At 41.9% G+C, this 260,702-nt stretch overlaps 5 protein-coding genes across 14 annotated transcripts; 3 read left to right on the top strand and 2 right to left on the bottom strand.

Moving 5' to 3' along the window:
• The first annotated feature begins 1,710 nt into the window (after nucleotides 1-1,710).
• On the top strand, nucleotides 1,711-120,288 carry LDLRAD3 (low density lipoprotein receptor class A domain containing 3). Of its 2 annotated transcripts, none has more exons than XM_056347355.1 (6): nucleotides 1,711-1,827; nucleotides 42,298-42,444; nucleotides 62,022-62,147; nucleotides 64,880-65,014; nucleotides 113,415-113,760; nucleotides 115,387-120,288. In XM_056347355.1, exons 1-6 carry the CDS (start codon nucleotides 1,794-1,796, stop codon nucleotides 115,646-115,648), a joined length of 1,050 nt encoding a protein of 349 aa, XP_056203330.1. In that variant the 5' UTR covers nucleotides 1,711-1,793; the 3' UTR covers nucleotides 115,649-120,288. The 2 variants fall into 2 exon arrangements, with proteins under 2 accessions (XP_056203330.1, XP_056203331.1); XM_056347356.1 differs by having other exon boundaries at nucleotides 115,390-120,288.
• A 24,139-nt stretch (nucleotides 120,289-144,427) lies between these two features.
• On the bottom strand, nucleotides 144,428-151,393 carry COMMD9 (COMM domain containing 9). Of its 2 annotated transcripts, XM_056346670.1 has the most exons (6): nucleotides 151,292-151,393; nucleotides 151,062-151,187; nucleotides 150,586-150,725; nucleotides 149,767-149,801; nucleotides 146,250-146,353; nucleotides 144,428-145,405 (listed from the first exon to the last, which is right to left on the bottom strand). In XM_056346670.1, the coding sequence occupies exons 1-6, from the start codon at nucleotides 151,340-151,342 to the stop codon at nucleotides 145,265-145,267; spliced, it is 597 nt and encodes a 198-aa protein (XP_056202645.1). In that variant the 5' UTR covers nucleotides 151,343-151,393; the 3' UTR covers nucleotides 144,428-145,264. The 2 variants fall into 2 exon arrangements, with proteins under 2 accessions (XP_056202645.1, XP_056202646.1); XM_056346671.1 differs by lacking the exon at nucleotides 151,062-151,187 and having other exon boundaries at nucleotides 151,292-151,381.
• A 17,035-nt stretch (nucleotides 151,394-168,428) lies between these two features.
• PRR5L (proline rich 5 like) lies at nucleotides 168,429-212,954 on the top strand. Of its 7 annotated transcripts, none has more exons than XM_056347215.1 (11): nucleotides 168,429-168,657; nucleotides 170,079-170,148; nucleotides 170,757-170,825; nucleotides 180,838-181,111; nucleotides 182,496-182,576; nucleotides 186,012-186,060; nucleotides 197,939-197,996; nucleotides 200,882-200,973; nucleotides 204,548-204,688; nucleotides 206,149-206,275; nucleotides 210,135-212,954. In XM_056347215.1, the coding sequence occupies exons 4-11, from the start codon at nucleotides 180,942-180,944 to the stop codon at nucleotides 210,515-210,517; spliced, it is 1,101 nt and encodes a 366-aa protein (XP_056203190.1). In that variant the 5' UTR covers nucleotides 168,429-168,657; nucleotides 170,079-170,148; nucleotides 170,757-170,825; nucleotides 180,838-180,941; the 3' UTR covers nucleotides 210,518-212,954. The 7 variants fall into 7 exon arrangements, with proteins under 7 accessions (XP_056203190.1, XP_056203192.1, XP_056203193.1 ...); XM_056347214.1 differs by lacking the exon at nucleotides 168,429-168,657 and adding an exon at nucleotides 168,742-168,868 and having other exon boundaries at nucleotides 170,757-170,904; XM_056347212.1 differs by lacking the exon at nucleotides 168,429-168,657 and adding an exon at nucleotides 168,742-168,868.
• Nucleotides 212,955-225,267: 12,313 nt separating this feature from the next.
• TRAF6 (TNF receptor associated factor 6) lies at nucleotides 225,268-248,862 on the bottom strand. Of its 2 annotated transcripts, none has more exons than XM_056346048.1 (7): nucleotides 248,749-248,862; nucleotides 240,170-240,495; nucleotides 234,597-234,747; nucleotides 233,813-233,971; nucleotides 232,242-232,313; nucleotides 230,783-230,860; nucleotides 225,268-229,958 (listed from the first exon to the last, which is right to left on the bottom strand). In XM_056346048.1, the coding sequence occupies exons 2-7, from the start codon at nucleotides 240,463-240,465 to the stop codon at nucleotides 229,077-229,079; spliced, it is 1,638 nt and encodes a 545-aa protein (XP_056202023.1). In that variant the 5' UTR covers nucleotides 240,466-240,495; nucleotides 248,749-248,862; the 3' UTR covers nucleotides 225,268-229,076. The 2 variants fall into 2 exon arrangements, with proteins under 2 accessions (XP_056202023.1, XP_056202024.1); XM_056346049.1 differs by lacking the exon at nucleotides 248,749-248,862 and adding an exon at nucleotides 248,473-248,676.
• A 6,874-nt stretch (nucleotides 248,863-255,736) lies between these two features.
• On the top strand, nucleotides 255,737-259,269 carry RAG1 (recombination activating 1). Its single transcript, XM_056347850.1, has one exon. The coding sequence runs from the start codon at nucleotides 255,757-255,759 to the stop codon at nucleotides 258,865-258,867; it is 3,111 nt and encodes a 1,036-aa protein (XP_056203825.1). The 5' UTR covers nucleotides 255,737-255,756; the 3' UTR covers nucleotides 258,868-259,269.
• The last annotated feature ends 1,433 nt before the right edge of the window (nucleotides 259,270-260,702 follow it).

Below are 260,702 nucleotides of genomic sequence, written 5' to 3' on the forward strand. Positions count from 1 at the left end.
TTATGTACTTTTAATTGTATAACCCGACACCCACAAGGTAAAACGAGGAATCACACTGGACCCTTTATCCTGTGCTGACTAATAAACTGAGGTGAATAAAATGCTTTTACAGCTTGAGAGCTTCCCGCTTAATCCCTTAGCAGACTAGAAGATCTTGCTCTTTTGGTAACTGCCAAGGAGGCCACCCATCCATCTTACTTCGCCTCTTAACCCCTATTGCTGCATGTAGTCGGGGTGAGTTGGCTGGAGCTGGCTGAGTGGCGAGATGGGTCACGCTGGGTTGTCACACTGGGAGCCCAGGCAGAAAGGGCAGCGGCTGGGGACCGGCGTCCTGGCAGGCAGAGGAAATTCCCACAGCCACATCCCTCAGGGGTCAAACCCCACTCCTCCGTCTCAGCCCCCCTTCTGGAAACTAGTTCCCAAGATGACTTCCACGTGGGAATTAGCTATCAGGGATTAAAATACCATGAAAGAACTAACAGAAGCTAAATTAAAATATGCAAATAGAAGTCTTATTTTAAATACAAAATAAAATTGATTCTTCCAAATGGTGTGAAAACCTTACCAATAAATCTCGAGCCCCTCTGACTATATTAAATGAGTTGTAAGAATTCTGCTTGAAACCGTATTTTTGTCCAGATCAGCTGAGCAGTTTTAGAAATCATTTGGCAGCTTTTTACTGTTATAAACTAGCTTTAATTCTCAGCTAAAATACCTTCTGCACTAAGCTCTCCTCTTCAGCTATTAAATACGTGCTTGCAAGCTTTTTAGGGAGTTAAAACTTTATTCTATACACATGCAGATCTACTTATGTACTTGACATACACACATGAGGGAATACTTTACAATCAAAAGGTACCACTTAATGAACAGGCAGCAATTTCCCCATAAAAGTAGAACAGCTGATGTGCTAATGTGGGTTTTCTTCACTCCTGAAAAACAATGTTGTTAAAGCAAGGCCCACCCCTCTTCCCACAGAAGCCAGGTGGGATCAGGATCGGGCCCCTAGACTGAAAATGCAATTTAAGATGCCTAAATCCTGGGTTTCAGAGCTTTGCAAGGGTATGAAGTCCCACATGCTAGCTCTGATTGACTGGCTATAATGCAAATGTCTCATTCTCCGTTTGGGGAATGATGAGAGGAGCACACGCCAGAAGATGGCACGGGAGACACTTTGAGAGCACCACATTGCCCTGTATCGCAGAAGGGGCACAGCAAGCGTTTCTGCACCTCGCGAAGGCCCGCGGGTTGCAGCTCTGACCCCAACCCTTCCAGCGGTCGCTAAAGGGCTCCCGCCTGCTGCCACTGGACACCTCCTCACCGTCCTCAGCACCGGCTGCAGGTGCCTGGCCGGCAGCAGAACTGGCGAAGCCGAGGCGGCCGTGCCACCTGCCAGCGGGGCGGGGGGCAGCTGCGGCGCACGAGGCCGGGGCACCGGCACGGCACGGCCCCGCTCCCGAGCGGGACACCGGGACGGCCCTGCGGGGCGGGCTGCCGCCAACGCTCCGTTCGCTGGGGGTCCCGGCCGGGCTTTCCCAACTCCCCGGCCGGCTGGCAGGGCCCCGGGCCCAGGCCCCGCCCGGGCGGGCTGCGGCGAGCCGCCGGCGGGCTGGGGCGGTGTCGGCGGCGGCGGCGGGTGAGGGCGCCCGTCCGGCGGGGCGGGGCGGCGGCCGGCACCGCCCTCGGGCCCTCCCTCCGCCCTCCCTCCGCCCCGCCGCCCCCGGCCGCAGGCTCCGTCGGGGGCGGACTGCCGGAGCAGCCCCGAAGTTTGTGGAGCGGCCGGCGCCGGGGCCATGTGGCTGCTGTGGCTGCTGCTGGGCTCGGCGGGTGAGTGCGGGCGGTGGCGGCGTCCCGGGGCGCTGCCCGGGAGCGAGGGGGCGTGCTCCGCTCGGCGGAGGAGGGCGCCGGGGCCTCCCTGCCTCCCCCCGGCGGCTGGTCGCGGGCCGGGCCGGGGGCGCCGCCGGCCTCCCCTGCCCTGCCCTGCCCTGCCCTGCCCTCTCCCCGGCTCCTCTCTCCTCCCCCTGGCGGGCCGGGCGCGGGGCACCGCCTGCCCGCGGCTCGCTGGGTGGGCCGGGCCGGACGGGGGCGTCTCCGCCCTCTCCCTCCCTCCCCTCAGGGCGTGCTCAGGGTGGTCCCGGCGCCGTCGCCAAGCGTGGTGGGGCCGCTGTGACGCGAGGCGCCCGGAGCGGGGCCGGGGCGGGCGGGCAGGTCCCAGGGCGGGCGCCCCTGGGCCGAATCGACGGGCCTGCCGGTATAGCCCGCGCCGGGCCGACTCGGTCCCCCTTCTCCCTTCTGAGGCCTCCCCGGGGCGGAGGCCGTCGCGGGTGCAGCCGCCCGACCCTGCGGCGGTGCGCGGGCTGGCTGTGGCCGGCGCGGCGCCGGGGTCCCTGCACCCACGTGAAGCGCTCGGGTCCCGCTGGCTTCACCTGGGGTGCTGAAGGGGGGTTTCGTACTTGTTATGCGTGTTCATCTGGATATAAGTTCTTTCTCCCCTCGCGGTCGGCGTATGTCTGTCAAAGTCGGCGAGTTGATGATGTTTTGTGCAGCTTTGCTGCAGGTGTGAATTATTTCTGCAACATGATCTTAGCGGGCGCTTTTCCAGACAGTGTAAGTAGCCCGACTGCATGCTGCTCTGTGTGTTTCCGAATCACGCCTCAGTGATGAAGTGATGACACGCAGTGGGTACAACTCAGATTATCAAGTTCAATTTCTTTCTTTCGAAGAGTGTTTGTTGTCCTGGAGAACTGATAAGTTTCACAGCTTCCGTGACACAAGTTTGTTTCGAGTTTGGTGTGGATGGGTAGGAAGGAGAAGTGTCACAGGACTTGGACCTGTTTTGAAATAACAGAACTGCACCTTTCAGCTGAGACATCCATTAAGTCTTGTGTAGGTTTGGGTGTCTCTGCAGAACTATTTCAGGAGTTCCTTTTTTTGGAAAACTGGGCAAAACTCAGGTTTGTTTATCTGGATTGTGTCGCCTTCTTCCTTACTAATTTCCATTTTACTACAGTAACATTGCCAAAATTGCACCTGATTATTCAAAGCAAGGAATATGTTTCCATGCATTGAATATATGTGCTTGCAATATCACCCTTAGGTTAATACGCAGGGTTCCATGCTACAGGACACTGATTTTTACATACAGAGATTTCCCAGGCACTCACACCCCATGTTCCTGCTCCACCTCTGCCCCGGGAGCAGTAACCAAGAAGACCTGTTTCTCATACAGAAGTTAGTACTTCAGCTTTTTGACAGCAAACTGTCACCCTTGGACAACAGTTACCTTGAAGTTATTTAACCAGAAACTCTGGCATGCTTCGGGGCAGATTCAAAGAGCTCTCTGAAACTTTTTTTTCCTCATGTGTTCTGTTTTTCTTTTGAAGAATGAAGTATGTGGTCTTTGGGGATTTGTTTTTTAGATGTTGCTTCCTCTGTATGTTTTGGCACCCTTGCAAGCTTCCCACAGGGAGAATTAGTTTGTCTCTGCCTGGCCTTCACTCTGTTTTGAATTTTAGTTCTGGTAACTCCTGAACATATTTCTTTTCCTCTTGAGTCTTTTTTGGGTACAGATGGGCAACTTTGAAACTCTGGTGATCAACTTCAGTTAGCAGAAAGTAAACACTGTGTAATGTCTCAGTCTGAACAGTTCTGTTAGTGAAGGTTTGCAAGGCAAAGTTGGATCTTTTATTTACATCTTTGTTCTTAATATTATAGTTAGATCGAATAGTGCTTTTGATCCTGAAAGACTTTATCTGCATGGAAAAGGTTCTACCTTGTTATGATATATAGTGTGAACTTACACCAGGCTGGTTTAATTTCAGCTTGTAATTGATCAGAAAGAAACTATTGATCTGGAACTGTAACCTCTGTTCCCTGTGCAGGACTCCCCGACTTCCTTGCTTTCCTTTTCCAGTCCCTGCCTCATTTCAAGTCTCATCAGGCTCTGGGGTGTGTGCACACACATGCACACCCAGACTCTTTCATCTCTCCGTGCTCTTGCCAGTATAAGCAGGTTGTGCTCAGCTCTCATCCCCTCCTGCTGCCCTACGTGTGCCATGGCCTAACCCAGTTCGCAGCGCTTTGGCTCATTGTTAGCCCAGAAGTCCCTGGATGTGGGTTAGGTCCTGCAAGGATTCCAGTTACCGGCTTAGACTGTAACAACATTAGTGGATTGAGTTAATGTAGAAGAAAGTTTGTTAGAAAACAGACATCTATGTTTATCTTCTTCCACAGTTTGTATTACTTAAGTAGTACAAGCTGAGCTACACACAGTTACAGTAAGTTTAGGAAGGTATTGCCTCAGAGAATTGCAAGTACATTATAACTGAATAAAACAATAACATGTAAATAGTCACTAGAAGAAAAATTAACTCTTTGTAATGCTGACTACTGCTGTGCTGTGTTTTGAAGACAAAATTTCTTTTTGTTCAAAGAAACCTAAATCTACTGAATAAGTTTTAAACATAGATTTATGTAATTTTTTTTCTTCAACCTGTATGTCATCTATTAAGGAGATAAATGATGGCAGGAGTCACAAACATTTAGCTAAATAAACAGCTTTTAAGAAGTGTGATTACGAAGTGAGTGGAAAAGGAAGATCACTTTTTTTATGACAACTACAAACGTTCCTGTTTTGGCTGTGAAGTAGATCTTAAGAATGTCAGTCTTCAGCTGGCTGGAGAGTCAGAATGCAGTGCACAGCGGGAATTCCTGAGTATGGTCCCCGAAATGTCACAGTTCAGTGTACGGACCCTTCTGATGCATGTCAAATGTATAATATCAATATTATATCTCTTACAATATACGCAACTTGCTGTGTATTAAATAAGTGGAGGCTTCTGTGTCTTGTTCCCTCCAGTCTTTTGGTCTACTACTGTTGCAATCGGACCCCATTCCACAGACAGGGTAAACATGCAGGGCCACATGTGTTCATTGCAATTTGCAACTGTGTTTCAAAAACTTGGAACAGAACAGAACATCCCCCAAATCAAGCAGGGGTAGGAACTGCTTGAAGAGTAATGTTACCACATTAATCTGCATGGTGTAATGTCTGCTAGCTTAAAACTTCCACATGCTACTAAGGAAATATCTAGTATTTCCTTACATGGGTCTTAATTTGTACTGACATTGAGAAGTATTGCTTTTAGTAGAGTTTCTTTGCTGAAAACCTCTATGTACTGCATGGGAAGAGCACCGCTGAATACCATTCTACTCTGCTGCTGTGTAAGTAGAGAAAGCAAGAAAACCACTCTCTGTTTGGAGACTTGTGTTTGTCCTGTGTGTACAGTAGGTCTATTTTGTATCGTTGCTGTAGTCCTCTTGAAAAGTCTTAAACTGGGACTAGTGCTCGATAACCAGGGTTTGTATCTCAGTACACAAGCCAGCTGCGGGCTTGCGTAGCGCGTCAGTGTATTAGAGATGGACAAGGCTTCCTTAGTAGCTTTGGCAAGTCAAGAAACTTCCAACTTGGCAAAGTAATAGGAGGAACCGGTGAAGCACTGTATGTTTGATGAAGGCGTAAGTCTGCCAGCAGTCGTGATGAGAGCAGCCGGGAAGTATTAACCTTAGTGCAAAGCTCCACATCCATGCTGGGGAGAATGTTTGGGATTTCTCGCAGGAGCCAGTGCGGTGCCTGGAGACGTTATTCTCATATCGGTTTCTGGTTATTGAATGTTTGAGGCTGTTGTCAGACTTTACTCTTGAAGTAGATTTTTAATGCGGGGACTGAAGTAAGCAGATGGTGATTTCGTGGCTTTTGTGTAAACTTAGGGATTTGAATAGTGTGAGGGAAAGGGATGTGTCCTTGGCTAGACTTCCGCAGGTTCCTGTTGCTTCTCAGATGTGGGGAGTTGCAGGGCCCAGGTGCTTCCAGCCATCCCATCCCACTCGGGATGACTTTGCCACAGCAGTAGCCTGCAGCTGTCAGGGGCCATGAGGCTAAAAGCATGACTGGCAATGTTGCAGTCATATGTTGTGATAGGAAGTAGAGATTGTTAACTATAAAATAAGTACTAAAAATACAGCTTTTGTATAAATGTGAAATAAAATGTAAGCTTACAGTCAGTCTGCGGTGCCTGATAGACTGGGACACTAGCTAGCTCTATGCTTTAGATGAAAAAACTTCCTGATGATACTATAATATGTTAATTGTGACAACAGTAACCTGTATTCTACTTCCATTTGTATGCTGATTATCAACCAGGTGAGGAATAAAATGGCTCCCTTTGCTGTAAATCCGGTAGACTAAAAGAGAGGTGGTGGTTTGATAGGCAGCAATGATGAAATGAGCTAAGGTTCAAGCACTGTTTTAGGGCAGTAGTGTAGGAAAGTCTAATACAAAATTAATTTATCACCTGGAGACAGACTCTTTGTATTTGTTTGCATTGTTAAATTTTATTTTTCCAAACTGGTAAATCTTACCAGAATAGTTTCTGTGAGATATCCTGTCCTGTGGTTGATCTCTCTATCTGTATAAGCAGAAATGCAGTAATGGAGGAGGCCTGAAAAATCTGTAGTGTGAGATCTGCTGTGATGATAGCAGTGCTCTATATTTCAGTATCTTGTCTGTTGTGGAAGCTAATGATGAGTTTCATGAATTGGTAGGAAGCCTTGTAGGCTGTCACTGTTCAGTTGTCCTGCCTGCTGCAGACTGAAGCTGTTGATATCCTACCTTTGGTAGAAGGCACTCTGTGATAAGTATTTAAACGGGGATTTTCAGGGTTTGAACTTGAAAACAGTTTTGTTGTGCGCAGGTAAGTTTTGAAGATGAGGGAGAAAGATCTTATGCCTCAATAGTTATTTTGGGCATTTTTGTCTTTTCACGCATTAAAGCAAAACTCTTCTGCTCTGGTGAGATCTCATAACAGGACACGCCAAGAAGTAGAATGGAATATTTCAAGTGAAACCAGTTTTAATGATGTGTTTCAAGGTATCTTTACAGTGAAACATAAAATGGCAGACTGTCCTTTGCCTGAAATATAAGTAGGTCATGGTTGGAGGTAATTGTATATCAACCTTTAGTATAATCAGTTTATTGTAAATTTACTGACGACTGAAGAATTTTTGAGGGGGAGCTCGTACATGTTTTAAAAAAAAAAAAAGCACCAATGAAGATGAAAATCTAAACAAATAGCTTAAGAAAAACAAACCAAAAGTCTTGGTAAACACCCCTGCAGAAAGCATTTAACTAAATTAGTAACTCTGATAGTTAAAATTCTAACTTACATGATCCATGAAGGTTTCTGTTTGCCACGGTCCATGTGTGTATCCAGATACTTGCTTATATGACATGTACAAACTTGTTAAACTGCAGTAACTTGATCATGTGTTTGAGTGTTTTTTCATGCAGCCTCTTAGGCTAATAAAACTGTCAGATTAAAAGGCAGTTTAAGCCAACCTTATGTTGCATGTAGTGTTGGCTATCAGGACAGAAAAGTCCTTTTAAGGGAGAAGATGGTGTAATGCTAATTGGTTTTGGTGTGTGTTTGTTTTAATTTGCATATGGGAAATGTTGAGGCAGTGAGGAGATTTCTCAATGGGAGCCATTAGTCTCTGCTCATGCTTGTTCTTGGCTGTTTGCACAGATATCCAGATCTTGATTGCGAAGGAGTTTGTTCAATGAGATACCTAATTTAGCTGCAGCTTATAGAAATATGTCCTCTTTGAAAGTCTGAGAGAAATAATAGGTGCTTCCTGTTAGTGTAAGAAATGTGTTGAAGGACGGGGGAAATCATGTGGGTGGGTAATCAAAAGGGCCCAGATGAACAAAATCAAAAGGGAAGCAATTTGCAGGAGAGTGGCTGGTGAGAACTTTCTCCTCTGTGATCCTTAAGCCTTCTTCCTGCCATGGGCTAGAAAGCTGTGAACTTGAGCACAATTAAAACGTGTCAAGCAAAGTTGCTTTTTGTGTATGAGTAAACAATTGTGTAAGTTGCTATATCAGAATGTGTGACGTCAGAGTGAACAGGGAACTGAGGTAACGTGATGGGGCCATGAAACTCAGCTAGAATGATCTCTCTTCCATAATAACAGGCTTTTAACCCAATATGTGGGATCATTTAGGATTAGAGGCTGATGAACTCATAGCAGATCTGGAGAGGTTCTGATACTGTGTCTTAGCTGAGGGGTTTCAGTTTTCAAATAGATTTAGTATCTCTCAGGTAGCCTGTGAGGCTTAATTTATTAAAGGTTGGGAAGTGTGTAAGTTGCATACAGTTGAAGTGTGATGTTGTGTTATGAAATATTTTGCTTCAATGGGGCCAAAATACAATTTTTTCAGTTTTTAATGCTATATTTTGTATTGGTCTTTTTCTTTTCTTTTCTTCTTCTTTTTTTCTCTTTAGTAGGGATCCTGTTTGTTTTTTTCTTTTAAATGAAAGGCAAATCCCCAAGTGCCACACCATGCTATGAGTCTCTGGTGCTGGGATATTACATTTCATCTGCTTAGATTATTATTCTAGACAGCTTCTAGGGGATGTGTGGGAGATTCCTGGTTCGGGGTTCTTTTATTGAAGATTTTAGATTGAAATCAGTTATATCAGGTGAGGTAGCCTATGTTGGTCTACTTTGAAACAGCTGGGTTTGTAGGATGAAAAGTTACATTTTAAGTAACATTTTCATGTGGGGATTTATCTCTGGTTTTGATAAAATGCGGTAATGTTACAGCAGCAAGTAGGTTGTGGCCCCTTAAACATTAAGATGTGAGTTCTGGCTACTTTGTGCTCAAATTCCTTGGAGTCCTTTCCCTTTATATTTTTTGCACGAATGTATAACTTCAGTTGTTAATGAATCAGATGATGCTTATAGCTCCAGACAGAATGCATTTGCCAGCCATATCTGTGTCAACTGAAGACTCGCAGACTGCTGGACAAGGCTGTTCAGGGTCTTAGTGCTGCAGGATCTACTGCAGGATGTATTACTGATCAGCAGTATGACTTTGGACAAGATCTATTTCATCACTGCACTCACTTCCATTTTACCCGTTTAATCAGGTTTTTTTGGACCCCAACTCTCTTTCCTTCCATCTTTCTTGACTGAAGTTCAGTCAAGAGCTATATGCTGCAAATAACAATAAGCATGTCTTTCTACAGTTCAAAATAGCTCTTTGCCTTGAAGAAATGTTCTGTCTTGCTGGCAGGGGTTGAATGCAAGATAAGTATATTTTTCTTGATATGTTGAATTTTACTTAAGTGTTCCTATTTTTCCTTTCTCATCTTTTGTTGTTGTTACAGTAAAGTCATTAAGATTCTTCAGAGGGATTTTAGATTTAGAAAAATGTGAAATGTGATACAGGTGCACAAAGTGATATAATTATGAAAGTCCATGTATTTGGCAAGTTGCACTTTTCCCATCTTTTTTAAGGCAGGGTAGGAGTTGCCAACTTGTAGTACTGTTGCTTGTCCAGGGTATTTGTCACTGGTAACCTGCTAGGCAGTACTGCATTGAACCTGCTAGTCAGTGGCTGCTCACAGGGAATGTAGTCATTGCCCATACATGGCTGCAGCAGGTAACACTTCAGCTTGTGTTTTTGAGTTTGGAGGCTGCAGACGCAGTCTTGGGACTGATATTCTGCTGCTGTTCTCCTCCTGCAAGAATAAGCTACGTCTAGGGCTATTGAATGTTTCTGCTGGTCTTTCTATAAGCTTAGCTAAAATTCTGCAGCTAAAAATAGACATTATTTCTCAGACTGTGAATCGCTTTCTTGTCAATGCCAAACTTTCTTTGCTTGTATTCCCGTTCTGAGGCTGCATGCTGATGACTTAGCCTTCACTTGCTTCTTTCTGTACCTGATTTCTTACCTCACTCCTCCTCGCATCTCAGGACTCTTTCCCCCTTCCCCCCCCTGCTTTGTGCCTCATGACCTCATCTGAAACTGTGCCCATTGCTGCATAGTTCTAGTCATGGATTTCCTCATCATGCCTTTGACTCTGTACTTGGAAAGAAGCTGTCATGTATGCTTATTATACATATACCTACATACTAGGATTGTATGCTTCTGTAGGCCAAACCTGCAGCTGCGAATTGTTGTTTTTCTGTTGCCTCTGGCTATTGCAAGTGCTCTGTAGCACTCTGCTGCTTTTCTTTGGCTGCAGTCTAGTGTCCCAGTTCATATCGCTATTCTGTACTAAGTGTCTTTCCTGTACTTCATGATCCACTTCATCTTTCTTCCTGATTTGGATCTTACATTCAATGGAATATGAAATTACTGATATAGGAAACTTTGCTGCATAGGATGATATTATGCTGCTGGAGTTGCTCTTCTACCTGTCCTTCCCCCTATCCATTGCTTAGCTGTGCTGTGTGTGAAGGCCCAGGTTGGGGCTATGTGGAGCTTCTGCTGTGGTGGTCTCCCTAGGGGTTCTTGATACAGTTTACAAGTGAGTTGTGCATCTTGTGCAAATCACTCAGTTTCTCAGGGATCATCTGTGAACTACAGTTAATATTTACTTTCCACACAATGCGAGGTGTGCATGTATAAACATCTAAATACTTTGTGATTGTGGGCACTGTTAGAGAGAGATATAAAATATGCTAGAGCAGTTCCTTGTGTCGTTAAATACGCAGAGGAGCTCTACTGTGCTTCACCTGCCGAAGCACATCAGTTCTTCATGAACAGGTAAATTGATAAAGTCAGCACTTAATGATCTCCAAAGGAAACACATTGCAGTCAGTGTACTTCGAAGGCAAGATGACTCCTCTAGCTAGCTAACCTGTCAATGGCACAAGTTGCTCTTATGACTAGAGCCAAGACTATGCAATCGTAAAAGCTGGATGGAACTGCACACTAATAAAATGAGTATATAATCTAACTGGAACCTGAATTGCATGTATTTTGTCTTGAGGAGAATGACTGTCTATGAGAACAGTTTGGGGCTCTGATGCTGATTGGGGATGGGGGACTAAATCTTCCATGATCTGAACAACAATAAGAAACATGTCTTATCAAGGAATGGGCATCATGTAGAGCAGTCTGCAGCTTTGCTTGTTTGGGTAACTGGAAAGACACAATACAGATGCTGACATAAAGATCAGTTCAGGCTGGCAGAATGCAAACTGCATTAGTGAAATCCTGGAGTCTGGAAGAACTGTACTTACTGCTCAATCAGTTTTAAAAGACTAAGTCATTAAACTAATTAGGCATAATTCAGAATTGCCTAACAAGCAACAACAGTGTGTGGTGATTGCTGTCTATACAAACTCAAAAAAGGCGCTGCTTTTTTTTTTTTTTTCTTTTAAGACAAGCTTTTGAAAAGTGGAAAGAAGGTGGAGAGGAACAAAAAAAAATAATCCATGTGGCTGTTGTTAGTTGCATCTTTTAATAAAGTGCTGGCTGAATTTCAAATACCTGATTGTGAGTGAAATAAGCCTGTATGGAAGTAAAAGTAGAATTGTAAAAAACCCACAACAACAAACAACCCCTCCCCCCCAACTCAACCAAACAGAAAAAAACCTATTGTGAACTTTTAAATGAACAGATCATTCACTTTACCATGTAACCAAGGTTCTGAATGTTAAACTTTCCCTTTATTAAATCAAGTCCTATTGGAATTCCGCTTTACATTCTCTGAGAAATTTTTGTTTGTTAGCCCTCTCTTAAAAGGTGACATCTATCTACACTCGTTAGGCATTTTCAGTCTTGTGAATGTACCAACTTTGAGTATCAGCAAGTGAGAGAAATGAAGCCCTGTAGTATTTCAGCCTATGAGCTCTAAAATGAACCACAACAGTTTGTCCTTTCACAGTCAGATGGAGGATTTGCCCCTAGATCTGCAAGCAATATGTGTTTTAGGAACCAGTTCTTTTTTCACTCTTCTGAAAAAGGAGCCACCATTTGTGATGAACAAATCAGGAATGTACTTCTGACCAAATATTAAAGTGATCTGACTAGAGCATTAGCAGATAAAAGACATTGACAGTAGAGTTCCTAAGAGTATTTATAAACAATACAAGTTGGTAGTACCAGTTGTACCCTAAAAATCTTCTGTGAGGAGTGTTAGGTCTTAAATGGCAAGTTTAAGGTAGAGTGTTGTCACCTTTTGGGATTTTTTCCTATAAGGTTTGGTAACAGTATCACAATCTTTGAAACACTTTCTCATTGCCATCTTTCTTTTCCAAAAAAGAGTCCAGAATAGTTTGTTACCATGTTTCACATTTGAATTATATGTCCATTAAAGGTAAGAGCATAATAGCCATTTTTTTTCCTCCACCCAGGTTTTTCATAAAATGTAGAAACAAAATGTTTTACAGCGTAATTTCTTACTTGCACTGCACTTTTCTTTTGGGAGTGCCTGTCCTTTTCAACAACTGAGATATTAGCAGACAGTTCATGGAGAATTCCTGAATCAGAGTTCCTCTCTTTTGAGATAACATATTAAAGTGTTTGTCTCTTATTTACATCAGGAGTATGAGTCCACCCAAATGTAGCGGGTACTTGACGACATTGCTTTGAACAGCTGTATCTTTTATTCAGTCTTACTTTTTTAATATAGCATAGAATGCTTTTGGCATTCTTATGCAAAACTATGCGTATTAGTTACAGCAAAAATGTCCCGTCTTCCTGCAGCAGCTTTGATAACTTTCAGGCTTTCAAAGTTAAAGACTCTCTACTTGTTAATGACTTCTGCATGAGTTAGGCTTTGGTATCTAATCAAATTGGGTATCCTTAAAATTTCTAATGGGATCCTTGAAAATCTGCCAATGGACTATTATAGGTTTTCTGATAAATTGTTTAAATGAAGCTCTGCCTTGCTATTTGGTTAACGGTCTTCAGGATAGCCTCAGGCTGCTTACTTTCCAATTTCCTTGGGTAATCTGTAGATAAACGTCCACCTTACTGGAGCTTAATGGCCAATTAGCTGAGTCAAATGAAATCTGAAAATACAAAAAGCGGTTCTGATCACTGGCAGGATATTCTTGTCCTAACTGAGGTTGAATCCAGAGTAGGTGGCTTGCTGACTGCCACTGCTCCTTGTAAGTAGTCTCATGGGGAAACCGTGTTCAGCCTGTAAAGCATGATTTAGCTAACTTTTTCCTGCAGTGTTGGTGGTTTATTTGTTTGCTCATCAATGTTGCAAAATTAGGCAGCCCACTTTTGTGAACAGGCTTTCCCATTTAAGAAACGTTCAATGTAACTTTGTTTGGGCCTGTATTGAAGAGACTTGTGTTTCTAAAATACCTGCTTGTTATCTCAGTTTTAGATGGGAAATATGTCTGATACGGGATATCTCAAAGGGGCAGTGACTTTTGGGAAACAGGGTACTCTTTCCACTTTTGCCAGGCTTGCCCTTGAAGGTGGGACGATTTGGGTCTTTGCAAACATGAGCCTTCCAAGCTCCTTTGCATATCCCTATAAGAAAACTAACTTGGCATAGATTTAGTAAATATTCCAGTGTTGTTTACTTCATTTTGGAAAGACTGTGTTGGCCTATTGTTTTGGAAAAAAATGTATTACTGAAATACTGTAGTAAATGTTTTGATTAGAGAACAGTTTGAGTGAGCTCAACTGTCAAAATTAAACCCTAGGTGTAAGCAGCTGTACCAAGAGCTAGTGTTTCCAGGGCAAAGTGATTTTGGATACCTTGAAATACACAGATTCATAATCTGTTTTTTAAACAAGCTTCCCAGGTTGTTCTCTTCTCCTCCCACAAATCACACCTCAGCATTAAACAAAAGTAAGTGGTAGGTATGTGTGTGTGCAAAAGGGAGACAAAAAAATGACACCATGCAAGGCGTTCTTATTGAGCTCCCATGAGTGTAAATAAGAGGATAGTTAATTCCTGTATCTAAAATGGCTTGAATTTTCTAGGTCTGTGGGATCACTTTTCTCTGTAGAGTCACTGTGTGAACTGAGTCTAGTTGGTAGTTGAGCAGGCAGGAGTTTGGGAAATTGAAGTTTCTTCTGTTATAGGGTGGGCCTACCTATATTTTGATCAGAATCCTTGGACAGGGTATTAGCTGCATACCTGCTCAAAGATTTTTGGGTATGACTTTGCCTGTTTACTAGTTAGGAATAAATTATTCAAGATACACCTGTGGGCTTTTAATATCAAGACTTTGCATTTTTTGTAATGCTGCTTAAAAATAGTTTTTTTATATGAAGAGGTATATATATAGGTACCCATCTCCTCAGCATCTGGGCAGCATGGAAGCAAATTATGGATGCTTGCAGGATTTCCATGGGATGGGAGAGTGTTAGTAATCATTAATAGATAAGGAAAACTGAAGCCAAGGAAAGCAGAGTAATATGATCATATAAGACATCTGTGGTAGGGCTGACCCCTGTCTCTGGTCTTCTCAAATTCCACCCAGAAAGCTGCCCTTTCCTGAAAAGGATCTGGTCTGCAGACTAGGAGTCGGCACACTAGCATTAAATGGTTGTGTTGTTTAACATGGCATCATGGTGTTTAATGCCAGTTGGGTGACCTGTGGCTTCCAGTTTGTAAAGCTGAATCTGTGTTTACCTCAGTTTGGGTAACTGTTGTTGAGTGTGAAAGCTCAAGGAGTGCAAGAGACTTGTGTTTAAGTGCATGTAGACCGTACATGAGCTTGATGAAGAATGGGAAAGAGGCAGGATAAATAACACAATGTGCAGTGAGTGCTCATGTCCTTCTGTGTCTGGATTTTAATAGGTAGTGGCAAATAGATAATGGCATCAGCGTGTAGTGTGGTAGGAGTAAATGGAGTTCTCTTTCCTAGATTACTTTTATGCGTTAGTGATAGAAAATGTGCCCGTGTGGTATTACTGACAGTCTTGAGTGACTGGCAAGTGTTTTAAATCTGAGACTGAATTCCTTGGCTTTCTACTGAGCTTCTGGTTGAATTTATTTGCATTGGCAAAAAGTTGGCTGACTTGAAGACATACTATGCACAGATTTAAAGTATTGTGAAATAGTAGGGCTTGAAGACCTCCTTTGTTTTCTCAGGGGCAAATTCCGCCACTGAGCATATGTTGGAAATCACCTGTTAAAGTGATTTTTCCATGCCTCCTGTTTTGCTGCCCTTTACTTTGAACATAGCCTCCCCCTGCCCCAAAAGGTATTAAGTTGTGGTTACTGAAATTATTGAATTTTGCACATGGAGCACTCGCTGTGCCTCTCTGCAGTGGGAATATTTTACACATTGGTAGAGTGGCATATGAATCAGGTGATGTGTGATCATGTACAAATAGAACTAAGATAACATCCTAGAGATAAGGGTGATTCTTGGCAGTACATGACATCAGGCAAATTGTTTGTTGTCTGCCTTGCTTTGTGCCTTACTTGAAACGGAGATACCACTTACCCACCTCAGTTTCTTTAGTTTCATAAATGCTGGTAATTGCTCAGTTCCCCAAAGTGAGTGTCATCAATAATTCATTATCACTTAATTGCTGGATCTGATTTCTGATTTATTTGGTAAGCAGGATGCTAGGAAATGGTATGTTTCCCCTGTCAGTTCCACTTCACTGCTTTTGCCAGCATTTCATGGGGGAGTTGTCCACGTGCCTTTTCACTCTTTTTCCATGGATGCTTTGCCCTAGGGCCAAAATAAAACTGAAGACGCTTACAAAAAGAATGGGGCAAACAATACCAGATGGTTTTGTGGATTTCTTTTTGCATCATCGGCATGTCTAAGAAAGGTTGAACCACAGACAGGCTGGAATTGGAGGGCTCAGCCCTGCACGTGTGACACGCTTCTTTCTCTTCTTCAGATGGAGAGGCTTCTCCTGGCCTGCTTGGTCTTTTCTTCCTGCTGGTGATGAAAGTGCTTTAAGGTCTGCTACTTCTGTCTGATGCTGTTGTCTATAAGCTTGGCTGAGAAGGCTGTTTCAGCTCTCTCCTTTATATCCCTACTTTAAATCGTGAGTGAGCTATTTCTGATGGTTTTCCATATTAGTGAGAATACATAGTTTTGGAGTGGATCATGGGTGTAGTTATATTTGCTTTCTTTATGTGAGGAATGTACTTTAAATTGTACCATCAGAGATGAGGATTTGGAATTCTGCAGTCTCTCCTTCCAGTTTTTCCTGACTGCAGAGGGGTGAGGGGCTCCAGTCTCCCAGGATGGAGTATCACAGGTTTTCTTTTCTGGCAGTAGTTTGGACACTAGAGAGGGGAACTTTAAAATAGATATCCTGTAAAATATGTGATGTTTGTTTTTATTAGTATAGGATAGTCTCTGCTTTCTGTAAGATAAACATTTCCTGACACAGCTGGTTGGTGAGCCAGCCAGGGGAGATGCCCCACTGGACCTGCTGTTTACAAACAGGGAAGGACTGGTGCGTGATGTGGTGGTCAGAGGACGTCTTGGGCAAAGCGATCATGAAATGATAGTTTTTGATTCTCGGGGAAGTAAGGAGGGGGGTCAGCAGAACCGCTGTCTTGGACTTCTAGAGGGCAGAATGTGGCCTGTTTAGGAGTGTGGTTGACAGAGTCCCTTGGGAGGCAGCCCTGAAGGGCCACGGGTCCAGGAAGGCTGGGCATTCCTTGAGGAGGGAGTCTTAAACATGCAGGAACAGACTGTCCCCATGTCCTAAAAGACAAGCCAGCAGGGAAGAAGACCAGTCTGGCTGAACAGAGAGTATTGGCTGGAACTCGGGGAAAAAAGAGAGTTTACCACCTCTAGGGAAGGGGCAGGCAACTCTGCAGAACTGTTAAGGATGTCACGAGGCTATGCAGGGTGAAGATTAGAGAGGCAAAAGCCCAGCTAGAACTTGGGCTAGCCGCTGCCATAGAAGATAAAAAAAATGGTGTTACAAATACATTAGAAACAAAAGGAGGGCCAAGGAAAATCTTTGTACTTTATTAGAGGGTGGGGGCGAATGATGATGATACTGCCACACAGGATAAGGAAAAGGCTGAGGTGCTTAATGCTTTCTTTGCTTCAGTCTTTAGTAGTCAGACCAGTTACCCTCTGGGTACCCAGCCCCCTGAGCTGGACGGCAGGGATGAGCAGCAGAATGAAGTCCCCACAGTCCAGGAGGAAATGGTTGGGGACCTGCTGTTCCCCTTGGACACACACAAGTCAATGAGGCCGGACAGTATCCCCCCCGAGGGTACTGGGGGAGCTGGCAGAGGAGCTCACCAAGCTGCTTTCCATCATTTATCAGCAGTCCTGGCTATCTGGAAAAGTCCCAGGAGACTGGAGGTTAGCCAGTGTGATGCCCGTCTACAAGGAGGGCTGGAAGGAGAAACTGGGAATCTACATGCCTGCCAGCCTGACCTTGGTGCTGGGGAAGGTTATGGAGAGATCATCCTGAGTGCAATCACACGGCACACGCAGGACAACCGGGGATCAGGCCCAGCCAGCGTGGATTTATGAAAAGCAGGTCCTGCTTGGCAAACCTGATCTATGACAAGATGACCCACCTGGAGGATGAGGGAAAGGCTGTGGATGTTGTCTACCTGGACCTTAGTGTAAAGCCTTTGGCACCATCTCCCACAGCTTTCTCCTGGCGAAACTGGCTGCTCACGGCTTGGGCAGGTGCACTCTGCGCTGGGTAAAAAGCTGCTGGACGGCCGGGCCCAGGGAGTGGTGGTGGATGGAGTTACACCCAGCTGGTGCCCGGCCACAAGTTGCATTCCCAGGGCTCAGTATTGGTTCAGTTCTGTTTAATATCTTTATCAACAATCTGGATGAGGGGATTGAGTGCACCCTCAGTAAATTTGTGGATGACAGCAAGTTGGGAGGGAGTGTTGGTTTGTTTGAGGGCAGGAAGGCTCTGCAGAGAGATCTGGACAGGCTGAATGGATGGACCAAGGCAGATGATATGAGGTTTAACAAGGCTCAGTGCCGGGTCCTGCACATGGGTCACAGCAGCCCCACACAGCGCTACGGGCTGGGGGCAGAGCGGCTGGAAAGTGCCTGGGGGAAAAGGGCCTGGGGGTGCTGGCTGACGGCCGGCTGAACGTGGGCCAGCAGTGTGCCCAGGTGGCCAAGAACCCAACAGCATCCTGGCTTGTGTCCAAAGCAGTGTGGCCAGCAGGGAATAGATTTGTCCCCCTGTGCTCTGTACTGGTGAGGCTGCACCTCGAACACTGTGTTGAGTTTTGAGCCCCTCACTGCAAGAGGGACATAGAGGTGCTGGAGCATGTCCAGAGAAGGGCAACAAAGGTGGTGAAGGGTCTGGAGCACAAGTCTTAATGAAGAGCGGCTGAGGGAGCTGGGGTTGGTTAGCCTGGAGAAAAAGACATTCAGGGGGAGATCTTATTGCTCTCTCCAGCTATTTGAAAGGAGGCTGTAAGCAGGTGGGGGTAGGTCTCTTCTCCCAGATAACAAGGGACAGGACAAGAGGAAACATCCGCACCAGCGGAGGTTTACATTGGATACTAGGAAAAATTTTTTCACTGAAAGGGTGGCCAAGCATTGGAACAGTCTGCCCAGGGAGGTGGTGGAATCACCATCCCTGGAGGTGTTTAAAGAACGCATAGATGTGATGCTTGGAGACATGGTTTAGTGATGGACTTGGGAGTCCTGGGTCAACGGTTGGACATTATGAATCTTAAAGGTCTTTTCTGACCTAAATCATTTTATGATGCTATGAAAACACAAATGAGGAAGCAGTGTAGTTCAGTCTTACATACTAAGAAATGAGAGGTGGGGAAGAACTGTTGGTTTATTACAGTTTATCTCCTAGGGCTACTGTAAACATATTTCATGCACTTTTCTGGTTGAGGTCCAAAGGTAACTAACTACAACAAGACTTTAATCATAGTATCTTCTGATAGCTTTTTTGTAGTTTGAGACATGGTCTTTACCTTGCAGAATCTGAATAGTTTGCCAAACCCTCCACAGGTGTTAGTGCAAAAGGTTCTCAAAGGCTGTGCTATATCCTAAATACAGACCGCAATCTGTTAGACCATGTCCTTCATCTGAGTCTGGTTTACCAAGGAGACATTAGGAAGGAATGTGTTTTTGTTGTGGGTTTTTTTTGTATAAATACAGTTTCCAAATGGGTTCTGTTCTATCTTAAATCAACATATCAAGGATTTTTGTGTAACTATTTTTATACATTTTTGAGGCCACATGTCCGGATTCTTCTGTTTAAATGAACTTGCATGGATATATTTCAGTGTGTTAACATTCTGTTTTAAACTGCTATGAATCTAAAAATGATTTGAGAACCAAGTTCTCAGAAATAAGTATTTTGTTTTGAGTTGTTCTCATATCTTTAAACTTAATTGAAATGACAGGGCTGGAAAGAATGTCACTGTCACTAAACTGCTTTGTGGGATTCCCTAAAGACTTGTTTCGATTTCCAGTTAGCAAACTTCCTTTAAAAAGTGTTGGTTTCAAAATGAAATTTCAAATGATGAAATTTCATCATTAAAACTGAAGGAAGTTAATCTTTTCAGCCAGCTGCACTTTGTTCTGTTCACAGTGTCACCCTTACCTCTCTTTGGAGAAAGGAAGAAAATAGCTGGACAAAAAAGATGCTTTTACTTTCAATTAATAGTTTTCCATGGAGGAGTTGTTAAAATGGTGAGTTTTGACTTGAATTCGTTGTGGCTAGGATATCTTGAGTAATAATGTACCTGCACACTATGTTCCTAAATCTGTTCTTCAATATCTCACAGAAAAAAATGTTGTAGACTTTTCTAGGCATCAAATTGAGAAGGGGAAAATAATAGGTTTAAAGTCTGAGTACAGTGGTTTAAACCTTCACTTTCCACAAACAAAATGCTTGATTCTATGTTCCTTTTCACCAGTCAGATTCTAACAGCTTCAACAGAACAACTCCAGTGTAAAACTGCTACAACAGAAGGAGTAATTGAGACTTGAGCTGGTCTATGGGGAAGGAGTAACTGGATTTTGGTTTCCAGTGGCACATTGAATTTTGTGCTCTGGTTGAGGGATACTTAGGGGGAAGGAATCTCAGAGTCACGGAATGGTCAGGGTTTGAAGGGACCTTTGCAGATCATCTAGTCAAACCCACTGCTAGAGCAGGTTCACCCAAAGCAGGTTGCACAAAGTTGCATCCAGGTGGGTTTTGAATGTCTCCAGAGAAAGAGACTCCAGAGCCTCTCTGGGCTGGGCAGCCTGTGCCAGTGCTCTGTCACGCTCAAAGTAAAGAATTTTTTCCTCATGTTCACATGGAACTACTTCTGTTTCACTTTATGCCCTTTGCCCTTTGTCCTGTTGCTGTGCACCACTGAAAAGACTCTGGGTCCCATTCTCTTGACACTCACCCTTAAGATATTTGCAGACATCGATAAGATCCCCTCTCAGTCTTCTCTTCTCCAGGCTACACAGGCCCAGCTCTCTCAGCCTTTCCTCACAAGGGAGATGCTCCAGTCCCTTCAGCATCTTTGCAGCCCTTTGCAGAACCCTCTCCAGTAGTTCCCTGTCTCTCTTGAACTGGGGAGCCCACAACTGGACACAGCACTCCAGATGCGGCCTCACCAGGACAGAGCAGAGGGGGAGGAACACCTCTCTAGACCTGCTGGCCATGCTCTTCCTAATGCACCCCAAAATCCCTTCATCCTGGTCACTGATAAAAAGTTGAACGGGACTGGACCCAGTACTGTCCCCTGGGGAAAACCACTAGCTAAAGGCCTCCAGCTTGAGTGTGTGCTGTTGATTACAAACCTCTGAGCTCTGCCATTCAGCCAGTTCTCAATTCCCTTCACTGTCCACTCATCTAGTCCACACTTCCTGAGCTTACCTATGAAGATATTATGGGAGACAGTGTCAAAAGCCTTGCTGAGGTCAAGGTAGGCAGCGTCCACCACTCTTCCCTAGTCTGCCCAGCCAGTCACTCCATCATAGAAGGCTATCAGGTTGGTCAGGTATGATTTTCCCTTGGTGAATCCATGTTGACCTTCTTTTCCTCTATATGCTTTGGGATGGCCTCTAGGATAAGCACTTCCATCACCTTTCCAGGGATGGAGGTGAGGCTGGTGGCCTATAGTTTACTGGGTCCTCCTTGCCCTTTTGGAAGACTAGAGTGACACTGGCTTTCCTCTGGTCCTCAGGCATCTCTCATGTCCTCAGTGACCTTTCAAAGATGATGGAGAGTGCTTCCTCAGCATTCAGGGATGCATCCCATTGGGGCCCATGGATTTGTGGGTGTCACGTTTGCTTAAATGATTCTCCTTGACCAGAGGAAAGTCTTCCTTTCTCTGGACTTCCTCTGTTGCCTTCAGGGTCTGGAGGAGGAAGGAAGGAAGCTTACTCTGTCTGTACATTTAAGATTTTACTGTCATTTTCTTCTTGCCATGCAAAATCTTTTGTGCTAAGCGTGTGTTTGATCACAAAGCATCTCTGTTAGCATGTGCTTCTTGCTGACAAAGTGCTTCTGAAACATAGAATGTGTGTTGACATAGTGAAGAGTTGTGGTGTCACCTTTCTGTGGCAGTTGCTGTGAATGACATGACAATCTGTTGTGTCTGAGCCTGATGAGAAATGTCATCCAGGTACCCAAGCCTATTGTGTCAGTATTGTCTGGCACTTGCTGAACATGTTTACAGGGTTATCTGAAATACACTGAGGAATTCTTAATGGACACTCAAATAATGACAGTAATGAAGCTGCAAAGTTAGCTTTCTGGTAGCTCAGAAAATTGTCCTGCCTTTGGGATGAAACTTCCTGACGGCTGAAGGATACTCTGTACCATTGGCAGTAGATTTTTAGAGGAAGTAAGAAATTAATTTTCCCCAGAGAGCTCATTTCTTTGGCATCAGATTTCTGATTGTATCTTCTTTACAGCCTACAGCTAGCTGAGAGGACTTACATTGCTGCTGCTACTTGTTCCTTGTGTGTTGCCCTCTCCTCTTTGGAGTCAGCATATGGCATGTTACAGATGAGATGCTGATCGCATGAGTAATCTTAGTGACCAAGCAAGTGGAAAGAAAGCAAAACTTTCATTGTCAGCTTAAGGGATATCTATGTTTGGGATATTGTATGGTAGACATGTTCAGCTATCCTTCTTTGAATTCACACATAAAATGAATGAGTGTTACATGGCAGTGGTAACACGTATGTTCTGTTAAGTTTGTTTGTGCAGTCATCAGCCATACTGCAGTCAATACTCAGACTATTCCTTTTAAATTTATTTCTTTGGAAATCCGGGGAAAACAGCCATAGTGCAAAGAGCTAGCGGATAATTTAAGTGCTGCTGGCTGAGCTACATCATCTGTTTTGCATATGAAACACATGAATATGGTGTAGGACACTTAGAGCCTGTGTTATGTTTACCAAGAATGAAGTTGTTTGGTGTTAGAATCTTGGGTGAGTTTTAGCATTGCATTATATTTTCTATATGTTAGTTTTCCTTTTATACTTCCAGCTAGTTTACTGAATATGGGTCAGTGTACATGGTCAAAAGTAGTATTATTCTTGTGTTAACTTCCTGAATCAGAAATACTTATATATGTAACTACCAGCAAAGCAATGAGTGCATAAATCTTTCCTTTTTATGTTATAGACTATATTTTGTTTGAATATTTGAAAATTATTATTTGAAAATAGCATAGAAGGTTAAGGTAGTGGGAAAGATCTATAGTAATCGCATTCAGCCTTTTTTGAGTGATTACAAATTTTAAGTTAAATGAATTGGATTTATTTATTGAGCTTCACACCTTTTTCCCTTTTAAAAGGAACCAACCCTTGAACAAAAGAGAAGCCCTGTTGCTTATATAGAAAGCAAAGACAATTGAAGAGAAGTGCTTGCAATATAATGGACAACTATACAGTTCATTTCTCCTGCAACCACTCCAGTTACATGGCCATTAACACTTAAATTATTAATGAAGTATTGCTGAAGGAAACTGTTACTGACTGTCAGCTATCCTGTTTCCTCTGTGCTAGTCACCAGGGTCACAGGTGTCTCGTTGCCCATGAAACAGCGTGAGATGCAGACAGGCTTTCTTCCAGAGTTGAAGAGGAGAATGCAGCTGAGTTGTCAATGCCTTTCAGAAAACTCAGTTTTTCTCGTTCTTGAAAGCAAGGAATTTACTTTTACATTACAATGAATGATGAACATCCTCTTACATACTGGCAAACAAAGGCCTGTCTAGAATGAATCAGTCTGGGAGACACTTGCATGGGTATCTTTGAAAGCAGAACATGTTTGTATTGTGTAATATGTGAGGTCACATGGTATCCAGTGATATCACCTATCTGTCATGATGGTGCTTATCCTGTGTCCTAGACAGCATGGCTTATTGTCTTCTGCTAATGTGTAATGTCTCCTACAAACAGGATGTTATAGTTGTCCTGTGAAATTGTTGTGACAGGGTGTCACAAAGCATCAGTGTTTATAAAGAGGAAAGTGCCCTTTTTTTGGAAACATCTTGAAGGATAGTGACTTTATTTATTTGTAATAAAAACACGATTTAAAAAGGTGCTGAATTCATTGTTGTATCATCTAACTGCAGGATTCATCTTCCTGGCCAAACATTTTTGCCTTTGTAAGAGAGATTGTTCTTTTTTATTTATTTATTTTATTTTTGGTGCTAAAGTACTGATCTTCATATACTTCAGTAACTTGCTGGTATTGGGTAATATAAGTGAAGGGAAAATTTAGGATAGATAATTTTGTTAAATGAAAGTCCCCTTCTTTTTAGGAAGAAAGTCTTTTATCTTTTTATTTATTTTTTTCCATTTGCTTTGGATCTTGTCTGAAGTATGTGAACTCTTTCTGAAGTGTTAAACTAATTTTCTAAAGTTATATCAGGGTCTGTTACCACAAAGAGGTTTGTACCTCACCTGTAAGCCTGTTTCTCTGTTCGTAATGAAGTAGATGCACAGAAGAGAGAAAACCTTCGCATAGGGATGATTGCAGTTTACCAGACTTTCTGACTAGGAAAGTGAGAGCTGTGACTCTGCAACTCTGACAGAACATCTGAACAGAGCGTGTCAGTTTGTCTTTTTACAAAAGTAGAAATTACGGCAGTAGCTGGGAATCAAAGTTAAAGAAATGAGTCTATGAAGAATGTTGGGTGCCTTTTTAGGCATCTTTTTTGCTCCCAAATGTTTGCAATTCAGGCTTCCCCAGAAGAAAAATGAGTTTTGAATGTTCAGCAAGATTCCCATTCTCTTAAATGTGGGCCTGTGTGTTCAAAGTGAGAGTATGTATGGCAGCAGCTCTGGTGCCAAGAGACTGAAAATCTTAGTAAGTCTGGAGTAAGTCTGCTTAGATACTTTGCTAGAAAATCGAAACCCAAATAACCAGCAGCCAGTATGGGCTGCGAGTGGGTTGAGACATTGTTCTGTCAAGTAAGAATTAGAGTTATTGTTAACAGCAGTGATGCACAGACATGACGGTTCATGGAAATACAAAGACTAGAGACTATTTTGCTTGGTTGCTGCTGTTGCACACGTGTTATGTAGAGTAGGAGAAACCTTGGCTAGTGCTTGTATGTGTTACGCTAGTATTCTATTTTGATGGCAATGGCTGTCAGTCTAGCACTTTATATTGCCTGCCAGAATGTCCTTAAAAATATTTATTCTGTACAGTTTTCATTGTCTTCTGAGCTTCTTGTAGTGTGTGGGAAGGACAGAAAGGAAGGTGTGTATGAGTGGTAGTGGAGAGCCAGTTAGAGCTAGCCAGTTGCTGATTTCTTGCAGCTGTAAAAGAAATTTGAACATGGTTGTTACAGAGAAAATATGTTCAGGTAGTCCTTGTATTCCAAAGACCTCTCTTCCTGCTTGCCTTATCTTACCCAGATTTGATAGCTGCTTGGCACTAGCAATTCTTTGCTCATCGACCTGAAAGAAATGACTGTTGAAACTCAGAAATGCAGCTTCAAGCTGTGCTGCCTTTGTCATTATCCAATCAATACAGTCTGGTTTTTCTTATTTCTTTCTTTCCAGAGATTTAGGGAAAAAATATACAAGCTCTCATAAAATGTGATATCTTTCTTTTACTTCTGATTAACGAAATACAGTCTCTACCAGTGAAAAAGCACGATGTGTGAGACCCACTATGCTAAATTTACACCCTGCAATTTTCAGACATTAGTTGCCACTAAATTGGCAGAGTAACTGGAGCCAAATATACCTGCTTTGCAATTACATCTTCTGGGTTGGTATTTATGGGAATAGCCAACTAGGCCAATGAGACTAAAAATTAAAATTAACCTTTAATAGCAACATGCTGAAACTGCCATTTCATTAGTATATTCATCAAGGCTCTCAAGAACCTGTTATGGCCAGTCTCGGGTGCCGCTGCAAGTGATGCTTGCTTCCCTAGAACTTTGAAAATAAGATTAGTAAATCTATGAGCATAGTGCATCTTAAATTTCAGTTTGGGTTTTGTGTGAAGGCAAATGTATCCTGCCTTGGAATGAAATAGATACTTGTTTTGAGGATAAATAATTTATTACTGAATATGTAGAAGCCATGTATTTTGCCTGGGCATCTTGAATTCTCTGGGTTATGGAGATATTGTGGACTTCTGTTTTTATTGAAAATTTGCTTGAAATTCCTGAGATATTGTCTGATCCTTCTGGTCCCCATCTGTGTACCTCTTTAGGTGATTCTCCAGCTCATCTGTTTGCTCTGCAGCCCTTGCAGTATTTGCCAATTTGATGCTCTCTGTCCAGACGTGTCTTTGACTTAGCTTGTTCAGAAAGTACACTTTGTACCATACATAAATACAATGGTTGCCCGGAGGAATGTGGAGCTTTCAGAGGTTTTTAACCAGCAAAATGATGCATGGAGTTAAGAGATCTCCTGAGTTTTGATTTGGCTCAATGGAAGAATACCTGATGCAAAAAAATATTGAGTGAAGCCTTAGAAGGCAAGAATGGTTTTGTAGTTAACCAGAAACTTAGTAGTTTTTGTGAACTTGGAGTTTGTCCCAGGACTGACCCATCTGAGTAAAACACATCCAGGTTTGGAAGCTGCAAGTGGTTCAAGTGAGACACCTGAAATATTTGGATTAGGGACTGAAGTATATAAATGCTTATTCTTTCTTAACTGAAGTGTACTAGGAAGCTTCTCTTTAAGACTTTTTGTCTTAACGGGCATTTTGAGTAGTGTAGCATGATTTCCCCCCCCCCTCCCCCCCCTTTTTCTTTTCTTTTCTTTCTTTTTTTTTTTTTCTGTCAAGGCCAGGATAGATTTCTAAAAATCGGGTGCTACTTTTGTTTATGGGAAACTGTTTGAGGATTTTAGGAAATAAAGGAAACAGAATTGGCAGGAATCAAAGAAGCAGCAAAAAATGGGAAAAGGAGGAAAGCTGGTACACCACATAGTCTAAATCCTAGACTGTTTTTTGTGTGGCCCTTTCCAGAGACGTTGACCACAGTTGCCTCTGCTGCTTCTGGGGAAATGTTCATTTTTTTTCATCCATGCATGAAATTTTTTTCTGCTTTTTGCTAAATATTCCTGCCTGTCTTCATTCCAGTATTCTCCACCATGCTGTTAAACACAGCAGCTGTTGAAAGAGCCAAAATCCAGGATTGTCTATATTGCAGGCAAACCCCTGATTTTACTGCTGGCATGAAAGCAGTTTGTAATATATGGTGTGCATGGGTGGTATCTTGCTGTGGCAGTATTTGCTGGAAAGGATTGGTCACCAGTACCTTGCAGAAAGATTGCACAGCCACACTACACACCCTGCATTAATGTCCCGTCTGTGTGGGAGCACTGTTCCTCTACAATGGAAAAACATCATTGTTCTTGGCTAGGTCTTCTGGTACAATGACGAAGTGAAATAGATAAGGTGAAACTAAACTCCTGTGAAAAGAATGAGCCGCTCACTTCAATGTAATCCTTGCCATGTATCTTCCTAACAGCATGTTTCTCTTTGACAAAATGCAAATGCCATTTTTTTCTTGTTATTGACCTGCTTACAGAAAGCAGCAGCAATCTAAGCCATGCAGCAAATACTGAGCCACATTATCTTCTGTATAAATGTTTATTATTACTGTATAAAGCACACCAAAGAGCTCGGTTTGAATGGGAAAAAACATGCTTTAGGTAGGTGGTTATAAAAGCTGTTATTTTTCACTTGAAGTGATTATTTTCTAGGTCTCTGATAGTGATTATAGGAAATTCCCAACTTCAAGTAAATAACCACTTTTTGTATACATCTGTCATTCCTGAGCCCCATCTTCTGCCCCCACTTAACTGTCTTTGAGGCTTGCCTAGTAGAGGACATGTGACTGGGAAAAGGGCAAATGCACACTGTCTTTTTTATAAAAGAAACCTCTTAAGTCTAAAGTAATGGCACAATCTCTTCAAGTAGATCTAGGGCATGACATTTGTAAAGGCTAGTGTCCTGTGATGTCACTGTTGAATTAAATGAGTATATTAGCAGTGATCTTCAAAATACTGAGCGATGTGAGGTCCTGGACTGTCTAAAGGGTGTTGCTGTGGCTGTGCCATGGCTTGTCGTGTTTTCAATATAGGGTGGATGATGATTGGCTGATGATAACCCAGCCTGGTGATCCTCTGAAGTCAAGACTCTAGTTTGGCTTACGTTGAAATTGTTTTTTCTAAAGATGTTTATGTCCATTTCTGCATTATCATTGCATTGGGAGAGTAATGAGTCACCTTTCCCATTGAAGACTGAGGGTTCTTCTGAGTTCACTTTGTTTTGTCGCCCAACTCACATGGTGTTCATGTATGCCCTCTTCTCAGTCTAACTCTTACGTCTTTTGATTTGCATTCCTGTTTAAAGAGTTTATCATCTGTTTCCAGGTAATGGTTCTGTTTAGGAACAGTACCCCATCTTGACTGGCCGTGTGCTGTCACTAGCATCTACTGCAGTCACTCTCCTCTTCTTAAACTGTTGCCTTTCCTTGACTGATTGTCTTCTGCTGATTCTTTTCCTAATTGTAACTGTTGCTGCAGTGTATTGTTTGGAAAAACATTCTTGTTCCTCTTCCAGATTTTTTTAGGAGCCTCAGGAGGGAGGTTTCTGGTCTCCTTGTTTTCTGTTCTTAGGGCAAGACTTCAAAGCAGGAGCTGAGTTGCCTTCCCAGGGTAGGGAAATCTGCAGATCTGTCTCTGTCTAGATTAAAATTGTGGTAATCTGTCATCAATCGCCTCACACTTGGAAATTAGCTCAATGTCATTAAGTGAGAGGTTATGAGTTTTTTCTTTATTGTTAAGGACATTGTGGCTGTTTCGTTTTGTTACTCTGGCCTGCATCCTGGCGTTTCTTGGATTTGACACCTCTGTGGAGCCTTGCACCCCAGCTATGTCTTGCAGGCTCTTTTTGAGGTGTGGCCTTTTCATGTAGTCACACAGCCTGAGTTCTCCCCTTGTTACCAATACCACACCTTACTTTCACCTCCTGATGTGCTGTACTGACGTGCAGTCAGATCCTAAATGCCTAAATTACTCTCCTGATATCAGCAGGAGGATATTGTTATCATAATTTGTTTTGCTTTCTCTACCATGCTTACACAGTGAGTTTGCTTTCAGAGCGCTGCATGTTCTGTCTCTAGCACACCTGTCAAATGGTCTTTTACCAGTAAGATGTCAGCATGGGATACGATCCTTCATCTACATGCTTGCTGCGACACAGCATGGCATGCCTGGTTCTGACAGCTTTCTTTACTGGTGAAGACTTTGATTTGCAGCTGCCAAGACAATTATTGCTCTTGAAAACTTTCCTTTACTACTTAAAGAAGGAATTATGGCATAGTTGTTAAGGATAAGCCAAGTTTATTAGACTAAGTGATATCTGTTGGAGTTCGTAATGGCAAGAGTGTTTTGGTTTTAGGTCATCTGGTTAAGCATGAGAAAAGGCTACAGCCCTTGTCTTGCTCTTAACCTAGAGGTGTGTTTCCACAGCAGCACAAGGTGTTTGGGCTGTCCTTCCTTCCAGGACTTGTGTGTTCCTTTCCCTCTCTTCTGTGATGGCAGATGCTTTTGAAACTTGGTGGTGGGTTCATTCAGACAGTGCTGAGAACTAAAGGCTTATAGGTTCGCTTTTCTAAAGCTTGCTGCCCCACCTGTGGTAGAGTTTATGCAACTGGATAGTAAGAGGGAAGACAGGAATTTGTAGCCAGGGCTGGAGAAGGATGGAACTGTTAGCTCAGATTTGGATCAGGTTAAGCTGTTGAGGAGATGCACCTTTAGCTAATTCCAGCTATGTACAAAAAGCAACTGGGATTAGTTTGGCACAGAGCTTCTGCCACTGACCGATAATAACATTCCGTATTGTCATCATCTTATGTATTTGGACTGTAAGATCTCTGGAGGTGCAGAGGCTGGTTTTTTTGGTGGTTTTTGTTTATTTCTTACTGGGTGAAACATTCTTCTGCCTACCACTTAACAATTTCTGTTTATAGGCTTTTTTCCTATAATGAGTAGCTCTTGCTTAAACTGCATTCGTTTGCAGAGGTTGATTCTCTGTGTCATCTGTGTGGTGGGACAGCAGACTACAGAAATACTAGATATTCTTATGAGTGCTCAGTGGCTACTCATAGGAGAAGGGGCAGGATAATACCTTCTTAGCATCCTGCTGAGGGACGAGGTTGGCGTTCTCCTTTGTAGTTACCACTTTTCCCTTCCTCTACTCCACTTCTACGTTTTTGTATTACTGCATATTTGGGTATTGTTGTTTTTGTATGCTGGGATGTAGAGAGGGATAGTGTCCAGTATCAGCTACCAAATGCAAAGGAATTCAGTGCTTTTTATGCCTCTAAGTTACAGCATATGTTAACCACTGCCATAGTGAAATGTTTCCAGAGCAACTGATGTTACAGATTTTTTTTTGGTTTTTTTTTTTGCAAAGAATTGACACTGCCATTCAAAGCCTCGCAGTTAACTCCTGCCACTCCTTGTGATTAATTCTCATTGGAGAACCCTTTAAGTCATTATGGCATGACACAACAGAAGCTTGAAGTAGCACTTGCATGTGGGGAAATAACCAATTCACTATTAGTTTTCTCCAGATAGAACAACTGTGGGATTTTTCTTACATTGGGTGTAAGACCTAAACAAATCTACCCAGCTAGTAAGCCTGAACATCCCAGAGTTTGCACAGTTAACTGTCATCTCTGAAGAACCATAAGTTCTTCAGCGATTTTGTTGATGGCTTTGCAAGGGAATGGACTGTAAGGGATGGTGGACATTATGGACTGCTGGGTCCTCTGGCCGGCACTGTGTACCACCCAGACCATGTATCCACCATTGCTGTGGGAGCTCTGAAGAACCTAAGTTCTTCAGTGCAGGTAATTCAATACATGTATTTAAGCAAGAAAATGTGGTTAACAGCAGCCTTTTATGACCTCTTGCATGTGCATAATGCAAAAAAAGTCCTTGCAGAAACAAGTCTCAAAGAGCAATTACAAACCTGTGGTCTTTGAAAGTAAATGTTCAGATTTTGTAATTGGGAAACTTAAACTTAATTGTGCCAGGTAAGTTTTTATTGACATGGAGTATTGTGTGAGGAAGCTTAAACCTAGTCCCTTCCAACTGTTAGAAAAAAACCCAACAAAACCCTGTAAAGTGCTTGTTGTTAAATGGAATTTCTGTTCACTTCTTTTATTGTAGATTATTCCTTTAAAATTGATTAATTTTGAACATTGAATTCACTTTTGCTCTGGACTTGCAGCTTGCTACATATTGGTTGGACAAATCTTTCTTGACCAGCTTGTCTCAAATATGTGTACCTAAACCAAATGGACAGGATTTTTAATGGTTCTGCAGCCATGCCACAAAATCACAAATGTAACTTCAGTTCAAACTTTGTCGTTCTCTATTCCTTTGCTTGCTCTTCCTATCATTTAATTGAATGATGCATTCTTCTTTAATCTTGGCAGTCATTTTGTATAAGATTTACTGTCCAGTACTGCCATTTGTCTTTACTGGTTTACACAAGCTTATGATTTATACTGGGTGGTGCTGTCGGAAATATCCTGTTGCCAAGGAAAATGTTAGACAAAGGTGGCTGTGTTTGCTGTGAGAGCAAGGAGCTAAAATCTGGGCATAACAGCAGAAAGTAACTGTGTACAGATCTGTATGTAGCAGCTTGGTTTCATCTCAGGTGGATATTTAAAGGCCAGATTTATGGGTGACTGATTACGCCCTGCATTGCAAGAGCATTTAAAAATTTCATGTTCTATTGTGTTTTGCAGACAGAATATAATTGTCTCAGCAGCTTGTGAAATAAAGGCAAATTTGAATTGAATCCCTAGGAAAGATCCTTGAATAAACTAAAACTTAGTAGTACTCCTCCCACCTTCAAGGTGTTTATCCGTCAATATGAGACTATTTCTTTTCTTTCCTTTCCTCCCTGTCGATAGGCCATTCAATATTAGTGCTCAGACTTCTTCCATTCCAAGAAAGAAGATAAGATTCAGCTTGGAAATCTTATCGCTAGGTGGATGTTGGCCTTGAGTACATTTCTCCTATCTTATCAGCAGAGTAAGCAGTGAGATGAGGCTGGTGGAGGAAGTGTTGTGGCATTAAGAGTTGTTGTAGACAGAGGAATGTAAACATCTCCCTGGCTGTGACTATCATTTAACTTTCCAGTCAGCTCCCTCTGACTGCCCTGAGAAAAGATAGATTTGGTTCCTGCAGTGGGTCGGACCAGCAGCCAGAGCTCGCATTCCAACCCGCAGCAGTCCTGTTTCTTTAGGAAGTATTTCAGATATCTCTGTTCTAAGTAAGCTGATGTTTAAAAGCTGTGAAAGTCAAGTGGGTTTTGCTTCCAAAATGGTGGTGGGGAGGAATTTGAGTGCGAGGTCGACAAATCAAAGATTTTCTGCAGTCACACATGGAGGGGAGTTTGATAGAAGGATTTGATATTGGTGGTGGTTTGGGACATGAGACACAAGACCGAGATTACTTATCCTGTATTTACTTTCTTTACATCCATGCCATGTTGTGAATAATTCAGGCTGTGTTTTCAGGGTGACTAATACTGAGTGACCAGCGTGCAGGCATGATGCAGACAGCCTATCTGTTCAGTTTGGTGAGGTGCAGCAGTCTTGTCTGTGGGAGGACGGATGATACTCTATTGATCATAAGGTTTACCAAGGCAAAGTTGGGCCTCCTTCCCTGTTTTTTAGAACCCAAACCTTTAAGTCGTAACTGGCAGACTGTGTCAGGTACTTGTACTTCTATTCTTTGACAGTAGTTATACCACAACTCGATATACTGTCTCTTCACAGCATGGTCTGAATCTGTCCAAGAGGAGGATAATATACCTAACTGTATCATAAGGGTGATGCAGACAAATCTTTCCTCAAAGGTAGAGAGGCTGAGCAAAACAAGATAAAATCTCTTCTGAGATGCTAAAAACAGTTATCTTTTCTGTCCCCTGTAGGTGTCTGTAGTTTGTAATGTGATCTGTGAGGTGAGTTACTGTTGCTCTTTGTTGCGGGGTAGCCTCTGTATAGCGATGAATGTATTACATAAATGGTTTGTGAAGAAGTTCGATTCTTTTCTGTGTACACAGGTTCTGTCTCTTAAGTGTGTTGAAAGTTACTCAGTATGGATAAAACCAATAGGATTCACTTTGTTTTTAGCATGGTTGAATATGGAAACTACATCTTTAGTTTTTTATTCTTTCTTGCTGTTTTTGTTGCTACCCCCATCAAGATGCTCAGTTGCATTTTTTGATGTGTGTTTATATTGTTTATCTTTTTGTCACCAGTACTCTTGTGTTCTTCCATCAAATTAAAGCTTGAAATTAAATTTAAAAAAAATGCTTTTTCAGCCAGGGAACATCTGGAAAAGTACGCTAACCTGGTTGTGGTGAAAGCAAAGTTTCATGTAACAGTGTCTCTCTTAAAACATTACTCTGTAAGGGTCTAAGCCAAACTGTTAACACTACTGGGGACAGGAGAGCCAGAGCCATTTCAGAAACAGGCAGGTCTGTCACACAGCCTGTGAAGATGACTTGTTTTCTGATGCTGAAGCTGAACTTCCATACAATCTGTCTGAATGTGGGACTGTGCCTTAGAAGAAGTGCCTTCTACTAAGAGGTGGAAAGGCAAGTCATCCTGTTAGTGTGCTGGTGTTTGGAGTTGAGCTGATAAATTGCTAGGAGTGATTTTAAGGGAGGAGCACCACTGCCCTGTGAGTCAAAGCGCTGTGCTAAAGGAGGCATCTTCTCAAGACTGAAAGCCACAGTCAGTGGTCATCACTGGCTGCTGTTTGAAATCCTTAATAGTTTATAAATAACTATGCTCACTGCCATACTGAAATCTGAAATGTGAGCTTCTCCTGGTGCAGCAGAAACTAAAATAATCTCCCAAAGTCTGCTGGTTCTATCTTTTCACTTCTCTTTGCTAACTATGCACATTACTTCAATAAATTAAAGATCCCATAGACTTGTCTAGCAACTGTGCAGCAACCCCTTGTGTTTTGCTCCTCATCCTGCTTACCAAGATGCACGAATGTATACCTGGCTTTAAGCTGCATGGAAGTTAGTGATGAAGAACCTGGCTGTGGAGCTGATGTGGAGACAGTAACTGGTCAGAATGTAGTTTCCCTCTGGACTTGGTGTTTCGAGGAAGTCAGTGTGGACCTCTTTGTCACAGTGCCTTCTGCTCTTTTGGAAGGTCAGGAAGATAAGATAATAATAACTATGGGTAAGAAGAAATTATTAGAAGAGAGTTAACTGTTCAATGGTTTGAACATGACAGTGGGTGGAGTATGTTTCTTGTATTTCAGATTTTTATTCTGGACTGTGTTAACTTTCTGTTTAAGTATCCAGAGATAACAGCTAAGCTCTTCTGAGAGTATGACAAACACATAATTAGGGAAAATATTTCCATTCCAGAGGATGTTAATTATTAGAAGGTTCTGTGTAAGTGCATACTTTACTTTGTTACACAGTAATGGTTTCATAGATTCCTTAAAATCACTGTGGGGAGAGGAGCTGGAGAGGAGTCCGGGATAAACAAAACAGTTGTAAATTTGGAGTACTGGTCTTGATCTAGGGGCTGAGTGGATGAGTCAGTCTGAGTTGGTCTTCCACTGTAAGTTATCTTGGGCAATTGAGGGCAAGCAGAATGGGAAAACTGTTCAGTAAAGATAACCATTGACTCATATGGTCCTTGTAGTCAAAAGAAAGAAGTTGGGGATCAGGTACTGACCCTGTTTGCCATGAGTATCCAGGAGTCTCCAGTATTCAAAATCAGGGAGAAAGCCATGTGATGGCTCCATTGCCTTGTGAAGGATCATAAACATTATTCACCAGGGGATAAAAAGGGCTAAATTCCATCATTCCTTTGTTCTTGTCTGGAGAAGCATATGCACTTCTTGAAGTTAAATGCTTAAATTCATGAGTAAATGAATCAGACTGTCTCACTGCTGTCACAGTTCAGGGATGATCTCCATATTTTCCAGGCAGAATGTCAGCTTGGCCTGGTCATCAGGAGACCAGAGTAGTGTGATGGGACACATGAGCTTGTTATCTTCTCTTTCACCTCTGCCCCCCCATTTGATTTGTCTTAGGTACAACTGTTTGATACAGACACTCCCGCTGGACTCCTGTTTGCAGGTAATTACAAGTATATCACTAAAGCAGGGACTGCTCTAATCTACAAAAAATCTTGGAATGGAATTTAGGTCTTCCACACTATTGTATGTAAATCCTTTAGTCCATCCTTTTTGTGAAGAAAAAAAGAATGTTGTCTTAAAGGTAGTGTATAGCAATACATCCCTCAAAGGTATCAAGAATAAGATATTTACCTCTGCTGCTTCTGTAAGGAAGCGATCTGGATAGCTGTAGTTTGGATAAGAACAGTGTATAATCTCAATTTGACCTTGCTGGGGAATGCTTCTCTTTTGAGGTGCACCCAGTTCAGTAAGCTAAGTAAGTGTTTCTTCCTCTTCTCCTCCTTTTGCTGTACTTTTGCACTTGTACTGGTTTGGAGCTGTGTTCACTCTGTACTGTTAATGGCCCATAGCCTTTTTCTTTTCTGCCGTGCTAACTGCTGAGAGCCTGCAGACATAGGAGGTGTATGTGGTTTTGGTGTGTACTCAAGCAGCTGCACTGGAGATAAACAAATGTGGGGGCTCCAGTCAAATGCCCAGTCCACTAAATAAAGAATCCAGCTGTGAAGGCTGTAGGATTAAAGTAAGCAAGCCTGTTCACCTTGTCTCACTTCCTGCGCATGGTGTTGCAAGGAAAAAGCAAATGGCTGTTTATTAGGAAATGATTTAGAAGATTATATTTAATTCAGGGGCTTGCATGGCTAAGTGCTGAAATGCAGCCACCTACTATGGGGAATGTGTCAACTGCTTAAACTAACACTGTAGGATATTTAGAAAAAAGATATTCTATTCTATGCTTGTTGTATTATTTATGGTGGAGATCATGATGTGTTAATTGCTCTCCAGTTCAATAAAGGCAGCTTTTGCTGTGAGGAATTAATGGGTGAAGGATGGGCATCCGATAGCTGTCTGTGTTCTCCACCACTGTAGTTTTCTGTCTAAATTTAAAGAAGCTATTCTTTTTAGTGCTTTAAAAAGGGTTTTCCCATTGACTTTGACTTGATTCAGTAGTATTTAGTATCTAATTGGAAGTAACCATAGGAGTTTCCGCTCTTTTGACTAGGCCTGATCCATTTTAAATCTTGAAAGTGCTAGATATCAAATGTATCACATCTCAGGGATCACAGCTGGAAAACTGAAGGAGGGGAAGTCAAATCTGAACAGTGAGCAGTTCCTTGAATAATCACTAATTTATCTGCTGCTTCAGTGAAGAAACATTTTTGAGCACTCGTATTGCAGTGGGGCTGTCAATCTGCCTTTACAAATAACCCTCATAATTTCTAATGTTGCTTAAGAAAATGCAGTGTTACAGGTTGGGGGCAGAGCGGCTGGAAAGTGCCTGGGGGAAGAGGGCCTGGGGGTGCTGGCTGACGGCCGGCTGAACGTGGGCCAGCAGTGTGCCCAGGTGGGCAAGAAGGCCAACAGCATTTGTCCCCCTGTACTCAGCACTGGTGAGGCCACACCTCCAGTACTGTGTTCATTTTTGGGCCACTCACTGCAAGAGGGACATTGAGGGACTGGAGCGTGTCCAGAGAAGGGCAACAAAGCTGGTGGAGGGTCTGGAGCACAAGTCTTGTGAGGAGTGGCTGAGGGAGCTGGGGTTGGTTAGCCTGGAGAGAAGGAGACTCCGGGGGGGGGGGTCCTTATTGCTCTCTACAGCAACTTGAAAGGAGGCTGTGGACAAGTGGGAGTAGGTCTCTTCTCCCAGATAACAAGGGACAGGACAAGAGGAAATGGCCTCAAGCTGGGCTGGGGGAGGTTTAGATTGGGTGGTCAGGCATTGGAACAGGCTGCCCAGGGAGGTGGTGGAATCACCATCCCTGGAGGTGTTTAAAGAACACATAGATGTGATGTTAGGGACATGGTTTAGTGATGGACTTGGCAGTCCTGGGTCAACAGTTGGATTTGATGACCTCAAAGGTCTTTTCAAACCTAAATCATTTTATGATTCTATAAGTGATGTAATCAGGCAGTTTAAATGAGTATAGGGGAAGATAGGGATTAAAACTTCCAGGGGATTTTTGTTGTCAGATAATCACTGGCAGGTGTCCTTTACCTGTGACAGAAGACTTAGGCATTGTCAGAGGCTTCACAGCAGAGCAAGAGAGAGCTTGTCTTGTTCTTTGCTAACCTAAGGCAGCCTGAATGGCAGTGGGATGCTTTTCTTCTATTCTGGCAAGGCACCTTTGCAGTAGTGCATAGGAAAGGAAATCAAGGTGAAGACTAGCATTTGTGGGGATTTACGAGATACGCTGATGAACGTGCAGCTGTGAGCAACTTTTTGGGTGGTATCAAGGATATTTATTGAAGATGTGGAAAGTAAGCTTGTTCCTCGTTAGTGTACTTTCCTAACCTGTTTGGTGCTATTAATGGGCAATCTTTTTATGCCCTACATGCTTGAATTCATTATGGAACCTTCCTCTTAAACACTAGTGCCCAGTTTTCATTTTAACAATGGGTGAAGTGTAGTAAAGAGGTTAAGTTCATTACCACAGACTCTGGGTGGCTGCAGGAGTCCTGACTGTGATGTTCCCTCATAAGCACAAATCCACTCTGTCTTCAGTTTCAGTGCAGTGAGTGTTAAGCCAAAATGCCTTAATTTCACTGCTGTTATCTTGCTGACAACATACTTCTGTTGCCAGTGGAATTTATGTACGTACATGTTAAACTGAAGTTTATAGGCGAAACATAATGTTTGGAGTTTCCTCATACTCAGCTTTTGAATTCCTCTTCTGGGTGCATCATCTGCATTAGCAGTTATCTGTAAAGTAGATGTGGAGTGAGTCAGATGCTTCATGTCAACATAAAGAAGTATGGTAAGATACATCCGTCCTTAGTGGCAAGGGAACAAGCAGAAAGAAAGAATTATTTCATTCAACTATGGAGCATTCTATATGCATCATGTGATAGAAAAGTATCATTAGTAACCCTTTGGCCTCACAGCTGCATACCAGCCTGGATCAAAGCAATTATTTTCCTTTCTGAAAAACTTTAAGCAGCGATCCATTGAAAGTATCCACTGAAGATCCCAGGATTCCCAAAAAAGATATGCCAAAGGTTTGTTCATGCATCCTGTTTGGCGATAAGGCTGAAGTTACTGGCATTGTTCACGAGGATGTTGAGCATGTAAGTGTCTTGTATTTCTTCCTCAAAACCTCCTTGGCCAGGGTGACTGCCTATTCTTACTGATTACAGTTTCTGATACAGAGGCAGCAGTGTTATCAGTAGTGATCTATTCTGTAACATGCACAGTTCTCTGGAGTGCTTACAGGTAAAGGTTTTTTTGTGAAAGATATCCTTGACTTGCTATCTTAATACAGTGTGAAGTGCTCAGTATGACTTGTCCTGTTATTTATTTTTCCCTGATTATTTTTCAGTGAGCATTAAATATTTAAATGCTAACATTTTTGGAAGTGGTTGCTAAAACAGATCGACTTACTCAGGCCCCTCCAGAGTGAAACACGAGTCCCTTTTTTATTTATTCAGCCCAGATGGTATGCTGCTTAAAGTGAGCAATGTGTTGCAGTGAAAATGGACTACTTCTTTCCCCTTCTTCCCTTTCTCCTTTACTTAACTGAACACATCCGTGTAACTTACATTTGGGTTGAATTCAAAATAAGTCAAAGAGGCTGCAGGGTAAATATGTCAACTATTGGAAAGCCAGCTCTGCCAGATTGAAGGAATTTCTGCCCCTGCCAACAGGCGGTATAGCATGTTGGCTGCACAAAACCTGACATCTGTATAGACCTTATCAGAAAAATGGACAAGATGATCTAGTTTGATCTTTTCCATGTCTGCCGTGTGTGTCTGTAACACTGCTCATCCTCATGTGCGTGCGCAGAGCCCCCCTGAGTCATGCAGTGGGCTGTGTGCAGAGTCGGCAGGAACATTGCATTCCTGAGGGTTGAGAGGTTATGACTGCACTGAGGATTTCTTTGAGGGTTTTTACATCCCATAGAGTAGACTTGCAAAGTGAAGGAAGCAAAAGGAGCAATATGATTTAAAATGGTTCCACATGTGCAATTGTTTTGACAGTTATTTATCCACCAATGGATTTTTTGGAGATGGAGTAATGCATGTAACAAGTTTCTAGATGCATTGACTATGACTCTCAAATTGCTGTCGGTAACCTGCAACTCTGTTCTGACAGCTGATGAAGGTCATGTTTTAAGAGAAATAGCTGTTGCTTTGAAATTGGATTGAGTCAAGAGTTCAGTGTTCCCATTCCGCAGCAAAGCTTGTGTAGGGCTGGAGCCAAGTAACTTGATCTGCCAGTATCTTTTGTTTCCTGTTTGGTGAAAAGGTTAGTAATACATCCTTGCTTTAGAAGAATGTTGAGGATCAATTTATTTTGTGACAAAGGAGATCTTATAAACAAAAAAATTTCTGGTTAACAAATAACATTTGGTATCTGTTTCTGGAATGCTGCTTCAGTTTAGTAGGGTAGAAGTATAGTGTTTATTTCAAGGAGTTGTTAAAAGTAACAGGAATTTAGCTTGCTTTTTTTTTTTGTGGGGTGGTGGTAGTGTTTCTTGGTTTGTGTCTTTTTGCTTTTTGAAACTAAAAATTTCTTAAATGATTTGGCTTGGTCTAAATTTTGTCCTTAAAGAAGTGTTAAAGGAGATCATGGGTAAAGCTTTTCAGGCAAAGTAACAGCAGTAGATCTGACAGCAGCTGAACTTCAGTTATTCTACACAGGAGGAGTTACAGTACTTGAAATGCATCCAGTTATGTTTTCTCAGGGACACTATGATGCTTAGGTGGGAGAAGAAAGTTCTGTAGTTAGGGCAGGTAGCTGTGAGACCTGGTGTTGATTCTTAGCTTGGAACTTGCTAGCTAGCAGAGGTCTCACTTAAGTGTTGACACAGGATTTTTCATTTTGAATGGATGCAGCTTCTGTGTGGAAGTAGAGCAGGTTGGATGAGAGATGTACTTATGAGGTTAGTCAGGAAGGCAGGTGCAGAACAACAGAGAGATGCCATGAAAATGGCATCTTTTTTATGTTCCTGCCTAAGTGTACTACCTAGGTGCTTAGGTTTTGAGAGAGCAAAAGCCTTGGTAATTCCTACTTCTTTTGTAAAGCTTGAAGTAACTCTGTTTTACATCAGAGATTTATTCTTAGCCAGGACACTTCTGTTTTGTAATATTTGAGAACTTGTAAATTGGCTCTAATAAAAGTTATGACAACTTCCAGGAAAGTCTTCTGGTGGCACCATATTGACCTGAAAGCTATTTTTTGGTGGGAGTGTGGGGAAAGAATTTAGGTTCTGCTCTTGGATGCTTTGTAACAAACTTGAGAACATGGCATATTGGCTGTGCCTTTATATTGCAAAGAATACCCAGGTATCTCATCTCTTTCATATCTTGACCTGGTGATGGCATGCCATAGTTTTGTAATATTGGGGTAGGTTTTCTCCATTTGCAGGCAGAGGTGTTACTAGCGCACTGGGAGTTGTTTGCTAATAGGAGGTTCTGTAATGCTGACAGTTTCACCCTCTGTAGCTGTTTGAGAGTGGCAATTTTAGTTTGCTGATTACTTACCAGCTATAGGCCAATGATATGAAGACTGATCTGAATGTGTGCAGTTGCTGGTTTCAGGAAAAAACCCAAATAATTAAAAAGAACCCTTGTTGGTTGAACATACAACTGCAGACCTCACAGAACAGTGATGCTGTAAGGCTGCACTGGCGCAGGGGTGGTTATTGACAGCACCTTATCTGTTTGGTGTTTCACATCAGGACTAGCCAAGGACAAACAGTTCCCATTACTGATTTAAGGACTCGGGCATGAAGTAGAATTGGGTACAGCATTTCCCTGGGGCCTGCTGAGAGCAGTGAAGGCTCTGCTTGAGTGGGCTGGAGCTGAGCTGCTTCCCGTGTGCTCTAGGTTGTAGCCTTTTCCCATTGTGGTGTAGAGACCAAACCTGTTCTTGATCAGAAGAGCAGTGTTGCAGGGAATGAAACTGAGGTTTGAATGAAACTGCTAAAATCAAAAAGACATCAAATTTCCAGCTGCGTAGCCTGGGCTTGCCTTTTGCTGGCTGTCTTTTTCTGTCAGGTGCTACACCAGGATTACAGGTAGCTCTTGAGTGTGTGGCCAGTGGCTGAGATTGCCTCATCTGCCTCAAAAGACCTTATTTCTACCTTTTTTCTCAACTACCTTGTCTTTTTAACAGCTCAGAGCACATTTCCGTGAAGGTATCTGCTCCATGCTGGCAGATTCTTAAAATGTCCCCAGGACAGTCAGCCATTTGCAAGAAATAACATTGGAGAGGACGTAGGTTGTTTATGGCAGGCATAGACTTCAAAAAATACCTCCCCAAAGCATTCCTGTCATGTCTTTTGAAACAACGTTGTAAAATGTAGTAGCTTTGCCTGTGTCAGGGATGGAGCATTTTGCTATGTTGCTGGGGAAGAAGGGAACCATCTGGGTTTGGCTGATTCAGGACTTTCTGGAAAGCCCCATGCTTATAGGCTTGTTTTGGCAGCTGAGTTCTCCAAAGATGCTTGTACGGAACAGATTCCTCCCTGGGACTGCAGGAATGAGCTAGGAAAGAATCTTCCCTGAAAGTGCTCATCCTGGCAGCTGTGATCTGCTCTGTGCTGCATTGAAGAATGGGGCACTCGCTGTGCAGTGTTTGTAAGTGCTTCTCCACGCCCCTGGTGCTCAGGCCTTCCTGGGGAGAGGCAGCAGTTAGACTCCAACAGAGCAGAAGGCAAGCTGGTGTAGGGTGGACAATGGAGGGAACTGACTGCAGCTCTCCACTTCCACAGGGTTCCAAAAATCATGCAATTATCCTCAAAATGGGTAAAGATTAAGTTGCACGTCAGCTTAATTTCTTCTTGGTTTCGAACCATGAAGATATGTGGTTGGGAGGGGGCATATTTTTGTGACACTACCACCCTTATATGGGAAGGTTTGTATTTCTGGTTTTTGCCTCTTCGAGTGTTTGTTGTCTGGGACTAGCGTGGAATGTGACAGAGGAAGAGGAGGGCATATTCGTTCTCTCATTCTCTGCCTTGTCTTGTAGCTTCCCCCCAGCTCAACAACATGATGTGCTATTTGGATGCTTATTAAAACCATTGAGTGTCCTTATCTTCCTTCACTGAAGTTTGTGTTCCTTGGATATCTGCATTCTAAAAACAATACACAAAGTGGGCAACAGGATAGATTAAAATGACTGGTCAGAGCTGTCCTTAACCTTGAAGTAAATCTCTAGCTTTCCCTCCAGCACGGTTCTTTTGATCTCCAGTATCCTGCTACTAGTAACTCCTTCCGCTTGGCAGACACTCAGTGTGCCAACTGCTTTACTAGCCTGTGGACAGATGTATGCCAGGTGACTATATATTAACACCAAGAAGCTCAATTCCTACTTTGGTTAGCAGCACTATGTTTAAAACTTAATTGAAAACCTAGTATGAATTAGTCAATGTGTTACCTAGTTTGTAGCCCTTGGGTTACAACAACAACCACAAATACTGTGCAAGCTAAGTACTGATCTGACAAAAGCATTGGACTATGGAGCCGAGTTTTTGTAGCCTCACCTATTTTACTTGTGTTTAGACCAACCCTGTGGAGAGATTTTTATTTTTTTTTTTAACAAACTGTGCTTTGATCTGAGGATACATAAAGGCCTCATGTATGTTCTTAGAAAGTGAACAGGAAGAAAGAAATCTGTGAAATGGGGAGTATGAATGGAGAACAGGTAAAATGATGATTTAGGAAAAAGAAAGTGCTTCCAAGTACCATACTCAGGATATTGGTAGGATAATGACAAAATAACCATGGTCAAGATCCATTTGTCTTGTCTTCATTCAACCACTGATAAACAGCTTGCTCAGTGACTGCTTTTGCTGCTTTTTTAAACATCCCCTGTAAACTTCCTTCTTTTTTTGTTTCTTGCAGAGAGCCAACTGTTGCCTGGGAATAACTTCACAAATGAATGCAACATTCCTGGAAACTTCATGTGCAGTAATGGGCGCTGTATCCCAGGGGCCTGGCAGTGTGATGGGCTTCCAGACTGCTTTGATGACAGTGATGAGAAGGAATGCCGTAAGTGACTGTTGCTATGACCTTAACATGTTTAATATCACAAAGCTTCGCTAGGTAGTGTTACTGGCATGTTCTGTAGTGTGTATTAGGTAAGTAACAAAGCTACTTCCACTTTTGTAATTTAGCTGTTAGAAAAAATGTACAGCCTCTCTTATTATTTCAGGTCTTTAATGCTCTTCAAATTGTCCTATTTTAATACAGAAGTTGGTAGCAGGTACCTAAACCCCTATTCACAGATGGATAATTTGAGACAGACTTGACTTACAATTAGTGGAATAGTGATGCGCTGTGATTTTTAGGGATTCTGTGTATACGCTTCAGCACAGTGGCTTAGTACTATAAGTTGATGTTTGCTACCATCATGATTAGTCCCTTTCATTTCAAAATTGTTGACTATGCTGTTATTTTTGCTCTCTCCTGTTGTAATTCTTAATCCTTTGAAATATAATACTAACTTTCTGGAATACAGACCAAATGAATTGGCTAATAGTGTTTACATGTTTTAAACCTCCCTATAGAACTCCCAGTTCTAGAGAGTTCAAAAAAGTTGGATCTGGTTCTCCCCTGTGACTTCATCTTTTTCTTAGCATTAATTAAGCTTTAGTTTAATTAAACTTAAATATTATTGTTGAGCCATTAGTTAGTGTGAAACTTTCTAGCCTACATGTTTTACCTAGACAGCAAGATTATGCTGCAGCATAATGCTGTGATTTGAAATCTAGTTGGGAGTAGAAAAATCCTTAAATTTCATGTGGTTCTAGAGCAACTGAGTAATTTCTGACAAGTAAGTTACTGCTTTTCGTCTAACAGATGTTGCTGCTTTACATATGTACTTTATGGAGTTTTTCATTAAACTTAAACCAAATGATAAGCTTACCTTTCCCAGGACACTTCCAAGACATTATTAGCTTCGCTTCTGGAGCAGAGGGAAGAAAGAATAGCTTCTTCCAAATTAACTGACTAGAAATACCATGTTTTGTTAAATACTCTTGCTTTTTCAACTTAATATTTCTTCTTTAACTCCAGTTATCCATCCCTTTTAAAATAAGGGGACTTTAATAACTATGTTGTGGAAATCTCCATACATAGTTCTACTTAAAGCCAGCGAGCTTTTCTCCCTTTCTAAGGCATTAAAAGCATCTGTATAAAATATCTGATGCTTTGCAATTTTTATAAAGCATCAGGCTGATGTTACAACGCTGAAGACAGGTTAACTTTCTTTTTCTTAGCTTTTAACATCTTAGGAAAGGACGGACCTGTTGCAAGGATTGATCATTGTCATGCATATCTGTTTAAAACCTAGCTGAATTTAAATTAGTGGGAGCTTTGGCAAGAATAAAAAATGTCCAGAGTTCAAAGTGTACCTGTCATTGAGATATTCCTGATTGTAACAGCTATGTGACTCTCAGGTTCCTCATTATTTGGGTCCTGAATATGCTGCTAGCATGACTTCTGGTATTCTGTTTCAAGTTTTTAAAACAAGCTGAATGATGGTACTTCTGTTTTTATAGGATAGCAAATCACAACATTTTCTATCTTTAAGAATGTTTTCATCCTCTGCCTTGCATGAATTTTGTTTCAGTGGTACAACTATAAAATCTTAATGAAGATTTTCATTAACCTTAAAGAAGTTTTTCTTAATGAAGGCAGTGCTGGGTATTTACCCATGAATCAGCAACAGGAAAATATGCTTTGTGACTCCGTTAAAAAATTTCCTTACCAAAATAGGTTTGATCTAGTGAATTGCAGACAGTAATGAACATAGTAACTGACAATAAAATATAAATAGCTGGAAAATGACAGTTATAAAAGTTGTTCTTGTCACAACAACCTCAAATAAAGCTCACTGATCTAGGCTATGCCACAACTATGAATTTAAGTTTCTGCAGAATTGTCCTTTTTTTTCCTTTTCTTTAAATACTTCCAGCCCACTTGATTGGCTGATGGTTTTTTGGATGAGCATCCTTTTGATCCTGCCCAAATTAACAGAGATAATAAGACTATTCTTTCCTCTTCCCATACATCTATCCACTATCTGATCACCTTCATAAATGTGAAATTAGCATGGAAAAGAGACAGGACGGAGAGCAAGGGATTCTTATTCTGTGCTAGCCTGCTGTTAACAGGTCAGATAAGCCAAAACAGAATGGAAATAAGTGCTTACTTGAATCTTCAAACAAGAAATTAATGTTCATGCAGACAAGGTTCTGTAATGCATCCAGAGAGCTTCAAGCTGCCTGTTCTGCATCTCCATCCTCTCTGTTCCAGTAGGCAGCTTTTAACTCTGTGTATGCTGCCATAAGTATATCTAATGAACTAACCACTGTGTGTATGGGATGCTGAATATGCCGGTGTAGCTACAGTCAGTGTAATATGGCAGAGACGTGGGGTGTGAGAGGAGTCACTGGGAGAAAAGAATTACAGCATTAGTAAGGAGGCTGGGAAGGTTTTCTGTTCTTAGTTGTTGTCTTATGTCTGAATTGAGGAAGTTGGATTACTGTCTCAAGCGTGGATGATCCTTGTGGCCCAGGAAACATCCCTTTTGAATCCAGCTAAGCACCTAGCCTTGCTAATACCTTCAGAGGGACAATTCAGTCACTTACACTGTATGTATATGCTTACATATGTATGTAGCTAAAAAAAGTTTCGCTTGCTCTTTCGATGAATTTTGAAAATGGTCCCAATTCTTACGGTGTACTGTTATAGTGTTAGCAAGCAGTCTTTTACATCAGAAAGTAATCAAAATTTGGATGGGCTTATACGCACAAATCTGGTGTTAGAGGAGTTCCTAGCCCAAAATTAAGGCATTGAAAGGCAGCCCTAGTGTCTTCTGAGAAGGGAGAAGGAAGAAGGAAGGAGAAAAATCACGTCTTTTCTCCCGCTCCAGTTTATGTCAATCTGTAAAGATAGGCTCCTACATTATTATAGGCTGGAAAGGACTCTGGAGGTCATTTGGTCCAGCTGTCTGCTCAGAGCAGGACTAACTTGGATCAGGGTTGCTCAGCACCTTGTCTAAGTCAAGTTTTGCACATTACCAAGGATGAAGAGTCCGCAGCTTCACTGGGCACCTACTCTAGAGTTTAAATATGTGCACTGGGAAAAATTTTTTCCTAGTACATGATCAGCTTCCAGTGATGAGATAGAAGCTGAACAAAACAATTTGTAAAGATGTGCAATGTGATGAACATTCAGATCCTCTGGTCTTAGTGAGTGGCAGAGGGGAAACGTAGGAGCCCAGGAATTATTGTTCTTGACTGCAGAAACAGCTACTGAAAAGTAAGAACAGTTGACATTCAAAATGTGTGTGTGTGTGTATCACATGTGGTGCTATTGTATCAGTGTGTGTTGTGTTACTTGTGTCAGGCAACTCCAGGGAGGACAGCCATGCTTGAAAGTGTCAAGCTAGCCTTACAAGGGTTGGAGTGTGTGTGTATATAAATATAAGTGTAACATTTTTTTAATTGTTTTAGGATAAGTTTTGTTACCTTCCTCCTATCAGAATAGGGCTCTACTTCCTAGAGCATACCTTGCAGCAAAATTGGAGTTCTTTGTTTTCTGCTGTGATGTTGCTTTGCAATAGCTGAGCTGTGGATAGTCAAGGCAAAGCTGTAAGAGTTGCATTAGCAGCATGAGATGGCTGAGTTCCCAGTGTGTTACTACTATGAGCTGTGCTTTAAGATGCTTTGTTTGTAATTCTTCATCAACTAACTAGTTCAGATTAAAAGGCTTTAACCTTGCTTTAAAGTGTTTGTGTGTGAATAGGAGTTCAGTTACAGGATTCATTTGGTACTGTGAACTGCTATTTCTGTGAAGACAAGTATGCTGCCTTTTGGCATGACCACTGAGGAAGTTTCATGCGTGCTCCTGTGTGGTTATGTGCAAAGTCTTTCTCTCTTTTTTTGGACTGCCTTTCAGTTGAATGTCGATGCCCAGCAATGTTTTATCAATTCTATTGCTGTACTACCTCATCTTGTGTGTTCCCCTTCAAACAGGAAAACTTAGAATTTATGGTCTGGTTCTCTACTTTCTGTGGCCAGCAAGTGAAAAGTGCTGGTTTGGGTGTGAGGATGAAATAAGATGCAAAGCACAATTACTGGCACCTTGTCCATTCATGTCTTATCTCTTCCCTCTCTTCCTTTTGTCCTTTTTCTGACTCCTGCTTTGAAGGACTATCTCTATTAACCATGTTATTTTGTGGGCTTTTTCATCACCTCCCATGCTTGCCAGAATCCATACCATCTGTCATCTTTCTTGCTTCCTCTGTGCCCTGACCCGTGATCAGTTTAACGCTTCCCACACCAGCTATCTGTATGCTGTTTAGTGCACAGGACACTTCTTGTACTCTTGCCTTCTGTCATGGTGCTGTGATGACAGAAAAAAATTTACCTGGTTTTGTCGGGGGGGGGCTGTTGAGAAAAGGCCTAAGAGGGAGGAAATAAGCTGAGACGGTGACTTCTCATTGTTCTTATTTACAATTTATCTTCTCCTTGAATCAGAGTATCTCTTTGGCTTTTCCTCCAAGCCACTAATTGAGCTTGAAAAGGAATTAATTGACCATAGCAGTGTAAATGTTTTGTGAGTATTTCCAGTTCTCTGTAGCTTGAGTAATCTGCTAGTATCAATGTGTCTCCCAAAATGGAGAACGCTTTTGTAGTTCATTCCCCCTGACTCTGCTGGTTCTCATCGGTTGGATTGCTCATCAACCTGTGTAGTCCAGTAACAGTCATGCCGGTTTCTTTTAAATGTTAGTGGGCTTTTAACTACTACTACTATTGCTTTTTAGCTGTGTAGATGATTTGTAATGGAAGCTGAGGCTCCTCTTGACAAATGCAGAATCTTTACCGACGGGACTTTCCTGCAGAGCTTATGGATTCATGCTCACACTGGTCAAGGTGGGAGCTGTATGCTGTCAGCCACTCTGTCTGTTGTCAGATACAGAAGATCCAAAATGGCACAAAATAGAGAACCTGGATGGAAAGAGATTAGAAATGTGTGCTTACATGTTTCAAAACATTTTGAGATAAATGGATTGTCTTTAGTGCTGACCTTTTTACCTGCCTGCTGACAAACTCCTTTGGTACCAAGACCTGCATCCAGCTGTTGGAAGGATTTCTCTCCTTGAGATATGAGAGTACACTAATTGTGGTTTAACCCCGGCCAGTAACTAAGTACCACACAGCTGCTCACTGGCCACCTCCCACCCAATAGGAATGGGGAGGAGGTATGGGGGAAAAGGTAAAACTTGTTGGTTGAGATAAGAACAATTTAGTAATTTAAAATATAATAATAATTGTAATGAGAAGGGGAGAGAGAGGGAGAAAGGAATAAAATCCAGAAGGGAAAAAAAAACCCCAAGTGATGTACAATACAGTTGCTCACGACCCACTGACCAGTGCCCAGCTGTAGTCCCCAAGCAGTGGTTGGCAGGTCCCAGCCAGCTCCCCCGATTTTATATACTGAGCATGATGTTGTACCCTTTTGGCCAGTTCGGGTCAGCTGTCCTGGCTGTGTCCCCTCCCAATTTCTTGCACTCCTGTGGCCTTCTTGCTGGCAGGACCTAAGAAACTGAAAAGTCCTTGTCTTAGTATAAACATTACTTAGCAACAACCAAAAATATCAGTGTGTTATCAACACTGTTCTCATACTAAATTTAAAACGCAGCACTGTACTAGCTACTAAGAAGAAAATTAACTCTATACCAGCTGAAACCAGGACACTAATGTTCTTAGTTAAGCTTATAATTTACTCTGTCATCTTTGTTTCCTCTGCTCTTTGTACATCTTTGTATTACATTATTACAGAAAGAACAATGTGAACACTGAAGATGGCTTTTGTCAGCTAATGAGCAACAGCTAGTGGAGAGATGGCATGTTGCTGCCTTTGTCAGCTAATGAGCAGCAGATGGTGCAGATTCAAAGCATGGCAACTCATCTGTGCTAAGTGCCTGGCATGACAGCAGCCAAAATTAGAGACATACCAAATACCCAGAAGTCTAGATTTTCCTTCACAGTTCTTCTGAGAGCCATTTCTTACATGCCAAGTTTGTATGTTCAGCTATGAGCAAATAGTGGCACACAGTGAATACAGTGACTAGCTGTGTTAATCCAAGGGAGAAAGAGTGTAGGCTGTGGGCTAGAGGAAAATGCTATGCAAGGATAGCCTTGGGGTGGTGTGTTCTTGTATTAAGAACTTCTCTCATGTGTTTCTGTTTCCAGTTGCAGCTGTTGCTCATTCAGCACAAAAAACTAAAGCAGGTTTTTGAGTCAATGCTAAAGTCTGTATGATTGGAAAGTATAGATGTCTGAGCAACAGGGCATCATCCATGCTTATAAGAATGTGCTGCCAACACACTTCTGCAGTGGCTCACAAGAACTGGCCTCTGTAGCAACATCTGGAACTGCAGTATTAAAAAGCTCATTTCATCACCAGCGATCCATCATCATCAGAGCTTGCTCTGATTGTCCTTTAGACAGAGTCTTTATGAGCAAATCTTCTCCATGGGGGAGAATGCAAATGTCTTCGTTAAATGAAGTGCTGTGTGAAAATGGTCAGTTTTAATTAGTGTTCTCCAGACAGGTAATGAAGCCACATGCTGAGCAGGCTTCTGCTACAGGTCAGCTTCGTCTCTTGCCTGAGACACGGGTGCTTGCAGGGAACCCCTTGCAGTCAGAACTGAAGGGTTTATGATGTCTGCAGTTCTGGGTTGCACTCAGCATAGTATGGTGAGCCAAGCTTTTCTGGAGTGGCACAAAAACAGGCTAACTATCATGGCCTTGAATGCTATGACTCATATTGGGGCAATCTGAGAAACCAGTTTAATCCAGGTGTCTAGCAGATGTGGAAGGAGCCCTTCTGTTTCTGGATCAGGGAATTAAAGCTCTCGGAACCCATGCTGAAGTCAGGGTCCTGGTGAGAAATACCCCAGGAACTCCTACATCTGGTAGGCTGCATGCTGTAGTGCAAACACGAAGGCCCGAGAAAAATTAAATTTTCTTTTTTTTGTTCAATTCCTTAAAGTGTTTTGGGGGCTTTTATTTATGTGTGGTGGAAGTTTTCTGATCTGTGTTTTCATGATTGTAACCACGCTTCTATTGTTGTCTTTGCAAGCATTTTTAACTGTCTTTGGCGGATTAGTAGAATAATATTTGAGATATGCTGTAATTACTTGTTCATTGCTGATATGTTGGTGTATTTATTCTTGATTTCATCTTCTCTTATGTGTCTTAACTCTCTTCTTGGTTTTTATCTTACAGAGTTTGAACTGTGTGTTTATATATAAGAACACCTGGGGGTTTTCACATTCCATTTTGTGTCCATCTCTTCTTTCTTGGGTATATTTTCAGTTCCATATAATCTACCTAAACATATACCAGCATTTTGTATAAAAGCTTTATAGTCTCAGAAGAGTTTATAAACCTTTTGGTGTCATCAGAAGGTGGAGTGAGGTGGTGGCAGATGTGGCACAACTAAGCTTGCATCATTCAAAGTGTATCTGCACACTTGTTTTTATTTTTTGTTGACCCTGCTCTGGTGGGCAATTAGATTGGATTAGCAATGTATTCTAGCTGTAATATACAGCCCCCAATAACCATTTTTAGGTTTCCGCAAGGTTTCCTGTACCATATTGTTCCATGTCCAATTTAAAACCTATCTACCAGACGAATGTTCACTGCTCCCTCTGGTGTTCACTTGCAACAGGTTTTACTGCTCGACAAGTTCAGGAATGGAGTTTGCAGCAAAGTGTTCATAGTAAACAATTACGGACGGTCATGGATGAAATATAAAAAGTCTTTTCATAAGAATTATAAATGAAGTCCACACTCTGCAATTGGCAGCCTGGGTTTCCTAGATTATGTGAAGAATCTTTTTCCTGTGCTCTAAGACCTTTCACTTGGGATACTGAAACTCTCCCAGAACAAAGGCAAGTTAAGTTTTCATCTTCAGACTGGTACTTAAGGTGCGTTTTGACTGACTTCATTACATCCAGTTTCCACAAAAGATGTTGGGGTTTTTTTTAAGAATTGTATGTATTAAAAACTTCACCACATCAAAGGGGTGGAAATTATTTAGAAAAGGAAAAAGCCCCCTGAAACTGAAGTCACGGCTGAGGAAGTTGCTCTGTCATTGGAGAAGCTGTTGAGTTCAAGAACTCCTACACTGGCAGGTGCAGCTCTCAGTAGAAAGGAGGAGGATTCAGTGGGGACTGCACCAGGTTCAAACCCATGCCATATGCCTGGAAGGCTCAGATGAGGACTTTCAGACTGTCTTGTCTTGCCCTCTTTGATGTGGGGTACATTTCGAAAGGCCTTTAAATTTGTTGCTGTCAAATGCATATATATATCTAAAATGGAATTTGCTTTGATCAGGAGTGTGCTTCGAGTCCGCTTTATAGGAAGATCATGAGCTGGAATTATATTAAGGTACATTATGTACCCATGCTTTTCCATTTATGTCCCAAAATTAAAATGGAGGGTTAGACAAAATTTACTGACAAATGGTCATTACTATCAACCCAAATGATTCTGGTGACAGTCTGAATTTAGATGTTTGTCTTCTCCTTTCCTTACGCTTGGCTGTAAGAGTAGGCAAATTCATGACTTCCCCACTGCTAAGAATAAGTAACCAGATCTAGTAGCCACTTTAAAAGACAGAGAGAAAAGGTCTTGTAGATACAGTGAGTTCTGCAGTCTCTGTGGGCTCTTTAATGACTGCTTAATATGATACTCCTCGGGGACTGCATCGCAGGGGCTGAGTGTACTCTGCATCTCCCAAGAGGCGCTCAGTGCTTGGCAGGATCTCACGATGGGGTGTGGATTTGGAAATCAATGTCCATCCTTTTAATATACATATACATATATAAATATTTCATAATCTGGAAGTGGCTGTGTATAACTTGTGGGGTGGGGGGAACTGCATGAATTTTCTTTTGATTAGATGCTGAATCAGGGTGAAGTAGAGTTGGTTGGATTGTTGTCTACAGCTGGGCCTAGTAGAAATGGAATTAGCGGAGGGCTGAGTCTGTCATGCTGATCACAGCGTTAAAGGCAGCCTGGGAAGTACTGGTGGTTTGGTGGTTAGATCAGCATCTATGGTATAGAACACTGAAGCCATAACTTTTAACTGGAGTGGGTTTGATTATTTTTTTATTATTATTGTTATTTTATGTGAGAGTCTGGATTTTAACCTTTTTAAAATATTGTAATTCTTTATAAGAGAAGAAAAGCATCTATAATTATTACCTCTTGACCCGTTTGTTTGTAAAGAGATTACTGCAAAAAAAAGAAGTGAAGATATTTTGCTTGGGTTTAGCCACTCAGCAGAGTCAGTCTAACAAACGGTTTTCAAGTACGGGAACAAATGGCACAAAAAATCTGGCTGCTGTACTTTTAAATAGTAGGCTTTAGGTTCAACAAGCAGAGCTCAGTGCACTGAAGAATGAGAGAGGCACTTTATTAATAGACATTTTTGCCCAGTTCAGAAGGGATTGTCTAAACCAGCTGAGGTCTCCTAGAAATACAGCAGTGGGCCAAGAGCCTGAGTAGGGCTAGTCCCACACATCTGTAATGATTACTGATTTCAAATTATTTAATGTATCAGTGGCCCTCAAAAATGATTCTTAAAATGTCAGTTAAAGCTTGCTGTTAACTAAATCTAATGCTATAGAAGATGAGGGGCAGGGTGATATATTCAGGAGATGCATTCAGATTCCTGGGATTAAGATCCAGGATTGCATACCTGCAACAGTTTTTTCTGGGCTGCCCCATCATTTATAGATGAGAAATAATCTCATCTGCTGCAGTCTGCTGCTGCTAGCCAGATACACTTTTAGCTTTCAGAAGTTTCCAGTGCTGCTTTCTGATAAGTTTGAATTCTCTCTTGCTAGCTAACAATTTATAGCAGTGTAAGCTAAATAGCTGTTGAGTGTGTGTTGTATCACCACATTTTGGAAAAAGTAAATAAGCAACTAATGAATACTTGTAGGTAGGTTGTTTGGCAACCTGCCACTTAAGAAACCCCCCAACAAAAAACCATCCCATACCCCCCCAAAAAAACCCCAAAAAAACCCACCAACCAAAAAAGGGAACTCAACATCAAAATAAGTTGTCACGTTTAAGGGTTTTATCTTATTATTCTAACACCATTCAAAAGTGTTAGAGCTGAGCTTGTACTCTTTAGTTCATCAAATCTGTATCTGCTACTTTGGGAAGTGTGGAGTAGTTGTGACATGGCTCATGGTACTCACCAGAGGGTTACATGGCTGTGAACTTTGGTCATTGTATGCAGTTTTGGATATGGTGACAAGCCTGTGCTGCAAATGGATGTGTCCAAAAACAGCTGAAAGGTTCACACAAATAACAGAGCTAGCTGTCAATTACTGACTGGTTTAACGTGCTCTGTGATCCTCTATGAGCATGAAGGAGGACAATACAGACACAAGGAACAAGATAAAGGCATAGAGATAAATATAAAAGTAGTGAGTTAAAATAACTGGTGTAATTACAGCAATTTGAGTACTTTAAAACTCTATTCCTGCTAAATTCTATGTGAGGAATATATGGAGGAAGTGTGGGGCTTGTGGGTTTTTTGGAGTATGGTTTGGGAATTTAACTCTCCTGATAAACAAGACTAAACAGTTTACCGTCATGATACGCTGCGTTACACTACATCCATCTTAATCTAGTGCATTTTAAATGTCTGTGGAGAAAGCACATGTCTGTAAGAAAACCTGTAAGCAGGTAATTTTTTTTTTATTATTTGACTGCTTAGGTTGTGTGTGGGTCAATATGTGCAAGGAGAAAATCTAACAGCAGCACCAAAACTAAGGAAGAGAGAAGCTTTCTAGCAGAGCTTGCACCCCAGAAGAATCGTGGCAATGAAAAGCTGCAAAGTAGATTCTGTGCATTTGTATTAATGGAGTAAGCATCGTCATGTGCTAGGATTCAGGCTGCCAGGTTTTGTGCAAACAACAATCTTATAAAACTGTACAAAACCTGTGTTTAGTGGTCCTGTGCTTATTTATAATCCAGTAATAATTTGTGTAAAAGGCTAATGAAGTTAACACTTTTTTTTCTTTTTGTAAGTAACTAGAATACATAGCAGAAAGCTAGGAATTCCTCTGTAAAAGTAGTTGTATGTACGGTAGTAGTCATACATATACCCCTGGAATACCTCTGGACTTCTATTTGCAACTTATGATCACTGAGTGCTTTAGGTTTCCTTTTGTTTTTCTTGCTGCTTCCCATTATCTTCTGGTTGACCTGGAAAATTTGTTGCAGGTAGGCGACAGACACCAGAATTCTGATTCAGCAAAGCTGCGTATTAGGCAATGCATGAAATTAGCATTTGTATTAATTGGGAAGATACTGTAAGCCAGCTGCTGATCTTTTTGTCACTTACTCGGATGATTCTCAAATTTGGAATATCAAACTGGAATTAAATCTTGTTTTCGCTTATGATTAAGCCACCAAATACTTTGTAGTTTAAATAAGACTTATAATGAAGTGACAATGGTGAACGTTTCATTTGAAGCTCAGTTACAGAAATTTACATGGAAGTAAGGGCAAGTGCAGTAGCTACTTGTGTTTGATAGCTTTTTATGCAGGAAGATCAAGAGGTTTTGTGGTGCTGAATATTTAAACCTCTTGATGGTGTCCTCTAGATAGGGGTCAGTAAATAGCCCAGTTGGAGAGCTTGAAATCAGAAAGGTTTAACAGTTGGATGAGATCAGCGGCACAACTGAAAAAGAAAGATCAGGTAGCTAGCCCAGGATGGAGTGAGGGATCGTAGCCCATCAGGCTACTGTCCTCTGAGGAGGGTTGTCCTTGCTACTGAAGTCCCTTAAGGGTGGTGTTCTGTCCTGCCTGTGTGCCTCCTGAGTAGCTTAACAACTTTGAAGTTGTGCTTAATTTGGATGGTGCAACAGCTGATTGAATATTTGTCCTTTTGTATGATATTACTGTTCAGGTTGTTTAATGAGTAGTAACTTCTAAAATACTTCTTCTAGTGAGAAATTGCTTTACTAAGTGTCTGAAAAACAAGCTTCTCTGTACTGTCTTCAGACATCTGCTTTGTGATGATCTCGAAGGACTGAAACATGGACTCCTAGACTATGAAAGATTATTTTAAAGCCTTACTAACTGGCAAGAAATAAAAGCCACTGACTCATAGTAGTCCAACGTAGAAGTGCTTTCACTTCTTTTCAAAGGAAGCAGTTTACTCTTCATGGCAGCAGACTCCATTGGCTTTTTTACTTTAGTGTTGTCCCTTCTCTCTTACTGTGAACTATAGTGTAAATACTGCCCATTTAAGTTGGTGATAGTTTACTGTGTTGGAGGCAACCTCTGATGTTTCCTATGGGGCTAATTCCACTACTTTAAGAAAACAAAAATAATGCTGCCTCTAAAATAAAATACTTCTTAGGTTCACTTTCTCTGAGTTTACATTAGCAGTTTATGACTAGCAACTCTTTCACCTGAGTGGTTAAACAGGGAGCAAAGGTAAGAGTGACCCAAGAGCTTTTTGTAGGTGCAATGATTGCTCTGCAGTTGATTGTGTTTTTGATCAAAACTCATTAAATAGTTATTTTGTCTTGAATTGGAGGATTTCTGGCATAGTAGAGTTTTGGGTGGATTTTATGCTGGGAAGAGCACTACGGTGCTCATTTTTTTCTGAATAGGAAAAAGCAAGCAAAGGAGGTGAAACTTCTCTGTGTAATTCTGCAAGACAGCCTTGTTGAAGAGGTCTGTGAGCCAATAAAAGACGCATTTGTCCTCTGTGCAGAGGCAGCTGAATGACCACAGGTAGTGGTGGATTTCCCCACTGGCAACTGAACTGAAAATACTGTAGGGTCCAAACAGCAATTAAGTAACCCAAAATAACTGTTAGTATTAACTGAGTTAGGCTTTGTATCATTTCTTGGGGTGAAAGGGGGCAGTATCCTGGTGTCATCCTGCTTGTATTATGTAGTGTTGTAAAATAAAACTTTCTTCTCTTTGTAAATGGAAGTTAAAACTTGTTTTTCAAAGAGCAGGGACAAGTTGAAAAGATGGCTACCTTTAATGCCTTCGTGTAGTCTCTTTACTAAAATGCTGTGCGTCATCATGCACATATCAAGAGAGACTGAATTTACGGTGCTGTCTGATGTGGCTGTGGCATTTCTCAACATAAACAAAGAGCAGCAGAGAATTTTGAGGTGGTTCATTACCAAAGTCAAGAAAATACCTGTGGCTCTGCAATAATATAGCATCTGCATGCAACAGTTTCTGTCTAGGGAGTTGCTCTTGTCACATGCAAGTAATCAAATTTTGATTAGCTGAATAAATAATCATCTGTTGTTGGACTGTGACATGTGGGTGTGAAACAAAATAAAGTTATTTTGCCTGATTGTTACCTGGAGGGTTCTAAGGCAACAATAGTTCAAAGATGCTGATGCTGAAATACTGTAGTTTACTTCTAGCTGCAGGTTGTCACAAAATGTCTGCTGTTGGATCTGCTACATCCCATTTCACTCACTCCAGACTGAAATATTTCTCAGTTATTTTGCAAAACAGAAATGTTTGCAGAAATAAAAGAAATGTGCTTGTCCTGGTGGTTGCATCACGTGGGGTGCCTGTTGTATGCTATCTTTGCATGTTGCATGCAATAAGCAGTGCCTGGTTCACTGTAACTAGTTGAGAAACGATTGCAGGTGTGAACTTGCTGGCTCAACAGTAATGATTCAGTTGAAGTTTCTTACCTAAAGTTTCATTAGCAAGACTGTGTGCTGGCTTCTGTAAGAGAAACAACCTGTTATACGTGTCTCTTTAAGCACCGTGTCATTATAGTGGGGCACAGCTTTAAAATTTTACTGTGATATCTGAAACAGTAGGTTAGTATCTACTTAGAGTTACAGATGAAATTTTTTTTTTCCAAGAAGTTGGGTTATGCTGTCTTGTTCTGGCTGTATTCCTCAAATCTGTAGTCCATAACTGCACTTGCTGATAATTATAGAAGACATTTGATCTCTTTACCCTATCTATGGAGTGAAAATTCACCTGCCTATCATAATCTGTTGCAACTTTCTAGCTGGGTTTTAAGTCTTTGTAGCCAAGTCAGGAGTGTCAGAATTGCTCTTTATACAAGGGGGTATCTATATACAGTAGAAGGTTTTACACAGTATATGCCAAATCTGATTCTCCGCACCACCCCCACCCCCCCACCCCCCGTTGTTCATCTCTGCTGAGAAATAAAGTGGATTACACTTTTTGAAAAATAGTGTTGTTTCACACTTGGTACCCTAAAGATAGCAAAATGTTTTTCTGTTAATGCTGTAGAGCCGTGCCTGCAAACTGTCACATCTTCAGTGGAACGTACAACCGGTCCTGATGGGAAGCTACTGTTTTGTTAAAGCTTTAAAAGAAGGGGGTGGGAGGCTTGGTTTCTGTGTAGCATAAGGAGCAACTTCACAGACTCACATATACAACTGCCAAAACAGTTTTCTTGAACTTAAGCAAACCAACCGGGGGAGGGGAACGTGTGGCAAGCTTGTTCTGTGGCCAGCAGTTCTCTGCCACCATCTTCACCACTTGCTTCATGTTTGAATTTTAAGAGATAGGAAGAATATTTTAGTGGAGAGCAATTTCTTCCCATGTCTAATGAAGTCAGAGGAGGCTCCTCCAGTGCATGTCAGTGGTGCACTGACAGCTCTTTCTAAATACCATGGCAATACCCCTTTGTGTAATGTAAATACAGATTCATGTTAATGTTTCAGTCCTGCATGGCTTCTCCCATTACTAGGTAACACATGAAGAATTGGAGTGAATCAATCCTTTTCTGCCATAGGTTAACAATTGGTTAAATGTCAGTTTATTTGGGGTGAGTTCTGTACTTGCTGTATTTCTGAAATCGGACTGGATCTGCTATTTGAGCAGTCTTTTTTTTTAGACACAGTTTCGTAAGCTGCTGTGTGATTTCTTGCTGTATTTCAACTGTGTCCATCAGTCCTTACCTCTTCTCCTCCAGCATGTGGTCTCTCAGTTTCTTAAGTTCTGGAGACCTGGGCTTGGGACTTGCCAGTTCCTTTAAAAACAGCCAGCTTCTCCCTTCCCTTTCCTTCAGCTGGTTGTAACACCAAGGCTAAATAAGGTCACACAATCCACATGCATCTATGTCCTTTTTCACTCCTGTTTTGTCATTTCCTGATATCCCAGTAATTTTTGATTGCCCGGAGCCCATTTCAACCAAGTGTAACAGAAGGATATAGATTGCAAAGGTAATGCTGTTCTTGAAAGCTTATCAAGGCTGAAATCACTGAAGGAGCCAAACAGGTAGCTGCTGTGGAGTAATCATAAAGTTTTTCATTTAGAGCTCTGTCTGAAAACTTGAGATCTGTGCAGTAGAAGACATGAGCAGAGAGCAACATGAACAGAGCAACAGAGAATGATGAGCAAAGGAGAAGAAAACAGTTTTTGACAGTCTTTTAATGGGAGTAGGAATTGCAGAGGAGTGCTGTGAGTAGTGGAGCAAATGACTTGAATCTGCTACAGGCAGTTGTGGTCCTGGTATGCATATCTGTTACTTGAGGGTGCTGAAGATGTGAAGAAAACTAATAGCCCCTTCATGTTAAGGATATCTCCAGAGATCATTGCAGAATGGGAGGATATGTTTCTGCTCAGGAATAAATGATTTTTCTTTCCTTAGGAACTTTATGAGCAATGACCAAACAACACTTGCTTGAAAACCTTGGGAAAACTGTGCCAGATGAAAGGAAGATGTCAAATTAAAACTAAAGCAGAAATTCCCCCGTGGAGTTCTCCAGAGTGGGGGATATGGCTTAGACTAAGCCATTACTGGTTTCTCATTTTTCCTGCATTTATGCACAACATATGAGAAATGTATTCTGTGTCTGGAATTGGAACTTGGATAACTGAGTTCTGTTTGTTGGCGAGACTTGTATCTAATAAATGGCTAGTTAAGAGACTAGTGAATCACTATGGCGTTTGAAATGCTTTATTTTTTTGGGGTGTCTAATGTAAATAAGTTTGACTTTGGATTCATTTGTGTATGTATCATGCCTGTTGCAAATATACAGAGTTACATTTGGGTTTTTTGTTATTTCCTTCCCTTGAGTTTTAAAAAAATAATAATAAAAAAAAAATCAGTAGACAAATTTGAAGATGTTTTAGTTTCTTGTTTGGTTTTGGGCTGTGGTTACTAGTATGTGCTCTTCTGTTAAACAGTTATTCTAAAATAGAATTTGCTTGTTCTCTGGCTGCTGTTGCAAGAGGAGGAGAAGATAGGAAAAGGTCTGGCGAGAAAATGTTGAACTAAACATTATTTAGCTATCTAGGTAATACTTCCATTAAGCCATTGTCCTGAATGGTATCTTCCTCTTTTTGATGGGATATCGGGATGCTCTGGACAGAAGAAAGAGTGCATTTTCCAGAAACTCAGCTTTGTTCCTGGTCATTCCAACACCTTTTTCCTCCAGATGTGGTCAAACGTCAAATATTGCTTATGGCTTCACTGCAGTAGCTCAAGGGTAATGAAGCAGAAGTGCTTTGGGCCTTCTTGCCTTAGGGGTCAGGACAGCTGAGATTGCTGTGATGTGTCTGTTGTACCTGAAATGGAGCCCCTGCAGCATTTGCCACCGCTTGTAGTTCTGGTCAGGAAAGTGCAGACGCGTGATTTCTGCTCTTCAGAGGGCCAGAGACTTGGGTTTTGATGATTCTGTCTGAAGTCTCTCTGGAAAGGTAAGGCTGTAAGAGTAAGAGATGGTCCATATTAGATATTTTAGAAGTAAATAATGTCGACGCCTTAATTTGGCAGGATTTTCAGAGAGGTGAAAAGGCACTTCTGAATGTGATGTGCCAGAAAGTTGATAGCCTCTGAATTCAGACCCCAAATGACTAAAGTAAACCTGTTTGAAGAAACGGGATCCAGTCAGTGTTAACAGGCAAAACCACGGTTGCTGCCCCTTTTTCTTGTTTCTTCATTCTCTCTTCTTCTTGGAACTGCTCTGGCTCAAAATACACCTCTAAAAAAGGAAACTGTTGGAAGCAGTCATCTGGTCTGGGAAATGTACATGCACTGCATGGTTTCAAAAAATGTTAACTCTTAGAAAAAGGAAAACAAAACAAAACACGTGAAGCATTGGACACCTTTTCACATACTGTGTTATTACCACACACTGCAAGCAGCAGCTTGGCTGCCTGGTTAGTGTGCTGAATATTGGTCAAATGCTAATGCAGACTGTTTGCTTCAGTGATGGTCTGCAAATCTGTTGCAAAGGTGTTTGTTTTGCTGCTTTTGTTTAAAGGCTGGGAGTATGGTACTGCCTCAGACCTTGTGGTTACTGAAGTATTTAGCTCAGATCAGTCTGCCTGAGCTTTAACAGGACTTGCTCATTGAAGGTGTGTGAAGAATTGCAGGGACTCGGATGTCTAGGCTGAAGATTTTCCACTACCGGTGGTGTTAAGCATGGCAGCGGGTAACTTATCAGCTGTTTCTCTATGAAGTAATGCTTTACTTTTTTCTCCTCATGTGGACCTTGGATACTCTTCAGAAAAAATGGTAGTTGAATATGTGAAATTCAGTGATACATCCTATTTTACACTTTGTAATTCTAACTGAAAATTACTGGTATAATAAAAACATGTTAAGAGAGGAACTGCAGGGATTTGCTTTTGGAGGACACTAAATCAAGCGAGAGTTACTGTAGCTGTGAGTTGAAAACAGTTTATATGCACACTGATGAGTGATGGAAGAAGGCTTTGCTACAGCTGCACTTATTTTTTAACCCTGGAAGAGAGAATTCCTTCTAAATTAATGCTGAAGCTGTTTGTCCCTGTTGGATGTACTTTTTTTGTCTGTACTCTGGTTGTTCTCAACCTTGGCCTAGCCTTATAAAACTGCACAGGTTGGTGTATTGATATGCCATATGGCTACATAAAAAGACTGCCTGTCACTGTGATCTCCAGATCTGTCATGTCTCAAAACCTGGGAGTTGTAAATGCGTCTTGTGGATTTGGTGTAGGAGTAGGAAACATTTACTCAAAAGGCCCACAATTTATGAAACTGGCTTCTTTTCTGGTGTTCTCCCATCAGTGGTCTGTGCATGGTATTTCTGTGTGTTCACATTGCACAGTACACACCTTCCTGTGGTTACCAGCATGCTCTTCCTGCAGTTACTGGCTTTGCTTTAGAGTGGACTTTCTGAAGAATTCAGCGTCCTGTGATGTGGTCCATTGTGTCATGTGCTAATTTGAAAAAGCAAAAGGGAGAAAAACATCTAACCACATGTCTTGTTAATTTTATTATTATTATTTTTACTTTAGGAGTTGCTTTATTCTAGGCTGGTGATACCACAAGACTTAACTAGTGTTTGCCTTGAGCATCGTGGTGGAAACAACTGCATCACTCTAGCTGAGGGCAGTGTTTTCTTCTTGCTGTGAAGAGTTGCTGTGCCATAAAAAAAATGTGAAGTACTTGAGATCATAATGAGATTCTGTAATCATTTGTTAAATGCATTTTGATGCTATTGTTAGTATTTAGTGTTACATGAATAGCTGTGCTGGTACTATGAACAAACATGTGGTTTCTGTCCTGAAGAACTGTATAATGGATGATGGAGAGAAGTACAGCAAGAGATGCAGTTCATATACTCATGTTCCTTTGCACCCAATTGTATACAGATTGTGCTAAATAAATGTGGTGTTAATTATAGTCTTTTCTTTTTTGAGTTTGATTTTTGCAGCCTGAAAAATACTTTAGTTAAGGTCTCTTTTGTTTCTTATTCTTAGAAGGACACTAACTCACTTGGTATCTTTGTATTCCTCCTTTCCTTCTCCTGATGTTTTCTTACTATTTGTACACCTGTCTTTGCCCAAGTTTGCCTCCAGGTCCCAGATTCTCTGAACTTGCTACCATGTTCATTATCACTGTCTGCCTTGGGCTCTTCACCGTTTGGCTTCTCTGAGCAAGCAAGTGTACAAAATCTAGACTTTTGCTGCAATTTAGTGTTTGTGGACTCAGTGTGACATATGGCTACAGGCTGGGGGGGCTACCACTAGTCCAGCTACACCTTTCTTAGCCTCTGTGGGTTGTTGTCTGCTGCCCGAGAACTTGCTTAGATGTCTGTCTCTGGGACTTGTGCTTGGGATGGTGACGTTTACAACAGACTTCCATGCAAAGAGGAGTTAGTGGGACCCTCTTATGTTAATATTTTTCCTTCAGTGCTTCTAAGTTGGTCAAATTCATGTGGTCCTTTAAAGAGACAGGACTACTTGCTTGCCAAATTTACAAACTTATATTCCAGAGTGTTGAGCAATTTACATTTTTTTGAGAGCCATTTGACTTATTTTAAGTTTGAATGTTTTGGTCATTCTGGAAATCGTAAAAATTGGAAAAAAAATCAGCCTAAGCAAGTGAAATCTCACAAAAAGAACCTTAAAGTAGTTGAAGGCAAGCCATAGGGAACTTGGAAGGCACCTAACATGAGTGCCACCAGCACTGCCTAGAGTACCCTAACCTGCACAGCTGCTACAAAGTCTCATTTAACATTTGTAAATTGTTTCCCTCATTTTTCCCTTTTCTCCCAGCGAAAGCCAAGTCCAAGTGCGGTGCCACGTTCTTCCCCTGCGCTAGCGGGATCCACTGCATCATTGGCCGCTTCCGGTGCAACGGCTTCGAGGATTGTCCCGATGGCAGCGATGAGGAAAACTGCAGTAAGTGCAAGCCTACTTGTCAGTGTGGCTGCTTTTTTTTTTTCTTTCAGCTAATTAATACTACCTGGAAAGGAAGCATTCATTAGCCTTTAGTTTGAGTTGAATACTCTCCCTGTCATTTATGACCCAGATGATCCCTGTGCTTTTCACCTTGCCTGTCTTATTTTTATTTTTTTTTTAAAGGTCCAGCTCAGTTTTTTGTATATAATGCCTATATGACACTACAAGTGCCTTTGTAACTTTGAAATGAGATTTAACTTGCATGTTTGCTTTGAACGGCACTCTAGTCAGATGTAACTCAAATTGGGTAAATATTAAGTATTACTTTAAATTGTTTAGCTTTTATTTGCCTGTTTCTTGTCACTGAAGAGTATGACTTGTTCATCAGCACGTTTAGGTTTCGCTGTTTATACATGTTCTCAAACAGAAAATAAATAAATAAATAAAGGGTTATTCAGTGAAACAAGTTCTTGGGAGGAGAAGGAGGTTCTCCACATCAGGCATGCCTGCCAATATACTAGCTTGACCAGCTGTTCAGCAGCTTGCAGGAAAGTTGCAGCAGAGAGATTATCTGAAGTGCTACTTGCTTTGGGCTATACCCCCTGCATGTGGCTGACTGCACAGATCCATTTGTATCCAAGTCTAGCAGGGATATATCATAGCAGTAAGGAAAGGTTACGTTTGATACAGCAGCTCTGTTGCTATTATCAGGAGCTATTAAAAGCACAGGTCTGTAGGTAGAAGCTTGCAGCAAATACTTGCTCCTTCTCTTGTTGCAGCATGTTGGGCTTTTCCTTTTAATGACATTTAAAGGTCAGGAGGAGGACAACAGATACCAACTTTCAAAGATAACAAAAGGGGTGATCTTCACAGTGATCCATCACTGTCTGCTTCTTGGAGGACTTGCCTTTCTTGTTTATGTGCCCCCCAGCATGAAGAGTCTGGTTTGTGCCCTGGGAGGACTGTGGCAGGGTGATAGCACCTCTGTGGAGCAAGTGAAGCTAGAGAAAGAAGACGGAAGGCTATGGAAATGACTCTGGGTTATGCTTAAACAAGTGAACTAGAAAGAAGTTTTCACAAAAGTGCTGTGAGAATATTCTTGAAATGGTGGACTGACAAGTGGCAGGTCTCAACTGAAAATGCACCATCTCATGGAGCTGATGATGAATGACCTAATTTCCCATGAGCTTGTAGTGTGTGACTGCAACAGGACCTTACAACTGATAACATGCTGCTGATCTCTGTTTCTCTATACCATTTCAGCATATATTTGATATTTTCTAGCTCATCCAAGTGTCTACTCACTGTTTTGCTTATGTAGAGGAAAAACACTGTAGACCCTAAAGTGACCTGGAAAAATCAACAGTTTCAGACCAAAGATTTAGCATGTTCATGATAAGTGTGCTTTTGGGGAGCTGGAGGAGTTTAGAATGTTTGCTGTATATACTCCAGGTTATATGCATGGCAGACTTTAAAGTTTTATGTTGGCTTTGGGTTTTTTTAAAGACTCTTTAAAGGCAGCTCTCTAAAGAATAAAAAATAGGAAGCCGGTTGTTATTTGGGATCTGTAATCCCCTTTTTTATTGTAGCAGAGAAGCTCTTTTGAAACAGACATCTAAACAGCTTTTTTTTTTAGGTTTTCAATTGGAAAGTTGCATTCTCTTTCTGTTACCTCGTTACCAAAAACTGGCGGGAGTTCAGAGAAGAGTGCCAAAAATTATTATGGGACAGAGAGATTGATTTATGAGGAAATATTAGAAACTCCTAAATTATGCATATCTCAGCTAAGCGATGACTATGTTGGAAAATAAAGCTATATATGCTGTATGTGGAGGGTGCAAACACTGTTAAAGGAGGGATAATGTAGTTATGTATGCTGGGCTATAGCACTGAATAGAGATGAAATTAGAAAAGAGAAAACTAAGATGAATATCAAGGAAACCTCCTTGGCAGTGAGATGCATTGAAGCTGTGATGTAATCTGCTAGGAGAAGTGTTGAAAACTGTGCTCCTCAAAGTTTTAAAGGAAATTAGGCATAACAACTTACAGTGTGTTTACTGCTTGGTTTGGCATGGGTGAGAAACTGCTCTACCTAAATAAGTCTGCTTAAATACTGTTCTGTTGCTCTGCTGGGCCTTAGGTGAAAGGATTTTCTGGGTGCTACTGCAATGTGTGTGTTAGCCTTAAAAAGGAGTTGAAATTCAAACACTAAGATGTTGAGAAACATCAACATTGCCATTGTGTTGACTCAAAATAATGAGGACGATAGGGAAGGTGGAAGAAGAAGCAGAGGTAAATAAACCACTGCCTGGCAGTTCTCAGCCGGAGTTGTTGGCTTATAATACGAAACTCGAGCTAAACTGAGTTTGCTGTAATGGGAAGCAACAGGCAGTGTTTATGGTAGGCAGTGCTACCCTCCATATGTCTTCAGTGTGAGCAAATGCTGAACACTGAACAGTCATTGTGATAGGGGCTCTCATGAAAGTGAACAGAAGGCTTATAACTGTGGGTGGACTAAATCTCTGCTAATTGTAATGAATCTTGCATGAATTAGAAATTTCAGTGTGCTCTGTTCAGAGAGACAAGGTTAGTTTGCCAAGTTACTCCCACGTATTCAGCAAATTGACCAACTGGTGAGTTGTGACCTGTTGCTGTTGATTGTTTAACAGCTATTTCACTGCCTGGGTAAGAGAATTTCTAATGAAAGATCTCACTTGCTTTTTTTTTTGCAGCAGCGAATCCCTTGCTTTGCTCTACTGCCAGATTCCACTGTAAAAATGGTCTTTGCATTGATAAAAGCTTTGTGTGCGACAGTCAAAATAACTGTCAAGACAATAGTGATGAAGAAAGCTGCGAAAGTCCTCAAGGTAGGCACAGTGGTTTTATTCTATTCTGCAATTCTGTACCAACTCCAATTAATGTGGAACAGGCTCAGCAGAAAATATGATTCTGTTGGCTTGCTCAGTGTTGGCTAGAGCTGTGGTTTCCCAATTCTGCAAATAATGAGTGTGAAATGTGTAGAGTGTGTGTGTGCACGCATACATTTCATTCTCAGCGCTCAGAAGACTAGTATCTTGTTCAGATCAGTAAAAATGCGGTTTTACAGAAAGCACTTATATTCTGTGATCCAGTGCTCACTGAAGTTACTGGGAATCCATTTAGTGGCTTCTGTGTGAGATGGATTGGACGCGGAGTGATCAATAATAAAACTTTAGTTTGAAGTAGTTCAGCATTCTATCTATTTACCAGATGAGTAAATCTGTGTAGCTTTAGATCCTCATTGCTCAGTTACTTTCTGAAAGTGCATGCTTCACTGCAGGACAAGTATGCAGTGAAATAATTTATTCCTACCCTTCCTTGTTTCTGTATTTAGAGAAAAGGATTGAGGACAGGAAAGAATTTTTTTGTTTTAAAATTGTTGTGTATTGAGTCTTGTGAGAATCTCAAAATACAATCTGTGACAATTTTTTTCTTTTTTGACTTATGCTGTAGAGTCTACATCTAATGCTCCTCATTTTTGTTTTCTGTAAATTAATGCCATAGTATTTTGTAAAATGTGAAGCATATATGAATGACTTGAGGTTAAAAAATAATGTGTATTGGACATCAGCCAGTAAACATTTTAATGTCTGAGTTACTACGGATAGATTAGAGTAAGCAAAAAATGGGGGATGGTGGGTATCTGCAGGGGAAATGCAATGTGCTTGGGCCTATAAAAAGCAGGACACATGGAGGTAAAGCAGGATATGAAGGAAGAAGAAATTAGGGAAGTGGAAGGAGAATGACTAATATCTAGCTGTGCTGATGATTTAGTCCTTTGTGGAAGGTAGAATAATTCTGAGCTTAACACGGTGACAAACATTTACAGCTTACAGGGGAAGAGGAAAACACGCAACAGCAATGCCAACAAAACAGGCTTTATAGCAATGGTATGTGACCATCTCCTCTTTGTCATTCCTCAGCCTAACCTATGAGTTCTTTCCTTTGGCTCCGTATGTAAGGGGTCACAGGGTCATCCTGGTAACTTGCCTGCTTGCTGGGCTACATCACAGCCTGGGAACATAGCTCTGCTTGGATCGGAGTCTTGGAGAGGGGGCTCTGGCCTGACCCTACCCTCTGTCTCGGGAGGGAGGAAGGAAAGGGCTGGTGAGGGACTAGCATGTGTGTATTGCTCTTGCAGCAGTTGCTGCCCCTGTGCTGAGGGCTGAATTGTTTTTCACTACAGGCCTAAGGCAGCCTTATAAGATTAATGCGGGTGGCAAGGTTTCTTGTTGGGTTTCTTTTTTTTTTTTTTTTTTTTTTTTTTTTTTTTTTTTTTAGCTTCTGAAGCTTAAAGCAGCAGTGTTCTTTTCCAAGGTTGGGATGACTGCTTCCTCTGCAGATTAATTGGCTGGATTGCCTCCAGGTTGTTTGTTGTCATGACAATCTGCTTTTGGAAGTAACTGTCAGGCTCAAGAGAAGAAAAGAGCTGTATTTCATGAAACCATTACTTTTGTCTTTATCTTTGGTCCCTTCTGGAAAAGTCAGATTAGTAAGAGGGTTAAGCAAAGTAATTCTGTCTGATTCTATGTGTGAAAGAGCCCCAGACAAGGAATAAAGAGTGCTGTCATTAGGGCCAGAGCAGCAATGGTTTATGGGGTTTTTATTAAATGAAAAAAAAAAAGGGTCCACGTCGTCCAAGTACAGGGCTGGGAATGAGGAGTTTCCAAAGGGAGATGCTGGTTTTGGGGAGCGTGTGTGATTGCCTTTGCCCTTTGGCAGCTCAGAGCCTCCCTCAGTTGCTGTTTTGCCATTTGTAAGTAGACGAGGCTCACATACTTGTCTTGCAAAGCAAGGATTAAACAGTATAATGTGCTCAACTTCCCATCTGAATGTAAATGACCATTTCCCTCTGGAGTGTGCAGCTATGGGGTGTATCTGTCCTGGCTTCCAAACACACCAACTACTTTGTGTTAATTGAGAATTAGAGGCTACTGTGGACAGTCTTTCATTTCTCACAATTCTTTCTACAGCAGATCTAATTACTGTAATTACAATGAGTTTCATGTTAACACAGTACCCTAGAATCCTGGTCATTAACTAGAATTCAAGTGCTCTGGGTACTTAGGGACAGAGCAAAGCAAATCTGTAAGGTATTACAGAATTAAGATAGAGAGGGTTCTTCCCACTAGCTATGTTACCATGTCAAATGTGATAGCTTTAGTTCAGTGTAATTGAGTGTAGTCTGACATGAGATTGCCCTTGTGTGCTGTTTTTTGATCTAAAAATGTGTTGATTTAGAAATCACTAGCTAAGCTTCTGAACCACTGGATGATAGTGTCATTATTGCCATTTAACAGATGGGGAAGAAGGGGCATAGATCAGCTAAACAAAATGGTCCCAGAGTGACATCCTGGCTGGTAGGAGTAGAGCTTCATCTGTGCTTGTCTGCTCCAGGGGGATGCTATGGGACTTAATAAATGTTTGCAAAGTGTTTTGAGATACTATAATATCATGTGGAATAGAAGTGTGAATTATTAATTGGTACTTTGCTCTCCTGCTCTTGGGTATACTGACAAGCTTTTTAAATTAACACCTTTTCCTACTCCTCCATGAACTTCAAAGGCCTCCTTTATCCTGCTGTCATTACTGGAAAGCTCCAGTAGCATATCGGTTTGGTTTGTGTCAGATACTCCTCCATGCATAAAGATCCTTTCAATCAAAAAGAGTCACTCTGCAGGCTAGGAAAACAGGAATGTGACCCCATATTGAAAAATGTAGTGACCCGGCTTTGATATGGAACGCTTCAAAATGTGTGGTCCTTGATGAATAATAGCTTTGCTAGCATGCTGCAATTTGAGATGAGCCTGAAGCCATGGGTATATAAAGATTAATTTTACTCATAAGTAGGGGTGGATTCATTTGGGGGGAGGGAGGCAGAGGCCCCAGGATTTATTTGTGAAAATGGGAGGAAGGTCAAATTTTTGAAAACAGGTTCCTGCCCTCCGTTCTTATTACTGCTTGTAACTGAGTGTTGCGCATTATAAAGGTTTGTATGTTGTGGGGGAAGTGTCTGTTAAAAAACTTAATCAGTGACAATTTAGCCGCAGGTCAAATAATTCTGCTCTAATTCCCAACAGTAAATATTTGTAGCTCTTGTAGCTGCCATGGCAAACGGCAGAGCTGTTCCTTTAAACCTACCCCAGCTACATTTTGGCCCTCTCCAGTTTCCAGCATTGAAGTAGTGTGGCCAGACATTTCCCTTAGTCTGGAATGTGGTGCATTCATCAAAGTATGTGCCTGGGTTTGGGGATTAGATGGAGGATGCAACTGCTTGGATTACCCGCAAGTTGCATATATGAATTGCTCTTTCTAAGGTGTTATTCCAGTTTTAACAACACTGGTAGCAATTGGAAATTTATGCGCCTGTTCTGTACTTAATGGATCTTAATCCAGGAAAGGTCCTCGCCCCCATACATTTTTTTCTTTTATTACTTCAAGACCTTTTTCCCTATGCCTTGAATTAGTTGACAGTGCTAATCATTCACAGCAGCTGTTCTGGGTGTACTCCTTGGGCCTGTCTGTCACTGGGGGGATTTCCTGCTCCACAGCTGACATCCACTCAGTTGGAAGGGAGTTCCTCCCTCGTAATGTTTTTCAACAACCATGTAAATTTGTTCAGCTCTAGGACTGTATTTAATTTATTCTCTTAATTGCTTTTTATCTATATGTGTCTTCCCAGTGCTTCTTCCTTTAGACTCTCCTTAATTTTGTACTTTTAGTCTCGAAAGCTTTAACACCAACAAAAGCGTACTGGATATTTTAATTCAAAGTCCTTTTGTTTTCATGGCCTTTCTTTTCTTTCCTTCTAAGTTTGCTGAATACCTTTATTAGCTTTAACCCCCTTGCCTAGGAAAGAGCCTTTTGTTGCTGTGAGTCAGCAACACTTTGGTGCTGTAGAGAGAGGCTCTTGGCTTCAGTAATGTTCCTACAACTCTTGCTCTGCAGTTGTTAGTAAACAGTACCCTTGTGGTCAAATTATAAACCAAATGTTTTGCAAGTGTCCTGAAGTTGATTCCTGCCCTGTGTTTCTACAGTGTATTTGGTAATGTCCACTGTTGCATGTGTGGATACTTCCTTTTTTTATTTTTGCATATTTTTTCATTGAATTTATGTTGGGGTTTTGATATACCCCAAAATTTTGAAACAGATTTAGAAGCCTACATGGTTGTCAGAAGTTTGACTTATTAAAATTAGGTTTTAAGTGATAATATAAATTCTGTAATGATGATTTCTGTGGATTTAGGTACAGGTAAAAGGAAGATGGGACATGGTTTAGTGATGGACTTGGCATTCCTAAGTTAACAGTAGGACTTGATGATCTTAAAGGTCTTTTCCAATCTAAATGATTCTGATTCTATGAAGTTGGAAGGGGACTGGCTGTAATGGTAAACACTATGGCCTACTGCTGGTGTTTGCACAATTGAGTTGCTATGCAAAAAGAATTCTAGAGCTGACAGCCAAGTGGAACAGACATACTCTATAAATTTCAATGAAATGCCACAGAATTTAACTTAAGAAATGCAAATAGCTCCCAGAACATCCCACTCTATAGAGCTTGTAACCAGCCCTTTGCATGTGGCAAACTGAAATTCTGAAATTCCCAAATGCTGTGGTATCAGACATCCCAAAGCTTTGTAGTCTGATCCTGGCTGTGTATGTTTCCTTACGGAGTCTCTCTGACTCGTTATTCATTCAGTCTTTAAACTGAAGCTCAATTTGCAATTACTGTGCATGAGCTTAGCCCGTATTCAGCCTACATTAGGAATTTAATACTCGGAGCCAGACTAAATAGAAGCAGAAACTTAAGGAAGGATACAAATAAAATGTCACTGAATGTTTTATTAAATGAAAGCTTTTCCTGAGCATATTTAGCTCTCTAATATCCCTGTTTTATAATGCTGCTAGATGGAAATGTTTGTCAGCTCTGAATTCCTTCTTTCCTCTGTTCCTCTATTCCCTAATTAAGTCCAGGCTTCATCTTCTTTCCATTTTTCTTTCCTCGTGAGATTGAGAGGGTTCTTGTCAAGGAAAAAATTGATCCATCTGCATGGATACTGAAAGGTAGGGTGAACTGCAGTAGCCAGGTGTTCATATTAGTTGGTATTGATATTTCAGATGACCGTTAAGTTCCTGTGCACACTTATTTCAACAGCATGCAGACTCCACAGTCCATGCTGCCTCCCAGGTCAGGTTGTGGTTTGTAAGATTGATTATTGATGACTTCGTTTGAACAGCAGATAACAACAGCACAGGCATTATTGTAGATGGTCCCAGACTCATTCAGAAGCATAGTAACTTCTGAGTGGGACTGAGAGAGGAATTCTTACTAAGCTGTGCATGGAAGCTTTGCAAGTAATGTAAAATACATGTGGGGATTTTGGGGAGAAGTCCAGGCAGCTGGTACAAGTGGATTTGAGTTGCTACATCTTACAGTTCCCTCAGCTTGTGAAGATGCAGGGTTTTGTTGCAGAACAGGTATATGAACCTGAGGAAGAGTCGTCTTGTGGATCATCATGTTGCTCCTGCAGGCATTTTGGCCTAGCTAGCATTTTGGCAGAATAGTTAGCAATAGACATGCTGCCAAGATGTTAGGCTACCCTACTGTTTGGAGAGCAGCTGTTCTATTAAGAGCAACTATAATATGGCAATAGAAAAGCAATGACTTCAGGTCTTCAAATGGACAACAAACTTAAAAGAGTGTTTGTAGATCTGGGAAGCATTCAGCCTCTTTGTCTAATCTCCTGTTTTGCCCATATTTGCATTGAAGCTCAAAGCAGTTACCAGCAGGTGTTGGCTTGGCTAGCGTAAAAATCAGTTTTATGACATAAGTCAAATCTTAGACAAGGTGTTGTATCACTGGGGGCTCACCATATTTATCAACAGCTTTAGCAGGGGAAAAAAGGAAGAAAAAGAGGATCTGTCAACAATCACCTTGCCCTGAAGGCAGTTCCCTGAAGGTAGTAAGGATGGGGAACTGATTTTATATTGCCAGCTCGTATTATGCCTCTTCTGTAGACAGATGTACTTGAGGATGCTAATAGCAGCCTTCCCTCGAGGCACAATTTACTCCCATGATGGGATTGTGGTTCTTATGGAAGTACCTTATTGGATTCTTGCTGTAATCCCATGGTGGTTTTGGGTTTGGGTATTTTTTTTGGTTGTTGGGGCTGAAATTGCAGTTCTCAAGCTAGTTACAAAAGCCTACCTGCAGGTAGTAACCATGTATAAGCTAGTTTCCTTTCAGCCAGTGGCTGCCTGATGAGGGGAGCTGAGAATTGAGACTGTAAATGGCATGTTTTTCTACTCACCTGTACAGAAATGAAATATGAGCTCTTAACAATTGTGTCCAGATGTTTTTACCTTCACTTTGTGGCATTTATGCTTAATTAACAATTCCAGAAAAAGGTGATGACATGAATATCCAGTCTCTCTGCCTGTGCTTCAAAACTTCAAAAACAGGTTGATAAAATATGTTAGAGGAAAGCAAACAGAAAAAAGGACAATCTTTTTCCCCGTTGTTCTTGAAGCTAACGAAATTTTCTCTTGAGCTCTTGTTAGTAAAAATTAATTCCTTTCAAACACGTTTTCCACAAGTTTTTAACAGCATGTGGGTGTTTGAAATATGCCATATTGTATTGGCATGTCATGCCGTGTCCTGGCTGCTGAATTGCATTAACTTTTCATAGAATTCAGTGTCATTTAATTGTATAGAAGGCTCCTGTTGCTGGACTGTCGGTGCCAGCCCCAGTCTTCTTTGCTGTCAATAGAAGGAACCCAAATAAAAGGCATAGATTTTAATCTTAGACTTGCTGTAAAACAAAATCAGTTCTAGGAAAGATGACCAAGTGCTTTTTCTACAGGTGTTGTGGAAAGGACTGTAGTGTTTGTATTTAAAACGAAATTTTAATATTTTTTTTTAGTACAATTTCAGTACTAGGACAACCTGATCTTTGTTGGGAAACGGTAGTTGTCATAGCAAATGTGTGTTGGGGGAGCCACAGCAAGGGTTTCCTGGGTTAAGTACTGAATAGAAGCTCTTGCTAGCACAGCGGGAGTTAGCTTGGCTGTCTCCTGTTTCTAGTCCTAACCTTCATTCATCAGACCAGCCTGCCCCAACCTGTAATTCTGCTTCCAAGCCCAGCTGGGAGCTGGTCTGCGTGGTTCTATCACCAGGTCTGGCTATCAACCCTGCAGTTCCAGTCAAGTGGTAAACCTTGTTCTTTAGGCAGATTATTAACATGCATCTTAGAAGTGATAATGCTTCAACCTAAATCTAGCTTTGAGACCTGCCTGCATTAACCAGGGCAGCAAAAATCTGAGGTTAATTTACACTTCAGTGCCTTTACAAATCTTGGTCTGGCATTGTCCTTTCTGTAATCACTAGTTAGAAATTATTTCCCAAGGTGAATTATTGAGGAAGCTCACTACGCTCAGCAATTTGTGCAGGGACTTGGGCAGAGGGCACAAGAGTTGTCCTTTCTTGCTCTTTAGGAGTTGGTTCACTCTTTTTGTGCAGCGGTGGAACCAAGTAGATCAGTTTTGCTGTTCAGACCTATGTGAGTGGGAGAAACAGATCCCAGCATCCTGAGTCAGACTTCGGGGTAAATATTTTCTTTTGTTTAGTTTTTCCCCCTGCAGCAGTAAAGCTGGAAGATGTGGCTCCTAAAATGTCAGGCTACAACTCTGTCCTCAGCTGAAACTAGTTTTGCATATGGTTAAAATCTGTATCTTTTCACAACTTCGGTTATATCTGGGAATAATTTGTGGCGTGAGCTCGGTCAAAGCCTGTGCGTGTGTTCTTACTCAAATGTAAAGCCGCAAGCAAAGCCAGCGTGACCAGGTGTAAAAGTATTTCTATTCAGATGTTGTAACAGTTCAATACATAATCAATTATGCAATTGACCTAAAGCAGCATGTTTTCAGTGTAGGCAGTCCCCTGGAGCAGGGTTACCAAGGTCTGTTGAAAAGTTTTACTGACATCTGCTCAACAAGAGTAAATGCAGCAACTCTAGGTCAGCCAGATGTCTCTGTAGCTAGAAACTGTGCTGGTGCAATGCACTTGACTTGTAGGAAGCGGAACAGCTAGAAATGCAGAATTGCCCTCAGAAATGTAGGTGACCACATGTGTGTGGGACCTTTATCAGTCTGGGCAGTTTGTGTCTACTATTTTGAGAAATCCTTGCTTAGAGTAATTCTGGGTTTTTTTCTAAGTAGTTTCACTGTGCTGGCATAGCTACAATTTTACTCTGCATTACAGAAAATACGATTGTATATCATCTTATAGGAGAAATAAGGGTATGGCAAAATGAATTTGGAGGGGATACCTCACAACTGGAAGTGGTATTAACGTCAAAGCATGTCTACCAGAGCTCACTATGTCTTCGTGCCCACTCACTTCTAAATGCTGGTCCCAGCCAGGTCAGCGGGAGTGTTAAGTTCCTGCTGCTGAAGCAAATGGTGTTTGTTTCTTTATTGCTATACCAGTGTGCCGTATTGACTGTGGAGCATAAATTGCTTCAGGGTAATTTTTAAAACCTGAGCAAGTTGCCAGCCAGGGTTCTGGAGAAAGGTATTTCATACTGCCTGATCTAAAACTAGCAAATGAAACCTGATAAGCAAGTGGATTACCACAAAAAAGAGAATTTCTTGGCAGGCTTTAGATTAAGCTGAGATTCATCCCTCAGCCACCTGTAAATCTGCAAAGGATGAGACTGTTGAATTCTAGCTTTCTCTTCTTTGCTGTTCTTGCACAGGTTTTAATACCTGTGTCCCAGAGTCTGATTGAGCTTCCTTGGAAAGCTGGGCACCACAGCAGATTTTCTTCTGCCTGCTGAAAATTGTGAAGTGGTGAGAAACGTCAAACCAGTATTTAGTCTGTGTGCTGTTGCCTGAGCTTGCCAAACTAACTAATGCTCCCATCAAACATTACCAGATACTCTTTGCTAATTTGCTATAAAGGATTCTGTAAAAATCCATATTCATGAGAGATGTTAAAAACATAAAGCAATTATATGGTTTTCAATTACATAAACATCAACATGCAATGGGAATTAGAAGCTGAATAATTAATTTTCTGTTTCTTTGTAGTATAGAATCTATGCAAACAGTAAAACCTGGAGAACAAGCAGGGGGATGAGTACAGAGGGTACAGTGCCATAAAATGCACTCTATGTACCTCTCTTCAAATTCAGTTCAGGTATCGAAGTATTGGCTGTTAAGGGAGGTGGCAGCTTGGTGAGCAGGAAGTACTGGGTGCAGAAAGTCCTGTTCGTACCTATGCCTTATAAAGTAGTGTTTCCACTAACATGGCTGAGTGTTGGAACTATCAGGATGTCCATTTATGTATCCCAAGCACAGAGGTGGCAAGAGCTAGAGCTACCTGAGGCTTCCTTCTGTTGGTATGATAAATGACCTTGGGCATTTTGGGTTAGTGTCTGGCATATGCCTGATCTTTATTTTACAGGTGAAGAATACCAAACTTCTAACTTTTGAAACTTTATGAAAGATTATAAAGTCATTTGAAGAAAATAAATATCATGAATCATTTCTGAATATTACCCACACCTGAAGTGCACCAACCAGTGACTGTGGGGTCTGGGCATTGATGCTGAATTACATCCTCCAAGGCTTCAAAGTGGAAGCTTTCAAGGCTTCATTTATTCTAATAGCATTATTGCACCACAGTAAATGCAGTGATTACCAACTAGTTCTTAAATGGAAGTAATTTTGAGGTTCTGGTGTTTTTGTTAAGAGGGTAGGGAATGTGTTACACTGCACTAAAACCTATGGGAATTAAAATCTAGCTTGTTCTATTTGTTCAACTATGTATTCTTAGATTGTCATTTCCCTTTGCCTCCTACACGCTGAATAGCTAGCAAACACCAGCCTGATTCTAGTGACAGCTGTCCAGAAGAACACTTTTAGACTTTTTGAGGCAGTTTTTTCCATGGCAAATGGTGCTCATGATTTACCCTCTACAGGAGAAGACTTCGGACTGTCCTTCTACAAAACAAGTTCTAGAGCTGAGACTTTCCTTTGAGAAAGGTTTTCAGAACCGAAACTTGCACTATTGTCAGTGAACTTTGAAGTCTATGGTGGCTGGAGCCTTGCTGACTTTTTTGCAGAGGAGGTGGTTTGGACTTGGCTTGAGAGGAAGGGATCATTATGCACAATTACATGGAAGCTCTGCAAGGTGTTTGGTGCTTACGCTTGTAAGAACCCATAGCTGTAGGAATATTGTATGGGAAAGAGATTGTCCTTATGGTGACTAACTTGCTGTCAAATTTAATTTTCTTTTTTCACACTCTAGAAGCAGATAGCAATAGACATGTGACTTCAGGAAGGCAGTGCTGAAGGGGAAGTTATATCCTATATAGTTCTAATAACTGGACAACTGTGGACAACCAGGAAAAGGTAGATGAGAAGACTGTATGTTCTGTTCAAAAGGTAACAAATTCCAGGCTGAATATTTTCTGTTATTTTTGCTTGCTATTAAAGCCAAATCTGTCTGAGCAGGTTGGGACAGGTATGTTGGTGATCAGTTAGAGAGGTTCTTAAGAGATGGGCTCAGACAACAGGGTGGCTACAGCAGATACAAGAGGAGTGAATCAGCTCTTGTGATAAAAATGAGACATGGTGCCAGTGAGCAGAGCCTGGCTTGCAAATAGGATGTGGAGATCATAGGTAGGGGCTTAAGCTATGCTTCTACCTAATTTTGTTAATTCTTTTGTATTTAATTTTGTTTTGTGAAAGGATCACTTGTCCATAGTCTTGTAATTTGCTTTTGTGTGGGAGCCAGCTCATATAATTAAGACTGAGGTGGTGGTAACCTTCTGCTCTTAGTACACACGATCAGTTTTGTGATGAATCAGCTGCCAAGGTTTACATTCCTGAGCCCAAACTTGTGCTCTTTCCATTGAACTTGCAGCACAAGTGTGATTGAATCACTGAGTGTTTGCAGAAGCCACTGCTGGTCTCTCCCTTGTTTTCCAGACTTCTTTTTCCACCACCTCTTGATATATAAATCCCAGAGAGTTGATGATTACTTGGCAGCCATATGAGATCAGGTTCTAGTCATGACTGATAATTGCAAGAAAATATCCAGAGAGTGTCTTCCTGGCCAAGCTGGATGTAATTCAAGACTCTGTATGTGAAGGAGCACTGGCTGGAGGAGCCTGAGGAAATGTGCAGAAGTGATATTGTGAGCTTGCTTATTGGAGAGAGATCTCAGCATGATGCCTTTGCAAGCTATATGGCCCATCTGAGCTGGAAACCAAGTAACACGGAAAAACACTGTGAAATGAGTTAATCTTCAAATAAGAAATTTCCCGCAAAGGTACAGGACTGCTTTTGGTCTGTATCTTTCTTACCTGTGCATCAGCAATATGGTTAGTCTTTCCAGAAAACCTAGTGTAAATATGGAGTAGAGAAAACATACTGAATCTGTTCCTGTGCTCTTTCCCTCATAATTTCACCCTCACTGCATTCTCTGCTTTCTCTTGTTGGAAAAACTCTTCCAAGCAGTGCATGGAGTTTTTGTTTGTAAAGAAATTAAGTCAGATTTGTGCTTCCCCCTGTTTTGTTTTGGTTTTATTGCCTTCTTTCCTGTAAGCCATCAAGGGCTTTTCCTTGTTCCTGTTGTTTGTTTGCTTTCTGGTTTCTTTATCTCTTCAGTTTTTGTATCGCGCTTTTTCTTCACATGTTTATTTTTGGCTTTTCTGGAGGTATCAAACAAGAGAAACTATACGTTAAGCCACATTCAGGCTTCAATCCACTACCTACAGTTAGAATACTACAAAGTGTTGTGGCCTTGTTAAGGTAAATCTGTCCTACTCAATCATTGTTCTTACATTTCGGTGTCACCCCAGAGGGGCAGGAAGCAGTCTAGGCTTAAAACACACAAACAAATTAAAAAAAAAAAAAACCCAACCCAAACCCCACATGTGGGAGAAACCATACATCTCCCAGAGAAGACTGGATGTACATTCCTTTCTGTTATGTCCATCTCTCTGAGATGGACCACATCTCTGATATGAGTGCCAAACAGTGGTCCTCTATGAGAACATTGCCAGCTGGTAGTATTACTAGGAAATATATGTTTTTTGATTATAATTTCAGCTGAGATTTAATATTACAGGTTTATTGGTGTCTGCAAGTCACACAGGTGAGAAAAGGAGTCATTTTCTGCTCTGGTTGTGCTAAAGCCAGTAAAGCAGGAATTTCCTTTCTGCCTATTTCACCACATGATTTGTACTACTTATATTTTATGGTCTTGATTTATAGTGTATGTCATGAGTTTCCCTGATGCTGCTAGCAGTTCTCTGCCTGTGGTTTGCTAGGTGGGAGTAGTCTCCTAATGCTTTTGACATGAGGTGTGTGCGTTGGCTACAGCGTGTTCCCATTGGACACCGGAACCAAGCCTTTGCAGTGGAAGGAGGGGAGGTGTCTTTGAAAGAAATTACTGCATTAAACATCTGCTAGAGGAGGAAGTTTCCACAAGAAAAACATCTGCTAGATGATGAAGTTTGCACAAGAACTGGGTTAATAGTCCGCTTTTGGAGTGTAAGCTGGAAGCGACAGTTTGGCCAGCCCCCAGCCACGTGCAGCACATGGCGGCAGACACAGCATTGCAGCAGTTGTGTGCAGAGCAGGAACTGCGCTAGTAAAAGTTGCCTGCTCATATATTAGAGGGGAGGAGGGAAAGGAAGCCTTTGCAGCTGGATTGAGTGCAGGCTGCTGCCAGCAGTTGTCTCAAAGCATTCCTCACTAGTGTGAAATCTGTGAATGGTGCTTGGGAGAAAAATCTCTGCTGGGTTTTTGATGCTTTTCAACCACAAGTCTTTGTCATTTGCAACAGGGTGGAGTTTTCTGCAGCGCTCTTCTGTAAGCTTTTCAGCTGTGGGAGCTGATTGAGGAGAGAGGGAAGGGGGGGGAAGACTTTTTCAATTCCTTCCTTTCCAGGGGCTACAGAACTGCCTTTCCAAAACTGTTACGTTACTCTTACAGCAGTTGCCTCTGGAATTGCAATCACAACATATTCTGTCTCTTCTCCCAGTACTTAGAAAAGGGCTTCTTTAGCTTTTTCCTTTTTCTTTCTTTTCTTTTCCATATCCTTTTCCCTTCTACTTTTAATACACAGTGAGAGTGCCAGGGAAATTAAGAGTGTGCTTTGCACCTCTACCCTTTTCACATTGAGAAAGGAATTTGTGTCTCTTGTGAACGCTGTGGCTGGGTCCCAACAAGAAAGCCAAAACCTGTGATGGTGGATTTTTTTCCCTGCAAAGCATCTCTTTTGATGCATGAGTAAGGTCAACTTTTAGCAGGCTTTGTTCTCTTAGGCATTTTAAAAAAGATCACCCTTTTTATCTAAACTCAGGGTTTGTTTTTTTTTAAGGAGGTAAATAATGAAGCACCAAAGAAAGCTTAATGCAAGCAAAACTTCTCCTGGCTTGAAGAATGCTGTCCTGAGCAGATATTACACAGACTATTTTCAATTCCCTTCTTGTTAGAGGCTTCAAAGAGGATCTCCATTGCTTGACGATTGTTTACCCTGTGCTGTACCACTCTGTTGTGCTTTGTTCAATGTAAGTTTCCAGGCTTTATGTTGTGAAGATTTCATCACTGTTCTTGGGCGATTATTGTACCTGCAGTCCTCAGAACAAGTTTTCCTGCTTTAACTTCACCTTTGCTCTAAAGCCAAATAAAATTCTTCAAGTAGTACATTCCCTACCTGGTTTCTGGGCCTCTACCAGCCTGTAGTGCAGGTCACTTATTGCAGGTACAAAGTGACTCTAACCATCACCTGCCTTTGTTTACATGCAGAACAGACTCTCTAGTTCTTTTGATTTCCCAAATGGGGGGGTGAATTTATTTCAGCTGTTGTGGGTGAAGACTGATGTTGAGATTGCAGAGCTCTGCCCTACACTGAGCAGCTTCTGCTCTTTCTGTGAACTGTAGCGAATGTGTGCCCTGCATTTAATGAACACTCCATCCCATCTGCATTTTTGGTGAAGATCTCATGAACCAGTTGTTGCTGAGTCTTGCTAAATAACTCCCCTGCAAGAAGGTTCTGCTTGTCCTGAGGCAGGATCATGTAGTGCTGAGCTTGTCTTCTGGGTTGTTACTCTTCCAGTGGTTACATCAAGCTGAATTCAGGCCTATTCTGTCATTAAGAACTTATTAAACGATTGCTCTATGGTTTCATTTCTAAACACTGACCTTTCTGTTGACGTGTTGTGTGTGGTTCAACCTGCCCTGATCTCCTTCTGTCTTCTGCATTTTATCTGTTGCGGGCTTTCCCCCCCTCCAAGTCTCCTGAGTTTGCATAGGTGCTTCATTTCAGAGGAGTACAGGAGGGATGCAGATGTTATGACTTAATTTTTTATTATGTATTATGCTGTTTGGGCTTTTTTGATCTCTGGAACTCAAAACAATGATCAAATAAGGATTCTCTTTCATTTTTCTTGGCACTAGTTTCTCTCTCCATGGATGTGGAGTGACTGAGGTTGGTTCTCACAAAGTCAATGACTGGTAAATCCCATTAATCCATCCTCAGTCCAGCTGAATTTATTACCTATTTCTATTTTTGCTGGATCTCAATTGTTAAACCCTTCTTCTGCCCCACATAGTTTACATTTAGAGTTTCAGGCTGAAAGTGTATCTTGTGGGCCTGGGGGGAAAAGCTTGGGGGTTTCCCCTTCCCTTTTTGCTTCCCCCTTGGGCAGGATCCACTGCCAGGTGGCCAGCACAGAGATGCCCTGAGGAGCAGGGAGGACAGCAGGATCCAGGCCCCTGTCCCCAGCCTGGCCTAGGGAGCGGCCAGGCCCCCCTGCAGCGAGGGGGAACGTGCCTGGTGTCTGGCTGCTGCGGGTGAAAGGCAGCTCTGCTGCAGCCTCCACAAGCGCTCGACAGCATCTGTTTTCTTAGGCATTTTCAAGCTGCATGAAAATTACTTCAGGAAGCAGAAACATGTTTTACTTGCCAAGTATTGTGTGAAACGTCCAGAAAACAGATCTGGTTAGGAGGAGGCCTTCCTTGGGGAGGGCAGGAGAAGAGGAAGATAAGTTGTATATTTTTTACTGCTTTGAAACAGCACCTCTCACAGCTTACCATGTACTTAAATCTGTCTGGTTACTGATTTGTTTCCATTTCAAACCTGGATATAATTAACATAATTTTATAAACATGAGTGTGGAGAAAAGGGGTAATACAACTTGTGGAACCTTGTTCTTCAGAGCATTATGCATGCTCTTTCTCTGGCAGCTCCTTTTGCAGAGCAGTTCATAAGCAGCTTCAAAGTATTTATCCTGCTTAAGAACAATGTTAAGTATCTTAATTAGCTTGGAAGATGTTCTGAGCTTTTTCTGTGCTTTAATATATTTTAAAGATTTTCCATAGTGAGGCTTCAAAGTGACGTTTCTACAATTCCTTTGACTGTGCAAGAGGGCTGTCATATTTTCCAGAACTGTGTAAGCTACCTGCTGACATTTTTTTTGCTTTCAGGTGAGATGAGGTTTTTGCAGATAGGCCCACAAGCCAGAGGTGTCGAGTAGAGTCGGTACAACATTGCCAAGCCTTTTCTGGGAAGAGGGAGGAAGGAGGCTTGAGGGAAGGTGTATATGCTTTACTGGTGTGGAACATGTTAACATGCTGCATGTGTCCCTGTTATATGTGGCCTAAAGAAAGTGTAACCTGCCCAGAGGCTGGGGTGGGTACAGGCAGTACAAGCTCCAGCCAGAGCTCAGCCAGGGTGCTGTGCCTGCCCAGTTCAGCCCCCTTCTGCAGTTCAGTGAGTTCTCTGCACCACTTTGTTTCATCTCTATGCAGCTGGCATGTTTCTCTTCATTAAAATCCATTGCTGGAAGGCTCTGATGGAATGTCAGGCAGAAACTTCTACACCTGTAAGTGTGTAGCCATCAGAAGCTGTCAGAGGGAGTTCAGTGAGGTGGAAGGGGGGATCTTTGGCCACAATAGTGAAGCCTGTGAGAGTGTCCTTCCTCTTTCTCCCCCGACCCCAGTATCTGTTAAAACTTCCGATTGTTGCTGTTGCTTTTTAAAAGGTATTTTTATTTTGTCATTCGTTGGTCCATCACACATTTGTTCACTGGTAGCACTACACCAGTCTCCTGTCTCACCACTGTCGGTGAAAATCCTTTCCCTGGCCTTTCAAGAGTACCTTGAAGAGCAGGCAATTGTTTGGTGGATTTCACTTGCTGAGTCAGGTTGCTCTGCTGAAATGAAGGAGTATGTTAGCTCATGTACAGCACAAAAAAAGAGAGGTGATTGCTTCTGTTGGTAATTCTGAAGGCAGTCTGCTCTCTCTTTTATTGGGGAAAATGGGCTGGTGTCCTCATACCAGCTCATTTGGCAGTTTCTGGTGAGTCTGAAAGAATGCTGCCTGCTGAACAGCATGTCTCTGGCATGAGAAGTTCTGGGCTTTTCTGCAGGGCCCTGTAAGCTTGGTGATGGGGTGTCACCCTTCCTCAGTGCAGTTTTATACCTCTGGTGGCAAATGGCCTGTGGATAAAACCACTGTTTGGCTGATGTGGTTTTGGTTCTTTTGATGGAGAAGTGGGAAAGTTAGAGGTAGGCGGGAGATGTGGCCCTTCAGCACCATGCAGTCTGAGGGAGGGGGCCCATTCTGTGACAGGAAGGTGTGAGTGAGGAATGTCTGCAAGCTGCATGTGAATGCGTTCTCAGAAGAGAGTGTCAGCTTGTCTTTTCCCTCTTGATTTCATGCTGTGTTTTAGCGACATGTTCTGTCAGCCCTGGAGAAAGCTTGTGCCTTTTCTTGTTTCACGTGCTTAGCTAAGGATACAAACGTTCATTCCTCGCAAGGATAAAACTCCTGTCACCATTTAAAAGCACTTAGTATTACGAATTACGATGCTACCTCTGCTCTGCTCAAGTGTGCTTTAAACGAAGCATGGGTTTGACTCACTGAGGGAGAGCTGTCACTGCAGCAGGAGTCTTTAGTGTTAATGTAGCTCTCATTTCTACAGGATAGAGTGAACTTTCCACTCTACAGACTCACTCACCATCAGTTCATACAACCTATCACTATCTTTTGCCATGTTGCATACAAATAGACATTTTTAAAATGCTTCATGTAGGCCTCCGGCGTTCAGGTCATTTAGTCTGTGTTCTGTTCTGTGCATCCCACCTTCAGTTTTTCCTTGCAAACTAGTGAAAGCCAAATTAATTATAACAGCTTGCTCAGAAGAGGCATGTTCAAAGGAGTCCAGAAGGCAGTGGGAGTCCTAAGAGCTTGCATAAATAAATTGCTTTGCTCCTCCCCATGAACACTTAATGATGTGGTGATGGTAGCTCTTCTAGTTTTATGTACCTTTCCAGAGGAATTGCACTGAGGTTGGTTGGGCACAGACTAAAGTAAACTGTAATTTGAATCCTGTGAAAAATCCAGGGCTGTATTTCAGTCAGGACTTTGGGTTTTGATCTGAGATAAAGCCTGGAATATTGTGGAATCTTCTAGCATGGTGGTGTGGCAGTGTTCCTGATAAAAGTGGGTACTTGCTGAATTCCTGTTTCTACTGTTTGCAGTAGCATTTTCCTTCCCTTTCTTCCTCTCTTCACACAGCCACAGGCGTCTCAGGAAACCCATTTACCCTAATCCTGTGTTTGACTCCTGAGACCCAACGAGCTAATAGCTTGAGAATAAATTGTTGTAGCAATTGCATGCATAAATAGCATGAACAGCTTTCTTAAAGTGGTGTTTGATTACTTGAGACAAAGATTTCAAAACATTAAAACAGCTTAAAAATAATTACTTGGCTAAAGCAATAAAGTTCTGTGGATAAGTTTCATTTTTTCATAACCCTCTTTTTTTCCTGTCTCAGAAAATGGACAAGAAGCGTGCATTAAAAAGGAATTCAATCTTCAACCCAAGCAAGACACAGAAAATTCAAAATCAAATGCTAATGCAGTTTTTTCATTTTGCAGATGATTGTTGCCCACTCACATGCACACAAGTATGCACATCATTAGCACTGACAAAGAGCTGACTGTTAACTTTGAAATCCTTTGTTTCCAGGAGTTTATCTCACACTCTCATTATGTAAATGTGGTTTTTTTAAACTTCAGCAGTTGCCATGAGAATAACTGTCTGTCTAGAGCACTGTATGGGGTGCATCCTGCAAAAGCTAGGCAGAACTATCTGTTCTGTTGAGAGAGAGTCATGTTTCTTTGATTTATAATTAATCTTTAAGACTCTAAAGCATCTTGACAGTATAAAACAAACAAATCTGACTGTCTGACAGGTGTTTGCCAGATGAGACAGTGGCCTGCATAGCATGGTATGCATTCCACCGAGGCTTGATGGATTGCTGCTGTGTAACTGCTGGCTTTCCTAAAAAGGTGTGTTGTGTGATACTGTGCTCCTGTTGAAAGTGTGTAGAAAGGAATATGCTTTAAAAACAAGCACTTCTGGCTATTGGGTAAATAAATAAATAAATAAATAGATTACTCTTGGATCCCTAATTTTATGTAGCACAAACCCAGGATGTGTTTGGGGGTGTGGTGTGATATTTGACAAACCTTATTCCCTTGCTTCTGGAGGCCTGATGTGTGTGTTGTTTATTGCATGTGTGATCCAACGTGAGGGGAAGAAGATCCTGCAGAGCACCCAGTTGCCTGAAGCCCTTCAGGGTGGAGGGCAGCTCTGGGAATTCTGATGTCAGGTAGTTCACCTACCAAAAAAAGTAGAAAAGAAGCCTTGTTCACCTACCAAAAAAAGCAGAAAAGAAGCCTTGTTAAAGTCTACTTTTTGGGTGGTAGTCATATATAGGCAGGAGCTGGTGGGGACGGGTGATGGGCATGGGAGGATTTATTCGCACTGGGAGAACGGTGTACTTCTATGAACCTGCAGTGTATGGTACATGGTGCCAAAATTACTTTTTGTGAACACTGTGGAATGCTTTTGGAAATAATGTACACAAACTTGTCCCATCCTTTTGAAAATAAATTCCTAGCTTTTCATGGTAGGGAAGTGGACTGAATAGACAGACAGTTCAAGATCACACTTCAAGGCACATTAGTTAACGTGTCTTTAACTTTAAAAGGTTGTTAGTGTTAGTCCATGAATTCTGACTTTGAAGCTGGCAATGGGTGATGTTATTTTGCCAGTCTTGTCCTTTTTAAAACAAAACAACACACCCTTAGGTGGGACTGCTGCTCAGGGCAGGAGGTAAGATTCACCTGTTAAATAGAGAATTTTGTTTGGCAAAGAACTTTCCTCTGTAGGTCTGTTATGACAAGAGCATGGAGAATGAATGGCTCTTCTTGGCACTACTAGACTTGTAGTTTGATTGTCATAGAATATTTAATAAGTGATATACATAGCTAGAGGTGAGTGTCAATTTTTTTAAATACAGAAATCTGTTCACTTTGATGTGGCTTTAAGTTTAGAGTGAAATGCAGTAACTTGATAATTAATCAAAATAATCCCTGCAGTGTCTTTATGGCACAGTCTGGTTTGAACACGACTCTGCTACTCCCAGGCCTACAGTGGATCATTCCGCTAATGCTTTGCCTTCCTTCATCCTCATATCAGCAAGGTAAATGAGTTGTGTGTTGTTCTCCTGGCCTTTGCAGCCGGATATTGATGGAGATAATGCTTCGCTCTGAAGAAGGAAACCATCACGGGTGTCTTGCCAACTGCCAACTCGCTGTCAGGACGTACTAGTTACAATCTGAGTGTTCACTGGTAACACCTCCCATCTTCTGCAGCGAGCATCACCTTGCGTTCCAGGGATCAGCAGATCCAGAGCATCTCTGTTGGTGGTGGATTCATTTCCCATGATCTGGTTCATGCATATGCAACTTGTCACTGTGGGTTTTAACATTCAAAACATTTTTTTTTTTTCCCTCATGGTCCAATACAGAAATTAATTTGAAAGCTGAACTAACGTTTGGAATACTTCCCATATTTTGCCCCAGAGCTGCAGATATGCCTGTTTCATTGTATTTTTGTGACTTTAAAATGGGTCACTTCAGACACCTTCCTGTAAAAAAACTGAGCTAGATCTTTCTCAAGATGAACCTTTAAAATTAGAAACTTCACACTTGAATGTCAGAGTTGGGTATAATTTGCTGTGATGACAACCACATGGCCTCAGTCACAGAAGAGTGAAGTGTCTTGAACTGTTGAGCAAGTTTGTGCCAGTTTCAACAGCTTCCATGCTCCTGTAGTACAGCTAAAGAAGTTAGCTCTGGGTTGTGTTGAGGCTAAGCTTTTCTGGTGTGTTACAGTCACTCTCTGGGGAATTATCAGCCTTTCATATATTTGTGCTGTGCCAGGCAGGGTCATGCTAGTTATATTTGTAATTTATATTTTGCTATTAATGATATCATGTAAATGCTGAGTTTGGTTTGTGCTTAAAATTATTAGAGCAAAGGATAGATCATTCTTCTCTGGGCTACGTATGGAAAGTTCTGGGATAATATGTTTGATTTCCTATCAGAATAACTTGCCATCGCCTTTCACTCCAGAGGGTGATGTTTTCCGTTCTGGTTCCCATTACTATAATTAGACTCATTCAGTGTGTTCTGTTTCTGTCTATTAACATATAATCGTGTGATTGATTCTTGCATGCCAAGTAGATAGTTTTTCCAAAGGAAATACGTATTTTACATGAGTTTTCAGACCAGCTATGTAAATTGAGTGCTTATGAGAAGTGCTGAGACATCCAGTTTGAATGCTAGTCTTTTAAACGTCTGTCCTCTGCAATTCCCCCTCATGTACCTCCATAGCTTTCTGCTACTCTAATCGTTGGTTCCCCTACTACAGTGCTTAGTCAAATGTTCAAAGCACTGGCTATTTAACTTGCTAAGAGAAGATGCTTCTGTATCGTGTGGAATTTTTTTATGGATCAGGACTTAGTGGAAGGCTGACTTGCCTTTCTGAATGGATTGCTTGTATCAAGGAAAGCTGCTGACCAAGGATATTTTTAGACATTGTTAATGATCCAGAGAATGTACTGTCAAATATTTTCTTTTCAGTCTTTTTCTTTTTTTGGCATCACATCAGCTTGTTGTGTCTGCATCCTTTGGCACTGAATTCTTTGTATACTTCGGGATAGCTGTCCATGCAAACTCTGTGGATCTGATTATTTCTGTACCCTCTGTTTCTTTTGTTCCCTGATGGAAGGGGATAATGCCTCTGAACTATAGTAGAATTTCTAAAAGTAGCCAGTAGCTGTAAAAATAAATGGACCTAAAACACCCATTCACATAAACCCCCTGTTTTTCAGCCCCAAATAATTAAATTGTACGCCCATGCAGAACGCATGGATGGTCAATACTGTCTTCCTTCACGCTGCTTTGTGCCAGAGTTTAGGATTGGTCTAACACCATGATTCCAGAATCATAAATTCTGGGTGTGGGTGCAGTTATATCAGCCAGTGGTACAGATTTTACCAGTATTTTTGTTGTTAGCCACTACACTGGCTTTGTGTCAGCTGAAGGAGGATAGTTGACACCTATCCAGCACAGAGTCTTCAGAGAGAACCCCTTACTTAGTTTTGATAAATTTCTTATCTTGAGCTAGCACTTTGCATAATGTGTCCCAGATATTTTTTATTTCAGATTACAGTCTGTGGCCCCAGGATTCGTGCTTGGGATGCAGAGTGGGTCAACAGAATGCTCTTAATCTAGGAAGGGTATTAAAGCCTCATAGGTGAGCAGATACTCACTGCATACTTCATTTAAATAGACCTTCTCACCTAGAAGCAGGAGCTCTCTTAATCTTCAGAGATGCAAAGAATGTTTTAATGTGATTTCTTTATCCCAAATTCTCCAGTCTGTTACAGCTTGAGAATTTATTGTGGTTTGTGGTGTACGCCAATTGCAAAGCAAATGAGAACATCCCAACCAATTCTGCTACTGTAGCCTATCTGACAGACTTGGGAGCAAGGTATTGGTAATAAATCTTGTAAACTTAATCTGCTGTTGTATTAATATTATAATGATTTGAAGGATTCTTCTATAATAGAGCCTCTTCCTAGGGAATGAGCATTCACTAGGAGCGTTCCTGGAGCTTAGCTTTATGAATGCATCCTCCAAAGAAGGAAGAGAGCTTGATGGGGGAGTTTGGCGTTTAGTTGCACAACACGTTTAACAGTGTGACTCAGAGTGCTTACTTGCTGAATATGTGGAGGTATTCTTTGCTGTTGAACTCCTCACTGTTAATAAGAGTATCTTCATTGTTGGCAACTGATTTTGCAGGTCAACGATGTCGGTTTTATTTTTAAAAATACTTTTTTGCTATTGTAGTTAGAGTATAAATATCGGGATGATCTGTCTGTCGGCTTCCTGGCATATTCTTAATTGTCACCAGAGATCATAAAGTTAAAGATCAAAGAAAGCATCATGCCACTTGGGCCATCCTAATCAAAGAATTGAGAGATTGAATGCAGTTCCTTGATCATCTGTGATCCTACTGTGTGACTTACAGCAAGTTTCTGTCTTGATATTTTTTTACCCAATTTTAAAAATAGCAGTAGTGCTTCCTCATCTCCCAAGGATGTAGTTGGAGATTATATAAACTATTTGTTCATTGCCTGCTTAAGACTCTATCTTAAGTAACGAGAGTCACAAAAGTCAGGGAAAAAAATAAAATTTTTAACATTGTTCTAAGACACTGAAAAGAGTGTGCCCTGGAATTGGATTGACACATGCTTGCTTGGTGCTTTTCTCTATTTGTTGAAGGAAGGATACTCTAGATACACACAGATTTAATGGTGTCTCTTAGTCCCTGTGTGCCATGCTTGTTCAGTATTTATCCAGTGATGGAAATCAGCAAAAGCAAAGGATGGCCTTTGCCTTGTCCACCAGATGGGTACAAGCAAAGCACAGACCTGCCAACCCATCAACATATTTTCTGAGAAACATTTGAAAAGAGGCAAAGGAGACTTGTGTTTCTGGAAGTGACGCATGTGTTCATAGCTCTTAAACAGATAGGTACGGAAGCATGCAAGTACTGTGACACAAAGTGCAACCTGTACTAATGCTCAGTTGTGCGCAGCTGTGGGAAGCTGTTGTGCTGCTGCAGGAAGATCAGCACTTCTGGTTTATACCACTGCAAAATTCAGCCCCTACCACTACAACACCCTGGTGTTTGATCTCTTTCTTTAGGAAGAGAGTGTCCCTCTAAAAATTGATAGATTTTATGTATGCCAGTCTTCAGCAGACTTGATCTTTGGAAGACCATGGCTGTAGTGGTGTTTTACATGTATGTAACATCTGCATGTTCTAAAGAAGTGCTGCTGAGTTTTGGGGTTTAACATAGCTATTTTCACTACTCACCATATTGTCAAAGGATGATAGGTGATAAACACATACTGTAATAATCTGATCATGGGCACTTAACAGACGCTTTATTTGATTTACAGTGTTTTCAAAAGGCTTCATAAATAATTTTTGATTGTCAAACTGATGTTAGTAGAAAACAGCTTTCTTCTTTGCAGTCCTGAGATTTTCTTATACTGAGTATCTTCTAATGCTTGTTACCATCATAGTGTATTTGTGTTTGACAGCATGCATATAAAAATAAGTTAATTTCTCTTTTTAAGGATTCTTACAAGTTTTAAGGGATGAAAGGAATCATTTATGTAATTTTAAGCTTGGCAGAATAGCTACAATTTTGGGTAGTGATAAAAGAAAAAAAATCCAAACCAACCACAATGAAAAACCAAAGCTGTGTTGTAAGTGGTCAGTCAATTGTATGCTGGCAGAAACAAAATCTTCAACTCATGGTGTCTGGGTAATGTTGTTTGCACCATGATGTGATATCCAGAACTTACCAATGTGCTGAAAGGTTATGTCTTTGCTTTTAGCAGGGTGTTTTGTATGATCTACACAAGCTGCAAAGCACGAAGTTACTATCTAAACAGAGCAAGACTTCTAGGAAATGGGGAAAAATTAATTCAATTTATTTTATTTTTTTAAGTGAATGGGGCAATACCTTGCACTGAGATATGAATGGGTTTGTGCCAGTGGTCTTAAACATAGCCTTCTGATGAATTTTAGTGGACTAAACATCTGAGTGTTAGCATCTTGTCTTTTAGTATCCAGGAGAGGAGAAACATACTGTCGCAAGTTCACTTGAAAACACTGTTCAGGAAGAAGTTGGGAATGCATTTCTCCCTTGGAAAGGTTAAGAGTTAATTCATACAGTTCCCCAGAGCACCTACAAGGTGTTCTGAAATAGGGTGAACTTGATTGGATCCTGCTGTATGTTTTGCAGTTTGATTTGAATGGCGCTTCTCCTAGTAGGTGATTTCTCTAGGAATGTGGAGTTGGTGTATGTGGAGTTTCCCAAAAGAAATCAAAACATCGTTACCCAAAGTGCTAGCAGAACTGCTGTCTGACCTCTGCATGGGTGAAATGAGCATCTTTCTGTGTGCGGAGAATGCTTGTATCACTCAGCCATTTGAAGTGCAACAAAAAAATTTAGTTCCTCTTCTGATCAATATAGTCTGATTCTAGCCTTTTAATCTTTGTTTTTTAGCGTGGCTCTTATCCCTTATTAATCTTCTTGAGCAGTGAGAAGACAGTTTAATACAGAAGACCCATTTCACCTCTGCATTCCTGAAAGTTAACACTTCAAAGTCGTATGGAAAAAAATAATGTGAGAACAAGAGGACGTGTGCAAAATAAGCATTTACATTCTTATCTCAAAATACTCACTTTAACCTTTAAATCTCTTTATCAAATATTTTTTATTCTTATCTAGCGAAATATGAGAACATACACTTATCCCTTTTCATATTTACAAGTTTTCATTTGAAATCAGTCCAGCAGTTAGTAAATACAAGTATCAAATTATCAGAACATAATTGAGTCACTATTTTGCTTCTGCTGTGTAAGTAAATAATGATTAAAGGACTTTTATCAGTTGCCTCTAACTCTTTGTATTTTTTTATTTATTTTTTTTTACTTACACAGGTAAGAAATTTATCGATTTGTCTCTTGAGAGGATGAAGGGCTTAGGCAGCCTTCTCCTAGTCTTGGCATATACTTCTAATGAGTCTAGGTATGTTATCTTCTGCTTCAAATGAAGTCTTTATTATTTTATGGTTTGTGGGGGTTTTCTTAATTCAGCTTGGTGTGTCATAGAAAGGCATTTGAAAGACTGCCTTTATTAATCAAATCCATTACTTATTAGGAAAAGAAAAATACCTGTTAGCTAAAACAATGCAATTAGTTAAGAGTGTTTTCAGTGTTATTCTTCAAGAGCTAAATTTGTGCTTGTTCAGGGCAGCTGATCTTGGAAGTCGGTGATATAGAAAGAGAGGGGTTTTAGCTGTCAATCAGTGATGAAGGCCAAAACATTAATTGAATGTAAGGTGTAGCACAGAGAAGGCACTAGGTTTTTTTCATTTAGTAAAATGGCTTTTGTATTATTATTGGGGCAGGCAAGGATTTTCACTGTTCTTAGTTAACAGCAGGAAGAAGCATCTGGTATTCTACAGAGGGTTTTTATTTGGGAAGTAATTTCTTTGTTAGCATCTTCATAATGATCATGTTCACATGGTTTGTGTATATGCCAGCCTCTGTTCCCCTGAAGTTACAACATGCAAGCCCCTTGGAGTTTGGGGGAGGACGCAAATGCTGTGGAGGTACTAGGGGTAAGAGACTGATTGCTGCTTCATTTTGTGACAATCCAAAGCTTGTCTGCATATGAAGATACTCCTGTCTCACCTCGTCTCAACAAACTAACAGCTCTTGTTTAATTGTTTTGAATCTGTATATGAGAAGACACTGGGGGTTTTTTGGCGTCTCCAGCAGTTTTTTAAGTCTGAAAGGATATTTCTAAACATTACAATTAAAAGCCATTTTCCATTCGGAAGACAATTTTGAATTTTATGTTTCTGTATGTACTGAAAAGAATTAATATAAAAAATACATAATATAAAACATTGTGGGATACACAGCTCATTGATATGAGGTCTGTATTCAATGCTGCTCATTAAGCTGCTTCTATTCAATTTCTTTTGATAATGAAGTGAAACAGTCCTCACGCTACCCAAATTTTAAAAGATACCAGTAATTCTTTCATGGATAAATGTGGTAGAAATGCAGTCTCTACTACTTTAAATCATTAATTCAAAGAAGAGACCGGTCAAGCTAAAAATCCAGCAAATGTGTTCAGGACGTTGTGTGAGATGAAAACACCATTACCGTAAAGAGTATAATTTTCTAAATAGAAAAGGCCAAATGAGAAGAATAAAGGCTGGAACAATTATTAAAATCCATAGTAGTCAATGGTCAATAAAGCAGTTCTCTATTATTACATTTCCTCATGATGGACACACTTTCAAAAGGATATGATTTACTACAGAGCTTCGATACATAGATCTGTAATATGAAGCTAAGCAAAAATTGGAGCGATGTGGTTATCAACTCCCAGGAGAAGATCTGATGCTGGTGGTGACAGCAGTTTTTCACTTACCTGGTTGGGTGCCTGGTGTATGCCATCCTGAGCAGCTCTGGGTTGTGTGGTCTTAGAAATACCCTATTGTTTAAAAAATAGTATATTATTAAAAGTTTTGTACAAAGAAAAATTTTGGGACTTGCATAAATTAAATCTGTTTCATGTCTGTAGAGAGGTGTAGGGGGAGGGAAGGAGGAGAAACAGTGCAAAATAATGTAATTTATTTAAAATTTCACAAATGCCAGATCTTGAGTAATTTTCTTTGTAAGTAGATCTGCAGTGCATTTCGTTACCCACTGATTTTCATTTCCTTTTAACCCAATTAGAAAAACATACACTGGCAGTTGCTGTGTTTTGAGAGGAAATGTGCTAAGAGGAAGGATCTTGATGTTACCCCTCCTCTTGCAAACTTTCCTCTCGTGAGACAGGTGAATTTTATATGTAGTGTAGAGAAGACCTGTTTGAATCTTTTCCTTATTTTTCCAAAATTAAGTATTGATCATCTTAAGATAATAGAAACAAGTGTTGGGCATTGCAAAAAGGAGCCCAGGGGTGAAGGAAAATGGAGCTGTGCAGGCTCATATGTGAGAAGGCATGTCCAATAATGCATTGCTGCTGGCATGGTAAGTTAAACTCAGCTGTTCATATATATACCTCAACTTAAATATTCATTTGACAGCTCTTGGATCCTTGATCTCAGCAGGAGGGGAAGAAACTGCTTCCCTTCCATTATCTGGATTGATTTCTGCCAAAGGGTATCTGTTCCTATCCACATGTCCTGTTTGGAAACTATTAGCTAACCTGTGGTCTAGAAGATTGGTACCACATTCAGATGTAGGCTGTCTTATGTCAGCAACATGGTATGTTAATAAATGTATTTGCATCTGTACAGAAAATGAAATGGCTGTCATTTCAAGCTTCAGCAAGTGTGGAGTTCAGTGCTAATATGGGAGCGTGAAACTGTTACCAAGTACTGATCAGTGTGACAGTGTTTGTTGTGAGATCTTGTCAACCAGTCTTGAGATTTTTTTGTTGGTGGTGTCAAAAAAAGAAAAAAAGGCATGCCTAAGTAGTTTAAATTGCTTTGTAGATGTTACTGAGATGAATTCTCCAAGACTAGTTGCCCTAGGGGAATCAATATTAGGATTGTTAAAAGGTTAAGGACCTGACCTCAATATAACATACTCCATTTTAAACGGCATAGTAAGTCTTCTGGTATTGTAGTAATTAATCTGGTGTAGATGAGATTGAAGTCAGTATCAGATTAGTGGCTAATTGGAGGCCTCTGATTGGTGTGGGTATGTCTTCAGGGGCTGGGGAGAAATTCCCATAGCCAATTCGGCTGTGCAAACTCTTTTTCTTTGTTCTTTTCCACATTTGCTACAACGCTTTTCCTCCATGTCTGAATTTGTAAGCTCTCATAATTTAGAGCACCGTATAGTACAATTGAAGAGCACTCCTTGGGGGAGAGTATTTCACTATTGTCTGCTAATCTCTAAAGATAAACCTGAAACCAGAGCAGATGGTGAAAATTTATATTTATTAAAGAAGAAAATGTTACAAAACTGAAATCTTCTTGCCTAATATTGGTGAAATTGGCTTATATTTTACTGTTCTTTGTCAAGTCCCAGTTCTGTCTGATTTTTCTCACAGGCTTGTTTTATTGTTCTGTGTTCGTTGCATTCAGGGCGCAGTATAGCTGGCTGACAGATGAGGGGGAATTGCATTTGTTTTTCTTTGAACAAACTGTATTAATTAAAATGCCTCCCACAGGGCTTGCACTTTGCTGTAAGTAGCACATATCATTAGCTTTTAAAAACCAACAGGATCATAAACTTAATGTTACTTTAACTTAAATGTTGCATGATTTAAGATGCACAGTATGACCCTGAGGCAGAACAGCAAACCTGGACACATGACTAGGTGTCCCATAGAAGAATGTATTTTTTTGTTGATGGAAAAGAGTCTGTATTAACTAGAAGGGGGAGAAAGTTACTTTTTCTTAATCAGCAAAGCAGGTTAATTGTTTGACCAGAGTAATCAAATGTGAAAATTAATACAGTCTTGACAGATGCGTTCATTTTTACATACATGTGCATATATTACTGTAGAATGGCGTGTCTGGCATGTTTTCTTCCTGCCAAAATGCTTTCAGTAATGAACAGCAGGCTTCATCCATGGACAAGTTGTGGCTTGAGAAATTTAGGTCTCTTATTTTCTGTTTCCTGCTTTTCATCTTAGGTTGGATTATTATTCTAGACAGGTGAGAGCATTTGCTTGCATCTTTTTAGGACACTTTAATGATCAGGAGCTTGTCAGAGTTACACATAGAGCGTGAGAAACTTTTGATTCAGTTGGAAGCAACAAATTGATTGCTCTGTGAAGCACAAAGGGGTCAAAGGAGAATTCCAAGGTACTCTGTTTGCTATAAGATAACAAGAATAATAGTAGGGAACATGTACTGTGTGTTTTAGGAGAAAGTGTCGTTAGTTACAGGAGAAAGTCAAAGCCTTTAACTATTTCAATACAATTCAGTCTGGGTTAGGGTTTATTGAAGTGACCCCTTGAACTGTTAAAAATGCACAGTATACAATGGATGAATGAATAGGAACTTTCCTCTGCTGGAAAAGAAGTAATTTGCATACAGTATTTAAAATGTTTATCACACACCAGAAGCCCTAGCATTGAATGTATTGTCATGGCAAATGCTTATGCTTTGTGGAATGCATTCAACAGAGTGTAAGTAAATAGAACAGATGAAGTTGGTCTGTTGGGCTTCAGATTAAGGGAAGTTTCCCTTATTTAAGAAAGTATTGGCCTTGGGTGATGTAATGCAATATTTTTATTTTTTTTCCACTCAGCTCATTATTAAAAATGCAGTGCAGTATAAAGGACTGTTAAATAAGGGTGTGCAGTTCATTAAACAAAATGCTTATATCCGGTTAGCATTGAAACAGCAAGCAACTAATAAGCAAATGAATAATTATATTTAAAATTTCAGCAAAGAAACTATGCCAAAGACTAAGTCAGAAAGAAAGGTGGTTGCTAATCTGTCCCCCATAATGTAGAACTACACTGATCATAATGGTGAAGGCAACAGAATGAGAAGAATGTGTGTTTGAAAGATCCATGCCATTAAGGTGTGGCAAGCAGTTGGTCAAAAAATAGACCTAGATTAATGCAATTGAAGTGTTCTGTCTGCTTCCACTTGGGCAGGGCAAAGCAGTTTGGCTTTGGTTTCACACCTCTATCTGATTGGGATGCTCTCAGCAGGAGTTCATTTACCAGACTCCCAAGGTGGAAAACTGGCATGCACAAACAGTATTAAGTTCCACAAAAAAATGTAGCATTTGCATCCACTTAGCTCAGAAAGACCCAGGATAAGCTGCTTTTCCCTTTCATCCACTATCTTTATAAATCTTTGTCCAATGGTATGGAACACCTTGCTGCCTTCATCCTAAAGTGATTAAGAGCAACACACCTTAACAGACAACCTTTATCTGTACAGCTTTAGGCTATTTGGATGGAAACACTCTTTTCCTTCTGTTTTTTCTCTTTGCAGGAGAGAATTTGAGATTCCTTGGGCTGGTAAGAGGGGAAGAAAGAGGAAGGATGCTGCAAAAATGGCAGGGGAGGAGGCAGCTTTGTATTCCATTTTCCTCCTTAAATGTGGCTTATGTGTTTATATATTGCACTGCATGGAAAAGCATAAGCAGTCCTTGGACGAGAGGTCAGAATTGCCTTCTCTTTCCCAGGTGAACTTTCAAATAGCTAGGCTGTGACCTACTGCCTAGGTAGGTTCAGTAACTTTGAGGAGATAAATGAGCGTGGATTTGAACTCCCTTGACCAAGTAAGATCACACAAACCTGATTTCCTTTACTATCAGATCCTAGTGAAGGAGGATAATAGAAGAGTGCTGCTTTTGTGGTAAATGTCATAATGCTGCAGTTCTGTTATGGAATTAGCATGCAATGAAAAGCATGCGTAATATTTGCTCTGTACAATGAGAGTCAACTTAGGAGTCTTTGTGTAATATGCAGCACTGGAAAGAAGGGTGTGCAGCACAGAAATTGTCGTTGTTTTCTCCTTCATCTCTACAGATTCTATTACTTCAATACTGGTTTAATTATTTTCCTGGGTATGATCTCTCGCTAGTCACCCTTAAAGCATCATGGTTTTACTCCCAAGGCAGAAACTTTTCCTTTGCTGAAATTTGGCAAGTCACTTTCAAAAGGATGCAATTTCTCTGAGTCTGCAAACCTGATTTATTGGTTAATTCCCACAGAGGATGTAGAAAGTGTCATATGTTATCCGTTCCATGAGTTTTTTGTCTAGACAGAGTATTAGAGTAGGGTTATAAGGGTACTCAGGAACATGTGCAATTTTTAAATGCAAGAGGACTCTGTTATGAAGTACCTTCTCAGCTGCCAGTTGCTTTTCAATGAATAGTTTGTGGGTTTTTAATAAATCCAAATGCCTGCAGTTGCTTCCTACTGAACAGCTTTAGCCTGTGTTCAGCTACTCAGGTATCATTAATCAAGTAATTGCTTTTAGTGCTTGGGTTTTGCCCAGAACCAGAATCACTGTCTCCATCTGACAGGTAGCCTTTTGAGATTCCTCATCCAAAATCTTGGTGCAGAAAAAGAATGAAGATGTACCCAGGTTTTCCTTCACAGGGAACTAGAAATCAGTGAGGTGGGTTTCAGATTGCCAACAGGTAGCCTAGAAGTCAGTTTAGGACATACCTCAAGAGAGAACAGAACTTCTTACCATCATCATGTTGGGTGTGTTCTTGATCTTTTCAAAACCCTTCATGTGAACAGGAAGCTCTGCAGACTTTGCTCAAGGTGACAATCCTCATTTTCAGGGTTTGATGGGAAACACTTTGTTCTGATGCTGTATGGCCTAAAAGACTCTTCTGTTCCTCAGTCACCTCCACGCTCATTTCTGGCTGAAAGTTATTCCCTAGGTTTCCTCTTTTCTTTCCCATACCACCCATCATCCCCTATGAGAGCTCTGACTGTTTCTCTTGAAGTGACCTGACCCCTGACTCCTGTGTCAGAGTGGCTGAGTGAAATGTTTGGTGAGAATAATGAGTCAGAGGAGAAAAATGTCAATCAAACCTGAAGGATGTATGGGGACTTCTGACATCAGGTCCACTCTTACTGACCTGGTAAAGTGAAGGCTGAATGGGCCATTTCTCTGTAATGGTCCAGTGCATTTATTTCCATCAAATGTTCAGCTGCCATAGACCTCAGGTATGTTTGGATTAAACTTGTTAGACCAGTACTTTTTTGCAAGCATGGTATTACTAAGAATCACATTTAAACTATGCCATAAGGGACAAATTCCTCTGTCCAGCGTCTTGCCAGTCTGAGGATTTTCCATTAGACTGAGGTCATACTGCTAACCTTCAGTGGTTTCAAGGGGAAACAAGCTCCTTTTAAACCGCAGCACTAATTAAATCTGCATGCCTACTTGACTGATTTGATATTTAATTAAAGCAGAAGTATTATGGTGGGGTAGTTGAGATAAAAGACAGTCAACATTTGCAAGACTGACATAATCTGATTTTTCTTTTTTCCGTTTCGGTTTTAAAAATGTTACTTACTATAGTATGTAGGTATGCGTGGAGAAATCCTTAGGAAGTATGCACTAGCCTGGAATGTTCCTAGCAGGTATTTTCCAAGTTTTGAATAAAAGAGCACAAAAGACTTCCATCAGATGAAAGATGCAATGTACGTAAAAAAAATAAAATAAAATAATTTCACACCAAACTATTCATGGTATTTTTGTGTGTATATCTGTGCAATGCTATTGCTAGCCATAAACAGAATGAAGAAAAAACAATTTCTTTGGTTAAGAAAATTTTAGACCTGTTTACAAAGAGCTTTGCAATTTTGTGTGATGAGAGGTATTTAACTATATAGTCGCTCTATGCAAGTATGCAACTGAATTATGTTTTGCTTCACTTCTTAAACTGGGCATGGTAAACAAGTAGCAATTTTTCCTCATTGGATTGAAAATTACCTGTAAAACAGAAATCATTGCTTTCGGACAGTGTACCAGTCTAGCTTGTTCAAAACTTCCCAGTTAATAATACACATGTGGCTCAGGTTCAACAGCTCTTAGACTACTGAGACAGAACAAATACTGTATTCATTTGCTTTGCTGGTAAGGGATCACTGGTCAGGTCTTTACAACACTTACTGAAAGTGCTTTTTTGGCATTCTTGGGCTCTTGACTTTCAATGCTTTTTCTTTTTAATTACCTTTTTAATTACTCCCCATCCACCCTGGGAACTCACTATTGGCTTTTCACTCAGGAGCTTTGCAATGAGGAATTCCTCTTGGCCACTACGTTTGCACCTTCCTCATAATAGCTACTCTGGTGATTATGATGTACAACTCCTCCTGACTTGATGAGAGTCCCTTTCTGTCTCTTACTGTATATGTGGTCCAAGGCAGCTTTAACCTTGTGCCCTCTTGTACAGCTTTGTATTGCTCAAGCCTTTGGCACTGTTATCACATGCTTTAATAAGCAGTTGCTAACACAGGGGATGGGATTAAGTGTCTGGGATCTGATTTTTGTTGCAATAAGGTTTTGAAACATTCTAGGCGTATTCCAGATGTAGTTGCTCTCACCAGTCTTTTGGAAGGTCTCGTTTATTGATGTTGTACCATATCTGAGGTGTTCCTCTTCGCCTTTTGCTTTTAGAGGACACCGGTCTTCACTCTAGTTAATTGGAAGAAATGTTAGCAGTGACATTTCTCTTCATGGCAGGATTGTCTGTGCTGTTGATCTTTGTGACAAATTTAGTGTGGAGAGATCTTTTGTCCTGTTGGAGCAACAGGAATTTTTGCAGAATTGCAGAACTTGTAAACTTGTTTTTTTTCCTTTATGTAGCGGTGTCTTGCGCTTGCGGTGGTTGCTAAGCAAAAGCCACACCTTTGAGAAGAACTTGCTTTCTGAGGGAGTCGGCCTATAAACTGTCTGCCTTGCATTATTGCAGCTCACTGTCTTTTGTTCTTGTAGTGAAGCCTTGAAAGATTATAAGAAAAAAATTACCCATTGAGTTAGGTAAGTGGCTTATAGAGACTGTGGAGAAGTAAGGAACAAGTGAAGTAAGTTCACAGACTTCTCTTGTCCTGAAAAATCTACTAGCTGATTAGACATTTGCAAGATCTCTTGAGAGATGAAAAATACTTAAATTTGATTAAACCCAGCAAGATTGAAGCTTTGGAGTTAGATTAGAAAAGGTGTTTGAAATATAGGTGAGTGAATTTGTTGTTGTTTTGGTTTAAACAGTAATGAATTATTTTAAGGGGCGAAAAAGCTAATATTTCCATTATCATAAGGTACTAAGGAGAAGGGTTTAAATGAAAATAACCTTAATAGTTGATTGATTTACATGGGGCTGTGTGGTGTGGCCCTCTGAAATGTCCTCTGGTTTGCTAAGACATGTTACTGGTTCTGTTCAAGTACCAGTTGTGTTCTGGAAATTGCTGGGACCCCCATCCAGAGCTTTGGCATCTTGCATCTGGTGTCATGGATATTTTTTAGTAGATAGCAAGATTTTACATTGTACAGAATCCTTCATAAAAGGCATATCTCAAATCAATAAAACACGATGTGTACATTTGAAATGGACTACCCTAGCAAATGAGGAGACCCTGCTAAATGCTGGCATATACTTTGAAAGACTTTGACCTGTTTATTTAAGTTTGCCATGCACAGCAGGTACTCCTGGGCAATTATTTTTCTAGGCCAAGTCAAAATTTGGCTTTCCTGTTTGATTCTTCCTCAACTCTCAAGGGAACAAACGTTTGTTACTTTTTTCAAAATCCGTTGTAGAACTGAACATCAGAAATCGTTGGTCACCCTTGAAATACTAGGCACAATATTTGGACCACAGTCAAAGAAAATCCAGGTTTGAGCTTGATCTAGAGTAACTGTGGCACTGATAGAGTAGGCTTTGTCTCAGGGGATGGCATGCTAATGTACTGCATGAGATGCCAAGTGGCAATGGGCACGTTGAATATTCTTTGAAATTGTACAACTAACAAGCGTATAGTGAATATGTATTAGGGCAACACTCGTTTTAAACAATAAAATTTACAAGACTCCTCTATGCAACGTTACTGGTACTGTGCTACATTACTAAAAGCAAAAGAATGTTTTGGTGTATGGCACCATGGTAAAAGCACCATGCTTACAAGAATGGCTTGGTTTGAAAAATTCTCATTTTCAATTAGGCTTGAAAGGACAAAGTGCAGAATTAACTAACATGCAATTAATTTCAGTAGTAATTATGTAAAAAATTCCAGGCATATAGAAGATGAGAAGCATGGCATAATTAGTTGTGGAGTTTTTTTACTGCTGTAATTACAGTGATGAATATGCATGAGGCTGTTTTGGGAAGGGAAGCACAGCAAGCAATTGTATTTAATTAAACTTTCAGCTGGCTTAGTTATGGAGGCTCTTCTTTGTTTTAATCCCTTCAAAACTGCTGTGAATTTCCCAAGGTAATGTAGTTATACCCCAGAGTGTGAATATTACTTTTTAGGAACTATTTTTCCTATTTAGAGGTCTCCCAGGTCATCTGTCTTTCACGAGTCATAGGTAACCATTATGTTACAATTTTCCAGCTCTTGAAACTTATGTAAAAAGCCTGATGAAAGCAAATTGCACCTTTTATTATTGGTATATTTTAAAATGTTCAGAGAGAAAGGTGTAGAGTTGCACAGGTGAGCATGAGGTGGAGGATCCATCCTGATCTTTAATAGCCCAAGGCAAGACTGACTGCTGTACACAGTAATGTTAAGATCAGAGTCAGGCCCTTAGCTTCCAGAGGGGTTTTTTTTCGTGGAGTCCTTATCTACAGAAGCAGACATCAGCTGAAAAATTAAAGAGAAATGGTTTGTAAAAGCAGTAGGGAGTTGTGAGGAGTGAGTGTCTGTCGTTTGTTTTGGGCTTTTATTAAATATTTTTAATTTTCTAGATATTAGGTACGTTGCAGTTAGCCTAGAATCCAGTGTGATTTTGTTCTTTTTTATAATTTTCTTTTATAATTTGTGTTTAGTCAAGTTTTGAAGCTGGCACGTAAGCATATTAAATCAATCTCAGTCTTGAATGTATGGACACTGTAAATTGCTTGTTAAAATACCAGCGTGCTGGGGAGGACGGTACCAAGTTGTTCAAAGATAATTAAGTGCACCTTAAGAGTAAAGGAATAAAGCTACCTCCTTTACGATAGCAAAGAAAAAGTAAATAATCCATTAAAGTGTGTGTATGGAGAGCAGGGTATGGCAGATGGAAGCAAAGAACTCCCGCTTCTGATCCTGACTGACAGTTTTTAGCTCTGCAACTTCAGGTGAATCATTTTATTAATTTAAGCCTTGCTTTTTAGGTAGGTAATATGTTTACCTACCCTGTTAGATTACGGTAACATTTTATGATTTGACTGTAAATACTTGAAAGAAGAGTACTATAAAAGATATAGTATAGTTCATTATTTGCATCTGTACTATAAAGGAATAGTAGTAAATGTTTTTGTTTCTTTTTGTTCTCTGGGTTTGAGATTAGGTAAACACTTAACCTTTTTTGTTTTAAGAATGATTTTTAAAATTGCTGCAGATGGTCTATATGTGTGTATGGAAACATGCTTCAGCTATTACAAAAGATGCTCTGTGGAAGCTTTTCCCACGTGATGTGGTTGTTCCCCAGCACTATTCATTCACCCAGCTTTTTTTTAAATATAGTCATGAAAAATCAAACAGCATTTCACCTATTTTCTCTTCTTTCTGTGAAGTGTATCATTAAATTTGTTCTTCATCTATTCCCTTTTACCCTTCTCACCTTTAGTTCTGGTCTGCCCAGCAATCTGAAAATGAGTCACTGGGCTTAATTTTTATAACTCATGGCTATTATTAATACTTCCATCATGTCTCCTCTTAAACATCTTTCCTCAAGACTAAATAAATCCTACTTTTTTCTCTCATGATATTTAAGCCCTGTTTCCCCATTCATCATCTTTGTTTCTCATGCTGTATTCTCACCAACCTAATTCTGTCTGTCTTCCTATTTTGGCCAGCTTATTTGATGCCGGTGTTCAAATGCGGTTTCGTAGAATCATGCAACAATATGTTTAACATCCTTCACTTGTGATAAGCCAGTTTTCTATTAACCTTCTTTACTACTGCTATGCATTAGACCAAGATGCTGTCAATAAAGGTTCGTTTTCATGTGACACATTAGCTAATTCAGTGCCTTTTAAACTATGCTTAGCTGTACTAATCATTATTATTTGCCTCCAGTCTTTCCATACAGAATGTGAACTGTAAGTATGCTACCAAAACCCTTTTCATTTGTCCTTACACCCAGTAATTATCTTGACATAGCGATTAATGATTATGATTCTTGCCTCTTAATACAAAGTTAAAATACATTTTTATTTCTTGCATTTTACACATGCTTTTTATATTAAATTTTGCACAATTCAGTATGACTAGTTCAGTTAGCCAGGGTCAAAGGGAAAATAAATGTTTCCACAATCTCTGGAAAGAAAAAGCAAGACTACATCTTCAGCGAGAATAGAAGCTGGCACGCTCACATTCATTAGGCTGCATTTGTCAGTGCTGAATAAACAACCTTTCATCAAGTGCAGCAATTTTTTTTCACTCTGTAATTAAAGATTTTTTTTGCTTAATTTATTTATATGAAAATTTGCTGAAGTGAGACCAAAATTTTTACAACGCATATTTCAAAAAGAGGAATTAAGGTTCTGGATAAAGTCCCAAGTACTATAATATCTTGATTTACTGTCTGAAATGTTGTGCTGAGTCCATCCACAAAGGAAAGCTATTCAGGTTTCCTCTACACAATAAAGGAGGAGGTGAGCTCCTTCTTCCTTTATGAATGCATGGTTAGCTTCTAAGACTTGTAGAATTTATAGGTTTGTCAATGAAGTATGAACTTCTACTGAACGTGGCAGTAGGATGGAATCATGTAACAAGTGAGAAAAAATTCTTGAAAAGTAGAGATCCATCCTAATTGTTAGAGGGTGTTTTCAGTCTTTTTTTCTGTTTATCTGAAGACAGGCTTGGTGAAACTAATGCAGGTTTCTCAACTCACTTGGAGAAATAACCCAAATTTAGAGTTGATGGGGTGTTTTGGATTATTTGATTGGCAGGGATAGAGTGTTTGGTTTGGGTTTTTTTTTTCGGCCAGCATATACATGCAGGACTATCAGAGGTGTCAGGGTACCTCCAGAGTCATCCAGACCATTGTTAGCTAGAGACAATCTATTCCAGTGCTTCGTTATCTTTGCCACTTAACATGGCAAGCTGCATCTGACACCAGAGCTATATATGTGGCTTAGGAAGCTGGTAATAAGCTGTTGTGTCGCTTTGCCTTTGGGGGTTCAGATTCAGCCTGGCTTGTAGTTAGTTAAAATTTGTAGGATTTTGGTATTCTGCAGAAAAAACTTTGGGAAACTCTCCTGAGGACATAGAAGGATGGTAGTCCGTACAATGAAATAATCAGAGTGGCCAGGGTAACTGGAAAGCTACAGGCGTGGAGGCACGTGGTGCTATTACTGTTGACTTACAGACAAAGGTAGCGGCTCTAATCAATGAGATGTATGAAATAAAGCTGGGATCTCATGTTAGTCATTTGGGACACTTCCCTGCAGCTTTTGAAAGCACTGAGTTTACATTAGTTGGAACAGGCATTGTTTTGATCCTCTTTCAAGTCAAACTTCTGTATTTAAAAAATTGTAAGATTCCTTGCACTGTTTTCTTCAGCTGAAACAACCCTGATTCTTACAACCTTTCTTGGTAGTGTCTTATGGACATACGATAAGTGCTGTTCTCCACCAAGCTTTGATTTACCTTTGCTTTTTTTTAAGTGTGATGTCCTGAGCTGGATAAATACTCGCACCAGCCAGACACCTTGCTAGGGTTGGGCACTGTTGGGACTGCATTTTTCACTGCTAGTTCACATGCTGTTCTCTGCTGACACCTGACTCCATGTGATCCTGACTATCTCTGCTGATCTCTGATAATTTTTAATTTTAATTTTGTCTAGCAGGCTGCAGGATGCTTGTGTCACCTAACAGCAAGCTGAATAAGCGTATTCTCTCTACTTTGTCATTCAGGTAGTTATTGATTAGTATCAGATTTAGTGCAGAGCCCTTTGGGCCCTGCTGAAAAGCTTCTCATTTTCTAATGAACCATGGGCAGCCACAGCCTTTGGATGGTTCCCTCCCACTCCCTGTTTTTAGTGTCACGTTTTCTGATTGAGTTTTTAGCAGAGAATGCAGCACTGCTTATTTTCTTCCTGATGTTAATGCCTTCCAGATGCTCGTTGGTGTCCCATTTGTGTACACTAGCTTTCAAATACAGCTTTTCTCCTTTATTCCTCCTTGCTTCACTTGCTTCTCCCCCTGCCCCCCCTTCCTTTGCTTGCTTCTCTTTTTTCCATTTGTTTTCTTCTCCCTCTCTTTCTCTGACATTAGACAGTCTATGTCTGGTGATCAGGAAGGCCAAACAGGGCTATGCAATAGCCAGTTTCAAAACCAATCGTTGTCACCTTTGCTGTTGTGTTTTATGCTTTATTTCTTTTATCATATTGAAGGAAAGATTTAGAGTTTCGTTTGCCACCAAGTATAATGTTTGTTAAGACCTTCCCAAAGGTGTAACCTGAACATAGTGAAGCTACTGAGGCCAAGTACTTACTTGCTGTTTACACTGAGTTTGCAGAGCTTGTAGCTGCAAGGAAACATTAGTCTGAATGTCAAACAATTGTAATGCAAAGTCAGGATAACTTTAAGAAGCAAAGCGTTGCATGAAGTAACTCCATGCAGGTGCGTTCTCTGGTGGAACCAAGCACTGAACTCCATCTTGGTTTGAACTGCGCATCTACCCAAATTCACTCTGTCGTTGTGGTCTTGCTTTCCTCTCCAGTCTCCTTTTGCTTCCCAGAGGCAGCCAGGGCTGTCTGCAGGGTGCTTGCTGAAATGGATTTGCTGCCTGCTTCCTCTGTTGCATCCTAGAAGCAGTCAGTGCAGAGGCATAGGGTGGGTATGAATGGATGATGTGAAATGTGACCCTAGGAAAAGTATTAGGTGATTTAGCAGATCTTATCTGTTTTTTGTTTTGATTCTTTTTTACTCAAGATCACAGCCTGCCAATGGCTTCTAAATTATTAGGACACTATCTTGAATGAGTGAAGTTATGGGACTGTGTATCTGACCGCATCTCTTCCTCTTCATGATTCTTGAAAAAAAATAGGATTGATGATAGTAATATATAAGACAGGGCATGGACTTTGTACTAACACTTTAAAAAAAGCAGAGCTATTAAAATACAGTCCTTGAATGATTAGATTAAATTTAAAAGCTGATTAAAAACATACTTTACAGTATATCTAAATCACACTTAAACAGTATTTCTTGCCAAGTATAGCTGACTCTGCAGGCTCCATAAACCCTGCACCGCATCTCTTCAAGCCTTATTATCCTTCTTATGCACCAGCTGTCCGTACCACTAATGCGGCATCTCGGAAAAAGTTAATGTGCATGTTCTAGCTGAATAGTATGTGTCTTTTCTTACCAACGTCCGAAACAAACAGTGCAAAAAATGCAATTCATCTGTCTGTCCTGTACAGCATCCCACATTCAGCTTTTCCCAGACATTCTGTTGAAATAACATGCATTTTTACAGGCACGTAGATCACCCAGGATTTAGTTTCAGGATTGATAGATGATAAAACCACAAAGATTTCATCCACTGATTTTCATTTTAGTTAGTTTATTTTTTGTTTTGAGTTGGTTTTTTCCTCCTAGATATTCAGATGATTCCAAGGAACGTTAGTGAAGCGTGTCACAGAGACTTGGATTCTAAACCCTCAGAATCAGGCTGTAATAGGGAAGGCAAAGCCACCCATGGCCTTTGACAAATCTATTTTCCTTACATTTTTACTAGGAACTGCCTGAGACCTTTCAAAATTAATCAAGATAGAGCATGGTTCTGTGCTGGTAGGGAGCAGGTAGCTGATACAACATACAGGCTTTTACCTAGCTCAGAGCTCTGGTATTTATAATTAACCCTTGCAGAAGACAGGGTGGTGCGCTTGCATGTAAATTTGCCAGTGTTGTCAGGGGTACTTGGTAGAACATACACTTATTATGTCATTAGTTAAAACAGTGAAGATAAAGCTGATGGAGACTGTGAGTCTGCTTGGGTCTTGCTGGTTGAAAGTCACAGTTCTGTTAACTTCTCCATTCATTCTTTTGTTTTAACTTTCATGACTATACAATACTACTCCCTTATTGTACACAATTGATTACGTGGCAACCAGAGACACAAAAATCTGGGGAATACAGTTTGTGACTTGAACAAGGTGGGACTGGACTATCTCTTGGGAGATTAGAGGGAAAAGGAGCAGGCTGTGGTACAAGATCAGTGGCTGTTATGTCCAACTTAGGCATAGTGCTCGCACTGGGGATGGAGCCTGGGATGCTGCTATTTGTCACAGGTCTTGGCAAGAGCACCAAGAGCATGCTATGAAGAAAATAACAGTTTTTCTTTCTCTGAAGCACATTAGTGCTTTATTTTATAAGCTTGGCTCACCAAAGAGCCTTTTAGTGGTGCTGATATTTGAATTTTTTGTCATGCAGAACAGGTTTCATTTAGTGATTGAGAGGAGAATGATAGTAATGGAGCTTTCAGTGCACCAGACTTTTGGTGGGTGGCATCTTCCTGTCCTAAAATGTTACAAGAAGTGTATAGTAACTAACTTCTTAGCAGTCTCCTTGATGGTGACCCTCACTTTTTGGAGGAGAAAGAGGAACCAAACGGAAGTAACTGAGCCCCTCTATTTAGAGAAGAGGTCCTTATGAGGAGAAAGTTCATCTTTTTTATGTTCTGGCCCTGGTTTTAGGTGTAGTTTCTGTACTGGCTGTGAATTAAGCAAATTATACCGCTAGCCTTTTGGACTATCACGTGTTCAGAAAGTGCTGCTTAGATCAATGTCAGAGTGATCCTGAATTGCATTTGAGTAACACTTTAATTTCCTCCTTGGCTTCCATCCACATGCCAAGCCTGGACCTTTTGTTTCCATGCTTGATGGCAGGTTTTGGCTTTGCAGGTTTTTACGTTGCTGCCAAGTTAATTTTAGAAGTTTAGTTGCCATGGCTACTGCTAAGTATTTCTTAGTTCTACTTATTTGCTCAGTTTGCTGCTTTTCTTTTTTTTTTTTTTTTTTTTTTTTTTTGTGTGTGTGTGAAGTGCATGGAGTAATTATCCTACCCTGCAGAAGATAAAAAGGAGGGCATGTGAGAGGTGAGGCTCTTGATCTTCACTCTGATGACTCAGCTGCTCTTTCAGCAGCTGCAAAGACTTGAAAGCACTGCTTTGGTAACCATGGTCAGGATGAGGGGTTTAAGTCTGGGGAGGAAGGCATGGGTAATGCACTCATTCCAATGCACTGAATGAGATGTGGTGAGCCTGCTGCTAATTCTGCTGACTAATACTGTCTTGAGGTTTATCTGTGTCTTGCTGGCTGGTTGTATGGACTTATAACTATATATAGTTCCAAGTCTTATGCTTAGGCTTAAATTCTTTGGAGCAATGGCCATCGTCTTGCTCGGAGCCTGTACAGTACATTATACAGAGAAATCCTACTTCATTACTAGAGCTCCAAGGCGTTACACTAATATCAGTAATGATTAAAAAAATTATATGCATGGATGTAACAATTTCCCCATATTGAGATGTCCTACTGTTTATGCAGGCAAGGTTGTGAATGTCGTTTCAGTCATCTGAAAGAATAGGCAAAGACAGAGCACCCAGGGGTATTTAGACTGCTGATTAATATTTGAAACACTTAACGCTTTTGAGGAAAATTTAGTTCTTGTCAGTACTGAAGAGCTTGGGAGAATGTCCTGAGAGCCCAAGAACATTATCATGTAGTTTTCAGGTGGGGTTAGCAGAGCAGGGAACCAGGCAGAGGTGGAGAAAATTACCTGATGGCCAACTTCAAAAGCCGTGAATAGAGCCACCCTCTGCTCCAGCTTCTTTAGCTCCAGGGCTGTACTGGTTGCTGTGGTTCTGGTCCATAAGTATGAGGGACACTTGTGATTAGCACAGTGTGAAACACAGAATAACTTGGTGCAATTTCAAGCCTGGACATGTATACAGATCAGTATTGTTTGGATGTGAAGCCATTGCTGTTGTAGACGTACCTGGAAGGAGCTTGGGGTTTCATCCTGCTGCTTTCCTAGAAATCTAATCCATTTACCAAGTACCTGGTAAGCAAAGATATAATCATATTGTATTACTTTGGCCAACTCCCATAGTTAAGATCTGTTTAATGTGTAACACCTGTATTAACAAATCTCTCTTCTGTGCCTGAAATGGGGAAATCAAAAGCAGGGCAGAAACACACTTTGAATGCAGCTGAAAACAAATCCTTGCCTTGGCTGCCTAAGAGAAATATGAAGCAGCTTGGGAGGGGAACAAATGATAACTGAGCATGGAACTCCATGAAGTCAAGGTGCTGTGCTGTCTGGGCTAGATCTTGTTTGTAGCTTGGAGAAGCGCAGTAGGGAAAAAAGGTAACTGGATTAGAAAGCACATCAGTAGAACAGAGAATATTCTGAAAGTCCAGGGTACAAAATCTACATGACTTGTTTTAGTGGGACATAAAATCATGAAAGATAAGAAATTTAAGAGCCTTTGGAGGCTTAGGTGGATACCCTAGGAACTCCTAGCACAAAAAGTCAATAATGTGCAGAGGTGCTGCCCATCTGTCTTTGATTTTTGTTGTCTTTAACCTTCCAAGCTGCAGCTCTGCTCTTTAACCAGTTGGAATTTAAATGTGTTGTTACAGTAGCATCTTTGTTGGAGATGGACCGTGACTCGTGCTCATTAAGGCTACAGATGTCTGCTCAGATTATGTATTTCAAAAGCTTTTTCTCTGATGAACTGTGAAAAGTCAGGCTTGAGCATAGGATTGTGAAAGATAAAATAATAGCCTTTCATCCCTGTGTCTGGCAGACTTAATGCAGTTACTCTCAGATCTTTTTAAAAATTTGAAGACAGCAAATTTGTTCAGTGAATAAGATAGCCCTCTGAGCACAACCCCATTACGTTTCCTTTATCAGTGTTTTCCTAAATTACTCACAAAGCTTTTTACACTCCAAAAACCTCTAATCTGTGAATTCAGCATTTCCCAGATACTAAAGTTTATATAGGTATAAATAGCATTGGTAAACTGTTTATGTGGTGTGATTAGAAAACATAGATCTTCTTAATGGGGGAAAAAAAAACATGAAAGAATAAATACTCCATTAATTTAAGCTAAATTAGCTTGCCCACTCACCTTTTTTGAGAATTTGCATTTAATAGCAGAGCAGACAGAACTTTTTAAACCTGCCTAATGTAATACCTGCTTCTTCTGGGAGAAGATGACTGAATTATCAAGAAAATCAGTTCAATGACTTCTGTGATGTGTAAAGGTTTGCTGAAAGTTACTAGAGCAGAACTAAAGAGTCGTGGTTTTTGCTTTCTAAAGTAGCCATGCATGTCCACCTGATATTTTTCAGGTGTTTTTAGATCTCACCTTCTCCCTATTACAGTATGCACAAGATCGGTAGAGGTTCATTGGGCAGTCTCAGCTAGGTGTCCATCATTCCCTTCCACACTTCTTTGTACTCACCTGGCTCTACAAAAAACCAGAATGTTACCAAGGAGTTACCAAGAAGTTATTTATTTCATCATGATTATATATAGAGAGAGTAAGACAAAGAAAAAACTTGATGTAAAAGTCTCTTGTATGCAAAACTGTCTCATACTTGGTGCTATTTTGTTTTAGCTGTGATATAGAGCAGTTTTCTTGCTAGAGCATTCTTTTGGAAGACCATTAAGGGCAGTTCATTTATATTCCTTGAATGGGATGTGTGATGTGTGCCCTCTTTAGGGTTACAAGCCAAGCAGTGCTGATAGGCTGAGGTAATGTTACTTTCATCTTTTGCAGGTTTGGGTGTACTGACTTTGCTAGAAAAGGAAGGTTAGATTCATGCTGGTCTTTCTTGGTTTAAACTACACCACAGCAGAAGCAAAATACCACTGGACTTGTGAGCATGTTTTGCTAAGGGACCTTAACATTGTTCTTGTCTTGGCCCAGAAGACCCATCCGTAAGGCAAGAATAAGGTTGTTGTTGTGGTGAAAGAAGACTTTGTTTGGATGATAGCTGAATCTTCTTAGGCAGAACTCTCTCAGAGATATGGTGTACTCTCTCTGCTCCTGTAAAGGTATAAAGACTATGCCTGTTGAGGGAGCTGGATTCTTTTTCTGGGTAGAGAGTGTGTGTCTGTGCAAAGTACTCAGCACTGTCCAGGGCACATGAAAGGGCACCTGAGAGATAAACCAGATCTTTCCTCTTCATGGGATATATCCATCCTTCTCAGTGCAACTCGGTGTTAGACATACAGGCTAGAATTCAGTGCCCCAAACCACTGTTGCTGAGTTGGCCAGTTCAAAGGCTGCACCAGACAGCACTATTCAAAACAGCACCTTCACAGCTGTACTTCTGGTTCAGATGTACACAGACCTGTGGTCCCTCGTGTAGGCATGCCCTTAGAGTGCTCTTGTTCTCAGAGATACAGTGAACTAAATGGGAATACAAGCAACAGATTTAAAAACCTGAAAAAGAACAGCTCTACTGGTCAACAAATGATTCATTAGCCACAGTAACCCCAAAGCTTCAAAACTGCATGTTAACTGCAAATTTACCCAGAATCTCTGCAAGATAGGTGGGTGGTTGTTGTATGAAAAGGATCATCAACCCATATAAAATAGGTGTTTTGTTTCAGACTGTCCTAAAGCTGGTCATCAGATCCCATTTGACTTTTGGCAAAATATTTTATCTTCAACAATATGGTTAACCGTTTGGATTTACAGAGGCTTTTCGTGCGGGACCTGGAAGATGCTATCCTAAACAGTCGGGTAACCTTAAAAGTTTTGAAAAAAAGTTGGTGTATAATTCAAGTCTGTCATTTTTCTTCTCTTTTAATAAGATAGAGATTATAAAGAGAAGGGACTAAGCTGCTGCAGAATGATCCCATGGTAACTGATGAGGTCTCATCAGGCCTGCAAAGGCATCCTGTTCTCAGTCTCATGCTAATGAACCAGTGCGCCAAGTTGAATGAAAGTCTTGTGGCATTTTGCTGGGATGTCATGAATATATTTACCTTCCTTGCACTGAAGAATTGCAGATAGTCATATTCATCCATGGATCTTTCCTTGCAAATACACTTCTTGTTGTTTGCATAAAAATGGTCTGCTTGTCACTATGCTCCCTACTCTAGCCCTCGTCCATTATATGTGACCAGAATTCGTTTTTCAACTGGTGAATTTAGGGAGTGTATTAAAGAAGCTACAGCAATATGTGATGAGCTGTAATTAAAATTACTGACACATTTAAATTCCTTTCTTCCCTTCTGCACTGATTTACATTCTTCATGTAGACTTTGTTCACTTTGCTGAGTGAGCCAGAGACCTTAGTGTTGACTGGTAACTGATTTCTGCTTTCTCTCCAGCACAGTTGCATGGGGAAATAAATTTAGTAAGGATCCTTGCTGAGGTGTGACACTAGGTATCAAGAAAACTGTGTGGCTTGCAGCTGGCCTGCAAAGCTCTGGTCTGTGGTTGTAGGGGCATCATCAGTAAAACAGATCTATTTAAGAGTGGTAGTTTTGGTACTCGGTAGCAGGACAAATAATCATGTTCTCTTAGTTCTGGTACAGCCTTTCTTTCCCATCTCATCCCTTCTTACTAAAATATCTGTGATTTAAAATGGAGACATTTAAAGGATTAGCCATTTTATGCTGTATTATCTTACCTAGCCAATGCCCAAGTTATTTTTAGTGATGCTGGAAAATGTGGTTTCATGTTTAACCGTGGAAGTGAATTACCAAAATCAAATATTCAGAGAAATACCCAAAGCATCTTGATGCAGAACAGTGGGTGCTTGAGGAAAGCTCTTCTCTTATGCCAGACACAGTCGGTATTGTTGCTAGGGAAATGTCTTAAGTGGCTCAGTTGCAATTCTGAGTGCCCAAAAAGCAGGTTTAGGTGATAGGTGAAAGAAAGGAAAATCTTATGTTAAGATGTACTGTCTAGCCTTTTGCAGTGGGAGATTAAAAATTTGAATGTGTAGTCCTCTTGTAATTGTGTGGATTTTGGAGGTCAAGGGGTTGGGTTTGTTTTATTTGTTTTTTACTTAGCCTCTTGTTTTTCTTGAGGTAGATGAATGTCTTGTATCAGAATAGAATTTTTCTTTTTGAAGCTATAAGGACTTACAGCCTGCACAGAAATAGAAATTCTCCCCAAAAAAAGAAAACAGTACTCAACAGCTGTATGACCTTGTGACCATGGGACTGAAACGGAATTAGGGGAACACGGTTCTGTGGTGCTGGCACTGGCCTCAGATGCAGCAGTTGTATCAGTGTGTTTATGCTATTTTGCCTCTCTGAGCTTCCTTTCTCCTTTGCATTTTGTTGCCTTTTATTGTATTTTCTTGTAAGATTTGTGTGCAGTTCAAAGTCCATTCAGATGTTGTCCAAAGTTGTCATTCCATCACCTCTCTGCTTCTCTGGGCCCAGAGCCTGGGTGGGAATTCTTCTCCTGTATCATGACTGATCATTACAAACCCAACTGTAACTTCTCTTATGATTCTCAGTAACTTTGCCAGTTCTTCAGCGCCTCCTGCAAATAAAACATACACTATATGCCGTCTGAAGTACGTCTTCTGATCCAGTCTTCTCATCTCTTCCCATCATCCCTGTAATACTGTTGTTCAGGGTTGTGCTTCTGTTCCTGCTCCCTGCCACTCTGATACCATTTCCAGCCATTCCCTTCATCATTTCCATCTCAAATTGAAGCTCACTTGTGCGATCTTTCATGGCCTTAGCTCAGTTCATATTTTTTCTTTTCATCTTGTTCTATCTTAACTTGATTTTTTTGTTTGGTTTGGGGGTTTTGTTTTCTTTTTACCATTCACTACTTTCACTGCACTCTGTGCTTTTATTAGACTTTCACATCTCTTACTGGTATCACATCTACCAGGCTTATAACACTGTTTTTACTGTTTCAGTGTCCATTCTTCTTTTGAATTTTTTTCCGGAAGGAGGTCTTCTGATCACAAACATCCAAATAACACCCTTTTAGTAAGCAGCTATCTATATTTTCTCCCATACTTATTTTGGACTGTTAGATCTGTGGAGCACAGGATTAGTTGCTGCCTTTTTTGATAAAGTATGTAAACTTCGCACTGCAAGGTATCATTAAAAGTAAAGATCAGGCCTTTTATATCTCTGATTCTAGTGTGCTTTGCCAGGTACAGCTGGAGTACTGTGCTTATGCCTTGGAACTGGGTGTCTCACCTTTGGAAACAAAAAGTTATGACTGATTGGTAGGGATGGGGCAGATACGCACATGATAGTGCATATGCTTCCTACTAAGGTGTGTATTTTCATCTTTCTCAGCTTGTCTCTCCTTTGTAGTTTATCTGCAGGTGAGGATGGACCTTGATAGTCAGCCAATCTCTGATTTGCATGCATATGCTTTTAATAAGCTAATTTTCCACAATCCAAAGAAGAAAGGGAAACTTGCTTTTGTCACCCAGTACATTAATGGAAAACACAGCACAGGTTAAAAGCAGATTTTTATTGAAACATGTTTCAGGCTTCCTTTTCCTTTTGTCTTGCAGAGGCAGGCAGCGGCCAAGATTATGTGACCTCAGAAAATCAGCTGCTTTACTACCCTAGTATTACCTATGCGATCATTGGTAGCTCTGTCATTTTCGTACTTGTGGTGGCCTTTCTTGCTCTAGTCCTGCATCACCAACGGAAACGCAACAATCTCATGACCCTGCCAGTGCATCGACTGCAGCACCCTGTTCTGCTGTCCCGGCTGGTGGTCCTCGATCACCCACACCACTGCAGCGTCACCTACAATGTCAACAATGGGATCCAGTACATGTCCAACCAGGGCTACCACAGGCCAGTGGACCTGGACTCTCCGCCATCCTATTCAGAGGCTGTGCTCGACCAAAGGTATGTACAAGAGCTAATTCTGTGTTCGCCAGTGTTTCACGCTGCTGGTTGCAGTTCTGTTAATCTGTACTTCTGCTCCCCATTTATGCTTATTACTGCTTTTAACAAGTACAGCATTGCAATTCTGTCACATGCACAGGGCCAAATTTGGGCAAATTTGAGCTGCTCCTGCATATGAAAAATTCATGGTACTGAGGTCCCCTTACTGCTACTGATATTAAAAGGATTTAAGGCAAACTAAGTCACGCTCTCTTAGCATGTGTCATTGGTAGCAGAGACTTTGAGGACGGCAGAGAATGCAAAGAAATGTATCACTTGTCTAGTAGTGCCAGCCTGGAATCAAAACATGAAAACTGAAGTTGGAGTTTTGCCAAAAAAAACCCAGCTAGGTTGTAGGTCATACTATTTTAAAAAAAAATGGTCTTATATGATTATACGTATATAAAGGTGAGAGGTCTGTTCTTGCATAAAGAAATTGTATAGTCCCTCTGCTCTCTGCTACATTCCCTTTACCAATAGGAGAAAAGAACAGGACTCTGAAATGGAAAGTGCTGTTCTTATTTTAAATATCTGAAGGTGCTTTGAAATTTTGTGGGTGGGTGTGGCTTGGGTTATGATGTTTTTGTAGTTATGGCACTGGTTTTATTTGTAGGTAATTAACCTTTGTTTTAAGCTCTCTCTGTACAGTCTTTCCTAACAAAACTCCTAGACTGACATGCTTTGTACACAAAAAGGGGCATGGTATGAATTTTAATTATCCAGATTGTTCACTGTCACCTTGTTAGTATGTTTTAGTAGGAACTCTGGGATCTAAGAATGATAAACATTCCTATTCTCTGCTGCATTGGCAGCAGCTCCCTTGTCTTAATGTTGACACGCATAATAGCGGTATCTTTTCATTAGTAAGGACAACTAAATGAGCAACTGTCCAGAGTGTAATCAGTTCTCACCTGGACTGATACAAACCATCAGCAATTTCAGAGCTAATTGCTCCCAAGACCTGTTATCAATCTTGTTTACTATCACAACCAAAAAGACCCAGGTTTCCTGAATCCAGTATTCATCTTGTCTATGCCTACTTAGCAGTTGCTCTGCATATGGTATCGTGACAACAAAAGTGATTTGTCATGTGGAGAACTCAGTTCGTTATTTATGTGTAGACTGTAAGCCATTAATCTCTGTCACTTAATGGAGGTTTCCCCAGATCTTTCTTGTGTTCACATCATTGTCTATAGGTGTAAATCCACTACTTATTTCTTTTAAAGTGCTTTCTCAGGCTGGGTAAATGTTATACAGGAAGAATTCTTACCTCTTGCAGCTGTCTTTGAGGATAAGCTGCGATTTGTTGGAAGCACATAGCCTTGAATATTGGAATGTAGAGTGTTAAGTATGATATAATTAGCTATGTTGCACCTTGACCAGGAACCTTAGTGCCCAGTGGTGGTGTGGGTGTTTCGGAACAACCTGAATAACGTAGGCAGGTCTGTAGAAGATGTCCTGATATGATAGGTGTCATCATGGAAAAGCTAAGAAATACTGTTTGGTTTTTTTCATAATGGAAAAACTGTGTAGTTTCTTACCTACTACTGCTTTCAGTAACTTCTTACTATGTTGCATATCTTACAGCAGACCGCCTTGGTTTGACCTTCCTCCACCGCCTTACTGTTCTGAATCAGAATCCCCTAGCCAGCCAGATCTTCCTCCTTACCGATCTCGGACGGGAAGCTTGGTGAGCACAGACACTCCCATGGCAGGAAGCCCTCTGGGCACAGCCACCAGTTGGACAAGAGACATCCATGACAGCATGGATGGCCACAGAACTGTTCTCGAGAGGACAGCAGATCAAAGTGATTCTCTCATCAACCACACTGCTGAAAGAGAAGTGTAACTGCTCCAGTGTTTGAGATGGGCAGGAAGGCATTTACTGTTTCAACTCTGTATGGGTTAATTGGCTGTGGCTAATAGGTTTCAGAGGGACACGTGCCTGAGTGATTACTTGATTTGAATCCACACTGAGTTAATACTTGGATTCAGCATTTTGGGCTCATCAAAGACAGAGCCGTGAGAGCTAAACCTAGAGTCATATCAGCTCTCCGCAATATTTCTGCAAGCAAGTTCTGGTTCAGACCAGTAAAAAACCCGTAAGTGCTGTGTCAAAGAACTGATGTGATGTCTTTCTTGAACTATTTTATGTACATGAATGTATATATGTGCATGTATAAAATATACAGGTATTGCACACAAAAGCTATGCCAGAAGGACTCTTTTGTTCAGACTGCCTCCCGTCCTGGTGACATGTGAGCTGTTTTGTCTTACTGCCTGGTGCCAGCTGGTGGTCACTGAGCACGTGAGAGGCAGTCTCTCTGCTTGGAGGTCTGGTGCCCAATGGCAGTGATCAAATTGCAGATGTCCTACTTGACCCTTCTCTTCATAGCCTGGAACATTCTCACTGTGAATGTAATTTTCAAAGTTTAAGCTTGTGAGGATGCAACAACTCTGAGCAAATCAGGGTTTTTTCCCCAGATGCTAATATCCAGGCCAAATTTTTACAGGCTTTCTCAGGAACAGTGCAAAGGTTGGCTTATCTGTCCGACTTCAAGGCTGAGTACAGAGGCACTGAAGCTTCTCAACAAACCAGCACAAGATTTCTTTTCAAGTGTGGCAAAATAACATTACTTAAAAAAAAAAGGCACACCAAACAACAGCAGCAGCAACAACAAAACCCCAACCAGAAAAAAACCCTATACTGTTTCAACTAAATCTTAAGCACCAAAATCAGCCTGAGGCAAACACCCATCACAGAAAGCTTTAGTGAGGATGACTAGTTTGTTATATTTGTAAACTAACTGAACGCAGGTCATGTAGTGAAAGGTGTTGGGCTTGTTGGCCCTGTCTGCAGTGTGTATATGTACATGCATGGATACACATTTAATACTGTGTGTATGTATGTGTATTGCATAGGTTTAGTTCTGCTGCACCAGTAGAACTCTAAAATGTCAATGTTCCACTCATTCTATTCTCATTGGGGTTTACGGAGTTTGCCTTTATTTGTGTTCATTTGGTTGAAATTGTAGCTTCTGCAGAAAAACAGAATTATTTGTGTTCACTTTGTCTTAACTCTTGAAATGGTCTCCTGTGAAGTGTGTTTCAGTGCACAGTGTTGAATCATCCCTGGGAAAGTGTCTCGGAGGTAAAGATATTCAGAGTGGCAAGAGGGAAGGTAAGCTGTGAATTTAAATGCCACTACAGTGCTGTGCTTGTGCTCAGTGTACAGCAAACAATGCAGTGTCTTCCTTTTGTCCAGAGGGAAATTGGCCCTGAAAAATTATTTATATTTGTCTATCAGACACATTTCCCATGCCTCCTTTCATGTAATGAAGTGTCATTAACAGACTTTGCTGTGTAATGGAAATGAAGGAAGCCGACGGCCCACATCATCTGCTTTTTTCTTCCCTACTTTTCTAAGGAAACTTCTTTCACCCAAAGGTTATGCTCAGAACCCAAGAATTTTTGAGCTTGAGTGTAGGTAGGGGAACGACTTGGGTTCAGTCTCAGTTTCCACATGTACAAATTTTTTTGTGGTGTTGCTTTTTTTTTTTTTTTTTTTTTCCCTTTTAAATACCATAGCAGTAGCTGGAAACGAAGAGGCGGGGGCCAGGTGGATATACAAGCACAGGTCATTCCAGAACTGAGATGATACAGTGAAGAGTTCTGGAGAATTTTAACGCTGACTTTGGAAGCAGATGAATGGCAGCCTTTCATACAGACTTAGGCAGCCTGTCTTGAATTGTGCTGCTGGAGATGCTCCAAGGTCCTTGTAAAGCAATGTACAAGATCGGGTCAGATTTCATCCTTGCTGGGAGCTCAAGCAATGTAATTACGCTGTCCTTCACAAAGCAGGACGTGGCTAATTAATGACTCCATCCGACTTCATAGGCAAACTGTTGTCATCCCCACCTAGCAGACAGTTCCATTTCATTTTGCAGGTAGGTTAAACTTGGGTTTAACTAGCTGAGTTAATAGTAAAGGTCAGTGCAGGGCTGTCTCCAGTGAACACTGGACCCTACTGTCCCTCTTGCCTTTCGCTGTTTCTGTTCAGCCTCTGTAAGAGAGCTACATAATGCTGTATCTGAATTAGCCTTAATGTTTTTCTGTTCCAGTTTTAAAAACATTTTATTGGACTTCACTGCAAACTCTTCAACATTATGTTTTAGTTTCGTTAAAGTAAATATATTTTTACAGTTGCCTAAGGCTGTATTTCTGAAACTAAACCAGTGTTCAGTGTAGCTTACATGGCATGTATTCCTCATGCAAGTCTTCCATGGGGAGTGCATTTCACTATGTGTATTCTAAGACACCAGGGTGTGTGCAAACTGAATATTGTTTTCCTGTGGCATCAGAAAAACATTGCCTTGCATTACTAAGAAGTAGGAAAAGAGTGGACATAGCCGGCTTCTTCTGGCTTCTGTGTCAGTCACTCATATATGTACATATATATATATATACACTACAAAAAAAACCCCAAACTTTCAGGTTGTATATATTCACGTATCTTTTGCATTAAGATAATCCATTTGGACTTTACAAGTAAAAGAAGGAAAAAACATTCTGAACGGTGTGTCGTTTTCCCTTCCAGTTAAGGGTGTATTTATCTTTGTATAGGATTCTTCTAGTTTTTGAGAACATGCGTTAATAAATGGAGATTGTGCCTTTCTGATTGAATGTTGATTTGGGAGGCTATTAACTACATTCCTGGGTGTTGTTACATATCATTGTCTAGAGATCCAAAAAGAAACAAGTCTTGTCTTCCTCTTTGTTGTTACTTATGGAGACCACTGAACTTTGAGGAGTACAGAACTTTAGTATCTTGTTCCAAAAAGGCATGTTGAAACTTTAAGGGGGCCTTTCATCTTACTCCCGTTTTCTGGTTTGTAAAGCAGATTTGCTAGCTGGTTTCTTTGGAAATTGCTGTAGTGTCACACAGAAATTGTTTATAATGTGTCACTTCTAGTAGTGTTAATACAGTGTTATACTGCATTATTCAGTGGAATCTTTGGGAAAGCATGGTAGCAACAACCGTGCTGATGAAATTAAATATTTCATTGAAAATCCTGCAGCTTGTAAGGTTGAAGTTAAATGTTCATGAAATATCAGGTGGTAGAGTTTCGTTTCGGTAGCCGCTAAAATTGGAATCGATCATTCTGTTGTTTGCAATAGCTTTTCACATTTTAGTTTGAGGTTAGTCTTCCAGGAGCTTTTCTTTATACTTAATATTTATAAACAAGTGGATGTTATTTCAAAGACCTATTCTTACAAAAGTAAAACTGATCAGTTTTCTTCCAGAGCCAAATTCTGATTCCACATCTGTATTGAATAGTGAGCACTGTAATGAATAGTTCACAGTGCAGGTATTAATATATTTCATTCCAGCAAAACAATTTGAAGAAATGAGTACTTGAGGTAGACAAAGGAATGTGGATTAGCCTGTTGGAAATAAGATTTGGGTTATTTAAAAATAAAAGAAATAAATTTCAGGAGTTTTGAGCGTAACCTCTGCTGAATCCAGAGTGATGTGTATTTAAAATCAGGCCATTAGTGAATCTGCTTGATAATAATCTGAATTTCCTTGTAAGGCAAATTACAGTTTACTTCTCTGGTATTGTGCTAATAGAAAACTGGCAGTAATGCTTATAAAAGAGAGCCTGTGAAGAATTTTCTCTGCTCTTGTCTACAGTGACACACATGACAACAGTGACTGCATTGCGATTTTTAAATAACTGCATTGATTCTTCCTTTCCTTTTAAGTCAAATCAGTTTTATTTACACCACTTCACTTTGATACAGCTAATAGGGCCCTTGTGATAGATTTAGAAGCTGAGTGGAGGAAAGAGATGATGACTCTCATTTTAATTAATGCTGCAGCTTGTTAATCTCGCGTGCTTTACTTTTTAGACATCTTAGGAAAGACAAATGGTTTTAGTAGATAAGAAAAACTATTAACGATGGAAAGGATAGAGGGACGCTGATTCTGAATTTAATTTTTAATGAATATTTAAAATTGTATAAATGAAGGAAGAATTTAATGCTGTATTTTTTATGTGGTGATCAGATGGCAAGTACTGTTTTTAACTTTTGCTCATCGGAGGCTACTTTGCCTATAATGCCTGGAACTAAATTGGTAAAATGAATGGTGGTCTTGCAGTTCATACTGGATCTGAAATATTTTTTATTAACACAAGGTTATTTTGCACCATGGACTAAAATATGGACTGCAGAAAGAATTTAAATACTGTGCTGGATTCTGCCGGAATGTATCCCAGTACAGGACTGTGGCCTTCATTTGTCCTTTGGTTTTTTTTTTTCTCTGATCTGAGAGGTTTTGTCAACCTGAAATGGAGATGTTACATAAGAGCTTTTGGGAGGTTGTATCTTGAAACCCAGCCTTGTCTTGAACTTTTGTAAACTGGAAAGCTTCAAAAATGTACTCTGTATTCCTGAATAAAGTTGGTGTTTTAATACTGTTCACAAGTGAGATTTCTGCTGTCTCATGAAGTCTCAGTGTTAGTTTTATAGCCTTCTACATGAGGTTTCTTCCAACTTCTTTTGCATTCAGTGTTAAGTTCTGTTACCTCTTTGTGGGTGTTAAACATATTTTTAAAAAGTGCTATTGGAAACCCACATGTACAAGTGTGTATAAAAATATACTGATAATATTTATTCATATTTATAAAAATGAAATTATGTAATTTCATAATTTCTTGTTCTTATTTTGCCATTCTGATCATACTATCAAAGATGAGGCATCTGAAGCAGTCATGTTCTGTTTTCTGCTTTATAGCAAAGCTCTAGATGCTTCAGCAGAGGTTAATGCTCTGTGTTGGCTGCTGCATACAGATTTCCTAGCAGAACTAAGGGGCCTCTAGCATTAGCTGCTGTCTCTCCCTTTCCACCTAACGTTTCCCCACCACTTATGTTCCCAGCACGATGACCCAGTTTATATCCAGGTCCATGATCCATATGCCAGGTGCGTGAGCCAGGTTCAAGCTGAGATGCTCTGTGGAGGCTGTGTGTCTGGCTGAAGTCCCATGTCAGGGCTCTTTTCCCAGCAGATGCCTGATGCAGGCACCACCACTATCATGGGAACCATCGAGCCCCATGAAGTCCAGATCCACCTGACACGTGGATCATAGCCATTCTTTTTGTCAAGGTCCTGTCACCCACAGGACTAGTGTTAAGAAATACCTCCTGTGAAGTTATTTTCTCAGACTAAGGAGAATGGGTGCAAATGTTACATCTAAATATTTCAATCTATATGAGTATGTAGAGGTTGACATACTTCGCTTCAATGACTCATCTCCACTTGCTACTGTCTGTCACAAAGACATGTCATTTTTATCATTATCCTTGTTAATTAAGCCACATACCATCACTGAAATTCTCAGATGGTAATCTTCATTTGATGCTGGCAAACTGCCCCCAGATAAATAGCTGTGGATCCAGAATTCACACCGGCAGCATAAGGGAGATGGAGCTGTCGAGGCTGCCACAATGAGCTCTCTGCAGGGAGGGAACGCTGGGGTCTCAGAGCTGGCTCACTCAGCCATGTCCCAGCAAGAGCTATGCTTGAGAAATGTTGATGCAGAAGACAGCTGCTTATGAAAATAAATAGCATACTCTCCAGCTAAGCTCCCTGATTAATCATTTTTATTCTCTCTGCTTCAATTTATTTAAAAATCTTAATTCTTACACCTTAAAAAATTAAATACGCAGTTTATTTCAGCAGTGATCTCAGTGCAGCATCTTTTCTTGCTGATTTGCAAACAGTCTCCTAATTATTCAGCCTCAGTTATCTATTGGTGAGAGAACTAAGCAGCTTTTCACTTTTTGGGGAGCTGTCGTCCAAAATGGTGTGCTGTTATTAATTGAAGTAAGGGCATCTTCATGTGGAAATTCACAGCTCTTCTTTGCTTTTCAAAGCAAAGTTGAGGGTATGCATATTGCATAAAGTACTTTGGGTAAGTACCGGATTGATCTCTCTAGGGAATTAACTTCTCTGTTTATCTGCCAAAACATACTGTGAATAGATAAACAGAAATGTGATCCTTTGCTTCACAAAATCCCAACAGTATTCCTTACTGAGGCGACCACTGCAGATGAAAAGGTAGAGCACTTTTGCGGCTGATCCGGCCCTTAGCATTTCATAGAATCATAGGACGGTTTGGGTTGGAAGGGACCTTAAAGATCATCTAGTTCCACCCCCCTGCCACGGGCAGGGACACCTGCCACTAGACCAGGATGATCAAAGCCCCCGTCCAGCCTGGCCTTGAACACTTCCAGGGGTGGGGCATCCACAGTTTCCCTGGACAACCTGTTCCAGTGTTTCACTGTCCTCACAGTAAAGAATTTCTTCCTAATAGCTAATCTAATTATCTCATTTCTGTGGGAATGGTCACAAAAGTGGTTCAGTAGTGCAGTTGCTTTGGTGCTGGATACCATAGGGAAAACACCTTTTCACTGAGAACTGATTTGGGACCATCACTTCCTATAGGCTCCCTGACAGCCACTCCAAGGTTAAGTACTTCCCCCACCCCCCACCTTCCTGCCAGTGGCTCTTACCTAAGGTTAATTCCTACCGGTTACCCTGAGGTTAAAAAATTAGTATCTCATTACTTATGATACCACAGCCCATGACTCCTTCAAATTTAAATCATGGTCATTTCTCAGCATAAAAGTACAGAGCTTTCATCTGTGTGAGAACAACAGGAGTAATAGCTCAGCTTGACCCAAAGCAGTTCACTCCTAGGGTAGTGCCCCGGCAGCATCAATTTGACTGAATGAACAATTGGTCTATTCCATTTATTTGGAATACGTGCTATTTCCTTGACAAATGCAAGTCATGTTGCAGCACAGTGATGAAGAAGCATGATGTTTTATTTGACAGAGTAGATTTTTCTTCTCATTAGTTTGTGACAGAGTTACCTTAGAAAATGCTTTTTGCCCAGCACTGCAGCCGAAGTAGCACTAGCTTGCCAAGGTACAGGGTAAGGGAAGGACAGTAAGGTTGGCAGTTTGATGCAGATATAAAGCCTTTGGAGGTTTAAGTGTTTCAGGTGTTATACCTGAATAAGGACTATTTAAATGCTGTACAGTAAGCACTCTTGCAGACTAAGGAAACGTGGCTGATATTTGGCTGCTCTTTTGCTAGTTTCTGTTCCCTCAAATACAATGCAAAGAGCAAAAATTCTCCATGCATCTGTTGCTGTATGTATTATTCTCCCTTGGCAGCCTCTGCAGAGCAAAGGAGTTAGCAGAACCAATGAATTATCCAAGGTGGATTTGGAGAGTGCTCTGCTTCAGAAATAATGGAGCTGGTTTAAATACCCGCTTTCAAGGTGTTGTGTTAGATATACTGGTTAAGACATAAGGTAAAATCATACCTGAGCTGCTACAGGGAAAAAACCCGACAACCCTGTGAATCTGAGAGGTGCAGCAGATCTTCATCAGCAAAGCCAGTCAGTCTGTAGGAGCTGGCTGCAGATCATGGTTAGAAATTCCTGTGCCTCGAGCCCAGGTGGAGCTGGTGCTGATGCAGCATCCACAGTTGAAAGCAATGGCTGTTACGGTTTTGGTAGTATGAATTGGTCTGTCTGGTATCTGATACCAGAAATACATGAAAAATCATTCTAGACTGATTGTCACCTTCCTTCAGGAAGCTGGATAGAAATCCTCTAGCTGCTTTCTTGAAGTCATGTCTCTCAAGCAACTAAGCACTCCTGTTTCTCTCTCTTATCAGTCGCAGGGACTGGAGGAAGATCTGTGCTGTTTTTAAAGTGGGGACACCTGACACAGGGAGAGACATCAAGATGAGTTTCAGCAATAACAGAACCCGCATGTTCCAAGATCCAGCCTCCTGACCACTGAGTAATGCTATCTATCCACCGCATTTGGTGTTATCCATGCATGTAATCTTTTAAACCAAATCAATTTAACAGAAGATTTTTGCAGATTAAAAAAAAAAACAAAATTAAAAAAACAAAGTCTGGACCTGCAGGTAACTGTTTGACCTGCAGGTAACTGTTTCAAGTTCTCTTCCTTCGTGCAAAAATTCAGGTAGCTATCAAAAACCAGAAACAAATATTTGAATTTTGTATTTTCTCCTAAGCTCTGGGTACTTGTTTGCCTTATTTATAATTGCAGACTTATTGGAACAGTTATCCTGTATAGCTCTTTGTGTGGAGGAGGATTCTACTCCTAGAGTAAGTATCCAGACTGGGACTTTAACCTAGAGTACATATTTCTGTAGTTTTCCACAGGTTAACAAATATGTGGACTGTGAATGTCTCCCAGAAGGGAGCTAGGGTGTATTGGAAATGGCTTGCCATAAATCGTGCTGATCTGAAGATGAAAACTGCAATTGCAGTGTGTGGAGGGTAGAGGCACAGGTTCCTTGGGGGAACAGGGGCTGTAGGAACACTGTCAGGTGGCCAGTACCAACATTTTTTGCTTTATGCAATTGGGAAAGGACAAAGAGAAAGTGGGAGGGAGAAATGTCATGTTGACCTGGGGCGTACAGTTAGCCCAAAGTGACTTAGGGAACTACAGAGAGAAGAGAGTGACCTGGCTGCCTCTTATGCTGATATTTGAAAAATGAGCTTAACATAGCGCTTTGAAAGATGGCTTAGTAATATTATATTAAAAAAAAAAAAGTTCCCACTTTCTTTTCTTGATACTGATATCAATACCAAGAACGAGATGACTAACGGGGAGAGAGTGGCTTGAAATGATTTTTAGATGGTTTTTTTTTCTTCCTTTGAAAATTTAGGTGAAGTTAATTATGGAATGGCAGCAGCATCTGATCTGAAGCAGGAGCTTTCATCTCACCTCCTGCTTTTAAAATAGCTATGCTCTTATCTCTGCTTTGAGGAAGGGGGTGCGGGGGGTGGGGAGAGCACCCCAGTGTTCTTGCAGCCTGGTGGTCACCAGATGAGTGAAATGCCTTGTGAGATCCGAGGCCATTAAAGACGCCAGCAAAGATACTAAGAGCCTGCTGCTATGCCGAGAGCATTTTTTTTTTTATTAATCTGATAAAGTAAGCAGAGGAGCTCTCATTCCAGCACAGGCTAGGTGCAGCGCAGAGAAGCACTTACTGTGCATAGCAAGGTGGGCTTTGGGCTGTAAGGGGAAAGTGTGATGTGACACTGAGCCAGAGGACTGAATGAAAATCCCAGGAGGACAAAGCGCTGGCTTGGGGGGAAGAGGGAGGCAGGGAGCTGGAGGGCTAATAGCATTGCTTTCTGCTAATCACATCAAGGCAGAAATTGCCTTCACCCTTGCTTCTTTCCTGGGGGTGTGCATACGCCATGTGTGTGGTGACATCCCAGCTAGCGTGAGAGCTGAAATCAATACTGCTGTGTCAGCATGGGCCTCCATTAAGCTGCTGGCTAATGAGGCTTATAAACCCCGTGCCGAGGTTAATACTGCTGCATGGTGTGCTGGGTAGCACCAGCGGCTTCAGTGTTATCCATTATTTCTCAGTGACACAGAACTTGCCTGCACAGGCACACCTGAAGGTTTCACATTCTTTTGAAGAAACAGGCACTTATTTCAGTGGAAGGTCTCATCGGAGCTTCTACAATCACCATTAGCTAATGGTTTATCTCTTGTCCTGCTGAGCTGTGCTGAGTGGACTTTTGATGGTGGCTATTCTACTTCTGAAGTAAGAGACACTTTAAAGAATTAATCATTGCTAGGATTTTTACTTTTCAGGTCACTGAAGCTGGATCCATATGAGGGGAGGTCTTGGATGTCTAGGTATGCTCAAGATGAGGGCTTTGGGCTTCAGCCCTCTTCTAGTGACTGAGGATGGTAGCTGAGCCTGCATGGCAGTCCCAGGAGAAAGTCTGTCTGAAAGCCCTTAAACCACATTAGGGGATCCAAGCACCTCCTTAAACAGAAGCAACGCAGTTCTTCTTTACCAAATGGACTGTGACAGGTCCAAAAGCAAAACGGGGGGAAGTGAAAGGGAAGGAGGGGTAAGAACATGTCATCTGGAAACAGGCTTATGCTGTACTCTTTGGAGAGTCGGGCTTCACACTGTCAGCCAAGCCTACGAGGGATCCCTGAGGCTATGGGGGCCTTTCCCCTGCCACTCTTGGCTGCTGTGGAAATGCCAGTGAGTCTGTCTGCCTTCACTGTTGTTCAGCCTGAGAGTTTATTAAGATGCTCTGAAGAATTTCTTGTTTTATTGTGCCTGTGGTTAGATCTCTTCTGTCAGCTTCCTGTTATGCGTCCCTTTGGTGAAGGTCTGGCACTTGCCCTTGCTTTCTCTTCAGCTTATGTGACTGCTTTACAATGTCCTGATGATGGAAGGTAATTCAAACAACTAAACGCTGTCTCTGAACTTTTCTGGGGTATTCTCACAGCCCAACATCTGCCAACTGTTCCTATCGCAATTTGGGATGAGACCATCTTGTATGGGCGTTGTACCCTCTTGTGTGGTGGATTTTAGAATGACAGAATCATTCAGGTTGGAAAAGACCCTTAAGACCATCAAGTTCAATCCTAAATCCAGCACTGCCAACGATACCACTAAACCCTGTCCTTAAGCACCATGTCTACATGTCTTTTAAATACCTCCAGGGTTGGCAACTCACCCACTTCTCTTGGCAGCCTGTTCCAATGCTTGGCAACCCTTTCAGTGAAGAATTTTTCCTAAGAGGCCATTTCCTCTCATCCTATCACTTGTTACTGGGGAGAAGAGACCGACACGCATCTCACTACAACCTCCTTTCAGGATAGTCTCCCCTGAGCTTCCTCTTCTCCAGACTAAACAACCCAGTTTCCTCAGCCACTCCTTGTGGGACTTGGTCTCTAGACCCTTCCCCAGCTTCAGTGCTCTTCTTCAGGCATGCTCCAGCACCTCAATGTCTTTCTTGTAGTGAGACCCAAAACTGAACACAATACTCGAGGTGCAGCCTCACCGCTGCCAAGTACAGGGGGACAATCACTTCCCTAGTCCTGATGGCCACACTGTTTCAGATACTATTTCTGATAGTTTTGTCGCAAAGCTTGCCAGCATGGAGCAGATCTGGCTGTGCTGCTGTGGCTTGACCACCTGCTTGGATCTCGACTCACCATTTTTAGGTGGCCAGTGGGAAAAGGCGAGTAAGCATCCTTCTGAGGTGGCAGGTTGGAGAAGTCTCTCCCTAACAGTACACCAGCAATGGCTTGGTAACGTCAGACATACCCAGCATCTGAGGCACTACTTATCCTTCTCTAATGCAGTCGTATTTTCCCCATGCAGATAGAAGTGGTAGCGTACTTCTCTGCAAGCAGGACCCTGGGCTCAGGCAGATTAGCAGTGCATTAGTTACGATGTGTTTGTGTTTTTCAAGTGTCTTTTTTTTTTTTTTTTTTTTTTTTATTTTTTCTCCAGCCAGAAGTTATAGCTTTGGCCACAGTCTGGTGAATCTGGGAGTCACAACTTACGGAAGAACCTTTCAAATGCAGGATCTAAACCAATAAAACATCTGGGATAGTTACAGCTGAGTTAATGGCCCAGTGAAGAAACAAATCGCTGTGTGACCCTTCATGCTTCTAAGTCTGCCTGATCTGCATTTTCCCCCTGCAGCCAAGCTACCCTCATCACCCAAAAATCAAATGCACTGTAATATAATCAAATGCAATGCGATAGTCTCCTTTTCTTTCTCTGGCTGGGCTTATTTTTCATCCTGTGCTACAGAACAAGGGGAGCATGCAGACAAGAAGCTGAATTCATTGCTCCTCCTCTGGTTCAGCAAGAAATTACTCAGATTTTTTCCTAGATCAATGAGTTGCCATCGTGTCCCAACAACCTTGCACTCCCTGGCAGAGACATGAAAAATGATCCTTTGTCTTCCTTGTGGCACTGTCGCTGTGGGTGACAAATGCTCCCCTTTTTATGCTTGCTTATTTTTTGGCATTGTGCATTATTCTGGATAAGCTGTGTGGCAGCCCTCTCGTTAATCAGATGTGTTGCTGGCCTGTGAACTGGTAGCCTAGAGCAATCTCTGTTAGATTTGACTCCACTGATGGCAGGGTCAAAGGAGCTGGTCGTTCTGGGGGGACTGGGGTTGTGTCCAGTAACATCACATTTCTTTGCTGAGAGCCATGCACTCCGATAGAAAAGTGAACCCATCAACTATTAGCCTGATTATTTAACGTCTCTTTGAAATGCATGAAGCATTTAGTTCTCTTTAGTCTGCAAGTAAACCAGTGATTCTCAGTTAAAGGTGAAAGAGAAGGGGAAAGTATTAAGAAATTGGCACTGGGGTGCTTTTAGACAAGCCTCTGAAAAATGCCGAGGAGCAGCACTTTGTCATTTTCCAATTGAATAATGTTAGTTCCAAGGCTTTTAATTTTTGAACGTTGAATGGCCTCCTAAATACATCCCGCCCCCCAAGTGGGACTGCTAATGAAACAAACAGATGGTGACTTGAATAGAGTAAAAGGACGTCATAAAGATGTGCTTTGAAATAGCCAGACAGAGCAAATTACACAGGAGACAGGAAAAGAAAGTGATGGAAAACTGAGAACAAACCACCACAGTATTCATGTTATTCACCCAGCATGTGAGTGGAAAGGTGTTTAATTATCTTCCATAATCTGATATTAAAAAACCCCACCTTTTATCCAAAATGTTGAGGGTGATATATAAGGAACTGTAGTCTTGATCAAGCGTAGGGACCAGTTGCATGCATCTGTCTGTGTCTGTGCATCTCACTGCTGTCTCCAGGGCTGTGTGTCAGCAGTGACATTTGTTTGCATTCTATTTTAAGCAATGCCTGGGAAAAAAATGTAACTTTTTTTTTGTTTGCCTCTTTCCCAAACTAATGCAATTTGAAATGCTGTACCAGAGAGTCTGGAAGGCCTGAGGCAAAAGTCAACACTGTGACCCTGTGAGTATTAGACTGTATTGTGGCGAGCTGGGTATCTTCTCCCTCAGTCAGGAAAGGGGCTGGGGAAGGACGGCCCCTTGGGCTGGCTGCCTCATCACTCCCCTCTTTCTGCTCTCTCTGCACTGTCTCTGGGCTGCCTTGTACTCCGTGACAGAGGTGGCTGATACTGCTAGTTGGCCTTTCAACAGTACTTTCTCTCTGGGGATTGCAGACTGCTTTACAAACACTATGACTTCAGATTTATAAGCTGCTGTGAGCAGACAGAATTACAAAAACAAATAATTTTCTTATTTCAAGTCCAAAGTAAAAATAGGTAGTGGAATCTGCCCCAAGACTGCAGGCTGAGAAAAAAACCCTAAACTGATTTTATGGCTGCTCTTCCCAAGGCTTCTGCTGCCAGAGCAATGGAGCGTCTCCTCTTTATGCCTGCTTTCCCTGTCCTAGTGTTTTGCATCTCAATTTGCAGGCCCCTACCATGGCACTGGAAGCAGTCACCTAAGTGTTGAGCACTTGGGAAGTTACAGGTGATTCATTTAAACTCAGTTCCTCAGAGTGGGAAGAAGGGGAGATGATACTTTTGTTTCAGGCCCAAGCTGGGCGGAAAGGAATGCGTTTTAGAATTATGCTTAGCTATAGAGTGACCCCCTCCCTCATCTGCAGCTGGCTACACAGAAGTGACAAGGAAATCAATGTCCAAGGCATGCACATCTTCAAAACTTGGGTATTTCAGTGCCTGACATTCTGATACTTGCAGTAAAAATTAATTGTGCTCTTCTGTTGGCCAAAGTCTCCACAGCAGCCTCATCAGCCAAACGCTTCCCTTTTCTGACTTGCTGAACTAGAAATCAGTTTTGTTTGCTTGGCTTTTGTTTGCTGTGAACAAAATGCTTTTTTGTTTCTGCTGTGCCTGTGATTGCACCCTGAAAGCAGGAGGAAGGCAGAGCAGCCTTCATTGTCTCCATAATCACCAAACGACAGTTTTGCAGCCTTTGAACATCATCTTGCATCTCCCCTTGCTGTATGGCAAGTTCGCTGGTTCCCTCCTGCACCCTTCTCTCCGATCATTAAAATTGTTACGATCACATCTCCCACAGCAGAAACAAGTAGGAGCTGAGGGTGCCCTGATGGCCCAGCTTGCTGCTGCTCCGTTTTGTGCCAAAACAACTGTGGCAGCTGCTCACTCTCAGAAGAAAATGTAGCATCACTTTGTGCCTTTTACTAGGTTTAGTGAATAATAAATATGTAGCTTAAGCAAGGGCAGATTCCTCTCATGCAGACACACATCAGTTCTGTGTGTGTGCACCCGCTACCGTCTCTCTGGAGAGAACTGAAACAGCCATCATCCAGTCCTGGCTCAAAATACTTATGCAGGCTATTATGCGGTCCCTTACAGAGAACTAAAGCTTTTCAGCTGCTGTGTGTAAGCTGGGAGGAAATTATGACCTGGCTTTTATGCTGGTGTACTTCACAGGCAGAGAGAGGTGAAACAGCTCCATTACAAAGCTTGCTGCACGAGTTGGGACAGGACCCCTGGATCCTGGCTTGCTCTTCCAACAAATGAGTTGTGCCATAGCTTCAGTGGGAAGGGATGACGATGGGGAGATCTTTAAAAGCATCTGAGGGATTTGGAAGTGCAATATGTGTTCCAAAATGCACTGCCTCGTGTATGTTGAATATGCCACTGGCATGGGTCTGTGTTACTACAGAGTGTATAAAAACATACGTTGCCCACGATAGTTTTGAGGGCAAAAGGTGGATCATCACGCACTAGGGATAAGTGTCTAGTCAAAGAATGGATTAAGACGTGGTTGGTTTTCATTACATGGAATCAGCTTTTTGATGATTTGTGCATCGTAAGCTCAATCTGCTGACATGACTAGAGAGCTGCTTTTAGCGAAGGAAATGTCTCTGTGTCTTACCCCTGCTCTCATAACCTGCACGTGCCATGACAGCTGAGGCATCCCCGCAGCTATTCATTAGTTCTAGCAATACGTATTGCTACATTTTTGCAAAGAGTAGAGAGTCATCACAGTGATGTATTAAAGAGAATTTTGCTGTACTTTGGAGGACTGTTGGGTCATCAGCTCTGGGAGAGGTCAAAACCTCAGGCTAATGTGATTTCAGGCTGATTTTATTACTTAGGTTTTCCTAGAGGTTTGTGTGCAATGCAACAGCTTTTTATCCTCATTTCAGCTCATCTTGCTTAGGCAATCTTCTCTGTGGTCCTCTGAAAAGCCAGGGACAGACAGGAGAGCTCCAGGATGGCTAGGACCTGCCCAGGGTTCAGGTGTGTTTCTTCACGGTCTCTGATGGGACGTGACCCCCTGTCCTAGATTGCAGTGAGGAGCAGCATCTGCAATGCCCAGGAGGACAGTGGGGAACAGGGACCACAAACATCTGCTGCCAAGATCACAGATCTACAGGAAAACATGAGTTGGCTTATCAAAGGTGGAAACTGGCAGAGCTGGTCTCATCCATGATGGGACTGGGATCTATCTACCGGGCCTCATCAGCTAGCGTTGCCTTGTTCAAGCTAAGCTTTTAGGGGAGAGAGGGTAGAAGGAAGAAGGGTCCCCTACCTACTTCTGTGGCTCCCTAGAGTTTCTACCTGTGGAAATGAGTCCTTTCTCAGAGGTGGTAGTCGTGCAGGGAATTTCAGTGGGGCAGGATGGCAGCAGCTAAAATGCGCCTCTTCTGAGGGGCAGGGGGAAGGTGGGCGGCTCAGAGCCTCCAGAAGGATGTTGAGGTATCAGGGCCCCAGGGTGAGGGTTGCTCCCTGGGTTGCCCTGGAGTAAATCACTCTGTTCCTGTGCCCCCTCGTTCCACAGGGCCCTCTCAAGCAGCCTCAGGAGCTGCGAGGGGATGTGAGAGGAGATGTCAATGGCAGCAGGGAGCAGGGAGAGGGTCCCTCGGCCTCACGCTGCCCAGGTGGGACAAGAAAGAGTCAGCTGAAAATCCACATTCAGGCTGGGGACTGGGAAAAATGTTTTTGCAGAAAAGGCAGCAATGCACAGGCTGGGCTGCAGGGAGTGTCTCCTGCCAGCTGAGGAAGGAGTTGTCAGAAGCAGTGCTGCACCGCTCCCTGCCCAAGTCACTCAGCTGTACCCAAGCCATGGCATGGGGACATCTCGCACTCATTCACTGACTCTGTTCTGGTGCTACATTTGCTGTGGAGTCTTCTCCAGACATTAGTACTTAGGTTGCTATCTTGCTGTACTTTCCAAACTTCCCTTTATTTTATGGCTTTCAGCTTGTGGTGTAGAAAAAAAAGAGAGGCATGCTCTCTAAAGAAACTTACTGTAGCTTTGGGTGGTTCCTAGCCTGGCTTGGCCATGCAGGCAATGGTTTGTGTATGACAGAAGTAATGCAGACATGATAAGGAGTTAGCCATTGACCCTTGCAAAGTGCTGTAATACACTGTTGATGGAGGAAGGATAGGAAAAAAAATAATCAAAGGGTCTTTACATCAGAGATGGGGAGGGAAGCTGCAATTAACATGGTCAGATGTGCAAAACTTGGCAGGGGAGAGGACTGATACCAGAATTTGCACTGATGTCCTCCTGTCCAGACCCTATCAATCTTGCCAGGGAATTTGACAGGTGAGAAAAGTCAAAGAGCATCCAAAGGATTCTGAAATCAAAGGCCTTTGAAAGCTGGATCAGAGAATGGAGCACAGTTTCTCCATCTGCTTTGAATTTATTGTTGCTAATGAGGCAGCAGCCTCTGGTCTGAGTGAACATGCTGAACCCAAGGGGTCACTTGACATTTCCACCATGTTCAGAAGAGGGTATCAAGGGACTGTCTCCAAGTTAACCTTTTCACTGTCAAGCATGTACAAATGAGCAACTCGGTACGATGGCACAAGGTGGGAAACGTTTGCTCCTTTCAGGCTGACAGAACATGCTGTTTGGACTCCCAGATCACGGGGTCCTATTTGTCCATCTGACCAGTGGGAGCTCCTGCAGGTAGAGTTGAAAATCCCAGCATTGGCCCCTCCCTGCTGATGGCTTCGTAAGCATGTGGTTTTCTTCTGCTTTGTTGCTGATGTTGGCTGTGGTCAGTCTTTTTCTGCAGAGCTGTGAATCCGAGACCTGCAAGTACCTTCACTCAGTAATGTATAATTTATATACGAAGCTGGAAGCACTTATTTACAACTGGGCCCTGTGTCCCCTTCAGGTCAGATGCAGTCCCCGACAACAGAATTTGCGTGAGGGGAACAGACCTCCATCCCCCAGCCTCCCTGATAGGGCTCCTAAGGAACAGGGACCACAATGCATTTAGGTGAAGGAACAGATGAGAAAATAGGCTGATGAGACAGAGAGGAGTGCTGGAATTAATTTGAGACCTTTTGCAACCCATAAGAGTTTATCTTGAAAGTGGTAGCCTCATTATTTAAATACCAAGCACCAAATAACTTTTCTGTGTTCCCTGCCCTTTCCTGCTCACTGCCCTAAATGCTGATGCCATCACATTTGATTTTTCTCTGACTCCTTCTGATAACGCTGAAGGTTCAACAGCCAGAGATGAAAGCCACAGGGATCTGCTCACTGAGGTTATGATCTCCAATTATCATTCCAGGCCGCTGCCTGTCTGCGAGGCAAGAGCTGTAGCTGACACTCGCAGAGCTGCAGATCTTCAGAGAGGGACAGAGTGTGCAAGAGGAAATGTTGGCATGAGACCCACATTCCTGACTGATCATCGAAGAGCTTGTCCGTGCAAGCCAAGGAGTCTCTGTTGCAACAGGAGGCTGGGTGGGTCACGCTGCAAAATTACATACTATCTCTTCTCTTGAGCACTGCAGAGCTCTGAGCCAAGTTGGCCACTGGAGTAGATGCCAGTTGCAAAAATTAGTTCAGGGGTCGAGTTCAGAAAACTTGCAGAGCAGATGAATGGATGCTTGAGTGGGTTCATCTCCTGTGAATCCTTTTCTAGCAAAACACATTTAAACCTAGTACGCAAGATGGATTAGCCCCAACCATTCAGAATGGGATACAGTATGGCCTTAACTTGGCATTTCCATTCTGACCACATCCTGTCTGAACGAGGTAAGTGAAAGGTGTTAACCTGCCTATTGCTGCAGTTTAAGTTTGTGCAGTTGTGTGTGCTCTCAGGCACTGGAAGCAGAAGGCCTTAGTGACTGAGCATAGCTCAGCTGACACGCAATAACTTGTTAAACTGTGATAGGTTGATTGTGTGGCTGAACCCTGAGATTGTATGAACTTAAAACCGTAAAATGAAATTACTCTCGAAGGATTCAGTCATGACTAGCCTCAGTTTGTGATCAGACGAAGGCATGTGACGGTCTTTACTGTGCTCTGTCCATCTTTTTGGTGCTATGAAAGTCTTTACCTTTCCTGGGGTATTTCTTCTTTAGTTGTCTCCTTGAATGTCAGTTTTAGGGTGATCCACCATCTGACTTAAGCAGTGTTGCGTTGGGTCTCTTAACAGCACTTCTGAGGCTACTTCAGCTTGTGAAAATGTGGTAGATACCAAACAGAAAAGGGTCCCAAGGGTGGATGAAGGATGCTGTGGCCATTGGTTAATGTGATATTTAAGATTATGTTTTCAAGTAAAGTTTTGGGAATTAGAGAGGCAATGAGTTTTCAAGGACATTTTACCTACTGGGAGTGTGTAAACCTGGAAATACAGTGTTGATAACACAGAAGGATTAAAGCTCATTGCATCAGAATCAGCACAAATTTTGTTGCCAGCTAGTAGCTAGAGCACAAAGCCCTTAATTAGCAGTTAATTCTTTTATTTGGAAGCCTTCCTGCTTCTTGCCCAGTAAATTGCAAATACTGACTGACAACTGTCTGTTTCAAGTACTATTCTCAAATCTTCCCTCTGAACTGCTACCCGGATCCCCACTGCTGTACTCAGCCCAGATCACTGAACAACTGACCAAACTGGGCACTGAAATCTGCAGGGCCAGGCACATCTGCTACATACTTTAAACATTACATAGCTTCGGGGGGGATCTAGCCTTTCTGGGTCAGGCCAGAATTAGTAGATATATTTTTAATACAAGCTGTTTTTTCAGGTGAATATAGGTATTTATCTTCTAAATCAAAAGTTTTGCTAAGTCTAATCTTAGTTAGCAATCAGTTATCATTAAAACAGGACCGTTGTGTAGGTCAGTCTCAGCCTGCCCTTTCTCGTCACTAGGCTGACTGGTGAATGTCTTCAGTCTCGCTGGTTGCAACAAGCATAGTGAAATTGATCCTTCCCCTTCCTGCCTCACTCCCTCTATGTTTTTTTTTCTGTAATGCCCCTAGCACCACATAAAAAAGGCAAGCTGTAGACATCAGAGCAGTATCAATCCTGTCATTGCCTTCCTAATAGCACCTGGCTGGTTACAGAGCCCTGTGCTGCCTGCAGCCACATCACAGGCATGCAAATCCAGTACAAACACCAGAGAGCCCCACTCCTGCATCCTAGCAGCAGACCTGCCCTTCAGACCATGCTCCAAACTGGTCATGAAGCTCCCAAGAAAGTATGAAAAAGGGTGCAGGTTAAGGGGGGATGGGAAAGCTGTGCCAATTACTTTTCTTTTTTCTTTTTTCTTTTTTCTTTTTTCTTTTTTCTTTTTTCTTTTCTTTTTTTTCTCTTTTCTTTTTTCTTTTCTTTCCCTTTGTTTCCTTCTTTTCCTTTTCTTTTCCTTTTTTCTTTTCCTTTTCTTTTCCTTTTCTTTTTTTCTTTTCTTTATTTTGTTTTCAGAAGCTCAGTAGGATAGGGCGGTAATGCAATAGCTGCATGTAATAACAGGACTCTAGAAACAAATGATCTTTTTGGTGATGCCTGCAGAGAGCTCCTAGTGGAAGGCTCTTGAGAGGTGTGAGGGGAAGAAGAGGCAGAAACACTGGCTAAGGGGCTGTTTTATAATTATAAAAGAGCTTGTGATATTTTCTGTGTAAGGCAATGTCCAGTAGATCTCAAGAGGATGGTAATGGACCCATAAACCTCTTTGTGGGCCAGACCTAATAAAGGACAACACCTGAACATAACTACTTTATTGCAGGCATTTCTCTGTGAGCTGTGGGATGTCCAAACATCATAAATGCTGTAATAAAAGTGGGTTAATAAGGCAATAAATGGCAATGATGATGGCCCTGGTTGATTTCAGCTAAAAAAACCCCCTGTATTTATATTTCACGTAGGATGGCTGAAGCCTTATTAGGCCACTTCCCTGTTCGCTGCATCTGCTTCATCTCAGGTTTATTTGAGTGATAGATCACTCCAGCCATGAGAAATTGCTAGTATCTGCAAGCTCTGCAGACCCTCCTAAAGGCCTGCCGAGGCTATACCATCCTCCAGGACATATTTATTTTGTAGCAAATCCTACAGCAAATGACTGGAAACCAGGCAACTCTGACAAAACCAAAACACTCTAGGCAACAGGGAGCTAACTGTGAAAATGAAATTCATGTCAGTAAGTTGATCAGAATCATCCAGGCTTGATTCATTCGGAAGTGCCACAATCCCTCCCTTGCTCTGCATGGGCATGTGCATCACACAGACAGCAGGGAATTTAAACACGTGAAATTTCTTTCCTGTGCCCAGCAAGTTCATCTCCCCAGTTACAGCTATATGAAAGGAGAGGCAAAGCTAAGGGACAAGATGCTACTGGAGATGGGGAGAAGGGAGTGTATCCAGGGGAATCATCTTGATAATTTCTAGTTTACACGGAAGGTCTAAAACAAAGCAAAGGGGGTTCTGAAAAAAAGCAGAGGAGCTGCTTTTTCATTGTGGCCTCCATTCAGTTTCCTTCTTAAGCCTTTCATATGAATGAGGTAAAAGGACAAACTTTTAAAGTGGGTCAGGGAGAGGTGAAGACTTGCTCTCAGCTATAAACCCCAGCAGGATCAGATTCCTTTGAAGAGCATTGTAATAGTGATTCAGGTTTTAGTTCAGGAGTCAAATCCTGTTGTATTTTCAAAGCTGTGTGGAACTGTACTCCTGAGGAACTGGAGAGAGTGATAAATTCTGCAAAACACTGTTTTCTTCGCAGGCAGCAGAAAATAATTTCAGCCTGCGCTATCATAAGAAGCACAATACTCTGGCGTTGACATCTTTTTCTTGGCAATATGCTCAACACACTTGCAAATTCCTTTGCCTACACACTTCAAAAGGCTTAATACCAAGTGGATCAGTTAATTCTCTATCTCCCCCCAAATAGGCGTAACCTAACTTTCTGCCTCCCGGACAGAAGGCAGAGGTAAAGTGAGAGGCTTCAGAGTCACACCAGAGACAAGCACAGAGCTCTGCATTCTGCATTTCCAGATATCGCTCTCCCCCCAGCCAGGCTACCTGCTTCAGTTTTATCTGGGGTCCCAAAGGTGACATCGAGGCCTCCAGTTCTCCTGTAAAGGCTAAACTTGGTCCCACTGCCCAGGGTTGGACATGGCTGATGAGCCCGGAGAGGTGCAGCTGCTCTCTTGGCCCCTCTTTGTTTCTGCATCCAAGGAGATGTGAGAGGTTTGATTTCTTGTACGGCATGCAAAGGTGTAAGCAAAACCAGGCTGTGGTCTAGAGTTGTACCACTGCCTACCGTTAGAACAGCCCTGCGCTAGATGATACTCCTTCCCCAGAACCCTGCTAATGAGAATAAGGTGCCTGTACTTAAGAAAAAATATCATTAGTGACCAGGGTATTTATTTTGTATGCAGTCATCACCCTCAAAGCTTTTCCCCCGTCTCTAGAGAATTACCATTGAGTTGAATTTCATCATCTGGAAGTCAAGTTCATTTTCTGTTACTAGCAGACTTCATAGCTCTCTTCATTGCTTCAGCAGTCATTAAGATAGTCTGCGTAAATTTTTTCTCTTTTAGATTTTTGGTACTTTTCATTTATTATTATTTAATTCTTGAAATAGGATGGTGTGCTTTCACTGCCAGAGTGCAGTCTGCTCTGGCGTGGAGAATGACAGTGTGTATGATACAGAATGATTTAAGAAAAAGGAAATGTAGAGGAAGAAGAAATTTTAACAAAAATTACTTCTTTTGGGAAAAATGTACTGGGAACACTTCTGATACTCTAGATTGGATGGTCCCAGAGGAAGGGTTACTAGAAGTATCTGAAGTTCCAAAGAAAGTGCTCCACACTTCTGAAAACTGGACCGTTTCTCTGTGAGCTGTCACTGGGGACACAATCCACCTGTTAAACTGCATGGATCAGCCTTAGTTACCTATGAAAAGGTAAGACCACTGCTGTACCAAGCAACTGGAAAGCCTGACATCTGATCCTGAAATAACTAAACTATCTTAGTGATCTGTTACAACCAAGGGACAGGATCGTTGTTATTGATGAGACTACCAGTGGTAGCGTTGGCCCCTGCATGGGGCTATGAAGACAAGGTCTCTGCCGCAGAGAATGCACGGTCTAGAGAGGTGGTGTGCAAACTAGGCCAGAACAGGGAAGGACAGGTGCACCTTGGTTAGATTTCTTGCTTAGCTATTTTATTTTTTGAAAGCATAGGAAAGGGGTTTTATTTGTTTCTTGACTGAGGACAAGGCAAAAATGTGTCCAGCTTTCTTTTCTTTTCACGGGTCTATACTTTATTGAGAACTATGCTACCACACCCACAAGGGTAGCTTTGAACATGTCTATTTTAGTGCCTTTGCTGTTAGCCAGAACTTCTAAGATAGCACCAAAGGGAGAAATGAGGTCACCGGAAAGCAATCAGTAGAAATTGTAAATAAGATTGCTTACAGGGCTGATGTGGTAGGTGAGAGTGATAGTGATGTTTGAAGTTTACCATCTGTGCCCTGGAAAAGGAAAACATCTTGAGACACCGGCGGCCAAGTGCACTTTCATGCTATCCTTTTCAGAGAGGGGTGATAAAAAAAGTTGCCTCTACATGCACTTCTCATAACTTTCAGTTTTGCAGTACAGTCGGTCATGCTTTTGTGTTTCTTTAATTTCACTCTGATCTTCCGATTATTTATCACCAGACATGTCTTCCCAAAAGCGTATCAGCTGTCTGTCGACATCCAGTTTGACCTTTTTAGATTCTTCATGACTTTCTGCCATTCTGGTTTAGTAAAGCATGGAATAATACTGACTGTTATTAATGGATTTAAAAAATAATGATCAAAAGTAAGGGTCATGTCTCTATGTAGGCATATAAATGAGATAAATGCAGAAACAGGCTTGAGAACAAGGCACCAATGCCGAAATGCCACAAAGCACTGAGAAACCAAAATACTTCGGACAGTGCATAACTTGGCTCGTTCTGGTCATAAATCTCCAGTGAACTTTATGTGGGCTGAGCCCTGCCGCTACGCAGAGCAGAGACACAGCCCAGGGAGCCTTGCTGACTTACATAGTGCTTTGTTTGGAAGTGATGGTGACATTTGCCTCCAGATTACTGATACAAAATAGGTATGTTTTATTTTGTATATTTATGTGTATTACACACGCCTGGACCTAGTCACTGATACGGTTGTAAAGGTGTCAGCATTTCCAAATAGCCCAGTTTCCTGTCAGTGCAAAGGCTAGGCTTTGGTATACTGCAGTCTTCTCATTTAGCTTTCTTATCTCTTCCTTACAGCATGGTCCAGAGCGTCAAAGCAAACTTCATATTTATGCTTTTGTAAGAAACTAAAAACCCCACGGCAAGGTCCAGATTTTCAATGTAAAGTTTCTTCTGTATCTTATTTGCATAGCTGAGTTATAACCCTCTAAATTACAAACAGAAGCACTGGCCGACTGCAGCTAACAGCTCTAATGGATGCTATTATATTTCTGCTGCTAGTTGGCACTCAACCTTCACTATCTCATCAGCATAAAGGCATGCTGTCAGCTTGAAAAATTGTGTCTTCCTTAGAGGGGGAAAAAAAAAGCGCCATACCTACTGTTGTTCCAAAGCAGCCTTTCACAACAGCAGTAACCAGAAGAGAGTAAGGATGTGAACAGGATGCTATTTAACTGTCTCTGTTCAGTGTGTTTACTTTGCATATTTGACAGCACTTTGTAGCCTGTTAGTGTTGCTGGTGTGCATGAGCACTTCCTCTGTCAGTCTGGCAAGATGATGCCTCCTGGGAGGTGGGGGTGCAGAAGGGTCAGCGAGGAGAGGGGATGCTTTCATCCCAGACCTTGTATTAACAGCAGGAGGAAAAGTGAGCCAGAAAGCAAGAAGAGGATTTGTATATACATGGAGAACAGAGATCGAATGTACAGGATGCCATTGTGCTTAGTGCACTCTTTAAAATTGTTTTGTAATGTGCTTGGGAGAGAAGGAAATCTCCCTCTCGCCATCTTACTCCCTTCTCCAGAAATTATTTTTACAGTGCCCTGCTCACCACTGCTTACAGACAAATCTATGCAAAACTTGCATTGTCTGAGGTGGGCCAGTTTGGGAATGTTCCAAGTTGTTGGCATCCCTTTCAATACAACACCGTTCTTTCCCTTGCCCCTGCCGAGGAATTTGCATCTAACCTGGAAAGAAAAGGAAGGGTTCCTACTTCTTTGTGATTAAAATGACAGACACACTGCAGAGAACCGTCTGCTACTACCATCACTGCCAGCTTCCCCTAAAATGTGCTCAGCTGCCTCATCCCACAAATGTGTTAGCAGATGACAGACCTTTTGCTGATCAGTAAATAATATCCCCCTTTCTGTTTTGCTGCTAAAGTGAATGGTTCTCTTTGGGCTGTTGCAGGCACTCGATTGCTCCCAGCTTCTGAGGACAGCCCAGACTGCCTGCTCCCTGCCAAGGAGCTGGTGAGGGAATAGAAATGGGAGACCAAGGTCGCCATCTCCTGGGGAAAAGGCATTTACGCTTCCAGGAAAGTTTATTTCATTCCTTCCTTCCTTTCATTCTCCCTCTTCTTTCTTTGTGAAAATCAAGGTTGTATGAGAAGGTTTAGGAGGCCTGGTGGCTTGCAATCCCAGCGCTGGCCCTACTGTGGTCCCTCTTATGAGACTCCTTAAAATAAAATAAGAGTGAATTTATGTGACAGGGTGGGTACACAGTTGGTATTTTTGTTATATACTTCCTATGTACTTCAGCAGCAGCAATGTCAGTGGCAAGACTCACACACATTAATAACTTCAGAAAATGGGTTTATAGAGTGTTGAGCAGATGCAGGAACAGTCAGGATCTTACGTACTTAAACTGGCAAGGACTGTTTAGCAACTGCCACATGTGCCCTGTGGAGTACAGGGACATCATGAGAGCTGCAGCAGATTACCTAGTTACCGAGTAGTCACAGTGTAACACCTTACTTTTCAGAGAAAGCTGTATGTCACTTAAAAAATGGATGCCTTCAGTGATGCTTGTAAGGACACCTAGGGATTTTTGCGTGTAACTAAAAAATTCAGGACCTTTTGCACATTCTCATCAGGCTGGCTACAGAAGTGTCCCTGCTGCAGTTGTGACGTTTAATTCACCGGTGTTTGTAACGCAGCTGTAGTGCTTTCAAAGCAGGGGCCAGGTGAATGTGAACTGTGAGAGCTGTCTGGAAATGCTGGGCAGGATTACCAAATACTGATGGTGGGTGGGTAAGCCAAGGTGTTGCACTGTAAAGCTACAAGGCTATGCTAGTGCAGTAATATTCCTGGCATGGTTACTGGAAAGGGGTAAACTAACTGGAGACTAAATTACATAACGTTAATCAAGTTACACTTTGGAGGTGGCAGTTATTCAGTAAGCAAGACTCGAACGTCCCAAGCTTAAGGAATCTCTTACATTGAAAACAGAGCGCAGAATCGGCAACTACCTGCACAACATCTGTGTAGATGGGGGAAAAATCACTGTCATGGAATAAAGTTTCCGACTAAGGGTTCAAGAAGTCAGAAAAGGGCGTGGGAAGGTGCGATTCCTCAACTCCCAGTGCTGCCACTGATCCATTGCAACTGTAAGCACCTTTACTTCTCTACAGCTTGGTGAGATGAATTTTTTAAGGGGTATGTGAGAAAGACTGGTGGATTCATTAAACTGGTGACTTTTGTAGGGGTTACTGTGACTCGGAATAGCTATAGTTATAAAGCAGCTGAGGAAATTACACCGTTAGGTTGCTAGTACTGAGATTAAGCTGGGCTCTTAGGATATTTGAGAGCAATGTTGTTCACTTAACAGATCTATCACAGATTTGTTACCAAAAATCCCTTTTTCAATTCTAATCTGGGCAAGGGCTCTCATATATATTATTAAACATAAACTCTGTTATCTCCAGTGAAACTAAATACCAAAAAAATTGAAACTAACATTTTTTACTTAGGCCAAAACAATTTCTAAACCAGGCTACTAGTAATGAAATAACTTGTTTGAAGTGAAATAGTAACACCTCAGTTACAAACAAAGCAAAAATTTTGTATAGATGACATTTTTGGAAGAGCCTGAATATGTAAATATCACACATTAACTCCAAAACTCACACATTATATTAACTATTATAACATTACAAATCATTATCAGTCTTGTAAAGTCTTCTACTGCTGTAAACCAATGTTAAAAGATCATGAAGTGGAAGCTAGGAATCATAAAGGCATTTTCTTCCTAAGTTGCTCTTGCTCTCAGTCACATCTATAAAAATTTTAGCCTAAACACCCTGAAGTACACATTTTCTTCCAGTAAAAGGAAGCAAAATTTTGTTTTGAACGTTTGTAATGATTTTTCAACTCTTTGACACAGTCAGATTCAACAGTCTCTTAACTGTGAAATTACAATTTGAATTTAACTTGCATACTTGTGTTTTACAAATAAATTTATCACTGTTTTGCTTAGCGTAATTATCAGGTGATGAACAGTGTACATGTAGGAGGTAGTTTTTCTATTACTCAAATACTGGAATGAAGATGGGAGGTTTTGAGCTCCACTTCACAATGGTGGCTTGTGGTTTCCTTAGAGGAGGGGTTCATTCAGGTGACTCACATACTATGACAGCTCTATCAGTGAATGTCCTTGGACTATTCTTCTTGATATAAAGAATTGTGGTGACCCCACTCAAGGGAGATGCAAACTGGAAGTGAGGAATGGCCACTACAATGCTGAAAGGCACGGACTATACAGCTTACTAGACTTAGTCATCAGAAGTGGAGGGTGATTTCACTGCTTCCTAAGATGAGGGAAAAATGGAAAGGCAGGAGAGAAATAAGGTAAAGAAGACAGTGTTGGCACAGGAACAAGCTGATAATAAAGTAGTGCTGAATACATTTAGGCTAGCCTACCAAATAGCAGCAATATGTGGAGGGAGGATAAAAAATCTAACCAACTTTAAGAGAGCAATCATTTTATGAAAAAGATCACACATGATTGCCTGCAATAGCAGGCATATTATTCTCTCTCTGTGCACCAGTCTCCATAAATAGGACTTTGATGCGAAGTACTGTTGCTGGTCAGGTAACGACAGTCCTACTCAGCCTCTCGTTTTATATACCTGCTTCTGAGCAGTTTCAGCTCTTCTGGCAAAGGTGATAAGAGTCAACAAGAAAATACCTGACACTTTAGGCAAAGGTTTGAAGGCAAGCTCTCATAGCCTCCTAAATCTTGGGATAGAAAATACTAATATCTTCTTGTAGAATTACTTCAGATATAGCCCTTGAAGTCATCAGATATTTTTCGTGTCTCTGATCCAGTGGACAGCCCCCTTTATGAAATTTCCACGAGCAACTTTTAGCTACCTGCAGATTGCACCACTCTGACACTGGAAAAGCCTTTTCAGTTTAAGTCTTTATTTTCTTTTAAACTATTCTGTAGTTGTAGAATTGTTTTACATGACAACTCCATGCAAGCATCAATTCTTCGTTTCATTAGACCCTACAACATTTTTACTGTAACTTCAGTATTTATCTCAAGGACTTCTTGTGTATAGACTTCCTCAGCTCCTCTAATGCTGAGTACTTAAATATGCATTATTTACCTCCTCAATGATTCTTAGCTTCAAAAATAAACATTTCAATATAAACTGGGATTTTTTTAGGGCTAGGCTACAAGGGCAACAGAACTTCAAACTGAGGTCTGTTACGGATGTTTTTCACATCTTGAACCACATGGAACAGATTCTTGACTATCCACCTTCTTCTTTCAGATTTCCCTATTGTGTCTAAAATCCACCAGTCTACCTTGATACTGTACTAATCATTACGACCTTTGTTCAAGGTAGACTTGAACAAGTGACTTGTACATCTCATCTTGATGCACAAGCTGTAACACACCAGCATCTTTTAAAGGCACAGGCTTCATTTACACTTAAAGTCTAGCCTGCATTCTGTGGGTGTGTATAAAATTAATTAAGAAAGCTCTGTAGTTTATGCACATTTCTTGAGTGATCGCATGTTTTCAAACACAAGAGATGTTTTGTGTCTTGAAGGAGAGCCAAATGTTTTATGAAAGGTGGGACTCTGCCATAAACAAAGCATTTGGATCCAGTCTTCTCGTTTGGCACACTACAGGAAGCTCATGAGAAAGAAGAGTCTGAATTTTGTTCATTATCTGCACTTACTCCTCCACACTTTCAATGCACGTGTATTTATAAAGTTTTAGATTAGGGTCATCACCTGTAATATTGCACAGAGCTGGTGTCCATGGAAAAAGGTGCCCTAAAACTGTATTATAATGAAGGGAAGACAGTTTAAAAGATGAATCCATTTGAACAGGAAACAAAGGATCCCTCTTCAGCAACAAATGTGAACATGCATGAAACCAGCCTGGAAACCAGGCACCATCACAAAGAGGCTGAGGTAACCCAGGACAATATCTCTTCTAGAGTGAAAAGGATTCACAAAATCAATTAGCAGTTCATTTTTTAATTAAATGACTATTTGTACAAACAAACAGAAGACTATGGGGAAATAATAAGCACATATTACCGCAGAAGGGTTTCCTACAGTACAGAAAACAGCCATCAATTCTTTACTTTCCCAGTCTGTTTTTTGTGCAGCTAAGGCAACACTCAGAATCCAATAAACCCAAATACGAATTATCCAAACTCCTTTTTTCTTTTCAAACAGAAGAAGGAAATTACTTGCTGCTAAAGATGTTCAGACTAGTCATTTTGCAAATGGTGCTATGAAGATGATCAGAAGGGAATGTGTTGTAGCATAATTGCCCTATTTCAAAGCATTATCCTGTAATAACAATCTGCAGCATGGCTGTGCTTCATGGAGAGGAAGTGTGTGCTGCATCCAGCATGCACCTCAGTACATGCACATTCCAGGGAGAAGCACTCTCCCTGTCTGCTGATGCTGGAAGGCAGCCCATTAACCAGCTTGAGCCTTTTTTCAGATCCTAATTTCAGGGCAGAGACAGTATTTGCTTCATTGGCTGCAGCTATTTGCTATTTCCAGTTATGATCCCTGTGATTAAGCCAAGCGCTGAGCCCTCAAATCCTTTTCTGAAAGAGAGACCAGCTTTTGTTCAACAACATAGGAAAACTCCTTTTGGCATCAGACTAAAGGAATGATTAAGTGTTAGCTCTTCAAAAAGCTATCTTATTGACTCAAGAAAGAAATGTCTTTAATTTTGTTTTGTTAAAAAAGAAAACATGTTATACTAGGCTGCAAATTATAAGAGCTGTAGGTAGAGAATACTTCCCTTCCTTACTGCTGGAATCCATGCCCTTGAGTATTCATTTGTTTGCAACAGCAGAAAGTTGGTCCCGGATCCTTCCTAAACCTTCTAACATAGTGTCCAGGGTTTCTTTGCTAAGTTCCACAGTCAGTGCAGAAACAACAGGATTATCTCCACATAAGGCAACATCTTCCTGAATCTGTAAACAGGGATGCAGACATCAGCTGTATGAAAAATTCATTCACTTGTTTTTCCAGTGCAACTATGAAAGTCAGTGTTTAGTAGACAGATAAAGAAACATGCTTTAAATTTGGCATTCAGCTCCATCCTGAAGGACTATGGCACATTCTCCACACTGTGTGCCTCACTAGTAGAGTGTGTTCCCACTGACAGAATGCAAGTAAGCATATACTGCTATGAGTACAGGGAAATTCTCAAAAGACTCGTGGCAGGAAGCCACATCCCTATCAAAAGCATCTTAGCAGATACTGCATAGGATACTTAACCCCATCCCACACACAGGAATCAATTTTTTCCCCCCCTCCTCCTCTGAAACACACTCGTCCCACTTTTACTGGTTGGGGCGATCCACAACTCTGTAGAACATAAGCAGCAACTATAGCTATACTCCCCAGATGATACATGGGGCCAGCAAAGGAAGCTTTTAGTACTCAAAAGTAATTTTTCAACTAATGCAGTTAGTTAAACATGCTGACAAGTGGCTTAGAATTAAAGGGCAATGACTTCATAATTTATCATCTTTCTTTCTGTAGAGAACAATGGTGACTGAGAACAAATATGTTGTCTTCTCACATCCTCACGCAAAGAAAACTCTCCCTTGCAAGGAAAAGAGGGCTTTCATCAGAGACATCATTCCCACATTCTGTGGCATTTCAAAGATCATCTCTGGGAAATTCTGTTAATTGCCCACCAGGCAATAGGCAAGCACCAGATGCCTGGCTGAACTGTTTTGCACTATCACTGGTAAGTCAGGTGTTGGACGTAAATATTGATTCTGTATCCTTTACAGCCACTGACATTACCTTTAACTGAAGCAGGCAAGTAGGGACTGCCATTCTGCTGATGCTGTCTGAAGATGTCTTGATGTCCACCCTCCAATCCATGTCAACCAACTGAGGCAGGGAGACTGAGGGATTGAAAAATGCATCTGTTAGGCCCCGCAGCACATGACGACACCAGACCCTGGAACCTGTGACTACCACCATGTACATGCTTCTGTACTTCTGGCCCTGGGAACTGTACAACTTTAGTGCTACTGTGTGGTTTCAGGTCATTTTCACTCTGCAATAAGCCAGTCTTTGAAGGGCTCTGGAAGACACTGGCAGGACAAAGAGGGTTCTCCCATCATCACATGCAAGGATGGTACAGTGCAAGACAGTCATAGGTACATTCACAAAGCAGCAAGGAGAAGGCAAACAGTAAGATTTCTTCGCCTCTTCATCCCCTGCCTTGCTGCCTACAACATTCAACTAGTGTTTCATCATTAATTGCTCCGCGACCTACATGCTTATTACTCTGTTCTATAACGAATAAGAAAGCACACACCAATGCTCTTAAAATTCAGCAGGATAAAACATGTTATTTCAAGTTCCTCAACCTGTGAACTAAAGCATCCTGCAGTACAGCATATGTACTGGTAAACTGCAATCTTTGCACACATACTACCAATGTGTTAAAAATATTGAAGATATCATCCTAATTAGATGTAGCCTAACAGAAATCATTCAACAGTCTGGTGCAATACTGACATCAATAGTTCAGGGCTGGAGACCCCATGAGCCTTCCAAGGGAAGGAGGACAGGTCTGACCTGGTCACCCTGTCAAGAAATTTGTGAAGCTATCTGTTGCAGACAGGACATGAGGATATTCACTCATGATGTTATGTACTTAATGGAGCGTACTGTACCATGAACCCTCAAGAGTACCTAAGCACTGTGTAAACTGGCATAAAAACTGAGATTAAGGTTCTCCTAACAAAACTCTGGCACCAACAGGCTGGCTGCAAGTGCTCTTTGTCAGTTCCTGGAAGCATAATGTTTTTCAACAGTATCTTTCAGCTACTGGTAATGAATACAGGGAATGTTTGAAGAACATATCCAAGTGAAACCAAGGCAGGTAGTTAGATGAGTGGCATGCAGATACCTTTCCCCCTTGTTTGCAAAGCAGTCTCCTATTGTCATTAAAAAAAACCCCAACATTTTAATCCAGGAAAAGTATTGACATTTCATCTCAGATTTACAAGTATTTTCTCACACAAACTGCAAACCAGAAGAAAGCATAATTAGTTATCCAACCAAATAACAACAGCAAGTGTTAAAAGATGAGGCTTGAACACTTGACTGCCCAGTGGTAAAGCACAATTTACCACCAGAATCCAGAAATTTAGAAAATGTCTGTAAGGTAAATACCTAGTTTAAAATATATGTAAGGAAACCAAGTTGTAAGGAGCAGTTTAACAGGGCATGCTTAAAAGTCATTGCCACTTTGGTAGTGTCACGTTTATAAGACTCGGAACACCTCTTGCACCTATTTTGACTCCATTTTCTGGTAAGAGCTGAGCCATACTTCCTATGTTCAAAAGTACAGCACCAGTTTCCTGGGAAAAACCGTAAATTCTCACTGGAAGCCCACACTAAGGACATGGAAACAAAGACAAACACTTTTGGTTTGAAAAGGGCATTTGCAGCTAAGGGGATTAACTGCTGTAACTATGTCAGAGTAAATGGCTACAGGGTGCCTGAAGAAACACTGTTTATGTCAGCTAGGGATTTTCAAAGAAGTCTGAATGAAGTGTAGAACCAACACCATAGAAGAACTGTAGAGGTGATGGTGTATCCTCAAACTCAATTTAAAAATAGAGTTTTCACACCATCAGCTGTGGTGCTTGGTGGGTCTGAGCATCTCTGCAAAGCCTTATCAAACCTGGTTGTCAGCAGTTACTTGACATCTATTTAAGGGTACCAGAGGGGGGTGAAGAGGCAAAACCTAAACCCCTGTTGAGCACTAAGGAAAAAGCAGCCTCAATAGGCAACTGCAGCCTGTCTGGATCCTGCCTGTCATAAAATGCCTAGTTTCCTCCCCAAGGGTTGATTGCTGGCCTTCCTACTGGCTCCAGATGCTCAGGTTGCTTCCTAACAGTGCTTACAGAGACTTCTCTTTCTGAGGAAAGGCTCCTCCTCCTGCTCCGCTGAGCAGAGCTCCAAGGGGCAGTGCAGAACTGGCTGCCTTGCTCCTGCTTTTGGAACAAATTCCAGTTCATAGCCTGTCAAGGGCAGCGCTTGGCAGTATTTGCAACAACATAAAATACATCTGTTTAGCCTTGTATGTTAATTTGCAAAGATTGATGGGTGGTGGGTTGGGAGGGGCAGGAAACCATCCATTTTTTTATGTTAACATAAATCAGTTGATTGGAATGCCTGTTCAATAAATCATTGCCTTGGTCCCTATGTAACAGATGTCAGATATTTCATTAATACAATACTACAATAATCCATCATTTCCTAGAAGACAATCTCATTCCAACAGGGTTCAATAATCATCTAATGAATACAAAGGAATGAGTGTCAGAGCAGAGCTCCTGAGCGGTGTTCCAAGAGCCACATACCGAGCCTTGCTTCTGGGTTGTGAAGACTAGCTAGTGTGCTATGCTAGTGTGTTGTGCTTGCTGTCATTTCCTCTCACGCACTGCAGTGTTAAGGATACAGGAAAAAGCATTATGTGTTTGGGTAACACTAGAACATTGTTTACTGTAAGGAACTGCTGTATTTACTGTATTAACATTATGCAATAGTTTCTTCCCTCTCCCTATTTATACTCCATTAAAACTTTGAGGGACAGTGTATTTCCAGGTCTTGCCGAACTGTTTAGCTGTTGGACATTATCTCTTCCACAGGGAAAGAAAAAGGTAAGGCGGATCCATGCAGACCTCAGGGTACTCTGTTATGTATCAGCTCTTGTTTGTAAGCCCCTAAGTGCTGCAGTTGTAAAGAAAACCTCATGTGCAGAAAACAAAGATTTGTAGCTACATGGAACACCTAATTGGGATGTAACTCATTGCCCATGATACTATTGTTAAAGCTTGCATTCCTTAATTACATCACTCTTTCGAAAGGTAAGGAAAAAGCAGAGTTATGAATAGATGCAGTATACTTCCTGATGCATGGAAGAGAAAAAATGCCCAAAATTTACTAGATATGCAAAGATAAGATATTCTCCTATATTTACACATCCTTTACAGTGCACAGTTATTGAATATGGACATCACTTAGTAACTTGAATGGGGAGGTCAGACTGCTTCACTTTCAAATATGCTTCACTCTGCAAGGAAGCAACAGACTATTAAATGGAATTGCTTGAGGACTGGAAACTCAATTTAACACAGCAGCAGAGATCCGAATATAAGCTTGTTGGCCTCTGCTAAGCTCTGCAATGCCACAATCACACAGCTTCATCTAAGGCAAATGGGGGTATCCCTGTGCTATGTTACAAAACCAGGCTGTGATGCACTATTCTAAACTCTAAGCTCCAATGACTACTTACTCTGACTCGCTTGTGCTTCATTCCTCCAAGCAGATCTATGACAAAGTGGAAAAGAAAAAAACAGTATCAGCAGTGCTTTGGTCAGGAAAAAAAACCAAAGAAAAATGACAAAAAGGTAGGGAAAGCATTCAGAGTGACTTATCCCTGACAGAAGGGTCACCAGGGCTGCAGCAGTAAGCAGAGGAGAGAGACTGCCTATGCTGAGGAAAGGCTGTCACTGGTGGACAATGGTGGGCAAACTGGTGACCAAGTATTGGTTCTTCTGTAAGTATGGCTCACTTACGGCATGTACCTTTCTCCCCGGTTTTATCAAAGCAACGGGCTACCAAGCAGTGAGATGTACAAGCATGCAGAACTGCTGTCCTCTACCACCACTCACAAATGCTCTACTTCATACAGTGTCCCTGCACCTAAGCCAAGTTGGTAAGTGGATGAACACCTAGATGCTACCCAATCAGATTCTGTAGTGCTGAAATCTAGCCCTCTAAGTAAGTTTTATCATCACCTGCAGCATTCTTCCATCACAAAGGCGAGTTGTTAGGATAAAAAGGGCTCAGCATTATGTGAACAAAGCCCACACCCATTCCAAAAGTCTTGGGAAAACCCTCTGAACCCATCCATGGCTGTGTGTTTTTTGCCATTCCACTCAGATGACATTTCATTCAACTCTGCTCATCCCAACCTGCATGATTATGTCCAAGCCATGCACAAAATTCATAGAAACAAAACTTTATGTGCCATCAACTATGCACATACCAAACCAGATATATAGGCATTAATTTTCCTGGAGAAAGGAAATGACAGGTGGGTAGCACTCACATGTTCTCCAAGATTATCTTAGTCAAAAGGTTTTTCAGGTTTTGGTGGAAGTTTTCTGGAAAGAGAGAGAGTATGTCTTCTGCTCTCGTCAAGCCACGGTACACGACATGCCTGGTAAGGTTGTGCAAAGCAGATACCAGCTGTAGAGAAGAGGAGAAAGGGCTCCGCTGGAGCCGAGGTCCTCACCGTCCTCTAGCACGTACGCCCCACGCACCTCCCTGCGGCCTCCCGGTAAGGCTCCTCCACGCCGGGCCTGCCGGCGAGGGCCACCTTTACGGACCACGTTTCGTTTTGCAGCAGCGGCCGCGGTCCTTCGGAGTCCGGTGGCGCCGCGCGCGGCCGCGCCAACCCCGCCGCCGGCGGCCGCTCCGCTCCGTCGCGCACGGGGAGGCCCAGGCGGGGAGGTCCCGTCCCGCTGCCCCTTCCAGAGGGGGCACTCCCGCAGGCATCCCGCCCGCTGTCCCGCCCGGCCCTACCTGTTCCGCCTCCTCGGGGCCGGCGGCGAGGCTGGGGCAGGCGCGCTGCGCCAGCGGCCCGAGGCGGGCGGGAGGGCTGGAGAAACACTCCTGGCACAGCTGCCGCACGGCGTCCCTCGACGGCGCCTGCCGGGGAGCAAAGCGGGGGGCGCTCAGCCGCGGCCCGGGAGAGACAGCCCGCGCCGCCAGGCCGGGAGCTTCGTCCCGCAGCAGCTCGGCACCCCGCTCACCTTCAGCAGGCTCTGCAGGGCGGCGAACTCCGCTCGCCGCACCACCGCCATCTTGGCGCTGTCAGCTGAGGCGGGCGGGGACGGGGCTGGGGGCGGGGCTGAGGGCGGGCGTGAGGGCGGGGCGGGCCTCAGGGCGGGGCGGGCGTGCCGGTGCGGGGGCGCTCGGCGTCCTCCGGCTGCCGCCGAGCGGGGAAGCCCGGCAGTGCAGCTGCACCACGGCGTCGCTAGTGAGGCAGGAGGGGCGAGGGCAAGCCTTAAATAATAGAACTGTCCTCTCCGATCTGCTCGTTCTTTTACTGTTGGTGCAAGTCTGTGCGTTGCGTGCAGAATTTAGCTGTAAACGCTGTTTTCAGCTACTAGGAACTCAGGCAAGAGATTTATCGTGGCACTGCTGCAGTGATATGGGCCATTATTTTACTGAATCATGTGTATCTTCCGGTTAGTGCAGGATCTAAATAAGTTCTCTTTCTGATAGGAATGGTCTTCTCTTTGTCTTGTGTTAATTCCTAGCATGTCTGGTTCCAGGGCATCAGTAATCTATGCCCTTTCCCCATTGCTACATCTGTCAGAGCACCCTCATCCGCGTTTCCATTTGCATCATGCTGTAAGCAGGGTAACACACGGTGAGAAATGCAAGTATGTAAATGCTGTTTGCATTGGGCTTCACAAGTTTGGCAGGGCTTCCTGAGAGAAACTGGTTTCCCTCTCATGCTGGGAAACCTTGAAGGGCAGAAGAATCCAAAGGGAGAGGATTTTATTTTCAATCATTTTTCATGAGCAACAGGAAATGAGGCTCAGAGGGAACTGTTTTGGGGTATGAGTTTACCATCTGTGGCCTCTTGAAATTAATCAGTGTGATTGATAAGTGTAGAAGAGCTGGCACGTATCTGTTGCTTTCTCTAGCTCTGTGTCACCAACAAATCTAACGCAGCACAGGCGGCACATTAGGTAAAGCTGGGGGTTAGCTGTGTGGAGTCATCTTCAGGGCATGACCTTCCTGGTAGAGCAGGTGTGCTGCCAAGTTGAGGTGGCGGGACTGTGTGGGCAGTGGATCTTGTGGATGGCCATTGCTTATCCAGGTGCCTGTAGTATACAACTCAATACTCTGATCAGAAAAGGGAAATGAGCTACACCGGCAACACTGTCTATTCCTTCCTGAGAGGAAGTATCAGAGAAATCGGCAATTGTCTCTGTACTTACGCCACAGCGATCATTTTCCACTTACACAAATACAGCAGTATCTGTAAACTAGATACTGGAACAGAGCAGAATGTGAATGGAAAGACAGTGGGATCCTAATTTTTGTTTGCAAGATGAAAGGTTTGCAGAACCAGTGGGCTAAACATTAGCATCTGAAAGGACAAAAAATGGGGCAGCAGTTAGAGGTCAGGGTTTAAGAAACCGGAAACTGGAATCACGTTCTCTTGACCCGGCTTCAGTGTTCAGATGAAGCAAGGTAGGTCATTTTTGTAACCTGAGTGTCAGGAGGGTAATGTAACTAACTGTGTAAGATAAAGTCCTGCATTAATAAATGAGAATTTATTAACATCAGCAGTAAGCGTGGAAGTTGTGAAAGGATAAACAGAATTAAGGCAGTATTAACACAGTATCAACGCTGTGTTACAATCTGAGCAAGTAAGCCTAAAGGAAACATAGGGATTGATCACAGGATATCACTTAAAATTTTTAATTGCATCATTAACCTCTTGTAATCTGCTTGCTTTTCTTTTTTCCAAACCATTAAAATCAGCATTTTCTACAGTCAGAGGGAAGTAGAATTTTTCTAAGCAGTAAAATTTCTGAAGTGGTGTGTGCAGCTATGGAAGATGGTCACTGGGGTTTCTTCAGCACATTTCTAAAGTGACAATTTTACAAGACCTATGTAAAATCAGATTGATACATGCCTAGGTTAAGGACTTAATTGGACAGAGTAACTTTGTCAGACAAGTAGGTAGAGAGATGCAAAGGGCAGAGAGTAGGTAACTGTCATTGGGTATTATCACAAGGGTATGTGGCAAGAGAGAACATTTACCTGTGAGATACATATTCAGAGCAAAGGTGCTGATTTGCAGTAACAGCAGCTGGCATCATACCATACCCAGTCTCCAGTCCACCTCCTATTGTTGCCATTTCCTCACTGTGGGAGCCATGTAATTATGAAAAAGAAGAAGAAGAATGTGTACATTCATTGTATCTCTGAGTTCTCATTCAAAAAAGAGTGCTTTTGGCAACAAAAAGAACTTCATTTACAAACAGTGGGGTTCTGAAACTTCCATTTCTTTTGCACTCGTTGGCACTATTTCAAGCAGAAATTGGCCAGGTAGTAACCACTGAATTAGCAGTAAGTGCCAAGCAGACCAACCCTCCAGCAGCATTCATACATATATATAAACATATATATCAGAGTTAGTGTGCCCAGGCACCAGCTGGTCATTGAGCTCTGCCTGTGCAAGCACAGTATGATGACGGAGTGTCAACTGGCCTTTGCAGTGCAGAACAGAGGTGTGAAACCATGGTGCGGGTGGCCAAGGTAGAAATAACTCTGTTGCCTGGGTCATACATGACCCTGCTGGTGGGCGGGAAAATCATAGCATGGCTTCAATGAAGATCACCTAATTCTGTCACCTGTGTCATAGGCTCAGGAAAACTCTACCTCCACTAAGGAAGCCTTAAGCCACATTTGGCCAAAAGTTACCTATTTCAATTCACTATAGACTCTGACAGCCTTTGATGCCCGTGTTGCTATACAGGAGTCAGCACAGCACAAGATACCTCCTGAGTAACAAACAAAATGGGAAGAATGAAAAACAGCAAGACAGAAGCCTAAGGGTATTTTCAGAGCTGCAAGGACACTAATTCTGTAATGGTAACAGGCACTGAGTTGTAAGCGTGAGAGAGGTGCTGTTTGGAGTTGAAAACAAACAAAACTGTTTTCTTTATGTGCGTTCATGGCGCTGCAGGCATCACTGTCCTGGCACACATAGCCATTCCATGCAAGGCCCACAGCAGCCCTGCCTCTGCAGGGGATGTAGAGCAGCAGCAAGATGGAAACAAAGCCATGGCATGGAAAGAGGGGCTATCAGTGCTCTGACTCAAACTCTGCACTGAAGGTTTGGCAGGTCTAGTTTGAAGGAGAACAGGGTGACAACAGCAGTGACTGCTGTGCGCACGGCATGGCAGCCCACTGCCCTGGCCAAGTCAGCTTTTGCCGGGGACAAAGTCAGCCGGCAGAGATGGGAACCAGTTAATTACTTCTGAAAGCATAAAGTTCTTGTGTTTATAGTGTAAGTTTCCCATTAGTTCTTTTAAATTTAATTGAATAGTTGTGGATTTTAAAAAATTCAGAACACTCTGTGGTGACTTATGGTCTTTTCCTCTCTGTAAACTGCAGAATGGAGCTTGCAAAAAACCCAGCCTCTTAGGACATGCTGTAGTTAATCCTGGCACCCAAGACATGTAGATTAACATGGTATCTGAATCTTTTGCCATGCTGAGAAGAGCACCTAAGCATTGTTGTGCTTGTTGTTTTGCTTCCTACTGACTGGCACATCCAGGAGACAGCCCAACTTCATTCCTTTTCCCCACAATGACAGCATTGTTTAGTTCAGATCAGCTTAAACTGATGCTTGGTGCCTCATGGTACCAGAGACTGATTCTAAGGGCTACTGGGGAGTGTCACAGCCTTAAATAAAACTATGAAGCTGAACCTAGATTTTGTTTTCTTTTGTTTTGATAGCTGTTACTTAAAAAAAGCTCCCCAGTATTTCTCTGATTAAAAACATCTTCTTCTGACACAGTATTTCTGTGATTAAAAACATCTTCTTCTGACGGTTATAAATTTACCTTTTAGTTGAAAACCCAGTGACCATGAGCCTAACAGCAACACTAGGAAGTCATTGCTTGACTCACAGCTACTGATGTTTCTGGCTCCAGGATACTCGATCGCTTTTACTCAGGCTGTGCAGCCTCACTATGACAGATTGTATCAGCAGAAGAGCTACTACCTGGGGAACAGGAGCTCAGGGAAGTCAACTGCAGACATGGCTTTTTTGGTAGTGTTCCTCTGGAAACTATAGGTATGCTGAGGATTTGTGTCAGCTCAGGAAGAGAACCTACACATGCAACAGAAAGGCTGGAGATAGGTGGCTGACTTTACAGTTACAGTGTATCCACATATCATACAAACCTGTGATTACAAAAGGCAGCGTAAATACAGTGGTGTAAAGGCTCCTCTGCTTTTGCCTGTAACTCTTCATGCCAGTGCTACATGGGAGCATTGCTGCCTGAATCCTCATCTCAAGCTGTCTTGCCAATATACAGTGGTGTAACATTTTGCAACTTCATTACTCAGTGACACAAATACCAAGGAGCTGAAGCACTACATTCAGGAAAAATTGCCTCCACTGGTAAAAATAATGCTTACATCAACACAAACACAGGGTTTTGGTAGTAAGGCCGATTCACATCACCAACTATTCTGAATCTGCATGTCTCAAAATGAGGCAGAATGAGTTTTCCTATCTTCAGCTACAAACTGTTACAGTTCAGGTAAGTATAGTTACTTTGTACCTCAGGATATATGCCTGCAAGTAGCAATCAGGTAGCAATCTGGACACCATGTCTCAGTCTGTTATGCCTTCTTTTCTGCCTTCTGGTTGTAATGAAATAAGTGGTTGTAATGAAATAAGGTAAATTCAGGACAGTGTATAACCATTATAGCAGTCCTGCCAGCAGTATTTATAATGTGTCTTCAGTAGTGTTTTAGTTCAGATCAGAAGTGTACTATTGATAAAAATCTCCCGATCATCTCTGTTGCCTGTGTTTCATTTTACATCAGGACCTGATTTTGGAGTGCAGGGACTAGATTATCTTCAGTTAGATTAAACTGGAAAATGTTCTCCAGAGGTGCACCTAATGTGCTCAGACTTCAACAGGCATTCAGCCCAGGCAACCCAAATAAAGGTGGTTTGAATTGAAAAAAAAAAAAAAAGGAATATAAATAGCGTGCATTTCAGATCCTCAGCATCTGTGTCGAGCATCTGCAGTATAGATTCTTGGTCTTTTTGACCTTACAATGCAGATTTGTAACCTTACCTGATTTTTGAGAGGGGCTGAGAGGACCTACAGAAAAACAGGCTCCTAATTTTTTCTTTCATCTTCTTCATATATGAAATGGACCAAGTGAAATTTTTGCTCCTCCATAGACTATGATCCTTAGTGAATTAGTGCTTACACAGTACCACTGCAAGTGACGTGTCATTGCCGTAAATGTACTGATAATGGTGAGGAAAAGATGTTATTTTGTGCTATAGCTTCTAAAATATTTCACAACTTACATAACTGGTTAACACTTCATTTGTTGCTGAAAATATAGCCACTTCTACTCACTGAGTCAGCACACATAAATACAATATAACTATAGGAAGAGGGGAAAAAAGGGGAGTTTGCATAAAGAATACCATGTTCCAGGTAAAAATCAGCATATCACAACTGAAATTGGATTCAGATTAGCATTTGCCTCTGCTTTTATGATAAGATTCAATGTGATTTTTAAGTACTCAGAATTCTCCCAGCTACATTTCATGGGGAAATGTAGTCTGGAAATGCTCTAATTCAGCACACTGAGGCAGAAGTCCTGGAAAAAATGGTTTCTACAGTAGAAAAAAAAAAGAGTACTCATAGCATCCTTGATATTTTTCCTGTCTGCATTTCTAAACGGAAAGGCATTTGACATACTGGTTAATGTAAGGACAGTATTTAGAGAAAATGGGATGTTAATTTGTTACAGAAAAAATATGCTGCATTTTCAACAATTCATAGCAGAATTTTTTTTCTTAAGCAGAAGCAAACAGGAAGCATAACTCTTTCATTATCACCACTCATTCAGATTTGATTCAACTAGAAAAGTCTGTAGAAAAAAAATATAATTAAACCCCCCTCTTTCCTTCCTGGAACAGGAAATGTAAAAATAGGAATAGTCTACTTCCAAATCCTGCTGAAAGAGGTGAAAATATCTCATTTATTTGCCAAAAAAAAAGGCTCTACCTTTGTTTTGAAAAGGCAAGTATAATGAGCTAACCAGTTTCAGGTATGAATATGCAGCATATTGAAAAAGTTCTCTCTGAAGTGACACTGAGAGCACTAAAGCACACAGAGATCTTAACTGCCTTGATTTTCAAGACTGCTATCAGAAGCTCCAAAACTGTTCCAATCTGTGAACCGCTATCAGTCCATAAAATGTAAAAATGCAGGCAATGAAATACTTGCTGACTTCTGACTGACTGTTGCAAGCCAGTGAGCAATATCAGTGCTCCAGCTAAAATGGCTCTGATTATAACATGTAATTTAATTTTTCTAAAATCACAGCATTTTATGAACTAGATTTCAGGTGCTTCATGTAGTGACCTCCTAATTGAAAAACACTAGTAGTATATAATGTGTTCCAGAGATTCCCCACTCCCCCCTCCACCACCACCCCAAAAAAATAATAATAATTTAAAAAAATTGGGTTGTTAATCACAAAAGCTTAAGAACCATATTTCTTATGTCCCAGGTCTGGACTTGGATACTGATTATTGGTTAGAAACTTCCTGTCCCAACTCTGTCTTTCTCTTGGTCAGCTTAAAGCCACAGTTTGAAAACCTGATGCATTATACATTTTATACATTGCAGAGAAATTTCTTTTTCAGAAGACTCACTAACCCAAATAGGTAAGCTTCAAATACTGTGCAGTTGAAACCCCCAAAATCTTGAAGTGGGAGCCTCAGAGTCTAAAAATCTTCTGTTGGAGTCATGAGAATCACTGTGTTTGGACAACCGTTCCCATTTCTCAAGAGGAGGCATGAGAGGAGTTTTGAATTTTTTAGGTCTATCTTTGGCCAGTAACTTGACTAAAGAGGCAGTCACATTTGAGGGAACTTGAACAGATGATCCTCTCTAAAATGCTAAGGCCAACTCTCCTCCCATATAGAGCAGGGATGTTTCATCCAGAATACTTTGTTGGTTGCATCCAGCAGCTTGCACTCGCCATCTTCTACAAATATGATCTACATGATTAGCTGGAACTGTGTCAACACCCCCAGACTACAGCACAGGATACAGGAGGATTTTATTACGAGTTGGGTTTCCTGGAGGGAAGTCAGCTAAAGAGGAGGCTTGCATTCTCCTCACTGTATTGTTCAGCCAGACAGACTTGGACCCTGGCCTTTTCTGTTTCTTCATTCAGACAGCCCATCTCCTTGCATGCCAATCTGTATGTGTCCAGTAAACAGTGGAAGCTCACTGTAGTGGTAATAATGCATTGCAGCTACAAGAATCCACATCTTCCCTGGCCAACTGCTAATCTTGGTTCTTTCTGCCCTCTTTTCCCTGCTGCCAGGCTAATGCAAGAAGGTAGATGCAGGCAGTCTGCATCCCGTTCATGCAGACTGTCATTTCCCTGAGCACTGCTGCATGCTGTAACTTTCATCAGATGAAAAAAATACCTTTATGTCAGCAAAATGTCTTTTTCAAGGGTAATGGAGGTGACAGAAGGTTTCATTTCTTAAACATGCATATTTAAAACAGAGGAAGACTTTTTTTTTTTCTGTTTTGTTAATTTTATGACCATTGCATGTAAAGAAGCACAGAATATGGAATCAGATTATGGCTTCTTAGAACTGACCTCATTGACTTTGCATTTCAGGCTGTGGCTACATACTTGGCAGCAACATAGCTTAACTCATGTTAATCCCATTATTTCTCTTTGCCTCCTCACAGGAACATGTGCCATCCAAATGGAGTTTCCCCCAGCAAGACACCTGCCCTTTGCAGACTCTGGAAAACATAGATAAATTCAAATCTATCTGCAATTGTAGGGGAGTGATTGAAGTGCAGGGAGCACCTCTTGCTAGCTTTAACTAAGCTAAACCAGGTAAAAATATTGGTAGAGATGACTGAGAGAAGTCATCTTTCCATATGCTTTTCCTGCTACTAGGATCAACCCAAGGCATCTACTTTTGGCAACCGCTGGAGACAGAAGACTGAGCTAAGGAGACCCATTCCGGCCATTAATATGTATCATTGTCTAGTAACCAAACACAGGCTAGCCAATGTCCCTGCTAGCCTGCCTGAGCTGAGATTCATGCAGACATGTTCCCTATTTCCAGTTGCTTCTAACTGTACAATTAGACTAAGCAAGTGTCTCTCAGTGGTGGAACTACTACATTTTTAAACAGGTTGATCATTCATGGTGAAAATGGATCTGTCAGACAACATGTAGCTGCACCTGCATTTGCCTCTTAATTCCAAAATCCTCTGCCTAGGCCTGAACATCACCTCTCCTTCACTGAGCAACACCACGTGCTAGGTCCAGCCTATTGCAGAGTCCCTTCATAAGGCACGTTTCCCAGCTGAGCAGGGAAGACTCTGATGTTCCCCAGCTGCAGGTGAACATCAGAGTCTGTTGCTCTTTGTATATGTGCCTCACTCAGTAGAGCTCCTGGCCCATGATGTAGTGCAATGCTAGCCCAGGCACTGCTTTACTGAGGTCTCATTAAAGCTATTTTTTTCCACCGTTAAGGACTGTGCCTTTCCGTGACCTAGCAGATGCACTTGCTGTCGCAGAGGGAAGATGTGAGAGAGGATGCCTGCCCAGGGCATGTGTGTATGGGTCCAGTGGGTAATACTGCAGAGTAAATTATGGTTTATTTGGAAGGGGTTTGCCATTTTGATTTCACATATTTTAGGTGTGAAAATGGTGGGGAAGGGAGGGAGAGAGAGAGGGAGGCAAAGAAAGGAGGCAGGATGTTTTAGTCGTTGAATTCTTTTGTTTGCAAAGCCCAAGTGTTGGCCCTGTGTCTGTTTTTGTGAGTTGGCACTACACACACACACACAAAAAAGCTTGGATTTCCTTTATGGATGGCTGAAATTCCAGTCTTGCCTCGCAGAAGGGTAAGTTCCACATAAAGAACATTCTCTCTGGAGATTTTTTGAAAATAAATCAGAAACCTAATAGACAGAAAAATTCTGAGAACTGGAGATGTGTCAAACTGATTTGCCCAGCTTCATATTGGCGCAGTTAGGATATGATTCTCTTCCATAAAAACACAGAGCCCTAGACACATATTCCACAGCTGGTGTTAAACACCCATGTTAGCTCTCTGGAGGAGAGTGTGTCTGTACAGACAGCCATGTGATCACCATACAGTATTGCTCATAAACAATATGAACACGTGCATATGGGTTTCGCTAGTAAAATACATTTATTCTGGTAATAACAAGCTGAATCTCACAAGTGCACAGGCCCTACTGGCTTGCAAAGACTCACGCTATGCAGAATATTGATACACAGACTGCACCTTGATTTAAGTAGCACTTTTTGCATCCTATATCCTTGCTCCCACTTTATAGTGCCTTTGTGATACAAAGGCTCTACCTGATAATAATAGATAATTTGGGATCAGAGTCATCTAATAGCATGGAGGAATATTCCATGAAGCTGTTCTTTACTTTACCATCCACATAACTACCATAAGCTGTGCATATTCTGGGTATTTGCATCTTAGTCTTACTCTGTATATTCAAATGCAGTCCACCTTTCCAATGCCCGCATTTGTCCACCAAACCTTCTCAGTCTCTAGTTAAATCTTACAGTATAGCCTCACCATACACATCACTTCTATGCCAGAAGTCTCTGGCACTTCTATGCCACATGGAAACATCTATTCAAGCACCTTGAATCCTGTGTTCAGTTTTGGGCCCCTCACTATGAGACAGGCGCTGAGGTGCTGGAACACATCCAAAGAAGGGCAACGAAGCTAGTGAAGGATCTAGCGAACAGGACCTATGAGGAGTGGCGGAGTGAACTGGGGTTGTTTAGTTTGGAGAAAAGAAGGCTCAGGGGGGACCTTTTCACTCTCTACAACTACCTGAAAGGAGATTGTAACGAGGTGGTTGTTGGTCTCTTCTCCCAAGTAACAAATGATAGGACAAGAGGAAACAGCCTCAAGTTGCACCAGGGGAGGTTTAAACTGATGTTAGGAAAAAAATTATTCACCAGAAGGGTTGTCAAGCATTGGAACAGACTGCCCAGGGAAGGGGTTGAGTTGCCACCCCTGGGTATTTAAAAGATGCATAGATGTGGCACTTAGGGACAGGGTTTAGTGGCGGAGTTAGCAGTGCTACATTACCTGTTGGTTCTCAATGATCTTAAAGGTCATTTCCAACCTAAATGATTCTGTGATCCTAAAATTCTAAGGAGTTTAACTGGTCAAGAAAGACAAATATAGTTACAGAGTTATAACTCATTAATTATGCCAGTCCCTTTCTCTATGTAAATAAACTCTGAATGGCTGAGGGTTTTCTTCTCCCCACTGACATCCCCTAGCCTTCTCCTCCACAGCACAACCCAATTCCTGGGCAGACAACAATAAGGTCCTTTAGCTATTAAAGGCATCTCCCAGTTTGGCCCAACCTCAGCACTGCTACATCTGGGAGAAATTACCTGGCATTTACAGTGGGAGTCAAGAGCAGATTAAGCACAAAGATGTAAACTTGTAAATGCAGACTATAGCACCCAGCTGCATTCTGTTGTCCCTTTCTTTATCAAGGAAGGCAGTGTCATGCCTGGGAGATGAGGCTAAATTGTCAGCAACTGTGCCAAACCAGCAGCATATGCCACACAACAAGTCAGAAACCTGCTCTGAGGGGAAAAGGCATGTCTGCGTATCGTCCCACCAACTGTGGGATGGCTGGGAAGGTTCACGTCTCTCCTGCATTCTTTCTGAATATAAATACAAGAAGAGCCACTGTGGTCACTTCTGGCATGACACATGATTTCTTGGCCCCTGACTAAACTGTTTCTCGTGCCAGTCACCCCAGGAGGTGAACATGTCCTTCTGCTGTGTCCACACAGATTCACTGACTTCAGCTGGCTCTGAGAGCTACATTAAAGTGATGGTGCTGAATGCCTTCAGGTGTTTTAAGGATAAAAATCTCTTTTTCTCTCACTTAAGAGAGATCTACAGCCAGTAGTGGCTTTCACTGCTTTGGAGTGCTTCTGTCCTGCAGAGCATAGCACAGTCAGTAAAGTGAGGTGTAGGAAGTGAAAAAAGACAGACTGAAAAGCAACAGATCAATCATAGCAAGTCAGGGATGAACTTTAGAAACCTGTAATTAGAACAGTGTGATTTGGCATCCATTCACCAACAAGAGTCATCTAACACTTAGTGATTCAGTTGTTTTGCTGTAAGAAAGATGTCTTATACCACGTGCATACTCTTTTGGGTGTGCAGTTTTGAAAGACAATATAACCGAAAGTTGTTGCCAGCAGACAGCTGATACATGAAATATCAGACCTCTTCGCAGCTGGTAACTGAGCCGTTCATCAGCATGCCAGAATTACCTCCTGCAGTGACTTCTTTACTGGCACAGTCTATGGATCCTAAATGACCTGAAAAAGAGCCCCATGGAGCACGCTCACAATAAGGCAGCACATGTGGCAAAGAAGCTTGCAGTGCTGCTTTCGGGGCCTTCCTCACACTAAGGGCGCACACTGAGGTTCTCCTGGGCTTTTAGGCTGGTATCACTGTGTACTTCACACAACAATGGGTCCAATTGCCTTTTTCCAGTACCATCAACAGAACAGTCAGGTCAAGCTCCCCATGGGGAGTGAGGGCAGTGTCATTTTTGTAACCCCATTCATCTTCCTGATCCAATTTGCTGTGCAGTCACATAGATATTTGCTAGCACAAGGGAGGGACAGTGCTGGCCAAAGCCAGTGTGAGAGTGAGATAGCCTTTTTCAGCAGCAATCAGTCACAGCTAATTCAGTGAAACTGTAGTGTAAGGAATTGTAGTAACATAAAGACAGGCTGAGAGCTGTGGTGATAAGTAGGGAATGACAGGCCAAGAGAGGGATGGAAAATAAAAGGTATTGATTTCAACATGAGAGGTGAGGGCAATGGTATTTGTAGCACTGCTCTGCATAGATATGAGTGAAGATTACAGTTTTGAAAGCTGGAGGAAAAGATATCACAGTAATTTTGATATGAAGTGACAAAAGTCAGCCTGAGATATATTGCTGTGTGGATAAGTAAGGACATTATTTGAAAGAAGATACACAGAAAGCATCTGCAAAATTTAGACATGGCTTGAATATAAGAACCTAGAGAAAGAAAGATTTCAGTTAAAACCAAAGACCAAATAAATGTGTGTGTGTGTGTGGCAATATAGTATAATATAGTAAACTGGAAAAAGAAGAGAGAGAACTGGAGTGGAGAGTACAACCATGCTGACAGTTAAACTGTTTTTGTGTATGTGAAATTACCTGCAGACACGGTGAAGGAGAAGGAAAGTGCCCAAAAGAAAAAGCCCTCGCTTAGGAAGCTGAGGGGGGTACAATGATGAAGCAGTTAAGGAAGAGAAGAAAACACAGAGGACCATCAGGGAAAACAAAAGGGAAAAGGACAGCTATGCTGTGAAAATGACTGATGCATCAGAGAAGATGGGAACTGCTCTGAGGGTTGACTGAAATATGGTATTTAGAATATGTGACATACTACTCTGGTGTCTAAGGTATAGAAAGGAGGTTGGAGAGGATTTAGGATGGATGTATAGGATTCCAAGTAATGAATTCAAACATTCGGTTTACCGACCTTTGGGATGAAATACAAGAGAGAGATGGAGCAGATGGCGATGCTGGAGAGACAAATAAAGTCAGGAGTGGGATGGGAAGAATGAAAGCACGAGGATGGAAAGAAGGGTCTGCTCTGCTTGCTTGTGTACTTTGGAAATTTATATTATGGTTTCTAGCAGAGGTCAATATAAGGAACACTAGCTGCCGCTGCCTTTGCCTGGCTATGATTTGTGATGTGACCGTAAAATATCATATATAAACATGCTTTAGTTCTTTTCTTCATTTAGATCTTCTCTCCTTGTGAGCTAGTTTGTCTTCTCAGAGGTTTGCCACTGACATGACAAACAGTGCTCTACAGAGGAGGAAGCTTTAGAAACACAGAAACTAGAGATGGAAAATTCCTCTGTAGAAGATCAGCTAGCCCACCATGCTTGGTAGGCCAAGGGATAAACACTAGCATTGTGCTTATTTAAAATACTGCAAGAAGAAGTCTCCTGGAGCAACTGTTCCACCAGGCAGTGGATCTTACAGCCAAGCCATTGTAACAGGACTCATCTTAAACTTTTTGCCTCCTTTCACCCTAGTTTCTCCTTCCTCACAACAATAATGCTGTCAATTCTGCAAAGCTAAATAGTTGTTCTCCCATGGTGCCTACTTTTTGTAGCTTTGTGTCTGAGATGCCATGCACAGCTGTATTTAGCTCTTTCAGTTCATATGACAGCATCTCTAAATCAATCCTCATCACTTCTACTTTTTTTAAAAAATAATTCCTTTATGTTTGCTGATGTCTTTTTGATGAGAAAATGATGAACACTGAATGCAGTATTCCAGGGGGTTTACACTACAATACTACTAACAGTGGCCTTTGTTACAGTTTCTGTTTATGAACTCTACTATCCTATTGTTTTCTTGTTTCTGGGGGTTTTTTTCCTCTTCTGTCATCTCAAATTACAGGCACGTCTAACTGTCTGCTCTCCTGCTATTTTAGGTCTCTTTCACTGTTACCACTTCTGATAATCCTTTTTCCCAATGAATAGCTGTGATTTGAATTATTTTTCACCAGACACAGTATAGCTGCATTTTTCCCTGTGGAATTGCATTTTGTGTCCTGAATATCATTTGTGCCAGAGCTTTAACTTGTAAAATTAATAGAATAATGTACCCTCAACCTCACAGCTTGGAGGTACTTCCCTCCCTTTCCCTCCCCAAGCTTGAAACCATAAAAATGAATATTAAAAGACAACTAAAGAAAAAATACTTTTTTTTGTTGTTGTTCCCTTTGCAGGAGTTGTTAAAGCTTTATAGCATCACTGATAACATGGAAATTTCTCACTAGAGCCCCAAGAGAGAGATGAACTGCATTGTTGAATAATTTGCACAATGTCACTGAGGACTGCTGGACTTGTCCTGACTGTCAAGCTGGAATAGGAGGTTGCTCCTCCCGGCTGATCCCCAGCCATCTGCCTCACGCTCCTCGCTAGAATCTGCAAGGTAATTTCAAGTGCAGCTACTCCTAATACTTTGCTGTCAAAATCATCCACTTCAGTTGAAGTAGATTTTTTCTTGCTTGCTTGTGTTCCCACTTTCTCTTTCATTGGACAGCTGGAGCAAATACAAGCTCTCCCAGCAGATGGAAAGAGAAAGAGATCTTTGGTGGATAGGATAAGAATAAACTGAAGGATGGTGACTCTTAACCTGGTTCAGCTGCAACCCTCAGATCTTTAAAAATTAGTACCAGAATTAGGAATGTTCATCAAAAATGATGGCTCTCCTCATTGCCCTCTTCACAGACCACACTGTGGGTCTTTGCCCAGAACTGAATTCTGGGAAACACACGATGCTGGAGACCTGTGGGATCATACAGCCAAAGCAATGGTGATATGTTGTGGATTCATCTCATCAACAAGTGCATTATAAAGCAAACCAATGAAATGTCACATCTGTTAGTCACAACTCTTGTGGTTTGGCTTATTGTATACCAGGCTGTGTGAGAACGCATGTATGCTCAGGGGTGTCTTGCTATGGAGTGAGCTGTAGCGAGGATGTGTGGTGTTGAGGCAGTGTCAAAACCAAAATTATGGCTGTAGCTGTTTTTCATAGATCTATTCATTACATAAATATCTGTGGCAACATCATTGATATTGTCAGTTTGCCTGCTTTTTGGTTTTCTGAGATGATACTGTAGACTTGAACAAGGTTACAGAAGAGGCGATTCCTCTCACACAAAACACATGGCAGTCTGTTTGCACCATGTATTGGCTTTGATGCTGAGAGCAGATGTCTGTAAATTATCACTTATCTGTGTCAGGCAAGGAGCTTTCTTTAGAAACCATATTCTTCTCTTTTCGCTCTAATCAAAGCTAAAAGGGAAAAAAGAACTATTACAGGACATTTTTCTCACCTCTCAATGTAAACATCACTTGTTTCAGATCCCTTTCACTGCTACCCTATTCCACTCAGGTAAGCTTTAGGGCAGGATTTACCTTACCTAACTTTGAAAGCGAGGTGTGTTTTGCATAATTTCAGATAGCTAAAGTTAGGTAAAATGAATCTCACTAAGTTATCTTTCTCTGCTGGGCTAATGTTTCTAATTGTCTTGTCTGCCCTTGCTGTATATTAAAGTCTTCCCACTACCTATGCTCCTGCATAAGATAACTGGGGACCTTCGCTCCCAGTGACTAGGACTCTTCCCTTTCCACAGAAGGCTCACTTCTTCCTGATGGGGAAATCAGAGGATCTCTCACTTATTCCCGGTGAGGTGGCAGGGGCCTCTTCAGCTCTTTACTCCCTTTTCTCCCACAAGCAGGAGCCCAGCCATACATCAGGATGATCACAGTAAGCCTGTGTTGTGGCAATGATGTCCCTTGGTAGTCCTGAAGCTAAACCCACACAGTTATGGTGAGCAGCTTCCCCCTCACAAATCTGGAGTTCCACAACTCTGCATGTGCAGGTATTTCTCCCACACCTGAAATGTGTTGTCAAGTTTTGATTCATAACCGCGTGAGTTAAAATTTGGGGAAAGATGTCAGCTTGTGTGCTGGCTTTTTTTAGAAAACCTAAGAATTTCTCTCAGATGGAGCATGCCACATGACCACCTGTGTCAGGTCATCATTCTCTTCACCAGCAAATTCCTTAGGATCTTTGCTGACCCACAAAGAACAGTTCAACTGTGATAAATCACATCCTTGCTTCTGCAGTCAGTCTATCCATAGTGGTGGTCATTTCCCAGCTGTGTCATGAGCTACAGGTTGAGATCACCACTCAAACTCCACTTCAGCAATGCTGTCTCTGAAAAAGTAGTAACTGTTGGTTTGAAAAGCAGGTGCAAGGATAAATGAAAATATGCATTTTTATTAGCAGATCAACAGATGCACTAAAATTTTATGTGCTGGATAGGTATCGCATGCCACAATTTGGGACAGGAAACATGTTTTTTTATTTCTTCATACAGTTTGCAGCAAAGTCCTGTCTGCAGGCCCCAGGTACTGATTTCGTGTTCATAATAGTAAATCCTATTTGTATAACTAGTAGTAGCAACGGGCAGCAGGTAAGGTTCACAGTACCTCAGTGAATCTTTCTTTTACACATCTAGAGACAGAAAAGTAGGAAAAGAGACATGAGAATACCTCTCCTACAAAAACAGGTATGACAAGTGTTCTCATCTAAGCTCACTATAGATATTTAGAGAACAACTTGAAAGTGTTTAAGGATCCCTGCATGGGCTGATGGGTTAACACACCAGTTCCAGAGTAGCGTCGGCTTTTCTCATTTTAAGACCAGATGCAACTCGGTGTAAAGCCGCGATTTAAGTTCTCTTAAGCAGCAGTGACTTGGGTGGTCAAGCACCAGCATTACGGTGCGTAAACTAATTCACAAAAGCCTCTTCAAGCGGTTAAGAGAAAACGATACAATTTTACAAACTTGCTCGGTCTCCTTTGAACACTTAATCTCAGCGCTTTAAATTAACGAGCAGCTCTCCCAAAGTCATCGCTATACGAGTTACACGTTCCATGCGATTGCTCGCTAATTGCAACTAATTGCGGCTTTGTCATCTCCCGAAGGACCCTGAATTACACGTGGGGTTTTTTTCAGCAGTTTCCTGCCCGGTACCTGCCGCAGACCGCGAGAGCTGGGCAGAGCTCACCGCGCGGGGCGGCGGCTGGCCCCGGAACCGTGGCATCGGAGTAAACCGAGCCCTGTCCTCGCGCCGCACGTTCGGCGGGCCGTAACGACCCTTGGTCCGCAGCCCGGTGCCCCGGGCCGGGCCTGCCAGGGGCCGGCGGCAGCTCCGGCATCTCTCAGCCGAGTCGACGGGACGCCCGGCAGCGGCTGGGGGGCGCCCGGCGGGGCCCGGGCCGGCCGCCCCACCCCGCCAAGGGCCTCCGGAGCCCCCCCATCCTCCCCTTTCCCCTGCTCTCGCCAAAGGTCAGCGTTTAAACTTCCTCGCTCTGCCGGGACGGGCCGAGGCGAGCTTCCCCCGGGCGGGGTGGGGCGGGAGGCCGGGGGAGCTGCCCCTGCTCCCCCCGGCGCGGCTCAGCCCGGCCCGGCTGCTTTTGTCTCTGCTGGGAGGAGCCAGCAAGAGGCAGATTGCTGAAGAAACACCACCCCAAGTGCTGGCCGGCCGCCAGGCAGTGTAAAACTCCGGCCGGTTGGTGGCAAGTTTCGCCAGATCGTGGCGAAGAGGCGGCACATCCGTCGGTCGGCGGCGGAGCGGCGCGCCCCGCGCAGCGCCCGCTCTGCGGCCCGGCGGGGTGAGTGCGGGAGGCGCTGCCGGGCGCGGGCCGGGGCTGCGCGGCCGCGGGGGGTGCGGGCGCCCCGGCTCTGCCCGCACGGGCAGCGGGGCCGGCGGCGGTGCTGGCGGCGGGCGGGCGGCGCGGAGGGGATGCTTGCGGAAGGCAGCGGCTGCGGCGGCCCCCCGCGCCCGGCGGTGCCGCCGAAGCAAAGCGCAGACATAAAACCTGGGTAAGTTCTCCATTTAAAAATATTAAAAATAGACCCTCCGGCTCCGTAGCGTTGCCGAGTGAGTCATTTCCAAACTAAATGTCTCGGTCTAACCCTTCCCCCCAGGCAACGCAATAATTCCGAAACCGGGGGTGAAGGGAAACAGGCTTTTCTCCCTTCTTTCTCTAAATAAATTGAATTAGCACGTAGCCACTGCAAGAGGAGACAAAAGTTGTGAGTAGCAGGCTGCCTGTTTAAAAATTGAAGTGTAGCTCCATCCCTTTCTGTCTCCCTCGGGCCTCTACCTCGTGGCGATGCCACCCGTGTTTCCCCGACAAGTGCTCAGAACCTCTCTCCCCAAGGAGCAGTTACAGTGCTTTCCATTTTCGTGGACATAATCTACTTTTCGGTTCCTTCAACTCTAAACCCGTCCCCTACCACCTTCTTCTCTGCGGGACACCAGCCACAGCGGCACGTCCAGCAGTGACCCCAGTCAACACAGCTCCTATCTGTCTATGCTGAAAAACATAGTCCAAAACACAGCTATTTTTTTTCCCCTGCCTTTTCCAGTCATATGATGATTTGTTCATGTAGGTGGGCTGTCTTGACTAGAGAGATTTTTTGTTTGTCAGCAACAAGTGCTGAGCGTATTTATAGGCAATGCTGCAATTTTTGTGGTATGAAAGGTTTCAGTTATGCAGAACTCACTGGGTCAGTGTGCAAGAGCTGTTGACATCTTGCTTATAGCGCTATATGTGCATGTATATTTAATGTATATACCTGTAGATCTTATTTCATAATGAGGCAGCATGCATAAGACAGAGAAGCTGATGACTAGGCAATGTAGCTTTTTCTAAAACAGATGCCATGCTCCAGCTGTGCAGTGGTCCCTGATGGTATAGATAGATCAGCGGAGTCAAGACGTGCTTTGCAGACTTCCCTGAAACTAGCTAGGGGTAAAATCCTGTCTTCTGACCCCTGTGAAGAACTGTGTTAACGTTTTGCCAAGAAAAAAATGACCTGTAGCTGAATATAAGTGCAATAAGTTATGCAAGCTATTTCACAGCCATGAGAAGGACATTAGGACTGAGAGTGTGATCTGTGGTAGCAGCCCAAATCTAATGGCATTTCTGTGTAGGTGAGTAGAGAAACGTGATTAAAAAGCACTTGCATTCTGGTTTTGCTGTGTAGATTAAATTTCTCCTATTAAAGCTATTTATATTTTTTACAGCCAAGAGAGACCATTGTGATTGCTTGACCTGTCACATAGGGTGCAGAGTGCTGATAGATTCCCCCAGAAGGTTTGCAACTTTTCTTTTAGTTGTAACATGTAAGATATTAATGAACTTAAAAGTGCTACCAAAGTACTGAACTGAAAAGAAAATATGACTCTCTTGTGTTCCAAACCACAAGCAAAAGCAGAATTCCCATCCCAAGTAAATGAAAATTTCACATTTATGTAAGACAATGTATGCTCTTGATACACAGTTCATAGGCAACTTACAGCATTCTTGATAATATTTTAGTGCCATGGACTTCTATGGCATATCTGAGGAGGAAAATTCTTGGACTTGGGCTGAGAAACAGCTGCTTTTTGGTGAAGCTAGGAAAAAGCTTTTCCAGAAGTAGATTGTGCTGTGGTTGTCTATGTGGGGATGTCCTGGATATCTGACTGAACTAGCTGGCAAGTCAGCTATGGTGCATTTCACTGGATTCTGCATGGATGGTACCTGGAAGCTGGCAGTGCCAAGGGTGGGCAGGGAAGTTCAAGGGCATATGAGAGTCTTTTTTGCTATGTCAGTTTAATAGCAGTATTTCCTTTTGGCAGTTTTACAGCAGAGTTAAGGTGACAGTTTTGCATTTTTCTTCAGCCTTCAAGATAAAATTCTTTGTAATTATTTTTATGCAGCATGTTTATGGGCTGTCTGATGTCAGCGGAGACTCTTGATAAGACTTCCAAAGTTCGACTGGAACGCAGGTAGTGTTTACTGACTCCTCAATCCCTTATGGAAGAATTTCAATTCCTTAAATTTCCAGAAACCAAAGACACAGAATAGGTGAGACATTTAACCTTTTATATGAGAAATAAATCGATGTAGCTTCCATTCTTAGGGAAAGAGTAGAGGAATGGGACCTGAATGTATCAGCAAGGGATTAGAAGTAGCAGTCAAATGAGTACTAGAATTGTATCCTTTTTGTAACTCATTTTCAATGAGTTCAGTTTTCATGTGAGTTTTCTAGGTGCCTGTAGTATTTCTGGGTTTTTTCCCCACCGCAATGTATGGCCTTTTGTACTCATTGTTTCTGCTGATCTGAATTGAAGCATAAATGTACACTAAGTATGTTCTGCGTGCCAGGGCTTATTTAGTAGGGCATAACAACCTGTTCTTACTACAGGAGATGGGGCTATGAGCAACTCTGAGGATGGAAGATTGTGCTTAAGATTTTAGCAAAAAACCCTGCTTATACTAGAGCTGGGTGAGGGTAGGCTGTGATGTATAAGCAGGCTACTTAACTGCTATGTTTTGTAGCCCCAGGGTTAAAAATGTGGGGCATACTTATGTTTTTAATAACAACAATAGGAATGTGAAAAGAAAAAACAAGCAAAAAGGAGTAAGTATGAAGTGCAAGAAAGCACAAAGATAATAGATTGTCATTCTAGCTGCAGCAGAGATAGTTTCTAAAATAATTGCAGTTGCTGATGTTCTGTCTGATTTTGATGAAGTGTATCCTGCATGCTTTCTGATCAACATTTCTAGAAAATTAAACATTTTTAACATTTAGAGTGATAGGACTTTTTTTCTTCTGAAGCTGTGCTCTCTCAACCTCTGCCCCACCTCTGCCTGGCATCTTTAAGAAAGCATCCCTGTAGCTCTCCTTTACCTGTTCCCCTCTTGTAACTATGAATTAGTTCATGAATTTCACCACATTTGACCAAGGAAGGAAAGGTCTAAAAGGACAAAGTTTCTCTGAGCTTTGTGAAAGTGTTTTTAGAGCCCATGCTTGAAAGAAGGGCTCTTGGTGGGGATTATCCCTTCCTGCACAATGAAATTCAGAAGAGAGCATGATGTGGGTGAGCAGGGCTGTTTTAGTTCTGCTGCTCATGTTAACTACAGAATATGAACAGTTTACTTGTTGAGCAGCTATGACTTTTATTCCTTTTTGCTAAGCAAAACTGCTGTGATCGCTGCAGACTGCTCAATGTACTCTGTATTTGTTTTGAATGAGTTAATACATGTATTTCCTGAATTTTGCAGCAGATGCTACTCGGGAGTCATTTGAAACAGGTTGAAGCTGCTATGTTAGTTTCTAGGTTTGAAAAACAAGTCAGTTCAATCCAAAGGCCTTTTCTACAGCAAAAAGTTTGATAGCTTACTCATACTTGTATCATTCAAGTGTGGCCTGTTTTGCTCCAGTAGGGACGCACTTACTAGTGCATCTATTGAATGCTGTTCCTGACAGTGGAAGGAAATAACTACTTATGTCTGTGTAATTTTTTTTTTTTCTTTCCTTGTTTTCATGCTATGGCTTGTTTCCATATGTCTGTGCTGATTAAAAGTCATTCTGGAAATCAACAGAGTTTAAGACTGGTAGGCCTGGGAATAACATAGGCCACTAAATCGGGGGCCTGAGCTCCTTGAAGTACTACTTTGCTATTAAATCAGTTATGCTTTTTAGAGTGTAACAGCTTGAGTAAAGCCTTGCTATAGAATTGGAGGCAGAGCAATGGTGATTTTAACTCTGCTGTCTGAAGTGAGCTATGTCTTGATGGGTGAAACTCGAAAGAGGGATGCAGATAAGCTGCTGCTTAAAAAATCTGCACTAGCTGCCGTGGATTAGGACAGCACTGCACTGACTTCATTTTGAAAGGATGGTTACTGTAACTGTCATGGATACAACTTTATGAAATGCCTAAAAAACCCCAATGCTTTCAGTTAATCAGAAGATGGTGATGTATCTCCAATTTCCCCTCTCTTATCCCTTCCTTCTCTCTATTGGATGGGGTTCTTACCTAACCAAAGCGGTAAGCGTATTTTTTCAGTCCCAGTCCAGTCCATCAGTTTTATGATTCTGAAACTCTGCTATGCTTTTGTTTCTTGCCTTTCATAGGCAGGTTTTTGGTGTGGTATTTGCTCATACAGGGAACACAATTCGTTTCAATCAGATTACATCAGTTGTTAGTGCATCTAAATCAAATTTGTCTCTAGCTGAATTCATACTGATCTGCTAAGTGATTCTAATGAGGTGTTCTCTATTCTCCATCCAAGAATTTCAGAGCTTTTTGCAAACATGTGGTGCCTTTTAATAGCTATGACAATTTTCTCCATTTTTTGAATTATGTGAGCCCAAAGAATTAAGTAATGTTTTTGAAATAACATAGAAAACCAGTGGTAGAGAACAAAATAACTTTGTTGTCTTAGATGCTACTCCTATATTACAAAATACTTATTTTTCTGTATGCTCTTTACTGTGACCTGATTGCTTTAGTTTACATTGAACTGGTTCACTGCCATTACTGATTTCTTACATTCTTTTTAATGAGGAACTGTACTGCATATAGACATGAAGCAGCAGTCCTACTTCTAACTGGCCATCAACTCCAAATGGGTTACAGTGGTTTCTGAATTACAGAGAAGCTTCTCAGACCATGTTGGGATATAAGCAAAGGTTTTTCCCCCTCCTCATATATTTCCTCTTGCTGTAAGCAGAGTTTCGCTTTGAGTTTCAGGTTTGCTTTAACCTCAGGAACTCAAAGCATAACTAGTAGAAACCACTGAGTTTCTTTTCAAATGTTACATAGCTCTTTTGTCAAAGCCAGATTAGATCTGTTTGTGAATTTTTGAGATGTGTTGTGAATAAAGGCATGATGTGGGTCCAATTTGAAGAGGGAATATGCAAAAGATGGGGAAGGAAGGCAGGGATGCTGGGGTCTCATTTGTGGAGATGGGTGTGTACTAGGAAGATAGGGAAGGTGAGATCTTGTTTTGGGTAGTCAAACAGTAGCAGTAAAGTTATTGGATATATGGGTGCATACCAGAGTGTCAACACTCTGTATTGAGAGAACTGTTTTCCCATATTCTGTTTATGTCAATTCTTTTACATATTTCATCTTGGTAGTTAAAAATCTATTAAGTTTAATTAAGGATAGGTGAGTTCACTAGAACATCTCCAGACTGTTTACGGGGCACCAAGTTGCTGCCTTCATGGTGGGGTAGCCCAGCAAAGGAATAATAATGATAAAAAGACACCTTTTGGTATTGAGTCAGCTTTGAAAAGGAGAAGTAGATCAGGTGAATGCTTGTTCTCTCCAATTCTGTGAAATAATTTGAAAACCTTCATTAAAGTTGCTCAGAGGGATATTTTTGTTTGGTGAATAGGATCCTGGCTTGTGAGGTAGAAGACCTGGGTAAGTGACTTCACTGGATTTGCAACTTCATTTCCTCAGCTAGAAAATTGAGATAATTATTTTCACTCTTATTAGTAACCCTCCAAGAGCTCTTCACGAAATCAATGTTTTGCAGGACTGAGTGGCTCATCTACCTGGGGCTGAGCCTGCATGGGATACCTCTGGGCTTTCCTGCGGTGCAGGGTGGGGAGGGCAGGCTGGAGGTGTGGGGTGGGCAGGCAGGCAACCCCAGCAGCAGTGCACTGCCTGCACTGGAGCCAGCCAGGGGCTGGCAGCAGGTGTGTGGTGGGGCTGCAGGTAATATGCTTTGGCTGGCTGAAGTGCTGCATTTGCCAGCTGGCATGTAACCTGCACAGAGAGTTTGAGTTATCACCTTGCTTTGCCCCCTGGGGCAGCATCTGGGTTACAGCTGGATGAAGTGCAGTGGTGTTGGTGGAACACCCTCCTTGTTACTGCCTGGATCCTGCCCTTGTGCTGAGGAGTAGGGGCATTGCCCCTGAGTGTGCCTGTGGCCCGCGATACCTGATCATAGCTTTGCTAGAGTTTCCCCTTGCAAAATTTCTGAGCTGGTTTTGTTGGTGGGATTTCAGAAACAAGTGGCGTTAATATATGGGTGGAAGAAGCTGTCTTTTAAAGTCTGCAACTTGAATCAATCCTGCTGACAAGATTGTCAGACCTGAAGGCTGGTCTTGCACTCTTCCATTTACCTTCCTGCATTGGGAATATCTCTTAGGGCATGGTCTGTGCTCCTGGTGCTAGCATGAGCACACCTGAAGATAAACTGTTCCTTATGTGAGGGTCTGCTCACCAAAGAAAATATCTGCACTTTTCCTTGCTGTTTCAGGGCTTAACTCAAACCATGTTAACACCAATATTTAGATTCCTATTGTCTTTGATGGGCTGTGGATTAAGCACTAAATTTTTCACGAGTCAGATTTCCAAAGGTATGAAGGCATGGAAGGATGAATGTAGGAAGGACCATGCCTTGCAATCGGGTCCCAGGCTGCCTCCAAAATCTTTTACACTCTTGCTTTTAATTACTTTTGATATATGTCTAAGACAAAGTTTCTGATTAATGTTAACCAGAAAAGACCTTTGTTAGTTATTAAATAAATCTCGATTTATTCATCTTATCTCCTTCTGAAAATGAGACCTTTTTCACTTTTAAGAAACTGTGCAGTTGGGGGCTGTAAGAGAAACTGTGTTGCAAATTTAACACTGGCAAGTGCTGCCTTTGTTTTTGTAGAATGTAAACGAAGTTCATGCATGTGTAGTTGTGATTACCAAACAGACTTGAAGTTACAGGTTGTGGGCTGCTTTTCCACTTCTCCATATGGCTGCATAGAAAATCAATGGGGGATTTTTGTCAGAAATACTGTCATCAGGTCTTGTCAGTTGAACTTGAATCAAGGATTTGGCTAGTCACGTACTTTGTTAGGAATTTACTTGGCTGCAAGAAGAATCAGCTAACAAGAATCTTAACAGTTTTCTGTGTGTTTTTTGTGTCTGAGGTAGGATGAAACTGCTCGTTGTGGGTCTGTAGGCCTACTACAGTGGGGGATTTCTCTTAAGATTATGCCTCTTCCACATCCAAAATCATTACAAAACAATTCTGGTGCATGTTGCAGTACCCAGTTTGTGTATTTAATGGTCATAGGTCATCAATGTCACAATTGTACAAAGCATATAAAGGAGAGGAAAATGGGCAAGTGGATATCTTTCTTAAAGATGGGGCTGGAGTTTTACCACTAAAAGAAGTTCAAATGGCAGAACTTCTCTTATATGTGAATGCATTCCTCATTCTCTGTTGCTCTGTTTCAGGAGACCTGGGAAGTGCTTGTTTGGATGAATTGAGCATCCTGTGACTTCTCTGCTCTGCTTCCCCTCCCTTGCCTTCTGGTTTAAAGTTACTTTCTGACTTGTGGCTTTTTGGTGTGAAGTAGTGCTGGTACAAGTTTTACTCTAAGAAGCAAAAACAGTTCTAATTTTTGCTGCCCTGTCACTTCCATTAGTGAGTGTTGCTCAGAGTCTTGCAAAGAAGGCATCAGAGGAATTTAAAATGGTTTGTTCTTTTGTTTAACCTCAGTTACCATGGGCTTTTTGTTGTTTAGCCCAAGATTATCATGAAGGTTCATAATTTAGAGGAAATGCTGCCAACTTTTTCTTTGGTAGAGATACACCTAGGTATATTGCCTGATCTTCCTTTTCCTCCAGACAGTCAGATGTATTATGGTCCATTGGGAGGGAAAGGTCTTTTCATGAAATCATTTTATAGTGATTTCTGTGTTGGTTTTCATGGCTAACAGAAAACAAACAATAAAAAAAATCCTAGCTTGATGACCGTAATGTTTATATAAATGTCTGTATCTATGTGTGTTTGAAGAGGATTTGTCTCCATGTTTGATTCTTCTCTTTAAAGATTTAGATTAATCCTAGAAGTGTTTACTCAGATGTGATGAATTGCAAGTGAATGAAATTACGTTGTTGTCAGATTGACTCATTGTCCTGCTTTGCTCCCCCAGTTGAGAACACTGGTTTCAAGCTCTGGAGAGTTTGCTCACTCAAAGACCTGGGTTTTACACAGATGACATCTCTCCTTGTTAGAGATCTAGAGGGTTTTGATAGCTGGTCTTTGAGATGATAATTGAGGATAAGAGGGGAAAAAAAAAAAAGACCGGGGGTAGGATAGCTGAAAGAGAAGGAAGAGCAGTACCTGTCTCTCACTTACTTACGACAAGCTTCTTCTCAAAACAAGATGTGCAGGGTCATTAAGCAAGATGAGGAGAGTGGGGAATGTTTTAGGATGTTATCAGCTGGCAAGAAGTTTGAAATGCCGTGATGCCACATAAAGCATTGTCCCAGCAGCTGGAGCATGTGGCAGTGAGAGATTATCTTGGTGCGGCTGTATCTCTCATGCAGTTGCTGCACTTCAGTCTCCGGGTCTTTGTGCAGTTTATAGTCAATGGTGAGAGTTTTGCTTGGTCGCTAGAACATGCTGCACCCTGATAGCTCCATTCACTCTGTATAAAAGGAGAAAAAAAAAATAATTACTTCTCTGTAAAGCTTTTTCTAGTTTCTGTGGTTGATAAAGAATAGGACTATGATTATTAGAAGTAGGTGATATTTTGTAGTCTTCTAAAACACTTTAATCTTAGGAAGAGGAGACTGTAGCTGCGAGGGCGTTCGGACTGAAGGCTTCTAGGAGGACAGTATCTGTTTCTGAATATTTCTGCGTAATTCTGTGAGAGTTCTCATGGCAAAGTGAAGAGGAAAACTGTTCCTTGCTGTACTCAGTATTTTGCTAAATACTGTTCATTCCCAATAGCTAAACCAGCCTGAATACCATGAGGGCTTCTCACTAACCTATAACTATGTTAATGCTTTTCTTGCCACAAGGGTAGTTTCTCTCAGTAAAAAGCCAAAAAAATGCATGCTGCAGAATGCACGCTATGGACATTGCCAACAAACTGCCAATGCAACTTCACTGTGAAAATGAAGCAGTATTTACAAGGCTGCCTTGCTTTGGGAAAGCTTCCAGTGGAAACTAGTTGCTATGAAAGGAAAATCTGGTCTGATGGAAGTGTTTGGTTGGGCTTGGGTGTTTTGTTATGCCTTCAGATGCACTTGTGCCAAAAGTCCGTTTTCCGGTAAATGCTCTGTTACTTCAAGCTTTATGAAACTCTGGAAATAGCTAAAATAGGCTGTGGGCATGTGGAGAGGATGGTCCTTCTCACAGACATTGGCATTTGCAGTTCTGATAACATGTGGGTCAGTTATGTTTGGATACCATTTGGTGGCTGGCCTGCTTTCAGAGTAACTGAAGTCTGCTGTGCCTGACATTTAACTGTTACTGGTTTAGATAAGATAGGAGAGATTTGTATCTGTGAATCCTGAAGAAATGAAAATAAGACTGAATCTGGTCCTAAAGCTGAAGACCTTGTCTTAAATTCCTGATGAGAACCTAAAGTAAGGTTGACTTGACAGTAACACAGAATTGCAGGCTGGGGTTGGGGGAGGAAGGGGGAAGAGGGATGTCTTATCTGCTCTTCGCAGACAAAAGCTTGTTATTATCTGTCTACGTGACTCTAACAGAGGTTAAGGAAAACAGCATGTATGTTTCTGTGAGCAGAAACAAGCACATTCCCTTGGTAAGAAGTGTTCAGGAAATTTATTGTGGGGCACTGTGTAATGTCACAGTTCTGCTGCTGTGGAATCAGTCTCATAAATCCATAGCACAAGCTCAGGAGGGACATAACTGATCATAGAGTTTTGCCGCCTGCACGGAACAGGCCAAATAATTTCCTAGGCAAACTCTAAATCTATGTATATTAAGGCACAGAGGTTGTTCTCCCAATTTACATTTCTGAATTTAAGCTTTCCCCTTGCAATTTAATCTAACTCAAATTAATATAAATGCAGTTTTATAAAATGATTTCATTGCTGGGGAGAAAGATACTTGTATGCCCTTATGGCACCTGGAACAGTGATAGGAGAAAGCTTGCGGGCTAGCACAGGCATCTTAACCACTCCTTTCTAGCTTTGTTAAATGCCTACAACTGATCTAAAGTAACACTTATATTGCATTTTATAGGTCTGCAAAATATATGCTGTTTTCCCTTTATTAAAATTGTTAGACATTTTGCTGCACTGCTGGGAGAAGTGAGCTGTCACTCATTCAGCTCCTCACATTGTCAGCTTTGGAACTTGGAGATGACAAACATTGGCACAAGAACTTTTTTGCAACAGAAACATCCATTATACTTGCATTTTGCCTCCCAGACACCTTTTGGTATGCTGTGAGAAAAGCTTGCCCTCGGCTCTCCAAGGTGCTGCAGCTTTTTTCCTCTGACAACTTCTGATGTGGTTACAATTGCCAATAGAGAAATTGCTAGCAGGTTGAAAATGTGTGGGCAATCTCAAATGAACTCTTATTTAAAAATGCACACAGAAGACCCTGCTGATTAGTTGTATTAGTTTACATTTATTCTTGATTTCTAAAAGTTATGACATGCTGTTGGTTTTTTTTATGTTGGAGCAGAGCAGACACAGAATCAACAGATTTCTGGTCTCTCAAGCCATAACCGTTAAGCTTATGTCACGAAAGACTGTCTGGGCTTTATCATCTCTAAAGACAGCCAGGAGCTGTCTAAAGAGAGAAAAAAAAGTTGCAATTGTAGCCATGTTCCAGTTCCACACAGATCTGTGCAAACTGTATTTAGCTTGTGGGGGAATAACAACTGTATTTACTACTTGGTGCTGCTCAAGAATGATAGTACCACATATTCCAGTGCCTAAAAAATGAGATGTTTTCTTCTTTAACTTCCTTGGTGACAGGGTATGTGGTGTCTGTGGCACAGCATGGGCTTGTGAGGCCTTCATGGTGGCCGAGCAGAATCTGACAAGGCCATGCAGAGGCGGGGTAGCAAAGTATGCTCAGCATGAAATGGGACTGGTCAGGTGAGAAGAAAGCTGTTCTCTTATATGTAAAAGAGTCAATTACAGTTTGGGGAGTGGAAAGAGTTTCCTGAAGCTGAGCACTCATCAAATTAGAAGCACGGTATAGATACACAACATTTCTTTTGCTGATTGTCTCTTTGTACATCTTCAGCATGAGGTGAAGTGGAAAAGAGATTTTGCTTTACATCTTTTGTGTGCAGTTCAGTTACACAAGTTTTTTCATTTGTTTTGTTGGGGTTTTTTCCCTCCTTTCTCCCACATCTCCATTGTCCAAACTGCCAACTACATCTACTGCTTGTATTCATCTGAAGTGGGGAGATCTCAAAGTATAGAAGCTTTGCTGAAGTGGTTTTTTGTGGGTTTTATCCAAGCTAACTTATATTTCTGTGGTTTACTTGGGGCTACATATTCATCTATATGGAGACAATGATCAGAGTGGAAAATACCGGCATTTTGTATTTGGCCTAGCAATTACTTCTCATTCTGTAGAAAACAAAACAAACAAAACTCTCAGAATATCTTGTTGCCAGACCTCTTTTGCAGAAGCTCCCTGCTATATCTTTTTTGTGATGGACTAATAACGAGTGGGTTTATTCCCTTGCACAACACTTCTCAAAAAAAAAAAAAAAAAGCATTGTATTTGTTCATCTTTTCTTCCATTGTTCATCTTTTGTTCCTTTACTGGTGAAATAGTTTTATTTTCTCTTTCTCCAGTGTCTGCTATTTTATACAGGCTGAATGGTTAACTGTATTTAAAGGTATTTGTAAAGGGTTTTTTGTAAAGTAATTTGTAAACTCTGGCAGAAGAGTTTAGGCACCATGTTCATCTCTGCTAATTGAAATCAAGAGACCATGGTTGTATTTCTGGCTGGCTGAGTTGGGTCATTATTTAAGGGGCAAGATGGGAAAGGGGGATGCTGTTTAAGAACTCTCCAAGATTTGCCCAAATTTGCTGTTAGTGGGATAGGATATTTTCATCCCTCCTTTCTCTGTCTTGCTATATTCCTTTCTTTTTGCTTTGCAGGACTGCTTCAGTTTCTTTGACATCTTGCAATGCATGTCCATGTTGCAGCCTGACACTGTGGGAAACTGCTAGTCCAAGGCTGACTCTTTGCTCTTGCTGCAGGTTGAGTCCTTGGGTGTGAAGAATTGCTGACATCACTGAGATTAACACTTGGACCTTCAAGAGAAGAGGCTTTCTGACAGCCTTGCGTCACTCCACCTGACCCTATGACTGGAGGGTTCACCATAGCTCCATCCGTTGCTCTCCAGTTCCACAAGATGGGTTCGTTCAGAAGGCCCCGACCTCGCTTCATGAGCTCCCCCGTCCTCAGTGACCTGCCACGGTTCCAGGCTGCCCGGCAGGCTCTGCAGCTCAGCTCTAACTCTGCCTGGAACAGGTGAGCAGGACCCACCTGGGCTGAACTCTCGCCTTGCAGCAGCCCTGTGATAAGAATCCTGCGTGTCTTATCTTTGTGCTTCAGACCATTTACAGCTAAGCTTGTCTGTTTATAAGCATGCATGGATTTTTGGCATGCCCAAGCTTTGCCAGCATTGAAAGCCTTCATAGAGGTGAAAAAATTAGACCTACTAGTGTTCAACCTTGCTTTTGGCCAGGTTTGTTCAGAAGTACTGTCTTGAAGTAAAACAGAATTGCTCTTTGTTAATAGTTACATCTTTTAAGAACCATTTAGGAAAACACATTCCTACTATGGTAATAAAGACCAGTTTCTTAATGCACGACAGGCATTTATTTGCATATTATGCAGCTTTTACCACAGTCAAGTTCCTCCGGCAACTGCTAAGCTTGTGGCTTCCACCAGCATTTCCTATTGACAGCCGAATCCTGTCTGCTGTGTGTGTCACGCAGCAATGGCAACTGGAACAACAAGGTGTAGGGTGAAGAGTGAGAAATCCTAATCTGATCTGTTGCCAAAAGTGGGTGTTTCTACTTTCTCTTCTGCTACTATGCACCAGCTCTGTGCTCTGCAGACCCCCCTCTCTTGCTGACCTAGCTCAGCATATTAATGTTGCACAAAAGCGGCCCAGCAAAAACATGGCAGTTTTGTGCAGGATGGTGAGCTGAGTTCTCTGAAGCGTGCGAATGCCTTAACTGGACCACAGAAAGGAAAGCCTGTTAAGGGAATGATGACTCCTCTTGTTAGCCATGGCAAGACATGCTAAAGCATCTTTACACCGTCGCTTTGACTTCCTCTGTGCTGGTGAGAGAAGTATGAGTTGGAGGATGATCCAACAGCACTTTACAAGCATTAACAGGGCTTAAAGCTGGGTCTCTGTGAGGTGATGCTGGCTGCAGAATGCTTTCCAGCACAGCCAGGGTCCTGCCAGATGCTACAAATTGGGTGGCTCCTGCTAGCATCACTGGATAATGCAATGTGATGTGTTTGGCAGGTATTGCCAAAAATTTATGTCTCCTCAAAGTAACTAGCCTGCAGCATGCAGCAGAGATCCCCTAAACAGCTCTGTTAAAAAGAAATATCTGGTATGAATGTGTTCTTTGTGAACGATGTCTCTGTAACAACGTTCCCTTGCTTACTCTAGGCACAACTTGAGGTTGGTTCTCCTGTCTTCTTTGAGGATGTAGGTAAATATGAGTGATGATTTCCAGGGGAGAAAGAATGGAAGTATTTAAGTGCAATTAACCTCTCTATCCCATTATGACCACTCGGTTTTTGGCAGCTAGCTCACATTGTGCTCAGTGTTAAATCATACTGGTGGCTGTTATTTATGGATGTTGTACTGTCTCACTTCTTTTTTTGGCAGTGTTCAAACAGCTGTGATAAATGTGTTCAAAGGGGGAGGCTTGCAGAACAATGAGCTTTACAGCCTCAATGAAAATATCAGGTAGGTTGCTGAAATGTGTGAAAAGGGTTTTTTGCTGCTGCTTGTTAGGTGTTTGCTTGTTTTTGCTCCCCTACAGAACCACAGTTAGAGGATATCGGTGGGTAGAGCAGGGACTGGACCAAATTTAGGCACAGCTTTGGGGTTTCAGGCTAATTTATTTTTTTGCTGTTGGGTGGAGTGAATAGCATGGGACGCTTCAATAGCATTTCTCTGACTTGTGTGGATGGTGTAGCTTTGACAAGGACAGGATGTGTATCGACTCGGATTGTAAGGATTTTGTCCCCTCCCAGGGAGTGTGCCTCTCCTGGCTGTTTTTTACACGTTTTTATCAGGGCATTCATGATGGTAGTAACATCTCTTTTCTGAACCGAAGCTTCTCAGAACCATCGAGTGTTTGAAATGAAAGCAAAACACAGCTTTTCATTTAAAAGCCTAATCTTCATTATGATAATTGCAGAGCAAGATCTGAAAATGCAATCCCTAAAGTTAAGAAAACCTAACATTTTCCAACGCTGACGCTACTGATGATTAAAAGTACTTTTTTTTTTTTTTTAAAGCAGGTTTCGTGATTATCTGTGGTCTCATTCTGATTATTTGGAAAGTTTGGTTAGCAATAGATAGGATTGTAGAGTAGATAAAGAACAATTTATTCTTGCCTTTGTGCCAAGTGCTGTTAAGAGGAGTATTGTCAGAGCTCATGGGTGTACTTCCTCCTCCCTCTTTCCCACTACATTTGCGTTCATTCATCAAGAATTCTGTCATATAGGTTGCTCCACTTTTCCTTTTATATACCTCCCCCCCGCCTCCATTTGCATTTCTCCTTAGCATCAGGATTCAAATGGCAATTTCGGCTAAGTATGTACTAAGCAGCAATCTAAACTACCCCTTTCCCTAATTTCAAAATAAATGCACTTTGCAAGGCACAAGGCTCTGTCCTACTTGGTCTGCTCCCAAAGCTGAAAGTTTAATATAATTCCTTTTGAGAGCTGAGTGAGGACAGCGTCTCATGCTTTCATGGTATTTTAGTGTGTTCAGGTCAGAAGTCCTCAAGTTATGTTTCAGTACTTGGAGCAGTCTTAATTCTCCATGGGATGAGTATTTCTGTACATGAAAAGAAAAACAAATGTTGTAAGACTTCAGAAATACCTTAACTCACAGCCTTTTGGCAGACCTGGGAACCAGCTTCGGGTTTTGTGACTCGTCTGCCAGGCTGTTGCCCACCATAGTTTGCCTTCCCAGTGCAAGTGGGTGCTCCTTCCCAGCCTCGTGGGGAGGCAGTGTGCTGCGCAGAGGAGCTGTGTTGCTTGGGCTTGACCCCGGTGGCAGGACCATACTCCCTTCCTGTGGGGTGCTGAAGTGGATCCAGGCTGTTGAGAGCTGGGTGAAGAACAGGAAATTCTTTGTGAGCTGTGTATGCTTTGTAAACAGCGCTGATGGTGGGAGGGGAAAGGTCCTCTTCCACGGACAGGCATTCCCAGGCAGTACTTGGAAGCACTCACCTTGAAATACATGATTAATGTTCCCGCAGGTGCCCTGAGCATTGGTTACATATCCAAAGGTCATTCTTTAAATAGCCCACTTTACCGTTCAAGTAGCTCAATAATGTCCCTCTAAGGAGCAAAGGACATGCATCTGCATGTATGTTTGTATGCACACCTGCAGCCTCGCACCTGTGACTCTTGATGTAGCTCGCAACACAATATTAGCTCTGTGTGTGTGTGAGGTGAATCTCTAGCTTGACACTGGGCAAAAAGCCAGACCTGTCAGACAGCCGACTCTTGTGTGCCATGAGGTCAAGCCGGTGGATTTTTCTGGTCTGTAGTTCTCCATTCAGCTCCTTGCTGGAAGTTATTAGATGCAGTGCTTTAAGTGCACAGCGCTTAGTTATTTGACAGTGGGAAACCCAGGAGACTTCTAAAGTAGGACAGTAATGACAGGACCAGGAGACAAGCAGGTGGCAACATTTTGCTCTGGATTGCTGCCACCAGGTTTTTATCTTGCTGTGATTTGGTATCATCTCACTGGATACTTTTTTTTTTTGGTTTTTTTTTTTTTTTTTTTTTTTTTTACTGCTCTGAAAGTCAGTTGTCACAGCAAGGAGGTGACCTGGCCATGATCAGGAGGAGCAGTAGGAGACTTCTCTCTTGGGTTCTCTCTAGGGTGCAAGTCTCTGGTAGCTGGGCTACCTGCTGTGGGCTTCTCAATCAGCTGCTGGAGAGCCCTGCAGATATTCTGCCAAAGCTGGTGGAAGAGTGTCTGGCAAATGGACCCCCAAAGATTTGTCTGGTTTATCCATCTCATAGAAATAGAAATGTGTTTTGAGATAGGCGGTCTGAATATAACCACTCAGACAGAGGAGTAAAGGCATGTTGGTGTGTGAATAAATGTAGAAGTGTTATGAAATGGTTTGGGAGGAAGGTTGCTGTCAAACTTAACTTTCAGCAAAGATTAGGAAAAGGTGGTGTAGTTTATTGGTAACAACATAGCCTGAGAACTGGATGGTCCTTAATAAAATGCCATTTTTGAGCACTGTTGATTATACTTCATGTTGGTGAAAAGCAGAACTCTTGGAACAGCAAAAAAAATTCAATGTTTCTCAGTGGAAAGTGTTAGGAACCTTTTAAATTTTAAGCAAAGTTTACTGCTACAGAATTTATGTTCACAGTCACTAAAAGTGCAAATGCACTGAAGTGTTGTGTGTTTTTAATGCTTCTTCTGATGTAAAACAATCCTGACTTTGGTATCAGAATTTTGAAATACAAATGTGTATTGGGATGTAAAACTTCTATAAGAGCCTGATTTTAAAATCCAGCAGTTTGTATCAGAAATTAACTTTAGAGTGGCTTCTGCCTGCATGTATTTAAAACACGTCTTGTTAAATTTCTAGAATTTCTTTCTTGAAAAATATGCCTTTTTTTTTTTATTTTTTATTAAGTGAGGTAGTCATGGGGAAGCTGCAGCTTCTGCTTATGTGTTTACTTCGTTGCTCTTCTCCTTATCCTCCTACCTTCTACTTCCAAGAGAAAAGGAAGTACAGCATTAGGGAGATATGCTATCTTCGGTGAAAATGAAAGGCATCTTTTTTTTAAACAAAAAGCAGGGAAAAATAGTGAATTTCAAACGAAGCCACTTTAAACTGTCTCCCCAACTTTCTGTGAATTCAGGAGGTGAACGGGTTTTTGCTTGTTCTAGCTGTATGGCTTATAAATAGAAGACTTCAGGGAAACTGTTTCATTCCTTCATGATTTGAGAATAGCCTCTGTAGACATTTGTAGAATATATACCTAAATGTAAAAGTAATCTAACTGTGGCCAAAATGACACATTCATACATACTCACGTGTCTTTGGTATGACTGGTAGTAAAGTGCGGATATACCTGTAAGAAATGACCAGCAATGGCTGTTATTTCATGGCTGCATTCCTTCTGTCTACAGACGGCTGCTGAAGAGTGAACTTGGATCCTTCATCACAGATTACTTTCAGGTATTACATGGTTTGCTTGCTTGCTTTTGAGGTTTGTTCTCTTCAGCTTTTTAGCCTATAAAAAATTAGGCCCCCTTATACATACATGTAGCCTCCGTGTTTCGTTTTTGTTTTGCTACAGAAGATGGAGGTACTGGACTTTTTTTAATGTGGGTTCATGTAGCCTTGGGAGTCATCATATTTATGGGCTTTGTGCTAAATTAAGTATAATCTTCCTTTGTGCTTAGGAAAGGCTGCTAGTAGCCTGCCAAGGTCAAGAAGGAATTCACTTGAACTTTATGAAAAGGTATCCCACCTTCTTTAAAGTTTTCTTTCACCCCTGTTTCTCTAGTATAGAGAATTCAGTAGTAGGTTTTCTGCAACATGGGCCAACAAAGGGGAAGAGAAAAGATAACAGCTGTCTGGTTTGGGCGGTGGGGGGCAGAGAAGGAAGTCCCTATCAGCAGGAAATCAACCTGGGTACTGTTCGCCTTTTAGTCCCACAAATACAAATGCAACCTGTGAAAAAGCAAAAGATGAAGGACGAAGGAAGACCTGATCAATCACAGTTGTGAATAAGTGTTAATTGCCTTCTATTGGTATGATACTGTCCAGACAGATGGAGGTTCAAATGTAACCACGTTAAAGTGTACTGGATGATTTTGAGAGAGCACTGATGGCTTTCAGTGTTCTAACTTGTTCAGTGTAGTGTTGAATAAAAAAAAAAAAAAAAAAAGAGGTAGCTGAAAACAAGGGGGTTTTCTTCCCTTTGAGTGAGAGGGAGAGAAAATTTCAGTACTTTCTGAAGCGGCTGACACTGCTGCGTACTGCGCTAACAGCTTAGAAAGGGGAAAAAGAAGAATAGTGTTGTTTCCTATCAGTATTCGATTACATGACTTAAAAAAAAAAAATACACTGTGCAATCAAGTGAGAAGCAAGCTCCAGCCCCAGGGGTAGTTGTGTTTCACTTCTTTAGACCCTCTCCTCACAAGTGGTTTACTGGAAAGAGTGGCTGCTGGCACCAAACGGCGGCATGTTTCCTAGGCTCTGAGTGTGTAACACTAAGTGCCTGGGTTAAGTGGAAATCTGCTACTGCTCCTGCTAATTTAAAAACAGGCAAATGTAAGTTTGCAACTAACACATGTGGCTAATTGAAATTTGAAAGGTCTTGATCAGGTGCCCAGGTACTACAGTGTTAGGCATGGGGTGTGAGGCTGGAATAAGCAGAAAATGTCCACAGGCAACTTCATGCACCTGTAAGCCTGAAGAAGCTGAGCACGGTCTTGCAGGGTGTGAGGTGCGGAGGTATGTCTGTTACCTGGTTTTGAAAAGTCAGAGTTTACTGAAAGAGGCCTGGGTGGGTTCCAGTGCTAAGGAAGACACAGCTGCATCGTGTCACTGTGCAGGAGGAGCTAACTACTGCTGGGGACTGGATGGCTCCCAGCACCGGGGCTGGATTTGTTCTTTTCCCCCAGACTGTAAACCTCGAGCCTGTCACAGTCATGCTGGGGCTAGTGGCATTAGCTGAGACTCCTTGGATCTCTTAGTAGTAGAGCTGACAACTGAAGAGACTGCTTAGACTACAGCCTGATTGCTGCTGGAGGATGGATATCTGTGTTGCATTCCTCTTGGCAAGCTGAGGGCATCTGATCTTGTCCTGAGAGAAGGCTCTGATCGCCAGCACTGTTCCCTGCCAAAGCAGGAGAAGCTGTGTGCTCTCACCCTAACGGCAGGACCATACTTCTTCAGCCGCAGACCATGATTGCAGTGTAGGTGCTCAGCACTGAGCTACTGCTGGGAGAGCGGTGGCCTTCGCCTCGGCGAGCGGGCAGTGGAAGGGCCTGGCAGCGATCATCGCTGGGTTTGTTTTCCTGTCAGTCTGTCTGTTCACACTTGTACGAATACCTCACTGTATATGTACTAGTTCACCTGCAATTGCTATTCTCCCACTGAAGCCAAAGGGACTCAAACTTAATTTCTGTAATTTCTTTTTTCCCCTCTCAATGTTGAAAGGAGTTACTTGGCATCCGTCAGACTTAGCCTGAAGTAAAGCTCTTGGTGCTGGCAAGCCATGAGACTAACATTGAGATAAGGGCTATTGTAAGAAATAAGCTTTTTTCCCTGCTGTGAGCTAAGATGCAGAATTATTTCTGATTCTAGACTCACAGCGCGTGGCAGTTGCCACTCCCTCCTTAATGTCTTTACTCAAAGATTCCTGTGTTGTGAAGTTGGGAAAGACTATTCATGTGCCAAAGAAGGGCTGACAACATTATTTCATTTGCCTGTGGGTACAGTTTCACTGCAGATGCCAGCTGATTTACAGCAGTACTGCTGCAACCTAAATGAGCAGAGTTGAATCAGGCTGCTGATTTGACTAGAAAGTAACCCTGAAAGAAAAAATAAAGTTTTCAACTACTTCCTTTGACTTGTGCTCATCTCCTCTGGTGTGGGTGAAGTAATGGGAGTGGGCCACCAGGATGGGGAGTGGAGAGGAAGTGCGTCTTCTGGCTGTAACTTCCTCCTCCGTTTGTTAAAGCCCACTGAAAAGCTATCCCAAGAACCAAGTTTACTGTTCTTTTAGATTGAAATGGACCCTAGAGGATCTGCTCTCAGGTGTAACCAGGCAGCTTTAAATGTCCTAGCAGCAATTAGAGCAACTAACTGGATCATGTAATATTTAGATGTGATAAATTTACTTAAAATTTTTCCATTTCTTATGCCACAGCAATTGTAATAGGAGCCAGTAAGATAGTATTTAAAATCACATTTTCCATTGTTTTAAGAGATCTGGCTCTTACATTAGGTATATTTTACACATATGCGCACAATTTTTCTAACCGCTGAATATTCAATACTAAAATAAAGCAGAACTTTTATAGTGAGACGAATCTACCTTTGCAATCAACTTGATTTGATTACTCACAAGTCCTTTTCACCAATGCTCATACAAATTACCACATTTAGCTCCTGGAGTTGCTGAAGGAATGTTTAGGAAATGGATGGGGTTTAGGCAGCTTTCCTCTGCTACCAGACTCTCATCATACCAGAATTACTGAGTCTGGTTTGTATTTGAAAGAGAAATGTAATTCCTGCAAGGGTTTCAGTGGGAATGGAGATGTTTCATTCTGCAGCAGATTCGTGTTTATAAATCCGCTGTTTTAGCAACCCTATTATATATGCAAGCCATCTCCTTGGATCAGCATCTGAGTGTAGATGCCAGATAGCCGGGATTCATAATATTTGCTGCAGATCTGCCTTAAAGCAAATATTCATACCCCAGGATTGCCAGTACTGACTTTGCGTGTGAACTGCTCCAATAGTTTCCTGCTGCTGAGAAGGGGCACTTTGTACCCACCCCTCTGCTCCATAACCCAGCAGGGCACCATCTGCTCTCACTGCTGGCTTAGCTCTCTGGTGATCAGCTGAACTGCAACAGGGAGGAATCCTATGACCATGAAAGGTGAGAGCCTGGGATTAGGAGGAACAGCGTGTATTGGTGACCAGGACTTCTCTGAGGCAGCTGTAAGGCTTTTCGGATAAGCTCCCTTTGTGCTGTCTGACCCTTGTGGTTGTGGAGAAACTTTTTGAAATATAAAAGGAGTGAGTGTTGATAAATTGATGCATTATCTTCCTGATTCTGCAAACAGCCTGAAACAAAACCTTTGGAAAGGATGAACTGCTTTGTTTCACTCTCTGGGGGCTTGTTAATCTTGAAACTCACAGGGGAAAATGGAAATGCTAGCTATTTCACATCTAACCGCTTTAGCAGAACTGCCCGGTTTATGCACATTAACTCCAAACTGTCTCCTCCCGAGGTGGAGAGACCCAATTCCTTGCCAGGCACTGTAACCTCTCCCAGCACCCATGGGCTGCAAATGCAGAAAGTCAGGTGCCCAGAGTTGTCATCTTTCCACTCTGTGGTCTGCTGCCTGTGCTGGCAGGGCTGGTAGGTGAGGGATGGCAAACGGGCTGTATTTAATGCAGTGAGAGCTTTGGTGTCTTAAAACCAGAAGTCAAGCTGTTGCAGTGCAGAGCTGTGGGAGGTGACAAGGAGTTAGTGACTCGGAGTCAGGCCCAGCTTTCTGTTTGTATGCAAAACCATAGAAACCACAATATGCAAATACCCGTGTTGCTGGGGTGTCCAGCAGAGTAAGAATAGCAAGATGATAATGGATAGCTGCAAAAGTAAGCAGCAGTGGTGATGAGGCATGCCCAGACCCAAGCCTCAATTGATTTTGCCCCCTCCCTTCAGAGCGGCCAGAACTGGGACGGTACACCTTGCTGTGGTCAGAGTCCCTCTCGCTGTAGGTAAGCTGGCTGTGCAAGGGGGCTGCGGTGGTGGGGGAGACATGCCCTCCTGCTGCTGCTGCGGCACTGTAAAACTTTTGCTTAAGTCCCTGGTGCATGTCTTTCTCGAACTCCAGCCTATCCGGCATCTCTCTTGATGCTTGCTCTCCGTTGAGAGGCTGCTTTGTAAAGCCATGCTACAGCTGAAAATGGTGCGTGTCCCTCTCTCCTGCTTAGCCAAAGAGAAAAACCTGGTGCATGTGACATTTCTCTCCTTGGTGCCAGGTTTCTATTTCTACCTGCTTCAGAGCAAGGCAAGGAAGTAGTTGTGTATGTTATTGGAGTGGTGGTTGTTGCTGGATGAAGGCAGCAGTAGCTCTTCTCTGGCCAAATGCCATCCCATGCCTGCTGCCAGGGGCTGCAGCAGCTCAGCTGCAGCACAGGGGGAAAGAATGGTCACTTGTGTGATTTGCAGAGCTCAGCTGTGTGTCTGCGATACTCTTTTGTGTCAAGCTGGTCTTTATTATTGTATTTCTTTCCTTGCTGGCTGGGAACCTCTGTTCATGCAGGTCTGCTGATTATTTCTGCTTCATCTGGCACTTTCTAGGACCGAGCTTTCATGGAGCAGCTCCAGAGATTCCATAGCAACTGCCCAGCTTCGTTATCATGGACAGGGTCACCCGGCAGCTCAGCCCCATTACTGTGAGCTGAGCAGAGGACCTAGCCCTGGGTGGCAGTGGCAGTGGGGACACCTGCTTCAGGCCCTGCGTGCACTGGCTTTGTAGACATGAGTGATTCACTTGAAATGGTGCGAGGTTGCTACCCCTTGAAGTGTAGCGTGGTGTGACATGCTGTGCCCTGGCTAAGCAGGGCTCCCACCTGGGGCGCTGACTCATCAGTGCAGAGCTGGTGGCCCGACCATGGGATTTTCCCGTAGCTGCTGCCTTGCTTGACACCTTGTGGTCTAGATCAAAGCGGTGCTGCCTACTCGGTCTGCCCAGTCTGCTCTCCTTATTACTCTCCCTGCCTCACTTGTTTTAAGTGAGCTTTCTTTTTTATCTGTTTTGAACAGATCTGTCTCTAGAAGAGGAATTTTAGGATGTTATTTCATATTTATCTTGCAATTTATTATCTATGTAGGATCAAAATGATCTCTCTTCTTCTGTCACTATCTCCCCTCTTTCTAGAGGAAGAAGAAAAGGACAGGGGGGATGTTCCAGGTGTGAGATGCTGCAGCTCACACAGATTTGCATTTTGTAAAACACTGCCAAGAAGTAGGTAGGTGTTTGTGTACAACTGGCAATAACTTTGTAGAAAATACTTGCCAAGTAACTTTGGGTGATGCTTTTTCCTCAAATTAACATCAGATTATCCAAGAAATAGTGTCTATGCACTTGTAGAGCCTGTAAAAATGTGGTTCAATACTAGAACACAAAGCCTCAGTTGCCTAGAAGAGAGTGCTGCGTTTAAGAAATGCTGTAATGTGTAGAAGAAAAAAGTTGGGTTTTTTTTCACCCAGAAAAATAGAGTCAATTATTTTGAGTTTTCTCTGGATTAGTTTATTCCTGTTCCAAGCTTACAAGCGTATGTTTCTGTTTGATGAGCTAGTATTGATTTGTTTATTCTAATCTGGCTTCTTAAAGGCATACTAGCCATGTTTGGCTTGGAAACTTAAAAGGAAACTGAAATTTGTCTGTGATTAAATGGATGTTCATGTCAACTTTTTTCCCCCCAAGAATAGTGGCTTATTAGGAATAGTAATATTTTCTTGATTAACAGGAGAATTCCTTTGTGTCTTGCTACACTGCAGAGACAAGGCTTTCAGATGAGATGTGAAGTCGCCTGTGATGGCTTGAGCCTCCTCGATGTTTTCTGTGGAGCTACTGCCAAAACTACTTAGCTGCTTTTCACCACCCTTCAACTTGCATGTAGCAAGCTGTGCTAGTGGTAGGGCTATCGCTCCAAAATTCTTCCTGTTGGTTCTGCCCAGAGGCTGTCACTGCGACCAGGCTGCTAGGAAAGTGCTCCTGACAGGCAACATCTCTATCTTTGGCAAGTCAGATGGATACGATTTTGCATGGCACGTAGTTGGAGCCTGCACAGGAAGGGCCTCCATGGTCCCTGTTGGGGATGGCCAGCTCCTGGCAAGGTAGAGGAGGGAGAAGGTGCCCATTACTGCTAGTTTGAGAGAGGAGCCCCAGCTGTTGTGCCTGGGACAGCTTCCACCTTCAGTCATTGTGCTGGGGGAACTGGAATTGTTTCTCTGGATGTGGATGGAGAAACTTGCCTCAGTTTCTCTAACAGGAGAGGAAGGGGAAAATATCTGTGCTGGGAAAAAGGAATTACCTGGAAAGTGCCTGTGCTTTACAGCATGGTGTGTGACTGCCTTCAGATTATTTTTTTTTGTTACCAACGATTTCAGCACAGCTTCCTTTGCAAGAGTAACAAACACACATGTATTGTGGGAGGGTTTCTGCTGAGGAAGAAGGAAAAGTGGTTTTTCTGGAGCTTTGAATACTGTCTGCCAAAACTGGGGCATTTGAAAACTTACTTAAGGCTTTGTCTTTGCTGCACTTGGTGGTGGTTTACCTGAAACAGCTATTGTGCTTTTCTGTGCTGAGAAAAGTAGGGGGGTTTCAACCTGCAAGATTTCACAAGCCCACTTCTATCTGCTGCAAAACATCTCTCCAAATTTCTCGACTGCATGTACATGCGGGGGGTTAACCTGGGGCTTTGTTTCTCTGCAGTGCATGCTTCAGCATAGCAAGAGTAAGGGCAGGATTGCAGCACCCACAATGAGCGTATAGCAGCTTGTGGTGTCCCAACAGCAGGGTGAGGACTTCACCCTGGGGATCCTGGGGAAGCTGATCTGGGGAGGGGAGGGAATAACTGCCTCCCCAAGTGCACAGTTCAGCTGTAATTGCAAAGAAATGGAAGGTGGCAGCTAAACTTTTTCAAATAAATGCACCCTTCAAACTCACTTGGTGTAAGTCTTCATCTGGTCTTACTTGCAAATAGAAGATTTATTTCTCCTCTTAGCTCTGTGCCTCTGTGTTGCCTCTGGCAACCAGGGATAAAGCAGTAAAATGAGACTTGCAATCTAGACAAGGTCTGATACAGACCTCCACTGCAGCTGCATTTATTAGATTGTATTTATTTGTCAGAAAACCCTGTAGGGTTTTTTAATGAAAATTTACCTGTCTGGCTTGATCTGAGGGGGTAATATTTGTATTGAATCTGTTCCTAAGCCTGTGACTTTAGCAGAAAAGACATAAGTAAAATGTCCAGATATTTTTAAGATGAGGAGAAGAGAAATGAAGTGTAGTTTTTTTTTTTTTTTAATTATTTTTTCCTTTTTCAGTAAGTCTCTCTTCCACAGGAAAAGGGAAAATTTGAGAGGGTAATTGCAACATCTGCAGGAACTGTATGGAGCTAAGTTGTTTTTTTTTTTTTTCTTCTTTTTTTTAAGAAACCTTAAGAATGAGATGATGCAATCTATTTAGCATATGGAATTACTGATAATGCATTCATGAGAGCATTATAAATTCTTTACTACACGGTAACGATTGATATATCTGTTTTTATAGATAGAACTGTGCTGCTCATGAAGGTGTACAAATGCATATTTTTCTGCTGACATAGCTGTAAAACACAAAAAAATATCTCTGAAAGTAGAAAGCATTGTTAATACTAACCTACAAGCAAAGTAACTGGAAAATTGTATCCACAGTGCTTACGAAGATTCTGTAAGTTGAAACGTAATGTTTTTGCACAGATAGAGAAGGAATTTCTATTTCTTGAGAAGAACACAAGAAAATAAGTGTGACACCCTCATATATACGTGTGTGTATACAGTTTTTTATTCTATAGTAATTAAAAATGGCACAGCATTAAAGACCAGCTGTAAATTTTCCCTGCAATATATGAGAGGTAATTACCTTGAACGATAGGTTGAAAAATAAAGGATTATAGAGGTACTTCATTAATAAATTGAAAGCAATTGGAAGGGTAAAAGTGCAATATCACTTCAAACATTATCTTATTGTTCAGGAAGAAAAAGATTTACAGCGTAAGTGGGTTTCACTCCTCCCCCCCCAATTTTTTCCTTTCTAGATTTTTCTCCCTCCTTTTCCACATTGTTTTTTCCTGGAAAGTCTGTTGTTGTTGTCGTTGTTGTCCAGTGCCTGACATGTGCAGTCACTTATTTGTATTTCTGCTAGAGAATCTTTGCAAAATAGCCACCTTCCATTAGCTGATCACGTTTGGAAATGCTGAACATTTTTTTTCATTGTGTGAACTTATTTATCCAACTTGCTAATTGCTGTTATCATAGCCCAGGTGAAAAGTATCTCCCAGACACATTCCCTTTGCAGCTTACTCATCCTTTGGCAGCCCTGTTCCTCCTGTGCTCTGCTGGGAACTTTGGCTTTCTCTTCGTCTCAATCCTAACGCTCACCCCGGCGGAGGAGTGAACCCTAGACAAAGGCCCCCCAGCCATTAAAAAATTCTCACTGACAAGTTCCCTTTGCTCCCTGCAGCCCTTTGTCACGTTGGTGACAATAAAATCAGAAAACAGGCTTCTGCAGGAAGGGGGCGGAATTCCATAGCACAAAAAACTGCAGAAGGTGGTGGACCTTTTTTTTTTTTTTCAGAATCAAGGTATGGCTTTTTGGCTAAAACTGAGTAAGCTGTTATAAGCAGGGTGAGATATCACAGGTCATGGAGGTGGCGTGAGCTGCCAGACCCTCGGTGGTGCATGTGCCGCTGGAGGTCCCTCCATGCCTGCTAACCTGTGTGGGCAGCAGTGTCGTGGAAGGAGTCAGCACAGACCAAAACATACCCTCCTCAACTGACAGCCATGCACTCTGTGAAGCCTAAAAGCAGCTGCTTTGTTGTCTGCAGTATTGCCAGAGAGCTCTGCTTTTTACCTGTTGGCATCCACAGCTTTTCAGCTGCAGTGAGTGAGAGTCATGTCATGTCTGTGAGCGGGTTCAGAAGGTCACAGGCAAAAGTGCTTTGAGCTCTTGTCTCCACATGGTCACCTGTGTGTGGAATAGCAATTTTAGCACCTCTGACAAACAGGACTGTTCAAGTCAGATCTGATTCCTGTGCTGAAATTACTAGGATTGGTTGAGTATTGAAATTTGTTTAGAGCTTGACTATACTGCATGGATAGGATTGCTTTTGCACTCTGCTAGAGCTAGTAAGGGTCAAAGTTTTGTGACTTGGATGGGCGGTTCAAATAATACAGTTTCATTCCACATGTTGCTCCTAAAATGCTGTGGGGTTTTTGTGTAACTAATTTAAAAAGAACATAAATTCTACATTATTTTGGGAATAAGGCCATACCAAATATTTTTGGGGTTGAATTCTGAAACAAAGCCAAAGCCACCTGCTAGCATGGGCAAATTACCTTGATTACAAGTATGACCAATAATTATTTTTCCCTTGTATGCACTACACTATATTTAACTGTTATTGCTACTAACAGAACTTACCACTGATTAATTGGTTGGCCATTAGCCTCCTTATGTCATGACTGAATTCTGAATACAGATTAGGGGATGCAGGTTGGGTTGGTTTTTTTTTTTAAAGAGATATCTCAAAAATACTTACATCTGGTGCATTTGAGACAAGTAAGCCATTGTAGCAAAACATGAGTTAACGTTTTAATGTGAAGTAGCCATGAGATGGGACAACAGCCAAGGAAAGGTACCCATTTCCTCTCTGTGGTATAACACCACACTTCTTTCACACTATGAAGAAGACAATGCCCATACAGTCTTGTCTTGACTTAAGACAAAACTTTTCACAGAAGTTCCCCCTACTACCCATAGCATGTGAGGTGACTGGTGAGCTTGTATGGCTTGTTCTTTCTTCCAGGCCCTTTTTGCTGAAATCTTGACAAAGATGCAAGTGGAAAATTTTCTCTCTGATATTGCACTGGCGCCCAGACCCAGGGGGTCTCAGAGCTCACCTTGCACGAGATGAGATTCGAAAGGAAAAGGAGTTTCTTGAATTCAGCCCCTGATTTTATTACTTGCAGTGTTTTCCTACCTGCCAGCTTTTTGAATATAAATTCTCCACCAGGGAAATGCATCCAGAGGTGTTTGCTTACTGATAGGATGTATGGTGGTCTCTTAAATCCCTTAGCCTCTCTCTACTTGGAGTCTGTCTGATTACATACTATTTAGGGAAAAGCCCTTCCTTTTCTACACATTTAAGTGATGTCTGATGCTAGCAAGCAGGATTTTCAAGTCACAAGCTTTTCTTTTATTCTGGGAATGAAGTACAAGCGGAGGATGTCACAGAGCAACACTTCCTCCTTTTTATTCCTTTCCACAGTACCCCGGTGTAATATTGCTTCTTGTGGGGAGGATGCGGAGGTGTGCTGCTCTCTTTGCTTGGGGTGGCATACATGGTTACCTGCTTGAGTGTGTCACAAATGAACCAGCCTGGTATATGGTTACAGGAGGAAGGTATATCATCCAGAGCAGCAGCGCAAGGGCAGGTGTGCAGTACAGCAGCTCATCAGGAGGCCCGGGTAGTTGTCCAGGCACTGAGGTAATGGCAGTGTCCACTGACAGTGAAAAAAGATGTTCCTTGTTCCTCAGCTGGTGAAAGGTTGAGAGGTGCATGTTTGACCTGGTTACCCATTAAAAACAAAACTTGAAGGATGAACATGAGAGCAGGAGAGGTCTCTGAATATTGTGCACTACCCTGATACTGAATCCTTTCAAAGGGACAGAAGGCTTTATTCTCTGTCAAAATAATCTCTGTGGTAGGACTGAACCTTTTAGGATGCAATGATAGCGTGTTTTGTGGTGATAGCAGCTCCTTTCTCTGGGATTCTCAAAGCTTTTCAGAATAACTGATTCACCTAGTGCTGTTGGGAGAACAAAAATGTAGGTGTCATTTTTGCACCATTCTTATGTTTGGGGAAATGGGAACAGAAAGCGTATCAGATATTCAGATGTCTGCAAACAGGCACATAGATATCTTGATCAGTCTGGTCTCTGTGACAGTTCAGTTTATCTAGAAAGACTAGCTCCTGTCACTGCTTCTGCCGCTTGGGACTGAATACTGAGATGATCTAACTGCTCAGTATAGCAAAAAAAAGCCTCATAGAAAAATAATAGGTAGGAATAGAGAAGTAAGTGTCAAGGGAGCTGAACTGGCTTACCATACAGTCGGGCAAGTACTGAACTAGAGCAAAGGAGGAAGAGAGTGGGACACTTTGATCATTTGGCCCTTTGATCACCTCCATCATGTGACTGAGGGTATAGCTTATGTAGCTGTACTCTTCTGTTGAGAACCATTTTGTTTTCTTGACTCCTTCCTTCACCCAGGACAGATCTTTTCTTCCCACTTCTGGCAAGTGTTTCAACTATCTGCCGTGTTCTCATGTCTGGCTGAACAAGAGGGGGTTACTGAATGTAGAACACTCACAGTAAGACCAGGACTGGTGGTGGTGCTGGGAGAAAGTGCTACGATATGACTAATCTTTAGATAACTGCATGCAAAGCAGATAACATCTGAAAAAGATTTATTCTTCCATGTTTATTTTAAATCTCAGAAAAGGCAAATGCATGTCTCTCTTCTCTCTTGACAGAACCAGCTCCTTGCGAAAGGTTTGCTGTTTATAGAGGAGAAGGTTAAGCTGTGTGAAGGCAAGTATTATAAGAAACCTGTTGTGGAAGGGAGTTGTGCTTTGATGTTTGGTCAAACAAGATGATCCCCATGTCTGCAAAGCATACAGTCCTTTCTGTTATTGTCTTAGGGTATCATATAAGCTCTCAGGAGCCAGGATGCACTGCAGCCTTTCTAAGGCTTAAGAGCTGGTGGGCTGTTTGTATAGCCATGTAGCTGCAACACTCCCACTAGTCACGTTTTCATAGCAAAAGCAGTTGCAAGACTGCTAAGATCTGCCTTCTGCCTTTTATTTCTCAATGTGATTTGCAGCTCAATGTAATCACGATTTTGGTTACTGTGTCATGCTTTTGAGAGCTGAACTAATAGGCTTTGTGTAAATTTAGAGAAAAAAACAGTCACTTGGGTGGGAATTAAATCCTTCAAGAAAGAAGCTGATCGCACATGAAGTTCTGTTCAAACCACTGGGGTACAGATGCTTGCCCCCACAGAGCCTGTGGACAAAGACCAGTGTGGCGCAGCCACTCTGTGTTGGATGTGTGGGGAGTTAGTCACGTATATTAACAGTTGCTCAAGCAGAGCAAGCTCTCTAGAGCACATGTCTTTATTCAAAGCTAGGCTGCTGTTTGATTTGACCCAGTTTTGTAGCCTGTTAGGGAAGATCCCTTGCTAATCACCAGCGTGCTGTATCTGGGTCATTAAATGCCAATAGACACTTACAGTCTTGCATCATTGTTGGTGCTGGGTTCCTCTGCACCATTCTTCACCAAGTGGCTTCTCCATCCCGCCAGCAGGCTGCAGGACTCAGACCCTAAAGGAGCTGTGCAGTTGCCAGCCTCCTGCTTGGTGCGTGCTTCTTCAGCACTGGCCCTGTGAGGAAGGGAAAGAAGGCAGATTCATGCATTTTCCCGAATGTGGGTACCTGCCCTGCCACTGCCAGCTTTTCAGAATGAGTGCTGTGCAGCTTGTTGTAGGTTTTATTTTCTGTGTCCATCAAAAACTATTCCAGTATCTGTTTTACCGTTATGAAAATTGAGTTCCAGTCTGTAGTAAGCTGAGAGCTGCCAGGGAGCAGTTTGTAGCTGCTCAAGTAGTTTGGGTAAGATGAAGTTTCCCAAGCAGACAGCAGAAACCCTCTTCCTATGCCTAATTTTTTTATCTGTAAAGTGACACTGGAGCCACTTCGCCCATGCAGGCTGGCATCTCTGCAGGAGATGACTCATGGGCACCTTTCTTTCATAATGTGTGAGCTTATTGCAGATCTTGTGGTCACAGCAGGAACGTCTTGTACACACTCCTCAGTTAGCTCCATCTTCCTGGAAAATTTCTGCTGTCCTAGTACTCAGAGATGGAATAATGTTCTTGCTGCATTGCATGACAATGTTTTATTGTGTCTGTTTTTCAGATCACAGCTTTTTATTTTCACATGATTTTCCTTTATACAGTCTGTCAGAATCTCTTTCAATGCCTGTTCAAACCATTCCTCCTTTCCATTCAGAAGGAGTTCTCCATGACATTTCATTCTGACTCTGCACACCAAAGCATTGCAGTCCTGGGGAGGAGGCAGAGGAGGGAAAAATTTAAACATTCAATTAGTCTGTTTCCTGTTGCCTTTTTCACTTGCATTTGGCAGTTTCTGATAATGGGTAGCTGTGATAGGGGTGTTGGGTTGGTGCTTCTCTGCTTGCAGTTCCAGTTTTGAAGCCGGTGTCATACCTGACACAGTGACCTCTCTGAACCCTCCTGCAGTCGTCGGTGGGCTCTGCCTGAAAGGAGATGTCTGCAGGACCTGGTCCTGCTAGCTCTCTGCTCTCTGGCTCTGTCCTAAGCAGCATAACCAATGGGCAAGCCCAGTGAAAACCTGTGTGGAAATCTCCAGAGGGGAAAAGTACTTCAGAAGACAGTGATAAGGCTCCTTTGCATTGCAATTTTACCTGCATTCCAGTTCCTCATGTAGGGCTTTCAATCACCTTGAGGCTTAGCCTTCAAAGCTGTCTTGAGCTTCTTCTGGGGTATGTTATTAAAAACTTGAAAAAAACATAGCAAACCTTTGGCCTTTGGGATGGGAAAAATTTCCAAAAAAACCTTGAAGGCTTTGGGCCCAAATGCTGAGGAGCACGCAGCTCTAAGTCAAGCCTATGAGTATTATTTTAAATGTCTATTCAAATGACTATGTTCAGTAAAGCATTTTTTGGTAATAATAGGCTTTTGACCACAGTTGTATTTATGTTATGGGAATCATGAGTTGCACAACTTAGTCTGCCTTAATTTTAAATACCCACCTACATTTGAGGATGTTTGTTCAAGCTGGAGTCATATGAGGGGTAGCCACAAGTAGGTTTCATTCCAGAACCTTCCTAAGTGCCACGTTTTAGAGGAGCATGGTGGCTTTGTGGCTGGTCAGGACCCTGACTGCTGTGTCTGTTCTTGGGAATTGGGGGATGCTAGAGGGGTCTCAGCTCTTGTAAATGGTCTCCCTGACTCAGTCGCTGCAGAACGGTTGATGTTGGCTGTGACCTGCTGGTTTTCAGATTCAGCTGCTGATGTGCAGCCATGCTCCCACACTAGTTGAGCACGCTAACTGTGGGCTGTGAGTTTACACAATCCTTTGCTGTGGAGTTAAAGCCTCTGGTTGGAGAGGGGCTTCACTCTTCTGTTGGAATTGGTCTCATGTTTTGCACAATGCTGTCTTCTTTGCATTAAGCAACACAGCAGTTTATGGTCACAGCCTTGTGTCTCTATCAGACTGAAGCTTGGCTAAGCAATGTCCAGTTTTGGATGGAAACTGTAAATGTGAAGGGTGGGTTTGTATCTTACTTAGGGAATTACACAGTAGTGGGAAAATTCAACTTGATTTTAGTGTCCCTGTTGCTAAAGCTCTTGCTCCTAATCTCTGTTTTCATAGGTGAGGATCGCATTGAAGTCCTGTCTGAAATCTGGGATCACTATTTTACAGAGACTCTTCCTACACTCCAGGCAATATTCTACCCAGTCCAGGTAATCTTAATTATGATTCAGTCTTCAATCAGGTGAGGCAATGTAACTGCAGTGTCTGCCAATGGCACGTGGAAACTTCTCTTCTGTTCCAGCAGTACTGTTTGGGCAGCGGCCAAACAGGTCTCAAAACCTTTAAACTAAATCTGGGAGGAAGGAGAGCCTGTCCGAGTCAGCATTAACTGTGTAAGAAGGACTGCTAAAATCTACTGGGCAAGCACAGTATAATTTATTCCCATTTCTCTGCCCTCTGTGCTTAGCTAAGCTTGAACACTGAAACTGTTGGGCTGTACCTTGTCTAGACTGAAGCTTTGGGCCGTTTGTATTTATAGTTATTCCATTTTTAAGTACCTGGGACTGTTGGTGCAGATGACAATGTTGGCAGCTTGTCTTCAGAGGGACAAATCTGAAGACCAGATCAGGAGCAAATGTGTTTAACTCACCCTAACTATGTTTGGAGGGCTTATGTCCCAGTTGCGCCTCTGGAAAATCCACTCTTGGGTTTTTTTATGCTTTAATAAGGGGACAAGAAAATCTATGAGTAGAAGATGAATGAACAACTTTAAGGCCTGTTTACACAGGGGATTTTGAAAGCTGGGTATCCTATCAGAAGTGTTGAGCTGTATCATTTTTTAATGTAATTTTAGTTAGTTTCCGTACAAGCAGTCTAATTACCTCCCCAGCCTATTTTCATCTTCTCTTCCATCAGAGAAAAATAAAAATGTACTTCATGAGGAGACTGACGTTCTTGGAAACGCTAGCCTCCTCCTCTTGACTTTTGCCTCTTCCACAAGACAGACTTTCCAGAGCCTTCTAAAATTATTTTTCCTTTGTATCATGTGAAAGGCAGCAGGTAAAGCTTAAAGGTTGATGTGCTGCTTTTGACTGGGGTAGAATTAATTTTCTTTACAGTAGCTAGTATAGGGTTAAGTTTTTGATTTGTGCTGGAAATAGTGTTGATAATTCAGGGATAATTTTGTTACTGCTGAGCAGGGCGTACACAGAGCTGAGGCCTTTTCTGCTCCCCACCCCACTGGCAAGCAGGCTGGGGGTGCACAAGGAGCTGGGAAGGGAACACAGCTGGGACAGCTGACCCCAACTGACCAGAGGGATATTCTATACCGTATGGTGTCATGCCCAGCGTATAGAGCTGTGGGAAGAAGGAAGGGGGGGATGTTCGGAGTTATTGCATTTGCTTTCCCAGGGAACCGTTAGATGTGATGGAACTCTGCTTTCCTAGAGGTGGCTGAACACCTGCCTGCCATGGGAAGTGGTGAATGAATTCCTTGGTTTTGCTTTGCTTGCATGCATGGCTTTTGCTTTACCTATTAGACTGTCTTTATCTCAACCCACAAGTTTTCTCACTTTTCTGATTCTCTCCCCCATCCCTCTGTACGGGAGTGAGTGAGTGGCTGTGTGGTGCTTGGTTGCCAGCTGGGGTTAAGCCCTGGCAGTTGCTCTTTTCCTCTAATCCTATTAAAGTTAACACTTCCTAAGGGAGAAAGGACTTCTGCAAAGACAGACACTAACCTTTCTACTGTGTTTATCTTTATTCTTTCCTTGCTGCAGATGCTTAAAGGTAGGTGCTTGGCAGGTAAAACTTTGCAATTATAATATTGCCTTTTTCTCTCCTCCTGCAGCTAACGCTCAGAGTGACCTAATCTTTTTAAGCAGCAGTTTGTCTGTGCTGCAGCTACCTGTGCACCATTGAAACAGCTGAGCTGTGTGTCATACTGACCGATGCTAATAATTTTGCCACTTAGCAGAAAAATCTACTCCCCTGCTATTAAATGTCTCTAATGAGAAATTGAAAAGAAGTTACTGCAGCTTTTGAAAGTAACTTGGTGGTAGTGGTGAAAGCGTGACTTTGTGACGTTGAGACTCTTTGAAAGCATAACTTCCTTACTGTATTTGTCTTGTCACAATCCCTGAGTCACTCAGCTCATCTAGCTTGTATAACAAAATCTCTTTCACCAAGTCGCAGTTCTTCATATGCTACTTCAGTAGATGGGAAAGTCAGTTTGTTGTTGGTTCCCCATCCTTTGCTGCAAATGCCAGTGATTATTTAGTTGTGCTATTGTGTGATCCCAGCAACTGTCCATTCAGAATGAAAGTCAGCCAGCCAAATGTGTTAAGTGTATGTTACTGAAGGTAGTAACTAGAAGTAACTTCCTATCTCAGCTAAGTTTAAACCCAAGGCTCATAGCTGTTGCAGAACTATGACCTTTATGCAGCCAAGTTGGTTAAATTGCTGTGCAGAGGGAAACTATGTAAACAGGTCACTGGCTTTTGTATAGTTGCAGCTGTTGATGTAACTGATTGGTGTGGAAAAAGAACAGCAAATCTTGTTTTGTTTGGCACAGTAAGATGTTTGCATTTTGAAATGGTGTATGAAGTTAACAGGACTAAAATGCATGATATAAGTAAAAAGGGTGCAGCTGCTGAAATACAGTTCAGAGATATGTACTGGTCTTTACTACACCTCCATGTTTCTAAGCACACAGTGATGGTTTAAAACAGCAAAGTGCTTTTCTTATGGCCAAGTTGCCCTCCAGACTATTGCTTTAATTTGTATTTACATATTGATGATGCTGTTAATTATGGCATTAAAATGAATATGAATTAATGATTAACTGCTGTTAATTCCTTCCAGCTAAATATTTGCCATGTTGAGTGTGTTATAGAGACCATAAAATGGTTCCCAAACAGACTGTGGGGCAGAGATTAACATGCTGGGAAGAACAAGGAAAACTCTTTAGGCTGGAAAGTGCTGGGCAGGTCTGGGAGGAAAGTTTCTGCTGTTAAGCTGCAGTGGAGCAAGAGAAAGTCATGCAGATGTCAAGCACAGCAGAGGGAAAGGCGGTAACACCAGAATGCCAAATGGAGTCCAACTGTGTTTAAATATGCTGAGAAATATTACAACATGCTTACTCGTGGTGTTGATGTAAAAGAAGTAACTGGGAGGACGCAGAGCACCTTGTGGTAGAAATCAGTGCTGTTGCTTTTTGTTAAGTGATGTTTGGTACAAGCAGCGTCACTAGCCTTGATCTAGCCTTATCATCTGTTATGAACCGAACGGTGGATTTCTGTTGTACCATCAAGGTCTAAAGCACAGATGCTGAGGAAAAAGAGGATCCAACACAGACAAGGCTTAGTTAAGGAATAATCTGTACCAGCCTCTTTCCCTACCAAATCTCTGGTTTTTCAGCTCTGAGTGGCAAAAGCACAAGCTGCACTCATCCTGAGTTTTGGCTGTTTGTGACCAAAGTGGATGGCAGTTTGGTTTCATGAATACATAGTCTTTTGGTGAAATACAGACCCGTTTTTGGCTTCACTCCAAACATAGTGGCGCCTCAGATGAGGTTTTACTCATTTCAGAATTTCTGTGGGACAGAGACTGAGAGGGAAGCAACTAAAGCGTACCATAAATCCTAAGCCTGAGCAGCTGTGGGGTGCTTTGCCACAGCAGCAATGGGCGGGATAGACCCTTTCCGTCTGTATGCATACATGTGTTCATGCAATGCTCACACATCCCTTTACCAACTAATGGATTTTGTCTTCTGTGTTTTTGTTTTAGGGTCAGGAATTGACTATCCGCCAGATTGCTCTTCTTGGCTTCAGAGACTTGGTCTTGCTAAAAGTAAAGTTGGAAGAAATTCTTCCTCTGGTCCAGACAAAGCTCCCAGCTTCCATTGTCCAGATGCTGTTAATTCTGCAGGTGGGAAGCCTCTGCTCTTCTTTGTCTGTCTCCACTTGTGTATCTTGACCTTATTGAACTAACATGAACCCTACAAAGGAGAGTGGGGAGGGTAGAGGGTACGATGAAGGGGAAGTGATGTGTGCTGATTTGGGAGCAGTAAATGGAGAAATGAGAGCTGAATTTGAATGTCCTGAGCTTTCCTGGGAACAGGTAAGGATGCTGCCATGAAAGGGCCAGGTTCTGCTCTTTGGTTTGTATTTTTCTTGGTACCTCTCCTCTGCACTTAGGAACAGTCTGAGGATGCTTTTTTTTCACATAAATTTTCATCTCCCAGCTTCTCTGAATGCTTCTTTGTGCTCTAGTTCTCCTGGTTTCTCAGCTTTGCAAATGACAGGGCAAGCCTCCATCAGAGCGGATTGTGGGATTTGAATGAGCTGTGACTGCTGGCTGTCCGATGCCAGCTCCTTGGCCAGCTGGGATGCTGAGCAGTGCCCATGAGAGAAGAAAAAACCTTTGGGCAGCAGGCAAAATGCTAGACTTCTTCCAAAGGCCTCTCTCAAGAGACCTAGATCTTATGTGAGGACTATCCTCTTTATTCAGAACTCAAGCGAATATTTTACAAGCATGCCAAATGCAGCCAAATACACCAGCTGGTTTATCTTTTTATATTGCCCAGCACGACAGTCCTGCAAAATACCATATCACAGGTGGCTGTTTGGGTTCCTCTCACTTTTATTTCTTCTCTAATATACCTTACAATGAGCGGTGAGGAATGAAACTTTCTGAAACTGTGAAGTGGCTAAGCTGGTATTTCTGTATGAGTTCTCGCTGTTCTGATGTTCCTAGCGACCCAGACTGTAATAACAGGAGATAAAGTACTAGCTCAGTTTCCCTGCAATACTTTATTAAAAGAATCTCGAGGGCAAAGAGGGTCTCAGGGTGATGTATTTGAGAAAGAATATCTTATTGAGACTTTGCAGGAAGTTAAGTCTGTGAACGGTTTCTGAAATTACTGTTAAATTGGTTAGTGTTATCTACCATCTTCACAGCTGTAAGCTGAACTACAGAGGATGCTTTTCTTGCAGTCCTGCCTAGGAAAAGAGTAGTGCTTCGCTCAAGTTGTGTTAAGGGTTTTCTACAAAGAGACATTTCCTGGTAGAACTGCCTTGGTATAATTATATCACTGTAGTTACACTGTGCAAACCCTCCATGTGAGTGTACCCTGTATCTTCATATTGCTTGGTCAGGAAAAAGACAGCTTGCTGCTCAATGTCAATAGGGCAGGGCTATGGTGTGAACAAGGAGGCTGACCTGAACAGTGCCTGAACCTCCATTTGGGCTTATCAGCTCTGCTTCTCCAAATGATCAACTGATGTGGTGGGGGTATTCCAATGCAGACAACAGACTCCAAGCTTTACCCAAAAACCTTACTCAAAACTACATAAGGGTAATGTTGACTTTTTATGTTTGAATTTCAGAGTGTCCATGAGCCTACCGGCCCCAGTGAGGGCTACCTACAGCTGGAAGAACTGGTCAAGCAGGTGGTATCACCATACTTGGGTTTGTGTGAGGATCACAGCTTCTCTGGTAGCACCTGCTTGCTTGGTAAGACATGCACATCGTACAGAAGCTCTTGTTGGGGTACACAGCTTGGTTAATGTGAAGCAGTACATATCTGTGCTAGAAAAGGAGACAATGCATGACTCAAAGAAAGAAAACAAAGGCTAAAACACCCTCAAGAAGGTTCTGATTAATATGTTTCTGAATGTAGATTTTTTGTGGCAGACTTTTTATTTTCCATGATGGAGTGAGCTATTACTGCCCCACTACTGCATGCATGCACAGGTGCAAAGTCTCCCCTCTCTCTGGAGGTGGGCTTTTAAAAAAGATTTTGGGACTCTCTGGTCCATGTCTGACATGCTGCTCTCACTCTGGTGAGACACTGCACCTAGTCCTTTGCTGCCTGCTCTCTGTCCCTGCTTGCTAGCCTGCTTTATGGCTCCTGGGTTGCCATGCTTGCTGCTGCATCAGCCAGCCTTTGCAAACAGCAAAAACTGTTGGGTGCTCACTCTGAGGGATTACAGGGGTTTTTGCATGGAATCTTACTTCAGTCTGAGGACTCTGCTTTTGGTTTGGGTTATTTTTTTGTTTCTGTTTTGGTTTTTTTTTTTTTTTAAATAAAATATCTGTGTTTTAACTGTGGATAAACGGGTGTAGGTGAGAGAACTGGCATTCACTTCAGGAAGGGGATGCTTATAGTGGAAAACTTCTCCACACATGATCCAGGAGCTCTGCTTACACATGTGGTGGGCCAGAAGAGCTTCGCTAGCTAAGAAATAGCCGTAGTGATACTGATTTGATAGCCAAGAAGATTTAAATAGAGTGAGTGCGAAAAGCTCCAGCCTCCCTCTGGTTTTATAACCTTTAGCCCTTGCTTTGATGCAAACTGTAGCAATCTGGAGACACACAACCTGTCTTGTATAACACTGTAGCAGCACAGGGGTTGAGATGGTCTTGCAGTAAAAGGACTTACTAAGGCTCAGACAACCCATGCCTGTAACAAACTCAGGGCATGGCTTTAGGCAAAGTATGGCTCGGGTTTTGTCTTTGTGGTTGTTGGGCAATTAAGTATCTTTTATGCAAGTGGACATGGTTATACAGCATTTGTTTGCAGACCTGATCCTGAGGCTGAATCTAGACTACATTCCCCTGTTAAAGTTGAACTTTGACAAATCTGATTGTTTTGCTGTTTATGGACATCTGTATGCTGCTGGGATAGTTTCAAAGGTAGCTGCCTGACCTGTACTGAAGTTTCTAGCCATCCTGGATTTTTGGATTTCTGCCAGCTGAACAAGGCATTAGTGCCATTAAAAAAAGAAAGTTTCACAGAAATAGGCCTTGTAAAATTTATGTGCCTTAAAAGCATTGTATTTACTTTGATTTTAGCTGTCTTTTATTTGTGTGTATTTCCAAGGTGTCCTTTTGCCCTTACTCCACCCTGTGCTGAACAGGAGAAGAGAAAAAACTTGTGTTTGTATTACACAACATTAACAGTAGAGCAGCACTTTTCTGCAAATAGTCTTTCAAAGTGCTGCTGTGGTGGTGGTTTCTTTTCTTTAACTCCCACTTCTAATCACACTTCCTTCTCTTCATCTCTCCCTCTTTCTGTCACCTTTTTGCTTTCTCAGAACCAGTTTCTTCTCTCAGTGGGCAACCTGTAATGGCGATGAAGGCCATAGGTTCTGTGTAGTAGCTTCTTGGAAACTGCGCTTTGGCTTTGGGTACACATACATTCTCAACAGATGCTATGGAGGCCAAACTGCCCTCTAGACTGGAGCCTTCAAGACGAATGAGCGTTGAGAAATGCAACTGAAGGTGTCTGATCACATCTGTGAATACACATAAGGCTTCAGTCTGCAAGACTGATGTATCTTAAACTTGATTTAAAGTGAGAGAGGAGTGCAGCAGGGATAGGTGTGAGAGGGGACAGGACAGCTTGTAGAGGGATTCATAGAGGACAGTGTCCCCACCTGCTTTTCTGTTATCACTCTTCTTGCTTTGACCATGTAAATTAGCTGTAATCTGCATAAGGATGGAGTACTCTGAGGGGATCCAGCTGTCTAAGAAACAATGTTTAAATTGGAGATAGGGAAGAAGATAAAACATTTACCCATTCCCCCCATGTGTTAAACCTAACATCACTGCTGATTTGAGTTTGCTTGTGAAAAATCCCTTAAAAACTCCTCCCAGTTTATGTTCCTGGCCATAACACACCAAAACAGAAATAAAATTTCTGGTTGTACTATGCATGACAACTCCCTTAAGAGACTGTCTTTTGCGGCCAAGAAAGTAAAGGGGGAAAAGTAAAGCAATAAATGAATGTTTGGAGTTTAGCCTAATTTTAACTGATTCTCATGATAAAGAATTTTAATTCCGTTGCACAAAAATAATCTGCAGATATTTTTCCCTCAAAAAAGTCAGGTCCCAATGGCCTCCAACACTACAGATTGCTATGGCTTGAACTGCAGGTGACACCTAAAGAATATATTCACTGTAACCAGCCTCAAAAATTATTTGCACATACTCTTCAGCACAGAACGAACCATTTTGAATGAATGTATTACTGGAAGCAGAGAGGTGAACCGTTGTCATAGTTTGGCTGCTGCCAGTAGTGGAGTTTTGGCTGCCTACCCTTTCCTCCCTGCAACAATATAGAGTTTGTTTTCTGTTTTTCTTCCTGGTGAAAGCTTCCAAAACTCTTTTATAACCTTCACTGACAAGTGCTTTCCTTTGCATTTTGTTACTCTATCTCATACGCTCTGCAGTCTTGGTGGAAGTATTTTTAGATGGTTTAGAGGTCTCTGACTTTAGGAAATGAGACCCTGCACTTCAAGGAAGTTGGTGAGAAACAGAAACACAGGGAATAGTTTTATCAGCTGTCTTGGGGGTAGACTGCATAGAGGTTTAACATCCCATGGTAATCCTGCATGGTGGTGGAAGACAGCAGGGTGAAAAGTAATACTATCTGATTCAGCCTGCTAGGGGAGTGAATTACAGTGAGCCAAGGCACAAACTCGGAATCCTGCTTTTAAAGCTTTCAGTGTCAGAATTGAAATGGTGATTCATGATACGGAGCTGGTGACTGTGCCTTGGGTTTGAGTTTTAAATCAGGCATTTCCCCCCCCTTTTTTTGCCAAGCAGGTTGTAGACCCTGCACTCATCAGTTCTGTGTCACCACTTCCACCTGTGCTGTGCAAGCACTGCCTTTCTCTTCTGTGCCTTTCCCCCTGGGCTGTTGTGGGCTGTTGCTGTGCAGTTAGGAGTTTGCAGTGTCTAGCCCCCAAACCAGACATATTTTAAGTGGAGGAAATGTTCTTTTTATTGCATAATCTTTAAAAAAATACAGTGGGATAATGCTAGCAGAACTGCCTTTCTGTAGGCAGCTGGGGAAGCAGCACAATGTAAGCATCAGGAATTTTATGTTGACACCAGCTAATGGCGTCTCCTGAGAGAAATTTTCCAGAGAAAGGGATGGCAACTCAGGTCCTCACTGAATGTTTCTCTGGGGACCTGTGCCACTTTAGTGTCACTGATTTTAGTGAACCTGCATGTGAGCGCTCCTACTTGGTCCTCACCGCCCCCCCCCGGGTAAGAGAGCAGACCATCAGAATGCTAAAGAAAGTCCCTTTGCTGCACTTGTTACTTTTGGGCTCATTTCTTTCAGGCAGCAACACCATTGCCTTACAGCAGGCTGGGAGGTGTCTCCTTCCCCAGGGAGAGGCAGACCTACTTTATAAACCTCTGTCAGTAGCAGCTAATGAGCACCTGACTGTTCCTTGGTGGTAATGTCATGGGATACTCTGTGGCTGCATGCCGAGTCCTCTTGGTTCCCTGTGGCCAGCCTAGCAGCTTGGGAGATGCTTTGTGCCCTGTTGACCATTCCTGCTTCCTTTTTCTTTTCCAGAGAGACGGTACTCCAGAACCCATGCTAAGACTGGTGTACTCAATTATTCATCTCACATGGTGACGAGCCGGCAACCCAGCGAGATGGCCCTGACCCCGCTGACGGAGCAGGAGGGTGAGGCTTACCTGGAGAAATGTGGTAGCATCCGTCGCCACACTGTTGCCAACGCTCATTCGGATATTCAGCTCCTGGCAATGGCCTCCATGATGCACACGGGAATGGTGATTGAGGAGTCAGACAGTACTGACAAATGCCGCCTCCTGCAGCCCAGTTTTAGCCACAGGCAGTGCTCCAGTGAGCCCAGTATTGCCGATGGACCAGAGGAAGTTGTAGCAGCAGGTAGGCAAGACCCTGCAGAGCTGAACTGCACATCAGTCAGCTAGAAGAAGTCGTGCTGAGGAGAACTGTATGCACAAAACTGGACAAACTGTTCTGTCATCCCTGCTGGGAAAAAAAGAAAAAAAACCTTGAGTTTTGCTCATGTCATTGAAATGGCCTTGAGGGATCTTACATCCCTTTGGAGATCTGTTTTTTGTCTCTCTAGATTTGTTTTTCTTGCCTGTCTGGGATCACTGTTGATGGAGGTACCAGGCTGCTCTTGAGTGAGCACCAAGGGCTGCAAAGGCTTTGCTGTCTACCTTCTGTAAGCTTTCTTTCTCTGCTAGTCCAAACCTTTTGGCCTCAGATTTCCTTCTATTTCTTTGGTATGATACAAATTAGCCTCTTTCTGCTTTTCTTCATTTTCCCCAGCTTTGTGCTGCTTGTTTGCTGTTTGTTCCTGTGGCGGAGCACCCTGTGCTAAATGTTCCCTTTGCTTCTGGTGCTGATGACTGCAGACTGTGTTTTTCTCTTTTAAAGTTGAACTCAGGGATGAAACCATTTGCATCCTGCAGAAAGATCTGCTCAGGTGGCTTGTAAGAGTAAGAGATCATTCACTTTGCCTCCCATAGGCATGGATGAAAAGTTGAAATCCAAACAAATCAGACTTCTGCCCGTGTCCAGACCTCAGGAGAACTGAGTGCATGTAGAGTCCCAGCTGAGTACTTCATAAGTACTGTATTTCGTTCCAGTCATATCTTTGCGGGTGGCAGTGTAAACTTGGGTACAAAGGAGGAGTAGGTGTGTAAACTGAGGGAAAAATATAGTCCTGAACATCCTGGCATTTGGTATCTATTTGGTCTCAAAATTTCAGTGGTGGTCAGGCTACAATGACAGGAGAAATCCAAATGAATTCCTCTGGGAAGGAGATGCTGGGCAGAGTCTGTGCTTGTGCGGGAGACATAAAGGCCCTTCTCAGCACTGGGCCATCATGACTCTAGACCAGGAGGTGACAAACAGGATTTCATCCTTGGGCTGCTCTGATACTTCTTGCACTTGCAGATTTTGTGAGACCAAAGATAACCAGCCGGTGTAGAAAGGAGTCGTGTCTTGGTAGTGTATTTGTGAAGTGCTCCTGACCTCCAGTGGTATCTGACTCAGCACAGTGTTGCTTTTAAGATAAAGCAAGGCTCTCTGCAGTCTTTGTTTTTATTTTGAGGATTAGGAGTGAGTCCAGTTTGCAAGTGTCTGTGTCAGGCAGTACCATCCGCTGTGTCTGCTTTGTAGCATCATTCGGTACTCAAATGCTACTTCTATGAGAACAGAACCAATCTGTTCAAGCAGTCCCCCGGGATACTCTGCTGATGTCTTGCTAAGCAGATTTGAAAGTGTAATTACAGGCTTAGAAGTGAACTGAAATGCTGCCTTAAATGTCAAATCTCATTAAAAATATGGATATAACACCACTGCCACTCAAATCTAGTCCCTGTGGTACTGACTGTAAATAAATCTGTCTTGACAAGGAAACAGAAGGTTAGGATGCGCCTTCGGGATGTTTTTTTTTTTTTTTTGCATGGTATGACATTAACTGCAGAATTTGCCTGCTTCTGTTAGACATTAAACATCTTCTGCTCCACTGGTTGCACCACAAGTACAGCTCTGACCTGTCAGGATTTGGCTGTAGTAGCATGTGCAGCAAAAATAAAGCAGATTATTATTTGGAAACAAAGCATCAGAAATGCCAGTGATGGGCACAAGTCATACTGCCTTTGTAAACAAGGGTGTTGCTTTGTCTCCTGTGGCAAGTGTTGAAGAAGATACTTGAAAGGGTCTGCTCTTTCTTGCAGTCAGCTAAGGTACCCTAGCTATTGGCCTTTGTGGAAATGCCAAGTGTTTTGATCACCAGCTGTTCTTACATGCTGGAGAACAGAGATGTAGTTATGCTGGCTGCTTCCTTCTCAGAGCATGCACAGTCCAGCAGAGGCCAGGAAGATGTGTACTTCAAGCAGTCTTCCCTTCAGATGGATTCTAGGATAAATTGCCCTCCTTTCACAAACTGGACTGACCAAGCCAACTTACTTGTATCCATCTGCCCCAGGGTGGCCACGGATTGTGGCGGAGCTTCAGAATCTCTGTAGTGACAGCCAAACCTAACAGACCATGCTGGTCTTACCTTGGCATGGTCCCTCCCATGTGGGACAGATGATGGCATCCTGCTCAAAAGGGAGGTTTTTGGCCCCTTGCTGTGTTTTAAGGCCTTCTCTTAGTCATAGTGGGGTATGTGGGGAAGTGATCACCCTGCAGCATTTCAGTTCACTGTTACGAATGGTTTTCTTCTTTCTGTTTCTTCTCTAACCCATTTGCCTTCTGTAAATACCCAAACCATTTGGATTAGTGAGCAGCACCCTCTTTTATGGAGGCTGGAATGATTTATTTATTTCCTGACATATTTTTGGGTCATCTCTAGAGCTAATAGGAATACAGTCCTGGTTTTAACTTGAATTTCTTGTTCTACATGTATGTATAATTTGAATTATTTTGATTTTGTGTCTGTTACTTTGCAAAAATTTGCACCGAGCCACTCTGAATCATGCACTTCCCTAGTTGTTTTGGTTTATAGGGAGGATTAAAGCTGGTGGCTTTACTTTATAAACTGAAGTAAAAAAAACTTATTCTGTAAACCGCACTGAGGGTCTGGTCATAAGCACCACTTGTACAGCCATGTGAAATGTACAAGCCTCTGCAAGCCCATACCTTTTACAGGCAGACTGGATGAACCTGGAAGTGGTCAGAAATCTGTGCCCTGCGTCTGTCGTGACAGCAACACAAGGCTGGCACTGAAGGGCTGTGGGGGCAGAGCTGAGTGGCTGCTGTCTGCTGAGGATGCTTTCAGCCTGCTGAGGCTCAGTCCCCTGGAAATGAAGAGCCACATTGTCCCCAGGCAATGAGCCACAGCATGAGAAACACTTGCATTTTGGATACAGGGTTCTGGCCTGGGGTTACATTTCTTCACTGCTCACCATGTCACACAGCTGTGACAGGGGCACAGGGCAGGTTTTTTCTACCCTCATGGTCATCCACTCGAGAGCACCTCCTGGAAGAGCTGTCAGAATGGGAAGAAGAGATTTCTCTCACCACCTCCCAAAGTCTGTGTGTTACCTTCTAACTAGATAATTACCTAGATTGAGCCTCTTCCTATCACACTGAATCTGTCTTCTCTTTTTACTCTGTCTCCTTTTCTTAAGGTAAGTGATTTATTCTCTGTGTCCATGCAATTGTGTCACAAATTTACTGAGGGTGCCTCAGCAGAAAGCTATTCTGAGTACAACTGGCCTCTTTCCTGACATCGTTCATAAGCATGCAGCATTTTTTCATTGCCAGTAAGCAGAGCTTCTTCAGTCCCCAGCTGGGTGGGTAGCAACCTGGTGTATTTTTTGTTTTTTTCTATCTGAAACAAATGCAGTAGATCTTGGTGCTGGCACTGGCAGCAGCAGGGAGGAGTCCTGCAGGGTGTGGATCGACACTGAGGTAGGGTATTGCCCTTTATTTTTTAGGTCTGAATGGCGATGGGTAGCCCTGGAAGGAATGGTCTTTTGATACTTATAACCTTGAGTTGACAGACTAAAAACGCTTGGCTCTTACAAGCAGCCTGTGTGTTCCAGAGAGCAGGAATAGAGTGTCTGATGAGGGATAAATTGTGGTGTTTATGCTGTACTTATATGAATGTCTTAATTCTGCTGTAGACCCAGAGTAACCAGTTTTCCTAAACTGGGTTCCCTGTTCCTTCCCAGCCTGGCTCCTTTTCTGGGCCAGTAGCAGGGCTCCTGGGCCAGGCACACACCTTGTATTTTGAGGGTGGTTGGAGTGGGGGGCAGCCTTCCAGTAAGAGAAAGGGGAGCCAAGCAGCGCAGAAATTCAGCTGAAGTTGATGACTGTCTTGCACCAAGTTGCCAGAGCCAGGATTGCAAGTTCTGGGCTAAGAGCAAAAGGTGCTGCCTGTGCAGAGGGCTGCAGGCAGGGCTCTGCCGAGACACTTACAGTGACTATGGGTCTTCCTCACGCTTAGGAAAGGCTGAAGAAGGGTTATTTTTAGACATTTGTGCTATAGAAATGAAAGTGAGCTCCTCTTCTCATTCACAATTGAAATTTAGAGACAGATAAAGATCTATTCAGCTGTGGAAGCTGCAGCCGGCCGGCCGAAGTGAGTGATTGTGTTTTATCCAGTGATTTTAGTGCAGCAGGCACCTACTCGTTCCATGAGGCTGGCGCTGGAGTTGGGCCCTTTCCCCAGCCCCACAAATCTGCCCCGCGATTTGGCCAGTGGTGCGCATTCAACGGGCTGTGGAGGAGGCTGCGAGAGCACATCCTCCCATTAGCCTCTCCTTTGTGGGAAACCACTCACTCCTGAAACAAATGTGTGTGTCATATCAAGCCACAAATCGGGCATCTAAACTTCTGAAGGAGGTGGGGGGCCAGGCTGTCCGTGCGTCCTGGCTGCCACTTTCCCTGCATGGGACCGGTCTCTGCAGAGCCAGCACTGCTTCTCGTGGAGCAGCCTGATGGCAGAGCTTAGGAAAGCAGGTGAGAAAGCAAGACTTACCCTGGTGTAGATACTCCATGGTGCCCAGGGAGTTTCCCAGGGGAACACTGGCTGGAAATCTGGCCCACAATCAGCTTGTTTCTTGCTCACAAACACTCCAGCTCCATAGGAAAATTACCACAAATTTTCCCCTTAATTCAAAGTGGGAAGAATGTGGCTAATATTTGGTATCTTCCTGAGCAAAGAGAAGATAATTAGTCATACTATTAATTTTTCAAATGTGGAAGGCGGATCTGGCAGCATGACAAGAGCTTAAATGGGATTTTGTTACTTATCCACACATTTACTGTCCCCTTGCTATGCCAACAGCTCCCAGTGAAGGGCACCAAGCACTTAACTAAATAAGCAAAAGCTTCTAAACAGAAAGGCCAGCTTTTAAAGCAGCTTAGCAGCAAATGATCAACATGTTCTCGTTAATATGGTGCTCAAAATTTCATGTGATAAAATAGCTGCTACTTTCCATCGGAGAATTGGCTGCCCTTCATTCATTGCTTGTACCTGAAGATACCTTGAATACCCATGTTAATTATATTGAACCATTATCTCCACCTGGGAGAGTTAAGTGCTTATAATTGTTGTGCCATTTTACATCTCTCCTATGTGTAAGTTCATCCATTCCAGGGGACAAATCCTGCCCTCAGCACTTTTCCAGGTCCAGTGAAAGCTGTTGTAAGTATACAGGAAGAGGCAGCTCAGGGTGTATTAGTAGTTTCGGCTGCATTTCTCCAGTCCAAATGATAACAAAAAATAGCAATTCCAGTGAGGAAATAAGTGAACTGAAAATTGTCATTATTACTAGTAGTTGCTAGTTGTGTATGGCCAACAGCTCATGTAGGAGACCACGAGATGGGAGAGGGCAATGAAGAAGAAATACATGCAGGTAAAGGAAATAGCTGACTAATTTTTTCCCACATAATTGGTATAACAAAAGGTGGGGTAGAGGCTTACTTACAGTTTGGTCACTAGACATTTCAATGAGCAAAAGGAAAACAAACTCCTTACAAAAAAAACCCTCAAAACCACAATGGCTTGAAGGGTCTCGCCTGCCCTAAACTCCTATCATAGTACAGAGCAGCTCTTCAGCACCTATAAACTGCAGCAATATTCAAGCAGTTGCTGTTTGAAGTGTCTGTCATCAGCCTTCAGAGCTAAGTCCCACTTATGCCAAGAGCTAGTTTGTAATTCTTGTGGCGTAACTATTATAGGCTGTGCAGTAACAACCTCTGTTACATCGGAAAACAAGTTGAAGTCACAGAATCATTCTTTCTGATCTCAAAATTTATGAAGGCAGCTGCATTGGCTCACACCCAGAAGTTTTCTGCAGTTGCTATCATAATAGAATTTTTTAACGTATTTATTTATTTATTTTTGTTTTACCTGAAAGCATGAGTTCTGTGAGAATTGCTTAGGCTACACAAAGAGCAGACAGACCAGCTATGAGATGCTCAGGGTTCATGTCAGTAACTGTACCAGGACTACCTGGAAAGTAACACAATTTATATATATAAAATGTCAGAGAGAAACCACAGAATTTCTGCCATACACCACGTACCCTGTAAGCCTCTTGGACTGATTTACATGGGTTATGGGTAAGCAAGTCCCCTTTTCCACTGGGTTTTTACTACACCAAATGTTTATCGACTAACATATATCAATAGTTCTTGGAGCAGAAACAAGAAGTCCTCCCTTGTCTCCTGCGTATCTGTCTCTAAGGGGCAGCTTCACTATTACAAGTGCAAAACCTGCTGTCTTTCTTCGGGCTCATCTCAGGCTAATGAATTATCATGTATTTACAGGGTGGTTGTTTGTGAGATGAGAAGGTAGGAGAGGCTGTTCTGAAGGAGGGGACTGATGGTCTTTGTGAAAAGTCCCCCCTAGGCGGTATCTGCACTAGATTTACAACTTACTCTTATCCTTCTTTTTTTCCTCTTTGGTGGGGATGGGAGGGGAGCTCAAATGTGCATACAGGACTTTGAACCTAAGGGATTCAGAATGACTCTCCTTTACAGTTTGAGTGAATGCTGTGGAAGGGGAGAGAGAAGGGGATTTCTTGTGATTTCCCATTCTCAGTTTTTCTCAGAAGACAGTAGCGGGCAGCTATTACATGCTGAGCATCACTGTATTTGGAGTGCAGATGGAGCTCCTCTGGTCAGCCTGGTGCAGGGTATCATCAGTCTCTCTTCTGGCTCCTAAATGTTAGACATCTTTCTCCCCTGAAAGCCCAGTGGCAAACTGGAGGCATGCTGCCCAACTGCACCCATAGTCCTGGTTAAAAGCGGTGGCTCATCCTTAACAGCACTGTGGCAAAAAGCAGCTGTCACTGTCTAGTCGTTCCCCCATCAAAGAGACTGTCCCCATGCCTTTGTAAGTCCAGCTCTTTGAAATGAAAATAAATGTTGAGTAAATGAGGCCTGACAGCATTTGCCAGGAGCTCCCTCCGAGCTCATTAGCATGTATAAGCCGCTGTGAACAGGACACCCACGCTCGTCAGCCAAACAAACAAACAAAAAAACCCATCTTCAAAAGCTTATTTCTTTGACGTTCCCCAGTGCTTAATCTAATCCTCTGGCTGTCTGCATCGTTATTGCTATCTTCTTTTGCTCAGGGTTTACAATGTGGAGTGGAAATTGGTTAAGACCTGTGCCCCTCCCATGCTCCGCTCCCCCCCCCCGCGCCCGCGCGGCTATTTGTCGGGATTAGCCGATCCACCGGCAGGACCAGTGGTGCCTTCAGAGGGCAGCAGCAGGCCTCTCTCCACACCTCTGGCTTGGCCGTGGTTAGGAAAACTCAGATCTATAAAATAATAAGTGCGGTGCATTCAGCAGTAGGTCCTCCTATCTGCAGGGGCTGTGAAGAGGCAAGTGGAGAAGCATTAGGCTTTTGAGGAAGTGGGTATTTGCTTTGCAGATGTGTTCTTGCATGGCTTGTTCGGGGTTGCCCTTAGTGGAGGAGCCTCAAATGGGCTTTTGAGAGTCTTAGAGGGCAGCAGATTTGCCCTTTGGCACTTGTCCTGTCTCTTACCCCGTTTGCAAACCAGCTCTCTTCCCCTCAGCTGTGCCTGGGACGTCTGGGACCCCTCAAGTCCTGTGCCCCTTGGGTGTGCTACGGTGCAGCCAGCCCAGGAGCTGTGCCCAGCCTCTGCCATGCTTAGATATGCAAAGTGGCTCTGAAAGCCGGTAAGTTATTTTCTTTTAGTGCTGGAGAGAGTGTACAGGGTACTACTGCAGAAAATGTGGTTTTGGGAGGAGGAGGGCAGAACCTGTGGGCTGAAAGGGATCCAGGTGCTTAGCACCGCAAACAGTCTCTGCCACTGCTTGTGGTGAAAGCAAGGTGCGCATGCAGGAGATGAATCTTTTGGGTTAGTAACACCTGTCCCCATACTCAGTATATCACTTCAATCTGTCTCCTACCCTCCACCTTCCTGAGACTGCTAATTGGTGTCCTTTTCCTCATTGAAGTTGATAAAGCCACATTTGCTCCAGCATAACGGATCTGTTCTATCCAGCATAACAAGTGTCTGTAAATGTAATTAGTGGAAACCTATGAGCAGAAGTTCATGGCTGCTCTACAGGGTTTGCTGCCGGTGTGCAAGACTTCTTCAACTGCAGGGGTATGCGAAGTCCAAACAGGGAGACCTAAAACAGTTCAGTTTAATGGCATGTGTCATTAAATCATGGGTCTGAAACGCTACCAGCAGGGTCTGCAACCACCTCTTCATAAAACAGGCAATTGTGTCAAAATGCTGGCTGGGATGAGGCTTCTGTAGCATCAAAGCAGGCTTGCATCTAACAGGCAGGGCAGCCTTTAGCGAAGGGGGTTGCTACCTGTGGAAGTGGGTCTAACGTGGTCTTGCCATTGATGGTGGAATCTTCTTTTACTTCAGACACAGATAACAGATGCCAAAACCTGCAGCTCTGTTTGCAAGCCATCCATGACAAACATACAGTTAAAGCCTTGGATGGGGAGGTCAATTATTTAGGTCACTGGACAGCAGAGAACTCTGTTAGGTGGGAGAACTATCTGTTGGCCTTTCAGCGATTCAGCATGCAGCTGGATGCAAGTTTATCTCGTGACCTTGAAGGGAAGCAAGTAAATAGGATGGTTAAATGAATTGTAACAGATCAGCTTGCATATCTGAAGGACAATCAATAGAGTGTAACAAAGGCATAGATAGCTCCAAGGCTTGAGAGTCACACTGCAAAGGGGAAAAAACCCAACCCGTTTCTTTCTTGCTTTGTATCAGAATTGCTTGTTCAGAGACATTCCTTTCTGTGCTACTTACTGTACTTACATTACTCAGTGATGAGTTGTGGTGTTGAGTTCTGGTCTGAGAAAAGGTGTCTGGGAAACTGGACAACCAAGTGAATTAGTGAAGTCATCAACAGAAAGTCTGGGCAAATAAACTTTCCCTCTCTCACCCTGAGACACAGATTTTGTGGGTACAGGGAGATCAAAGGCTAAGGGGAAGGAAACGTTTTGTACCTATTTATGCTGTTGCATGCTCTGGGATTAACAACGTAGGTGTGAAGGTGCGTCTCATTGGCCTTCTGATGGATCAAAGGTGACAGGAACAAAGCCTGAGTTTGTGGCTTTTCTTTTTCCAGACCAAAATGACACTACTTGTTGAAAGAGGTGGGAGAGAAAATGTGTGGGTTTGTCTGTGGAAAGCCTTGACTCACTAAAGAAATTCTGCTAAGACAAAAAAAATACCTCCCTGCTGGGTGCCAGCTTGTAGGAGAGGCAGGAAAAGCAGTGTGTGATAAAAGCCTGGGATGTGGCACTGCAGCCACAGCAGACGTGGAGCAGCACAGCGAGCTGAGGTAGACTGGGATGGAAGGTCTCAGCTGAAAATAGAGATTTGTTAGGATGAGCCCCAAACAGCAAAAGGCTGAGACCAAAGTAAGACCCTCCACATATCAATGGAGTTTGAGGCCTAAATGAAAAGGAAAATTATCTTTGTGGGGCTATTAAGAGAACTTTCAACAGACTAAGCAAGGATCAAACCCTCTCAATTTCGGAAATGACTTGCAAGAAAATGATCTCTGAAGGCAGGGAAGTTTTAGTGTCCTTAAATTAAGCTTGTGTAAATAGTCCGATAAACAGATGTTTCAGTATGAATTACAGTGATCAAGATGCACTGAGGGCTTGACTGGCAATGTGCTTTGGAACACCCCGGCCATAATTTTTTTTGAAAATAATGCCTCCCCCTGTCCCCCAGCAAACAAACAAACAAACAAAAAAGCATTGATGGTTCAGTCAGGAGCAGCTGGAGTGGTCTGCCATGCTGTCTGTGTGAATAACTGGATGAATGTGTATGTTAGCTTGTGCTTCTAGTCTTGTGGGTTCCTGTCTAATTCTGGAGAAAATTGTTAATGAGCTGGGTGTTCGTGCCCTATTACAACGAACTGTATGTTGCAAGTGAACTCTAGGAGCTTGCCACACCAATGTGCAGGCTAGTACGCCTTCTTGCTGAAAAGACCTCATTGCTCTGACTCTTTGTTATCATTCATTGACTTTCAGGAGTTTGATTTGATTTTGTGATAGGAATCCTAGGTCAAAATGGATGTAAAGGTAGCACCCTGACAAAAGACCCCTTTCATTGAAGGAAGGACTGAGCAAGAGGGTGAGTTCTGGCACCCTGTACACGTGGGTGTCTCTTCATTCTTCCATTCCTTGTGGTGGCCTCTTCAAAGGGCACCATCCCCACTTTGTGTGGTCTGGTGGGGCCCTATTCAGCTATATTTTCAAGGAGCAATAAGCTTTGTCCAGTGATTACAATTAAACTGAGAGAATCTAGGTGCAGGACATTTAAACATATTTTGATGCTCACCAGCAGTCCAGCTCTGTTACTGAAACAATGCATGTCACTGCAGCTGATAGATGAATCAAAAGGGCTTACCCTTGCTTTTACACTTTCTGATTTTGCTAAGGACATGTGAAGGTGCTGGACGCACAGTTCTGGGTCAAAAACCTGGGGACAGCTGGACTGGACTGAGACTATCTTTATAAGAGTTTGATTTGTATTATTTTTTCATCTTTATATATATTTATATATTATACATTATATTTGTATATACTTAATATACTTAATACAATATTACTACATCACGTACTTTTAATAGCTTTAATTATGTATTTAATTTTTACATATTATATATTTTTTGTATTGACATCTTTACTATTACTTTATTTTTATCTGATATTGTTACAGCTGGACTGAGAATATATGAAACTAAAAAGTAGGCAGAGGTTAAAATATGGCTTCTTTGCATTCACACACTGGCTTTCATTGCTGTCTGACAGCAGTGTGCAAGGGACCAAGAAATCCACTGTGCGCATTCATCTCTGTCCTGCTATTTAATTCATGGGTGTGGGTGTGCGGTGGGCTGACCTTCCCTTTCCCAACAGTACTAACTTGCCTTTCGAGAGCATTGTGTTTTCTACCTTTATGAAGTCTAATCCCTTTCCATTTCCAGAGGATCCAAACCCACACTCTATACCTATTTTTTGTTTTTGAAGTCCAGGTGCTATAGCTGAAGCAAAACAAACAAACAAAAAGCAGATCACTGAGTTGTATTTTACTGATTCACTTTCTGAATTTTAACTAAAGGATGAGGACAGGCACATGCCTATATAAAGGATTTTGGCATGAAGAAACCAGAGTGTTAGCTCAAGCAGCTGTGTCTAGGTGAATCACACTGGAGGCACTTGCTGAGGTAAGTCTAAACTCCACACTGTATGAAGTTTATTACACCTGGGTGTGATACTGAAACTAGGAAAACTTGTACCTGTCACGTTTCATTTGCAATACCTCGATGCCTTAACACCCTGTTAGCAAAGCCCAGGTTGGTGCCGGGCTGAAACTACCACTTTATTATAGGCAGCAACAGAAGCAGAGTTTAATGTTGGAGAGAAACAAGCCCATGCACATATGAATGAATACCAAAATGAAAATAAAAATGCCAAGCTCAAGTGCACTGTTGTAGGACTTGACAAGCCAAACTCATGGACCTCACAGGACCCTTTCCCTGACACACCCTGCTGCTGTGTGTGCAGCGAGAGTACCTGCTGCTGAAGAGAAAAAAAATCAACAAGCAACCAGGACTGGTCTGTAGCAGAGGAATCAGGACTCCATAAAAAACAACATTCCTCACAGATCAGGTAAGATAAGGTAAGGTTTGTCTTGCTTTTCTCCTCAGTGTGTCAATTATCAGCTGAGTTTCATGGAAATCATGTTCAGTCTGGGAGGGGTAAGAAACTGAAAACTCACATTTTTGAACAGTTCATGGCAGGGTTTTTAGCGAGCTATTGCTTCTGCTTTTAATAAGCTAAGGGAGTGCAAGAGTTGGGGTTTTTTTTCCTAAAATTGTCAGTACCCAACTGCTCAAACACTGCTGTTTGGTCTTGGCCCCTTCTTTGTTGAGTGGGGTAAGTCTCCTGGGCAAAAGCCACCAGAAAATATACATATGGCGTATAGATTTGTTTTGCTACAGGCTGTCACCCGTCAGGTCTGCCTGAGCTAAGTGAAGCCTGCTGGTAGTTTGATAAGAAACTATCAGCTAGGATCTACAGGACTGAGTAGATCAGGGCTTTCCCCCAGCTTCAGCACTGGGTGACTGGCTGCCAGCTGAAATAACTATCCACAGTCCCAGGGGAGAGCAGCTAGCTCCAGGAGGCAATGAAGTGCTGACTGGGACAAAGCAGCGGGATGAAATCACTAAACTCGGGAACCTTCATGGGCTGTATTGCCTCGGAGATCAGTCAGAGCACAAACCGAAAGGAAAAGGAGGCTCACTGGTCGAGGCTGGGACTACAGCTAATAGGGAAAATGTTTTCCTGTTTCACAGTCCCCTCCTCTCATACAGTTTCAGAAATCTTCCTGTTCCATCTGAGAGGAAAAAAACCCAACTAAACCCAGCCTTTCAGAGCTGTGAAACCCAGGTTCTTGTTTCAGTGGAACGAATGATTACCAAAAGACTAGACAGTGAAGCAGGGCCCCAGGTTTTGAGCAGAAAGATTTTCTTCATGATGCCGTATCTCAGTCTTTATCTGCTCCTCCTCCATCATAAAATAGCAAAGTGAACTCATTTTTACAATATCACATATTTTTTTGAAGTGGAGGAAACTGCAGTCTTTTAGAGGAATCGAAAGTGGTGATAATTCTGCTTGGAATAAAATACGAGTGAGGGTGGATTCAAGCTGTGACTACTACTACAGAATCTCTTTCTGATTCCTCGCAGACAAGAGGAAATGAAAAAAGAGGACTATAAGAAACAAAGACAGTTCTGTCTATGGTTGGTTTTTTAAATTGTTTGCAAACTGGAAAAGAATGCAGAAGTAACACAAACTCTTCACACATTCTGAGCTCTGACAAGCTTAAAGTGTTAAATGCCTGCCTCTGTGCTCAGAGAGATGTATTTTTATCATCAAGGTGGTTAGGTTTAATTAAAAAACTAAACCCAGTAAGGACAAAAGACACAAAGGCTACAGATCCTCAAATTCTGTATTTCAGGTCAGTAAGCCTCTTGGATCCTGTAAGGGCTGTGTGTGTGGGGGGAGTGGCACCAGGGTCCACTAGTCCAGCTGGGGCAAGCCACCCCTTTAAGATGGAGCCGACAAAGGCTTACTGGTGGAAAAATGATGACGGTGAGACAGTGGTAACAATGAAATGTGTTTCCTTTGGTAATTTTTCTTGCTAGCATAACAATTTTCCTCTTTGCGGGGCATGAGTGTAGGTTTGAGGTTTGGGTTTGCTATGTGTTTGGTGGTGGTTCCTCCCCCCCATCCTGCTGTTACTGGGTGGGGTTTTTGAGCCAAAAGTAGGATTCATCAGCCATTTTACTCATTTCATCCAGACAGGCGTAGCTCCTCTACTCACCATTTCTGGTCCATTAACCTCCCAATCTATTATCTTGTGTTTACCGCACATGTTAACAGCATACTCAAACCTTCTCAGGGCTAACTTGGGAAGTTTTGACTTCTTCAGATGCTCCTCTGGAAGATGCTAAATAGTCACAGCATCTAAATGAGAGATGCAGCACAGAAAAGCTGAAGTCTAGCACTGTGTTCACTCACCTAGGATAGTGGAGCAAGGAGTCTTCTCTTTCCAGATGAAACAGCCTTAGTGCTGGGCTACTGCTTTTTTTTTTTTTTTGGGATAAGGCACCAGAGCAACTGGTTTTGCATTAATGAGGATTTTAGCTAAACACACACATTCTTCATGTGAAGTCACTACAATGAACTGGTATTTGTCCAATAAAGTATTTAGTCAGAATATTCTGGTCCTCATCTAGTTTAGCAGTACAAACCAAAGTTTTTTTCAGAAACGTACAGGTATATAAGACATTTGCATACGTGTCAACATACTTATATATGGCTGGTATATTCTATTTCTGTGTGTTGACCTTCCATTCATAGGTGCAGCTGCATATGCCTGTTTTTCCTGTTTAAAAAAAGGCCATTATTACTTCATCTCATCAAAAGATTTTAGTGTTCTTAAAAATAGGGAGCATTAAAAATGTATTACCACAACAGATATTTGTATCTGAGCATGCTTTCTTATCTATTACTCATAGAAGCTATTAGGACCAACTTGATGAAAGAAAGTCGTAATTAACCTGACATTAACTGCACTGCATTAGATATGTCTAGTAAATACCACTAAGTTGCCTTAGAAAAATTAGAAGTTTTTGAACCTTATACACTCTATAAGGCCCAGAGTCCAAGATCAAGATTTCTTTTCCTGCAGAGGCTGTTAAAAAACAGATCCAGAATGCCTCTGTGGCTGAGATAAATTAGCACGTCACTACAAAGCAAAAACATTTCTCTTACTGACATTCTGATCTGAGATCTTGCAACTAAGCTTCAACTTGTAGCTGTTTTTGGCCCCATCCTGCTTGCTATATTTGTCACAGAGAGGTGATAGTGTGCAGTATTTTTCAGAGCTGCATCTCAAATTACAAGATGATCATGAGAACACTTATTTTATTATGAATTATACTAGCTCTGTCTTCTAGTAATGAATAAAACTGTTGATACCCTTTATAAATGACAGAAACTTTTTATCTTGAAATACATTCTTTACCTTCTTGGTGCTACCATACATGGTCTCTCCCTCATTAAAAACCAGCAAGACAGAGAAACTACTCCAGAGGTCCTGTATCTGTTAATCTTTTTGAATAGCCTTCCACATGAATAAAGATGCAACATACAGTGTACAGTTTAATTAGTTTATTTTTTAAAATCCTGTCAGAAATAGAGCTGTGCATTAATTACAAAATATATTAAACAATCTATCAATACTTCCAAGGGAACAGGAGTACTTTCATTCTGTTCAAATGCAAACCAACACAAATGCTGACCCCAGAATAATCTTTTGCATCCATCATCAATATATTTGATGTGAAAGTGTCTCTAAACAAGAACAGAAAGGCCACCCTGATTTTATTAAATTAGCAAGCTTAATCCCTTGATAGCAAACATGACCAGGCATATCATGAGACCACTTAAAAACCAGGTCTATACATCTCACATTGAGACCAACATTTTTAGTAAAATAATTTTCCCTGCCCTGCAGGGGAAGACATTCAGAGGCAAAAAGAAAACACATTTGCAATATATTATAATTGGGAAATATGTGCCATAGCAGCTTTGCAAATACACATACTAACAGTGGCTGACTTAAAACACATTCAAGACAACAGAAATTTGGAAGATAAATGAAGCTAAGTCACTTTCTAAACCACCTTGAGATCTAGTAATGCTGCAAAGCATCAAGAGTTACAGAACCAAGGAACCCCATGCCTGAAGAAATTACACAGGAAACTGGTTAAATCCCCACATTTCCTCATAATTGTTCCAGAGACAACTCTTGAAACTGCATACTTTTCTGCTTCTATTTAAGTAGTTCTAGCAATTATACCTTAATTGACCATGTGTAAAATGATTTCTCAGAAGAAAAGATCAGATTTGGAGGAAGGGGAAAAAAGAAGCTGTTTCTGTGAAAATATACTTTCACATAAAACTAGATCTCTTCATGCTAACCTTAGAAAAGTTCAAATAAAAGATGGTAATCTTGAAGACTTAACTATACATCAAGATTGTAGCAATGTAAACTCGTAAGTTCTTCCATAAGATGATGTTCTAATTTGTGAGAGAAAGCTCTGGAACTGCAGTTAAAATGATGAGTAGCTTGGAAGGTGCAGGAAGAAAGGAAAATGGAACACGTAGATGAATAAACACTTCATTAACATTTATAATTTTTCATGACAGTAAGATTTAACTGATACTTAGCAAATTAGCTCTGAAAGTCTCTCATGTAAAGCTGGCATTACAGTAATTTGGCATCACTCAGTTCTACTTGGTGATATTCAAATACAAAACCAGTAGAATAGCAGCAGTGAATAAAGCATTCATTTTACTGTGGCCAATACAGTATTATACATGCAGTAGCTTTCTATTCCCTATTGGTTTGTGCTTTTGTACAAATATTAACCTGAAACATTTAAAGTCCTGAACCTGCCAAACTGAGCTTCCCCCCAGGGCGTAAGTATACCAGATGTTGCAGATAAGGCCCAAAGCAAAAATTCAGTTCATAATGCAAAGCTTCAAAAGGAAAGAAAGTATTAATGCACTTAGTGGGTCTTGGGTATAAACTATTACAACACAGACTAAGGACATTTTTGTCAGTATCACTAGATACTAACTACAGTTAGTAGAGTTGAGAAAGGAACTGTTGCAGGAAGAAGCTCTCAAATTTTAAGTATTTCTTCTGCCACCCCCCTCCAAAACCCCCAAAAAATCCAAACAAAAAAAAAGAGAGCCAGAAGACTAGTAGTCTTTGAGCATCCTGGAAAAACATAGATAACTAACGTAGTCTGAAAATGACTGGAGAACTAGTATACAATGCCTTCTGTATATAGTGGGTCTGGGGACTGTCACACACATTAAAACCCTCTTGGTTAAGAATGGTTTAACTGCTAGCAATGCTCTAACTGAAGACACTCTGAACCAATTCAGCTAACAGGATGAGGCTATTCAGTATACAAACTACTTAAGAGGTTTAAAAAAAGAAAGTTTGACAGTTTTAAAGCACAGATCTTTTCCTATTTTGAGTAATATATGCTCACCTGTCATCCAAACACACAGAACACACTAAAGTAGTCAACAACTGACCACAATTACCATTAGCCAGGAAGTTTATGTTTCAGTAGCAACAATACTCCGTTGAACACATTCCCTCTTCAATTAGTAAGCTCTACTCATAAAATAAATTTTACTCATCTGGGTATGATGAACAAAGTGGTAGTTGAGTCCTGGAACTTTTAATCTCACACACGCAGGCAGAGCGTGCTTCTAAATGAATATACTGTACTAGTCTCTCATTAGCCTGATATATATATCTATTAAGCATACACATTTTCCCCACTGATGATCCCCATGGGATTGCTTTGATGAGGCCAGATAGTTGGAATACTCTCCAGTATCTTTTAAGTTGCAGTGTCTCAAGTCTTTAAGTTGTTTCACTAGCTTGGAGAAATATACCTGTGGCTTACGTATGGCTTGGTCCTTTCTTCGGTATCAGACTGTGTACTTAAGTTATGGGGTGAACAAAATGGGGTTTTTTTCCCTCCTTTTAAATACAAGATTCAGAGCTTTACCAGCACCATAAGTTAAAATTTTCAGCACCAGTGAACTTGAACTACTTAGCTTTGACTGGCCAAAACCAACATTTATATGGCATACAAACAATCAGCACAGAAAACAATAATACATGCAACATTAGGAAGCTCATGAATTCTTGACATAGTGAATCTAGTGTTTAGTGAATGAGTAACTACAGACGCCAGATTTTTTCCTAAGAGCAAACAGGGTTGCAATTTTTCCTCACACTGCCTAATTAATAGGCTTTTCTTCCCCTCCAAAGCGTTGAGGGTGGCCCAGCTCCTGGGCCTTAATGGGACAAGGAGTACTCACAACAGATGGATGTTGAAATGGCCAGCTGTCCACTGAGAATTCATAGGAGACAACACAGGTCATGCATCACTCAGAACACCAGAAGATCACTCGAGCAGATGCAGGTCACAAGTTAAGCTTTGGTAATTCTGCATCACCCTATCCAATTAGCAAATACCTCTGCTCATGTATCCACTCACAACCTGAAAAATGTCCAGCACTAGAAGGAGACCCCACCAGCACAAAGGTATCTCATTCAAATGCTGTATTTTATCTCTCTGGTGATCGTGATTGACATTCTGGGCCTGGAGCACACACTTACAGAAAGAGCTATCAAAATAAAGAGAATTAGGGGAGTGCTTTCAGACCACATTACAAATATTTCTTCAGTGAACTCATCTCAGAGAATTCGGCCTTCTCCACAACACTACCACGTCTTTCAGAAATATTACTATCAACTCTACATCAACATGCAACTTCCTGAAGCTAACTTTGCAGAAGGGAAGGGTCAAAGTACACCTCAACCCTAGGTGATGTGAGCAAAGCCTTAACCTGACTTCAGATTTCAAGAGAAGCATGGCCAATTCAAAGTTCTAGATAAGTCAATATAGAAAGTGTCTTAACTTTCCCAAGCTCTGTGAAAAACAACCAACCCCCCGCCCCCCATCTCTACTAATTTAGCTATTTCCCTGCTACAGTATCTATTCCAAGGCACTGAGATGCAAAGATTTACAGGTCTTTTCTAATACGACTTAAGTTTTACCAAACGGAGATGTACAGGTACTTCAGTAGCATTTTCCTGTAGGCAGTTAAGTTTTGATTAACAACACTTCATTTAGTTAGCTTGCTACAGAAGTAGCTTATTACTTTAATAGAGAACAATACCAAATATCTGAACACATGACCTCATACAGAAAAAAAAAGTATACCAGCAACAACAAAACCCTATTCAGGTGAAGATCAACTATGTTGGCAACTATAATCTTTACAAATGCAGCCTGTATGGATGATGAACCACACTTGTAACCCGTGGTGGAAGTGGTTCCATTCCTCTGGTTAAGACTTAGGGGCTACATAGCTCCATCTGTACTGCGAGGCTGAAATCCTTCTCTGCGGAGACTGTTTAAATCCAAACGAGTTAGCACTTCACAGCGCACCAGAAGGGTATCATCCTTTATGAAGGTTCTTTGTTTCAAGGTTTGCAGGTGCATGAAAGTCACATAACCAAAACCTTTTGGATTGCGGTGAATTGTTGGTCTCTGGAAGGCTAGTAACTCTGGCTTGGCTTCCATTACTTCTTCGTGATTCTGCCTTTCAGGGCCTTCTGACTGATCCAAAATAGAAAGTCGTATAGTGCCTTGGAAAGGCCAAGGCAGATGGCTGTCATACTCTCCTTGCATAGTGTGGACAAACAGAGAGATAAAATTAGCACAACGCTGAGCATTTGGTAATTGGATATGCAAGCGCAAACACAGCTTGTAGCCAGGCTTTCCAGTATAGAAGCCAGGACTGTGCATCACAACAGGTCTCTCTTCTTCCTGGGCTTTCTGAAGTCCACTGAAGTTCTCAATCTTCCAGATATAAATACCATTACATTGCTGCGCCTCCATTTCAGTAATCTTTCCCTCCAAATTTCGAATAGTACGTTTGAGTTCTGCCATGTGAGTGTTCTGTGTCTCCATCTTGGCAATGAGTTCTCTGATTTGGTGATCTTGCCTTACCAGACGACCTTCCAACTGCTGAATAGTTTCTCTGAAGTTTTCAACTTCTGGATTACAATCATATGCGGCATGTGACACGTGTGAGAAGAGAGCAGGCTCAAAGGGTAGGCCATTGATGAAGGGTACAGGATTTGTAGCAGTAACACTGATATTTTGAAAACTCTGAGCCATCATTCTCATGTGAACCTGAGTGAACTCCTGCATATGTCGTGCCAGTTCATTCCTTTGCATCTAGAATTTAAGAGAGGTGGCATTAGGAACGTATCAAACATTATCTGCAATCACATCTTAAATGTGGCTCTGAAGAAAATCAAACAACTAGTTGCTTCTCTTATGTGAATCGAGGACAAGGTAATGTACCAAAGTAGCACTTGGGCTCCAAATTTAAGATCACTGTTACAACAACCAAAAGAAGTTCAAACGCCATTGGGCAAACAGTGTTCAACTCAAAATAGCGACATGGTGAAAAAGTGTTAGTGATCAACATACATTAAGTATTTTTTCTGTGTTCTAAATCAGCACTGTATTTTCATCAATGATTTGCTAAAATGTCCCAAAGTACCCAATACAAAGGTTTTTGAAAACCGACGTGGAAATGATGAAGGGAAAAGATCCATTTTTACAAAGAGGTATTAAACAACTAGAAATAAGAGTACCCAGATTAAGTAATTTTAGAATTTAATCAAATTTAAAGCACTGTCATTTTTTTTTCACTGAATTCTAGAAGTCATAACTGTATGTGGTCACAACTTTGGAAGAAACGCTAGAAGCTATTTTATTCACATGAAAGCTGAGAAAACACTAATTAATAAAAGCAAGTTCATCAAACAAATCATTCACATATTTTATTAAATTTGAAAAAGACTTTTGAAAAGCAATCTATCAACATGTAGTACTTTAGAATTAAGATATCGCAAAACAAAAAATTCCCCACAATCACTAAGGATGTGGGCTAGTGAATGAGACAAGAATAGGAAAACACGGTAAAAACCAAACTAATAAACAACAGAAACATGTGCAAGGTCTGCAATTCATGATTCTGATAAAAGACTTACCTTTTCAGGACACCCAAAGGCACTGTAAAAACATGGCACTGGGGCAGTAGGACAATCATTGTCATAATGGTTAGGCATCTAAAACAAACCAAACTTGAAATTAATTTTTCCATCATGAGTATTCTTTTGTAACAGCCTAGAGAGTATGACTGGATGGATTCTGAATAGGTACCTGAAGTCAGATCAATTTATACCTATATAATTTCTGAAACATATATGGAAGTTTTGAAGAAAAATGCTAGCTGATGATAAAAATTCTGCATCTTCCTTGTACATACTTTAACAGTTCATTGCCTTTGTTCTTACCTTAGGCATCAGAAAGCATTTAGGTTTTCTTGCCAGAACAAATGCCTTTGGTTTCTAGCCTATCCTCAATCAAGCTAGATCACATTATATTTTCTTCCCTTTTGAAGCACTACTTGCATGTTTTTATTGTGTCTCTCTTCGTTATCTTCTTCCTCAAAAAGCTCAAATTACTTCATTTTTTCTTATGGCCCATGTTTTCCAGCCCCAATTACCCCAACTGCTCTGGATCTTCCCTACCCATCTCCACCCTCAAAAACTGGACAGCTTCAGCTGAGGCATTACGAGCCCCAAATAGAACAAAGGAAAATTCTGGGTTTCACAGGCCTAATACCTGTTTACGTAACCTCAGTATGTTTGCCTTGTTTAAATATCATGATGAAGCAGAACACAAGTTTAATATGGGTCAGTCATTAATTCTAAACCATTACCTAGTTTTATCTCTGTTCCCTATTTTTGCAGTTCATTATTCTACCTAACAGATTTTTGCCTTTGTGGTTACTGAACTCAATCCTGTTTTTCAGAGTGTTTCTCCAATTTGACAAAATTATTCTTTAATTTAAACAAGGTTATTAACATAGTTGCCATCCCATTCAGGCAGGGATAGACTGCAAGTTAAATAATATTTACCATTTTCCTGTCAATCAAGTAAGTGGTTATTGAATAGAAAAAAAAATAATGGCTATTACAATAGTAATGGACAAGCAGAATTCCAGCCAGCATCTACAGTTTGATATTGAGTTGTTTATAGCTACTTCCCAACAGTGGCTTTACAATTACAAATACTCTCCCTCTCTGCCCAAATCAAAGCCTTGTCTTCTAATGTCAGCCACAACACTGGCAGCTGCTTGGTATTCTTTAACCTTCGTTCAGTATCAAAAACATGCAGTGTGGACCCTGCCAAGAAGCAGTATATCTAAACAATGTGATTTGCAGCCAAAAATCCTACAAAGGTTTATCAGATTGTGACTGCCAGCTGGAGCAGCATTAGAAGTGTATTATACCTGCACTTGATGCAACATTTTCAAAAAGAGGCAGGTAGAGATTTATTATCTAGTAGACAAATCGTTTCTTCAAGTTTAATTTCAGATTAAAGAAGCAATGCAAATACAAAACATCTGACCTGGATTAAAGATGGTGAAAGGTAGTCTCTTACCTGCTCTCTGATGAGCACTGTGTTGCAGTATTCACAAAATACATTGGCAAGTGGGCAGGTTTGGTCATGAAGCTTAGTTATCAAACAGAAAAAGAGAAGAAAGAATCAATAAAGTTACACAATTTAAAAGAGCGCCCTGATAAGATCTTCAATTTTTTACATTTCAAGCTTTGCATTTAGCTGTATGCAACTATGAAACAAAGAGAATCCCCTTACCATGAATAGTATGTTTTCTATAATTATTGTTTTTTCCTGGACTCATACAAGAAATTCATAAAGTTGTAGATTATTTCCTAAAGCTCTTAGGCTCCAAAGGAGTCTGAATTTATCCACAATTTTCTGAAATTCATGTTAATTGCAGTGGAACTATACTAAAAGTTTTTTTTTTTTTTTTTAATTGTTGGACTATACAAGTTATTTTTGTTTGACAATTCACAGTACGATACCATAAAATTAATAGCTCTTGAGATAAAACACATCCACATACAGATAAAGAAAGAAGCTCAAAAAGGAAAGGACTATCCTCCGTATCACCCAAGTAAAAAATGCAGAGACAGGAAAAGAATTCAGAAATTATTTTGGTCTTGTGTTCTTGTGTGTTAGCACATATCCCCAAAAGATGCATCTCCTGACACATCCTTTCTGCCAGGCATAAAACCTGTAAATGTAAAAACTGCTTTGTGCATTACTTTGGCAGCAGATAATGGTCTCTCTGATGGTAAGGCAAAAAATCGGTTGTGCTTATGCAAGTCTCTTCACACCACAGGATTCCCAAGAAGTTTGTATTTAAGCACAATCTTCTCCTCAGCTTTCACCTTGTGGTGCGTTGACCTTGCCTGGATGCCATGTGCCCACCAAGCTGCTCTATTTGCTCCCCTCTTCAGCAGAAAGGGGGGGAGCGGGGGAGAGGGGAGAAAATAAAATGAAAAAAACCCCAACTTGTGGGTCAAGATAAAGCCAATTTAATGAAGCAACAGCAAAGGTCGCATGCATGGAAGCAAAGGAAAACAAAGGATGTTATTCTCTCCTTCCCCATCAGCAGGCGATGTTCAGCCACTTCCTGGGAAGCAGGGCTTCAGGATGTGTAGACATAGCTCCAGAAGACAAATGTCGTCAATAACAAATGCCCCACACCTTCCACCTCCTTTTTCTTAGCTTTTATATCTGAGCAGACATCATAGGGTATGGAATATCCCTTGGGTCAGTTTGGGTCAGCTGTCCTGGCTCTGTCCCCTCCCAAGATCCTGACCACCCCAAGCCTGCTGGTGAGGTGGTGGGGGGAATGTTGGAGAGCCAGCCTTGGTGGTCAGCAGTGCCCAAAACACTGGTGTGTTATCACCGCCGTTCTAGCTACTGATACAAAACACAGCACTATGGCAGCTGCTATCGGGACTCAACACACATCTGTTCTAAACTAACACAGCTTCTCACCTACGCAGCACTGAGAGCTCTTCTAGACCAAAAGCTCTGGGGTTTTTTGTTTGTTTTGGGGTTTTGCTTTAAAAACTGATATTCCATTTACAAGTAAACCCATGCAAATGGATGTTGAAACACAGACTCTTGCTAAGTACCTCTTTATCTTCAAATGCCATAGATGTGGCGCAGTTTGGACAACAGACTTGACGCCTCAGACACTCCTGTGTCATGTGCTCTTTCAGATGGTTCTTCTGGAAGGCTCCTTGGCACTGTGGGCACTCCACAGTGGAAAAATCACACTGCGACTGGTGGTCCTGAACAAGGATAAGAGACGGATTCGATACTACAAACTGGTACTATCATCTCACCTGTTTTCAAGATAAAGCACAGTACAAGACGAACAAACTGCAATCTTACCTTCATGCAAGCAAATCCACATACGCTTATGCTGGCTTTACTATCAGCCTCTTATTGTCCTGTTACTAAAATCAGGACTTCTTGTATTCAGAGCTTTAAGAATGCTCTCAAGTAAAAAAAAAATAAAATAATTGGCTTTATGTTTATCCTTTTAACTTTGCATATTATTTCCCAAAACAATTATTTCAACTAGTAGATCTAGCTGCTTTGAGGGAGTATTAAACTGACTTCAGGGAACATGTGTGAAATACAGACACAGCTGATCAAAAGACAAAAATAATCAATCCTAAAGAGAAAGCTGCATTAGTACAATTTTCATGCACTACGATGTTCATTTGAGAATCACTTAATTTCAATTAAAGACACATAAAAACCCCCCAAGTACATGTAGCTATAGTCTTGAATGAACAACGCATGGAATCAGCATAAACAGGTATCAGGTACAACCATCTATGTTAAGTTATTCTGAATTTTCACTTGTCCATGAAAACAAGTTTCCATATTTTGAAAAGTATTTCTCACCTCTAAATGCCTCAGCTCCATCTTCATACTGCAGCCCTTGTTGGGACACTTAACCGTCAATGAAAGTATTTCCCGTTTAGCAAAGTTGTCAGGAAAAAGTTGATTTTCAAGGAGAATTTCATTGTCTACTGGACATTTGTGACCTGCATCTCTACAACACAGAAAAGAAAGGACAAAAAGTTTCCAAGTTTCCTTTGCCCTTCATTTAAAATATTTTTACACTAGCAAGACAGTAGTGGCCAAATTATAACACATTAAAGAAGTCTTTGAAAATAATGGCACTTATCAGAAAGTATGAAATGTACAAAGAACTTGGCAATAGACAAGTTTCACTAGAGGTGGCGTGACTGGGATCCCAGCACTTTTCTAACTCAGTAGCTTTTATTTGGACAAATGCCATGATAGATACTCTGGAAATAAACTTGAGGAGGATGTAAAGAAACTAAGAACTTACGGTTCCATTTCTATACGTACTTCACATAGCTCAAACATCAAAGAATATTTCACATACTACTTTAAAACAATCCTTTAAAGATTCTTGGACCTTCTTTCTTTCTCACTTCATCAACAGCCAAGATGATCACAGCTGAGAGAAAAAGCAAAAGTGTCTTTTTTGTTTTTCCAGATGGATTTAATAATTTTGGCATTACTTTTCATATAGCTCATTTTGCTGTTTTTGTTGTACAACCACTTGATCAGTTGGTCATCCTTCAATTTATTTATTTGTACAACAAAGGGTGAAAAAAACCTCCAGACACAAAAGTAACTAATACCTATGAAAATTACACTGGATTTGTATCCGGTGTTGTATCTGAAGCCATTTGAACAGCAAACTGACTGAAAGTCAGTGCTAAATGGTAACAATTTAGACTCTAATGGTGGAACATGGTGCATGCAACTTGCACAAGAGAACCAACAGCTTCTTCCACTTCATCAGGTTCTGTCTACCTGCATTTAAAGACAAGAATCATTATAAATGGAGTAAAAAAAAGGGATCGCCTCCACCAAATTTTCCTTTAAAAAATATACAGTATCAGCTCGTTTCTGAAAGCAGTAGGTCAACCCATCTCTTTACAATTAACACAGTTAAAGAGGCATGAGGGATCAAAGCTTCTGAGCTGAAGTGCTAATGGAAACAGCAGTAAAACGGAAAAATCCATGGGGCGGAAAAATGTCAGAGAGCACTTGTGGTGCAAAGATCAAAGGCCAGATCATTGTCACTGCTTGCAAGCATGAAGGGAAGGAGAACCTAGTGGGCTGTGGAGACCAGGAGGGAATTTGTTCTTTGTTGGAAAAGGAAATAATTGCTCAGCAACTCCTTCATCAGCAACACTGTCAGAGGAAGCGGGGGTAAAGTTGAGACTTCAAAAAAAGACAGTGAACTTCCTTTCATAGGTCTTGCTTGCAGGAGCTAGCTCGCCACAAGTCTGATAGTCATACTCCTAAACAAGTGGAAAAAAAGAAAATACCTAGCGTGCTGTTTTGTTTCATAGCTCCCTGAGCCATGATCAGCATGTTGATCTTTGTCACAACCCAGAAACATTCCCTCATTTTGCAGGCAACCTACAGGAAATCAGTTTTCACAGGTATAACTTGGTTACAAATACCCTGTTTAGTGAAGTATAGTTCAGTAGGCCTTCTGGTAAAACAGCAGCCTTATTTCTACACAGAAAAGCTAACTGTATAATAGCAGCCAACAACAGATTAAATAATGATTACCAGATCCCTAGTTTAAATAACTAGCAGACACAGGATAAAATAAGAATGAATGACAATCTTCCAATGAGTATATTAAGGAAAGAGCAATAATTTACTCTTTCCTTAATTTTTTTTTTTTTTGGTAAAAAAAATAAAAAATTACTCTTTCCTTAAAAAGAGTAGTATATTAAACAGAGTTCAAACATCATTTACAAGTATTGGGATTGTGTTTAAAAGGCTGCTTAAATCCATCCACAAAAATGTTGCTATACATTCCCAGCATTGAGCTTATGCACCTCGGTTCTAATTTACACTACACTGGAGGCTTTCCTATGCTGGAATTATTTATCATATTGAGCTGTGCCACCCACAACAGTACCTGTGAAAAAATAATCTTCTGCTACAAAGTACAACACATATTCCTATAATTTCCCTTGAAATTAAAATCTAGGTATGAAAAGTAAAACCAGAATAATTTTCTTTCAAGAAAAAGCCTGCTCCATGATTTTAGCAACTCAATAGTTTAGCCTAGAAACTGAAACAGTCAGCATACACTTTTAACTGCAGCCATGCTGGCTGTTTGATGAACTGCTAGCACTCAAAGCCTTCCTTGCTGCTTCTTTTCAGCTCATAATTCTGCTTTTCTGATAAACAGAGGTTCTGATAGTTGGCAAGCTCTACTACAAGCCCTAAGTCAGCTTTGACCCAAGATACAGGAGAAGAAAGACTAGAGTGAAATTTAATTTAGCTACTGTATCTGAAATTAGTTCTTTTAGAATATCTAATCAAGTACTTTGCAGACAGTAACATTTGTAAACTATTGTATGTAGTTACTTAGATACATAAGCTTCTTCAGTGCCATGACTCATACATAGCACTTCAGACAGATTTAAAAATATGCCAAGCCTTCCTGGGAGGCAAATAATTACCGTGATCAAATCCATCTGGTCTAATCATGTCCTTCACATTGTAAGATCTAAGACTCCAGCTCTTTAAAAGGTTTTTAAAAAAATCTTTCTAGTTGTAGCTGCAGCTTCTTCAACATGGACAATTAAAATTGTTTAAGTCACAAGAAGCAATTACTCAAAACTCACTTGTCCATCTTTTATCATTTAAAATCCTTAATATCTGTGTTCACTTGAGCTAGACAGCGGGGAAATGAGGAATAGACAGCAGCAATTTTTTCCTGATCAAATAAAGGCTGTGACAATCACTTAATAAAAAACCCCCAGTACTTAGAGAATGTAAAAATCACTTTCCATTTTCATTTTAGCTCTGTAGAAGCTTCTTAATGACATCAATCAATATTGTACTGTAGACACTACATACTCCAAATCAATATTGTACTGTAGACACTACATACTCCAAACCAATAGCTTGATCCATGGATCCCAACTAAGCATGCATTTCAGCCCTTCAGGGATTCAGAGGGGTCTGGCACTTCAGTTGTGTGCTCTGCTTTGACAAACAATCACTCAAATTGCACTCCAGAGATGGATTTCAGTGGAGAATGAGGGAAAACATTTACTAGCACTGAAAAATCTCAAATATCAGTGTGATGATCTATAGTCTCCAAGATGGAAAGATGCTTTCTACCTATGTTTAGTGTTCACTGAAACAGTCAACACTATCTACAGAAATGAAGCAAAATAGGGAAAGGGAGTAAAGAAGCAAAAACTGTTTGCAGACCTAAAACTTTGAGCAGAACAAGTACTCCGTTAATTTAAAAAGGAAGAGAAACTATTTCCCACGTCTGGGGTTTAAGAAGGAAGTTTCTCTACCTGGTATGAGATGTTGCTTTCTGAGCACGGGTTCACTGCGGTTCCTCACTCAGTCCTGTGGTAAATTCTAACCAATGACTGTAACTGTGCAGCTCATCAGCAGAAGGATTAGAAAACAAGCTATTACAGATCTGAAAGAGACACTAATTTTTGGTAATTTTAAGTTTAGTAATTTTCCCCTCAGTTTTCAACATAGGAATTCTGTTGTCTTTGAAATGATTGGTGAGTAGATATTTCTAAAGCTCAGTATACTTAAGTACTGACTAATTTACCTTCAGGTTTTATAGACATCACACTCCAGGAAGAAGGTTTAAAGATACACTGAAGTTAAAGACTACTATAGAAACTGCTGCTGCCAACAAACAGAGCAGGCTCAGAGACAGCAAGTAAGGAATAACGGCCTTTATTAGTACAAATGTTTAATTTAAAGCTTACAAGCATGCATGAAATTATGTTTGTTAACCTCTTGAAAGAATTTAGGTTGGAACGTGCAAAGTGAAGGCCAGAAAGTAAAGCTAACTGATGTGCTTAAGAAACTGGATTAGAGTCAGAGCTGACAGGTTCAGGTTTGGGGTTTTTGCCTTCTTCCATGCAGCCAGCTGGCACAAATACCATTGAGTGATGCCATTGGGTAAGGCCTGACATACTTTTCTTGTGGAAGCAGGAACATAGTGAATGAGGCAAGGGAGCAGAGTGATCTCATGGTAGGCTTAGTGGAGAACAGAGTATGTCAGCTTCCCCTGCAGAATCCACAGGCAAGTCACTTTTCATGGGTGAACACTGGTGCATATTCTGCATGGACAATGAATCTACATCCTTTTCTCAGAAATACTGATGAAATTAATATTAACAAGAACTGTGCTGTAAACACAATAAATTTCTTCACTTGCTGGAAAGGAAAACAGACTGCTCTTTTGCTATCTTATGTAAGGAATGCAAAATCAAGTTTGTCTTCTCAACTCCAACATTTCCCTCCTTGATCTAAAGGGATGCCATGAAAAAATACAGTAGCATCAGATACAACAGTGACAGAAGCTACAGAGAAGCCCACAAACCCCACAAAATACTGTGTTCAGAGAACATCACTGCTGGCATACTATTCATGTAGTGAGCTACAAATAATGAACCATGGAGAAAAAGAAATGGAATAGAACTATGAATAAATGGTATGGAAAACCAATCAAGAAAACACTGTACACTTTGCATGCTAAAAATAAATGCCTGGGAAAACCAACATTGTATGGTAACACTGAGGACAGTTTGATGATCTTTACAAATATTTAGATTCCTACCAAAGTACTGTGACATTTGAGCTAAACTAGCAACTGATAAGAAAAAAAATCTGGCTTATACTGAGAAGGAAAACCCCTACATCATAATATCTAGCCTTCTATCAATGTGTTCCAATACTCACGGACACATGTGGGGCACTGATGACTGTATTCCAGATTTCAGGGAAGTACACTTTATCAGTGTACTTTCTGCCCTTCCTTGCTCTTTCAGTCATTCATTTTCATGAGCCCTGCCTGTTCTTGCCATCATATCTCATTCCCACTCCCCCATATGCCACCTAGTTTTCGCTCTCAACGCTTTGTTTGAGACTATTTCCTCATTACATTTTCTCTTCCAGCTAAACAAGGAAGCTGCTGATTTCAAGCAAAGAACTGAAAGCATGAATTGCCCTATATGCACCAAGAAACCATGTTGTCTGTAGTTGCCTGTAGTTATCAAAAGAAACAATCATAGTGAAAAGACAGGTTTTATAATCCTGGGCTGAAAAAGGAATTTATTTGGAGGATTTGGCTACTTTTAAAAAATTATTATTTAATGTTTACTGAATCAAGTATTTAATTCATAACCTGGGTAAATTTGTATAAATGGCAAAATGTCTAAAGCTCCAAAACTCATGATGTTTTGGCCATGCATGTTCATTATTAGAAAGCATCTTTAATGAATTATACATTGTGAGAGTTCTATTAGCACTCACTGGTAATGCATCTCAAGCAGTTCTATTCAGTTTACATTGCCCTTAAAATGCTCTGCTTTGCTAAGTGAATTTCTTCTTAAAAGCAACTTCCATAAATTTTTCTTTACCTTATTGATTTGACAATGCAGCCTTTGCAGAAACGGTGTCCACATGGTGTCTGCACTGCTTCCCGAAGAGCCATCAAACAGATTGGACATTCGTATTTACTTTCCAAGGGTGGATCAAACTCCACATCATAACCTTGTGTTTCCTCTGTGAAAGAGCTTGGAGGGTTTCCAGTTCCACTGCTGACGCTTACGCTGTCATCTTTTGCTCCAACGCTGCAGGCACTGGCCATGGCTGCACAGCAGCCGCTTTCCACGTCTCGGGGTCCACAACTGTTACTACTATATAGCAAGCTCATAGTAGCTAACAAGTGCTACACAGAAATGCTCTGCAAGATGACAAAAAGTTGTGTTAATTTAAAATATTCCAAGACCTTCCTTTTCAGGCAAGAACAAATGTTATTTCCAATCAGAAACACTGGAACAGTGGTGCAGATTTGATTCTACTCAAAATCACCGATTTTGTGTTGTCCCAGTTTCTGTTATCTATCTTTTTCACTTATCTTGTGGTATATAGGAAAGAGTACTGCATCCTGTCAGCCTAGTTCAAAACGCACACACCTCTTTTTCTGAAATCTCTTTCATCTGCCTACCTAATTTCTGTAAAAAGAGGAATATTCCTTGTCCTTGCTATGTTTACTGAAAATGCCTTTTTACCCCTTCAGAATTTTTTACTTCTAAAGCATCATAATATAATTTGCATAAACACCACTGTACAAAACCAAGTTTACTGGATGGCAATAGCTCAGTTTCATATATTCCTTGCAGTGAATAAATGTTATTAACATTTTCTGTATACAGCAATTCACAATATAGTTTTCAGATCAGTTTAGGTGCGTATCCACAAATAAAATGCAAGTCCAAGTACCCAACCAATCAGATGCTGTGCTGCAAGTGAAATTCAAATATACAGCACCACTGATAACATTTTTAAACTGCCAACAGGACTTTAAATTGAGTAAGAAGCTATACATGAGATAAGGCTAATAGTTCCACAGCTCAAAAGCTATCTACAAACTATTAGTACTGAAACGGAGCTCTTGCTCTCCTTTCCCTCTTCCAGTCTAGCTGCAGGGAGGACAAGGGACATAGAAGATAAGAAAGAACAGAAGATAAAAGTCACAGCTCCCTGAAGAGCAGTGAATAGCAAAGCCTGCTTCTAAAATACTGCTCACAAAGAAGGCTGAACTTACAGGTACGAAATAAAAAAAATGCTGGTACCCCCAAACAGATTGCCAGTGTTTCTACACTGAATGAGGGAACTTTAGGAAAGGTCTAAATAACAAATATAAATTCTACAAGTCCAAGAAATTTTTCTCTCCCTTGATTTTTTAATGGTTACAAACATTTTCTTAGAATCCTATTGTGGTTAGTTTTCTATAAATGAATTTCTTTGAAACACAAGAGATTATCACCAGGTGCAAGGCAGTATGAGTACACTGAGGGTTACAGAGCCAGGCATGCAAAAGCCCACTAAGCCCAGATTTGACATTTTGCCCAGCAGTATAGGCCAAAGGTCTCTTGCAATGTTCACCTACTGCATTCAGTGTAACACCTTACACCATCACATAATTTAAAGCATATTAGGGATGGAAATCTAAGGATTAATCCAGAGCTCAGCTGTAAGGATTGTTGATCTGCATCACTATTGCAGACTCTGGGGGCAGCGAAGGATGCAAAATGAACAGGATTACCTTGACCACAAGCTCACAAAACTGAACTTTTCCCTGCCTTGATCAGAATTTGAACATCACTAGTCATTTTAAGAAAATGTGCATGCTTAGGAAGAGGACATACAGGTAGTTTTATTTGGGTACTTATTACATGACACCTTAACATCGCATCAACAGAAATACTAATCACACAAAGCCTCAACTGGCATTTACTGGACATATATTTTGAACACAAGCAACATTACAGAAGTACACTTTACATGATAAACAATGCTGACACTGTATGAGCTTTTTTTGCAGTTATCCAAAACAACAACAACAAAATGCAACCTACCAAACAAAACCAAACTGGCAAAGTTATCACATTTATGTCAGTTACAGTTAGAATCAAACCAGAGCTTTTATTCTGTGGTGTAAATATTTGACTTTCCATTTTGCTGAGGTACGCAGAGGTATGAGAAGTATCTGAAGAGTAGCATTTCTAACATTTCCAAAATACCATTAAGGTACAGAGTCTCAAAGCACAGTTTGACAGTTTAGATTTGTACTGAACTGGTCAGCAATGCTCACTTTATGCAGAGGTAACTCTATAGCAGAGCTTCCTGGAATTGGATCTAAGGAGTGATGTTTACTTCTATTCTTGTTCTCTGCCCCCATGTATTATCCCTATATGTTATCTACCACAACAGGCTTTATACAATCACAGAATGATTTAGGTTGGAAAAGACTTTTGAGATCATCAAGTCCAACTGTTAACTGAGGACTGCCAATTCCATCCCTAAACCATGTCGCTAAGCACTGCACTTACACTTTTTTTAAATACCTCCAGGGATGGTGATACCACCACCTCCCTGGGCAGCCTGTTCCAATGCTTGAAAATATAATCAAGGCTCATAATCAAGGCTCCTAAACACAACAGAAATACAAACTAAAAACCAAGTAAATTCTTAGCGGTTGGCTCAGACACAGTTCAACAACTATCAATTTAATCCCACAGAACTGAGCAGCTCCCCTAATGACTTAGAATGGAAGCAGAAGAATCAATGCTTAGAAAGATGCTTTGTGACAGATTTTTTAAAATGCCATTGGTAGGTCTTCTTTTCTCTGGATTTTTAAAAAAAACCAACAACTTGTTTCCATTATTAAACTAACATTACTTTTATTTAACAGCTGCTGCAGAGGGTCATTAGTCCACAGGCCATATTTCACAAAAAAACCACAAGAACTTAAGTTGGGCCAATGGAGTGGGAATGTTAGTATGCAGGATATTAGGATCCACAGTCATCCTAGGACTGAAAAATTCATATTATTCCAAGCCACAAGGGTATATTTAGTGAGACTAAGAAAGGAAAGAGGAACATATATCCCTTTAGCAATGTCACAAATGAATTCAGGAAGTCGCAACCAGGAAAATACAATGGCTTTACCCAAATTCAGCTGTCACATTAATTGCAAAGACGTGTGCAACTCTTGCTGTTCCTAGGAAAAAACCCATACTATTTGAAATACTGTTCTTTTAAGGAAGAAAACAGGATCTAACTCGCTATGATCTCAATGGCTTAACACTTTGTAGATTTAAGTGCTGTGCCAGTGGAGTTCTCTTTGCCCATTTAAATTGTTTCTATAGACATAGTAGGTATGTACATTCAGTTTACAGAAACAAAAATCCGGTACCACAGTCATTTTAATGAATGAGTCACTGCAACCAGTCAACATCCCAGTCTCACACAAAAATCCCCTTATTCAGTGATATACTTCACTCCCACATGGAGCTTTTTGTCTGCATATGACCAAGGCATTCATAAAAAAAGAAGTGCAAGTATCATTGCACTTCCCCCTTTTTAAATAGATAATTCAGGCACAAAGAGGCAACCGAAGGTGATTAAGAGCCAGACTTTTAATGCTGCTTATGTTTTATGTAAGATAGGACTCCTCCTCCTCCTCTTATCCATTTCTTCTTACCTGTGAGGAAAATATTCCTCCTTCTATATATATTTATAGATGTGAGGCAAGGCACGATTTTTCAAATCTACATCCACATTGCTGTTACTCGGACCATTAACTGAGGCCTGATTACTCCACTATAGTTTAAAACAATTCCTCTACAAGTTGTAACTACTGTAGTAGAAATTAGTTCTGCTTCTTGTGGCACTGATTTTACCAAGAGTAGGAACGTAGATTCAATCTTCTTGAACAGAGTGGTGCTACAGAACCAATTAGAGAAGATTATACTTTGAATGTGGATGAAGGCGTTTCTCACGATGAAGGTGGAGCAGACAATTTGTGAGCCTACCGTAGCAGGTTTGCACGTTCCTCCCCTGGGGAATTCAAATAATTTTCAGGCTGAAGAGGATGGATTTTAAACCCCAAACCAGTAAATATCCCAAAATTCATATAAAAATTGCTACGCTTTCTTTTTGATTAAGGAATAGATTACCAGTGAAGTAAAACCTAAAAAACACCCCCCCCAAACCACACCAGGTTTTCTTCCTATTGATAAAGGTTGTTTTTCTTTCTCTGTGCTGAACAAAACTGAGTTAAATACAACAGCAGGCAAATACCAATCTATAATACCTTGTCTACACCCCAGCTCTGTTTTCTGATGTTGACAGTTTAACACATTGAACACCTTGGTAGCCTGCTCTATGATCTTTTTTATTTGGGTAACATCCGGCCTTCCAACTGAGGAACAACTGAAACTGAATTGGATCGTTACATGGTAATTCTTGGGTTTTGCTAGTGTGAAGCTTCTTAGGCAGAGAAAGCCTTAAAACTATGTTTGGTAATGCACCTGAAATGCCCTTTCCTAGAGGTAGGAAGTCCTATTGGACTTGCTGGCTAGATGGATAATGGGTTTTAGCTTGCACACATGAGGTTTTCAAAGTCCTTGGGACAGCAAAGGTTGATTTCTCTCTCCAAGGCAATGGCTGTATTGTTTGACAACAGAAAAGAAGGTGCTTTCCAGGCCAAATGGCAATAGACTGAATTTGTTTGATCATTACTTGTGCTGCAGAAATCTGGAATGCCCTAAGGATCAAAACTCCATGCCCCAGAAAAGACACAGTTAAGACTATAGGGAGTCCCAATACCACTCTTCCAACGTCAAGGTTAAACCATAATGAAACCTTTCTTCATTAAGTAACCTGTGCTACGTTGCTATTTACACTGTTGCATTACAAAATGATTAGGTTGATCTGAGATAGCACAGTCAGACCAGAAGAGCGAACTCCTGCAAGAATAATGTATGTTATGATCAACAAAAACAATTTCAAAACACAATTAAAACCCACCCATATTTTAAACTAACACACACAACAAACCTCTGATTTGTTAAGGCCCATAGTATAATGGAGTTTAGGCAGGACTTTTACAAATCTTCATGCTCCAAAGAGCCACACAAAGGATTAATTCAGAAACTGCTCTAAATCAAAGAATATTACTGATACCAGAAGGTATCTTAAAATTGCCTGGGAAATTGCACTATAATTAGAGTAATAGGAAGGAAATAAAAGCAGGTATTGTATCCTATTTATACTGAAATATAAAATGATACCTTTGAGCATTTGGCAAAGGTGAAGGAACACTGTCAACAGAGTGTTATCAGTTACCATGAAACAGAAAATTTGGAATACTAGTCAGGAAGTACTGAATACAGTTGACTTCAACAATTATTGCCATTTCCTAGAAAATTCACACTGAGAAGCCACAGAAATAAGGACATCAATACAGAAGACTATTTCTAATCCCTTTTCTTACTTGAAGTTCACAAACGTAATCTCCTTGCAGCCTGGCCAGCACACAGCCAGTAATGGAAATGCCTTCAACACCTCACGGACAGAAAAACTGGCCAAACTTTTCTGTTTTCTTCTGCCTTGCCAAGAACAGTTTTGTACATTTAGCTTTCTGGGTCATGAGACTGACAGACCAGCGGAGTGACTTTGGATAATTTGTTTATGAAGCAATACTTGCAACACTTATTCCCTGGCATATTAATCATTGGTCTACTGACAACTGATAAGCACTGTGTGTTTGCATTATTAAGTCTGTAACCATCATTACTGTGGCTTCATCCAGGCAGAACATATAAAATGATGCAAGTTCCCTTTAATTAATACCTATAAAACACTTTCATATCACAGTTATCAAACAGCTAGACAAGCCAAAGGAATAAAGATTCGGGCAGAACTGGTAACTACAAAACCCAAACTCTGGTTTCCTGTAAAAGGCTGCAAGCATGTTGCAAACCCTTTGTTGAGATACTTTTTTTTTTTCCCTAATAGCAGTAACTGTTAAGACTTCCAAGTCTTTTGGATAACCACCATACTTATCATTTAACATGTGAACCTAAAGACTTAAAAGAATTTTTGTTTGAGGCAAATACAATCAAACAACAACATTAAAAGCTCATTAGACACTCTAAAGAGCTCCTGCTGCTGGAGCAGACACACCTTTGGGGGTTTCTGAAGCTTTTCAGGTGATTTCTCTTTGCTTGGAGAGAATGCTGTCAGGCTTTAATCATGTATGTATTTTTATGATTAAGTGTTATGCAGGCTATGTAGGAGTCGCATACTCCCAGTTATGTTCATATTTTATCCCAGTTAAGTGTGTCAAAACAAATTTAATTTTAGTGAGCAGTGGAAGGGCACTATACTGTATTTAACACCAAAACATTCCATGGGTTTTTCCATAATCAAAAAACCAACCCAAACCAAAATCCCCTTCTAAGCCTTCCTTCAATTTATTAACTCCCAGGGACATTTCACTGAGAATTGTTCAGATTAACAAATACAAGGAAAGTATTGTTACTAAGAAGAGTAATACTACTTAATTCTTTACTTTGGCCGAGACTGCTCTCTTTGGCTTCTGCTCTCCCTTTGCACACTGAAACACTCAGAGATACGCATTGTGCCTTTCTACACCCCTCAACGGATCTGCAGAGAATTTAAGATGCTACTACCTTAACGAGGACAAAGTAAACATCAAGACAGAAAGTACTTCAAAAAGAGGCAGGGAGAAGCACGGCTATGAACAAACGTCATTTCTGCAAGTCACAGTCTCCAGGCTAGATTTAATTACCATCTACCTCAACAAGCATTAAGCTTATATCTGGCATTAATAAAACAATTTGCAATCCTGAGAAAAGAAACAGTAAATTCAGTGTACATTCTGAAACAACTACAATATTTTTCCTTTTCACTTTACTTTACCTTACCTTTACTTTTATTGTCTTTTTGACATGCTTTATATCCAGAATCTTTTATCATTAGTTTTGACAGTCTGGATCTGAAACTTGTTTGTAACTGCTTAGCTAATTTGTGCTACTGAGACACAAAAGTTACTCTTCTTGACATATTAAGCTCATGAAAGTTCAACAAAAGAAAAAACATGTTCACCTCTGATGTTTTTTCAGTCTGAAGTTCTGTCAGCGTAAGAATCTAGCATTGCATTGTCTTTTAAAATACAGTAGCATTTTTAAAATAGAAAGCAATAACTGAAATATAAAATAAAAATAAAATAATAAACCTAAAAAGCCATTTATCTCTTGACGGCTACTCATTCAGTGGAGCCTGACTGAGCTTCACAAATCTTTAGCTCCTAGGAAAAGATGAAGGTAATGTGGAACATGCCGAAGAATTATGCCCAGAGTGACACCTGCCATGAAAATAATCCAAGTGCTTTTATCAGCATACTTCTGTGACTTTTCTTCATTCTGATACTAGTGGGACTAGTTTCATCGCTCCTTCATACCATGGAAAGACAAAACAGCTTGCTCGCCAGTGTTGACACAGTTGGCGAGCACAGGGTAAAACACACTGGAGATGTTAAACAGGCTGTTAATGCAGCTACTAACTTTGCCTCCCTCTGTTCCTTTTTCTCTCCCTCACCCAAAGCTTCAAATAAATAGTTTCTTAGCCATTCTGTCAATGGTATTTAAGACACAACAAAATCCACATAGCTCATGGGTAGCTCTGCAGCATGCAGAACTTGTCATGATGCAAACACGGATAAATACTTCCAGCTAGCTTTAACTACTGGGTGTAAGATACACCACGACATTTCCCTCCCACCTACAGCTGAGATTTCCGTTTAAGTATGATAAGACTGACTGTGACCTAACTAAAACGGACGAATGGATAGAAAGTACTATTGCAATCATTACTTGCTACTCACATTAATAAAATTGCCATAAATATAAAGTACTGCCAGCCTCTACTAGCAAACAGAGCTATCTCTTTTTGATAGCATAACCTCTCTTGCAGGTTATGCTTACAGACCTTTAACATGCTCCCGAAGAACGCACCGAGTATCTCACTTTCACATTTGGAAAAACAGAGCCCCCCAGCGAGGTGATGCCGGCCGGGCTACGGCTCGGAAGCCACCGGCCGCGGGTGCTCCTGCGGCTGCCGGCCGGCACCCCCGGGCAGTTAACGGGCAAGCCAGAGCCACCCCAGCCAGGCTTCCCCTCGCACCCGCGGCAAACCAGCCCGACCCCGCGCCCCTGCCGCTGACAGGCACGGCGGGGCTTGGCCAGGCTCGCCGCGCAGACCGCGGCACAGTTTCATTTTTGAAGCAGCACAGGCTGGCGTGCCTCGGCCCCCGCAACCGTCCTCCCCTAGCGAAGGCCCTCCTCACCGGCAGGCCCCCGGGCCGATACAGGCGTGGGCCCTGCTGCGCGCCGCGGTCCACCTGGGCCGGACGGGTGGGCGGCTCCGCCCGGCAGCAAGGGCCGCGCTCCGCTCCCGAGCTCCGCAGCTCCGGCCCGGGAGGGAAAACGCTCCGCGACGAGCACCGCGACAGGCCACGGGCCGGCCCCTCTTTTCGCAGAGTCCCCCGCCGCCGCAGGGCGCAGGCAGGCCCCGTCGCAGCCCTCGCCCGGCCGCCCCCCGCGGCCGGCCCGCCCGTACTCACCGCCGCCCCGCCGGCCGCTCCCCGCCGGGCGCCACTTCCGCCTTGTCCCGAGAGGCACCGGGGAGGCGGCCGCCCCGACCAAGCGGGGCGCTCCGAGGCGCCACGTCTGCTGACGCGCCCCCTGCCGCCGCGGAGGGGGAACGGCGGCGGGGCAGGGGCGGGGCGGCCTCACCAGGGCCGAGTGGCCCCGTCGGCCGGGAGCCGGCCCCCGCCCCCGTGTACCCCGCGGCGGGGAGGTTCGCCAGAGCCGCGGAAATCCGCGGGAAGCGGCCGCCCTCTTCGTAACATATAAACAAAACCGTCGCCAGCGTGTGTGTCCGCAGGGAATTTTGCTGCCGCGCCAGTCTGCGCGCCGTGCTGCAGATGCTGGGCTAAATTCGCTCTCAGCTCCGCTGTGAGTGCGGTTAAAAACGAGGCACTGGAAGCTGCGGCGGGGGGGCTGGGGTTCGCAAAACAGCCATTTCTCGGCGTAAACCACATACTTCATACAAATAACGCCCTGTCTAGGCCTCCCCTGAGCCAGAGGCACTGGTGCGGGAAGGGAAGGGGCGCTGCCACCCCCGGGGAGCGCTGGGGCCGGCCTTTCCCGCTGGCCTGCGGCAACGGGCGGTTTGTAGGGACGCGAAAGACCGGGACAGTCGAACCCGAAGGCAGCTTCGTTTCCTTCCAAACGAACCAGGGGAATTTGGTTGTTTGCATCAGTGAGTTCTCTTGGCGAGGATCTCCGACAAACGTATATTTAAAGCCAACGAAGCCCGCTCCCAAGCGCTCGGGGGTGGTGGTGTAAGCGGGGCGTTGCGGGGCCGCCGCTTCCCGGTGCCTTCCAGCGCCCCCGGCCCGCGCCGCTCCCGCCCAGCGCCGAGCCCTCCCGCACCGCTCCCAGCGCTCCGTTTGTCCAAAACACACTCAGAGGTTTTGATAGGAGCTCCCAGGAAGCTAAGAGTTAGAAGAGAGTGATAGCCGGGTCATCAGGTAGGGGCTCCAGTGTACCACAATAAAGGAATAATTGTATTAAAAACAAATAAATAAAAAAACCCTTTGTGGCCCCTTTCCTGGACAACCGGCTGAAGTTCAGAGCAATCGTTTTTCTCCTGGCAAGTGAAAAAACTGTGTGTTACTTTATTTAACTGTAAAATGAGAAAAATTATCATTACATAGGGTTGTAAAACAGATACCCTTAGGTAGGGATTTGTCTATGGCTGAAAAATATTATTTGTAGTAACCTGTAAGGTACCCAGGGCACTGATGTCCAGCCTGTTTTACTTGAGAATTCAAGGAAATTATCTGGAGTTTTTATTCCAATAGAATAAATGAAATGCTTATATTCAGAGAGGTTTCCAAATCTATATGGTTTTGGGGAAACTTAGGCCCGTAGTCATGTATTAACGGCCGCGCTGTAACAGAAACCCTACAAAACCGCTTTCGTCCACTTGGTGGAGCCAGTTGCACAGGAACACATTTCCAGCGCTGGGTCTGTGCAGCTCAAACTGTCGAGCAATTATGCTCATACCGACAAAAAACGCACCCAAAGCTGTAGCAATTCAAGATCAATCAAAACCTTTAGTTGCCTGCAGTATCCCTACAAGACAATATTTTTACAGGGTGATTTCCTGAGTACTTTGGAAGTAAAGCACTTGACTAGGCTTATGTATGCTCATGTGGCTCCTTTGATAACCAAACTGCTGCCTGTACAGTGCCCTTTGCACGGGAGCTCAGGCTCCCAGGGGACCAGGGCAGGTAGCCACTACCGGGGTGAAGTTTTGAATAAGCACCCCAGAGGGCCAGATCTGCTAAACTAATTCTTAAAGAGCCCCCAATCCCTCGATACTAACAATGCATTTTGTCAGGGAGCTGTGTCTGCCATTTCAAGTAAGGGAGGAAACTAGTACGTGACTGCAGAGAGTGATTTTGATTGATACCTGGTATTGCAGCCCGATCTGATACATTTTTTAAAAGATCTTTCTAAATGCTAGGGAATTAACAGTAAAAATAGGCAGGTTGTTAGGACGTCCAGGCAAAACAGGGACAGTGAAAGAGCTCTGCTCAGGACCCAGCCATCTAATGTTCTCAGAGGTCTATAAATGCCTCAGCTGTGACAGCCTTGTCGCACGCTGCCTTGGCCTGGAATGACCTCTGTGATTTCTGTTCCACTTTATTCTGACACTCCCGCTCGGTCATTTCTGACTGGGATTTATTTCATATTAGGGTTTGCATGAGTCAGAATCTGAGCAAAGGTATCAGGGTTTGGCCCCAGACTTTGTTTACTTTCCCCATGCAGTACTTGCTTTGGCATGAATCATTACACTTGATTACTGAGGAACTGTGTGGCACGCAGAGTCAGGACTAACCACTTCTCCAAGACATCACTTTACAAGGATGGCTTGTGGAACAGTGGCTGGAAAGCTGTCTGGTGGAAAAGGACCTGGGGGTGCTGGCTGATGGGCGGCTGAACATGGGCCAGTAGTGTGCCCAGGTGGCCAAGAAGGCCAACAGCATCCTGGCTTGTGTCCAAAGCAGTGTGGCCAGCAGGACTAGGGAGTGATTGTCCCCCTGTACTGGGCACTGGTGGGGCTGCACCTCAAATCCTATGTTCAGTTCTGGGCTCCTCGCTGCAAGAAAGACATTGGGGTGCTGGGGCATGTCTGAAGAAGAGCACTGAAGCTGCTGAAGGATCCAGAAAACAGGTCCTATGATGAGCAGCTGAGGGAACTGAGGTTGTTCAGGCTGGAGAAAAGGAGGCTCATGGGAGACCTTTATTGCTCCTTTTTCCCCAGCAGCAAGTGATAGGATGAGAGGAAACAGCCTCAAGTTGCACCAGGGGAGGTTTGCACTGGATATTGGGAATTTCTTCACCAAAAGGGTTGTCAAGCATTGGAACAGGCTGCCCAGGGAAGTGGTTGAGTCACCCTCCCTGGAGGTATTTAAAAGACGTGTAGACTAGTGCTTAGGGACAGGGTTTAGTGGTGGAGTCAGCAGTGTTAGGTTTATGGTTGGACTCGCTGATCTTAAGGGTCTTTTCCAACCTAAATGATTCTATGATTCTAAGAACTGGAAGCATTGTAAGATCAGAGTGGATGACAGAGAGGGAATCCTCTCACCTCTTTTAGCTATAGCGAACGCCAAATATCACACCTTTTGCGGACTTTCCCTCTGGCTGCCATCAGATGCCATCAGGTAGGAGCTGCATTAACTGGGAGATCCTGAGCTGCAGAGAAGCACAGTGGCCTCCCTCATAGCCACCTTGTCAGGGAAGAGTGTGCAAGTCAGAAATGGATTTGAGTCCCGTAGGATCAGAAAGTCTCATGAGAAAGGGAAATGCTTGGGTAGGTGTTTATGGAGTTATGTTGCTATTGCAAATTCCTATTTCTGGAGTGTGAAGTTATGTTCACATTTGGAAGGACTTGATGGATTGCTAGAATTTTTGCACAATGTTACGTGTGGAGGCTGAAAACTTTCAGCATGCTGTTGTGTGACAGAATTTGGTTTCTTTCCACTTTGAGTCAGTTTTTTAGACAGCTGCTCCGTGGAAACTAAGCATGGGTATTCCACTGGGTTTCTCCAGAAAGGAGAGACTACTGCTCACTGTTTGTGGCCACCTGTGGCCTAGGGCTGGTGTAGTATCTCTCAGTTACTCAATATGCATATAGCTAGCTTTTATGTTGTTGATTTGTCCTCCCTGCCCAGGGCCTTCAAGACCCTGGACGTACATCACCAAAGAGGAAATATCCTTGAAAATTATATATTGACATCAGAAGTAAGGACATTCTGAGGTCCCCATTGTCAATTCACCCAAACCCCAGATGCTTGGCTGCTGTTGACCTGAGGAAGCGGGCCATTGGCCTTCAATGAAACAGCTTCAATGTGAAACAGTGGTGTCAGCAGACACCAGGTTCCCCTCTCTGAGAGTTAACAGTGAAGAAACCAGCTCTGAAACTATAAAGAAGAAAGCCATAAGCAAAAGTTTGTATTAAAAAACAGTGCAGGTGCTCCTCAGAGAGTCTGCACACTTATCTCAGAGCCCAGGAGTCTCACACAAGAAGACCTTGTTTATATAAATTTTGTGGTTAAGCCTCATAAATTGCCAGGTGCCACCTGGATTTGAGAGTTCTGCATTGTGTTTAGTTGAAGTAACCTGTGGTTAGCACCAGGGTGGTACTGGGAGGTCGGAGGGACAGGGATAAGTCAGATAAACAGCACTGCAGTGTCTTTAAAAAGCAGAGGGAACACAGAAAGAGCGAGAGCACACAGGAGAGAGAGCAAGCAAGCTTGACATTTGGAGCAAACTGCGCAGACATAGCAGCAGCTCTACAAACTGACAGTGAGCTAAAGGTAGGCTGGCTGTACTAATGACAGCATCCCAGATGCTTGTAGGATATCCAAGTGTTGGTTCCTTTTCCTGGTTTAATGTGCAGGTCAATGATTTTATTTTATGTGTGCTTCCCTCACAGAGGTTGTTCTGTTCATTTTGGTGAGACTATCTATAAAGCAAGGTCTTCCTTGATGTGACTGAAAGTATTGCGATCTTGCTCATCTTCAGAAATGTATGAAATACTGTGACCTGGGAAGAAAAGAGATTTCTTTTCCCTTTTCAAGATGAAAAGAGGTGATACTGAACACAGCTGTCAGAGTAGATTAAATAACCATGGCTGGGGGTTCACGCCTGGGGTTCACTCCCTAGGAATCTGGGTGGGGTAGGCAGGGAGAAGAAAGATTGTTCATTGTGACCTCCAGCTAGAATAACAGAACACAGTCAAATTTAGCACAAGTAGCAGGAATTATTCCTAGCACTGGGAATATTTCTAGCTTTCCCAAGAGAGCTGCTGAAATCTTCACTGTCTGGGAGCTAGGCGATTTGAAGCATTTGATGAGTAGCCTGTTGGGAGCAATTATCTACTGCAGGAGGCAAAAGTCGAATGACCTGAGAGGGCTTCTCTGTCATTCATTTCTTCCAGGGCATGTTCAATGAAAAAGAAAAAAAGAAAAGAACACCTGAACTTTTCTTTAGCACGGGTAAACCCTGTCTGATTCATTGGAGTTGGTGATTAATAGCAAGAGTTAGGTCATGGGTTTGGGGACAAGTACGGCACTACGGTGGCACTTAGTCAAAGGGTTAGAAGAGTTGACAAAGTATTAAATATTTTGCTCTAAATGTAGTGGTGCTGGCTGATTCTTCACAATGACTTAGATACTGCCCTGAGAAGGCATTGCTCAGGGTTTCAGAGATTCTGAAGGTTCTGCTGGAGATGGTGATGTTACACAAAATTGCATAGGGTGTTACGTAGAAGAAAAGGATCTGCAGGCAGTATAGGGCAACCAGCTATTCAATTATTCTGCAGGTAATAGGAACACAAGACTCTTCAGGGGCAAACGGGTTATTGCTTAGTGGATAATTTTACCAAGTCTGTCACAGGATGCAGCCAAGAAATTGAGTCAGTAGTAATGCTCTGAATACATCTGGGCACAGCTGCACATCACAGATCTATGAACAGCAGAATATAAGCAGGCATGTTGCCAGGCTGGATCGGTGATGGACAGCAGGGGTCCACAGTGCAGACAGAGATATTTAGCAGTATAGGCAGCTGGACGGAGCAATGCAGGCAGATGGAGACAGTGGTATGGGCAGCTTGCTCTCAGTGGGTTGAAATGAAGAGAAGCTGGGAAGAAAACAAATGTAAATTTTAGTTGCCAAGGCCTAATGAACAATTTTGAAGTTAAACACAGCTCTTAAGGAAAGAGCTTAGCAGACTGATACATCATTCTGAATCTGGAACTTATTCAAAGCATGCAGTCCTTCCCCAACAGGCTCTGGAAGACCGTACTGAAATTATGCTTTATTGAAAGGTTATACATGAAATAGTCACAGACACACCCTGAGCATCATCACTTTAGACCATGACTTAGATGTATTTCTTATGAAGGACACCTTCTGAATAGATACTAAACTGAGATTTCTAGCAAGTTATGTGAATTGTGAAGTGGTGATATAATCAGTTAAAGAAACCACAGCCATATGCATGTAATTTCTATTTCTAGTGTATAGTCTTAATGTATAGTTTTCCTCATTTTTAGAACTCACACCAACCAGATCAATAAAAAAATAAATAAATCAGAAAACATACATGAGTCTTCTCTGTACTGTTTACTTGGGGCACTTCTCATAGCCAGCTAATGAAAAATAAGTTAGTCACTTTTGTTACTGTTTCTACACAATTTTGTGTTCTAAGTCATATGCAGTAGCAAAAAGTTTCAGTGTTTGAGGTGAAAGTTCTGTATTTATTTTTATACAACACCATATTTCCATGCGACCACATTGATATTACTTTTAGCTGCATCTTTATGAAAAACTAAAATTGGGGTCAAATTTGAAGACATTTTCAGCTTTCCACTACCAGTGAACCTTACAGAGAGGGTTCTCAGCAAGGGAATTGAACAAGACGACTAAATTACAATGTATAAATATTGTCTCCAGACCAAATCTGCAGCCAGTATAAATTGCCGTATCTCCTTTAAGATCCAGGGGACTATAGTGCTTTGCATCAACAGAGGATACACTCCTCCTGCTTTAATGAAGCTACTCACATTCATTAAGCATGTGCTAAAGTACCTTACAAATCTGGGGCCTGAATAAAGCCTACACTGGGTTCAAGTAGTATGTGCTGCTCGGCCCATGTAGAATGGTATGTATTAGACACTTCAGGTCAGATCAAGGACTAACAAGTGGTGTGAGAGCAGTGGTCTGGCTGATTTAGATAATATAGCATGAGACAGACAAAAGTCTATCTTTCAGACACCAATCTGAGTACTTATCCGAGATACCGAGTGGCCACATCTGGGCCTCTCAATTCAGTAGGTGTCTTGGGACAAGGAATTCACTTTCACAGCATTTCTCAGTTAAAGTGATTAGGACTGTTCTATTAGAAGCCATGGTGTTATTATTAATTTTGGAAGATAAGCTAATTTACAGCTTCTTTCTCTTTCTCAGGTGATCTGGTTTCTCCCAGACTGCAGATGTCAGTAGCATCACAAATGGACCTGCCTGAAGAAATTCAACATCCATATACAAAATTTTCTGAATGGAAATTCAAGCTGTTTAAAGTGAGAACATTTGAAAAAACACCTTCTGATGACAGCCAGCACACAAACAAAGCCCAGGCAGAAGAGGTCACTTCTACAAACAAAGAAATCATACTGCATAAAGATGAAGCAGTGCTAAGAGGAGAAAAGATGGAGTTAATAGGCAGTAGGCAGGCACTTGAGAAACATGCCAACGACATGAAAACAGAAGACAATAAAGCTCATCAGAACAATCTGAAGCAACTTTGCCGCATCTGTGGAGTTTCATTTAAAACTGATTGTTACAGGAGGAGTCATCCAGTGCACGGACCAGTGGATGATGAAACTCTGTGGCTTCTGAGAAAGAAAGAGAAAAAAGCAACCTCTTGGCCAGATCTTATCGCTAAGGTTTTCAAAATTGATGTGCGAGGAGATGTTGATACTATCCATCCCACTCGATTTTGTCACAATTGCTGGAGTATTATCCATAGAAAATTCAGTAATACTCTATGTGAAGTATACTTTCCAAGGAACAGCACAATGGATTGGCAACCCCACTCCCCAAACTGTGATGTGTGCCACACTACCAAGTGTGGAGTCAAGAGAAAAAGTCAGCCATCCAGCGCACAGCATGGCAAACGTATGAAGACCGTTGCAGAATGTGCTCGAATAAACAGAGCTGTAAAGAACCAAGCACAGATAAACAACAAAAGTTTAATGAAAGAGATTGTCAATTGCAAGACTATACATCTCAGCACCAAGCTGCTTGCAGTTGATTACCCAGTAGATTTCATTAAATCCATTTCTTGCCAGGTCTGTGAGCATATTCTGGCAGATCCAGTGGAAACAACATGTAGACACTTGTTTTGCAGAACTTGCATCCTTAAATGTATCAAGGCTATGGGCAGCTATTGCCCATCCTGCTGGTATCCTTGCTTCCCTACTGATCTGGTAACCCCAGTGAAATCCTTCCTGAACATCCTTGATAACCTGAGTATAAGATGCCCTGTAAAGGAATGTGATGAAGAGATCTTGCATGGAAAATATAGCCAACACCTCTCCAGCCACAAGGAGATGAAAGACAGAGGGCTCTACAGCCATATAAATAAAGGTGGCCGCCCAAGGCAGCATCTCCTGTCTCTGACCAGGAGAGCTCAGAAACATCGTCTGAGAGAACTGAAACGTCAAGTCAAGGCTTTTGCTGAGAAAGAAGAAGGCGGTGATATAAAGGCTGTATGCATGACATTGTTCCTGCTAGCTTTAAGAGCAAAAAATGAACACAGACAAGCAGACGAATTGGAGGCTATAATGCAAGGGAGGGGATCTGGACTTCACCCTGCTGTCTGCCTGGCAATCCGAGTCAACACGTTTCTCAGCTGTAGCCAATATCATAAAATGTATAGAACAGTAAAAGCTGTCACTGGGAGACAGATCTTCCAGCCTTTGCACGCTCTTCGCACTGCTGAGAAAGCCCTTCTACCAGGTTATCATCCATTTGAGTGGAAACCTCCCTTGAAAAATGTATCCACTAACACAGAAGTGGGAATTATAGATGGACTATCAGGATTGCCACACTCAATTGATGACTACCCAGTAGACACAATTGCAAAGAGATTTCGATATGATGCAGCCCTGGTTTGTGCCTTAAAGGACATGGAGGAGGAGATTTTGGAAGGCATGAAAGCAAAAAATGTGGATGACTATTTGAATGGTCCCTTCACTGTGGTAGTAAAAGAGTCCTGTGATGGAATGGGAGATGTCAGCGAGAAGCACGGAGGTGGGCCTGCTGTCCCAGAGAAGGCCGTTCGCTTTTCTTTCACAGTCATGAACATTGCTATAGCACAAGGGAATGAAAGTAAGAGGATCTTTGAAGAAGTAAAACCCAATTCAGAGTTGTGTTGCAAGCCCTTGTGCCTTATGCTGGCTGATGAATCTGATCATGAAACTCTGACGGCAATCCTGAGTCCCCTCATAGCAGAAAGAGAGGCTATGAAAACCAGTGAACTGCTACTTGAAATGGGAGGAATCCTGAGAACATTCAAATTCATCTTTAGGGGTACAGGATATGATGAGAAACTCGTGCGGGAAGTGGAAGGGCTGGAGGCCTCAGGTTCCACGTACATTTGTACCCTGTGCGATGCAACCCGCCTGGAGGCGTCCCAGAATTTGGTCTTCCACTCCATAACCAGGAGCCATGCTGAAAATCTGGAGCGATATGAAATATGGAGGTCCAACCCATATCATGAATCTGTTGATGAGCTCCGTGACAGAGTGAAGGGTGTTTCAGCCAAACCTTTCATTGAGACCGTTCCCTCCATAGATGCGTTGCACTGTGACATTGGCAATGCAACAGAATTCTACAGGATATTCCAGATGGAGATTGGTGAAGTTTACAAGAATCCTGATGTGTCTAAAGAGGAGAGGAAGAGGTGGCAGTTGACGCTTGACAAACACCTCAGGAAGAAGATGAACTTGAAGCCTATGATGAGGATGAGTGGAAATTTTGCTAGAAAGCTCATGTCCAAAGAGACAGTAGAGGCAGTATGTGAATTAATAAAGTGTGAGGAAAGGCATGAAGCCCTAAAAGAGCTAATGGACCTTTATCTGAAGATGAAGCCAGTGTGGCGATCCTCATGCCCTGCTAAGGAGTGTCCAGAATTGCTGTGCCAGTATAGCTACAATTCACAGCGTTTTGCTGAGCTTCTGTCTACAAAGTTCAAGTACAGATATGAGGGCAAGATTACAAATTATTTCCACAAAACCCTTGCTCATGTTCCTGAAATCATTGAAAGAGATGGGTCCATTGGGGCCTGGGCAAGTGAAGGAAATGAGTCTGGAAACAAATTGTTTAGGAGGTTCCGAAAAATGAATGCCAGGCAGTCCAAATGCTATGAGATGGAGGATGTCCTGAAGCATCACTGGCTATATACCTCTAAGTACCTCCAGAAGTTCATGAATGCTCATAAAACGTTAAAAAGCCAGGGCTTCACTATTGATCCAGAGAACAGTTTAGGTGACTCCTTGCCACCGGAGGTCTTGGAAAGCAATGATTCAGAGGAACTCTAAATGTAAAACACATTTAGTGCTGGCTTTGTGATGGTGTGTATCTGCAAGGAGGCAGCTTCCGTTTCAGGCCTGCAGAGGTACAGGGAAGTCTGAAATGATCGTTTTTACACTCCCTGTTAACGGTGCTGAGTGGAGTTTAATAAACACCATGTCTGATGGGAGTTTCCAAGAGGCATTCCAGTGGTGCATTTACCAGTTGTTATGCAAGATGAAAGCAGAAACAAATGCAAAGAAGGGTCTTCAGTTTATTTTGGTCTTAGAGTGCTGTTTATAAGTGAGAAAGCCAAAGTAAACAAGTTTTTATATAAAGTAGTATTTTGGAATGAATATGAATATGGAGACTTATGACAGTTGCTGAAAAAGGGAGCAGGGCTGTTTGTTCTGTTTTCTTTTTTACAACTATTTTACTATTTACTTTTTAAGAGGGTTTGATTATTTTATTGATGGTTCTTTGGCTTTTATAGATTCCTCAGTGAGACACAGTAATTGTTTTTGGATAAAGTTCAGTTATTTTTGTATAAAATACTGACTAAAGATGCAAACTTTGATCTCACAAACTTTAAAAAATATTATTGTTTAACATTTATATTATAGTACTGCTTAGGAGCAGATGGTGGTATCACCATGCTAATTTACTATATGAAGATATATATATAGGAAAAATAGCTGGAATTTTTTAAAGATATTTTTTATCATTAGTCTGTTTACTCAAAAATCCAAACGTGCACTTGCGCTCCTAACTCAGGATTTACAGTGCCTTGTGGTTATCTCACTATACAAAGTACCTTCAACTTCTGCTGTGTAGCTTTTTGCTTCACGAGCATTTTAGATTTCTACAGTAACTTCAGTATATAGTACAATTTGTATTAGTAGAGTTTTATTGGGTGAATTCCTGACCTCACTGAAGTCGCCAGTATACTGTCACTAATACCAGCAGGCCCACAGTTTCATCAAGTGACTTCAGTCACAGCAGACCCGTTTCTCAGGAGATGGATATTACCTCGATCAGATACACGCCAGTGTTCTGATCTTCTCTATTAGGATGTTTCACTGTATCTGTATCTGATACTGTATCTGTATCTGTATCTGATACTGAGCTTTTTCACACCTGGGATACACCACACTCACAGTCTCATTTTCCACATCTGTAAAAAAGAATGATGTTTATGAACCTCAAAGACAGCTGGCATACAAGATCAGTTAAAAAGCAATGAACCATCTTGAAGTTATTGCATACTGTATTTTACATTATTACAGCAATGTTTAGTTGGCATTCCTCCATATTATATTAGATGAACCATTTTGTTGGTGGTATTTGCCTTTCTGAAGTGGTATATAGTATATTCATATTCTAAAATTATATGAATTTCTTTCAATTACATATCATGAAATATACTCAAAAGTACCTGAGATGCCCTGAAATCATCCAGCCTTTCAGATTTGCACCTGTGGCTAAGGCATTGCTGTGTTTGGAGTAATATTTCTGAAACAAGAATCAATGCAGAAACAATCAAAGCATGGATCTAAAAGAATCCGCTTTTTGTTTTATTCTGATGTGGCAAAAGTTGATTTATGACTGTAAGTAAACCACAAACTTAGAGGAGTAATGGTCTGAGGTTTGTTTGGTAGTATCTTGTTCATGTTATTTATTATATATTTGAGGGTCTGATATTTACCATGTATAGACAACAAAAAAATTTTTAAGTGTTAGTAATTAGTACAGATATTAGTGTTATTCTGATTATGTATTTTTTTTAATTGAAATACTATTTTTAAAGTATTCTGTAATTTAGGATTTTGTTTTAATATAGTCTCTTTAAACATAGTTTAACATG

The sequence above is a fragment of the Falco biarmicus genome, chromosome 7 (genome assembly GCF_023638135.1).
Source record: "Falco biarmicus isolate bFalBia1 chromosome 7, bFalBia1.pri, whole genome shotgun sequence".
Taxonomy (NCBI): domain Eukaryota; kingdom Metazoa; phylum Chordata; class Aves; order Falconiformes; family Falconidae; genus Falco; species Falco biarmicus.

Bases quoted from the DNA above. Each gene is read 5' to 3' on its own strand.
- COMMD9 (XM_056346670.1), bottom strand. From the start codon at position 151,342: ATGGCGGTGGTGCGGCGAGCGGAGTTCGCCGCCCTGCAGAGCCTGCTG. The intron at 151,188-151,291 runs GTGAGCGGGGTG...GCTCCCCGGCAG, and splicing joins CCCTGCAGAGCCTGCTGAAG to GCGCCGTCGAGGGACGCCGT. The intron at 150,726-151,061 runs GTAGGGCCGGGC...TCTTCTCTACAG, and splicing joins GCCCCGAGGAGGCGGAACAG to CTGGTATCTGCTTTGCACAA.
- RAG1 (XM_056347850.1), top strand. From the start codon at position 255,757: ATGTCAGTAGCATCACAAATGGACCTGCCTGAAGAAATTCAACATCCA.
- PRR5L (XM_056347215.1), top strand. From the start codon at position 180,942: ATGACTGGAGGGTTCACCATAGCTCCATCCGTTGCTCTCCAGTTCCAC. The intron at 200,974-204,547 runs GTAATCTTAATT...TTTTTGTTTTAG, and splicing joins CAATATTCTACCCAGTCCAG to GGTCAGGAATTGACTATCCG. The intron at 204,689-206,148 runs GTGGGAAGCCTC...TTTGAATTTCAG, and splicing joins AGATGCTGTTAATTCTGCAG to AGTGTCCATGAGCCTACCGG.
- LDLRAD3 (XM_056347355.1), top strand. From the start codon at position 1,794: ATGTGGCTGCTGTGGCTGCTGCTGGGCTCGGCGG. The intron at 62,148-64,879 runs GTAAGTGCAAGC...TTTTTTTTGCAG, and splicing joins CAGCGATGAGGAAAACTGCA to CAGCGAATCCCTTGCTTTGC. The intron at 65,015-113,414 runs GTAGGCACAGTG...TTTGTCTTGCAG, and splicing joins AAGCTGCGAAAGTCCTCAAG to AGGCAGGCAGCGGCCAAGAT.
- TRAF6 (XM_056346048.1), bottom strand. From the start codon at position 240,465: ATGAGCTTGCTATATAGTAGTAACAGTTGTGGACCCCGAGACGTGGAA. The intron at 234,748-240,169 runs GTAAAGAAAAAT...TCTGTGTTGTAG, and splicing joins TGCATTGTCAAATCAATAAG to AGATGCAGGTCACAAATGTC. The intron at 232,314-233,812 runs GTACTTAGCAAG...TTGATAACTAAG, and splicing joins TGGCATTTGAAGATAAAGAG to CTTCATGACCAAACCTGCCC.